This window comes from Rhinatrema bivittatum, chromosome 4, assembly GCF_901001135.1.
Source record: "Rhinatrema bivittatum chromosome 4, aRhiBiv1.1, whole genome shotgun sequence".
Classification (NCBI taxonomy): Eukaryota; Metazoa; Chordata; class Amphibia; order Gymnophiona; family Rhinatrematidae; genus Rhinatrema; species Rhinatrema bivittatum.
Genome location: NC_042618.1, coordinates 103,539,975 through 103,828,332, shown reverse-complemented (window position 1 = coordinate 103,828,332; position 288,358 = coordinate 103,539,975). Strand labels below are relative to the sequence as shown.

The window sequence follows — 288,358 nt, the reverse complement described above, 5'->3', positions numbered from 1 at the left end:
GCTATTAATTGATTTTGTTACTTAGCTTTTGCGTTCATGGTGTTAAATGGTGGCAAGCTCCTTTTAAAAGATAGTGACCATATCCTCCTTGTGAAAGGTAATGTTCAATGTTCCATTCGACTTGTACAAGTTTCAGCAACCATGCCTTCTTCAGGAATTGTCTCTCTGATTTAATTTTTCTTTCAAAGGGCTAAATGTAACAAAAAGCCGCTGCTGTTCTTCTTCAATGTTACTGCTCCTTCTTCGGTGTCCGAATGCCTCCGCTCAACACAGTGCTGATAGTTCAATACCACTAACTCTATCCTATTCGTTCTTAAATTCACCAATGGATACTATCATAGCCAATCACAGTACTTCATGTTAAGGACATCCAATCTAATTGGTCGTTCAATCCACCAGGTTTTCTGTATGTAATTTAAAGATCCAAGCTTGCTTGCGGTGGTTCAACAAGGTCCGATTCTCTGTTTTGTCTCCCAAACTCTCAATATCTGTCCATTTCAACTGATCAAATGTATGATTTTGTTCTATGCAATGGGGGACAATGGGTGCTGTTGTGACAGCGGTATTTAGTCGAGACCGCTGCCCAGTGATTCTTGCTTTTATTGTTCTACTGGTATGGCCGACGTAAACCTTTGGGCAAGGGCATTCGATAACGTAAATAACTGACTTAGTGGTACAATCTGTATCTTTATTTCTATACACCGTGTATCCCATTACTGGATGTGTCCATGTGGGTCCTTCAATCGTGTTACAACAAGCCATACATTTCCCACATTTACTGTATGTTCCCCCAGTATGTATTGGAATCTCTCTTATTTGGGCATGTACCACTTTATCCCGTATGTTCCTGCCCCTCTTCATGGTTAGTAATGGCTCATCTTCAAAAATTCCATGCAACGCTACAATGTTCCAATGCCTTTTTATAGATGCTATAATGGCTGAGGGAGAAGTGCTTTGTGGAAGTACACACACGAGTCTATCCAGTTCCTTGTTTGGTTTATACTACAAAAGGTCCTCTCGGTTGCTATTCCTGGCCCTTTTGTAGGCCCTTCTCACTACGCTCTTAGGATACCCTCTCTCGAGAAATCTTTTACTCAATAAGTCTGCCTCCTCATTGAATTCTGCAGTATAAACCAAACAAGGAACTGGATAGACTTGTGTGTGTACTTCCACAAAGCACTTCTACCTCAGCCATTATAGCATCTATAAAAAGGCATTGGCACATCGAGCTTGCCGTCATTTAACATCATGAACACAAAAGCTAAGTAACAAAATCAATTAATAGCAATTTTATATGCTATACTGACGGAGATAATATTTAGGAGGTGTATGTGCACATAATAAAGTTTTAAAAAAACATACAAAAAAAGAAAGTAAGATACACAGAGCAAATTTTATTGCCAAACTTAAAAATCTTTTTTAAAGCCTCCCAACCCAGAGAGGAGACATCCAGGAACCCTAATGGCCACCTGGAAGCTACAGCAACGGACAAGACACTTTGAGACTGTACCAGTACCACCTCTTCGTTGGACGCTTTATTTTCTCTACATTTATGAACGATAAGGAAAACACCAGAAAGGAGGGGGAGGGAGTTTTTACTTGTTTCAGGTTATAGTTGAACTTGTTTGCTATGTTCTTGGTTTATATAAAATCCTAATAAATATAATTTCAAAAAAAACAAAACTTTTTAAAAAAAGAAAATTTTGATTAATAAATGGATGTTGGGAGGTGAGTTAATGATTAAACAGATGAGGCAACACGGAGAGTGCCTAAAGATAAACATATGAAACCATCACCCTTCCTCACAACAAATTTACCAATGAGTAATGAAGTATAAAGTATGGCAATAACATTTGATTGAAAGGGTATATGTACCAGGTAGAAATTTGGGTTGATTAGAATACATTAAAACCTGGGTATTGATCTCTGGTATTGATAGCAGTCTTATCTTAGGGTAAGCAGCTCTAACACTCTTTGATCTCTGCTTCCTACAAGGGCCATAAATAATCCATGCAACTACTGGCTCTGTTCTGTTTCCTCTTGGGTCCCAGAAAAAAAAGGTGGCAGAACAGCATTCTGGTTTGTTGTGACAGAAATTAAGCTTTTGGCAATGGACATGAAAAGGGGCTGAATTAGTACAAGTTTGAAAGTTGTGAGCAGTAGTGCCATTCATCAAGACCAGGGCTGAAGCCTTGACAACTGTCAGTACTGCTTATAAATTTCAAATTTGAACTAATTCAAACTGTTTTGGGGTCTGTTCTTTGTTCTGCAGAGTTCCCCTTCTGTTCCATGCAACACAGGAGGAGAGATGTGGAGAGGGGGAGGGAAGGAAAGGGGTTAGAGAGCAGAATGCCTGTTCTCTGTGTGCACCAGACTCACCCTCTCTTCTCCTCTTCCCTGCAGGCTGCCTGGAGGGAAGGGGCTGAAAAAGAACACCCCTACTGCTCTAGCTCTTAAGCTTCAAAAGTGCCTGAACTGCATTCCTGGATGTTCTCCCACAAATTAAGCCCTGCTAACCCCAAACTGATCCCTAATCATAAACCTAACCCAAAATGTAGCCCTTATCCTACTCCTGACACTAATGGTCATCATAACCCAACCTTTAATCTAACCTTAACCTGTTTTAAAATACATAAAACCCCTTAATTCTAAGAGTAACCCTAATCTGAAATGTACCCTAAACCCAACCTTAAGTGTAACCCATCCTAATCATAAATGAAACCTTAATCTTCTCACCCTACAGCTAATCCTAACCCAAAGTGTATCCCTCTCCCCCTAACCCTAAATGTAATCTTAACCCTAGCCCTTATCCTAACTTTAACCATAACCCTAACTGTTAACCTAACCCTATTGCTAGTTGTAACCCTAACCTTAGCCCTAACCCTAAATATAACCATGACCCTATCTGTAAAGCTAAACCTAATTATAACTATAACTGCACCCTAACTGTAACGTAACCCTAATTCCTGCAATTCTGCAGCAAGGGCCAGATTTTGTGGCATTTACTGCAGCACTGCGGGGGAATCTGTTAGAGCTAGATCACATTAACAATGAAGAATTTAGATGATAAATTACTGATCGCTCTGTTTGATGGGCAGTTGGAGGGAGATGAGATTTTATCCCGTCATAAAAAAAAAAATGTAGTTTACCTTTTGCACACTGCACGTAACACCATTGCCTATTTTTGGAAGTCTAACCCTTCCATTACTCATTGGAAATCTGTAGCGGCAGTTATAGCGGTGATGGAATGACTTACATATTTGCTTTCTAATGATTTGGGAAAATGTGAAAAAAGATGGTAGTTATATTGGCAATGCAGACATTCCCATATTGCCAATTGAATGGTTTTTTTTGTTTGCTTATAGCTGTGGATGCTTAACCAATTTTGTAATTCTGTACTATTCCTGACATTATGTCTATGTCCTTACCATATTCATTGCTTCATAATGTTGAAAAGTTGTATCCACTGTTGTCTAAATAAAAAAAAAAAAGTTACAAAAAAAAAATTACTGGTCACTCATGAATGCCCACCAGTTCAAAAATAAAAAGTGATTTAATTCTGCCACGTAGGACAGAGTCCAAGCAAACAGTTTCATGGTCCCGTTGGGGTCAGATGTAACTCCTCCCTCCCACCCCCATCTTCTACAAGTTCTCTCTCTCATCTGACGAGGGACGTGTACTCAGTTCGTGACGCACATCTTCACTTTATTTTTACTTAAATGTCGTATTCTCTCACAGACCAAAGACGCTGCAAGACATAATGCCTACCTACCAGTTATTAACTCTAGCTAAGAGGGAGTGCTGGGCAAGATGAGTCTGAGCATGCAAGGCTTCCAGCTGGTCTGCTCCTTACAATCCCGAGCTAAATGGACCCCTGCGAGAGGGACAAGCCCACTCAGGTTTTTCCATCTCCGCTTTCAAAATGTTTTTGAATCTTGAGAATGCCCCCCAAATATTTTAACAGCACCTGAACAGTCAGACCCAACTGCCGTGTTCCCTCCTAATGCGAGTTGAAACCAGATGGTTCTATTAAAAATAAAAAGTAAGAGAAAAATGAGAATTCTAGCTTTATTCAATACCATGTACCTGCAAACCCTATTGTTTCTCTGAACAGAACGAGGTCTGACTTGTTAAAACAAAAAAACTAGTTTAACCTGTTTGTGCCTTGTATGAGAACAGATCACCTGGATACTGTAGTTATTGTAAACCAGCTTACAACCTCATGTCACATTGCTGTTCACATCTAGGAAAATATATATTAGCATATGAAAATTCATAAGCAGAAGACAACCACAGCTCCCAATGGGATGTAGTGAAGTAATAGAACTTTTAGCAGGGTGAGGATACAAAAATAATTCCATCTTTTCAATTTAAACAAAGCACCTTTTCTTTTATTAAAGAAGAGCTGGCAATTGTAATATAGAAAAGGAAGCCTGTTTGCTCATCCTACTCTTGATTTCTGGATTAGATGGAAAAAGGGTCACTGCTGGTAGTAGAGACTTTTTTCTTTCACTCACCATTAATATACAGTAAGGACATCCTGCCTGGAGTCAATTCTTTTGATTTTAAGCATTGGTGGGCTCTGGATATCTCCAGATTTGAAAACGTTTGGGAAGGGGAGAGTTATGGTATCTTTTGAATCACTGCAGAGGAAGTTGCTTTTGATGCTAAAGGAACATATTTCCTTATATTTGGGCGAAACACTTGATTAATCAAGTGAGGGACAAGTCTGATCTCTCAAAAGATATAACACTCATCTGAGGGACTTTGCGACAAGGCAGATAGCACTACGGGGTTAATTTCCAAAATTTGTGCTTTGTTAAAACAATGAATTGTGTGTTAAATCCAAGCATGTATTAGCCTATGCTAAGATAGAGATGGGACCTCTTACGGTCACTGAAGTCCAAATTCAGCACCATTTAGCTGGGTAAGTTTTGACTTATCTGGCTAAGTGGTGGAGGATGAATATCTGCCAGAATCAGCAGCCATCACTTAGCTAGATAGCTACTTATCTGGCTAAATAGGTAGCCTGCTAAGTGGTGGACAAGATGGGGTGGAACTGGAAGAAGTTGAGTTAACCAGATAATTATGATATTCAGAGTTAGCCAGATAATGTATCAGACTAACTCTGGTCATACCGTAGACCTGACCTAAAGTTAGCTGCACAAACTTATCTAGCTAAGTTTTAGATAGCCAGCTATCTTCAACAGCGTAGCTGCGCTGCTGAGCAGCCCAGGTAAGTTAGCCAGATAGCAGGATAAACCTAACTAGCTCAGCTGGATAGTGCCTGACTATGGACTTTTTTTTTTTATTGTGAGATGTTCATTACCAGTTGAGAATAGTTATAAAGTGCTCTTTCGCTGGTACCTCTCTTCTGAGTGTTTTCATAAAGTTTACCTGCTTATAAATGTTGGTGTGGGTGCAGGGGAATTGGCACTTTTTTATTCATATTTGATAGAAATGCCAAGAATACACAAGTACTGGGCACTGGTTTAGGGTATGATCACTGGTATATCTTTCTAGGGAGACTCTAAATTTCTCCTCTTAAGGTTTCCTATTCCGAGTGCTGTTGCTGCTAAGTAAGCTTTAATTTTGCATATTATAGCTGCACGCTGTGAATTGGGGGGTTTTTTTGGTGGAAGAGAATATCCATTATCCATACCTTTTTTATCTTTGGTGCAGCTACAAACTGAGAGGCTATACTATCTAGGAAACTTACTGCTTGTATAAATATTTCTCTACAGCGCTTTGAAAAGATCTGGAAATCCTTTGTACTACAGTCAAATGCCCGAGGTCCTTACAGTGCCAAATTTGTTGCTGACACCTGATGCTTGATATAGCTTGAATATTTTGTTTGGGTGGGCGGTGGATTATGTACAAAAAACTATTTAGTTATATTTTTATCTTGAATTGCTATTGCACCGGAATTTTCTCTTATTTCTTCCAATAAAAATTGAATTAAAAAAAAAGAAAAGAAAGGGAAGCCAGCCCTCACAGTGCCATTTGCCAAAATACCAACAAAGAGCTAGCTAAGTCCCTGAGGTCTCAATCATGAGGTCTGCTTTGAGCATATCAAAGTTAATCATTTATACTGTGGAACATAAACATGAAGTTGCAAAGTGGTGCAATAATTGGGGTAGGTTACCATGCAAAACAAATGTAGCAAGATCATTGGGACCAAGCTAATGAGACATACAAATTTGTGTGATAGTTTTAGTGTATTAACAAGCAGTATCACACTTATCCAGCAAAAAGTCTATTGCCAGAAAAGAAAAATGCAGCGATTTGAGCAAGAGAGAATATAACCAAGGAAACATCACCCACTCAAGGCAGATAAAAACCTGGCCCATCAAAGCCACTTTCAGTCAGCGTGGCTGAAAGAGGGTGGTGAGTTATTGGACTGGGGAGAAGGCAAACAAGGAGGTAGAAAAGACAGAAGAAGAGGGGTGAGGGAGAAGTGGGATATGGTAGGAAGAAAGGAAGGGAGGTCAATCATCTTGAGTCACTGGATGTGGAAAGAGCAACTCAAGCAGCAAGTGGCATAAGAACATCACTACCCAGAGCCTGCCTTTACAACCTTAATTCAGCACCGCGGTAACTGACATCAACCAGGTCCTGGAACACTACTCGCCACTTTTGGAGGAGGAGACCAGCAATAGTCTTCTGGTCTACTTGCACCACCGCCAACTACCATATTATAACATTTTCCAAGTTCCATAACCTTGTTCTATGTAATGCCTATTGGCAAAATTTATGTTTAGTTTCAATGTAAACCGATGTGATTTGTATTTCATACAGGAACACCGGTATATAAAAATCTAAAAATAAATAAATAAATAATAAACTAGTCCAGAATGCAGCAGCACAGATCATTTTGGGTGCACCGTATAGGGACATATATATATATATATACACTGTCCCTATACGGTGCACCCAAAATAGATAACCTATCCGGCTAAATTTATCTGGGATATATACTACCTCTAATTTTAATATCCCCAATTAAAGTTATGACTAACTATAGCCAGATGATTTTAAACTTAACTGAATATTTTTTTGAATGTAGCTGGTTAGATGTAAAGTTATCTGGCAATAATTAGTTTAATAACTTTAGCCTTAACTGGCTATATTCAAAATAATATAGCTGGTTAATTTAAGCTAAACATTTTGGGTGCACCGTATAGGGACAGTATAAGTATATATATATATATACTGTCCCTATACGGTGCACCCAAAATGATCTGTGCTGCTGCATTCTGGACTAGTTGGCGGTGGTGCAAGAAGACCAGAAGACTATTGCTGGTCTCCTCCTCCTCCAGAAGTGGCGAGTAGTGTTCCAGGACCTGGTCGCGGTCATTTACCGCGGTGCTGAATAAAGGTTGTAAAGGCAGGCTCTGGGTAGTGATGTCCTCCTTATGCCACTTGCTGCTTGAGTTGCTCTTTCCACATCCAGTGACTCAAGATTATTGACCTCCCTTCCTTTCTTCCTACCATATCCCACTTCTCCCTCACCCCTCTTCTTCTGTCTTTTCTACCTCCTTGTTTGCCTTCTCCCCAGTCCAATAACTCACCACCCTCTTTTAGCCACGCTGACTGAAAGTGGCTTTGATGGGCCAGGCTTTTATCTGCCTTGAGTGGGTGATGTTTCCTTGGTTATATTCTCTCTTGGTCAAATCGCCGCATTTTTCTTTTCTGGCAATAGACTTTTTAATGGATAAGTGTGATACTGCTTGTTAATACACTAAAACTATCATATATATATATATATATATATATATATATATATATACACACACACACACCCTCTTATCCTGTACAGCCTCTTTTTGGCTCTGAGGGGTATTATCTTTTCACCATTTATTTACTATTAACCCACAGCTAATGGCAAGTTTCTCTGAAAGTTATTACAGCTGCATCAGTCTCATCCACCTGTTCGGTCACTCTTGGGACCTTCACATCTACTGTGAGTGTTGAGCTGTTTTTCCATTAGTAACCAAGAACTGAGTTTATCTGATATCTGCAGCTGAGGCAGAGCTTTAACGGAGGGTCTAGGTGCTCAACTTAGACAATGAACACCAAGGCCCTGCAATTTAAATTTTTTTTTTTTTAACTGTTTAGCTTAAATTAACCAGCTATATTATTTTGAATAAAGCCAGTTAAGGCTAAAGTTATCAAACTAATTATTGCCAGATAACTTTACATCTAACCAGCTACATTCAAAAAAATATTCAGTTAAGTTTAAAATCATCTGGCTATAGTTAGTCATAACTTTAATTGGGGATATTCAAATTAGAGGTACTGTATATCCCAGATAAATTTAGCCGGATTTTCTGGGTTTTTGAACATTGATCTCATTATGTTTTCCCTACTTCAAATACAGTACTTGAATGCATGTCATATTGCCTTAGTTATACAAATTTGCTGTATTTTGTTCATTTTACATTTACAGGTCAATATGCAAAGGGTGTTCAGTGCTATTTGGCAGCATAAGCGAAACTTGAACGGTTAAGTGTTGGGTTGTTGAATATGCGCCCGAGTTCAAACAGTGCCATGTAGCTACAGAAGTTACTTATTCGGCTAAGTTTTAAGCTGCACAGGCTGCAAGCGGGTAGTGGGTGGAGCGACTTAGCTGCAAATGTGGCTAGGTAGCAACATAAGAACATAAGAAATTGCCATGCTGGGTCAGACCAAGGGTCCATCAAGCCCAGCATCCTGTTTCCAGATGCCAAACCAGGCCACAAGAACCTGGCAATTACCCAAACACTAATAAGATCCCATGCTATTGATGCAATTAATAGCAGTGGCTATTCCCTAAGTAGACTTGATTAATAGCTGTTAATGGACCTCTCCTCCAAGAACTTATCCAAACCTTTTTTGAACCCAGCTACACTAACTGCACCAACCACATCCTCTGGCAACAAATTCCAGAGCTTTATTGTGTGTTGAGTGAAAAAGAATTTTCTCAGATTAGTCTTAAATGTGTTACTTGCTAACTTCATGGGATGCCCCCCTAGTCCTTCTATTATTCAAAAGAGTAAATAACTGATTCACATTAACCCATTCTAGACCTCTCATGATTTTAAACACCTCTATCATATCCCCCCTCAGCCGTCTCTTCTCCAAGCTGAACAGCCCTAACCTCTTCAGCCTTTCCTCATAGGGGAGCTGTTCCATCCCCTTTATCATTTTGGTTGCCCTTCGCTGTACCTTCTCCATCACAACTATATATTTTTTTTTTTTTAGATGCGGCGACCAAAATTGTACACAGTATTCAAGGTGCGGTCTCACTATGGAGTGATATAGAGACAATATGACATTTTCCGTTTTATTAACCATTCCCTTACTAATAAATCCTAACATTGTTTGCTTTTTTGACTGCTGCAGCACACTGAACCGACAATTTTAAAGTATTATCCAATATGATGCCTAGATCTTTTTCCTAGGGGTGTAGCTCCTAATATGGAACCTAACATCGTGTAACTACAGCAAGGGTTATTTTTCCCTATATGCAACACCTTGCACTTGTCCACATTAAGTTTCATCTACCATTTGGATGCCCAATCTTCCAGTCTTGCAAGGTCCTCCTGTAATGTATCACAATCCACTTGTGATTTAAGTACTCTGAATAATTTTGTATCATCCGCAAACTTGATAACCTCACTAGTCGTATTCCTTTCCAGATCATTTATATATATATATATTGAAAAGCACTGGTCAAATTACAGCTCCCTGAGGTATTCCACTGTTTACCCTTTTCCACTGAGAAATTGACCATTTAATCCTACTGTCTGGTTCCTGTCTTTTAACCAGTTTGTAATCCATGAAAGGACATCGCCTCCTATCCCATGACTTTTTAGTTTTCTTAGAAGCCTCTCATGAGGGACATTTGGTCTTAGGCTCCTAAGTTGACTGGCTAAGTTAGACCTGCTATAGAGCAAGTCTACCTGACTCAGATATAACTTATGTGGCTAACTGTGAATATATACCCTTTCAGTGACAGTCGTGCTGCTGAATATACTGGGCCGGATTTTAAAAAAAGGTTACATGCATAAATCCAGAGGATTTACGCGTGTAACTGGTCTTACACGCGCCGGGCCTATTTTCAAAATGCCCAGCGACACGAGTAAGTCCCAGAGTTTTACTAAAGGGGCAGGGCAGTGGCGGGACCAGAGGCCTCCAATAGAGTGGCCATTTGCCGCTGTGTTGGTGGATTGTGTGCCGGCAGGTGCAAAAGGTAAGACAAAGGTCAAGGGGGGGATAAGGTTAGGGGAAGGGGTGGAAAGGTCAGGCTAGGGAGAACGGGGGAAGGTAGCGCGGCTCGGCGCACAATTGTGCCCCTGCTTGCACGCACAGACCAGATTTTATAACATACACGTGTCTGCGCGCGCACATGTACACCCACGCGTCCCTTTTAAAATCTACCCCACTGTATAACTTGGCCGGATGAGTTATATCCAGCCACATTACTTCAAGCACCAGTTTTGAATATTGGCCTCTTAAAATTTAAAGATAAAATTAATTTCAAGAGATCTTGCCATTTAAAGGAGTTGAGGCCAGTGATTATTCCTATAAGAGGAGTTCATTGGATCCAGGTCTTTTGCTGCCCTGAGAAGGAAATGAGAACCCAAGAAATGCTAAAAAACTAACAAAACAAGACTTCTGATGCAGTAAGCGAATGCTATGATAATGCATCAAGAATAAAAACAAAAATAAAGAAAATCCTTGCACTAACTTCAAGATGTGCATAGCATGCATGAAAATATGATTTGTGCACAAATGGTGTGTGTGCGCACATAAAAACAGAGTACAGAATCCCCTGGCAATACGAACTCCATTATGAACTCTCCTAAATTAAACACTAGCCCTGGGGTCTGCAATTTTTCTAAATAAGAACCAAGAACTGTTTCATGGGCTGCTTTTTTTTTTGTCCAAAATATTTTAAGAGCCACAACCCTGTGGTAAATTGGGACACTCGTGTAAATTGCACATTCGCAGCCATTTGAGATTTTTTACAGTAGGGCATAAGTGTAAATGCCAAAGTTATATATTGTAACGTTTTGTTTCCCCAAACCTCTCCTCAGGGGCTTTTCAGGAAATCAAAACAGAAAATGCATAAGTTTGCATGCTCTGCCTTCACTGTATTGCAGTTATGCCACATGCATATTTATTATAGGTGTCTTGAAAATGCTATTGGATAGGGATCCCCAAGAACAGATGTAATGCATACGTTTGCCTAGAAAGACCTGTAATCCTTTGATTTAGACCAGAAGAAAGGAAGTCTCAGTCAGTAAGCTAGGCCCAAGAGCACATTCAAGATTCCACAGTAATAACAGAAGTAAAGCAAGCCACTATTTCAATAAAGTTGGGGAAGAGGTTTCCACATTTTTTATAAGAACACAAAACACCGATTTTTTTATTTTATTAAACTTGTGTTTACAGATCATTAGAAACAAAGGCTAAAAATATTTACACAGACAAACCTACTAAAGAGGGATGACATGGGCATTCTGGAAATCTCCTTTTATTAATAAAAAGCTTTACAGAGACTGGAATCCTTTTTTGACATTTCCTTCTGGAAGCTGTTAATTGCCATCCAGCAGCTGATGTTTCCAGGCCCAGCCCTGTACTTCCCCACCTACCCAGGCATGCACACGCTTGCATAGCCTCCGTTACAGAAGAAAGGATCCCCTGAAACCCTCACAGCTGTGCACGCTCTTAATCCCACTCCCTCGCACAACAGTAGAAAGCTGCTCTCAGCGCACGGCTGGCCCCAAAGCATAGTGCCCACTTCTCTATGGGAAAAAAAAAAAGATATTTCCTCCAGTGAACACCTTATGCCTGCACACATGCACTGAGGCACAATGTCTAATTAGGGTATACGCCGTCACAGACCGCATGCACTACAGTTTGTACTTGATAAAAACTATTACAAGAACTTACCAGTCCATTCCTGCACCCTCTTTCTAAACTTAAGAATGAGATAAGCCTAGAGTGTCAGTCTCAGCACTAGTTTGATGGTATATGGCTTCCACCCTGTTTAGAGACTCACTGGTGCATACCTGACATTAAAAAGGATATCTATATTGAGAGTCTAAAAAAAACTACTTTCACCACTCACCACTGAGGCAGAGGCTATAGGTAGGCAGGCAGGCAAGAAGGTGTATGGTGATGTACATCCCCAGGGGCTTTCAGAGCTAAGTCAATGATTCGTAGGTATTTTGCCAGTAACCTCTTGCACGCGATAAGGACCTTATTGCGGCAGTAGCATTCAAATTATGTGGAGGGGAGTCGTCAGGGAGGGGATTAGGGAAATAGGCTGGCAGCAGTAGCACGGGAAATAGCACCACCTTTTACGGTGGCGCAATGCCCGTGATAGTGTGCAGCACGACCACACCGCGGCAGGCGAAACCGCACCACCGTGGTGCGCCCGACCGCCCCCTTAATCCTGGCCTTAATTTGATGCAATTTTAGGGGCGGAAAACACCGGCGACATCAGCAAAACAAAAAAGCAAAACACTGGGAGATTCAGAGAATACATTAGGTGGTGATGTAGTGCGTCAGTATACAACTTAGTCAAGGAGACAGAACAGTTTACATTTATACCCATTCTAAAAGAAAGTTACAAAATCACTAAATTAATTTATGAACAGAACACAACAAACCTATCACCACATGCTATACAGCTGAGCCAACATTGTACACACCTACGCCAATATTCCTGGCATTAACCAGAGGACTCTGACAGTTACTGGGATGAAACCACACAGAAAACCCAGGGGATGGCAGGGATGCTGCCACCACCGAAAAAGCAGCTCAGGCTGGTTTACATCTTAAGAATTTTTGTGAATCGTTTCAGTAGATTTAAAAGTTACTTAACAAGTATTTCCTTTAATATCATGTAAAACCAAAAATTGTGTGTTTGCTTCAAGTCGCATTTGCTCACTACACTACTTTTAAGTTAGTTACTTAAGACATTTACTAAAATTCTGTCAAAAAAGAGTGGTTTTTTAAAAGGCTGCCACCACTCGCTTCCCGATACCAAAGGATGGGAAGCAAAAAAGGTAGAAGATCTTAACTGAACTCATCTTAGGAACACCCTGGAGTTTCTAGACCGGAAAAGGGAATGGGGGGGATGCTAAACAGCAGGGACACCGCTAGTCTTTTCTTGCCGAGGAACCAGAACTCAGATTTAAAGTAAAATAATCATCATTCTAGTAAGAGATTTCTTCCTTTCTGGATTACAATAAAAACAAAATGTTTAATTCAGTTGAAGTCAGTCACTGGATCCTTTAAGGATATGGGCTGATGAGTGTCCCATTTGGGAAAAGTCCACAAACAAACAAATGCCAACTCCATGAGCCATATATAGAACTTTTGATATCAAAGATAACATCCTATCCTACTGAGGGCAGGGTGGGAATATCAATGAAGCACAAGCATTCGTTTCAAACATAAGAGGGAAGAACAGCCTCTTGGTAGATCTTCAGGCTTCCGGCAAATTCCTCCTCTGTTTCATATGGGGAGCTGGGGGCTCTTGCTCACTTAGGTTTGCTCAGATGGGGGTTGGTGGATATGAAGAATCTTCTGTGTGTCAGACAGGCTTGGTGGTTCTGTTGTACACCAGATGCTCTGTGTCCTCCGTGGTGGATATGGTGGAGCCGTTAGCAGTAGGCTGGTTTCTCCTACTGTTTTTCTTTCTTTTCTTCAGAAAACAGTAACCAAGGACTGCCAGGACCACAAGGATGCAGATGCCAAGCAGTACAGCGACAGCAACTTCAACCGAGCCTATAAAAGTACAAAAAGTTAAGAGGGCACACGGTATAGCATGTTACACCTATTCCTCTCTCCCCCTTATTGTTCCAAAAGCTAGGCAAGGGCAGGAAGAAGCTTTACATACAGAGAAAATGATGAAGTAGAATCTAAGGAGTACATTTTCAAAGGAGTTGTGTGTGTAAAAATAGCATATACTGTACACGCATAAGTAGCATGCACTTGTGTATATGTTATTTTATAAATGTTGAGAGTTTGAATGTATTTTCCATTTCGTGCACATATTTTACCAGTGGGGGGGGGGGGGGGGTTAGGTGGGCATTCAGTAAGCCACTGAGAATTTTAGATAGACTGTCTATAAATTTTGTAATTAAATAAATATGCGCATACTATACTTTTGTAAGATATATATGCATATCTTTATCTAGCTAGATATCTATCTAAAAAAGGCTTGCGTCAGTGTCAGTTGGCCACACTGTTGTGCTGTGGCCACCAGGTGTTAGCTGAACAGTAGAAGGTGCTCTTTGCAAAGGCAATGTGCTCTGTTTCAAAAACCTTGTCACAGACACGGAGACAGGCACACTGGCAGAGGCGCACACACACAGGCACCCCACACACAGACTGTTATTGACAAGACAACCCAAGCAATGCTGGGTACTGTTCACTAATATGCTCTGTCTGCAAAGCCCAACTCTCACGCTCCCACACAGAAACATGCAGGAAGAGGAACACACACAAGCAGAAGGCTCTCCCCACTCACACAGGCACAAGCCCCCTATACCCACAAAACAGGCCCACACAGGCTATTATAAACCCCACTACCCAAGTAACACTGAACCCTTTTTACTATTACATTACTGAACTTGAATGCACACTTTTACACCTACTAATTAACTTGCAGATGTCAAAATCAGACTTGTCTGCATTTTTTGGGTGAGAGGCCTAGGTGAACTGGTGGTTCAGAATGAGGTGGTCGAGGGTCTAGGTGAACCAGAGACAGACTGGGATGAACTGGCAGCGTCTTGACGAACCAGTAATTTCCAAGCACTGTGCTAGTGTTTTCAAAATGTTATACATGCATACTTTATAAAATATGTCTCCATATATAAATCAGGGGCATTATGGGTGCATTATATATTTTTTTTTACACGTACATTTATAAAATAGGTATAGTATGAGCAAACTAGAGAGACTGCCAGGGTCTACTCATTGCTGCTAATGAATTAAAACAGAACACACTATCCTCAATTATTCCAAAAAGTAGCCTGGTCTGAGAGCAGCACCGAAGAATCATCCTAAAGGCACTGTCCCTCCAGCCCACAGGCCAGCGAGGATTACCGACAATCACAAACGCATGTTGTCCGGCATATAAGGGAAATGTACATTAAACAAAATAAGAGGACAGATCATATAAAAAGCCTTCTTTACCAGAACCTCCTTCCGAGAACTTCTGGTTTCTCTCGCCATTTCGACCAAACATGTCCCGATCTTTATGAAGGGAAAAAAAGCAAAGCCATGGACTTAAACAGGATGGTAAGACTGCAGTACAGAAATCCCAGCCACATTCACTGTTCACAAACACCAGGTGGCCTTTACTCTTGACATTTGCAGTTTTGAAAATCACAAAAAGGTACCATCGAGGAGTGATACAGATCATGCATGCTCCTACTTTGCACGTGTGGCCTCCAAACCTCACATGTAACATGTGCAGAGAATTCTTCATTTGAACTAATAAAAAGGTATCATAAATTCGTAAATAATCAGGGTCCAATCAAAGCTCTTCTTTTACAGGCAGATACTTTTATTAAGAGACCAATGATTGAAATTATGGAGCATATTTCTTATTCAGGAAAGACAGGCTATAATGTCACAGAATTAGGCTACCATCCACACCTATGAATTAACTCTGCACTTAAGGTTTGGGACCTTTACAGACAGACTGCACAAATAGGAGGTCTCCCAAATTCTGTTAATCAAACAGAATATGCTTTTTTTTTTTTTTTGAAATCTGTAACAAGCCATAAATTCTGGAGAAACGTATTCTAGTGACGAGCCGCAGTAATGCCGAAATTCGACCCATCGCTTACCCGAGAATCCTTCACACACGGTCATGCACTCCTCCTTGGTTATGAACTTGTTCTCATTGCCAGGGCAGCCCCCATAAGTAAAACTGAAGCAGTCTTGATGGAATGGGTCATAGTACCAGCGGGGGAAGCTGGCACGGCAAGGTCCAGTATCTGGATACTCCCCACACCGAACTGCCAAGAAAGAAGAAATAAAGATCACAGCTCCAGCCAGACATGTCTGTGTGCCTCAGCAATGCCTACCCTCGTGCTCTCTTTCAGCTCAAGCGCACCGCATGGAATATCCACTGTTCAAGTAAGGGATGAGCGAGCGGCGGAAGTCAATAAAAAGCAGTGCCGCAGCTTGGTGATAAAGCTCGATGTCGTGGTGAATGAGATTGTAGCTCAGACCGTCTGCAAGATGCAAGTCCGCTGGGGGGAACTTGTTTACTGGCTTTCTACGGCATTGATTCTAGGCTAGTATAGTGGGCCTGGTTTCAGAGGTGGCCTTTCATTCACTACATTTAAGGACTAAAAGTACGGTAATCTTATGTGGCTACGAGGAATAAAGATCAGTGTAAGAGGGGAAGACTGTATCCTTGTGGTAACTGGGAACGGCCAAAACAGAGACTAGCGGTTTCCACACAAAAACCTCATTTACAGTAACAGAAGAGTACAATACAAAGGCTGCTTACCTTTGCAGACCTTAGCTTATTCAAAATACCTCACTGTACTTCAGCTTCCTGCCTTCTCTCTGGGGATCCCACCACCACCCCTTCTGGGGCCCTGACTCCTTATACTGTAGTGAGGGGAGACTCAAGAGTAATCTAAGGAAATATTTCTTTACAGAGACCGGTGGTGGATGCATGGTGAAGACCAGGACAGAATCTGAATTCAAGAAAGCATGGGAAAAAAACCACAGGAGACCAGAGGTAGGAATTGTAGGGATGCTTTCTGCCATAATGTTTCTATACAAGTTTGCTTTGAAAATGCTTGTGAAAGTGGCCTGATATGCAAACAGATAACACGCACAAGTTAAACCCTCCAAAGAGCTGCAACTCTATGCGAGTTAAATGCATGTGCTCGCCTTTTTATTTTAAATAAACGTATGCGCATAAATTCCAACTATTCCCCTCCCCTGGAACACCCCTGCAGTTCATATAGGAGTATGCGTGTGTAATTTGGCTATGAGCGTACTTCTACGCACTCTGGAGCCCCGACTATTTTTCTATCTGTCCTTTGCATGCAGAAAATATGGGTTTCTGTGCGTAAATAGCTTTAAAAATTCAGCCCTTAAATCTTATACTGGATGCCTCTTATTCCTGGCAGCCCTCACTCCAGTCCTCTCTGCCAGATTTGCCGTCACTTTGAAAAAATGGATCTGGCCTTTATCGGAAAAAGCTTATCTATAGGATTTGTTTTATGGACATGCTCAGGAAAAAGAGTTCCTACTGCCCGGCTGTCAGACATCTCTTGTTCACATTTACATGTTCTTAAATGACCCAAGTCATTTGTGAAGAGGAAACCCAAAGAAAGCCATACAGGTGTAGCAGGTGATCAGGAAAAGTTAGGGGCCTACCAGTGAAATAATTTCCAAAAGGTTCTATATATTTTTTTTTTTAATGTAAAAACAAAACCTCCACAAATTGTACTTGATCAATCTTTGTGTGTCATGCAATATGGAAAAAAGAAATACTGGTGTCCAATTATAAGAATCAGGAAACATCAGTTTCTGATCAAAAAAGCAAGGAGCCAATGTCTTTCATGATCAACAGTTAGAGAGGTGCCAGATTTGTATTTGTGGCACGCAGGTTTGAATATAATGAAGATAACAGAGAGCTTGGCTAGTTTATGATGGCACTGGGCTACTGTGCGACCTAAGGATTAAGAAGGTCTGGATCCTTGTTTCTGTACATGGTAAGCTGAAAGTCAGAAATCTGCACCCCAGCTGGTTCTAAAAAACCCCCGACAAGTGACCTGCCAGAAGGCTGGGAAGATTTGGGGGCCAAGTTTCAAAATTTCCCATACTGGGGCAAAAGTCCATGTGTACTTTTTTTTTTTTTTTTTTTTTAGGTGATCTTGGCACCAATTTTCAAAGAGAAAATGCCTGTGGACTTCTATGTTGAAACAGGTTGTGAATACAAAAGCACGTGTGCTCACTTGCACGCTTTTCTTCTCTCCCACTCTAAAACATGCCCCCAGGAACACCTCCTCTCTTCCACAAGGCATGGACTTTTGGATGTGCTGATGGTGGGCAATTTTTGGACAGCCAATTTCCACAGGTACAGTTGCGTGCCAAAAGTTTAAATCTCATCTTAAAGATACCTGAGGCACGCATTCCCTAATTTCTAAGATCTTTTACCCTCTGTATGGGAAAAACCTTGGGGGGGGGGGGGGAAGTTGGGGGCCATCTTGAGTGGCAGCCCTGAGACCCACTCAACCTTCCCTCTTTGCTTTTTTTTTTGGTTGGCTTGTGTTTTAAATGTGAGGCGGGAGCCTCGGGACCCGTTTTAGAGTCCTGGGCTTCCTGCCTCACATTTAGCGCTTTTTCAAGGTGGTGTTATTTTATCGGCTGACCACCTTCTCAGTCAGCTGCAATAAAATATTTGCATAGCATTACCTATGCATGACCTTCTTTGCATGCATTTGCATTATTCATGCATGTGATTTGCATGCAAAGGTCATTGTAATAGGGGAGAGAACCTGGGCAGGGAGATGCAAAAAAATAGTACGATAAAACACGTGCTAGAGCACTACTGGGGCGTGATACATCTCCCAGTAACTTTGTACCTGAGGCAACGGAGGATAAAGTGATTTGCCCAAGGTCACAAGCAGAAGCAAAAGGATTTGAACTCTGGTTTCCCTGGTTTGTAGCCCTCTGCTCTAACCACTAGGCTACTCCTCCACTCCTGGAAAAAAAAGACTGGGTGAACAGTGGAGATTTTGGCAAACATGATTTCAATTACACCTGCATGTTTTAAAATATACAGAGACTTTTGCGCCTAAACAAGGTTTTACATGAGCAAGTCACAATTTTATTCGCATGTAAAAATTTATGCACCTGTGTTTTTAAAATAGGTAGGAAACATACGCACTTTCAAAGCATTGCAGGTATTCATGCATTTCTATACAAACATTTTGTGATCTGCACGTACCTCATACATGCAGGTTATAGAATACTGTCAGATCTCCCCATGGCCATACACATGCATATTTATTTTATCTATCAAGTTTATAGCCTGGTGATCCACAGTTCTCAGCGGATTACAGAGTTATTGGCACAGGTTTCCCCCCCCCCCCCCCCACAAACACACACAATACAAAAACATTCTACAAATAAGAACAAAATAGTAGAACAATCCAAATCATATAAACAGTCAATTGTAGCTGTCATCACCAGATTATATTTTGCAAGCAGAGCATATGGGGCTGTGTGGAGTTGTTTGAAAATTATCTTCCAAGTTGGTACCTGGAGCAAAGGAGGGCAAAGTAACTTGCCCATGGTCAGAAGGGATAAGTGACATTTGAATCTTGGCTTCTCTGGTTCTCAGCCCATTGCTCTAACTAGGCTACTCCCATACTGGACTGAAAAACAATTCACATTTTTACTTGGGCATCTGCATTTATGGTTTTTTGTCCAGTAGAAAAATACTAATATATTTTAAAAATATGCATTTTTTTTAAACTGTCTGTTCACTGAAGGTACCATATTCAAGTATATTTACTAGAATGCCAAGCTGCAACTGGCCAGACATGGGAACAAGTTCTAGCAGGATTACCAAGTTTCAGGATAAAGTCACGTTGGCTGATTTTAACACGTAAAGATCATTTTATGCTCAAGCTCCAAAGGACTATGAAAGACAAGGGGAAGGGCCAGGGAAGAACACCTTGCTTTGAAAATTGACATTTTATTACGTTATTTGGGGTTTGTATGTTTTTCTGGAATGTTTCTTGTTGGAGAGGTTGCAGTGATCATAGGAGAAGGTACAGAGAAGGGTGACCAAAATGATAAGGGGAATGGAACAGCTCCCCTATGAGGAAAGGCTAAAGAGGTTAGGACTTTTCAGCTTGGAGAAGAGACGGCTGAGGGGGGATATGATAGAGGTGTGTAAAATCATGAGAGGTCTAGAACGGGTAGATGTGAATCGGTTATTTACTCTTTCAGATAATAGAAAGACTAGGGGGCACTCCATGAAGTTAGCATGTGGCACATTTAAAACTAATCGGAGAAAGTTCTTTTTCACTCAACGCATAATTAAACTCTGGAATTTGTTGCCAGAGGATGTGGTTCGTGCAGTTAGTATAGCTGTGTTTAGAAAAGGATTGGATAAGTTCTTGGAGGAGAAGTCCATTACCTGCTATTAAGTTGACTTCCAGAATAGCCACTGCCATTAGCAATGGTAACATGGAATAGACTTAGTTTTTGGGTACTTGCCAGGTTCTTATGGCCTGGATTGGCCACTGTTGGAAACAGGATGCTGGGCTTGATGGACCCTTGGTCTGACCCCATATGGCATGTTATCATCTGTTGTAGGCATTTTTAGTTTTTGTAATAAAATGTTATCATATTTTATAATAAAATATAAAACTAAAAATATATGTGCTTCTGTTGTACCATGCTTTGAACTGATTATTACCTGGAATAAGAGTCAATTTTTCCTAAATAAATCACATCTGCTCTACTTTTGTACTATAGTTACAAAAATGATACTGCACTAGTCATCCCAATAAAAAATAGCCCAATAAAAAGAAAATGATAATTCTGTTATTACCACCTCTCTCAGCTTTTTCAAAATCCAAAATTACCCTGTGTGAGAAAAAAAATATGAGAGACTGAAATGATCCTGTGTGAGAAAAGAAATTTAGGAGCTATTCTTTACCTTATGGGAAGATCTTCCATTGTATTATTCTCTTTAACCTGGCCTGAACCCACTCCCCACCAATGTTTGTGCAGGTGGGTGACTTCACCTCTTTGCTAACAGAAATGGAGGGGAACTGAACACCTCAGCAATGCTCTAAATCGGCAAGTGTCACGCACAGCAGCAAATACCTTCCCTTGCATGTAGAGCCTTGTGTGTGTAGCAGCTCCACAGTGCGCCAGAGGCACTTGACAGGAGACTTGAACCTGAGATTCCAGGCATCTCAGTACACAGAACTATATCCACATCACTGGGCAAGCTGAACGGTTATTTTAAATAGCTTATATAGAAACATAGAAATGATGGCAGAAAAAAACCAAACGGCCCATCCAGTCTGCCCAGCAAGCTCCCACACTTATCTGTTTCATCACCAGCCACCAAGTTCAGGGCCCTTGTTGGTATCTGTTTAATTCGAATTTCCTGCTGCCCCCTGCCATTGATGCAGAGAGTAATGTTGGAGTTGCATCAAAGGTGAATCATAAGGCTTAAGGGTAGTAACCGCCACATGAGGCAAGTTACCCCGATGCTTGTTTACCCAGACTGCACAGATCCATGCCTTGTTGGATGTTGTCTGAATGTAAATCCTCTTTTCCACATTTCCCCCTGTCATTGAAGCAGAGAGCAACACTGTATATGCATTCAAAGTGAAGTATCAGGCTTATGACCTTACCTTTGTCCTTCGGAGCATCTATTCTATTTAGTCTGTCAAATTCGTTATTGTCTGGAAAAGAACAATTGGAAGACAGTAGCTCAGTGAAGGTCCCACCACCTGATTTCCCAGCTAGTACCAGAAGAACCCTGCTAAAGGTCAGCATGCATCCAAAAGATGCTACTGTTGTGAAGGTCGTACTGCTGACCTTCACAACAGCTAACATGGACTAGCTAAATTAAACCAGTGACTACATAGAATAAAAAGGGAAAGGAAAAACATTAAGCTCAAATGTGTGTTTGTTTATAGAGCAGACAAGGTAGTCCTCCTAATAAAAGTACTGGGGTATCCACTGCTGTGTCACCAACACCTCTTTCTTCAGTGCCCACTGCTTCTTGCATATACCCATTCTGGGTACTGGCCATGCTCAACTTTGCTTAATTTCTGAGTTCTTCCTTTGGACTTCTAGCTGAAAATCAGAACCAGCCTCTACTGGAGCAAAATAGTGCTAGAAGCCTTCATTTGCAACTCTTGAGGGGTTTTCATCATTTTACTCTTTTTGCTCTCCTGTCTAGCCCAGCCACTGTGCTGCAGTGACAGTCCTTGGCCAGAAGCCACACTGATCAACAGGTGTTGCCAATATGTGACAGCTGTGAGTGCTGCCTCTGTAGCCTCCCAGGCTCAAGAAGCAGAAGCCGGGCTGATGTGTGCCTGAGCTTGAGACCAATATGGAGACGGCAACTGACCCAGAATCCTCTGCTATCTTAGCCTTTCTGGCTATGTGAACTTTAAATGCCCTTCTGAGCCTGACCTGGAGGAATTCCAAGGACACCTGGACAGCAATTGAAGCTGGCAACAATTTATGATGCCTAATTATAGGGTCACAAGAGCAGAAGGCAACAATCAGAACCTCAGGTTAGAATGTCATTACAGGGGCATCTGTAAACACAGCCTAAAATATGAAGATTGCCCTGAATAGCAAGATTTTAACAGAACAAAGGATTATCTAAAGTGTGATGGTAAATGTGCCCCCACTTGGAGAACTGGTCAGGGTAATTTATCATGCTGTTGACATGACAACCTATGTAAATGATACTCCAGGTGATCATGCAACTTAAGAATTTCTGACCTAGTACTGTATTGTATTTTACCTATAAAAGAAGGATCAGTCCATGTATACAAATGAGATGCTGGTTGGTCAGTTTGTCAGAGAAATGGCATCCAGCATCTCCCAAGAATACTTATATTGCTCAATAAAAAAATTATACTTTCTACAAAATCTTGTACCCATGGAGAAGAGCCATAAACGTGTTTGGTGCATAACAGGGCCTGGAAACTGGACCCACAATTCATGCATGGTAGCATGCAGCACTACATCAGAGCCATTGGGCTGGGCTCTAGCTACTGAGATTTCGCAAAGCCAGAACCAGAGGCGGTCAGGCTGCACAGTAATGCTTCTCTGTCCTATAACAAACCCTGGGCTGCATTTGTAAGTACAAAGTAATAACAAATATCTAAACTACTTGCATTTATCACAGGAAGATTCGTCCGAGTGATCTGTACAGTCTGGCGTTGCATCACATTCTAGAGTGCCATCAATGCAGCAGCCGTCAGTGCACTGGAACTGATTGGGCAGGCAGTGTCCATCACAGACTATTTTAGAAAAAAGGATTACATATTATACAAAAATGTACAAGACAGCGTCAAACCCCAAATGGACAGTGCTAAGAGAGGAAGGGATACATTCACTCCTGAACCCTGTAATTAGTTTAATTGAAAGAAACAGTTAAATTCACTCTTAATCCAACTACCTACACTTGGGTTTGTGGTGATCTAGAGAAGGAAAAGACAACCCATACCTCCCTACCCTACAGACATTCAGCTGTTTAATGTTCCAAGGTAAAATACTTTCTTTTCCTGACCCTAATAAGGTAATCTGAACAAATATAAAATCATTGCCTTCAATTACAATCTCAACTTGTTTTAATATCCAGCAATACCATTATATCCTAGGATAGTGAGGGCCAACTGGTGGCACACTAGTTGCAGCATTCCAGTCTTTCATGCAACCTGGCCTCATCAGAAAATGACAGACATGTCTGAGTTATCAGATATCCCCAGGGCCAGCATAACCAACTGTGCAAGCCGTGCACTTGCACAGGGCAGCGATCTAGAGGGCACAGTCAAATGGGGGCTGTAGGTCAGCCATTGACCCTGCCCAGAAAAAGGTGAGCTCACAAGCTGTGAGGTCACCCAGTGGACCTTAAAGAGGAGGCCACTAGCCACAAAGACAATGAGGCCATGGGCCACCCGACAGACCCCAACCCACCAGATGGCTGAGATAAAGAAGAGGACATGGAGAAGACAATGCTGTTGGGTCTCACGGTAATAAGAGGATAAGGCCATGGGTTGCATGGCAGATCCTAACTCCCATGGGGCTGCTGACCATCCACAATTAAAGAAAAGCTGGAGGGGTCAGCCAGGGAGAGTGTGTGTGTGTGTGTGTGTGTGTGTGTGTGTGTGTGTGTGTGTGTGTGTGTGATCAGGTGCATGCGAACATATATACATGGGTGAGAATGTGTGTGTGACAGCATGTGTGAACATGAGGGAGCACACGTGTGTGTGGGTGAGCATTGTGTGCACAAGCGAGGAAGCACAGGAATGTGTATGTATGAAAGCATGTATGTGAATGAGGGAGCGTGTGAGAGAGCACGGGAGAGTTCTGTGTCTGCATGAGATCATGTATAAGTGTGAGGGAATGTGTGTATGAGCATGTATGTGTGCACACGCACCCCACTCCCATTAATCGACAGCAATCTCAAGGTGATGAAATCAAAGAGTTCCCAGGTATAAAGCACATGAATTTTTGGATCCTCTTAAGTTTTTGGGGTTTTGTTTGATGTGTCTGCTGTTTTGAAATATGGTTTTTAGTGTTTGAGAAATTTTTTAAAAAATTGGATATGAGTTTTTAATTATTGGATCATCTATTCATCAGCTGTTTTTCAAATATTCTTAGTATATTTTTGCTTTTATAATTATTTATTTTATTTCTTGATTTTATTGTTTGACGTTTGAGGAATGGTGATGATTCTGTTTTTCCATTGTTGCTCTGCATAGAGTCTAGCTTGTTGTGGTTTCTAGTTCAATTTTTGCCTGTATGTGTCTATTTATACTTTATAGTTGCTCTATTCTGCATTCGACGAGGATCTGGTTTGTGTTCTGCATGGGTGGCTGAAGTGAGATATTCTACTAATAGGAGGTGTACTGGTGTTTTAGGGTCTGGTATAATATTTCCAGTGTTGCCTTTTCGTAGGTGGGGGTTAATACTGCTTGAGTTCTAGCAGCTGATGCTGTTTTGATATGGGAGGTTTATTATATTGTAATAATAATTCAGTTTACTTATGGATTTCAGAGGGTCACGTGCACATCAACACGCATTATATTAGGTCTAATACCATATGGGTTCCAAGTGTCACTTTTGAAGAGATTTCTCGTTGGCACCACAGCAATGCATAAAAATCACTGTACTTTTCTTGCTCTTTTTCATGTAAAATCTATTATAAATACATAATTCTTAACTGTGCGTGTGGAGAGGGCCGGGTTGGGGGTATGTGTGTGGGCGCAAGGCTATAAGGTTTGTCTAGGGCACAAGCCAGGGGTTCTGGGGGAGGTGGTGAACAGCCGGAGGGTGGGGGGTGTCAGTTTTTAAAAGTTTAAATTGTTGGATGGAGTTGGGGGTTTTTTTTGGGTGGGCCCAAAAGAGACTGAATTGGGGGGGGGGGGGGGGGAGTTGGAGGATGTCTCAGGGAAGCCTCCAGTCCAAAGAGATCTGTGGCCTCTGTTGCCTACAAAGTGGGGCAAGAGATCCTACTCTCCTCCACCTCTGCATTACATCTGTGCTTGCTCTGATGGGAGGAAAGAAAAGCAAAGATAGAGGCAGGAGGCTAGGGTCAGGTCACAGTACAGGGGCTAACTCAGCCTCCTCTGTAAGCTTCCTGTTTAGAGCAGATGTGCATGCAAGGGAGGAGAGGGTAGTAGTGCACAGTTACTGAGCTGCCAGTCTACTGCTTCTTTTGCTAGTGCAGAGGGCACGAGTGGGGAGGTAAAAAAAAAAATAGAAGAGAGAAGAAAGGGTAATGAATCTGAAGAGAATCCAGAGTGAAAAGGGATAAAGAAAAGGAGATAGTGAACAAGGGGAGGCTGGACAATCCTTTCAGCCTCCACTCTTCTCCTGTGATGCCCTTTCAAACCTGATCACCCATCAACCCCCTGTGGACAGCAGTACTTTATGTTGGGTCTGCCTCCTCTGCCAGTCGGCGTCTACCTGAGTGAGAGGTTTGGATGGAAGGTGCTGGTAGGCCCTTCGAGACCACAGGACAAACCTCCAGTGCAGCAGGCCAACAAAATGAGGAAGCTACGCCATCCTCCTGTCAGAATGAGGAAGCAAGGCCCTCCCCACGACATTGAACCTAAGCTGAAGGCCAGAGAGAGGAGTAGCTAAAATGGAGAGGGAGAGGGAGAACAAAAAAGAAAAAAGGGGAGCAAGACTAGCACAAACCCTTCACAAAATAGTTTGATTTTTTTTGTGCCAAGGAAAAGTACATTTTCCCTGGCTTAGCTTCTAAACATTGAATGGCAACTAGATTTTCAAAATATTTTTCCACCCCGGCCTAAAAGGTTCAGAGTCTTCCACAGTACAAGTGACGGCTCCACTCTGTTATACCAGCCTGTTGTGTATTTGTTGGCAGAGACCAACATATTGCTCTCTCTCCTAAACCTGTTCTATACTACTTGAGAAAAAATGATAGATAAAATCAGAGTAAATCATGCAATTAGAGATAACACACAGAGGCAAGAAATACAGGCAATTTATCAAATACCTAGGAGCGTACCTGGCAACTTCTGAGATCTGGGGGTGGGGGTTAGGCAGGCTGTACAGACTCTTCCTCTACCCTCCTCCAACTACTTTCTTCTTAATTTATGACCTCTATCAGACAATAAATAGTTTCTAACCTTTTCTGTCTCTGTCTTTTTTCTCACATTCTATCCTTCTCTCTATAGGAAAATTAGTTTCTTACCTGATAATTTTCGTTCCTGTAGTACAAAGGATCAGTCCAGACTGCTAGGTTATGCCTCCCCTCCAGCAGATGAGTCAGAGAAAAGCTGAAAAGCACCCCCTAGATATACCGGTGTGCCACCTGCGATCCCTCAGTATATGCGATATCAAAGCAGAAGGAACTAAATAATCACTTCTGCCGACAACCCCCTTTCTTTTTTTTTTTTTGAAACCACTACTGACCAGATCAAGTAGTAACATCTCTGAAAGACAGAAAATAACCCTGTCATCCTATATAGTAAACTAGAAACCAAATCAAAACAACTTACCGTTTAAACTGCCGTAACGCTTGTAAGTATAACCTGTAAAAGGTAGACCACTGCCATAGAGCGAACCGACCTGGAAGAAAACACGAGCGGACTCTCATAAAAATGACTTGGGCGGGCGTCTGGACTGATCCTTGGTACTACAGGAATGAAAATTATCAGGTAAGAAACTAATTTTCCTTTCCCTGTACGTACCAGGATCAGTCCAGACTGCTGGGATGTACCCGAGCCGCCTTAGATGGGGGTGGGACCCCAAGAGTCCTGCTCGAATTACGCTGCTCCCAAAGGACTCAGACGACGGACCATGAACATCCAAGCGATAATATCTTGCAAAAGTATGCAAGGATTTCCAAGTGGCCGCTCTGCAAATCTCCTGGCAAGAAAAACTGGCTTTCAGCCCACGAAGTCGCCTGAGAACGTAGAGAGTGAGCCTTCAGCCCATCCGGAACAGCCTTACCGCAACCAATGTATGTGGATGCGATTGCGGACTTCAATCACAGAGAGATAGTTGTCTTTGATGCCTGAAGGCCCTTTTTGGGGCCATTCCACAACACAAACAGGTGATCCGATCTCCGAAACTCATTAGTCACTTCCAAATACCTCAGGAGCACACGACGGACATCCAAACGCCTCAAGTCCCGACCTTGAGAAGACTGGAGCTCCTCCTCCGAAAAAGAAGGCAATTCCACCATTTGATTAACATGAAAGGCTGAAACCACCTTTGGCAAGAAGGAAGGAACTGTGCGTAAGGAGACTCCCGACTCAGAAATACACAAGAATGGTTCCCTGCATGAAAGAGCCTGCAGCTCCGAAACACGACGTGCTGACGCAATGGCCACTAAGAATACCGTCTTGAGAGTTAAATCCTTCAACGAGGCCCTCTTAATAGGCTCAAAAGGGGCCGCGCCTAGACCACGGAGCACCAAATTCAAGTTCCAAGAAGGACAGGGAACTCACAGGAGGACGCAAGTTCTTAACTCCACGCAAAAAACGAGCAACATCCGGGTAACACGCAAGAGAAACTGTCAACCTTACCTCTCAAGCACCCCAGAGCCGCTACCTGAACTCTAAGCGAACTGTAGGCCAAACCCTTCTTCAAACCATCCTGCAAAAACGTAAGGATATGCCCCACAGAAGACCGTCGTGGCGAAATCTTTAAGTCACCACACCCGGAGTCAAAGACCTTCCATACTCTAGCATAAGTAAGCGTAGTTGAAGATCTGCGCGCCTGAAGGAGAGTGGAAATGACCGCTTCTGGGTAACCTTTCTTCCTCAACTGCCTCCGCTCATAAGCCAAGCCGCCAGATCGAAAAATACTGGACCCTGTCGAAGGAGATTCGGAAGATGACCTAGGCACAATGGTCCGTCCACCGCCAGATTGACAAGATCCACGAACCACGGACGCCTCGGCCACTCCGGAGCCACGAGAATCACGAGTCCCCGATGGGATTCTATGCGCCTCAACACCTTTCCCACTAGGGACCAGAGAGGAAACACGTAGAGGAGGATGTGAGGAGGCCACGGAAGCACAAGCACATCCACTCCTTCAGATCCGTGCTCCCGCCTCCGGCTGAAGAAACGCGCCGCCTTTGCCTTTAGTCGAGTCACCATCAAGTCCAAGTGCGGAACCCCCCCCAACGCTGGGTTATGAGATACATCGCCTCGGCCGACAGCTCCCACTCTCCTGGGTCTAGGCGTTGCCGACTGAGATGATCCGCCTGAATGTTGTCCACGCCTGCAATATGGATGGCCGCTATTCGGGACAAAATGACGTTCTGCCCAGGCTATCAACAACGACGCCTCAGCCGCCACCGGACAACTTCTTGTGCCTCCTTGTCGATTTATATATGCCACCGTGGTCGTGTTGTCAGAGAGAACTCACACCGCTCGACCGCGTAACATCAGGAGGAGGGGACGCAAAGCCAGATGTACCGCTCTGGTCTCCAGACGATTGATGGACCAAGTGGCCTGGTGAGGAGACCATGTCCCCTGCACCGCTCGGGACTAACAAACCGCCCCCCAGCCGGACAGACTGGCATCCGTCGTCACTACTATCCAAGACGGAGGTTCTAAGTCCACCCCCTGCAGGAGATGATCTGGAGTTAACCACCAAGTGAGGCTGGAACGGGCCGGCTCCAGCAATGGTAACACCAGGTCGTAAGTCTCGGACCTGGGATCCCAACGAGAAAGAAGCACTCTTTGTAAAGGCCGCATATGCGCAAAAGCCCATGGCACCATCTCCAGAGTAGACACCATATGCCCAATGACCTGTAAATAATCCCAGGCCGTAGGTAACGGGAGATCCATCAGGTTCTGCACCTGTGCCATGAGATTGACCATGCGTTGATGTGGCAGGAACACCTTGCCCACCGCCGTATCGAACCGGGCACCCAAGAACTCCAACTGTTGGGTCGGTTCTAGCCGGCTCTTCGTGAAGTTGACTACCCAACCTAATGACTGAAGTTGTTGCACAACTAACCGAACCGCCCGCTTGCACGATGCCTCCGACTTTGCCCGGATGAGCCAATAGTCGAGATAGGGATGGACCAGTATTCCTTGATGGCGTAGGAAAGCTGCGACGACCACGAGAACCTTGGTGAACACCCTTGGAGCCGTCGCCAACCCGAACGGAAGGGCACAAAACTGGAAATGGTTCCCCAACACCATGAACCTCCGGTATCTCTGATGACCCTCTCGGATTCCAATGTGAAGATACGCCTCTGTCAGATCCAAAGAAGCCAAAAATTCTCCCTTGTGGACGGCTGCAATAACAGACCGTAGCGTCTCCATGCGAAAACGGGGAATGCGTAAAGCCTTGTTTACCCGCTTTAAATCCAAGATTGGCCTGAACGCGCCTTCCTTCTTTGGAACCACGAAATATATGGAATATCGGTCAGTCCTGTGCTCGGCCGGAGGGACCGGCAATACCACCCCCAGTGTCCGCAATCGGTCCAAGGTTTGGGCGATAACCCGTTGCTTCTCCGGAGGACCGCATGGCGATGTCATAAAAAGATCCCGGAGGGGGACGAGCAAAATCCAACTCGTAACCGTGACGAACCATGTCGAGGACCCATTGATCCGAAGTTATCTTGACCCATTCCTCCCAATACCGGGCCAACTGCCCCCCCAATGAGCAGGAAGGAGGAATGGGCCTGCGCACCTTCATTGAGCAGCAGTCTTATTGGGGGCAAAACCTTGCGAGGATCCCAAATGCTGAGGCAGTCTGCCCCGAAAGGAAGGAGTCCAAGACTGGGACCTTGCCACTTGCTGTTTTTGGGGAAAGGGAACCATCCCTCCCCATACGGAACCGGCGCTGACCCCGAAAACGAGCTCTGGAATTCCCGAAGGATCGAGACTGACGGGGCTTATCCTCAGGCAACTTATAAACTTTGTCTCCCAGATCCTTGATGACCTGATCCAGCTCGTCTCCAAACAACTTACCCCTGAAGGAAAAAGAACCTAACCGTGCCTTAGAGGAAGCATCTGCCGACCAGCGACGGAGCCAAAGCAGCCGTCTGGCGGAAACTGCAGAAGACATAATGCAAGCCGAGGTCCGCAGCAAATCATATAAAGCATCCGCTGTATAGGCGACCACAGCATCCACGCAGTTGGCCTGTTCCGCTTCGCCCAGTGGAAGCTCCTGTGCTGTAAGCAGTTGCTGGACCCAACGAAGATTGGCCCTCTGCAAGAGACTGCTACAAGCTGCCGCCCGGACCCCTAATGCCTCAACCTCAAAGATGCCCTTCAATAAGACCTCCAACTTCCGGTCTTGGCGATCCTTCAACGCTATCCCCCCCTGACGGAGATGGTCGTATGCTTAACCACGGCCGTGACTGCTGAATCCACAGAGGGGTTCTTGAGAAGTTCCAAGGACTCAGCAGGCAGGGGGATACAACTTGTCCATAGCCCTGCTAACCCGCAAGGAGGCTTCTGGAAGCTCCCATTCCTTAGACACAATCTGGAACACCTTGGGATGGAAGGGAAAAGTTTGTGGAGGGGCCCGCGGGCCCGCCATAGCTACATCCCCCGTGGAAGTGTCAGCTTCCTGGTGCGGAGCCGTGATTTCCAACTCCTTCAAGACATGAAGGATTAAAAAGCTTAGCTCGTCCTTACCAAACAATCGGAGCACCTGGGGGTCATCATCTTCCACATATCCCTGACCGTCCGCAACATCCACTCCGGGCGCACCCGGAGAGCCCGGAGCGAGATCCGGCACCTCCGGACTTCCGGCACCCCCCTGCGGGCGAGGGCAACGAGTCCCAGCTTTCCCCAGATCCAAAGCTGCCTTGGGGATCTTTGGTGGAGAGGGACCTTCCGCCTCCCAACCTGCTTCTGCCTCAAAAAAAGCTTTGTGCATTAGCAGCATAAACTTCGAGGAAAAAGGAACCAACCTTTTCAACTTGTCCCCCGCGGGCCGGGAGGGAGGGGGGGGGCCGATGAGCCTCCGAATCGGGCGTGCTCTGCGGACTCAAGTCAGGCAGTGAAGGAGGAGGGGAGTCTTCCTCCTCAGACGCAGTTTCCTCTGCCTGCCGCTTGTCCAAGATGGCCGCCATCTCCCTCTGAATGGGAGGCGGGGCCAAAGACCGGGAGACCGGCACTCTCCTTTGCCGCGCCGAAGAGGGGAGAGAAGACCCGCTGCGGGTAGCGCTCAGTCCCCGAGAGGGTCCCTCGCCCCCGGGAAGACATCGGAGCAGAGACCCTCTCGAGAGAGTCGCGCCTCCGCCACCCCCACAGGCCGTGCAGGCTGAAGATCGCGGCATGAAGAGGCCATCTGATGCAGCAAGAAGAAAAGCACACCAAAAATGAGCAAGTAAGTGCCCTCAAAGCAATTACGCGCCGGGTGAACCAGCCACCCCCTCCGGAGTCCGCAGTAGCAAGCACAGCAGGCCGGGGCTGCAATACGAAGCTCACTGCCTGTCCCCAACAGGGCTTAAGTGGCTCTTTTTTTTTTTTTTTTCCCCAAAGAGAAAATCCAAGCCCCCTTCAGAGAAATAAACTCTGGAATAGTACCACTGGGTGGGTGGGGGGGAGAGGGGGACCGGCCCACCTGTAAGCTCTCCCCCTGCCTACTGGGACACACTAGCTCCGGGAAAGTCTGAGGGCAGTGCCCTCTATGCCTGCCAGAAAAACTTGCCTCCACGCTGTGCTGAGAACACCAAAGAATAAACTAAACCTACATTTTTTTTTGGTTTTTTACATGAAAAACCCCAAATAAGGAAGAAACTAGTTGATCTAGTCAGTGAAACATTAAATAGAAGAAAAACCTGAAGATTCCCAGAAGAAAATCCTAACAAGAACAGGACCGCAGGTTATGCCTCTCAATCTGCTGGAGTCAGAGAAAATACTGAGGGATGGCAGGTGGAACCCCGGGTTATATGGGAGGTGCTTTTCAGCTTTTCTCCGACTCCATCTGCTGGAGGGGAGGCATAACCCAGCAGTCTGGACTGATCCTGGTACGTACAGGGAATCCTTGGTTTTCTGTCTTTGATATCCTCCTTCATTTATCTTTTCTGTTTCAGTTCTCTCTTTTAGCAGCAGCAGCAAATACTTTCTCTTCCTTTTTCTCTCCCCTTTTGCTTTTTTTCCTATTCATCCTACCTGCTCTGCTTTCACCCGTCTTCTTCCTATTTCTCCTGCACTCCCCTCCTCCATTCCTCATCCTCTTCCTTCTGTATTATCACCCTGGATTTCTTCCCCTACTGCAGGGTCCTCTTTCTCCATCTCTGGCCATCCTTGGTCCTTCTCTCCATCCTCCCCCATCCCCTTGCTTTCATCTTCCTCTAATTCAGCCCTCTCTCCTCCTATCACCTTCTCCCTCCCCTCTCTATCCCAACTCTTGGTCTCTCCTTTCTCTTCCACCCACACTCTTGCTCTTTCCTCTCTCCCACCCACCACACATACACTTATTCTGTCTCTTCCTTCCCTCAACTTGATTGCTTCTTTGGCTGTTTCTTCACTCCTGTCATGTTTTTGTCCCTCCTTTTGTTTGCCCCTCTTTTCCCATCCTTCCTCCCCCCAGCCGTTCTCAAGTTCTCTCTGCCCCCCCCCCCCCCCCCAACACACACAGTTTTTCTCCTCTCTCCTCCCTTCTTGGATCTCTCATTCTATCACACTACATCTACAGTTTCTCTTGCTCTCCATCTATTTACTCTGATCCTGCATGACTAGCACTGCTTCCCTACCTCTCACTGCTGATTGGTTCATTGGGATAGCTAGAACCAATCAGCAGTCAGAGGCAGAGAATTGGCAGCGAGCTTCCTCCTGCCTCAGACTCCATCCTAGTGCCCGCAAATTACTTAGCGCAGACTATGGAAAGAGGCTGCAGCTAATTAGAGGTAGCCATTTCTGGGACCCTGGAGATCCTGGGTGCTCTGCTGGAGACCTAGAGGAAGGTCTACAAACTCCAAGACTCAGAGTCAAATCCAGCGAGTTCCCAGGTATGACTGAGTATATGGGAATGTTATAAGAACTCACCTGGACTCACTCGCCTGCTGGATGGTTCTGAAGGGCCTGACAAAGAGAGATAGAGGAAAGGAAGATATTTACTGTAAGCATTACATAATGAATAAATCTATTCTGCAATGCCAAGCATTGCCATCCACCTCATCACTTGCTTCCTTCTACATTTTCTGAAGGTTTCAGGACTGCCTCGGAAAATCTTGTACTCTATGGAATATGGGACAGTGTTAGAGCAGCTCACTCAGGAAGCAAACCTAGAATTAACAGAATAATAAACTGGAACAATCCCTGCTGTGTAGCCTGCTCCCCACCTTATATCATCTTGGGACTAGTTAGGCCTCAGATATAAAATAAAAATTTCTTCCTACAATGACACAAAAAAAAAAAAGGATCTAGAATTGCAAGGCAACTTAAAAGTATATTTTATGAGCAATATTCCAGATCCAACAGAAGTAGTATTGATTGTTTTTCGTGACCTCCAATTACTTAACTGCATTTTCTAAAACCAACTATTCCATTTCCAATCAAAAAACACACAAGATCCAAACACCAGTTCAATGTCGGCCCTTCTAACCATTGCAGGTCTCCAATTAGCCTGCACTGTAGGAAGGTGAGCTGGCCCTTGGTCAAGCCTCAGTTGGTGGGGGCTGTGGATTGGGAGCAGGGGCCTAAGGGGTGCCCGCTTTGCTCCTGCTCTGGTCTTTTCAAGGTACTCCCAAGGGCCTGGAAGTCCTGTTGGAGACTTTTCTTTACATGAACCTCCACTAATGGCACTGCTAATCCCTGCCTCTGATGTCATGTATTATGGACGATGTATAAATTAATTACATAAGCATGCTTTTTCATAAAAATGCAATAAAAATTCAAATTTGAACATAATCAGCCTCTTCTCTCCTCTTTAGCCAACTATGAAGCTGGGTCAGAAATAAACCAATCCACAACTGTACCGGTTCCTTCCACTGCCTCAACCAACTCTTTGTAGAAGTTATTGTGAGCACATGACTCCATAAATATCATACTCTGGATCTGTGAATGGGAGCTGGTAGATGCATAGGACTAGTCTAGTGGTTAGAGCACTGGGCTACGAACCAGGAAACCCAGGGGTGAAATCCTGCAGTTGCTCCCTGTGACCTTGGGCGGTACCCTCTGTTGCCTTGGGTACAAAAACTAAGCCCTCTGGGGATAGGGAAATACCTACAGTACCTGAATGTAATCCACTTTTAAGTACCAAAAAGTGGAATATAAATAAAACAAATAAATGGGGAAAACATGGCAAATGAAACAGAGCCCAGGCCAGTCCTCGAGTGCCACAGACAGGCCAGGTTTTCAGGGTGTGCACAATGAATATGCATGAGAGAGATTTGCATGCACTGCCTCCATTATATGCAAATCTATTTCCTGCATATTCATTGTGGATATCCTGGCCTGTCTGTGGCACTCGAGGACTGGAGTTTGCCATCACTGGCCTAGGCAAATCAAAACAGCACAAAATAAGGTCTCTGCACACTGAAGCTAAACTTACAATCTTCAGCATGGATGTCAATACATGTGAAACTCAGACAGCGCATTTTAAATTGGAAAATGATCTGAAGCATAAACACAATTACTTTTGGTGGATACTGGTGCAAACTGGATTGTATGGGGAAACTAGCATTGGTATTTGCTAGATACAGGGGTAGATATTCAGTTCCACTGATTGGGGGGGGGGGGGGATTTTTTTGTAATAGTTTCCATTTCTAGCTTTGTAGTGGGTTACTATTTTACTTTGGTTTGGAAAGAGACTGAATAAGGTTTTCTTGGCTCCTACATTGAAAGCTGAATGCTTTTGCTTCAAAATATGTAAATACTTTCCATGCTACATCTGAGTACTGTGACATATATATATATATATATAAAAATTAAAAAAAAAAAAAAAGACTGGTGTGATCTGTCCTATGTGATACTCAGAAGAGTCTCCAAAATAAGAGGCTAAAAATTGAGGCCTACAGACCAACAGGGTGAGAAGTGGAGGCACAGAGGGGCTGTCTCACCTGGGATATTTTCGCAGGCAAGCTTACACTCATCCTCTCTCAAGTAATTGTTCTTGTTTGGCTTACAACCCCCAAAGGTAAATTCTTCACATTTCTGAGTGCTTGAATTGTAGTGCCAGCGTGGGAAGGACCCTCGACATGAACCCACCTTAGCAGGCACAAGGCAATGCTCTGAAATGAGAGAGAGAGAGAGAGAAGGAAAAAAAATAAATAGTCAGCATTAGACACCTTCAGCCCACAGAACGTTCCAGGAAACAAGATTGCTGGTGCTCCATCAAGAGACCTAATTCAGTAGAAGGCCACACAGTGATATTTAATGGTACTCAGTTGTGACTGTCTGCACTCATGTTATCTCTCAGAGACAAAAGGACGAGCAATACTGGTTAAAAAGTCAATTACTCTCCTCCATCATTCAGAGAGGGAGTTCCAAGACCATCCTGGGTGGAAGGAGCCAGGAAAGGTTTGGTAAATTCTAACTGGGGTGGGGATGAGAAGGCACTGCACTGAAGAGGAGAGAGCCGTCACCCTCACTTTATTCCTGCCCTCTCTTTTACAGGGACATATGACAATGAAGTCGTAACAAGAAAGAGCACATGGCCAGAATTTTGTTCATTAAGGCAAGAGATCACAAAATGGAAGTGAAATGATCCCTTTGCCTCCACTATGAACCTCCTTTGGTGGATGGCAGCAATAGAGGAGGTCCGGTACTCTTGGTGGCCTCAAGCATGTACACTGTCTTTAGAAGTACAAGTGTAACTGAGTCTCCACAATAAAAACCCACATTCCTCCACACTTGCAGTGCCTAGGGACTCAGGATTCAATGTTTAGCTCACAGTTAACAGAGTCATATGATGTTGGTTCCAGCCGTCTCGTGGAGGTGGCTAAAAGAAAGGAGGGACACTAGAAGATGTAGAGCCATTACTCTCATCTCCATTCTCTCCCCATGAAGCAAAAAAAAAAACAAAACACCTCATTTGGGCCTTTAGTAGCCAACAGCACGAACGTTCTCTGCATAGCTGCCTCTAGATTTTCTAGAGCACCGTATGCTACTAACCCGCAGTCTGCTCAGCAGAGAGGACTGTGATGGTGACCTTGGTGGAGCTCTGCTGCTCAGCAGTGTCTGTGACAGTGAGCTGGAAGATGTACTGCCCTTCATGTAGGTTTGACACTTCGAGCTGGTCAGACTCCAACATCTGTACCAAAAAAAAAAAAAAAGAAAGAGGCAAGGGGATTATATGCTATGTTCAACGCAGTTCATTGTAAAGCCTATACACTTTCATGTCCCTTGTAAACTGATGTGATGTTCCGAACGAATGTCGGTCTAGAAAATCTTTAAATAAAATAAACAAATGAGGTGTGAGCAACAAGCAGTGCCTGAAAGGATGTACACATACATGCAATAATTTGTGGTTCTGCAATTTACACTTCATTGCAGTTTTATTTATAAAATATTTATGAATCACCCTCCAGATTATATTTAATCACCCAAAGCAAAAACTAACAAAATACAATAAAAGCACCCACTAAAAACCTACATGCTGCAGTTTCAGAGTCACCAACTACTAAGGGTAACATAACTAGAAGTTGCACCCATCCATCCAAGACACCAATGACCCTAATCTTCTAGTATCAGCAGCCATGTTTTCAATTTTTTTTTTATTTAGACAGATCACTGTTCTCTTGTAATTCTGCTGGTAAGTCATTCTATAACTGTAGAATCCTAGATTGTAGAAACATGTATTTTCAGCTAGCATGTTTAAAAGCTCAAGGTGATAGTTGGACCAAACAATGGGCATTAGATCTTAAATTCCATTGTGAATGCTGCCAACTCAGACATGTTCTAAGTTGTGCTGGTCCTATCCTCTCAAAATTAAAAAAAAAACCAAAAAAAAACCAAACAAACAGTAGTAAACACAAATTTATCTCTTAGTTTTATTGGCAGCCAATGCAATTTCAACAGTGGATCTGCCAAATTACATCAGATTTTCCCCCAACACTAACCTGGCTGCTGTATTCTGCATCATTTGTAATTTCCTCACCAATCTACCTGGCAACCTCAAATATAGTACACTGCAGTGATCTACTTGAAATAGCACCAATATATAGACCACCTCTTTTAACGCATGAAACTCCAAAAATGGAGAAATTACTTACCTGATAATTTCGTTTTCCTTAGTGTAGACAGATGACTCAGGACCAGTGGGTATTGTGCTCTTATGCTAGCAGATGGGAGACAGAGTCAGATTTCAAAGCGGACGTCACCCAGATATACCCCTGCAGTGACCTCAGCTCTTCAGTATTCTCTTCGAAAAGCCATTGTGGATATATCTTTGCTTAAATAACTTGATTAAAACTGATTAAACTTGATTGAACTGATTCAACTGGTTTCAGAAACTGGTTGAGTGCACTGGCTGTCTCCAATTAATGCAGACACTGGACAAAAAGCAGGTGTTTTGAACTAGGGGTAGGCAACGGCTTACCTGTATTTGCTTAATCTCGAGTTTCGCTTTCCAAGGTCCTCCTCTGGGGCATCCGAGGGCAGGATGCTGAGTCCATCTGTCTACACTAAGGAAACCGAAATTATCAGGTAAGAAATTTCTCCATTTCCAGTGTGTAGCCAGATGGACTCAGACCAGTGGGATGTACAAAAGCTACTCCTGGACTGGGCGGGAGGCTGCCCGTGGCCCACTTAGTACTGCCCTTGCGAAGGCTGCGTCTTCTCTGGCTTGGCTTGAACATCCAGGCGGTAGAACCTGGAGAAAGTGTGTAGGGAGGACCACGTCGCCACCCAACAGATCTCAATGGGTGACAGCAGCTTTGTTTCTGCCCAAGATACTGCTTGGGCCCTAGTAGAATGAGGCTTAACCTGCAGGGGTAAGGGCTTTCCTGCCTCTATGAAGGCTGCCTTTATTACTTCCTTGATCCAGCGAGCTATGGTCGCCCACGAGGCCGCTTCTCCTTGATTCTTCCCGCTGTGGAGAACGAACGAATGAGCGATCCGTTTTGTGCACCGGTTCTGATCTTTCCAGGTATCGCACCAGGAGTCTGCCGATATTTAGATGGCGAAGAAGGCGTGAGGCTTCAGAGTCCTTATGTTCATCCGGAGATGGCTTGGTTCAATTGAAACTCAGAAACCACTTTTGGTAGGAAGGAGGGGATAGTGCACAGCTGTATTGTTCCAGGAGTGAACCTAAGGAATGGTTCCCGGAATGATAGTGCCTGTAGTTCGGAGATGCGACGAGCTGAATATATTGCCACCAGGAATACCGTCTTCAATGTTAAGAGGTGTAGTGACAGACTGTGCATTGGTCTGAAGGAAGCCCCCACCAGGAAGTCTAATACCAGATTGAGGTTCCATAGGGGCACCGACCACTTTAGGGGTGGCCAGAGTTGCTTAATCCCTTTTAGGAAACGGGCCAAGTCCGGATGAGCTGATAGATTCATTCTGTTCACTTCGGCTCTGAAGTAGGAGAGGGCTGCTACTTGGACCTTGAGGGAGTTGAGTGACAACCCCTCCTTCATACCGTCCTGTAGAAACTCCAGAATCATGGGGATCTTGGCTGTCTGTGGGAATATCCCGCAGTCCTCGCATCAGGCTTCGAATATTCTCCAGATCCGTTTGTATGCCAAAGATGTTGAGAACTTGCGTGCATGGAGCAGGGTGTCAATCACGGCCTTCAAGTAACTGCGCTTCTTCAGGCGAGTCCTCTCAAGGGCCAGACCGTAAGAAAGAATAGAGATGAATCTTCATGAAGAATTGGGCCCTGCTGGAGAAGGTCGTGTGGAGGTAGACACAGAGGGCTCCCCGCCAGGAGTCTTTGCATGTCTGTGTACCATGGGTGTCTTGGCCAATCCGGGGCCACTAATAGAAGTACTCCCCTGTGGTGTTCTATCTTGCCCAGTAGTGGGCCATTGGGGGGGGGGGGGGGTACAGTAAGTCTTCCTCTGGCCAGGTCTGGATGAGAACGTCGATCCCTTGGGAGTGTGACTTTCGTCTGCGGCTGAAGAACCTGGGGACTTGGGCACAGAGAGGTGACCAGTAGGTCCATGGCTGGGAGGCCCCAGCGATTTGCTATCAGTTGGAAGGCTGTGGTCAACATCGTCCATTCCCTCTCTGCTGAGGTGATCTGCTGAGATGTCTTTTCCTGCGATGTGGAAAGCAGAGATCCCTTGTAGATTTACCTCCGCCCATGCCATGAGAGGGTCTATCTCCAGAGACACCTGCTGGCTCCTGGTTCCTCCCTGGTGGTTGATGCAAGCAACAGTTGTAGCATTGTCAGACATTACTCGAACCGCTTTGCCTCAGTCTGTGGCTGAATTGCAGGTATGCTAGTCTGACTGCTCGAGCTTCCAGGCGGTTTATATTCCATCCCGCCTCTTCCTTGCTCCATTGTCCTGAGCCATCAGTTCCTGACAGTGGGCTCCCCACCCTTGTAGGCTCACATCCGTGGTGAGCACGATCCATTTCGGTGGGGATAGGCTTACTCCTCTGCTTAGGTGGTCTTCCTGTAGCCACCACTGAAGCTGAGAACATACCTCTGCTGGTAGTTGGAGGCGAATTGAGTAGTCCTGGGACAGTGGGTTCCAACATGACAGTAGGGAGCACTGGAGTGGTCGCATGTGAGCCCTTGCCCACGGAACAACCTCCAGGGTTGATGCCATGAGCCCAAGGACTTGAAGATAGATGACCAATGCACGCCCCCAGGTATGGAACTATCGTTGTAATTGTTCCATCAGCTTCCTTCTCCTTGAGGGAGGGTGGGAAGACTGTTCTGCTTGGTGTCGAAACAGGCCCCTAGGTACTCCAGGGACTGAGAGGGCTGCAGACTGCTCTTGACCAGACTGCTCTTGGTTTGTGTTCACGACCCAACCAAGTTCCTGCAGTAGGTTCTTGACTCTGCTGGTCACCTGCCGGCTCTCTTCTGAAGACTTTGCCCTTATCAGCCAGTCATGTAAGTAAGGGTGTACCAAGATCCCTTCCTTCCTTAGTGTTGCCGCCACGACCACCATAATTTTAGAGAATGTTCTGGGGGCGGTTGCTAGGCCGAAGGGTAGCATTCGGAATTGGTAATGGTGTCCTAGTACCGCAAAGCGTAGAAAACACTAGTGATCTTGATGGACTGGGATGTGAAGGTAGGCTTCGGAGAGGTCCAGGGAGGTTAGGAACTCTCCCGGTTGTATTGCCATTATTATGGAGCGGAGAGTATCCATGCGGAAGTGTAGTACCCGCAGATGACTGTTTATGTTCTTGAGGTCCAAGATGGGTCGGAATGATTTTTCTTTCTTGGGAATGATAAAATAGATGGAACACCACCCTGTATTTTTCTGGGGCTTAGGTACCAGAGTTATAGCCTTCAGACTGAGTAGTCTTGCCAGAGTGGATTCCACTGCCAGTCTCTTCGTGTGGGAGTGGCAGGGTGATATCATACATTTGTCCAGAGGGATGCTGCGAAACTCCAGAGAGTAACCCTCTTGAATGATGTTTAGTACCCATTTGTCAGACATGATTTCGACCCATTGTTGGTAGAAGAGGGAAAGCCGACCCCCTATTTCCTCTTCCTATGGATGGGTTGGCCCATTCTCATTGGGAAGCATGGTTCGAGCTTGCCCCCGGGCCTGTTCCTCCGAAAGGGCTGGGACCTTATGGAGGGGTGAGGTATATGGAACGATGAGTTCCTGTAGGGTCGAAGATGGTGGAAGTCTCTGCCCCTAGTTCTTGTGGGAGAGGGGCATTGGGATCTTTTACCCCTGTCTTCAGGTAGCCAAGGCACCTGGGATTTGCCCCACTTGCTGGCTAACTTCTCTAATTTGCTTCCAAATAGGAGAGATCCCTTAAAAGGCATTCTTGTGAGATTTGCCTTAGAAGTTGCGTCTGCCGACCAGTTCCGCAACCATAACTGCCATCTGGCCGCCACTACCGAGGCTACTCCTCTGGCTGAAGTATGCACCAGGTCTGAGCTTGCGTCCGTCAGGAAGGCTGCTGCAAGTTAGATAGTTTCACCGGCATACATTCTGGAATTATCTGCCTCTCTCGATAGGAGCAAGCAGGAACGTGCCACCAGCGCACAGTAGGAAGCTATCTGCAGTGTCATAGCTGTTGCGTCAAATGCTTGCTTAAGGATGGATTCTAATCATCTATCCTAAGTATCCTTCAATGCCGCCCCTCCCTCCATGGGAATGGTTGCTCGCTTCGAGATGGCACAGACCATGGCATCCACTTTCAGGAAATGCAGGTGTTCCTTGGTCGCTGGTTCCAGAGGGTACAAGGCTTCCAAGGCCCGGCCTCCTTTAAAGCTTGCCTCAGGGGCATCCCACTCTAGGTCAATCAGTTTCTGGATGGCTTCCATCATTGGGAAATAGCATGAGGCCTTACGAAGGGACACCAAGATGGGGTTCTTCTTTGGTTCCGCCATAGGGTCCGTGCCTGGGATCCCCAGAGTCTGTGAAACAAGGGCCAGTAATTCATCCCTGTAGAAGAAGCAAAGCATTGTTCTGTGTGGTTCCAGGCCTGGAGGATTTCCCCTTCCTCCAATGAGACACCATCATCGTCTGAGGTGTCCCCTTGTCAGTAAAATTCTTGGTGAGGCGAGGCATGTCCCGTGGCACCCGAGCAGGGCCAGGAGGATCAGGTGCTCCTGACTGGGGTTGTACCTGGGTCGCAGGCAGCTGGGGCTGATTGCATCTGAATGAAGGCTTGCAGTCCCTTGAAAAATCCTAACCAGGAGAAGGCCCCTGGGTCCATGCTAGCCCGAGGGGGGAGTCTGAGCAGGAGCCCCTGAAATGCCCTCTTGTGGAGATGCCATTTTGGAGTTACATAGGTCCGGGGTACTATCGTATGAGGTGGTTCCGGACCCATCCTCAGACTGTGAGGGACCAGGCTTTGGTACCCCTTGGGCTTCTTCACAATGATAGCACAGACAGGACTTTAGTTCAGGCTGCGCGGCTCTGATGTGGCAGGCTGTGCAAAGAGAATGCCTTCTGCACTTCTTGGATGCCAGTGCCATTGCCTCTGTATATAGACGCACAGATAATGCGTTTCAATATGTACGCAATTATGTGCGTGAGCACTGTGTGCGCGTCTATATTGTAGGTACCCAAGTTGGGTGCATCGGTAGTCTGGCACCGACACCCCCCCGCGCGTAAGATGGTGCCCTCTAGGTTTCCATGTATCTGGACCCCTGCACCGGATTGGGGCCTAGCCCAACCAAGGCTGCTCAACCCAATCGGTGCTCCCTTTTTTACCTCGCCAGAAGAAAACTGGAATCTATACCGCAATCTGAGCCCCAGAGACCTTAATGTTTTCTGCTTACCTGGTCTCGGCGCTTACCGATCGCGTGCCGGGACAGTCTCCAGCTGCAGCGGGAGAGGGCTTTACCTTCACCGCCGCACTCTGTTGTGCACCCGCTGCCTTTCAGCCACTCTGGGGCCTAAGTCCACGCCGGGAACCGGCTACCGGACTAAGGCACACCTCTGAGGGATATCGAAAATCACCTCAGGAATTCTCAACTGGGGGAGGGACCCTTAGGTATCACCGCAGGAGAGCAGGGCTCAAATTTTCTTTAAGGCAAAAAATGTTTCTTCTTTCCTGTAATTCTTAACATCGTTCTAGTGTGTGGGATGGTGTCCGCATCTGCTAGGAGACGGAGAGATACTGAAGAACTGAGGTCACTGCACGGGTATATCTAGGGTGACGTCAGTTTTGAAATCCGATTCAGTCTCCCATCTGCTAGCAGAAGAGCATATAACCCACTGGTCCTGGGTCCATCTGGCTACACGCTAGGAAATGGCTTAAACGGCTTTAACCATTAAGGTTCTAGCAGGCACACCAAGGAACCTGACTAACTTGTTCCTCCATACTCAACTCCCGAAGATTTCACCTCATCAACTGCCATCACAGAAAACCCTTCTACTCTCAAAATAGTTATAAGTAAGGAAGGCAGTAGAAAGATACGTCTTTTTAGTATTAAATACTAAACCACTGACTTAACCAATCCCACTCCGCACACATACACTTAACTGTCTCATAACATCTTGCTAATTATGTCCAAAAAGGTGCCACCGGCTGAAGTCATCCACATATATTAAAGACCTCCCTGGGTATTTTATTTAAAATTATTTATATCCCACACCCTCCAGATTGTGTTTGTGGCTTTGTAACCCACCCTGAACAATCATAAAAATTGTAAAAAAAAAAATAATAATAATGGACATAGACTGTAGAAGAAAGAACATCTAGTAAATTGAGTAGCCAACCGGAGATTACTGGACAGAGTATATTTTTAGTACAGAGAGGAACCAAGGAGTTTTGACATTATTTAATAAAGGTGTGGATAGTGACAGCAAGTTTATAATGTATCCTTAGTGGATGGGAAGCCAATGGAAAGATAACAAAATCGATGTGATGTGTTCTCATCTTTATGCCTGTTAGGAGACATGCAGCAGCATTTTGAATGATCTGTGGTGATTTTAGAACACATGCAGGAATACCAATGTAAAGGGTGCTGTAATAGTCCATGCCAGAGAAAAATCAGTGACTGAAACACTATGCAAAAAAGTCTTCAGAGTTAAGAAAAGAACAAAAAGATGACGTAGCATGCAGTTTCATGAAAGAAAGAGTTTTACAACTGCTTTGGGGTGCAGTCTCAGAGAGAGTTGCACCAAGAATGACACCTAGATTCCATACCTGTCTGAGATTTTGATATTAACAACACCATCAGAAAAGAAGTGTGAAGGGATGCTATTAATCTGATGATGTGAAAGTATTAAGATTTCTGTTTTGTCCACAATAAGGAACAATCTGTTACGTCTTAGCCAGTCACAGAGGGCGGACATAGTGATGCAAACTGAGTGGAGAATTCCCATGTTGATTTGAGCGTGAAAACAAAAATTGTACATTATTCACATAAAGCTTATAATATACCTCCAGATTAGATAAACGGCAAAGAGGAGTAAGGTAAATGTTGAACAATGCAAAAGAGAGGGCTGAGCCTTGAGGAACTCCCGGTCACAACAAGAAACCATGCAGATGCTTCTTTATTTACACACACCTCTTGGGTGTGCTGAGAAAGGTAGGACCTGAACCAAGCCATAACAGATCCAGCTATTCCAATCTGCTCAATAAGATACATAAAGATAAGACTTGCCATACTGAGTCAGACCAAGGGTCCATCAAGCCCAGCATCCTGTTTCCAACAGTGGCCAATCCAGGCCATAAGAACCTGGCAAGTACCCAAACATTAAACAGATCTCAAGTTACTATTGCTTATTAATAAAAAGTAGTTTATGGATTTTTTTCCTCTAGGAACTTATCCAAACCTTTTTTAAAATCCAGTTACACTAACAGCCATAACCGCATCCTCTAGCACTGAATTTCAGAGCTTAACTATGCACTGAGTAAAAAAAGAAGTTATCAATTTGTTTTAAATGAGCTACTTGCTAACTTCAGGAAGTTCTCCCTAGTCCTATTATCAGCCACACGTTTTATGCGCTATTACCCCTTAATTTATAAGGGGTAACAATAGCACATCGAAAACGTGCAGCCAAACGCGGGCTAACAGTTACTGTATCAGCCCGAATGTAACAAAAGTGGCATGTTCCACTAAACTGAAGACACTAGATTGGTTATGTTAAATCCTCTCAAGTAGTTTCCCCCAACACCCAAACTAGGTAATACTTGCTCCAGCACGGTGGTCTCTGTACTACAGTTCCTTCGAAATCCTATGTGAGCTACATCAAATGTTTCAGTTTCTTCTAAACAAAAAATCGGCAATCTGAGCTGTAGCTATTTTTTTTTTTCCCAAAACTTTAGCTACAAAAAGGAAGGTTTGATACTGGCCTATAAAACTGGCACAATCCCTGGGATCCATCTTACCATGTTTCGAAACTGGAGTTATGACAGCTTTTTTCAAATATGGAGGACAAGGATCAAGAGGGAAGTAAAATATGGAGGACAAGGATCAAGAGGGAAGTAAAATGTCTTCATAAGTTTCAAAACTTATTCACCCTATCAAAATTAACCATGATTAAGCAGCAGAGCTCAGGTACCATAAAATGCTAAATATGTAGAATCACCAGACTGGGGAGTTCCACAGTCAGAAGTGAATCATTTCGGCTGGGAGAGGAGCTTTTTGAACACCAGTAGTACCAGAAAGGAGTACAACTTTGACTGGTTTAATGTGGATCTGTGGAAGTAAAGCCTTTGCAAAATTCAAATTTGATTGCCATCGTTAGATGACATCTGCTCAGTTTAATGATAATCCTCCCCCCCCCCCCCCGCCCCACAAGTTACTATATGTTTTGATTCATGAGCCGATGCCATTAAGTGATGTTATCTTGCCTGAAAACCCCACCCCCAAGGTCTTGCCTTCCACCACAGCTACTTTCACTAAAGTGTCTGTCTTTTTTTTTTTTTTTTTTTTTTTTTTTTTTTTTTAATGACCCTGCAATTTCCGCCTGTTCCTTTGGGCTTCCAGTACTGGGATCCTGGCACCGTGAGCCTTCTTTCACAATTTCTCAGGGATTTTTTTCCCCTCTCAAATTATGTTTAGTCCAGTCGTTGAGGTGATGGTCCTGTGCTGGGAGGCATGCAATCATGGGCCCCGAATCCGGCCACTAGGTGTCACTCTTAGGCAAAGATCATGACTTCCGAGAAGTGGAAGACCCAATGCCGGGATTGAATTGGAGACTTACTACCTGAGCCATCGAACTGGCCCCAAAGTGCCACCTGAACATGCTAAATATTACATGGAGCTCATTAACACCAGGATGCCACCACACAGCCCAAAGAACACAGGGCAAAAGGTAATTTAAGGGGACCTGCAGAACGCCCATCACTACTGAGAGACTGCAGACAGCTGCAAAATGTTTAAAAGAAGGGCAAAGCAGAGCTGGAGAGGTAGTACAAGTGCCCTAGGGCAGGAAGAGGGCAGAGTAGAGCCACAGTTGAGAAAACAAAGCAGGTGAGGACTGTGTTATAACGACACAACAAATGACTCGGCATATTCAAAATGGCAGGACAGTTTTGAGAAAAAGAAAAAAAAAAACCGCTAGAAAAAAAAATTAGAGAAAAAGACTTCAAAATGGAAGCAGTACCCAAGTGTGTAATTTATGTAAAGACTTAATGCACTAAGCATAACACAGATTCTAGTCAGTGCAAGGAATTAGGTTTTATATACAAATACAGCAAGGCCTCAGAGAAACTGTACAGTGAAACAAGAGGGAATAAAACAAGTGACAGAAAGAAGTGGCACTGGAGCATCCTCCTGGGGAAGGTGGCAGGGAGGATCGTCTCTGTGCCAATGGAACACGAATTCCTTTCAGTGGCATGTTCCAGTCACCTCCACCGCAGTTTTTATTTTGGAATGGCTTGGGTGATTGGAGCATGCTCACACTTTGGTGAGCGTGTGGACTAGACCCGACAGGGTCTAGTCTACACGCTCGCCAAAGTGTCAAAATGCTTGCTTCCATTTGATCATGAAGCTAACCCTCTTATTTATGTACTTTGCATTAGCTCCTTTAGCTGAGCACTCCTAATAAGGCCCAAAGAAGAATTAATAACTCATCCAGAATGGAGCTTCTAGTTATCTATACTATGTGAGAGTGCTTTGACTGTATCTGGATATGTAGCAGACATGAAGAAACTGATTGGAGTAATTGCAAACAGAGATTAAGTACAATTGCATGAAATTTGGGGTAAAACATCCAGGAAGATTAATTATGAATAAGGTCAATCCACTCACTCTTGCTCACTATGGACTTTATTAATGCAGTGGTCCATTATGAAAAATTAAGTTTTGGATCTTTATCAGATTGCATAGTTAGGAGCACTTAGTGGAGGGCAATCAGTCCAGCATATCCTAGACACAGATATATATTTGTAGCAAGTAGAAGAACTCGCATGGCTGTGGGGGATCAAGACCTGCTGAAAAGAGGGCAGTCACTGTCACCCGCATGCTGCAGCAGTGAAACACGAAGCAGCACCTTCCTCTCCCCCCAGTAAAGTCCATGGGAGAGCGGATGAATGCCCGCTCTCCTTGCACGGGATTCAGAACGCAAATTACGCCCGGCGGTAAAAACAGCTAAAAGGAGGTGGCGGCTGTCAGCGGGTTTGACAGCCGACGCTCAATTTTGCCAGCGTCTGTTCTCGAGCCCGCTGACAGCCATGGGTTTGGAAACAGGACGTCGGCAAAATTGAGCATCTGGTTTTCGACCCGCGAGACACCTTCAATTTTTATTTTTTTTTTTTAATATACTTTTGGTAACTTTCAGGACCTCCGACTTAATATCGCCATGATATTAAGTCGGAGGGTGCACAGAAAAGCAGTTTTTACTGCTTTTCTGTGTACTTTCCCGGTGCCTGAAGAAATTAGCGCCTACCTTTGGGCAGGCGTTAATTTCTGAAAGTAAAATGTGTGGATTGGCTGCACATTTTGTTTTCTGAATCTCACGGGAATACCTAATAGGGCCATCAACATGCATTTGCATGTTGCAGGCGCTATTAGGTTCGGGGGGGTTGGACGCGCATTTTTGGCCCCTTACTGAACAAGGGGTAACGCTAGCGAGTCGAAAACCCCTGGTTTCTCTCAATCCAGTGGCCATGTAAAAGTTCTGGGGCATTTCCGCCACCACAGCTGCAGTGTGGAGCGCTGGCACTCTGCTTCCAGTAGCTTTACACATATTTGAGGTGTCTCTGGAAACAGTAAACCACACAGAGTCATTGTAAAATGGTTTAAGGGGGGAAAAAAAAAAAAGGGTCACATGATAAAAAAAATTAAATTAAAATCCCCCCCCCCAAAAGGAATCATTTTTAAATCAAAACAGGGTTCGTATTTGGGCTGGTCATGTATACATTTGGAACCCTGCACATTGGAGTAATTTCTTTCACCAGGTTTTGCTGAGTACTTTCACGTGGAGACCTCGTCTAACACCTAGACTAAATCTCAAAGGTGAGCTCTCCTACTAGATTATGACAGGAAAGAAAAATAATTTTTGTACTGGCCACACGTCAGCCAGCCTTGGCTTCAGCACTAGAGCTAATGATGGTGGGAGCGATAGTGCAGATCCTTCAGATGAGGATGACACCTCTGATGCAGTTATAGGCCACAGTGACTCTTCATGGACCCACTGTAGCAGTTGACAGATCACACATTTTAATGAAGAAAAAAAAAAAAAAAGTGTTACATGGATCCCTGATGATGAAAAGGAGACCATATACTGCTATTTTTATGCCATGAACTCTACAATTAAAAAAAAAATTATTGATTCACAAGAGCATGCCAAAAACTGGAAGAAGGAGAAAAATATGCAAAGAAAGCTGCTAAAAATCAAATGACCCCAATTAAAGATCTTCAACAAGAAAGATTAAAGAAAAAGCATGTTTAAGTGAACCTTTTAGAGCTGATATAGAAAGAGGATCTTGGAAGATATGTGCTAGAGGATGTGTGCCAGAGCAGCCAAGGAGCACCAGAAGAGGAGTCAGGCAACCAGAGCAATTGGAGGTAATGGTACAGCACACGAGGACAGAAGCAGCGCAAGTGTCTGATTCACTAACAGGCCGATGCAATATAAAGCGCGGAAAGCGAGCGCTGAAAAGTCAGCCCCCACTTTCCTAACGCACGCATGGTGCCCGCAAGGGGGGCGCCATGCAATACTCAAATTAGAGGGTCGCGCCAACAAGGAAGTGCTAGGGTTGCTTGCGCGACCTTAGCGCCTCCTTGCTAACGCAACCCGCCGCGGCTGCCGGTTATGAAGACAGACGCCAGTAAAATCGGCCTTGGTTTTCATAACCTGCCTGTCTGCCAGTAATGAAAACAGATGCCAAGTTTACCGGCGGTCTGCTGAGATTTTTTTTTTTTTCACTTTAAAAAAAAAAAAAAAAAAATACAGAAAAGCAGTTTTTTCTGCTTTTCTGTACTACTTTTCAATGCGCTCAGCTATTAAAGCCTGCTCCAGGCAGGTGTTAATATCGGAGCGATACATGTGCGCCTGAGATGCACATTTATCTTTTTGCATTTGGCGTGAATGAGTAATAGCCTCATATACATGCAATTGCATGTGATGAGCGTTACTTATTCACTCCGCGTCAGATGCGCGTTAAACAGGCGCTAAGCCCCCTAATGCATTAGGGGGTGAATTAGCGCCTATTTAACCCGCGTCCATCTGAGCGCTGTATTGCATCGGCCCCTAAGGCTTTTCACCCATTCTGTGTTTATGGGAAAATACCTTGATGAATCCCAAGATAGACCAAGAAGCACAGTGAGGAAATAGCGGAGTTAGTGATTGAGCTCACGGCCTCTGTGGAAATGGATATTCATGCTGGGGTCTAGGAGAGGGAATTACCACCTAAGATAAGTAATTTTTTTTTACTTTGGGCATCAGAGTTAATATATACAAGGCCATAGCCTGCATCTATTGGTATCACAGAAATAAAAATGTGATGCAATATTGTGCAGCGAAAGTCCCTGGTGAGAGAGTTCTACCACCAACAAGGGCACAAGATCAGAACAAAGAGGAGACTAACGCCTCCTCTGAAAAGATGTATAAAAGGAAAAAAAACTAAATCACTGCGTGCAGAAGTGTCACTGCTAAATGAGTACTTCGAAAAGAATGAGAAACGTTCAACGCTTCAAGTTGAAACATGCTGCACTAAGAGAAGACCTTACATTTATAAACTCCAACAACAAGTTAAACACATCAGCAGAAGCACAGATATGAAGAAAACTGAAATGAGAGGCACAGGAATAAGAACAAACGTTTAGACAGAACACAGAGAAATTCTACCAGGAACTGGGAAAGAACATTAATACAGCTAAACCAATGAGTTCTGGAGAAATTCATGCGACGATGATCTTATAGGAGTGTAACAGGGAGGCAGAATGGCTGGCTAGCATGCAGGAGAATATGGAAAAGGCAAACATTAAAACTATGGAGTGGCCTGAAGTAACAATAAAAGAGCCAGAAACCAGGTTAAAAAGAGCCCCGACCCTGTATCCAGGGTTCAAATATCTATCATCCCTCTAGCAACACCTGGCAACCCACAAAAATCAATTGCTCAGACAGCCAGAACAGATAGTACAATGGCCAACAGAAGGAAGAACACTTCCCCTCCCAAAAATTACTAATCAATAATGCGTCTACCTACAATCTACAAGCTGCTCACTGTAATAGATGCAGACAGAATACACAATCACGTAGATGTTAACCACAAAACAGAAGGGCAACAAAGAGAAGCAGATGGAACCAAGGACCAGTTGATGCTGAATAAAGCCGTCATGGCCAGCAGTACGAAAGGCTGAAAACCTAAGACTAGTTTAGATTGACAGTATCCTACACTCTTGGATAATACATTTCTTGAAATGTATAAACCCTGGATTGCTCAAGTTTACAACAAAAAAAAAAAAAAAAAAAGTTGGCAGACTATACCATCTAGTTTTCAAGAGGTGGACAATGTGTCATTCCTAACATCAAGACCCAGCGAGGAATCTCTCAGAGAAATGCCTTGTCACCACTCCTGCTTGGTCTGGGAGTACTCAATAGATTCAGTACAACTCCTTGGGTTATGGATTTAGCATTAATTCTAGGACACTAATGATCCACAGATAACATCATGCTGACTATTTGTAGATGATTTGAAGTTTTACAGCTTCTGTCATCATCATTTAGTGGAACAACTCCAAGTAGTGTCATCTGAAAATCCAGTCATCAGGGTGCCATTTGGCCTGGCCAAATGTGTGACTATAATCTTCCTTAATTTTCTTTTAAGACCAAAAAGATCTGACTGAAGCAGCTTAAAAGAATCCGAACAGGAAGGTGTTTATAATATCTAGCAGCAGAAGGTGGTGCAACAATCCAGCAGAGATTACTGAGCATTAAAGATGATAGATATTAATTTCTTATAGTAAATATGATAATATTCTCCCCCAGTTATGTTGTATGTATTACAATAAATAATACTTTGTTTTAGGTATGTAAAAAAATTGCTTTATACTGTGATACATATTTGTAAGTGGTTTCATGATGTAATCATTGAAAAAAAAAGAATTAAAAAAAAAATGATGATCAGCAAACATAACTCTTCAGCAATACAATATAGTTTAGGTTACAAACTTTATATTCCATCTGTCATTCCTTGATGTCTCTTCCATTGCAATAGCTAGAAATAATTTAAATCAGATTATTTTGATTGGTGCAGTAACAGCTGTATTACACACATCCCCTACAAGCAAAAAATCCTGGGTGTTTTGGAGAAGTACTCTTCTTTCCACCAGTCACAAATTATGTAAAAAGGTCCTCTACTATGTTAAAGAGGGAGCCTTCAGGAGTCCTCCAGCAAAGAATAGATTTAGCCAACAGAAAAGCTTTCATTAATCATTTCTATTAATATTGCCAGGAAGAATGAGAACATCTCATCAAGAAGAATCATTTCTGCTGAAACAAGCTCTTGTTACTCCAGAATCTATTAACATCGCACAACCAGAAGGCATAACCTAAAGTGCCAATTTCTTGGTTACATTTAATGTATGTATCAGACTGCATCATTTTTGGCAAAAGTAGTTTTTGTGAAATTTCACATCAGGAACGTATGTTGAGTTTCTCCCAACGATACGTTACCTGCGATTGCACTGATTTTCTTAAAGCACGCTGCAAACTGCTCTACACTCAACTGTATTTCCAAACCGTTTCCATTTCTGTAAAAAAAAAAAAAAAAAAGTGTTGTAATCCTACTCCACCTCAGACTGTTGCAGCAACAGAATGAAGTCATGTGCCTTTCTGGATTTTCTAAAGTTGGATACCTCCCTATTGTCTGTATTCAAACCTCTACATGTCTAAGGGATGAATATGATATCTGAGCTGGAGGCATCCATAAAAATCTCTGACCTATGCCTAAGCTGCATGATCTCCTGAAAATGTTTAAACAATTGCCCATCTCTACCTATTACATGAGAAATTAGTTCCACTCCTTTAGCTCCCCAAGTCTCAAAACTTTTATATTGATTTTCCAGGGGGAAAAAAAATAAAGTCATGAGCACCTTTAACTGGAAAGTAAAATGATATTTTATAATTGAGCTTCAACTGTAAACAGAACCTCTCCATTTTCCTTATCAGACTTAATATATGCTCCTTTAGATTAAAAGAGAACATGAAGAAATGTATCTCAAGTTCAAAAGGGCATGCCAACGATGCCTGCATCACCAGCAGTGCAGAACAGGTACTCAACCAAGCGCTTACATGGCGCACTCTGGCCACTAAGCAATATAATTTCAAATCTGGCAAGCCTGACCCACTGTACTTCCATGGCCGCATTAACCTAGTCAGGGCTCTATACGGCTTTCCGCTCTCTCCGGAGAGACCTCCCTCAGTACATTCCCAATTTTATCAAAATCTAAATTCAAATACACTTGGTAGCAGCAAACTGAAAATACAGATCCATTTAGAAGTATCATACGAAAGAGATACACTAACAAAGAAATAAGGCAAATCCACAGTTATGCAGAAATGCTTTCATTGCTGCCAACAGTATTTAGAAATGTCTTATATAATTTGGTAAGGTCTCGTATGAGTCTTATTCCCAAGTACTTCCAGGATTCATCAGCCCGTTTTAAAAAGAAACTCACTGTCCCACATATTCTTAACTGCAGCACTCACGTGGCAAAGCCTCCAATTTATCTAAATTTTTACCTTTAATGCTGATAGCTAGGGGGGTGAATAGATAGCCCAACACTATAATAATTTCAGCCTTCCAGGGACCTGCTGTGGTTGATTTGCCCTGGGCCCCACACCCTCCTAAGGTCCACCCTGCTGCTAGCATCCCATAATGGTCAATATCTTGTAAGGCCTTATCCGATGATACCCTTGGATTTGAAACCTGAAGTAGTATAATCTGCAAAGGCTGTGATCTTAAACTGTATATTCCCCCATTGGTTTACTTTTAATTTCATTATTCTCCTTAATCTTTTTAAGCAAGGGATCTAGTGACAGGTGGAATAGTAGAGGAGAGAGGGGGCATGCCTGGCAGGACCCCGACTCAATTATTGACTAAGATTGATGCACCTGGATTGTAATACAGAGTCTGCACTACTTCCTAAAACTATCCTAAAATACTTTAAGGTCTAAAGGCAGGGCTTCCCAAACCTGTCCTGGGGACCCCACAGCCAGTCGGGTTTTCAGGATATCCACAACGACTATGCATGAGATCAGTTTGCATATACTGCATCCCCATGGTATGCAAATGTATCTCATGCATATTCATGGTGGATATCCTGAAAACCCAACTGGCTGTGGGGTTCCCAGGACAGGTATGGGAAGCCCTGGTCTAAAGGCTTCAAATATAAAGATCCAATCTACTCTATCAAAAGCCTTTTTGGCATTGAAATTTACCAAAAAGTGAATCAATTTTGCACCAGGTTTCTCTGCATATAATACGCACTAGGTTGCATTTGTCGAGGCCAGGGGTGGCCATCACTGTGCATTCACATGCCAGGAGACAGACTTGTGCATGTGACATCCAGCAACCTTGGGCTGGTAGGATGAGGCTGGACGTCAAAGCAGGAAGCAACCTGGGCTGCACAGCACTTCAGCTAGCACAGTCACTGTTGCAGAGCTAGGAGGAGGAGGGGGAAAAAAAAAAAAAAAAGAGAGAACAGTGACGGGGAAGGGAAGGGTGTTGGATGTGAGGCTGAGAAGACAGTGTCCTGACCACCAGTGAGAAAAAAAAAATCCTCCATTGAATTTAACAAGTGCCAGCTAGATCTTAAATATTCAGTTACACGTTTTCAATGAAATATTTCCAGTCAGCTTTAAGAGACATCCTTAAGGTCACGCACAATGCTGTACTGAGGCTTTCCCCGGAGGAGCAATAGCCCTAGTTCTGTCAAAATGCTGCCCTACCCCCTTAAGATGAAGTCTTTAATATTAATAAAAGTGGATTAACAGGTTCATAATCCAGTTTCTTCTGTACTTCTAGGAATAGAAAAAACAACTTTGCTGCTTTCCCCTCCCCCGTGATAAGCGTTCTTAAATGTAAACATGGATTACGCAGTCGGAGAACGGTGGTGATGGGAAGTGCCCTCCGCCCTGCTCCCCGGGCACCAAGAGCAGCACACGAGTTACATACAGCCTTCCGACCACTTACGTTTGTCACCACAGATGGGTCACCACTGATCAGCTCCCAATCGTACTTCTCAATCCCTTTATCGTCCCAGCTTTCAATGCCGCTCAGAGTCACAACCTTCTGGGGCTGCACCTTCACATCCAAGCCAGCTCTGGCTATAGGGGGTCGGTCGCCTGGGGGGGGGGGGGGGGGGGGGGGGGAAACAAGGCACATGAAAGGGTTAAGTCATTGGAGCACAACGGCATTTAGCATGAATGTCCAAGAAAGAGAGATACCAGGAGAGGAGCACAGAAGGTGGAAATGCAGCACTTTTCTCCATTTCAAAACATTTCTTCCTTTATTGCCAACTGGAGTGAAACTACTGGAGCAGAAGCAGCAGAGATGCAGCGCTGGCTGGTCGGTGAGAAACAGTCTAGCATCCTCTTGCTACTGGAAGCCCAATATATGCAGATTTATCCCTTGCTTACGTGGGTGTCCTGAAAAGGCTGCATAATCACCACAATAGGTTTGGGAAACTATGTACTAGAGATTTTGTTTCCTAAGATCCCTTTGGATTTTTTTTGCATTGCATGTGTGTAACGTTTTGATGCCTTTTTTTGTGCAGTCTGTCTAGATTGGAGAGAGTTAATCAGAAGATCCGAAAGCTAAAAAATGGTCACAGCGGTACCAAGGATTCAGTGCACAGGAGAGTAAAACCAAACCCACCTATTACATTCAGAGTATTTCACCTGGTACAGACTACCAGCAGAGGTAGGAGGAGGCGGAACACATAGGAACGATACACAAAAGGGATCTCTGTGCTGGAAGGAGGGAGAAGACCCCAGATCGTGGAAGACCCATGACAGCACAGCAAGCAGGCAAACCTGGACAGACTGGGTGGAGCAAGCCATCCTTTTCTGTCAATATTTTCTTTGCTTTCTAATCTAATACTCATCACATTTCTGTTGATGCAGACAGGCTCCACCCTCTCACATGGTTTTGCTTACAGGAGAATTTCAGTCTCAGCAGCTTGAAAAAGGTGCCTGAACTGCTCAGAGGACAACAATCCTCTCTCTCTCTGTAGTTCTAAAACTCATCTGGGTGCACAGCCCAAAAACTAGCTCCCCTGCCAGATCTCTTCTAGCACCGCCAACTGTAACCAGAGGGTTTTTTTTGGCATATGCCAAGTCTCAGATCACATAATTTAATAAAGTAATTTTCTCCTTATGAGGACAGAGAGCACAGTATTTTAGTGCTCTGTCTGCAGGGTAAGATGCTAAGATCATTCCAGCCAAACACATTAGGATCCCAATTTTATCATGGTGCATAACTATTCATGAAAAAAAATTGTACAAACTTCACAGCATCTGAGAGATAGATGCAAGGCAAAATTATTGGTTGTCGTTACAGATTAGAGCCAGGGAAGTGGCTGGGGGTGGCGGAAGCAGCAGAGTGAGCTGGAGCAGATCAGGACTGGGAAAGCGTTTTCATATACAGGTAAGCCAGAAAAAGTAAAACAAAAGAAAAACATTGTTTGAAAAGCACCTTTTTGACAAGAGTGCTAGAAGAGAAATGTGATAAAATCTGGACCCGGCACACATTATACATATAAAGCATTTAAACACCTCAATACATGGAACTCATGAGTAAGAAAATATCTTCAAGTAACCCCTTAGGTGGTCTGAGTACCCTAACAGATAGGAAGAGGGGCTATTGACTTTCAGGCCGATTGGGCGACTAATAGCCTCATCGACATGCATTTGCATGTGATGAGCACTATTGACTTTCAGGCCGATTGGCTGCTTGTTTCTGAAACGCATCTATTACCCCTTATACTGTAAGGGGTAACAGCACATCGAAAACGTGTGGCCAACCCCCCCCCAAAAAAAACTAATAGTGCTTATCACATGCAAATGCATGTTGATGAGGCTATTAGTCGCCCTGGATACTGAAAGTAAAATGTGCGGCCAAGATACTGCTTTTCTGTACACTCTCCGCCTTAATATCCTAGCAATATTAAGTCTGAGGAACCAAAAAATTAAAAATAAAAAATAAAAAAAATCAGCCTGCCAGTCAGCAGGTTAGGAAAAATGTGACGCTCAATTTTACCGGCTTTCATTTTCCTAACCCGTGGATGTCAGCGCGTTCGGAAACAGACACCGGTAAAACTGAGCACTGGTTGTCGGGACCCGCTGACAGCCACCTCTTTGCTAATAAGGAGGCCCTAGGGACGCGCTATTGTCCCTATTGCCTCCTTATTAGCGCGACCCCTTAGAGGTGGCTGGGCGTGCGTCGGGAGAGCAGGCACACAGCACGGAGCGCCCGCTCTCCCACGATTCTTACCATATCGGCCTGTTTGTTTCTAGTTAATCTCTACAGAGAGAGTTTCTCTAGAACAGGGTCCCAGTGATTAATCTGCCTGCTGCAAGAGGACTGCTCCTTCTCTCACTTAAAGTAAACTAGAAATATGCAGAAAGAAGACAGCACGGCTGCCTGAATAACCCAAAACGTAGCATAACCAGAACGTGTTAGATCTTGAGAGGGTGGCATTATCAGACCACTCCTCCCCCCTCCCCACAGGTTAGCAACCCGTCCCATTTAGCCTTCTGTGCTCGATATTGTGGCTTCCCCTTGCAACCTTGCCAGATCTTCCAAATTACTGGAGGTGGTCTGCAGATTTGGTTGGAGATAGCAAAAATGCTGCCAGCATCCTCGCCTCAGGCGGCTTTAGTACATAAACTGGCTGCTTTTGGGCCAGCCCACAACATATACAATATAGCAAGCTTTCCCCCTCCAGTGCTGCAGACTGGCCCAAACTTAAGAAAGGTCAGTAGCAAACACACAATTTGAAACAAACTGAAGAATTAAGAAATAACAGGCCAACCCTGCATCAGTGGTTCTCTCAAACCTGGGTAGAAGCACAGTATGTTTGGTTTGATGCAACTCCTTGCACTACAAATTTTAAAAATGCCAAATATTTTACCCACTTTTGGGGTAAGAGGCTAAAAAACTATTACAGAGCAGAAAAAAAAGGGAATGGAAATGAGCTAAAATGATTGAGAAACACTGCCTGAGGTGGTTCAATCAAGAGGAGCTTTAAAATACCAAAAAGGGGAAAAGGAAAGCAGAAGCCTTTACAGAAAGCCTGTAATAAAGCATTCAAAGCAATAATTAGTTACGTAAATGAAAGACTGAAGAAATCACCACTAAAGATGTTATCCGGGAGTGGGACACAGTCAGCCTAGCTGCAGAGGCCGACCCCAGCCATGAAGCCATGGGGGGTGCCTAAGAAAAGTTATTACACCCATGCACAAAAAAGGCGGGTGTGCTAGGGAGGTGGCCAGTTGAGACAAAGTTACACAATAGGTTTCAATTCTTCATATAAAAAAGAGAGACAAAGTCCTCACAAGTCAGACAAACCTCTCCGGCTGGTGCACAGCACGTAGCAGTGAATCTAATCCCATCTCCGAGCAAAGAAAGGCACTGTCACTAAGGGAGAGGCCGAAAGGCCACAAATTACCAAGGAGAGGGCTGAAAAGACGGAGTCACAAACAAGGGTGGGGTCAGGAAGTTTCACTTTTCTCTGCAGCAATGACTTACCAGCTTTACCCCACACACTATTCAGAACATGCAAAAGCCTTTTTTTCTGCCTTCATTGCTAGTTTGCTGTGTAGTTAGACAGATAAGCTAAACTTTTCAGCTTCAGCTCTGCAGATTGACCCGCTTCGCTTCCAAACATTACAGAGCAATTGAACAAACTTAGAAATTACTGTAGGATGAAATGGAATTAATAACTACTTTAGTTGAACACAAGGTAAATAGGCAAAGGATTTTTTGTTTTTTTTAATAAAAGGAGTCTTGGAGACAACAGTGAGACCGTGTTATGAGCTTAGCTTAGAGCCTTTGCCAAAAAACGGAGGTTTTTCTGATAGAGAAAAACTTCCTTGAGGGTGCCCTGGGATCTCTTAAGAATGAAAAGCTGGGAAAAGGAATACAGTCCAAGGGGCCAATGCAACATCGTGCACACAAGAACGTGCGTCCAGACTGGGAGCCCGTGCATCTACCTCTCCTGGGCGCCCGATGCAATCAAACGAGCTGCCTTGCTAAAAAGAACATGCTAGGAATAAATTGTGCATCCCTAGCGGTCCTTGGCATCGGGCGCCCGGGAGCCGTGGCTGTACGCGGGTTACGAAAATGGACGGTCGATACGAGCGTCTGCTTTATCCCACGGCCATTAGTTTACCAGCACAATATACACGGCCTGGAGCTTGTACATTGTGTGCCCAGAAATTCTCTCTCTCCCCCCCATCAGGCCTTTTTATTGTATCATGATGCTGCCCTTCTGTGGTTCCTCCTACTTAAGTATCACAATGATGTTAAGTAGGAGGAATCACACAAAAAGCAGTAATTTTTATTTTAGTTGAGCCTGGTCAGGTGGCAAGACTTTACGCCAGCTCCGGGTCAGGCTAAGAAGTGCGCGTTGGGCGCACAGCAATTTTTTGCATCAGGGAGGGTAATAGCTAATAGTCTCATCTACATGGCATTTACACGTAATGAGCGCCATCAGCCATGTCTTTCTTTGGACGCGCTGATCCCTTTTATTGCACTGGGGGTTAGTCTACCACATCCAAAATGCGTGTCCAGCCGCTCGTTAACCTATGCACTAGGCTGAGCAACCTTTATATTGCGTCAGCCCCAAAGTCAGGAAATGGAAAGCAGATGATATCCACTCAGAAAGTGTCAGATTGATCCACTAGGTCAGGGATGGCGAACTCCAGTCCTCGAGGGCCGCAACCAGGCCAGGTTTTTAGGATATCCACAATGAGCACGCATGAGAAAGATCTGCATCCAATGGAGGTAGTGCATGCAGATCTCTCTCATGCATATTCATTGTGGATATCCTGAAAACCTGGCCCGTTTGCGGCCCTCAAGGACTGGAGTTTGCATCCCTGCACTAGGTCATGAGAGCTGGATTGTGGGTAAAGGTTACATGCCCTTCCAGGGTAAATGAGTTAAATCAATGCAACTACAAGACACAGGATGACAGTACAAAAAAAAAAAAAAAATGAGGAGGTCCAACATGCAGCCGCACTATTGAATATAGCTGACTATCAAAGTTAGCCTTCTAACTTTAGGACAGCTGTTTAGCTCAAACATACTTAGTCAGTTAAGTTACCAGGCTAACTTAGCCATCGAACGTAACTTCTTCCTGAAACTCCCTCGGAATGCCTTAAAGTTATTTAAGTGCCCAAATATTCATTTAGCCTGATAACCTCTGAGTTACCCATCTAAACGCTTCTGAATATGGACCTCTTATTATACAACAAACCACTCCCTGTCTGGTATCATTAGCTACCATAATTCTTTAACTTTATATGAAACTCAAAAGCACATCAGTAACAGGGTTGCCAACTTTTTTGAAAGACAAAAATCTGCCTAATCTGTCCAGTCTTCCCCTCTCTACAACCAGTAACTGACCTCTTCAACATATGACCCATGTTCCCCACAGCCCCTCCAAATACAGGTAGTGTAACAGTGCGACAAGGAGATAGCCAGAGGGCTGCAGGGATAGATAGGGAGAGGCATAACCAGCAGAAAAGAAGGAAGTGATCATGCCACTGTACAGGCCATTGATGAGACCTCTCCTAGAATACTGTATCCAAATAATGTGAGAATGGGATCTGCAGCAGAGACACGTGACAGAATTACCAACTCTTGAGGTAAAAAAAAAAAAAAAAAGCCAAAACCATGTATATTCTCTCTCAACCCTGCTGTCCAATCTATAACTTAATTCACAAACTTTATATAAAATTGGTCCATTTCTGTTATTTAAAGAATCCCTTAAAGGCCAATCACATCCTGAATGCTTTCTCTCTTTCACATGCAAAGACACACTCCACCCTGATGCCACTCTCTCTCATACTCACCCCCCCCCCCCCCCCCCCCCCGCAATTCCCTCTTGCACACACAGTCTCTCTCTCTCACACACACACACACACACACACACACACTATGCCCTTCAATACCCTCTATCATTCCCCAACTCCATGTAATGGTATGCTGCATAGTTCAACATGTCAGTCATGCCCTGAGCTGCAAAGGGTGATACAGCCTGAATCACTGCTGGTACACTGCTTCCTCCTGTCACCCCAGACCAGAGAGAGTAGGTATCGACTGGGGAGAATGATCCAAGGTCTTCAGCCCTAGTGGGTCACAGGTGACTGCACTCTTCAGCTCCCTCCTCCATCCTCTCATACACATCCCCCAAACCCCTTACATACGGATTCCCATAAATGCAGCACTTCCCCAATACAGCATATGCACACTGCAGAGTATGCGTGCACAGAAGTACCATTCACAGCCCTCCTCCCTCTTTCAGGGTTTCCAACCAAACAGGCTGAGCCAGTTCTGTCTTTGCTACATTGACGTCATGAATTTGTAGCTCTGAATTATCTAAGATAAGTCAATGGGACAGTCAAAACTAGAACTTCATTCACGCAAAGGAGAAAAACAATTTTATTTAAAATATTTCTAATCCACCTACCCAACCAACAGGATCACTAAGCAGTGTGCAATAAAAACCCAAATCAAATGCAAACATATATAAAGCGGTTAAATGAGCTATTAGGGCCTAATCAATGATCCCAGTATGTGTTTTGTATTTGGCCTGTAGGTACATTTTTAAGAACTGTGAGATCACTGGGTAGTTTGCAGCAGGGAAACCGGCCAGAAGCAAGCCAGAACTCAGTGTAAGGTTTGGGCAATGCTTGGCAGACCCTCCAACTGTCCATAGTTAACCCTGAGTGGGTGACAGCAGTAGGACCAAGGCATTACTGTCCGACGCTGTTATTTTTTTAAGTGCCAGGACCTGGGTGAGAACTGAGCAATGCTCCTGCCCTTTTGTCACCAGGATCCAGGAAGAGAGTAAATGGGGGCCGGAATGGCAGCTCCCTGGCACATTTTAGTGGGTGGAGGGGGGCCCGGACCCCAGCTCAGAGTTTTGAAAAATGCCATAAATACAAAAACCCATAAATTCTGTTATTTTTATAGGAGGTTATTTTCATTTCGTTCCATATAGACCAAACGAAAATGACCTCAATTTGTTGCATTTTTGGCATTCGTTAGAAACAAATGTATATCCCTAACAAGCAGTGTGGTAGATTACATTTGCCAAATTTAAAGATTGTACTCCTCTTTGTGTGTTTTCTTTAGTATTTTAACTGCTTCCCCCTCCCCTGCATACTGGGCAGCAGGGAAGTTCCGTTCTAGACAGTTTTCTGGTCTGCCAGCCTCCCTTTAAAAAAAAAAAAAAAAAGAGACAGACCAGCCAGATACCAGCTGGTTGATGACCCTAGTCAGTAACATACAATGGCCCATAGCGTTCATATATGTTCAGACATGAGAAGCACTGTTTCAGTGCTAGGCCTACTGAAACTTTTCACTGTGCCTTGTTGTGCTATTTTGATCTTGCTCTCATGGACTTTTCTGTAGCTACTGGGAAAGGGATCTACAAGCAGGCCCCATTGGCCATTCGTTCTGTTGAGCTTGTCTGAGTAGAACAAAACCACTTTCCCCAGAAGTCAGGTCTGCTAGCCTTCCATCTGTGGAAACTCTGTAGGGTTGCAAGATACTCATGTCTCCAGCAGATCCAGAAGATGTTAATGAGGCTCTGGACCAGTCTTCCTCTGCTGCATGCATAAAACTTTAGTGCCACAATCCTTAAGTGGCACCATATTCACACCAGTCTTTACGGCGAGAAGTACAGCTGACATCAGAATGACGGAAGACTCAGGATCAGTAAGGTCTTGCATTGATAGTAGAAACCTCGATCGGAAGAGTGATTTGTACCTTGTGGGAAAATTCAGTGGGTCCAGTTACCGAGAGCATAGAATCTGATGCATTATCAGGTGTCCAATGAAAAGAGAAGAGAATGCAATGTGAAAGAGATGCCACTGCCTGTCTGAACAATGTCCACCTCCAAAACAAAACGACATGGTCCTACTGTGCTCAACTCTAGTGCTTCAGTTTCCAGAAGTCTCTCTGAATAACATGCTCCTTACTAGACACAAAAATCCATCCACAAAGTAAGCAGCCTTGCCATCAGCATCATACCTGGGGCAAACTAGGGTCCATACTGTTCTGAAAGTATCCCTGAGAACTGAACACTAAAGTTAAACATAAATCTGATTTAACCTGGTTTCTGTGGATCATAAACACTAAAAGTGGGGTAGTACCAGCATTCTTAACCTTCTCTCAGAGGCGGAGCAGGCTCCACGTGACAACTGTTGAATAGGTCCTTCATAAAAAGTCATAGATTGATGCTTTGTCTCTGGCTCTCTCTTCAGGCTTCTATTTAGTGAGGCAAGCTGTAAGAGGTCCTGCTTTTTGTTAGGGAGTCAGAGTATGGATGTGCAAAATGGGCGAGAAGCCACCAAGATTTCTTACTCATCTTCGAAGAATCTTTTGCTCATTATTTTCAACACTCATAAGGCCATAAGAATGGCCAAGCTGGGTCAGAACAATGATACATGTAGCCCAGCATCCTGTCTCAAACCGTGTCACCAGATGAAAACCAGAGTTTATGTAACTACTCCCTATGAATATATAAAAGCATGAAGCTACTTGGCCTCCACCCAACTTTTAATATCCGTTTATCTCCTTTTCTTCCCTTGAGGGAGTAGATTTATCATCCTCCGTAGTCTGAAATGCTACACTCAAGACACTTTTTCCAGTTTTGATAAACTGGCATCCACATGAGACTGAGAATCACAACCTGATCACTCCCTGGAGTTAAGTTTCTAATAGAAAAGTGGTTAGGACACAGCTCAAAGAAGGATGCACATTCATACACTAGCACACTAGTAACACAGGTGTAGTCTGGTTTACACATTTTATCAGTGCAGACATCACCTATCCAAGTTCAAGGTAACTGGGCAAAGGAGGGGTGTTGTGTGGACCATTTCACAGCTGATGAATCATATATAGCCTCAGCCTGTCTGCCAAGCAGAAGCAGAGTAGAATTTGAGCAACTTGTTCCAGGGCTGGGGGAGCTATAGACTTCAGAAGGGGATGATACTATGTCTCTTATGTAGGAATTTCATTCCTATTGTTTGATATCTAGTTACATTCTATGAGTGGTAAAAGGTGATCTCATGCTGACATCACATACCTGTTCGCTTTTCTTCCTGCACATCTCATAGGGATTGCAGGGTCAAAATATGTTCAGTTCATTCATCTGTTTCATAGATTAACAGTCATTTGTTGAAAATGAAAAAAAAAAAAGTGTGTTTCTTTGTAATATTTAGGGTAATGTCCCATTGACTTCGCTGAAGAGAAAAAAAACCAAAAAACAGGCTGGGGCTCAGGCCAGAGACCGGACCTGGATCTAAGCATGATGTTGGGGTTCATCACAGAGGCCAAGACTAGGCATGGATCCTGAGGCCCAGTCCAAGGTCAGATCCCACTTCCAAGACCCGGGTCCTGGAACCAGGCCAGGTCTAGTCATGTAGGCCTAGGGCCAGGATCCAGCCCAAGTCTAGGCTGATCCCATCGCCAAAGGCCTAGAACCAGGCCTTCCTTGGTCTTCTGTTAATGAAAAATGACACTGTCTGGTAGAAGGATGCACCTCAGTGATGGTACTTGGGTGCCTTCCTCAGTGAAAGGACCCAGGCCAGTTTGAGCCCAGGCAATGGGATTCGGCATCAGACCAGGCCCCAGTATTGGATCTAGGATGGGCCCGAGGCCAGGTACCGTTACCAAACCTAGGCCCAGGCCTTGCTGCCAAGCCCAAGGCCAGGTACCACTGCCAAGGCCCAGGCCTGGGCCCAGCTAAGGCTGGGTCCTTTCAACAGAGTTTGGGCCTAGGCCCAGCCAGGATGCCCAGGACTTTCCATGGTCTTCTTTCTTCTTCTGTGGACAAAAAGTGACACTGTCTGGTGGAAGAATGATGCTCAGTGATATCACTGGGGTGCTTTCCTTCTGACCAGATAGCACCATATTGGTGTACGGCCATACATTTCAACTGGGGGGGAGGGGGGTGCATCATATCTACTGATCAAGATAGCCAATCAGTGTGACAAAGTAGTTCATAAAGCAAATAGCATATTCATTTATTTGGGAGCGTAACAAGAAGTATGACTAAAAGAAAGAGAAAGATAATATTACTTCCCTCTCTATAGGTCTCTAGCGAGACCTCACCTTGAGTGCTATGTTCAGGACTGGCTCTAGCCTAACTGGCACCCTGTGCAAAAAACGAAATTGGTGACCCTTTTTCCCCTTGGCTACAGCTCTGGCACAGTACTCCCTCCTTCAGTAGGGGATCTGGTACAGTAAGTCCCCTCCCCACCTTCTTCCCAGCACCAGCATCTCCTCTGCCTGACCTCTCCTCCCTTTTTCTATCCAGCATCCTCCTTTTCTTCCCTTCCTTCCTTTACATACCACCCCAGACAGAAGCCTCCTTCCTACTGCACAGCATTCTTGACTCTTCTGCTTGCAGACATCATATAGAAGAGTGCAGGAGAGAGGGGGGCAACCTGTGTGGCCACATGGGGAAGAGTGTGCCGTGTGGCCACACGGGTTGCATACCCCAAAATTCATCCTCTATTGTGTTCAGTTCTAGAGATCATATCTTTAAAAAGGACATTGACAAGGCAGAGCCAATTCATAGATTCTGTGCTTGGTTTACCAGGGGCTGCACCGAGTGGGTCATTGTTCCGCAGCCTCTGAAGATGACCCTTTTTTTTGCCAAGGCAGGCTTACATAAAGTCACCTAACTTGAGACAATCTGAATACCATATTTTCAAGGATGGAACAAATATTCAGAATACTTAATGCTCCAAGCAGTAAGTGGTTGTCTCATATCTAAAATGCACCTGTACACTTCAGTTTTACAGCATAAGGCCCCCATATCTTTCCATGCAGGGCCAGATGCAAGATGACTGTGCTCATAGGCAGAGGACTTAAGATAAGGGGTTCCATCCTTCCTCTCCCCTTGGAAAGCAGCAGGGTGAATTCTAGTTTTTGGACACCTTCAGAATTTGGCATGTGACTATGTTGCCTATGCCTAAAAACCCAGCCCTGTGTAAAAAAAAAAAAAAAAAAAAAAATTATAAAAATAAAAATCCCACTGGTGAGGTGGAGGAGGAAGGAGCTGAGTTTCCATACTTACTTGCGTAGCCGAGACCGGGGGCAGTGAAGATAGCCTGTCCTGACGGAATCGCAGGAACTTCCGGGGTTGGACGTCATCAGGGAGGAGTCGGACGGAAGATCTACAAAAGCAGACTCCCCTTGCGGCACGCCACCCAAGCTGCGCGCTGCTTAGCCCGGAAATTCTGAACTGCGAAGAATAGCTAGATCTCCTCCACCCGTAGTAAGTATAATTTAAGTTTAAAATTTCTTTGTAATTGCTTTATGGTATCTCCCCTCAGCCTCCCAGCAAGAATCAGATTTGTTTTTCAAATTTTGGAGGTTGGACACTTTCAAATTTTTCTTTGGTTAAACTCTGTTGGTAGGAACTGTGCCACATACCAAACTGAAGGGGAAGCTGAGAGAGGTAATTGCTACATCCTCTCCAGTGAACCCTTCCCAGTCAAAAATTGAAAGTTTTTTCAACATGAATCCCAGTAATGCTCCCGTTGTTGGAGGCGCTGTGATACCACCTCTGGCCCAGTAGTGGGTATCACCAGACTCAGTCACCTCATTGAGTCCGGGAGCGCTGAATACCCCCTCTCCTCCCTATGGAGATGGGTTATTCCCATCTAGAGTAGGTGAATTTAACCTTGAAACATCTGGGGAAAAAGGTCTCACCAGGAGAATCTGGAATAAGACCGTAAACAAGGAGAGGGAGTAGTCTCAAACACTCGTGAAGATCTGATTAGTGTCGGGGCCCCAGTTTTAGCTGCCATTACACCTAATAGGATTGAAAAGCCAGCGGTAATAACGCTTGATAATGTTTGGACAGCGATAATGACTTTAGAAAAATCTATATCTACCTTGACAAATGTAGTAACAGAAGTGAATAATAGAATGTTGAAAATGGAACAGATTGAAATACAAAAGGTACAGATGAAAGAATTAGATCAGAAGGTAGAGCAAATGGGGAAAATACAAGGTGGATTAATACAAGGAGAATTAGTGCAACAGAGAAAGATGGAAAGAGTTGAAAATGAGTTGAGATACCTGAATTTGAGGGTGATTAATTTCCCTTTAATCAGATGTATCTCGACCCAAGAACAATTCAAACAATACATGAACAAAGTGCTGAAGATACCAGCAGAATCTACCCCACCACTGGCAAAAATATATTTCCTTAATGAGAGAAAATTAAAAGAAAAAGAGGAAGAACAACAGGAACCTCTTAATGTAACTGAGTTGCTTGAACTATCTGGTGAAGAAACAGTTGAAAGAAGAGGAACAGTTCTGGTTAAGTTTATTTTTCCTTCTGACAGAGATATGGTATTGAAATTGTATTTGAGAAACCGGACTGTTAAGTATTATGACCAACAAATTTGGATCTTCCCCGACGTTACTAAAGTAACTCAAAATAGAAGGAAAGAATTTTTAGCCTTGAAACATCTGGTAGATCAAGTAGGAGCTCAAATGACCATCCGCTAACTGAGTAAATGTATGTTAAAGCTGAACAATACAAATTATATTTACTATGAACCTACAGACTTGAAAAAGTTTTTGGAGGCAAAAAAATCTGATTGGGGACATGGCAGCTGAATAAGGGAATAAGGGTATTCGCATAATGAAAAACTGGGTAAAAAGTACTCCTTTATATGTCAATAATTAAGTTTCCTTGTATAGGCTCAATTTAGAACTCTGATTCTTATTATTTCTTTGAAAAAGGATATCTGAAAGTGGGAAATATATAGTTTAAATATAATTTGTTTCATAGTTAAATGAAATAATAGTTTCCCTAATTTTTCTACTATTAATCTTGTTGATGTAAGTAATCTTGTAAACCAGATATCCATATGGTCTTATGACAGATGTATTGTCATGAATTTGTAAAAGTTAATAACAATGAAGAGCCAACAGTGACTCTCTGGCCTTGGGTGGAATAATCCTCAGTTTTACTAGACCTTGGAAGGAATGCTGGGATCTGTAGATGTAAGATTTCATAAAAATTAAACAAAAGTCTCTATGAACACAAAATGATGAGCAACACCAAGACTAGAAAACCAAAATCAAATCTTGCTCAGACACCATTATGTCAATATAGTCCATCCAGTGTGATATAAGAAACCCAACTAGCTCCCAAGTTTAGCTGCTCACTGGCAGGCTAACAACCTTAAACCTTTTCTGTGCACAAACAATGGACATAAGCTTTTGTAATGTAGGGGAATGACACTTTTGAAAGGCAAACTACACCATAAAAGAGTGAAAAAAAAATTGTCTCAAATGACAAGTCGCTAAAAGGAAAAACATACAAATCCAGTTGTAGTTGGAACATAATGATATCCTTAGAAAATAGTGAAAGGTGTCAGCAAGCCAAACAGTGACGAGAGGTCACCCGGAACTCTATCATTCACCTGAAATGGAGATATATCTTTTAAAAATTGTTAACTTGCAAGTAAAAAATAAATCCTAACACCAGCCATTTTACGATGATCATTCTATTTTAGTGAACACTGTGGACAGGTAGGTATAGGAGGAGAGATAATACAGTGGATGTGGTCATTTCTGAGTGACAGAAAGTCGGCTGTGATGGTGCGAGATAAGCTATCAGGAACCTTTGAAATACAATGTGGAGTCCCGCAAGGCTCGCCTTTGTCTCCATTACTTTTTAATGTGGTTGTGAGACTAATTCGATCCTTAGGTTTCAAAGGGGTTTTTTGTATGTGGACAATGTTCAATTGATTCATAACCTTTTCCCATTGGGCCAAACTTGAGTAAGGTGAATGAGGGTTTATAGAAAATTTCAGACTGGCTGACCTTAAACCAGTTGCTTTTAAATACAGCAAAACCAAATATGTTGCTAGTTAGAGCAACCGTGGATCCTGAGGTCCCGATTAAGGGTGGACTCAGATGAGGTGGGGTTAGTGGGAAAAGTGAGGAATTTGGGAGTAACTGTTGATACAGATTTCACTCTGGACCTCCATGTTTCAGGAATTTTACAAAGAGCGTTTTTTAAATTAAGGAAGTTACAACCTTTGTCTGAACTACTGAATCGAGGGGGTTTTCGTAAATATTACTGGCTTACTATAATGCCATTCTGGTGAGATTACTGGGAAGATCAATTTGTTGGTTACAGATTGTACAGAATATGGCAGCGAGATTGATTTTGGGCTGCTCAAGGAGAGCACAGGGCCTTTGTTGTGTCAGTAACATGGGCTCCTAGTGAGAGCACGGATAAAGTTTAATGTCATGGCTTTGGTCTTTAAGGCCTTGAAAGGAATGGGTGCCAGGTATTATCACAGTTGTTGCAGAGATATATGCCAGCAAGGGAACTCCGATCAGGTAATGAGAACCTGTTACAGGTGCCTTCACAGAGGGAAGTGAGCAAGAGGAAAAACCATAATACAATGTTTACAGTGATAGGTTCGGCTAGAAGATAACTATTTGTTGTTTAGGAAGAAAGGTGAAGACCTGGCTGTTTAAGCAATATGGAGGTGGTGGGCACTGAGAAAAAAAAAAAAGAGCTAGAGATTAGCAGAAGGTAGTTCTATAAACTAGAAAGGTAAGGGATGGATTCCCAGTATTATTAATGAGGGTAAGGTAATTTGGTTTTAATTGAGGGGGTGGGTTGTTTTAATGGTTTTATGTATTATACAAAATACTTGTACATGTTATTATATTACCTTCTATATAGTTAATTGGTTTCCCCTGTTCTGTTGTAAACCGGTACGATAAGACCGCGTCTTGAGTATCGGTATAGTAAAAGAATTTAAATAAAATAAATATATTCTAACCTGCCTTGATCTGCTTGTAAAGTTTACTATGAGTGGTATATAAATAAATGAATAAATTTCTCCAGGCAACTCCTTAAGAGTTAGAGGTCTAAATACTGCCATTTCAGATCCAAGCAAAAAATAAGAAGAGTGAGATTCATTCATAATTCAACCGTATTAAAAACATTTTGATCCAAAGTGGAGAGTGTATATGAAAGATGTATAAATGGACAGTAGCCAGGGTTGAAGCCTTGATGACTAACACTAAACCTTATATTTCATACTTGACCAATTCAAACTCCTTTTTGTAAATGTAACAGTGAAAGAGGTGATTTCTGCAAAGTAAGACTGAGGCTTATTTGATATCTTTCTTGCTTTTTCAACCAAAATATGAGAAATGAATTTGTTTCCTGTGCTTTAATGTGGCAACTTTTTTTGAGCACTAAATTTACTAGGAAAGCTGTAGTTTAAAATTAAGCTGTACCTCAAAAGAAAAAGCTTTAAAATGCTTCTCTCTCCAAACACAAGCCTTGCTACTTACTCAGCAACCTGGTGGTGCATAACATGGGGTTCAATAAGATTCAATTACCTGCTAACTGGCTTTCCTTGAGTCCTGACAGACTGGTAACCTGTGGGATTCTCCCTCCCACCAGCAGATGGGAGCAGAGTGCAAAAGCTTCCTCTCTGATGTCACTATCATAAAGGCTGGCCCAGCAGAGGGGGAAGTCAGTAGTCTTTTGCAAAAGCATAGCTTGTTGCTGTTTCGCTTATATTATATATATATATATATATATATATATATATATATATATATATATATATATATATATATATATATATAAACATATATATATAGAAACATCTATATATATATATATAGAAACATCAGTTTGTTACCCAGCCTACTCCTCCCAAGTAGGCATTTTCCCTGGTATTATAGGATGCTGGTTCCCTAATTTCTGGAGTAAGAAATCCAGGACACATCACAAAATGAAAGAAAATGGTAAGCGGAGACCAGCCTGCCTACGCATACAGCTGTCCTCCCTTGTTCATTATGTTTTAACTTTCTTACCAAACTCTGTTCCTTTAGTCACATGCTTGTTTATTTTTTTTTTCTCTTACAGGCGGGATCTAGACTGGTCTGTCAGGACTCTAGGGAAGCCAATTAGCAGGTAAGACCTAACTGAACCTTCCTCTTCATCCTGCCAGACCAGTAACCTGTGGGATGTATATAAAGCTGTACTTGCCCTGGGAGGGATCCCTAGTGCTGCTTCCAAAACCCCAATAACCAAAACTCATCTCCTCCCTTGAGGTGTAATCTTTAATGCTTTGTAAAAGTGTGGACAGATGGCCACGTGGCTGCTTTGCAAATGTTCCTAGGCGGAACTGCTCTGTATTCTGCCCAAGTCGCTGCTTGTGTACATGGAATGCGCCATTAGCCCTTCCAGCACCGATTTGTTCTTCATTACATAGACTAAGGAGAGAATAGCAACAGCCTATCTTGTAATTGAGGCTTTGGACGCTGCCTGCCCTTTTGTGGGTCCTGTGAACAAGATAAATAGTCTGTGACTTCCTAAAGTGATTGGTCACTTCCAGGTACTTTAAGAAGCACCTGTGAACATCTAGGACCCTCAAATCTCCCTACACATTCCACCTTCCTAAATCCAGGAAAAGAGATGGGCTGACTGACATGAAATTCTGATACCACCTTAAGTAGAAAGGTGGGTACTGGTCCGATTGTCACTTTTTCCTTTGATAATTATGGATCCCTGCAGGACAGCACTTGCAACTCCAAAATCCTTCTGGCTGAACACAGGGCCACTAGCATCACCATCTTTAGTGTTACATCTTTCAAGGGCTCAAAAGGCGCTCTAACTAGCGTCTTCAGTACCAAGTTCAGGTCCCATGGCGGTACTACGACCTTCCGAGGAGGTCTCACCTGCTTTGCTCCCCTGAGAAAGCTTACCACATCTGCGTTAGCAACAGCGACATTCCTCTGCATGGCCCTCTAAAAACACACAAATCATTGCCACTTGCACTCTCGACGTGTTAACCATAGCCCTTTGTCTAGCACTTCCTATAGAAACTGCAGGATTGAAGCAATCCCTGCCTTCATTGGGCCAACCCTCTATTTTTATACCAGGCTTCAAAAACTGTCCAAAAGCGACTATATGTGTAGGAGGTGGTATGGTCACGATTACTTGAGTACCCTCTTCTGTTAAACCTTCTCCTTTCAATAGCCAGGCCGTTAGAGAATTTTTCTGAATTTGCCATTACTACTGGCCAGGGGCGGATTGTGGGAAAGTAGTGGCCCAGGGGATTTTTCTCCATACTGGCCCATGGGTACCCAATTACACATACAATATAATTTACATATATATTCACCAGTGGTGGATTGCAGGAAGATATAGGCCTGGGGGGATTTTTTCAAAACCAGCCTGTGGGTAACTGATGCACTCATGTACTTTCCCTGCAGCACATGTGTCAACAGGTCCCAAAAGCACGCCACGTTAATTCTGGAACCCGATGGAATTGAACTAAAATATCTCCAAAATAAAACATCTTGTGAGGTAAAAATATTACTTACAACATGTAAGTTATACTTGTATGGAGTGCTGGAAAACCCTACAAAAAAAGTAAGAGATCCTTGGAATTGGTATTAGGTCTATTGTAATGTGTGGATATGGGCTTTGCCCTCAGAAAGCCACAAGTAAACTGGATTACAATTTCAATATAATAAATCTTCATATCAAAACTGCAATAACTGCCAGCACTCAAACACTAACAACCCTACTTATGAAAAGGCAACACTGATCATTATACCTGACCCTAAAAAGCCAATACACCCACTATTAGGAAAACAGAAAAAGCCACGCTGCTACAGATCCCTACACAGAACTCCCACACTAGCAGAATAGGTCAACTCAGTCACAGATGCAAAATACAAACAGACCCTCACAAAAATGCAGAATAAAGTAATCTTAAATTATTATTACAAACATTCAGACAAAAACTGAACTGTTAACCGCAAAAGGCCAGACTATTATGCAGTGCAACAAATGGAAAAACAGAAATATTACAATACTTGAAAAACATCAAAATCAGTAAATTTAAAGGATCAAAAACCATACTAATAAAAAGAATATTTCAAAACAGCTGACAAATAGAACATCTAATAATTGAAAACCCTTAAGTTTTCCAGACCAATAAAATATTTCAAACACTATGCAATACTTAAAACTTAAAAAGGATTTTAAAAAATCCCTGGTTGTTCATACCTGGAATCTTTTGATTTCCAGATGCCCTGAGATTGTTGTGGATTAGCAGGGGAGAGGTGAGGGGTTGTTCCTCCCAATCTCTCTCAGACAAACACACATGCTCAATCATAGAACATGCTCTCACACACAGCAACACGTGCACATATAATCTCAGATACACACACACACACTTGCTGTCTCAGACATACAGTCACACACACATTCATATGCTCACACACACACACTCACAGACAGATATAATTGCGATGGAGAAGGTACAGAGAAGGGCTACCAAAATGATAAGGGGAATGGAACAGCTCCCCTATGAGGAAAGACTAAAGAGGACAGGACTTTTCAGCTTGGAGAAGAGACGGCCGAGGGGGAATATGATAGAGGTGTTTAAAAATCATGAGAGGTCTAGAACGGGTAGATGTGAATTGGTTATTTACTCTTTCGGATACTAGAAGGACTAGGGGGCACTCCATGAAGTGAGCATGTAGCACATTTAAAACTAATCAGAGAAAGTTCTTTTTTACTCAATGCACAATTAAACTCTGGAATTTGTTGCCAGAGGATGTGGTTAGTGCAGTTAGTGTAGTGGGTTTAAAAAAGGTTTGGATAAGTTCTTGGAGGAGAAGTCCATTACCTGCTATTGAGTTGACTTAGAAGATAGCCATTGCTATTACTAGCAATGGTTACATGGAATAGACTTAGTTTTTGGGTACTTGCCAGGTTCTTATAGTCTGGATTGGCCACTGTTGGAAACAGGATGCTGGGCTTGATGGACCCTTGGTCTGACCCAGTATGGCATGTTCTTATGTTCTTTCACCCACACATGCCCTCACAGAGACATACATACACACATATGCCCTCATTTACTTCCTCCCCCTCCCCAGCAAAAGTACAGCAGCAGCCTCCTCTTTCAGAACCCATAGCAGAGGACCTCTTCATTTTTCTTGAAGCCATGGGGGCTGATGCTGCTCTGTTTTCTGCGGGGGGGGGGGGGGGGGGGGGAGAGAGATATTGCTGTTTATTTTCCTCTGGCCCTTGATGCCTCTTCCTGCGACAGCCTGGGGAATGCACTTGCGTGGAGGTGGAGGCTGAGGCGGGAGAGCTGTTACTGCTGCTTCTTTATCGCCATGCGAACTTGGAGCCAATGCTGCCTCTTCCTGCAATGGCCGGTGCTTTTCTTTTTCACGCTTGGCCTCTTCTTCTTCCCGCCCACGCGGACCCACCACTTCCTCTTCCGGGCCGTGCGATCAGGAAGAAGGAGTCGTACGATCGCCGCCCCCAGACTGCTGGCGCACCGGCCCTGCATGCAGATCTCTCTTCAGGCCGCGGCAGAATGGGCTTTGCCGCGGCTCACAGGTCTTCGTCAGGCACAGCAGAACGAGCTGTGACGCAGCCCACAAGCCTCACTTCAAGCACGGCTTCATCTGCTGTGCCGCGACTTTGTAGATATATTTTCGGGCCGCAGCAGCCCTTCTTATTTTCTTTGGTGGGAATCCTTGTTTTAAAAAAACAAACAAAAAAAAAAAAACCACATGATGGGAGTGACCAGCCCACCGGGGTGGGGGATACCCGAACCCCCAACAGGCCAATCCGCCCCTGCTTGAGCAGTGCTGTTATCCCTTTGAATGAGATCAGCTTTGCCTTCTTCAATCTTATCAGATCTGCATACAAGGGTAGTCTTGGCCAGTCTGGGGCTATCAGGACCACCCAGTCTGGATATTGAGAAATCTTCCCGACTACCTTGCCTATCATTGGCCGGGGGGGGGGGGGGGGGGGGGGGGGGGGGGGGATGTATAACATCTGATTTGCCAGCCAGGGTTGGGACAATGCATCCATGCCCCTGCATCCCTGTTCTTTCCTTCAGCTGAAGAACCGAATGGCCTTAGTATTCTTTTTTCTCATTAAATCCCGGGTCTAGCTTCGATCGACTGAGAAAATCAGTCTGCAATTGTCCACTGCTGCTCTGTGCACTGCAGAGAGATCCAAGAAATGCCTCTCTGCTGTCTCCACGATGAGGCGTGCCTCTCTCACTAGGGCTTCACTCTTTATGCCCGCCCTGCCTGTTCATAGACCACTGCTGTGGCATTGTCCGAGCAACCCTGAACCACTTTTATTCCTTAACTGGGATTGAAAATAGCTTATGGTCAACCTGATTGCTCTTAACTCTTACACGTTTGTGGAACTTACAACCGTTTGGTGTGGCCAGGACCCCTGAGCGGTTTGGCCCCCCCGAGTGTGTGCTCCCCACCCCTGACAATTCGCATCTGTGGTTATTGCTGTCCACTGAGGGGCTCCTCTGGAAAGGTTGATAGAGTCCAGCCACCACCACAAACTCTGCCTGCTTCGGTACGACAGTGGCAGACTTGTCGTACTGCTGACTTTGTGGCGACTAGTTGTACAATAGGTGCACCTGAAGAGGGTGCATGTGTGCTCTCGCCCCTGGCACTACCCCTGATTACCGCTACCATGAAGTCCAGGACCTGTAGATATCTCCACACATATGGGGGTGGGGCTTGTGACAGGGCCTGCACCTTTCCTATCCTTCTGTCTGTTAAGATGCATCTGCCAGCAAGTTAGGGAGAGTGTAATACAGTGCGCTCAGCCGAGTGCACTGGTTAACCCCTGGTTGGACACACATTTTGGACATTCATCCACAATCCCTTATGCTGTAAGGGGATTAGCCCGTCCAAAACAAGCATCCAACCCCCCAGAAATCTAATAGTGCTCAGACATAAATTCATGTTGATGAGGCTATTAATTATTCTCCCCGATGCAAAAAAAATTTTTTTTTTTTTAAAGTGCACCCGATGCACACATTCTTACTCTTCAAAATTAACGCCTGCCCCGGAGTAGGCAATTTTTGAGCAGCCCAAAAAGTACAAAAAAAAAAAAAGAATAGCAGAAAAAAAAAAAAGCTTTTGTACTTCCTCAGACTTAGTATCGTGGCAATATTACATCGGAGCAACAAAAAGGAGATTTAAAAAAAAAAAAAGAAGTGTGCCAGCAGTCTGGTTAGGAAAAGGAACACTCAATTAACGAGCGTCCATTTTCCTGACCTGTGGCTCTGTTCATGATAGGAAAACTGAGCATCCGTTTTCCTAACCCGCTGACCGCTACCTCTCCTGGGCACCACTGCCAAGAAGGCACATGGGGTGTACAATTTCCTCTAGCGCCTCCTTTTTTACCACGGCAGCCAATTTAAATATTAAATCGGGCACCCCAGAAAGGCTGATCGGCACACGTTAGGAGAGCGGGTACTCCATTACGAGCGCCCATACTGTATTGGACTGTTGGTGTTGAAAAGTACCCCTTAGTACTCTAGCGTCTGAGACGGCTGAAACTGGCTCTCTGCCTTGTTCATCATCCAGCCTAATTTCTCCCTGTCGGCCTTCCTGCAGGGAGTCTGCTCTTATTAGCCAGTCGACCAGGTAAGGGTGCACTTTGACCCTTTCCTTCCTTAAGAAGATCGCCACTACTACCATCCCCTTTGTAAAGGTTCCTGGTGTCGTGGACAGTCCAAAGGGGAGTGCCCTGAACGGATAATGCTGACCGGCTATCTCCAAGCGACACTGGATCTCTCTCCTGATGGGAATGTGAAAATATGCTGACAGATCCAAGGCTGCCAGGAATTCCCCTGTCCTCACGGCCGCCAGTGATTCCATGTGGAAATGGGGGAACTACCAGGGCCCCCGTTTACTCACTTTAGGTCCAGCAGTGGCCAAAAGCTTCATTTATTTCCTAGTACCAAAGAAGGAAGGGAGTATACCCCCCATGCCATCCTGACCGGGCGGTACCAGGATAATGGCTTGCAGCTGAACTAACGTAACATCTGTATGACCGCATCTCCCCTGCGTGCCTTGTATGAGGAGGAAACAAAAGTCTAAGAATCTTAATTCTGGGTGATATCCTTTGCTTATTATGTCCAGGACCCACTGGTCCTTCAATATTTTGGCCCACTCCTATAAAAGATCCATAAAATGCCCCCTACCTGGGGAATCATGGAGCGGGCCCACTCCCTGTCATTAGGCAGTTGTGGCTAAGGGGGGCTCAGGTGTTCCCTTCCTTTGGAAATCTTCTATTCCCCCAAAAGGGCTGAGATCTGCCTGGGATCCTGACTGGGTGAGAGATCTGGCCTCTATTGCCCCTCTGTCTGTACTCCCTGGGCCATGGTCTCCAGTTGCCTCCCCTCACGAAGCCTCTGGGCTTTTCTTCCGGTAACCTTTGGGGCCTCGATCCTCCCCGGTCTTTGACTATCTTCTCTAGGTCTTCTCCAAACAGAAGCCTCCCCTTAAAGGGTAGCTTTCCTAATTTGGTCTTGGACACTGAATCTGCCACCCAATTCTTCAGCCATAAAAGCCCACTAGCCACAACCTCTGTTGCTGCTAACTTCGCTGAAACTATTAGGTTTATTTAAGATGCCAATAACTGTATATTTTTTGCAACAACCACCCTCATACGGGAGCACAATCTTAACGCTTACAACGTATGTATTCCTTTCATTCACTTTAAATATATACGAGATTTATAACCCATTACAAAGTGAATAGCTCACCATATATATTATATAATCATCGGGTTTGTTGTGATGGCTTATTATTCAAAAACAAAATGTAAACCTTAATGGAGGCTCCATTTTTCGAAACATGCCAAAACGCTAAGAGGAGTTCTATCCGCAGAGCAAAAATTTAACTTGAAGCCCGAGCCCCTGATGAGTTCTTAAAACGAACACACACTGTGTCGGGCGCTGTGGAGAAAGCAGTTTAAAGGTTGAAACTGTGGTACAGATTTGGGCGTTTTGGGAAGGGCACATATGATGTTGAATCGCATAGCAACTTCTAAGTGTTTTTTCGCTTTTCTTTATTTGTGGAAACACTTTTCAGTGAACAAATTGTGTGTAAATAAAAAAAAGAAAAAAGGAAAAAACCGTTAAGGTTTACAGTCGTTTTTGAATAAGCCATCGCAACAAACCCGATGATTATATAATATATATGGTGAGCTAGTCACTTTGTAATGGGTTATAAATCCCATATATATTTAAAGTGAATGAAAGGAATACATACGTTGTAAGCGTTAAGATTGTGCTCCCGTATGAGGGTGGTTGTTGCAAAAAATATACGGTTATTGGCATCTTAAATAAACGTGGTTCATTATAAATACGTTTGTTACACTATTACCATAGTTTACATCCAGTTGCTAAGTCTTCAGAAACTCTATTAACGTCATACAAGGTATCTGCTACAAAGGCTGCCGCCAATTCTACTGGGGCTGGCCCTGCCCTATCCTCTAAAGCAGCGATTCTCAACTAATGTGTCGCCAAGCACCGGCTGGTGTGTCGCGTGCTCCCGGTCTCTCTCGCTGCTCTTCCTTCCCTGCTGCCGTTGCTGCCGGGTTATCAGCACGTTCAAGCCCAGTGGGAACGGCAGCGGTGGTAGAAGCAGCAGCTGTGGCACCCGTGGCTGGCCTATTCTTCTTCCCGCGCCCCCCCCCCCCCCCCCCGTGACAGGAAGTGATATGCAGTGCGCGGGAAGGAGAAAGACCATGCTGCATGATAAAGTAGCAGCGGCTGCTGCAGCATCGGCCCCCAAACAATTAAAGCAGCCGGTAATCGGGAAAGGAGACAGCAGCATGAGCCTCCCGCGGCCGATGGGATTCTACTTTCTTGGCCTGCGGGGGCTGGAGGAGGAGGCTGCTGCAGCTACCATTTCAGGGGGGGGGGGAGGAGGAAGTGAATGAGAGAAAGAGAGAGAAGCAGCCAGCCAGCTTGTGTGTGAGAGAATGTATTTGATTGAGAGCATGTGTGTGATTGAGAGAAACTAGTCAGAGAGCTGATGTGTGTGTATATGTGAGACACACACATCAGCTCTCTGACTGATGTGTATGTGAGAGTGTGAGACAGTCAGGGATGTGACTGATGTGTGTGTGAGAGAAAAAGCATGGAAGTGAGAAATCTGGGTATGTGAGAAAGCATGGGAGTAAGAAGCCTGGTGTTGTGGGGGTGTGGGTAAAAAAGCATGGGAGTGAGAAGCCTGATTATGTGAGAGAGAGCATGGGAGTGGGAAGCCTGTGTGTGAGTGCAGGCATAAGAGAAAGACTGGTTGGTAAGGTGACTGTGTGTGTGAATGTGAGAGAAAGAATGTGATTCAGGGAATGAGAAGCCTGTGCAGTGGAGAGCGAGCATGGAAATGACAGAGAGACTGGTGTGTGTGTGTGTAACAGAGAGAAAGTGATTATGGGAATGAGAAGCCTGTGCATGTGAAGAGAGTGAGCATGGGAGTGAGACACAGCATGGGAGTGAGAAGCCTGTATATCTGAAAGAACACAGGAGTGGGAAGCCTGTGTGTGTATGGCATGAGAGAAACTGTTCAGGAAGGTGACTGGTGTGTGTGTGTCAAAGACTGTTTGGGAGATGATTGGTGTGTGAGACAGAAACTGGTCATGGGGGCATGACTGGTATAGTGTGTGTGTGTGTGTGTGTGTGTGTGTGAGAGAGACATGGGCATTAAGGAAGAGGACCATGAGTATAGAGCTTAGCCTCTACTGCTGCTTCTGCTGTGTGCTATGGCCTGCATGGAAGAGGAGTAGGAGAGCTGCTGGAGGGGGTAAGTAAAGGTGGCTTTTTAAGTTTATTTTTCTTGATTGACTGCCATTTTAATTATTTAATATTATGTGATGTGTCTGCTTTTTTTGAAATATTTTATTGGTGTTTGGAGAATTTTTAATAGTTTTTATTTGTTGGATGTTATTCTGTTCATAGCTGTTTTGAAACATTTATTCTGCTTTTTAGTATAGTTTTACAATTATTTCTGTGTGGGGATCTATAGCTGCTTGCTAGTTCTGTTTTCCTAATAAGAGGTGTATTGGTTTTTAGGGCCTGATTTAATATTTGTAGTGTTGCCTTTTCATAGATAGGGTTGCTCCTGTTTGAGTGTATTCCATAATACAGGTGTAACTGTGAGCGGATTAGTTTATGTGCATTACTACAGATCCTGGGAGTATGTTAGGTCGGTTCTGTGTCTGTTACCGAGATGAGATATTTTACTAGCATGTAAATGTTTTATCAGTCTTATTTGTTGTGTTTTCTCAAGAGGACATGCATTGGTGGTAAACTGCTGTCGTTTCATAAGTAGGGCTATTGAGCCTGGAAGTAGGAGTTTGAGTTGCTGTTACTGCGATGACACCAAAACATCTTTTTTGTAGGGTGAGTTGTATGGGGAATGTCATAATTTTGCTTTACATCCATTATTGTGGGTCAGGGGGGTTCCCGTGGATGCAAACTGTACTTTTACATCTAGCCCCGTGACGATCATGGGTCAGTGTGTCACGGATGTGAGAACCATCTGTCAGATGTGTCCCGACAGAAAAAAGGTTGAGAACCACTGCTCTAAAGGTCCTGCATCTTCAGGACCCTGGATCTCTTGTTGAGATCAGATCAGAAGGACCCTGGGATGAAAGCTCAAAACCTCTCTTTAGTAACGTCTCCATGTTCCTGTCCTGAAGGTCTTTCCAGGCCGCCCTACTTTCTACTGGTATGGTAGTTTTCTTTGCTATTGCCGAGACTGCCGCAGCTACTCTAGGCAGATCTAGGAGCGTATCCTTATCCTGCTGTTCTATTAGATACAGCCTCTGCATCTAGCCTCCAGGATCTCCCACTTCACTGACAGCATATCCTGGATTGCTGAATGGATGGAAAAGGCTTTGCAAGGTTTCCTAATCCCTGTCCGAATGGGATTTCCCTTCATTCTAGCTTTGGGCATTTCCTCTTTCAGACGTAGGACTTGCAAGACTTTTGTGATTAGGGCTCCCAGCTCATCTGCCCTAAAGAAACACACCACTGAGTCCCTAGCCTCTGGTTCTTCCTCACCTGGGGAAGAGCCCCCCCCCCCCCACTCCTCCTCAAAACCTCCTAGGTTTCCACCTCAGGACTCTAGGCTTCCCCTCTGAAGAAGGAGCCTTATTCTGCTTACCTGTCATCTGGAGATAGGCTTGGTGCATAGCCAAGATGAACTCCAAGGAAAACTCATACTCTTCCTCCCCCCGAGGACTCTAGTCACTGGCGCTTCTTGGCTGGGGCAACCCTACCCTCCAAAGCTGCAGAGTAATGCCTTGACCGCCCTGAAACTTGTATCAGAGGCAGACAAAAGGATGCACTCCCTGGCGTGCAGTTCAAGTGGCCCAGCCCCAACCATTCCTCCATCACAACTGCGGCAGAGAAAGAGCCAGCGATGCTAGGGACCCACACCTGGTGCACTTCCTCCCCTTGTCCATACCTGGTGCAGGCAGCAATGGTTTGGACCAGGCTGCTTCTCCACCCCTTTTTTTTTTTTTTTTTTTTTTTTTAACTCAGGAACTTTACTCGGGAAGCCAGGAGACCAAAATAACTCATTGCCCAGGGGAGGGAAGATCTGACCTACAGAGGCTGCAGTCCCACGGGGTTCTCACCCTGGCCCGCTACTAGGGAAAGTGACCTTAGGGAAGGTCTTCTTACACTGCTGGACCAGCGACATCTGTGCTCCGTCCCATCTGCTAGAGGCAGAGACTACAGATTTCTCCTTTGCTGGGCCAGCCTTTATGGTAGTAACAGAGGAGAACGTTTCGCACTCTGCCCCCATCTGCTGGTGGGAGGGAGAATCCCACAGGACAAAGAGGAAGAAGGGCCCACTAGTTGCTGTTTCAGCAACAGCATAAGGCAGTCAGGGGAAATGATAGTGGAGACTGCTCAACCAGGTTATTAAAGAACACTTATGATAAGAGGAGAATACATTCTCTGCAAGACTGCCAATAGGGGTGCCAAACTGTGTTGCTGGTTTTTAGTGATGTGAATGGTTGCCTGCTAGGAACTGAACTCATGTTACATAGGCTATCAAATGGCAAGGACTACTGTTAAATACTGATGGCTTAGAAGAATGGCACAGGTCTACAGAGCCTATCCACTAAGCCAGTCACTCCCCCACTGATGTACCTATTTAATACAAAATAAGCCATCACGGCCACAGATCAAAACTTCAAAGGGCATTAGTAATGGTGCAAATCATTCCTTACACTTTTTCAGTGACTATTAACCACCCATGTTTACTGATCAATAAGTTTGCCGGATACACCCAACTAATATTCAGTTGACAGTAAGCTCAAGAAGACAACATCAAATCCATAGGAGCTTGATTGCTTGCTATGAAGTTTGCGGCTCACTGGCACTTCAGGGAAGCCATTTTATTTTATTTATTTAAGGCTTTTCTTTACAGACATTCGTCAGGGTCATCATGCTGGTTTACATCGAACAAGGGGGAACATGGAGAAATCAGTTACAAAAAACAGGGAGAAGCAAACTGGTAGATGCGAATGTGAAATGCATAATAGAAAGAAGTAAAAGCATTAGAAATTTATCAAACTAACATAGTGACATTAAACGGAAGAGTGTAACAGAACTATATACAGGTCATAACATCAATGTCTTAAGCAGTGCACTGCAGAGGCATGTAACATGGTAATGCAGGTATCAATATATATGGAGAAAAGCTAATTGAGATAAGGGGGAGGTGGGGGAAGTAAGGAGGTTAGTTAAATGCCTGTTCACTCCTTCTCTAGAGTCTGTACAGTTTAAACCAGTGTGCTCAGAGGAAGACAGGAGACCAGCATCATATGTTTGATATACATTGGCTTGGAAGGAACAGATAGAAGGAAATAAGTACAGTGCAACACATTCCAATCTGTAACCTCATTAAAAGGCAATAATGATATTTCAGTATCTGTCCCTTTTCCCCTACAAAATAATGAACATGCTACTACTGAAGATAAAGATGCAAATACCCATCTACTGGCTGGGGAATGAACGCATACAAGGGGCAAGCCAGATAAATACCTGAAGATTTAAATAATTAATTTTGAAAATTAAGTCTAAGCCAAATCAGCTATCAGTTCATCTGCTCTGACAACAGCAACTTATGGAGATTTCTGGTAGAGCAGCGTTTTGGGTTTTTTAAAATCTGTTTGTGGTGCCTTTGATCCTCATTAGATTTCTTTACCTTCACTTCCAGCTATCTAACTTGGGTTACAGACAATTATTTGCTAGGAGGTGATTCCTTAATGCCAATGGCTTTTGATTAAAGGGGAATTCTAGTTCTCCAAATTCAAAGCAAACCATTGTCCAGGCAAGTAAAAGAGCCTGGTCTGACTGAACAATAAAATGTCAGACCCTAGCAGGCTCTGAGCATACTTACTTTGAAGAGGTGTTTCATGTAACGTCTAGTTCAATGTTCCTCAACATCATCTTGGAGCCCAGTGGTCCCCAAACTTTAAGGGAAGAGCCAAATCACTAAGAGGGTCAGGAATGGGAAAGTCACCAAGTTTGCTCGAGTTGGGAGGGAGGGGTATGTCTTGCCCTCTAGATTTGAAATGCTGGGAGAGGAAGGGGCGGAGTGCCAGTAATATTTCTAAAATTTCTCAAAAGTTGGCAGTCCTGCCACATCCTGGAAACTCTGCTCCCTTCCTTCCCCTTGCCTTGCAGCTGTCCCGAGTTGGGCAAGGGTAGGTGTATGTGTGTGTGTGTGATTTTAATAGGTGCCAGAGCATTGCCGACACCAAAGCCATCCAGACCTGAGACAATTTCCTCTTCGTTCGGCTGCATGACCACACTAAGAACGTCACCTACAATTAATATGGAGTCTGAGTGGGAGCACTCACTCACAGACCCATCGGTGACCCTGCCCCCCTGTGGCAGCACAGGCTGTTACCAGGGAAACCCCTGCAAGGATCTGAGTGTTCACAGGCCTGTGCTGAGTGTAGGTGAATTTCTTGATGCTACTGTGTGGCCAGATAAGAGAGGAAATTATCATAGGCCCAGAAATGAGGGAGGGGCACAGGAAGCCAAAGAGTGAGAGGAAGATATAGGCATGGGCCCTGCACCCTCCTGTGACTTGGGGATGGGGGAGGGGAAGTGAGAGAAAGGTCCCCTGTTAATGATTTCCAGGGGAAGGGGGATTCCCCCATTGCTATTGGTGCTAAAATTTTAAATCCAGCCCTTCCTTCCCCTCCCTTCCTTATTCACTGGTCACCCTCGCTTACCTAGCAGATCCCCCCCCCAGCTCCTCTGATGCTGGCAAGGCCTGCCCCCCCAGCAGCGGCAGTCCTCTCCCATGGATTCAGCTGGAATAGGCTTGGCATCTTTGCCAGTGATAATCTTTTCCTGTGGGTACAATCCGGTCTTCTCCCGCTGATAGGTCTGGCCTCCCCACCAGCAGCTGACGTCACTGATGAGTCTAGCCATGACTTCCCTTGCCGACAGGGCCTAGGTAACTCTGCAACCCTTTCTGCTGCCACTTGCTTAAAATAAAAAAAAATTCTTCTGCAGGCCAGATCCAGCCATACAAAGGAAAAACATGACAGGCTGCCATAAGGAGCTTGATAGGCCAGGTCAGGCTTTAATGAGAGAGTTGCATGCAATGAAGACAGTCAGGGCCGGTGTATCTCAATAGGTAAACCAGGCAGTTGCCTAGGGCATCAGCCATTAGGGGGCGACAAAAGGCAGACATATAGGGCCATGGGTGGATCCTATCCTGCTCGCAGCCGAGAAATGCAGGCACTTGGTGGGCTGCGAGTGGCACCTGTGTGTGTGTGTGTGTGTGTGTGTGCGCACGAGTAAGAGGAATTGTGTGTACAAGAGAGCAATGGTGTTAGTGAGAGAGAGAGCGCCTGTGTAAAGGTGCATGTGTGAATGAGACAAGGAACTTAAGTGTGCTTAAGAGGGGGCCCTGTGAATGAATGAGGTCAGGGCTAAGCGCAAGGCAGAAGGTTCGCCTAGCACGCCCAACACCCTTGCACCAGCCCTGAAAGTAGTACATATAAATCTCTTATGTATATTCATTGTGGATATCCTGAAAAAGGATGACTGGCTATGGGATACTCCAGGACCATCTTGAGAAACATTGATCTAACTTCATGCTGCAGAGCAAACAAAATTGTCATAACACCCCCCACTTTTCACCATGGGTTAGAACGTGCGGACATCATTGATCTGCTGCAGCATAAAAACTGGTCCACTAATGAAAGGTGATTTCTCTTTGCAAGAATTCTAGATTTAAGGCAAGATTCACTAAGCCATGATCCCCATAAACCAGGCATGGCCAACTCCAGTCCTTCATGGGACAGGTCCTCTGTCACAAGAGTTTGAGAAATTTGAAGATGGCTCCCTCCCTGGTCTCTGCAGCTGTGCTTGATGAGCTTCCCAGCTGCTCTTGCCCTTCCTGAGCAGGTGAGCTGGCAGCTCCTGTGGGTCCTGTTCTGCCTCCTGGTTGCATACCAGGCATAGGGAGCCTGCTACATGTTGCACCCTCTGATGCCACAGACTGCTCACCTATGGCCTCTCATCATGTCTTTAAAAAAAGGGACAGGTGTTGGGAAGAAAACCAGATTCCTTAGAAGTCCTCTGTACCCTGGAACTGCTTTTTTCCTTTTTATTCGAGAAGGCCCCACTGCAGTGAAAGTCTAGCTTTGCTGCCAATGTGCACCATAGAAGGCCCAGGTCTTCCCGTGGTCTATAGATTGAGGCTGTGGCCTGGTCTGGCTTAGCTTCACCCGCAGCAATTCCCTGATACTTTTCCCCTCTCCTGCGGGGCCTCAGTGGGTCAAACAAAAAGTAAAGTAGTCACCCCTGCAAGGGTCTTGCCGAATCGACAGCCCAACTCCCCACGCCCCAGGGTTTGTGATTTGTTTCAGTTGACCTTTTCTCTCTCTGTTTTGTTTTTTTAAACAAAAAAACTTTATAGCAGCCTATGCCAAAAACAGAGGGAAGAGATTAATAGAGAGAGGCAGAAGAGAACACAATTCGGGGGGGGGGGGGGAATGAGGGAGGAGCAGCCCACAGACCTACCATTCCCAGGGTCCCAAATTATCTATGGTAGAGAAGAGGAAACCTCCCGGCCAGGGTGCTTGCCAGACCTCTAAGGGAACTGGTTGGGACCTGGGGTTGCTCAATTGGATGCCTTTTTTTTTTTGTTTACTCAGGAGCAGACTTCCACCAGGGTATACAGCCGGTAACCCAGAAGTCAAGGGGCTCAACTAGGCCAAGAATGAACCATAACTCTAGGAATTAAGCCTCTTTATTAATCCTGACTGCTGGACTGCACCAGGACCATACTTCCCTTGTGGGTCCAGGATGGAGTCATGGGAGGTGTGCCCTCTGAATCTGTCTGTGAGGGAGGAGACATCCCATGTGTATCAACTGGTCTAGCAGGAAGATAAGACATGGAATCTACTCTGAAGGGAAAAGGGTGATCAGTGGAGTTTAAGGATCGGTTCTGGGACTAGTTCTGTTCAATATCTTTGAGTTTGTCTTTTTATGGATAACACCAAGATCTGCAACAGAATGGACGACACATATGAAGGAGCAAAGAAAAAGAGAAGCAATCTAAGAAAGCTCAAGGAGTGTTTGAAGATTTGGCAGCTGGGATTCAGTGCCATGATGTGCATGCATTTGGGGGTACAACAATCTAAAAGGAGTTGTACGTGATGGGGGCTGGAAAAAAAAAAGATTATGTACGCCGACAGTGAGAGAGGCCTTGGCGTGGTACTGTCTGATGATCTGAAGGTAGCGAAGGCCAGAGGAATGCTAGACTGCATAGAAAGGGGTATAAGCAGCAGGAAAAAAAGAGGACATAATGCCCTTGTACAGGTTTTTAGTAAGGCCTCACCTTGAGTTCTATGTTCAGTTCTGGACACCATATATCAAAAAGGATAAGGACAGGATGGAAGTGGCCCAGAGAAAGGAGACCAAAATGATGTGAACTCTGCATCAAAAGATTTATAAGGGGAGACTAGAGAAGAGAGAGGGGGGATATATGATACAGACTTTCAAATATTTGAAAGGAATTAATGATGCACAAAAAAAAAAAAAAAAAAACACACACTTTTCTGATGGAAAGAAAGTTGTAAAACTATGGGGTCATGATATGCAACTCCAAGGAAGAAGACTGAGGCACAACATCAGAACATATTTCTTCAGGGAAAGAGTGATAGATGCACAAAATGCCTTCCTGGAAGAGGCAGTGAAGACAAGAATGGTAATGGAATTTTAAAGAGCATGGGTCAAACACAGAGGATGGATATGGGGTAACCTCTGTTACATCTAAAGTTAACTTTTCTGCATGGGAGTCCCTGCTTGGAGTGGCAACCGCTACCCTAAGCAACTTGCTTGGCAGACTGTATAGACCATTTTGATCTTTATCTGCTGTCATTAACTATATTAGGAACCACAAACAGGTCTAGTTTTCAGGATATCCACAATGAATATGTACAAAATAGGTTTTTATACAATGGAGGCAGTACATGCCAATGTATTGCATGGATCTTATGAAAACCAAACCTATTCAGGTCTCCTGAGGACCTGAGCTGTTCACCCCTTCCACAGACAGAAAAGAAAAAAAAGAGTCTTAGGAGTCAGGCAGCATCTTCTCTAGAGACATAACATGGGGAAAATCTTTTTTAGTGCATTGGCTCCTTAGATTCCAGCCAAACGATTCCAACTTACTGGACAATAAGCTGGTCTGAATTTTTAATCAAGGGAATTGCTCCTTAAATAACCAACTATGAGCACAGGAAAGCAAGCAAGCTCATTATGGTACTTACCGTCGGTAGGCTCCCTTTCTGCCACATAGGTATCGTAAACTTCCTGCTTGACATAATTTAGAAAACCATCCTTCCTGGCAAACTTACAAACAAAGGATTGTTCATAGAGGCAATTCATGAGAAAGCACGTTTTGATAAGATCTTCCCCCTCCGTGGCCTGCTCTGCGAGAGCCAAGTTACAGGTCGGGGTCTTGCAGCAAGCCCTGACACAGTCCTTGCCCCTGTGCACCGGTGACGAGCCCAGAAAGGTGGCTCCGCTCTTGACAGAATCGTCCAGGTCCAGGATGAAGTTTGGCATCCCTTTGGTGAAACTGTTCAGGCAGGCTTCCCCGAAAGATTCCTCGTGCCCCCGGACGGGCAGGCTCGGGCAGAAAGCAGCCAACACCAAGAGGGCCACCCCCACGCCAGCCATCGGGCCTTCCTGTTTGCCAGATGCCCTTGGGCCAAAACAAGCACGATCGGGGGAGAGAGGGGGGGCGGGGGGTTACACCCAGACCCCTGCGAGCCACTCGAGTCAACCAATAGAATAAACTTCCTCTTCACCTCCAAAAAAAATACACGTTTTTCCACTTTTCTGACAGTTTCTTCTGGTGGATTAAGCCGAATGCGTTGGTTCCTTCTTGTGGTTTTCTTCTGATCTTCAGAAAAAAAAAAAAAAGAAACCGTACTTATTGCTTTTCTCACCTGAAAAGAATGGAGCCAGTCCGTTCGTATTGCACTGCGATTTTGTGTTTGCTTTTGATCCAATTTAGCAGGGGAATGAAGAGCCTTGGCGTGATCCCCTGGGTCTGGAGGCTGCTTCTCGCCTTTCCCACCTTCTCCAAACTAATAAAGCCGGCCCCAGCTCTCCGCCTCCCCGGGAGAAACAGAACCCCGAGTCCGCTCCACGCTTTTTTTTTTTTTTTCCCCCACCACCACCTCCTTTCCCTTCTGCGTTTTGTCGCGGAGTTTCAAGTGAAACCTTGCAGGGTGTCACTCCTTAACCCCTTCCCCGCTGCGAAGGTGTCGCCTTTACCTGCAAACAGGAAGTGAAACCCAACGCCTTTTGCTAACGAGAATCCAATCACTCCCACCTGCCTGAGTAAGAGGAGGAGGAGGCGGGGAGAGAGGCCGAGGAATCCTGCTAGGCAGGGGGGGGGGGGAGGCACCCGGGGGCAGAAAGCGGCAGTGACAGAGAGAGCAGAGCAGAGCAAGCCGCTCGCTCACCCTCCCTCCCACCCACCGCCGCCTCTGCCATGGCGACGCCAAGGAGGCCGTCCATGCTCTCGGAGGAGCCAGCAGCCGGATAAATATCTGCAGATCTGCTGAGGTCTCCCGGGGAGCAGAGATGGAAGCAGGATCGGGAGAGAGCGCACAGACTTCCAGGCGTAAAGGATTCCGCCTGCAAGCATCGGTGACACTTATGGACCATTTTTCCCTCCCCCCATCAGAACAATCTTCGGTACCGTAAAAGTGACGAAAGAGCTATCAAAGCGAGCTGAACACTTTTCGGATCTTATTTAATAATGACTCCCCCCCCCCCCCCCCCCATATTCACATCTTCCCTCCACACCACAATTGTAAAGTAATCTATGATTCAGTTTTATGTTCAGGCAACCTCATCTTTTGATCTGACCTGCTAATTTTGTTTTGGCCCGATAAAGGGAACGTTTTCTCTCCAGCTAGTCAAGAAATAAATTGTTAGTCGAATCAAAAAGTATCACCTTGCATTTTGTTTACTGACCTTTATTACAAATGAGAAAAAAGCATTTTTTAAATCAGGTGTTGAAGCGATTGTAAGTACCACCTTTACATATTTTGTGACTTAAGAGAACTCCATTTACACAGTTGATTTTTAGCATAATTTATTAAAACAAAAAACCACACACACACTTATGTTTTCAATCTGCCGGCTATGATATGTGAGGTCATAGGCCTGGGACTAGGGTACCAGGGGCACATGCTGCAGACAACATAGACCATATAGTCTTTTTCTGCTGCCATGTTTGTAGCTAGTCTGCTGGTCCACTCCAGCTGTTCAGTTCTACAATCTCTATCACTCCCCTGGAGATCCCTATGTTTGTCCCATGCTTTCTTGAATTCAGATACATCTCTATCACCTACATCCTTAGACTGTTCCTTAGCGTCTACCATCTTTTCCATAAAGAAAAATTCCATTAGATTACTTCAGAGTCTATCCTCTTTCACCTTCATCCCATGATCCCTCATTCTACAGCCTCCTTTCTGTTGAAAGAAGCCAGCCTCCTCTGTACTAATATCTTGGAGGTATTTAAATGTCTCCATCGTATCTCCTCTATCTTGCCTTTCCTCTAGGGCAGGGATGGCAAACTCCAGTCCTCAAGTGCCACAAACAAGCCAGGTTTTCAGGATACCTACAATGAATATGCATGAGAAAGATTTGCATGCACTGCCTCCATTTGTATGCAGATCTATCTCATGCATATTCATTGTGGAGATCCTGAAAACCTGGCCTGTCTGTGGCGCTTGAGGACTGGAGTTTGCCATCCCTGCTCTAGGGCATACGTGTTTAGATATTTATAACAAAACAGTTTACCATTTTAATAGCCACCTTCTGGACTGACTCCATCTGATTTATATCCTTTTGAAGGTATGGTGTCTAAAATTGTACACAGCATTCCAAATGAGGTTGCACTAGGGACTTATACATGGGCAATATCGCCATTTTTCTGCTGACCATTCCTCTCCCTATACATCCAAGCACCTTTCTGACTTTTGCTATTGCCTTAGTCACCTGTTTGTTCATCTTGAGATCATTAGATCCCACTCGTTTCATGCTTAGAAAAATTTCAACCTCTATACTCTACCTGCTCTCTTGGGTTTTGCAGTCCCAATGTATGACTGCATTTTTTTAGCATTAAATCTTAGCTGCCAGGCTCTGGCCCATTCTTCAGCATTCACTAGATCTCTCCACATGTTTACCATACCTTCTTAGATGCCTACCCTGTTACGTGTCCTTGCAATATGTAAATATTTGTACTTGTTGAGTGTTATCAATTAAAAAAAAAAAACCAGATATAGTTTTGAGTCCTCTGACCGCCAAGGCTTGATATACAGGGTGCTTATCCCCGGTGGAAAACAAAGATGGCTCTATAAGAGATAAGGAAACAGAGATTGAAGGAGAAAGACTCAGCAGTCCTTGCAGGGATCTCCAGGTATCCCTCATAGATTGCACTAATATAGACAATTTGAGACCATCTGAAAGAAACTCTCCTCACCACATGTAGCACAAATTTGATGTTGAAAGGGAGGGCCATTTGCTGATCAAAATTTAAGTCAGTATAATTGCATGTGTTCAAGAGCCAATCACCTAGTGGTCTAGGCAAGCATACTAAATTATAGAACTTAAAATTGGGAAAATGTTAATCACCTTCTTCTTCAGGTATCATTACATTTTTTAAAGAAAGCTGAGCCTTCTTTCTTCCCATAAGAAAATTGTATAACTTATGCAGATGCCTAATGTCTTTTTGGTGCAAAATTACTGGGATCATTTATTTATTTATTTAAATGCTTTTAAAATATACCGACATTCATAGGACATATCATGCCGGTTCACAATCAACATTGTAAAGGAGGAAGAGGAAATTACAAATAACAGGGAGGGGGGAGGTGGAGCAGTGAAGGAAAAAGGAGAGGATGGGGGTCAGGTGACAGTAAGCGCAGAAGTTGCGGGAAGGAGAAAGGTAGTGAAGTGCTAGGGGAGAGAGAAATTGATAGGAACTGTGTTAAAAAAAAAACTGAGAATAAAAAATTAACAAATTTACATCTGCAGGACATATAGTAATTTAGGAACTAATAACATTTTCACCAATGTAATTCTGCCCCATAGAGACACTGAGAAAGACTCCCAGCTTTCTAGCTTATTATGAAAGATTGTAGTTATAGGGCAAATATTATTAGCATATCAGAATTTCTGGTCTCTTATGAACATGCAGTCCCAGATAGTTGAGGGTATCGCCAGCCGATTGCAAAGGAAAATCCATCCAGTATTGATACAGATTATTTAAGATATCCACTAGTGCTTCTGATTTTTCAAGGTTTAATTTAAAAACAAGAAAAAATACAATAAGTTGTAAATATATCTGACGCTATAGGGAGGGACATTCGTACATTAAAAAGTAACAATATGTCATCTCCAAATAGAGTTTTTAAGGTTCTTTGCCCCACTTCCATACCAGTGACACTTCTAGTCTTCTTAATTTTATGGATCAACAGTTCTAAAATCCAAATAAATAGCAGAGGCCATAGGGGGCTCCCTTGTCTAGTTCCCCATGACAAAGTGAAAGGATTTGATAGGCACCCAACCTATTAGCATAAATCTGGGCAATGTGATGGCACAGAGGATACTTATATAGTCATAGATTTTTCCATAAAACCAATATTTCAAGAGCGTACATTTCACAAATGATCAAGAGACCCTATCAAATGCCTTTTCAATGTGCAACCCAACCAATAAGTGTTCTGCGATTTTATCAAGGTGGCATCGTTCCAATGCCATCCGCAGCTTACATACATCAATACTAGAGCGCATCTCATGGGCAAAGCCTGCATGATCTGGTAGAATTAACTTGGGCAATGCATATCTTAATCTATTCGCACGCATTTTCACATACATTTTTATGTAAACCATCGTGCCTGTAGGGTGCAGACAGCTGTTGTGGCTGATGTTGATGTTAAAGGATGTTGTCATGTGACCAGGGCAGCAAGCTTTCAGGTGGATCTCACAGGGGGGTAGTTCAGTGCCCTCCTCCCTTCTAGGACTCCCAAAGGGATAAAGGTCCACAACCCACCCAACAAAGTTTCTCAGGGTTAAGAGGGGAGGCAAGGATAAAACTAAGGAATGAGTTTCCTTCAGGGATATTTCAGTTTAACAGTATTTATTTAAAACAAAACAGTTTTGCTAGCAAAGAATACTTTTGTTATTCAAACACAGTGTTAAGTTAATCAAAATACATAAAACTTTCTCTAGCTGTACTTGGAGGAGATAAACTACAACAGGTACGTTTTTCTGGCTGAATTCAACTGCAGCAATCTTACTTTGAAGGGGATTATTTTTATTAACTTTTTGTTCTTTTCATTTTTGAAAAAGGGATTTTTTGCATTGTTTGTTTTTGTTGTTGTTGTTTCTTAGGCATTTTTTCTACTTAGTTTTAGAAAGAAAGAGTAGAAGGAAGGAGCACCCTCCCTCCCCCCACCCCTACCTTCACTTCCAACTTTATAGATTAACCCACTAGTTTCGGGGGTGGCCATTGGTTGGCAGAGTATCACAAGAAAGTAATTTAGATAAATTTAATTACTGTGGAATCAAATTAAGTTTCAGGAGGAGATTATTTATTTATTTATTTATTTATTTATTTATTTTAAATTGTTTATAGACCGTCTTAACAATATAGATTGAACAAAACGGTTTACAATTGATAATAAAATAAAAATAAAACAGATAAATAACATGACCATAACTATAAAAATATTACATAAGTAATTAACTAACAATTAAACATTGATTAATTAGTAATGCCATAGCAGATATTTGTTATGGTTATTGGTGTTTGGGTGGATCCTTAGACACTGTGGCAGCTGACCACGCCCACGGGGGGTAGTCCTGTGAGGGACCACAATGTCAGGCTAAACTCCGGACAGACAAACACAGATTTGAATCTTTTATTAAATAGTATATGGAACCACCAGAGGTGGCAGTAGTGAGTAGTAGTTGTAGAGCCCGGCTGGGCGCGTCTCTCACAGAACACTGGAACGGTTCCTCTGTAAGCAGTGCTATAGTGGAAAGAGACTGAGAGTTATGAGCACACAATAGAATTAGCATTCAGAGTCCCAAGTAGAATAGGAGAGCTCCAAGACAGGGAGAGTAGGCCCTCGAGGAGCGAATACCTGATCCCTTAGAGCAGAGAGACTCGTTAATGTTATACTCACTAGCAGTAGCCAAGATTCCACTAGACGAGAGGTCTGGCACCAGAGCAGAGGGCAGGCCCTCGAGGAGCGAGTACCTGATTCCGGTGAAGCAGTACTGTAGAGAGAGATGTTTCTTGTACTCACAGGTGATGACGGTAGTTAGTTCTTCCAAGTAGAAGGTAGAAGTTGCAGGCAGCGACACAGGGAACATGGGCCCTCGAGGAGCGAGTACCAATTTCCTGATAGCACCTGAAAGAAGCAGAGAGGCCCCCGAGGAGCGGGTACCCCATTAGTGACCCCGAAGGGTAGTAAGAGTTCCAGTAGAGCTGGAGTGGCAGAGTAGCTTAGGAACGGAGAGCGAATCCCATCTGTAGAGTTCCGGTTGCTAACTCAACAAGCTAGCAAATGCAGTAGGCAGATATACGTCAGAACAGGGGGGTCCCTGTCCCTGAGGTTTGCGCCAACCTGGAAATAAAGATGAGGGCAGTGTGCGTGCGCGCCCTAGAGGTACCTTGACGGAGCATGGCGGGAGGCAGCACCAAAGCTGGTCCGGGGACACCGGAGAGGTCAGCAAACAGACGCCGTGGCGGCCATCAGTCCAAGGTGAGCGGGAGGAGCCGCAAGTAGAGAGAGGTAGGCGGGGCGAAGCCGTCGAAGACCGACGGACGCAACAGTATTTCAGGTAATTAATTTTCAGGATAAGAGAGAAAAATACTGGTTGGTACCAGAAAAAGGAGTGAGAGCAAGTGAATTAGCTCATTCTATGATTTCTGCAAATAGAACAAATTAAGTATATTTCTTGTGAGCTGATCGGTAGCATCATATTAGATCTTGTGGAATCACCTTGCTGGTAGCTGAAGAAAATTCATAAATACTGCTTTGGGAAATTTTAGAACTTACAAAGTTTTGGGGAGAAGTAAACTATTGGGGCATATTCTTTAGTGTGTTTGTGTGTCTGTATTAAATAGCTAATCAGAAGGCAGGTGGAACCCGGGAGTTTTGGTGTTTTGATTTCCCTCACTCCCACCCATCCCTAACTCATTCTTTGATTTATAGGTAGGAGACACTTTAAATAAATAAATAAATAAGTTGGCCATAGAGGCAAAAACCCATAATAAAAACTTAAAAAAATATATTCAAAGCATATCTTTTTCCTGGGTGGTAGCTCCTAATATGGAACTTAACATTGTGTACTTACAGCAAGGGTTATTTTTCCCTATATATATATATATATATATATTTCCCTTGACAATATCATTCATATACACAGAGCACAACGTACAACCAGAACAGCAAGTAAAGTAAATCTAGTCATACCCTCACTCCCAGTAGCCAAATTATCCACAACAAGAAACAGAGCTATATCTATTGCTGGTCCAAAATTATGGAACTCACTACCAGAACACCTGAGCTCTCAAAGCAACTTTAAATCCTTCAAAAAAGAAACATGGTTATTCATGCAAACACGCAAGGATGGCATTGGCTAACATCACTCAACAAATCTAACACATACCTTCGTTGGGTATGCAATAGCTAACATAAATCTAGTACTATGAACGTTGTAAAATAGACTTGTAATACATAAAACACATTGATCTCTACCCAGATTAGATCCCCCCCCCCCCCATGTTTATCTGATATGTGTAACAGTCTTACCTTGGATAATATGTAATGTTGATTATATATTTCAACCATAAGTAGGAGTTTTTGGTGAGTTTTTTAGTTTTCTTTTTGCCTCAGATCAGATACTATTAGATGTAATGTTTTGGTGTTCAATTGTAATAAGGAGTAATCGTGTTTTTCACTTTTTTTCTGAGTTCACATACTGTTTTATGTAGTGGTTGTTGATGATGTAAACCGGAGTGAAGGCAGCTAGCTATACCTCGGTATAAAAAAAGCTTTAAATAAATAAATAAATAAATATAGGCATCACCTTGCTTTTGTCCACATTAAATTTAATCTCCCATTTGGCCCAATCTTGCAAGGTCCTCCTGCAATTTATCACAGTCCACTTGAGATTTAACTACTCTGCATAATTTTGTGTCATCCACAAATTTGATCACCTTACTCGTCGTACCCCTTTCCAGACCATTTATAAATATATTAAAAAGACCCGGTCCAGGAACGATTACAGAAATTTATACCTTCCTCTGATGGGAAATGTTGGCAAGGTTGTGATACTGTGGGCACGTATATACATATGTGGTGGGAGGGAAACTGTATAAACACTTTATGGCATCAGGTTGAAGATATGATTACTCAAATACTCAAGGACACAATTAATTTAACGATGGACCAAGCTTTATTAAATGTAGTTGACTCCGAAGCATCGGTACAATCCCATCCATTCAACATACAATTCTGCATTGCAACACGGCTGGAAATAGCACATCAGTGGAAATCGTCCATTTGCCCAGCCCTTTCTCAGGTTACGAGGAGACTTGATCAAGTATGTACTATGAACAAACTGACAGCGGAAAAACATCAGTCCTTGTGCAAATTTCATTCAACTTGTTTCTTAGGCATATCTCTGTTGGTGACATGCGGTTCACACATATTAACGAAGACTCGGATTTGAACTAGTGCCCCCAAAGTGTATATATATGCCTTGGATCCATGATACAGCGAGATGTTTTAGGTGTAATGTGCAGGAGGGAGGGAGGGTGGGGAGGGAAGGGAAGGGAAGGAAGAATGTTAAATACCTGGGGAATAACGCATGGTGCTGTATTGTATGTAACTTTATTTTCACTGTTATTCACCAATAAAAATGTTTATGAAAAAAAAAAAGACCCAGTCCAAGTACATATCCCTGAGGCACTCCACTGTTTACCTTTTTCCACTGTGAAAGCAGACTAATTAATTCTAATCTCTATTTCCTGTCTTTTAACTAGTTTGCATTCCACAAAAGGACAACGCCTCCTGTCCCATGATTTTTGATTTTCGTATAAGACTCGTGAGAGACTTTGTCGAACACCTTCTGCAAATCCAAATATAAGAACATAAGAACATAAGAAAATGCCATACTGGGTCAGACCAAGGGTCCATCAAGCCCAGCATCCTGTTTCCAACAGTGGCCAATCCAGGCCATAAGAACCTGGCAAGTACCCAAAAACTAAGTCTATTCCATGTAACCATTGCTAATGGCAGTGGCTATTCTCTAAGGGGCGGATTTTAAAAGAAGCGCGAATAGGCCTACTTTTGTTTGCGCTCAGGCGCAAACAAAAGTACGCTGGATTTTAGTAGATACGCGCGGAGCCGCGCGTATCTACTAAAAAACCTGGATCGGCGCGCGCAAGGCTATGGATTTTGTATAGCCGGCGCGCGCCGAGCCGCGCAGCCTACCCCCGTTCCCTCCGAGGCCGCTCCGAAATCGGAGCGTCCTCGGAGGGAATCCTCTAACACCCTCCCCCTCACCTTCCCCTCCCTTCCTCTACCTAACCCACCCGCCCGGCCCTGTCTATACCCCCCCCTTACCTTTGTTGGGGGATTTACGCCTCCCAGAGGGAGGCGTAAATCCCCGCACGCCAGCGGGCCTCCTGCGCGCCGGGCCACGACCTGGGGGCGGGTACGGAGGGCGCGGCCACGCCCCCGGGCCGCCCCGGGCCGTAGCCACGCCCCCGTACCCGCCCCCAAAACGCTGCCGACACGCCCCGAAAACGCCGCGACGACCGGGACCGCCCCGACACGCCCCCCGACACGCCCCCTCCGAAAACCCCGGGACTTACGCGAGTCCCGGGGCTCTGCGCGCGCCGGTAGGCCTATGTAAAATAGGCTTACCGGCGCGCAGGGCCCTGCTCGCGTAAATCCGCCCCTAAGTGAACTTAATAGCAGGTAATGGACTTCTCCTCCAAGAACTTATCCAATCATTTTTTAAACACAGCTACACTAACTGCACTAACCACATCCTCTGGCAACAAATTCCAGAGTTTAATTGTGCGTTGAGTAAAAAAGAACTTTCTCCGATTAGTTTTAAATGTGCCCCATGCTAACTTCATGGAATGCCCCCTAGTCTTTCTACTATCTGAAAGAGTAAATAACCGATTCACATCTACCCGTTCTAGACCTCTCATGATTTTAAACACCTCTATCATATCCCCCCTCAGTCGTCTCTTCTCCAAGCTGAAAAGTCCTAACCTCTTTAGTCTTTCCTCATAGGGGAGTTGTTCCATTCCCCTTATCATTTTGGTAGCCCTTCTCTGTACCACATCTACTGGTTCACCTTTATCCACATGTTTATTCACCTCTTAAAAAACAGTGTAGGAGATTTTTTGAGGCAAGACTTCCCTTGGGTAAATCCATGCTGGCTGTGTCCCATTAAACCATGTCTATCTAAATGTTTTGTGATTTTATTTTTTGTAACAGTTTTGTAACAGTTTTATTTTTTGTAACAGTTTCCATGATTTTTCCTGGCACTGGCTCACCAGTCTCTAGTTTCCTGTATTTCCCCTGGAGCCCTTTTTAAATAGTGGGGTTACATTGGCCACCCTCCAGTCTTCAAGAACAATGGACAATTTTAATGATAGGTTACAAATTAATTGTAATAAGTCTGAAATTTCATTTTTTAGTTCTTTCAGAACCCTGGGGTGCATACCATCAGGTCCAGGTGATATAGTACTCTTCAGTTTGTCAATCTGGCCTACCTCATCTTCCAGGTTCACCATGATTTGGTTCAGTTCATCTGAATAATCACCCTTGAAAACTGTCTCTGGATTGGGTATTTCCTTAACATCCTTTTCAGTAAATACTGAAGCAAAGAATTTGTTTAGGCTTTCTGCAATGGGCTTTTCTTCCCTAAGTGCCTCTGTAACCCTCAATTATCTAACTGTTCAACCAACTCCCTCGCAGGCTTTCTGCTTTGGCTATATTTTTAAAAGTATTATGAGTTTTTGCCTCTATGTCCATTTTTTTTTTCAAATTCTCTTTTAGCCTGTCTTATCGATGTCTTACATTTAACTTGCCAATGTTTATGCTTTATCATATTTTCTTCTGATAGATCCTTCTTCCAAATTTTGAATGAAGATCTTTTGGCTAAAATAGCCTTTTTCATCTCATTTTATAAGTATGCCAGCAATCATCTGGACTGCTCTTCTAAGATGAGTTTTGTTTTTTATTACATTGTCCATGCCTGTTGCACACTCTTAAAATTTGAAGCTGCAACTTTAATTTTTTTCTAACTATTTTTCTCATTTTATCAAAGTTTCCCTTTTGAAAGTTTAGTGTTAGAGCTGTGGATTTACTTACTGTCCCCCTTCCAGTCATTAATTCAAATTTGATCATATTATGATTGCTATTGCCAAGCGGTCCCACCACTGTTACCTCTCTCACCAAATCCTGCGCTGCACTAAGAATTAGATCTAAACTTGCTCCCTCTCTCATTGGTTACTGAACCAATTGCTCCATAAAACTGTCATTTATTCCATCCAGGAACTTTCTCTCTCTAGCATGCCCTGATGTTACAATTATCCAGTCAATATTGGGGTAATTGAAATCTCCCATTATTACTGCACTACCAGTTTGGTTAGCTTCCCTAATTTCTCTTAGCATTTCACTGTCCACCTCATCATTTTGGCCAGGTGGATGGTAGTATACTCCTATTGCTATACTCTTCCCCAACACACAAGGGATTTATACCCATGAAGATTTGATTGTTCATTTAGTCTCTTTCAGGATCTTTATCCTGTTGGACTCTATGCCATCCCAGACATAAAGCGCCACCCCGTCACAAAGTTGCTCCTCTCTATCATTGCGATATAATTTGTACCCTGGTATAGCACTGTGCCATTGGTTATCCTCCTTCCGCCATTTAAGTCTATTTTATCATTCACTGCTATACACTCTAACTCTCCCATCTTATTTCTTAGACTGCTAGCATTAGCATACAAAAAATTCAAAGTATGTTTTTTCTTTTTATTAACATTCTGCTTTTCAGTTGATAAGAATAAATTGGAGTCTTTTAGCTCAGGTGATTCTTATAGGCACATGAACTACTTTTCTTGTTATTGGAACCTCTCTGTTGGGATGCCCTAACTCTAATGCTTCATTAGTATCCTTCGAAGATACCTCCCTCTGAACCATGCGCTGCTGAGCGACTGTCGGCTTTCCCCTTTGATCTAGTTTGAAAGCTGCTCTATCTCCTTTTTAAAGGTTAGCGCCAGCAGCCTGGCTCCACCCTGGTTAAGGTAGAGCTCATATTTTTGGAAAAGTCTCCCCCTTCCCCAAAAGATTCCCCAGTTCCTTACAAAACTGAATCCCTCTTCCTTGCACCATCGTCTCATCCATGCTTTGAGACTCCGGAGCTCTGCCTGCCTTTGGGGACCTGTGCGTGGAACAGGGCGCATTTCAGAGAATGCTACCCTGGAGGTTCTGTCCTAGCTTGTCTTGATCAGTCCTGTCTCCGTATGGTCTTGCCATGCCCAGCCCCATCCTATTCCTGGTATTCACTCCTTGTCTTGCCAGTACCTAATCCTGTTTCTAGTTCCAGTTCCTGCCTTACCTGTGTCTCTCCCAGTTCTTGCTCAATACCTTGCCTTGTCTGTGTTTGTGTTCAATCCCAAACCCAGCTCAATGTCCTGCTCCAGTAATTGCTCCAGCTAGTTCACCCCTATTGCAGCCTGTTCGGACTCACCATGATGTACTGCCGCTGCAGCAAAGACTTACTGGCCCCCGGAACCCAAGGGCTCAACCTGTGGGGGAGGGGGCAGGCCTGCACAACATCTGGGGTGGTGTACCCAGATACCAGTAACCTTGACACCTTTGTTGTATTTTATCTGGCTCAGTTGTATTAAGATCTTCATAATATTCCTTTAAAATATTACAGATATCCAAGGCAGAATTTGCTGACCTGAATTGTCATGGTGTCATGAATAGCAGATATAAATTTAGAACCAGCTTGAATTTTAACTAAATTGTCCAGCATCTTGTTTGATTTATTCCCATATAAATAAAACTTATGTTTCAGCGAATACCATGATTGACCTGCCCGCCAGTGAATTCAATCATTGAGTGATTAATGTATTGGCACATATTTTTGCTTGAGATCCAGATTAGGTTTATCCAAGAGTTGAGGTTTACACAGCTTTAACTATGCACTCAAATCTAAAATATGTGCATCTAACATTTTCTTTTCCGCAATCATATAGCTTATGATTTTACTTCTTAATACAGTTTATGCAGCTTCCCAGTAAAGAATAGGATTGTTCTTATGGACAGCATTAATTGCTTCATATTCTGTCCAACTATCCACTAAGATTCCTGGGAAATTTTTGTCATGTGTCAGTCCAGGCAACATCCACCAAACAATTTTCCTGGGGGACATGTCTGCCTGCAACTGACAAGAAACTGGACAATGGTCAAATATCACTAAGGATGGAGCAGCTCCCCTATGGGGAAGGACTGAAGAGGTTGGACTGTTCAGCTTGGAGAGGAGATGGCTGAGAGGGGATGTTAGAGAGGTGTTTGGAATCATGGGAGGTCTGGGGTGGGTAAATGTGAATTGGTTGTTTGCTCTTTCGGATGGTGGAGGGACTGGGGGGAACTCCATGAAGTTGACGTGAGGCACATTTTAAGCTGGAGTTTGTTGCCAGGAGATGTAGTTAGTGCAGCTGGTGTAGCTGGGTTTAGAGGGGCTTTGGATAAGTTCTTGGAGGAGAAGTTCATTACCTGCTATTAATCAAGTTGACTTGGAAAATAGCCACTGCTATTACTAGCATAAGTAGCATGATATGGACTTAGTTTTTGGGTACTTGCCAGGTGCTTATAGCCTGGATTGGCCACTGTTGGAAATGGGATGCTGGACTTGATGGACCCTTGGTCTGACCCAATATGGCATATTCTTTCTCTCAGTTATACCAAATAATCTCTCAGAAATCAAGAGATACTCATTATACATTTGGGTGGCATGCGCCCTAGCCTGATAAGTATAATCCTTAACTATTGGGTTCAGAACTGTCCAAATATCTACTAAGGCCAGGCTTTTACAAAGAAAACTAATCCCTTTATGAGACTGCATATCCGTGACATGACCTCTAAGGGACCTATCCATTTCAGTTTGTGTAATGCAATTCAAATCTCTCCCCAATACTTTTGGGAAATCCCCCAAGGAAAGAATTTGTGAAATCAAAATAGTGAAGAAGCTGTGCTCATACTGATTAGGTGCATAAATAGAAGCCAAAATAATTGATCTACCAAATAGCTTTCCCAATATTATGACATATCTACCCTCTTTATCAGTAAGGTATTTTACCACCTGTCTCCTCCTCAGGTTGAGCCCTTGGGTTCTGGCAGCTGGCAGGACTGAGGTGGGTCCCTAGGTTGGTAGGGTGCGCAAGGGTCAGGACAGGCAGCAGACAGGAGGTACTGGGGACAGACCAAGGATCGGGGCAGGCGGCAAGCAAGCATAGTCAGGTCGAAAGCAATGGTTAGAACCAAATCCAAAGCAAGAGGTCAGTACCAGGATATCAGGGTGAAGAATGGGCGAGGACAGTCAAGGAGACACTGGACGACTTGGGCTGGGCAAAGCAAGGCTGGACAAGACCGGCTGGGCAAAGCAAGGCTAGATGAGACAGACTTTGCAAAGCAAGGCTGGAACACATAAATGCAGGAACACCACACACTGGACTAGGCTGGAGACCCGTTGCTGAGGTGAGGTTAAGGTGCGCATCTGGGGCTTATGTACCCAGCTGCGTGATGTCATCCAAGCGTGCCAGCAGACTGGATTCCCAATGTGGGCTTTTAAGGGGTGGCACGCCATGCGTGCCTAGGGAAGGCCATGTGGGAAGAGCGGCATGGCGTTGTCCCAGCAGTGTCCCTGCATGACTTCATGATGAAAGTTATGCCAACACCCTTCAAAGGGAAGGCATTCAGAATAAGAGGTTCACATTCATGCCGCTCTATGAATATTGTGTATATGATCCAATTCAACAAATATGAAGAAGGATGCTCCATTGGTAAAACAAGTAAAAAATTAAGGACAATAATCATTAAAAATTACTGGGAAAAGCAAAATGACAACTCAGTAGGTAAACACTTCTCCAAAGGAAGATTATTCCCTTAACAATCTCACAATCAGTATACACAAGAAAGAAAAACATTTGACATTAGGATGATCAAACACTTTAAACAAAGGACTCAAAAAGAACATTGCAAAAAACAGACAGACCCTCAAATATAGGATAAATGATCACAGAATAGAAATAGGAAGATGTAGACAAAAACTAAAGAAGGGCAACCAAAGAAGCCAGACTCTGCATGCAATGCAACACTGGAGAAACAGAAAAAGAAATACATTTCTTCCTGTGCTGTCAAAATACAAGAGATCAGAGATGCACATTTCCAAAAGCGTCTCCGAGACAGCATGGGCGTCCCTGTCCACCATGCTTCTTCCTGAGGCCTCCTAGGGCACGCGCGCACGCTGCCTACGCTTTTGAATATGTCATGGTGGGAACCTCGGGGGCGGCCCCACCGCATGACGTCAGTACCTCCGGTTATTTAAACCTCAGCTCCACTCCAATACCAGTTAGCAAGGACTTCAGTTTTGCTATTCTGACCACTTCTAAGCTGCTCGCTTGGATTCCTCACTACCCTCCGGGGTATCTCTCTCCTACGGAAGCTCTGGGTACCCGCTCCTCGGGGGCCTCTCGCTTCTACCTGCCCTTCGGGATTCAACTGCCTAACCTTAAGGACACCCGCTCCTCGGGGGTCCTGTCTGCTCTCTTTCAGGAACCCTCGGCGCTCCTAGGTATTTGCTCCTCAAGGGCCTATTCAGCTCAGGGTATCCTGCACCTCGGACCATGGGTCCTTCTCTTCATTCAACTACCAAAGGACGTTTATCAGCACTGCCACTTTGTGAGTATCACTAGGCTCCAGCTCTTCCCATTCCACCCTTCAGGTTCACGGCCTATCCCGTGCTGCGAAACACTACCGGACCTTGGCTACATCTGGGTGAGACTATCTACTACAGAGACTGTCTGAGCTTACTGTAATATCACGGTACTACAGTACTGTCCGTTCCTGGGCAAGATTCAACAGCAGTATAATAAAGCCTTCTTTCCTCAGTGTCTGCTTACTGGAGTCTAGCCTATCATTGTAGTTCCCCACGGGGCCCCTCCCCGTGGGAGGAGTCATGGCCACTTCGACCAAGAGTCCACAAATATGCCACAAACACAGCACTGGCCAATTCTTTAAATAATTTTATTTATATTCCGCTTTTCAGGCACTTCAAAGTCGATTACATTCAGGTACTGGAAATATTTCCCTGTTCCCACTGGGCTCACAATCAGGCGATTGGACACGCATTTTCGACGTGCTAGCTTTACCCCTTATTCAGTAAGGGGTCGAAAACGTGCGTCCAACCTCCCCGAACCTAATAGCGCCCGCAACATGCAAATGCATATTGATGGCCCTATTAGGTATTCCTGCGCGATTCAGAAAGGAAAATGTGCAGCCACATTTTACTTTCAGAAATTACCACCTACCCAAAGGTCGGCGCTAATTTCTCCGGGCACCGGGAAAGTGCACTGAAAAGCAGTAAAAACTGCTTTTCTGTGCACCCTCTGACTTAATATCATGGCGTTATTAAGTCGGAGGTCCCGAAAGTTACAAAAAGTAAAAAAAAAAAAAAAAATGTGAAGTCGGCCCACGGCTCGAAAACCGGACGCTCAATTTTGCCGGCGTCTGGTTTCCGATCCCTTGGCTGTCAGCGGGTTTGAGAACCAACGCCGGCAAAATTGAGCGTCGGCTGTCAAACCCGCTGACAGCCGCCGCTCCTGTCCAAAAAGAGGCGCTAGGGACGCGCTAGTCTCCCTAGCGCCTCATTTTACCTCTTTTTACCGCCGGCCCTCCCGCGGACTTTACTGTATCGGCCCGAATCTAAGGGTTTCATTTACTAAGCTTTTTTTTTTACCACAGACACAGAGGGGCTGATGAAATAAGACGCGCGTTGAAAACAGGCCCTCATATTGAGCGCCTGTTTTCCTCAAGCGCACGCAGCTACATCCCCTGGGCGCCCGATGCAGTATTTGAATGAGGGGCTGTGTAAAAAAAGGACACACTAGGGGAGAATTGTGTGTCCCTAGCACTCAAATGCATTGGGCACGCACAATTGCAACGAGCGTTTAATACGAGCGTCTGTTTTTATCCCACTTCTTCTGGCCAGCCTTTTGCTGAGGTTGCCATCAGCTAGGCATTTGTTTGGGCACGTGTTTTGTACGCAGTAATCTGGTCTGACACGTACATCCAGAGCGCGTGCCCAACTGCGTGTAAATCTGGGCGCACTTTATTGGTTTGGCCCCAGAATGGAAGAGAAGCCTTTAGTAAATCAGGCACTAAGTTTGTACCTGAGACAACGGGGGAGGAAAGGACTTGCCCAAGGTCACAACAAGGAGCAAAAGTGGAATTTTGAACCCTGGTTTACAGCGTTGCTGGTTTAACCACTAAGCTACTCCTAATGGTCAGAGCAGGGACAATAGTGACTAGCACCAAAACGTGAGACATGTCCGTCATGTTGTGCTTTCCATAAACTGTATCTTTACTTGACTTATTACCATTCTGTAATTTGTTCTCTCTTCCTTTCCTACCCTTTTATTTAATCATTCTGTCTATTACTTTGGCGACTCTATTGGCAGGACAGTTTTACATTTTGTAGCTGAATCTAACATTGGCATTCTTGCCCATGATCAGATCTAGATCCTGTCACCTACCAAGATTACTGCCTCACCCCCGCCGCCCCTTCCCCTTTCTTGAGCTGTAATGGAATATGCAGGCAGCCTAAGACCTAGATGACGCTGTTTTATTTAATCCCAGTGCAACTGCGCTGTTTCTTCACTGACCTGGTGAAAAGAGAGCAACTCCTGAGAGCTCGTCACAGATATATATTAAGTTAGTTCAATAAAAAGGTATCACCTATACCTTGTTAGTTGACCCTTAAATTCCTTCCTCAGGTCAAAACAGAATGAGCAAAAACTGACATTTCTAGAAAATACAAGTGAATCATAAAATGCATTCCAATGATAGTGTGAAGGGGAAAAGGGAAGGGAGTGGGTTAATGTTAGAGAGATCAGATGGTGACAGGCAGTGGAAATTTATGACTCATACTGAGTTAGGAAACCCAGGCCTCTAAGTCCCTTTCTTGTCTCTTCTGAAGTATCTGATCATTTTATGACAGGACATAAACCTTTTAAATCAAGTCAAGCAATACAGCTGAACCCTACAACAGTAGCACCGGGATTTGACAAGAAGTGCTTTGTCTGACTATTGCAACACTTCTTTGGTGTCTGAGCTTACTATTCCTTTTGCCCCCACACTATACCAAAGTTGTACTGTAATGCCTCTTTGTCATATCTCAGTAACGTGCTATGCTTTCTGACGTCTTTCCCCAGAGGCTACACCCTAGGAATTTATACAAAATGCCTGTTGGAAATGAGCTATTCTTCTCTAGGTGATACAACATGGTTTCCCTGTATTATTTTAATGTTAATGCAATACATTTATCTCTTATTTAATTTACCCTGGCACCACAGCAGGCTTTGATTTGCTGGGTGTCCCCATCAGCCAACAGTCTGGATGTTAGAAGATGTGAGTTGCATCGCTATCTGTCCGTCGCTGCCTTGTTTAAGCAGCTGCTGCCATAGGCTGCACTCACCAGCAGTTGAATGGTTTACATAAAGTCTCTCAGTAAATATTTCAGACTATCTTGTTTGCAGACACTGGACTTTTTGTTTGCCAGCTACTTTGAGTTTATTCTGCCCTGTGAATCAATCCTGCATTGTGTTATTATCTCAGGCAAAATGATTAATTTGTTAGGCTTTTCTGTGAATCATTTTCCTTGGTTTTCCCATTCAGAGTAAGGCAAACTTAATGGAATAAGAAACCTCTCATAGGAATATTTTTTTGAAGTGGAGGCAGAGGGGAATTTTATTCCTCCCCCTTTGACCATGCTCCAAACAGTTTCATGTCCCCACTGGGGGTCAAGTTGCAGGACATCAGCCCCCATATTGCAGGTTCCCGGCCTAGGCTAAAAAGCCAAGAAGGGATGTCTCCTGCTCCTGGTTCAAATCTTACCTTTGATTTTTGCCAAAAAAGAGGATTTATTTGTTGCAGTTTGTTCAGGGTCCTAAGAATTTAATTTCCAGGTAGTTAAAGGGTTGGACGACTGATCATTACCGCCACAGTACTCTAAGGACCCAATTTTAAAAGTGTTGCTCGTGTAAAAAGGCCCAAATACCCACATATCAAGGCCGAGCGCAAGGTATGTGCATAATTGCGCATGCGCAAGCAACGTGACACGCATAAGAAAGGAGCATTCTGGGGTGTGGTCTGGGTATGACTATGCGTAAGCACGGAATGACGTATTTTAAAATCGACCTAAGTGCTGACGTGTGTGAACGTACGCACGCAGATTTGCTTCAGCGGGTTTACATGCATGGCCTCCACAGAGACTTTTGATTAGCTGCTTTCCATTTTCCAGGCCACATTCTCCCGCTGAGTGGAAGCAGGAACTGCCAGTGGGTGGGTGGGAGGACTCCCCGGTGTGGACTGGGACCCACGGGGGACACTGGGAAAGCCTTCCTCCTTCATCATCATGGGAATAAGGACAGTCAGGGTTACATGGGGAATGCCATCAGAGTACCAAGGATAGACTTGGGCAATCGTGTTGCTACTTCAGCCTCCTGCATTCAACTTGGTCTTAGAGGAACAAATTGCAGCAAACAAGGACCTTAAGGGCCATAGTCAGGGTTTGGAGGGGGAGTAGCAGCTACATATTGAGAGGTTGAGAAACTGGGTGCAACTTTCCTTTCAAAATGGCTCTAATCACCATATGGGTACTCATGGCTTTATGATGGAGGACAGAGAGAGAGAGAGGAGAGGAGAGGAGGACTTATCCCTCACACAGGGTCTACAGGACAAGGACTCAGTTTTTAGATCTGTCAGAGGAGGAAGTCATGCGCAGGTTCAGGGTTAATAAGGAAACCATACAGTATCTATGCCAGCAGTTAGAACCAGACCTACAATCCACCAACCAGAAGTGCCATGCCTTGCTCACACATCACAAGATCATCACTGCCATAGCCTTTTTTGCTACTGGCACCTTCCAAACTCTTCCTGGAGTCACAGCCAGCACCAGTCAGTCTACCACCTTTTTATGCATCGATCATGTCTTGGCCGCCTTGATAAGGAAAACATGCCAGTATACATCCTTCCCTCAGAGCAGACGGCAGCAAGAACAAATCATGCAGGATTTCTATCAAGTGGCACGCTTTCTCTCCATCCTGGAGGCTATCGATTGCACACACATTCCTATAAGGGCACCAGGGGGAGATGAGGCTGCCTACTACAACTGCAAGGGCTTCAACTACCTCAATATGCAGGTGCACTGTGATGCTATGGGCCCAGGGGCGGATTGGCCCACTGGGGGATCGGGCATCCCCCAGTGGGCCAATCGCTCCAGTCATGTGGTCTGCCGTGCGCGGCCGTGACAGAGCCGCGCTCAGCAGACCACGTGATGTGTCCTGGGCTGGCCTGGGCAGCGAATACCCGGGCCAGTCCGACATCGTGAATCCGCCGCTGAAAGGGCCTCATCCTGGACGTCATGCCCAAGTTCCTGGGTCTACTCACGATGCCTACATCCTCTCACAGTCAGGAATTCATGACCACTTCCAGGAAGGAAGCATTACTGGGGGCTAACTATTTACATTTTCTATTGCATTTACATTTATTGAATTTATGGAGCGCCCAACAAAAAAAGGCCTTGGCGATGAACAATAAAAACAAACATAATGATAAGAATAAATAAAATATATATTGAAAATCAATTATAATAAAATAAAAAAGTTACACAAGTAACACAAGAACAGTTATTCTAACTAGGAATGCATCTATCACTAACATCATATAACAACTAACCTCTTCTGGGTCTCCCATATTGCTAGCTAGCCTGCCTGCCTAGGAGGACAGTTCAAACCCAGCGTGATCCTCTAATGTGCAGTCCTACCTCAAAGTGTATCCTAATGTTCTCCTCTGGCTTCTCCTGTGGTTCCCCTGGCTACTACGTCCTCTGGCGTACCTGCGCCGTATGCTGCCTATGAGGACGTGTTCTCTAAACAGAAGGCTGGCCTCCTTCCTCCTCTCCGAAGATTTGACTGTCCAATTGATCTCCTCCCTGGAACCACGCCTCCTCGAGGGCGCACCTATCCTTTGTCATTACCTGAGACAAAGGCAATGTCTGAATACATTCAGAAAAATCTAGCAAAAGGATTTATTCGCCCATCTATATCACCCGCTGGGGCAGGATTCTTTTTTGTGTCCAAAAAGGATGGGTCACTTAGGCCCTGCATTGACTACCGTGGCCTAAACGCCATAACCCGCAAGGATAAATATCCCTTACCACTGATTTCAGAATTATTCGACCGTCTTCAAGGTGCCTCCATCTTCACGAAGCTGGATTTACGCAGGGCGTATAACCTGGTGAGGATTCGCCCCGATGATATTTGGAAAACTGCTTTCAACCCAGGGATGGTCACTACAAATACTTGGTAATGCCTTTCGGCCTTTGTAATGCACCCACAGTATTCCAGTGAATGATGAACGAAATCTTTAGAGATCTGTTATACACTAAAGTCGTGGCTTATCTGGACAATATCCTCGTCTTTTCCAGAGATCTCGAGACTCACCGCGCCGATGTATGAACTGTCCTCCACATCTTCGTGAAAACCATCTGTATGCAAAATTGGACAAATGCCTATTCGAAAAGTCCAGTTTGCCTTTCCTTGGTTATATAATCTCTCAACAAGGCTTCTCCATGGACCCCGCTAAATTAAAGGGAATCCGGGATTGGCTGCAGCCAGTGGGATTCAAAGCGCTCCAGCGTTTCTTGGGCTTTCTCAACTATTATCGCCACTTCATCCCACATTATTCGACACTGGCTGCTCCTCTGACAGCCTTGACCCGTAAAGGCCAAAACACACGAAACTGGCCGCCCGAGGCCATTGCCGCCTTCCATCATTTGAAAGAAGCCTTCCAAGAGGGGTCCTGTCTACATCTCCCAGATCTGACTCGTCCATTCCTAGTCAAAGTTGACGCCTCCGCCACTGGGGCTGGGGCAGTTTTAAGTCAACACACAACTTCCAGTGCTGTACTTCCTTGTTCCTTTTACTCCCATAAATTCTTGTTGGCAGAGCACAATTACAGCATCGGGAACCGCAAATTGTTCGCCATAAAGTTTATTTATTTTATTTATTTAGGTTTCTTCTATACCGGCATTCATGAGCAGATCACATCATGCCGGTTTACATCAGAACAGGGGGTGCATAGAACGATATAACTTTAACTGGTGCATAAGGGTTGCAGTTACAATGAAACAAGGTAATAGAACTGGGAGAAGGAAAAAATAGCAGTATAGGTTAACATAGGTTAATAATTATTTACAGTGCCAGGTGGCTACATTATTTTGGAGGAAATGGAGGTGGTTAAGTGTTGTCAGGGCTCTTGAAGAGTGGCGCCCATGGCTAAAGGGCGCACAACATAAATTTACGGTGTTCACTGATCATAAGAATCTGGAACATTTGAGCCAAGCACAACATCTCAATGCTTGTCAGGCCCGATGGGCTTTGTTCTTCTCTAGATTTGATTTTGAACTCCGCTACCGCCCAGCCGACAAGAACCTCCGGGCAGATGCCTTATCACGATCCTTTGAGCCTGAAGACATTCTGGAAGAACCAACCCCAATATTTAAAAAAGGCTCCAGGAGCGATCCGGGTAACTATAGACCAGTGAGCCTAACTTCAGTGCGGGAAAAATAGTGGAAACTATCCTCAAGATCAAAATTGTAGAGCATATAGAAAGACATGATTTAATGGAACACAGTGAACACGGATTTACCCAAGGGAAGTCTTGCCTAACAAATCTGCTTCATTTTTTTGAAGGGGTTAATAAACATGTGGATAAAGGTGAACCAGTAGATGTAGTGTATATGGATTTTCAGAAGGCATTTGACAAAGTCCCTCATGAGAGGCTTCTACGAAAACTAAAAAGTCATGGGATAGGAGGCGATGTCCTTTCGTGGATTACAAACTGGTTAAAAGACAGGAAACAGAGAGTAGGACTAAATGGTCAATTTTCTCAGTGGAAAAGGGTAAACAGTGGAGTGCCTCAGGGATCTGTACTTGGACCGGTGCTTTTCAATATATATATAAATGATCTGGAAAGGAATACGACGAGTGACGTTATCAAATTTGCGGATGATACAAAATTATTCAGAGTAGTTAAATCACAAGCAGACTGTGATACATTACAGGAGGACCTTGCAATACTGGAAGATTGGGCATCCAAATGGCAGATGAAATTTAATGTGGACAAGTGCAAGGTGTTGCATATAGGGAAAAATAACCCTTGCTATAGTTACACAATGTTAGATTCCATATTAGGAGCTACCACCCCAGAAAGAGATCTAGGTGTCATAGTAGATAATACATTGAAATCGTCGGCTCAGTGTGCTGCAGCAGTCAAAAAAGCAAATAGAATGTTAGGAATTATTAGGAAGGGAATGGTTAATAAAACAGAAAATGTCGTAATGCCTCTATATTGCTCCATGGTGAGACCACACCTTGAATACTGTGTACAGTTCTGGTCGCCGTATCTCAAAAAAGATATAGTTGCAATGGAGAAGGTACAGCGAAGGGCAACCAAAATGATAAAGGGGATGGAACAGCTCCCCTATGAGGAAAGGCTGAAGAGGTTAGGGCTTTTCAGCTTGGAGAAGAGATGGCTGAGGGGGGATATAATAGAGGTCTTTAAGATCATGAGAGGTCTTGAACGAGTAGATGTGACTCGGTTATTTACACTTTCGAATAATAGAAGGACTAGGGGGCATTCCATGAAGTTAGCAAGTAGCACATTTAAGACTAATCGGAGAAAATTCTTTTTCACTCAACGCACAATAAAACTCTGGAATTTGTTGCCAGAGGATGTGGTTAGTGCAGTTAGTGTAGCTGGGTTCAAAAAAGGTTTGGATAAGTTCTTGGAAGAGAAGTCCATTAACTGCTATTAATCAAGTTTACTTAGGGAATAGCCACTGCTATTAATTGCATCAGTAGCATGGGATCTTCTTGGTGTTTGGGTAATTGCCAGGTTCTTGTGGTCTGGTTTGGCCTCTGTTGGAAACAGGATGCTGGGCTTGATGGACCCTTGGTCTGACCCAGCATGGCAATTTCTTATGTTCTTATGTTCTTATAATTAACCTGGCTTGTATCTCATTGTCTGCCACTCATCCAGTTCCTGCTGGAAAAACGGTAGTGCCCCGACGGCTCTGAGAAAGAGTCCATAATGGGGGGGACTGTTACGCGTGCCACCCGCAGCAGCCCCGTGGTGTGGCCCTCTCACCTTTCCAGACGGACTCCAGCTGCTGGCTCCTCCTCGCTGGTGGCAGTGGGCTGCCAGCTGTGACCTCGGGTTCACTCCGGTACCTCCGGCTCTGCCACTCTACCCAGTATTGCTAGCCAAGATGTCCCTGTTTGTCAGGCCTCTCCGCGTGGCCCACAGAGATACACCGCCATCAACGCTGCACTCCCTTCCTAGGTGGGAACCTGGCCGCAGATCTGGATGCTGACGTCAGACCCCTCAGCATATAAAGGTTCAGGCCTCGCTCAGTAGCATTGCCTTTGCAACAAGTCTCCTCGTACTCATTGCTATTCCTGAATCGTCTCATTGTTATGTTCCTGTCTTCCTGGTTCCCAGTTCCTGTTCTCCTAGTTCCTGTTCGTCTATGTGTTGGATTGACTCTCTGTATTTGACCACCGCTATATGCCTGACTACTCTTCAGCTTCTCTCCAGCCCCGGAACTCCACTATGCCTGACTACTCTTCAGCTTCTCTCCAGCCCGGACCTCCGCTACGTCTGACTATTCTTCAGCTTCTCTCCAGCCTCGGACTTCTGCTATGCCTGACCACGCCTGCCTTCTCCGTGCCCTGACCATTGCCTTCATTGACCACACTTGCCTTCTCCATACCTCAACTACTGCCTAGATTGACTACGCCTGCTATCTCCACGCCCTGACCCTTGCTTTGCACGACTATGCTATAATCTTTCCTGTGTCTAGAGTTCTACGTTGCTTGCCACAACTTCCATTCACCACCGGCTCTGAACCTAGCCTGTCAGTGACGCCTCTCCTCTGGACATGGACTTTCAAGGCTTAGGCCTTCCTTTGCTTGGGTGCTTCCAGTTTCCCATTGTTCCTTTGGCACCTGAGCCTCTGTACCGAATCTCATCCAGGATAGAACTAAGCCATCTACAGACTGCTGTCTCTGGGCTGAACTACTACTCTGCTCTAGCTAACTTCAAGGCCCACCTAAGTCATGCCGGCCCCGGCACCCAAAGGCTCAACCCAAGGGGAACGAGGGCTGGTATAGGTGAAGCTCCAGCAGCCTCTAGCTTCAGTCCACTCCACCTGCTGTCAACCCCACCTCAGCCCAAGGGTCCACCTTCAATGCAACAGAGGGGTGAGTTTTATGGGTTCTAACTAAAAGGGAAGGGGTCTGAGTAAGGGAATGAAAGAGATGTTGAATGTGAGACCTGGAAAGGAAGGGAAGGGGGTGAGAATGGGGAGTAACTGACAGGGAAGGGAATGAGTGGGAGGGAGAGGATGAGTGTCAGAGGAAGGAAGAGAAGGGAGTGGGTGGAATGGTGGTGGTGAGTGACTGGGATGGAAGGGAGTGGAGTGGGTGAGAGGGAAACAGTGAGTGACTGAATGGGAAGGGGGTAAGAATGAGGAAACAAAAGAAGGTGAGTGGGAGTGAAGAGGTGAGTGATAGAGGGAAGGGGATTTTGTAGAAGGATAATTGACAGAGGAGAAGAAAAGGAGTGAATGGGAGTAAGAGAATGAATGAGTGAGGCAAGGGAAGAGGGTGAGTGGCTGTGAGTGTCTGAGAGGGAAGGTAAGAAGGAGAGGGGGTTGAGTGACACAGGGAGGGGGTAAGAAGAAAGGGGCAAAGGACTGAAAGGTGAGTGAGAGGGAAGGAAAGGGGGAAGGAGAAAGGAGAAAGGAGAAGAGGGGAGTGAGAAGAAAACAGGGTAGAATGAGGCATGAGTTTGTGTGTATATGAGAGATAAAGAAGGAAGTTTATGTTCCCCCCTCTCCTGCCTCCCACTTCCCTCCACTAATTCTCTACAGCTCAGGGTGACTGGAAATCAAAAGCTTGCTGTTTTAAAACAGTTAATTGAATTTTGGGAAATGTTTAAAAACAATTTATCCTTATTCTTAAGTATTAGATGTTGTATTATTCATCATCTGTTTTGAAATATTATTTTTATTAGTATGGTTTACTATTATGATTGATGATTTATATTTCTTAATTTTGTTTTATGAGTAATGGTGATGTTTGTTTTGTTTTTGCATTGTTGTACTGCATATGAGTCTGGTTTGTAGTGGTTTCCAGTTCAGTTTCTTTCTGTATCTTTCTATTTATATTTTATGGTATTTTTATTGTTATTTGGTGAGGGTTTATCTGTGTCCTGCATTTGTGACAGAGGTGAGATAATCTGCTAACCAGGAAATGCTTTGTACCTTTTCCCCTTAAAATATCTCTCTGTTGGGTTGAAGGTTTTTCTGATTTTGGTAGAGACTGTAATCCATGATTGCAGGGCTCCTTAAGAGCTAAAAATGGTGGTATTTAAGCCTTTTGGATATTGCTGGAGGTCTGATTGTCCCCCGGGCCTGCACCTTGAAGTGGCCAAAAACTTGTAATGTGACCCCAGTACAAAAAAGTTTAACCACCTCTGATTTAGAGGGTAACTCACAAGTTAGCCATGTAACTCCAAGTTATCCATTTAAATGTTTACTTTTGATTATTTGCCTCATGGAAACTATCAACACACAGGTACATACAAACCAAGCCTTTAAAAAAAAACACATTTTTTTTATTTTACATATACATTTTTTTTGTAAACTTTTCAACTATTTACGAAATCAAAAAGGGGCGGGGCAGGGAAAACCAGGGAGTAAGCAAGTAACCAAACAAAAATCCCAGGGAATTAGGGATGATGCCCATAAACTCAGATTTAGGATTCTGCTCAGGATAGGTGTTACATCCTGGCAAGAATCTGCATCACCACAGCCAGGCGCTGAAGTGCCTGACTGTGGCAGTGCACCATGCTGAGCAGAGCAGAGTCCCAAGAGCTGCTTACATCCTCCTCCACCATTAGCTACACCGTGGCCTCAAATTGACGACTAGAAAGAGGCTCTTTGCAGGGAGCAGGTGCTCCCATCAATGACATGAGTTATCTGAAACTGTTATGAATGCATTTATACTTGACCTGAAATGGATTTCAAGATGTAATGTGTAGATATTTAAATGAGAACCTCACTGCAGATTTCCCAAATCTCCCCTATTCCCTATTTTCACAAAGAAATGGGAACATTTTTCTGCTTTCTTCCTTCCTAAGATTTCCTTGATGTCAGTGCATTTAAATGGGAAAGTAAGACATCTCCCTCTGTTCCCCTCCAAATCTCCCTCTTTAAGAGCACGTTCTTTATTCATTGAGCATCTCACCCAGACATCAAAATATCTACCCAGCTGCATTACCCCAGGTGCTGGTTTCTCCCTTCACAGCCACTGACACTCCTGAGTAATCTGTCTGCTGTACGCCTTGCCTACTGCAACTGGAACTCTTTAATGATTTCACAATACTGCCAACTTGCATTCAAAACCATAAGCTCAAACTGAACCCTTCAAAATCCAAAGTGCCATAGGTGTGGAAAACCATATCTCTTTCCATTTAGTCAACTGACACCTTCCTCCTGACTGAATTAATATATTAGAATTCCAAATTGAGTGTCACTTAAAAATGGATAGTCAAATGTCAGCTGTAGTTAGGTGTACTTCATTTCAATACTGTTTCCTTAAATAGCTTTGCCCACTCCTAGACAGATGAGATCTGTTCACAGTGATTCAATCTCTTGTTCTGTCTAGTATTGATTATTATAACATGGTCTATTTAGGTTTACCTAAGGCGGCGATATATAGCCGGTAACAAATAGAAAATAATGCTGTTAGGATGATTAATTGGTGGAGGAAGAGAAAGCATGATATCCCTTTATTGACTGATCTTTATTGGCTTCTTGAGCTATATTGCATACAATTCATGGATCTCACTCTGGTTTATAGAGCTATGAATAACACAGCGCCTATTCCACTGAGGTAAAGGTACAACGAGGAAAGCATTTTCTTATGCTAGACCAAGTTTATAGAATCATCTGCCCAAGGCACTCTATGTTATAGAGAATTATTTAATCTTCAGGGAGTTTGTTAAAGCTTCATTTCTCAAAATGGCTTTTGAATAACCATCTTCACTTGTTTTATTATTAAATATGCATTTTTTTCAGTGCATTTTTTTTTATTCAATGTTTATTCATAAAATCTTCATCAAAACAACATTTTGCGTATCAATATCTCAATATACAAAGACAGTGCAGTTTTAATATTTTTAATTGTTTTGGGCTTCTGAATATTAAGCTATGGCTGTACAGATGGTATTCGCTGTAGGTCCAGTTTCATTTTTAATTTGTTCTTATATGCGAGTATGTCTTGGTATTGTGAGCATGTTAAAGCTTTGTGTACTTGCTTTGAATACATATTACTTTGTTACTATAATTTTGATTTTCTGATTTATTGTATATATATTGTAATTTTATATTTATGTATTGTTATTCTCTTTGAGCATACACTTTCTATGATGAGGCAGAAAAAAATTAACTAAGTAAAGAGATCACACTTTAAACCACTCAGCACCAGGGGCTGTGGCAATATAGTAAGATAATGCCATCCCTGAAAAGGAAGTGATGTATACTACCCAGGTGCGGCCTTATTTCACAATAGCATTGAATTCATGTGTGTCATTAAGTTATAAAAGTGTTGCTAGTTAATATATCTGTTTCATATGTAACACAAAATTCGAGGCTTCTAAACGTTCTCAATTTGATTTTGTCTCATAATGCACCACAACCTTGTAAAATCTGTGGATGCCAAGGAAGCAGCCGTGTTTTAACTTTTAGATCCTGGTGGCAAACAGCAACCAAAAGTCTTATTGAACCACCGTGTTTCTTTCAGAGCATGACCACCATGCTTCAGAAGCAGAATAGCAGAATCTCTCAGGTACTAATCGTGTTCTCAAAAAAGTGGTAGAAAGCCAAGTGGCAGTAGCAATTATAAATCTTATTTGGCAAATTTTATTATGCTTCGGAGAAATGTCTGCTTCTTTGTTACTCTTTTTTTTTCTTTAAAGCTTTCATTTCAGCTGGCTGATTTCTATTCATTTGGGGGTCAATAGGCAAAGGCATTTAAGCTGGATAACTCTCAAATTATCCAGCTAAATGCCTTCCTTTTGAATATAGGAACACTTAGCTGACTAGATTTTAGCCGGATAATGACTTATCTGGCTAAGATCTAGCTGTTCTGGGGAGGGGTGCTGTTATCTGGCTAACGTAGCCGATTTTAAACTGTATCTGGTTAAGTTAGTTGAATAACTTTAGGACTGCCTCACAGTAGACCTAATGGCATTCGGCCTCATGTAGCCGGACAACTTGAGGCTTAAACCAGCTATATTCAAACGAATATAACCAGCTAAGTGGCTTTCCTGTACAGGGGGTAGGGTGACTGTTGTAGTTGGTGGTGCTCCAGAAAGATTTGCTACTGCCAGGTGCCCTACAACAGAGTCCACCCTCCTACATTACCTTGTGACCACTACTTTCTTTGATGCAAAAAGCCTATCAATTTTATGCTCATAGCAACCTAATCCCTAGAGGGCAAATTAGCTAAATCCATTCCTCAAAATAATCGCCTGATCTACTAAACAGAAGATGCAATAAAATGTGAATGAAAAAATATTTTCTGAAGAACTTCAAAACCACTTTCTGTATGCAAATGAAATGTATAAAGAGCAAACTTCTGTTTAAAATAGAAATGAGGAAGAGAGAACCATAATGCCATAAAAGCCAGTAATGATCAGTAGCATCATTTTCACAGCAAGAATTTGTGGCACAAAAATTGGACCTTTAAAATAGAGACAGATCTTGACTGTTGCGCTGGTGCCGTGACCGGGCCTGCTCACCTCGGGCTCCCCTGCACGGGCTCCGTTCCATCCTCCCTAGCAGCAGCAGCCAGCTCTCGGCGTCCCCGGCGCCTACCCCGAACTTCTCCGTCATCGCAGGCCTCTCAGCGGAGCTCTCGCAGGGGCTCTGCGTCCTCGGCCACGCCCCTAGGCACACGCGCGGCCGGTACTCCTTCATTTAAAGGGCCCAGGGTGGGAACCTCAGGCCGGACGCCTCCTGATGACATCATGTAGTGTCCTATATAAGGCGAGGGCCTTCCCTCAGTTCCTCGCCTTGGCAAACCGGTCGTCACACTTGTGTGAAGCTAGTTGCCGTCCTGTGTTCCTGCGTTCCTTGTTCCTGTGCTTGTTCCAGTGTTCCTGCGTTCTTGTATATTCCAGTGCTCCTGCATTCCTGTGTTCCCGTGGTCCTTCCTGTGTTCCAGCGTCTGTTTCTGTTTCCTGTTCCACGTTCCGCTACCCAGGTTGTACCTTCTCGGACTGATTCACGGTACTGAGCTCGGCTTGCCTCTGACCATGTTTGCACCGCTGCCTGGAACTGACCTCTGCTTGCTACTGACCACACTCGGACTGATACCTGGAACTGACCTCTGCTTGCCACTAACCACACTAGGATTGATACCTGGAACTGACCTTTGCTTTGGCTGACCAGCCTCGGACGGATACCCTGGCTTTGACCCTTGCGCTCCATATGGACACTCTCCTTGCTTCTCCTGTGACCACCAGGCCTGCCTGTTCTGATGCTACCCGCGGCCTTCTACAAGCTAGACCACTAGGCGCTGCCTATCCTGACTGGAGGACCTTCAGTTCCTGTTCCATTCCAGTGGTCTCCGGTACTCTCTGTTCCGGTCTAGCTTATTTGTTCTCCATTGGCCGTGCACCTTTGCTCTTGGTGGGCACACCTCTCCGCTACCTCTTCGGGAGACCCTCAGAGGCTCACCTAAGCCCAGTCGGTCTGGGTATCCAAGAGCTCAACCCATGGAGCCGCCGTACTGTTATTGGCGAAGCTCCAGCTAGCCTCTGTCTCCTTGCGTGCTCTGCCTCCTGGCGGCAGGCACCCTCTGGGAACCCTCAGAGGGCCGTACCAATCCTGTGCCAGGCCAAGGGTCCACCTCCAGCGCAACATTCACCAAATATAAAATAGAAATGTGCCAAGAAAAAATGTACTGGGAACCACAAGCCTGACTGTTTTATGCAAGGCAAAAATGGAAAACAGAAACATCATCATTCCTCACAAAATGTCACGCAATATAAAACATCATTCATAATATTAAATTCATAATTATAAAAAGGGTAAGTATGTTAAAACAGCCAATGATCATCCAATAATTTAAAAAAACTTGCATAAATTTGTTCTAATATTTACCAAACACCAATAAAATATTTCAAAATATCTGATGAAGAAAATATCCAATCATTTAAAAATGTTCTAATATTTGTTGCGCTGGAGGTGGACCCTTGGCCTGGTGCAGGATTGGTACAGCCCTCCGGTCGGACCCAGAGAGCGCCTGCCACCAGGAGGTGGAGCACACGAGGAGACAGAGACTAGCTGGAGCTTCACCAATAACAGTCCGGGGTTTCCGCAGGTTTAGCCCTTGGGTACCTGGACCGCCTGGACTTAGGTGGGCCTCCGGTGGTCTCCCGGAGAGGTATCGAAGAGGTGTGCCCACCACGAGCAAGGGTGCGCGGCTGATGCAGAGTGAGTGGACTAGACCAGAACCGGAAGCTCCGGAGACCTCGGGAAGGCAACAGTTCAGAGAGGTCCTCCGGAAGAGGCAGACAGCGCCTGCAGGTCCAGCCACGTGGAAACCGCAGTTGTTATCCAAGTGCGTAGGCCTGAAGGTCACCGGGGGCTGGAAGAAAGTGTCCAAGTGAAGCACAAGGGTCAATGCCAGAATATCAGTCCAAGAGAGGTCAGCCAAAGCAGGGGTCAATACCAGAGTCAGTCCGTGCGTAGTCGTGGCAAGTGAGGGTCAGTTCCAGGCGGCAGACAGAAGAGTGGTCAGGCAGGCAGTGGTCAGTTCCAGGCAGCAGGCAGAAGAATGGTCAGGCAGGCAGAGGTCAGTTCTAGGCGGCAGGTAGAAGAATGGTCAGGCAGGCAGAGATCAGTACCAAGAAGTCAGTCCAGATAGGTACTACCTGAGAAGGACACGAAGCAGGAGACACTGGAACGGGAGACGTAGGAACAGGAGACACTTGGAACACGAAGGCAAACTCACTACACAAACTGTGTCGACCTGATTGCCAAGGCAGGGATCAGGGGTTTGAGACCTGCCTTATATGTGGAAGGCTGATGACATCATCGGGGTGCGCCTCCCGAAGGTTTCCCGCGCTGGACCCTTTAAGAATGGCAAGGTTGGCCGTGCATACGTGCTTAGGGGCGGGGCCAAGCCGGCCGAGGACGCAGAGCCCCGATGGGAGCTCCACTGTGAGGCCTGTAGCGATGGAGACGCCGAGGGAGGCCATGGTGAGCGACAGGGATGTCGGGGGTTAGCGGCAGCAGGTAAGCCTGCGCTAGTAGACGGTAATGCCAGGTGAGCAGGCCCGGTTGTGGCACCCATGCGGCCGAGATGCACAACAATATTTCCCCCCAAAAAAATATATATTTCAAAACAATAGAAACATCAAATTACACCCAACAATTAAAACTAGTAAAGATTTAAAAATCTACTGCTTTCCATACTTGGGATCTTTTGATTTCCAGTCACTCTGTGATTATCATACATTGGGGAGTTAGTTTGTGTGGTCCTATCTCCTCTCTCTCTCTCATTCACATACACACATACTAACAAATTCATTTTTTAATACACTCCCTCTCTCATATACACACCAATGCTCACACACACTCCCTCTCTCTTACACACACAGGCTCTCACTTCCTCACCCACACATTATGTGTGTGTGCAACTATCTGCCTGTGAGAGCCTGTGAGTGACACAACAGGGCCTAGAACACTAATACACCACCTACTGAGCAAACAGAACAAGCTAGACTGCTACAAATCCCTACAGAGAAACAACACGCTAGTCAAAAAACTGCACCTCTGTCACACATACACATCACAGACAGACCCTTATCTAATACAGAATAAGGGACTACAAATTAGAAACTGAAACATGGGCAAAACTGAAATGGAAAGCCAGACTCTGTGAACTTTGGAATACTGAAGAAAGGAAACACATACAATAAATATATATATATAAGAAATGCACATTCCCAAAGATGGCATATTCCAATCGCTGAGAGGCAAAATAAATTTCTTTTTACCTTTGTTATCTGATCTTATTTTTCTAATCGGTTGGTCACAGTCTCTTTTTTTACCTTGTCTGTCTATTCCTTATTCCTTTTTCAGGGCCTCTTATTTTTTCTGATTCTTCTCTCTCTTCCTGTCTTCTTTCCTGTTTTCCTTCCTCCTTCATACCCACACAGAGGCTCTCTTTTACATATGCATTCTCACACACAAGGATCCCACTCTTGCATGCTCTCTCTCACATACACACAGGCTCCTACTTCCACATATAGGCTTCCACTCTCATATGCTCTCTCTCACATGCTCTTATAAGCAGGTTTCCATTCTCACAAACACACACACAGGCTCTCGTTCTTACATGCTCTCTCAAGTGCAGGTTCCCACTCCCATACATACGTACACACACACTCTCAAATGCTCTCATGTGCAGGCTGCCACTTTCTCTCACATACACACACACACAGGCACTTACTCTCACATGCAGACTCCCATTCCCCCCTCCACCCAAGACACACACATGCTCTCATTCCCACATGCTCTCTTTTTCTCTCACATACAAACTCTCACACCCACATGCTGACTCTCTCTCACATACACACACACCTAGGCGGGCTCCCATTCACATCCCACCCCCACACAGGCTCCCATTCACATCCCACCCCCACATACACCCAGGCAGACTGCCATTCACACACATACTCAACAACCCCAGGTAGGATACCAGTCATATGCAGACACCCACCCACTCACATACATACCCAGGCAGGTTACCATTGTCACACATATACAAACACACACCCAGATGGATTAACATTCTCACACTTACGCACACAAACACATACACACACATATCCACAGGCAGGCAGGATCCCATTCACACACACACAAAGACAAAACAAATCAGGGTCCCTATTGGAAGCAGAAGGGGGATCCTGTTCTGCTGTTGCTCCTCATGTGCCTGCCCATGGTATTCAAAACTCGTGGAGCTAGCACTTCCTCTATGCTGATCACTCGATGCACGAGATCAGCATAGAGCACCTACTGGTTGCACGTAGTTTGCATTCCAAAGGGCTGGCACACTTGGAGGAGTGGGAGAACAGGCTCCTTCCTCTTCTTGGCTGCTGGTGTCCTCCTGAGCCTGCTCTTCTTCTCAGCCGCCAGCGGAACGGGGTCCACCAGTGGCCTCCCAGACTTGCTCCTCTTCTCGGCTGCTGCATCCTGGGCCTTCTTCTCTTCTCAGCCGCCGGTAGGATCAGATCCACTGGCAGCCTCCTGGACCTCTTCTTTCTTCAGCCTCCGGTGGCATGGGATCTATTGGCAGCCTCCAGCACCTGCTTCTCTTCTTAGCTGCTGGCGAGATGGGGTCTGCTGGTGGCCTCGCAGGCCTCTAACTCTTCTCTGTCAATGCTCCCCTGGATGTGCACGCTGTGGCCCTGTGACAGGGCCTCTCTTCTTAGCCACCAGGCAGTTGGTGGTGCAAGGAACACCCTGTTTTAAAGTTGGTGGTGCCATTGCACCACTGTGAACTATGGACGCTATGCCCATGCATGCACACACACACCCATCCCAGGCAGAATCCCATTCACATACACACACAAACCCATCATATGCAACCTCACATTCACTCACACACACATGCAGACCAGGCAGTCAGGGTCCATGGGTCATTCATCCTCTCCTGCTGCTGCTGCCAGTCTGTACCTTCTTCTTTGGGAAAGCAGCCGTTCTGCAGCTTTTCCTATATGCTAGCCTTGCAGTAATTCAACACTCACAGTGCTAGCACTTCCTGTATTCTCTTCTCATGCATCGTGAAATGAGAATACAGGAAATGCTAGCACCGCGAGTATTGAATTACTGCGAGGGAGCCTGCCCACTTAAGATCACTGTCCTGTTCCTGAGCACATCAGGTCCTCCTGCAGCCATTGCAGTGTTTGTTGTTTTCCTTGTCTCCTTTGCTCCCTTGTCTGCCATGCCTCATGCCCTAGTCTGTCTTGCCTCGTTCCCTTACCTGTGAATTGGTTATTTACTCTTTCGGATAATAGAAAGACTAGGGGGCACTCCATGAAGTTAGCATGTGGCACATTTAAAACTAATCAGAGAAAGTTATTTTTTACTCAACGCACAATTAAACTCTGGAATTTGTTGCCAGAGGATGTGGTTAGTGATGTTAGTATAACTGTATTTAAAAAAGGATTGGATAAGTTCTTGGAGGAGAAGTCCATTACCTGCTATTAATTAAGTTGACTTAGAAAATAGCCACTGCTATTACTAGCAACGGTAACATGGAATAGACTTAGTTTTTGGGGTACTTGCCAGGTTCTTATGGCCTGGATTGGCCACTGTTGGAAACAGGATACTGGGCTTGATGGACTCTTGGTCTGACCCAGTATGGCATGTTCTTATGTTCTTATCTTTGTCTTGCTTGTGCTTTCCTAGTCCCTGCCTAGACCTGCTCCATCCTACTGCTTCCTTCCATGTCTTTGTCATCTTGTCTTGTCCTTTCTGTTCTGGCCTGAATCCTGTTTCTGACCTATGTTACAGATACTGACTTCACTTCTGGATTGCCACCTGCCCTGACCCTAGCTTGGGCCTGTATACTCATTGCTCGCTGCCTGCCAAACCTCAGCCTGGACCCAGATACTGATTGCTCACTGCCAGCCTCGACTTTGGCCTGGACCTGGATACTGCCTGCTTGCTGCCAGCCCTGACCGCTTCCCCATCTCAATTTCTCTGACGGCTCCTTGTAGGACTTTCATCTAAGCTCTGCCAGCCCCTGGAATCCAAGGGCTCAACCTGCAGGGAATAGGGCTGTTATAGGTGAAGCTTTAGCTCCAGTCCTAGCAAGAGCAAGTCCACCACCTATCGATATGGACTTAGGAGGTTAATCTGTTAGGCTGCATCAACCATGACACAGCCCAAGGACTCGCATCCATGATAGTTCGATGAGTAGTTGCAGTAGTCCAGGTGGTAGATCATAGTGACCTGGATGACTGTTGCAAAAGCTGAGTCTTCAAGGAGAGGCCAGAGATGTCGTAGTTGATGCAGTTTGAAGAAAGCTGCTTTAATCATTGCTTGGATTTGGGCTTCTGCTGTGAGATTTGAGTCTCGTATGTAGCCTAGACTCCAAACTTGGTGGTTGAAAGAGAGACCCAGTCCACTGAACATTATCTTGTTGTCTAGGCAGGTACAGTTTCCTTTTCAATTTTGGTAGCTGAATTTCAGCTTGTTTAGTGTTAGCCAAGAAGTGATGCTAGCTAAGCATTCATTGAGGTTTTTGATTGCTTTAACTGGGCCTGGGCCAAGAGGGACAAGTTGTAAATCATCTACATATGAGAGGAAGGTGATCTGGTTGGTTCTAATGAGTTTGCTGAGGGGAACCATATAAATGTTGAAGAGGGTGGGTGAGAGGACAGATTCTTGTGGTACTCTGTATGGAAGTGGGTGGGGATGGGAATGCAGCAAGCTCAGGGACACAGTCTGGGAATAGTCTTAAAGAAAGGATTTGAACCATGTGAGTTCTGAACCTGCTAGACCTAGATCTACCCTGATGTGTGATTAGGATGTTGTGGTCTACAGTGTTGAATGCAGCAAAGAGATCCAGGAGAACCAGTATGGCGGGTTGCCCATCGTCAATATAGTCTTAGCTCACTTCTCTTATTAGAACCATCTCAGTTCAGTGGTGGGGTCTGAAACCAGATTGGTTCGAGTCCAGGGCATTTGTAGACCGGAGGAGTTTGGATAGCTGGAGGAAGACAGCCTTTTCAATGATTTGCATAGGAAAGGTAGGTTTGCGACTGTAGTTATTAAAGTCATCTGGGTTTAGGTTTGGTTTCTTTAACAATGGCCTCACTGTGACTTCTTTTAGGCTGTCGGAAAGGTGGTCCTCAGCGAAGAATGCATTTATGATAGTTACAAGGTGGTTGAGCAGACCTGACTGACTGTTTAATTATCCAGAATGGGCTGAGGTTTGTGCTATTATATAGTGTCTCTGATGTTAGAGAGGAGAGCTGAGATATCGTCTTCCAGTAGAAGATGAAAAGATGGGAAGGAGAGAGGGGTTGTAGGTTGGGGCTCAAAAGGCAGTTCGGTTTCAGTGGACAAATCCAGTTCCATTCTAATATCTGAGATTTTTTCTGGGAAGAAATTGGCCAGCTTATTGCCCTGGATTACAAAAGCTGGCATGGAAGGGGTGGGCGAGTTGGGTGTTAGGAACTTGTTGACTTTCATGAATAGTTTCTAGGCTGAATTTTTTGCTTGGTTTATAGTCTTGCTGTAATAGACTTTTTTTGCATATGTTACAGCTATGCAATATACTCTTTTGATGTTTTCTAGAGTTATCTTTGTCAGCCTGAAAATTTGATTTCCATTATCTCTACTCAAGTCTTCTCCCCATTTGTTTTAAAATCATTAGTTCTGGGGTGAATCAGGGAGTGGGTTTTGGATGCCTGATGAAGCAGGTCTTTGTTGGGGAAATTTTGTTGAAGGTTTTGCTAAAGTTCTTGTTCCAGCTTTCAACTAGGTAGTCAGATGACATGGTGGGTTGCAAGTTTGCTTTTGAAAGGGTGGTTGGGAAAGCCTCTGGAGTTAAGTGGACTGTTGGTCTGACAAAAGGGATCAGTTTCATTGATTTGTCATAGCTTGGGGTTTGTGGTTGCAGGTTGAATTTTATCATGTGATGTTGATCATTCCAAAAGAGTCATAGGTCTTTGATTTGTAGTTGTTGTAGCTGGTGTAACACAAGCACCAGATCCAGTGTGTGGCTTACATCGTGAGTCGGTACATTTACTAGTTAAGACAGGCTTAGTCTTTCAGCAGTGGTCAGGAAATTGCGGGCTGGAGCAAGACCAGGTTCATCCATGTGGATCTAAGGATTTTTTTTAGATGAGTTGGAGGAGGTCTTGGAAGGCCTCAGCCAAGCTTGATGGTGGGTGGTAGATCAGGAAGACTCCCCATATGGGATTAGTGTGTGCCTGTAGAAATAGAGATTCTGTTTCCTTGACCTCCCTGCTGGGAGTGGGAGTCATGACAAGGGATTGTTTGGTGATTACAGCAATACCACCTCCTTTTTGGATTCTACAAGCGGTTTGGTAGAAAGTGAAGCCAGGTGGGCAGGTTTGTAGGAGCTGGGGAGTGTCAGCATCCTGTGTCCATTTTTGGTTAAGCAGAGGATGTCTATAGAGTTGCCCATTTGTAAATCGAGCAGGAGACTGGAAATTCAGTAGTGTAAGTTGCATAGAAGGATTTATTTAAAATTGCTGTTTTAAATTGGTTCTGTTCTTATTTAGCTAATCGTTATCAAAAAAATAAGTATTGGTCAAAATACCTCAATTAGTTTTTGATTACCTCTGGGGTGCTTCAGGGGTCTTGTCTCTCTTCCTCCCTTTTCAATGTTTATATGCATCTCTTATGGCTCCTGTTGCAAGATTTGGGAATTGATTTTAAAATATATTCTGATGACATACAGCTTCTATTTTCATTTTCAGTGGGTGTGTCTGAGATGCTTCCTCTGGTGTGGCAGGTTTTAAATTCAGTGAGAATGGTTCTAATGGCTGTTCTAATTTCACATGCCCTTTTGGATCTATTGGTGCCTTCAATAGCCATTTATGATGCTGTTATTCCTGTCTCTAGTGAAGTCTGTATCCATGGAGTCTTTTTTGATTCCTCTTTTAAATTTGACTCACAATTGAAATTAGTGGTAAAAAGTTTTGTTTTGTTTTTAATTAAGGCAATTGAGACAGTTGAAGTACATTTTAGACCCCAGTGACTTTAGAGCAGTGGTTCAGGCTTTTGTTCTATCTAAAATTGTCTACTGTAATGCCTAATATATGGACCTTCCTAAGTGCAAGTTGTCAGCTCTTCATCTTCTATTGAATGCAGAAGCACGCTTGGTCACTGGCTGCGCTTTACATGACCATATCATTCCAGCATTGAAAACCTTGCACTGGATTACTACTGAACAAAGAATAAAATTTAAGATTGCCATTTTAGTATTCAGGGTTTTATATGAAGGCAATCTTCCTTATTTGAAAGATTCATTGGTTTGAAACTGTCTCCCCAGGGCTTTGCATTCAGACCATTTATTTTTGTTGGAGTTACCCAGATAAGAGAAAGCTCTGTCTAAAACAGACTAGCAACTGTGCATTCTGTTTTGCTGCTCCCAAAGTTCTGAACAACTTGCCTTTTGTGTTTGCGCCAGGAAGGAGATTATAAGGCATTCAGGAAGAGGGTGGTGAATGCCTGGAATGCCCTTCCAGAGGAGGTGGTGAAGACGAAAACAATCAGGGAATTCAAAGGAGCATGGGATAAACACTGTGGATACCTAAAGGCTACAGGTTGGAAATAAAGAAAAAGTACATGGGGGTAACTTGCTAGTGTGGCAATTGATACCCTTAACAATTAAGCCTCGATACTGTTAATGCAACTCCATCATTGCTCTCTGCTTCAATGGCAGTGAGAAAAGGGGAACTGAATTCAGACAGCAACCAACAAGGACTCCAACTTTTAAGGCTTGGGGAACTAACAAACATGGGGGTAAGTAGTTGATGTGGCGTTTACTACCCTTAATCGCTAAGCCTGATACTTTCTTGCATCTCCAACATTGCTCTCTGCTTTCACAGCAACAGATAAGGGAAATTGGATTTAAATTGCATCCAAGGGCCCTGACTTTTAGTCTGATAACTGATAAACATGGGGGTAAACTGCATAGTGCAGAAGAAACTGGCATAAGCTTGCTGGGCAGACTGGGTGGATCATTTGGTCCTTTTCTGCCATCATTTCTATATTTCTATGTTAACATATTTGTTTAGTGTGGCTTTTACCCTTGATATGTAACTTAGTTTAGCTGATATTGTTAGCTTTTATCACTGTGTTTGTATGTTTTTAATGTTATATGTTTTAGATGATGTCGATATTATTGTAACCCACCTAGAACAGAGTTTGGTAATTGGCAGGATATAAATCAGTGTAAATAAACAAATAATACATAAATCTGAGGCATATCTGTGTCCTTTTTTTGGCTATCTTGGGGTGAGGATAAGAAATCTGTGGTTTCTTTATTGTGTATGAGATCTGGAAGAATAGCTTGGTGAGTGTCTGCTCTAATCTGTGACTATGACTATCTGGATGTATGAAGTGATAGAGGGATGTAGTGATGGGGTTTGCATGAGGTACATCCTTGGTGTAAGTGCACCCTGTGAGAAGGTGTGGTGCGAGATAAAGTACAATGTGGGGGGAAACTCACCTTTGGGCAGCCTGAAATTCTAACCGGCACCCAGAAGGATGCGCACGAAAGAGTGGGCATAGCTTTTCAGTGTCGGACCCACTGGTAGAAGGATCCACCTTCAGCATGCTTCTTTGGGCCGGCTGGTGATGATGTCAGTTGGGGAGTGCACAGTCCACCACACATTATTTATTTATTTGTTGGATTTTATATACCGCCGTTCGGTTTGCCATCATAACGGTTACATCAGGGCCACTACTAGTCATTTCTATAGCACTACTAGATGTATATAGCACTGTACAGATACACAGAGACCATCCCTGCTTTGTGGAGTTTACAGTCTTAATGAAGACTTGCTGACAAGAGCAGGGCCAGCTTTTGGGATATGCAACCTCTGTGCCTGCATAGGGTGCCGTGCTCAAGGATGCACAGCTGCCACCTCACTCCCACACTCTTATCTTATTTTTGCAAGCCGGGGACTCAAGAACCCTGTGCTGGAGAAAGGAGGCTTCTGTCTTTGCTAAAATGAGAAAATAGTAAAAAAAAACAAAAAAACTGAAAGGTGCAGCTATAAAGGTAAAAAGTGTGCAATAGGTGTGGATAGTGTTAAAAAAAAATACCATCCTAGAAGCACAGTCCAGATGTATTCCACACATTAAGAAAGGTGGAAGGAAGGGAAAATGATTACTGGCATGGTTAAAAAGTGAGGTGAAAGAGGCTGTTTTAGCCAAAAGATCTTCATTCAAAAATTGGGAGAAGGATCCATTAGAAGAAAATAGGATAAAGCATAAGCATTGGCAAGTTAAATGTAAGACATTGATAAGACAGGCTAAGAGAAAATTTGAAAAGAAGTAGAGGCAACAACTCGCAATAAAAACTTTAAAAAATATATCTGAAGCAGAAAACCTGTGAGGAAGTCAGTTGGACCGTTAGATGATCGAGGGGTTAAAGGGGCACTTAGGAAATATAAGGCCATCGCGGAAAGATTAAACAATGTCTTTGCTTCTGTGTTTACTGAAGAGGATGTTGGGGAGATACCTGTTTCGGAGAAGGTTTTCATGGATAATGATTCAGATGAACTGAACCAAATCACGGTGAACCTGGAAAATGTGGTTGGCCTGATCGACAAACTGAACTTTTCAGCTAGTTCAGGACTGGATCGTATACACCCCAGGGGTCTGAAAGAACTAAAAAATGAAATTTCAGACTTATTTCAATTAATTTGTAACCTATCATTAAAATCATCCATTGTACCTGAAGACTGGAAGATGGACTATGTAACCCTGATATTGAAAAAGGGATCCAGGGGTGATCCAGGAAATTATAGAATGGTGAGCCTAACTTCAGTGCCGGGAATAATTGTGGAAACTGTTATAAAGAAAAAAACCATATAACATTTAGATAGACATGGTTTAATGGGACACAGCCAGCATGGATTTACCCAAGGGAAGTCTTACCTAACAAATCTCCTACATTTTTTTGAGGGTGTTAATAAACATGTGGACAAAGGTGAACCAGTAGATGTGGTGTATTTGGATTTTCAGAAGGCGTTCAACAAAGTCCCAATGAGAGGCTTCTAAGAAAACTAAAAAGTCATGGGATAGGAGGTGAGGTCATTTTGTGGATTGCAAGCTGGTTAAAAGCAGGAAACAGAGAGTAGGATTAAATGGTCTGTTTTCACAGTGGAAAAAGTAAACAGTGGAGTGCCTCAGGGATCTGAAATTGGACTGTTGCTTTTTAATATATTTATAAATGATCTTGAAAGGGGTACAACGAGTAAGGTGATCAAATTTGCAGATGTCACAAAATTATGCAGAGTAGTTAAATCTCAAGTGGATTGTGATGAATTGCAAGAGGACCTTGCGAGACTGGAAGATTGTGCTTCCAAATGGCAGATGAAATTTAACGTGGAAAAGTGCAAAGTGATGCATTAGGGAAAAATAACTCTTGCTGTAGTTACACAATGTTAGGTTCTATTTTAGGTGTTATCACCTAGGAAAGAGATCTAGGCATCAAGGTGGATAATACATTGAAATCTTCAGCTCAGTGTGCTGTGGTGATGAAAAAAGCAAACAGAATGTTAGGAATTATTAGGAAGGGAATGGCAAATAAAAAGATGGTTATCATAATGCCTCTGTATCACTCCATGGTGAAAGTGCATCTTGAATACTATGTGCAATTCTGGTCACTGCATCTTAAAAAAAATATAGTTACATTGGAGAAAGTGCACAGAAGGGTGACTAAAATGGTAAGGGACATAGAACGGCTGCCCTGTGAGGAAAAGCTAAAGAAGTTAAGGCTGTTCAGTTTGGAGAAGAGACAACTGAGGGGGGGGGATATGATAAGAGGTCTACAAAATCAAGAAAGGACTTGAACAAGTTAATGTAAATCATTTACTCTGTCAGATAATAGAAGGACTTGGAGACACTCCATGAAGTTAGACAGTAGCTCAGTTAAAACAAATCGAAGAAAATTCTTTTCACTTAGCACATAGTTAAGCTCTGGAATTCATTGCTAGAGGATGTGGTTACAGCAATTAGTGTAACTGGGTTTTAAAAAGGTTTGGTTAAGTTCCTAGAGGAAAAATCCATAAACTGCTATTATGATAATTAATAAGCAATAGTTGCTTGTGATTTAATGTTGGGTACTTGTCAGGTACTTGTGACTTGGATTGGCCACTGTTGGAAACAGGATGATGGGCTTGATGGACCCTTGGTCTGACGCAGTATGGCATGTTCTTATGCTCTTATGTCTGTTGTATAAGGTGAAGAATCAGCCTGCAGGGATGGGGAGGGCGGGAGAAAAAAGGGGGTTGCTCCTGGGCAGAAAAGGGGGCTGAGAGAAAGAGAGGAATGCTGGGTCCTGTGGACAGGAAGAACGAGGACAAGGCAGAGGGGGAGGGGGAGGGGAGAGCCACTGCCAGAGGGAGTGTTGTGCCAGAGCTGTGACTAAGGGGTGGGGGCATCAATTGCATAAGGCGCCAATTAGTTTAGAGCTGGTCCTGCATGCCAGTAACCTAATCCCAGCACTTTGCTGATCCTTTCTTCCTGTCTCTAAAAGGGACTGAGTACGGGTGCGGCTCAAGTAGTTAAAGTGCAGAGAATGCAGCCCACGGTGAGCTGATCTACAACTAAAAAGAATGGCAGACCAGCCTGAGGCTGAAAGTAAATTGACTCATAATTGTTTATTGACCTTATAATTTTCATGTTCAGCTGCTTTAAGAGTAAGCACTGCTTCAGGAAAACCTTCCAGCAGTATTAATGTTTAGATTCTAATCAGCTGCTTGGGGGAAAAAAATCTGTAATTTTTCTTTTCACATTTCATGGACAAAGTATCTGATTGATTTTTTGATTAAGTGACCACAGAATTAGATAAAGAGCATGCGCCGGATGTGGTTTACTTGGATTTCAGAAAAGCTTTTGATACTGGCCCCCATAAATAAACTACTCCTGGGGGAATTCTGTGCAGAATTTACAAAGAATTCCTCCCCTGCGCAGAATTTCAATTTTTGGCACACAATTTGAAGACAGACACAGTGGGTCACGAGCAGAGCCTATCCCGCTTGTGACAAAGATTTCACAGGCCCAACATGCTGCGAGCAGAGCCCATTGTGCTGTTTGTGAAGATGACTGAGGCCTAAGGGCCACGAGTGGAACCCATCCTGCTTGTGGCAAAGATGACTGAGGCCTGGCAGCCATGAGCGGACCCCATCCCTAAAGAGCTGCTTTTGCCAGAAGAATAGAAACAACATAGGTATGTGTGCAAAGGGGAGGTGAAGAAAGCATTTTGGGGGAGCTGGTTGAGGGGGATGATTTCAGGAAGATCTGATAGGCCCAGTGAGAGAGAGGGAGCAAGGGTCAAGGTTGTGTGTGTGTGTGAGAGAGTGTTAGAGGGAGCCTGTGAGAGAGTGTATGGGTGTGTGCCAAAGAGAGAGAGGGAGTCTGTGTGAGGGTGCATTGGTGTGTATGCATGTGGAAACATTGTAAGGATCTGTGTATACAAGTGAGAGATTGTGTGCTGGTGTATATGAGGGTGTCAGGGTGCATATTTGTTTGTGATAGAAGGAGCCTGTGTCAGGGTATGTAGGTGTATGTGCCAAGAAGGAGAGAGAGCCTGTGCATATTGTGTGCTGGTGTATATGAGGGTGTCAGGGTGCATATTTGTTTGTGATAGAAGGAGCCTGTGTCAGGGTATGTAGGTGTATGTGCCAAGAAGGAGAGAGAGCCTGTGTGCAAGGGTGTGTGTGAGAGAAATGTAGCCTGTGTGAGGGTGTGCACACGTGAAAGAGTAAGTGAGTCTGGTGGGTGTGCAAGAGAGAGGGAGCCTGTATGAAAGTGTGTGTGCAAGAGAGAAAGGGAGTGTGTGTGGATGTGTGGGCGCGAGAGAGAGGGAGTCTGTGTGAGGGTACGGGTGTGTGCAAGAGAGAGAGGCGGCCTGTGTCAGGGTATGTGTGTACGAGAGAGAGAGAGAGATCCTGTGTGGGGGGATTACATAAGAGAAGGAGGCATGGAGCCAATGTGAGGGGAGTATGAGAGAGGGGTCAAATTCAAGGAGTGGAGGGCTGGGAGGTGAAAATAGAGTGGAAGGGGAGAGATAGTGGAAAGTGGAGAAGTTGGGGCTTGACAGTGAAAGAAGTCGGGCCAGGGAGAAAGGAGAGAAACAGAAGGGACACTCTTACGATGTACTCAGGGGCGGTTCTATCATGAGGCAAAGTGAGGCAGCAGCCTCAGGTGACAGAATTTTGGAGCGGCAAAAATTGCCTCTCCAAAACACCTCTACCGCAGCCTCACTCTGCCTCCAAAGTCACATCGGAATCAGGAACGGATAAACCAAACCCCTAACTGATCCGGTCAGTGGCAACCCCCGCCGCAGCAGGAGTCACGTTTATCCCAATGTCATCTCTTGCTGCTGCAAGACCCGTGGCAGCAGGAGGTGACGTTGGGATAAGCAACTCCTCATCTCCTGCTACTGCGAGACACGGCAGAAGGAGGTGACATTGGGATAAACGGATGTGTGGGTGACTGCCTATGTGTATATGTATGCCAGTGTGTGTGTGCGTGCGGGTGGGTGGCTGCCTGCCTGGGTAGATGGGTGATTGCTTGTGTGTGTTTAAGAGGGGGTGAGCTGCCTCTGACTGTACCTAGGGAAATTCTGCTCAAAATATTTTTTTAAAACTCTGCATCTTTGAGTAATAACTTTTCTGTAATTACATTTTTAATTAATTACTTAAAGACTGTGATGTGTATTATGTTATTTTAACCAATATAAAGTATACGGAGTTTTGCAGAATTTTACATTTTTTGTGTGCAGAATTCCCCCAGGAGTAATAAACTGAGCAGCTTGGGGGTGGGTCCCATGGTGGTGGACTGGATTGTAAACAGGTTGAGTGACAGAAGGCAAAAAGAACTCACTTTGAGGCTGAAAAGGTGATTAGTGGAGTGCCTCAGGGATCAGTCATGGGGCTGGTTCTGCTCAATATTTTGCAGATGACACAAAGATGCAAAAGAGTGGATACCTCTGCGAGAAAAGATAGAAAGAGAAGTAATCTAAAAAAAACCAAAAAACATAAGAAGTGGTCAAATGCTTGCCAGTTAACATTCCGTGTGAAAAAGTGCAGAGTCATGCATTTGGGATGCAGAAATCTGGGGGAGTGGGTACACATTGGGAAGTGAACAGCTGATGTGCACCAACCAGGAAAGAGATCTTGAGCTGATAGTATCAGACGATTTCAAGGTAGCAAAACAATGTGAAACGGCAGTATCCAGAACCAGGAGGACACATAGGTGTGTACAGGGAGAAGTATAATCAGCAGAAAAAAGGAGGTGATAATGCCCCTGAATAGGGTATCTGTGAGACCTCACCTGGAATACTATGTTCAGTTCTGGAGGCCTTTCTCAAAAAGGACTGAGAGAGACCAGAGGTGGTCAGAGAAAGGCAACCCAAATGGTGTGGGGACTGCACCAAAAGCCATACGAGATAATGAAAGACCTAAATATGTGTACCTTAGAGGAGAAGAGAGATGAGGATGGGTTGTAGTAGAATGGTAGAGACATGTAAATACTTGAAAGGTATTAATGGTGCAGAAGAGGCAAATCTTTTTCAATGGAAGAGAGGTTGTAGACTAGGGGTCCTGATGCGAAACTCCGAAGGAGAAGATTCAAGAACAACATCAGGAAATATTTTTTCACAGAAAGCATGGTAGATGTCTGGAATGCTCTTCTGGAAGAGGTGGCAGAGACATAAAATGGTAGTAGAATTAAAAAATGCATGGGATAAGCATGGATGATCCATAATGGCAAGAGGATGGCAATCAAGTACAGTAGGATAAACTGCAGTGAGCGACAGTTAGAACCCAAAATAGCAGCCGTATGCTTGTAAGGGGCAGCAGTTACAACCCAAAACAATAGTGGTGCACTCATATGGGGGTAACTGCACAGAGTAACAGTTACGACTAAAAAAAACAGCAGTGGTATGACTTCATCTTGGCTCAAAGAAGGTATAGGGGAGCCCAAAAGTGGAATGACCATGCTTGGGTCAGATATGACAGAGATTCAAGAGATTGGGTGAAAGAAACAAGGGAGAGGGTTGTTGGTGTTGGGTTGCATTTGAGAATTTTAAATGCACCAAAAAAAGAATGAATATCAACTGGACAAACTGTCATTTAGCATGTACTAGTTATTTCTTACAACAGAGGTGGCCAAGTCTGGTCCTCAAGAGCTATAAATAGGTCTGGTTTTCAAGCTGTCCACCAAGAATATGCTTGAGATATATTTGCATAAAACGGAGGCAGTGCATGCAAATGTATTTCATTGTGGACATCCTGAAAAATAGACCTGTTTGTGGCTCTTAAGGACCGGAGCTGGCACTTCACTTATTAAAATGCACTTCAAGTTGCAATGCCTGGGCCCCTTTCAACTAGTTCAGCAATTGCCAAGTAATTTCAAGTTACTGATGTACAGCTGTAGGCTTCCAATTAATAACTTAAATCTGCTGAAAATCATTTAGCTAAAAGTATGGTGCTGAACAGCTAGAATCTCTTCGGGTGTTGAACAGCAGTCACAGCTGCAGTTGACCTTGGCTTCAAGCACCACAGGCCAGCTTCCTCTCTGATTGTACAATGACAGAGGAAGACAGAAGCCTAACATGACTCCAACTCTCATTGCAGACTTTAAAAACTCACTCACTTTAGACTAGGCTCACATATTGGCTAATTTTAAAATGAACGCGCACATATCTGCGTGTGAGCAGAGATACGCTGTGATTTTATATTGTGCATGCAAGTACATACATATCATTTAAAATCCCCCTGCCACGCATATTTGTGCATGTAATCTTAAGAGATGCCTTGAGTAAATGACCTGCTCGTATTTCCGCTAGGGCTTTAGCGGCTTTTACGTGCATATGCAGGTGGATTTTAAAACATGTTCGCGCGAGGGAAAAAACAGTTTTTCCCAATTAGTTCTCCAATTTGTCCAGTTGATATTGAGGTCTTCAAGACCCCTCTGGTTCTTCATCCTGTGAGCTCCCAACTTGACCCCCGAACCTTCACGCTGTGCTGAAAGACCTAAAACTCAAGATCTCTAGCCTTGCTCCTCATCAGGACCTGCAGCAAAGTTACGATGATAACACACGGACGAGCACCATGATAAGCTTTTATTTTTTAATTTGGAATTACGCACATGGGGCGGATTTTCAAAGCGTTATGCGCTTAACCCCGAAAACCCGCTTCTGCATGCGCTGAGCCTATTTTACATAGGCTCGGCGACACGCGCAAGCCCCGAGACGCGCGTATGTCCTGGGGCTCGATAAAAGGGGCGGGGTGTGGGCAGTCTGGGGCGGGGCATGGGCGGTCCGGGGCGTGGAATGGGCATGGCCAGGGGGCTCCAAAGGCCCTCTAGGCTGGGGGATCATGCGCCGGCACTTGGCCGGCGTGCACAACCTACGCCTGCCCAGAGGCAGGTGCAACTTATTTAACAAAGGTAAGGGGGGGGGTTTAGATAGGGCTGGGGGGCGGCAGAAGGAAAGTTCCCTCCAGTGGAGCGCACTGTTAACCCGCGTTTGGACACGCGTTTGACGCGCTAGCTTTACCCCTTATTAATAGCGCGTCAAAATCGTGCATCCAACCCCCCAAAACTAATAGCGCCTGCAACATGCAAATGCATGTTGATGGCCCTATTAGTTATTCCCACGCAATTCAGTAAGTAAAATGTGCAGCCAAGCCGCATATTTTGCTTTCAGAAATTAGTGCCTACCCAAAGGTAGGCGTTAATTTCTGCCGGCACCGGGAAAGTGCACAGAAAAGCAGTAAAAACTGCTTTTCTGTGCACCCTCCAACTTAATATAATTAATATAGGGGTGGATTTTAAGAGCCCTGCTCGCGTAAATCCGCCCGGATTTACGTGAGCAGGGCCCTGCGCGCCGGTGCGCCTATGTTCAATAGGCGCACCGGCGCGCGCAGAGCCCCGGGACTCGCGTAAGTCCCGGGGTTTTCCGAGGGGGGCGTGTCGGGGGCGGGGCCGAGCGGCACGCCGTTTTCAGGGCGGGACGCGGCGTTTTGGGGGCGGGGCCGGGGCGTGGTTTCGGCCCGGGGTGGTCCGGGGGCATGGCCGTGCCCTCCGGAACCGCCCCCGGGCTGCGTCTAGGTGCGCCAGCGGCCCGCTGGCGCACAGGGATTTACTTCTCCCTCTGGGAGGAGTAAATCCCCCAACAAAGGTAGGGGGGGGGGTTTAGACAGGGCCGGGGGGGTGGGTTAGGTAGAGGAAGGAGGGGAGGGCGTTAGCGAATTCCCTCCGAGGCCGCTCCGATTTCGGAGCGGCCTCGGAGGGAACGGCGGCAGGCTGCTCGGCTCGGCGCACGCCGGCTACACGGAATAGGCAGCCTTGCGCGCGCCAATCCAGGATTTTAGCGGCTACGCGCGCATCTACTAAAATCCCGCGTACTTTTGTTTGCGCCTGGAGCGCCAACAAAAGTACACTAACGCACCGTTTTTGAAAATCTACCCCATAATTAATATAATTTTATGTGCACCCTCCAACTTAATATAATTCACAATGTTCATTGTAAACCGAGGTGATGTTTGCTAACGAGCCTCCTTAAATAAATAAATAAATAAATAAATAAATAAATATAATGTAAATAGTTAATCCTAACTGCTCGGTTATCTTACTCTAATTCTTACTCTAAATTCTCTCCCCAGTTATATTAACCTTGTTGTAATGTAACTTTATGAACTCTTTGCACTTGTTTATGTTCCGTTTTTTGTTCACACCCCCTTGTTATATGTAAACCGGCATGATGTGATTTTTAATCACGAATGCCGGTATAGAAAAACTCTAAATAAATAAATAAATAAATAAATAAATAATATCATGGTGACATTAAGTCGGAGGTCCCAAAAGTTAAAAATAATCAAAAATTAAAAAAAAAATAAAATAAAATTTAAAATAGGCCCATGGCTCGTGGGTTGAAAACCGGATGCTCAATTTTGCAGGCGTCCGGTTTCCAAACCCGTGGCTGTCAGCGGGTTTGAGAACAGGCGCCGGCAAAATTGAGCATTGGCTGTCAAACTTGCTGATAGCTGCCGCTCCTGTCCAAAAAGAGGTGCTAGGGACGCGCTAGTGTCCTTAGCGCCTCTTTTTACCGCGGGCCCTAATTTGAATAATTTTTTTTTCTGAATTGCTTGCACAGGAGAGTGGCCTGTGCTGTTGTGATGGGGGTGTTTTCGTGTGCCCTAGGGCCTCGCCCGACCCCAGACAGATCCAGGACCGAACAGAGGGTTGACAGCGTGTTCCAGCATGGCTGACGGTCTTACCCTCTGCCAGACCTGCAAGCTCCCAAGGCCAACAACATGATGATGTTGGAATGTGAATGGTCCTCCAACCATTCCGAGCCCTTTTGGACCTGCCGCTTGGATCGGCAAGGAGCAGCAGGTCTGGCCTGAGGACGAGGGCAGATGGGCCTTTACATGAAGACATAATACAAAGGTCGATGCTACGGCATCGCAGACAAAGACAAGACACCAAGGCTGATGCGGACCGCATCAGAGACAAGGGCTGGAACAAGACATGACACCAAGGTAGTTGAGGACATGACACCAAGGCTGATGCGAAGACATCATGGATCAATGGTCGATGCGATGGCATCCCGGACCAGGGTCGATGCGACGCCATCAGGAACAAGACGTTGAGGCGAAGACATGACACCAAGACTGATGCAATGGCATCCAGGACGAGAAGAGGAACTTGATGAAGTCCAGACGAGTCGAGAGCTGGGAGGGTGAACATTGACACTGTCTCTCAGGGTGCCCTACTCAGCCCACCTTCACGGGCGGACCCAATGGGCTGGTCGCGGACCACCCTGTCCCACTGCGCGCCCTACACAACCCGAGGAGGCTGGTCACGGACCACGCTGAGAACGGGACGAGCGCAGGGAAGAATCCAGTCGAGGTGGGACTCTGATGACTAAGCCAGATGTCATTCGGAGCTCCACAAAGGCTGGCAGGACATGACTGCTCAGGAGCACAGGAACGAATTCCACCTGTAGGCAACTCCACGCTCGGGAAAGACGTCATCCGAGAGAGCACGGCCTGACAGGACCAGAAGGCTCAGGAGCGCTGAAGCGAACACCAAGAAGGGCAGGACACCAGGAGGCGAAACACCAGGAGACGAAACAAGAGGACACCTGGACAAGGACCTCAGGCACGAGACATGACTTGATGCGCAGGCTCGAGTTACCATACCAAAAAGATTTATTTCATCAAGTCTATTAAAAAATAAAACTGTAAAAACTATTACTCTGGGATATAAGAAAATGCTGGGCAACAGGATTATAGTATTAGCCTATGACTGAGCTGGAAGCCCACAGGAGCAGGAAGAAACTATAGGTAGACAAAAAATGGCTACACATAAAGGTGAATTTTAAAAGCCCGATGCACCAAAACCAGGAGATATGTGAACATGTTGTGCCACTGTGCGCCAAGTGGATTTTAAAAGCCGGAGTACGCGTGTGTCTCCTGCTACACGCACAAATAATATGTTTCAAAAAAAGGCGCATGGGAGTGATCTGGGAGGGGCATGGGCGTTCCTGGATTTTACCATGAAACCAGCGTGTAAATACTTATATCCTCTGCTGCGAAAATTTACTTCTGCTATGAATGGCATGTAAGTGGTAAAATAAAAAAAATCTAGGCACATCAGCGAGGCTTTAAGGGTCAGGGCTAACAGGGGAAAAGGGAGGCTATTAAACTAGGGGGTGTGGAAGTCCTAGCCCTTACCTGGCCGAACTGCAAACGAGGTGGGAAAACTGGTAATGGCGTTGGCTGGTGTATTAAAATCCCCCCCCCCCTTACGCGGTTGTAGCAGCCTTTGCGCATTTGCCCACAGGTGGTCAGCCTGTTTTATACCACGTGCATATATATACACACGTTATAAAACAGCCATGTACCTGGCTGCGAGCCAACCAACGCGCATGCTGTTTAAAAGTTACTGGCTTAATGGCTTAACTCCCTGTGAAAATGCCTGCTGACATGCTGCAACACCTGCTATGCGCCTTCTTCTCGGCCAGAGACCAAGTGGGCATGAGGAAGCTTCTTCAAAAGGGATGGAGGAGACCAAGAGCGACATCAGATTAGCAGGCATGTGCTCAGGCTCCAGTGATTTTTTTTTCTTTTTTAACTGTACTGGCCCACTTGTCAAGAACAGATCAGTGGGAAATGTATTTCTCTCCCCATCTCTTTTCAAAATGTAATTCTGCCATAGCTACTTTAGCTCTGAACAGCTGGCCAAAAGTTTCTTTCCAAAATTTTCTGCTAAAGTAGTCAGACAGTAGATGAGGGAGGGAGATGAAGGAAAAGGCACCTGGAGTGTCAGTTCTCTAGACTGAGCACTTTACTTACTATCAAGAAGCAAGAGAGGAAGCTTCATAAAATTAGAAAGCACAAATGCTGTGTTCCCATTTCATTTCAGGGCTTCACCACTGAACTGCTCAGCCGACTGAAGGGTCTTCAGAAAATCACAATCCCACAGAAGAAATGACCTATTCCTCCAGATGTAGAAACAGAACATTTCTTTGACCAGGAAAACTACTATTTCACTGGAAATATTTTCTGCAATTTACTCCAGATTTAGATGGACCAATTGCTAGATAAAACACAAGATTTCTGTGAGTTATGATGTGTGTTTGCTTCTGCCATCCTTTTTTGCCTTCCAGGGAAATTAAAAATCTAACAGGAGCTGAAGGAAAAGTAAGAACATAAAGGCTGACTGAACAGGACAATATTGTAACTAAACTATTTGCTAAATAACTGACTGTATAGTTAATTTGACTGGCCAATATACTCAGCCAATGAGCAATGAATTCTGCATGGAGCCATGGTGCACAGATGGATGCAGCCTGGTCACTGTGTGCTACTACCCCAGAAATCCTGGCCATTACAATTTGGCACTGGTTTGGGAAGTTTAGTTACCAGATGGATGACCAAGTGATGAATGAGTGATGTTTTGCAAAAGGACTAAGGGGAGGGCAGCGATGAACTTCTGTCAACACAGGAAGTGCATGCACTGGGAATTCAGTTACCATAACATGCCCTACCAAAGCAGGAGCTTCCCCTGGGAAAGCAGCTTATTACTTCAAATCAGTATCAACCATAGTTCTGCTCTGCTGATCCAGTATATTCTGCCAGTTAAAGGACACTGAAGAATCTAGGACATGAGACTCAGATCTGCTCTCAGTGCCACCTGCTCAGCTCGACAAATTAACTCCACCCTAATGTTCAGTCTACCCCACCTACAGGAAAATTGGTTCTTACCTGCTAATTTTCGTTCCTGTAATACCACAGATCAGTCCAGACAAGCGGGTTTTATTCATCCCTACCAGCAGATGGAGGTAGAGAACAAAACTTTGGGCTCTGATATTAGAGTGCCACCTGCAGTCCCTCAGTATTAATCGATACCCAAGCCAAGATAAGTAATACAAAGAGCAAACAAGGCTCCCAGCATGGATATCCCCGACCAACTAGATAACAATGCAGAAAACATTAAACCGAGAACTCAAAGCTAAAAAATAACAAATCTGCTTTGCAAATAACTACAGCAGTAGACCAAGCAGTCTTTCGACAGAGATCCTCAGGGCAGGCCTCTGGACTGATCTGTGGTATTACAGGAACAAAAATTAGAAGGTAAGAACCAATTTTCCTTTCCTGAACATACCCAGATCAGTCCAGACAAGTGGGATGTACCAAAGCCCTCTTATACTGGGCGGGAACCCGAAAGACCCACTCTAAGAACATGCTCCCCAAAAAGGGGCCGTCTCTGGGGCCTGCACATTCAAATGATAATGCTTGGTAAAAGTGTGCAATGAGGACCACACCGCAGTTCTACAGATCACCTGTGGAGACACCAGCTGACACTCAGCCCAAGACGTCGCCTAAGCTCGAGTCGAATGAGCTCTAAGCCCCACTGGAACCGCTCTTCCTTTGGATACATAAGCTGCAGAGATCGTCTCTTTCAACCAACGAGACAAAGACGCCTTAGACGCCTTTTTGCCCTTCTTTGCTCCCCTGAACAGGACGAACAAATGATCCGAATGACGGAGTTAGTGACTTTCAAGTAACGCAATACCACTTGTCTCACATCCAAAAGATGAAGCTCCTGACCCATCAAGGGATCCCTATCCCAAACTGGAAACCCGGGCAACTCCACTATTTGGTTCACATGAAAAACAGATACCACCTTAGGAAGAAATGAAGGCACCGTTCGTAAGAACACCTTATCCGACAATATCCAGAGGAACGGATCACGGCACGAAAGCGCCTGCATTCCAAAATCCTTCTAGCCGAACAGATAGCTACCAAAAAGACCGTCTTCAGAGTAAGGATCTTCAAAGATGTCTGGCTCAGAGGCTCCTTGCAAAGGGCCCGCAACGCGAGATTGAGGTTCCATTCTGGACAAATGCGATGCAGAGGTGGACAGAGATGCTTGACTCCCCATAGAAAATGCACCACATCCTGATGGGAAGCCAAGGCCTTCCCCTGTATTCTCCCTCTGAGACAGCCCAAAGCGGAAACATGGACTCGAAGGGAACTATGGGCTAATCCTTTGGATAAACCCTCCTGCAAAAAGGACAAAATATGGGACACTGAAACCTGAAGAGGATCCAATCCCTGTTGTCCACACCAGGCCTCAAACACCTTCCATACCCTGGAATAGGCTCACAAGGTAGAAGGGTGTCACACTTGTAGAAGCGAGGCAATTACAGGTTCCGAATACCCTCTCACAAGCCAGGCCACGAGACAGAAGCAATCCTCCCGATCGGCAAATATAGGACCCTGACGAAGGTGATCCGGTAGGTGGGTCAGGCGTAGCGGACCATCCACTGCCAGATGCACCAGATCCGCGAACCACGGGCGGCGAGGCCACTCTGGAGCCACCAGTATCACTGACCTCGCGTGACCCTCTACTCACCTGAGCACCTTAGCTATCAGTGGCCACGGAGGGAAGACATACAGGAGGACCCCGGTCGGCCACAGACATACCAGGGCATCGAGCCCCATTGCTCAGGACTCTCTCCGGCGAAGAACCTTTGTGTCTTGGCATTTAGACTCATTGCCATGAGATCAAACTGCGGGGTCCCCCACCGCTCACAGAGGAGCTCCTAGGCCCTCCAAGAGAGTTCCCACTCTCCCAGATCCAACTGTTGTTGGCGGAGGTAATCCGCTTGGAGATTGTCAACTCCTGCGATGTGGCGATTCCCTCGAGATGAAGCTCTGCCCACTCGAACAGCAGCTGAGCCTTTTGCGCTACCGCAGGACTCTTGGTTCCACCCTGGCGGTTGATGTAGCTACTGTGGTCGAGTTGCCGAGAAAACTCGCACATCTGATCGCGGACCAAGGGTAGAAACTGCTCTAGAGCTCTGCGTACTGCTCTCGTCTCCAGGTGATTGATGGACCACACCTGCTCCGACGCCATCCAAAGGCCCTGAGCAGACTTGCCCAGACAAACCGCTCCCCAGCCCCGAAAACTGGCATCCGTGGTGACCACCACCCAATCCGGGAGCTCGAGAGGCATTCCCTTCTCCAGATTGCTCCGCGTCATCCACCAGGCCAGACTGGACCTGGCCGGCTTCGTCAGAGACAGGGGCAGAAAATATTGTTGCGACAGAGGATTCCAACGGGACAACACTCTCTGCAACAGCCTCAAGTGGGCAAATGCCCAGGGACAGATTGGCACCTGTAGACGCAGCAGACGCACTAAGATCTAGGATTCCCCCAACTCGGGCCTGCAAGTGGGCAAGGAATGCACGGGGGGGGTTTCCGTAGGCCATCCAGAACCGGATTAACCCCTTCGGCATCTGAATCCTCCAGCATAAGCTTAATTCCCAACTCCTCTAACACCCAAGGTATAAGCAGGCGAAGCTCCTCTCTCTTGAAAAGACAGATCACCCGTGGATCTTTCGAATAATAGAAGGACTAGGGGGCATTCGAATAATAGAAGGACTAGGAGGCATTCCATGAAGTTAGCAAGTAGCACATTTAAGACTAATTGGAGAAAATTCTTTTTCACGCAACGCACAATAAAGCTCTGGAATTTGTTGCCAGAGGATGTGGTTAGTGCAGTTAGTGTAGCTGGGTTCAAAAAAGGTTTGGATAAGTTCTTGGAGGAGAAGTCCATTAACGGCTATTAATCAAGTTTATTTAGGGAATAGCCACTGCTATTAATTGCATCAGTAGCATGGGATCTTCTAGGTGTTTGGGTAATCACCAGGTTCTTGTGGCCTGGTTTGGCCTCTGTTGGAAACAGGATGCTGGGCTTGATGGACCTTTGGTCTGACCCAGCATGGCAATTTCTTATGTTCATCGCCTTCAGCCTCAGGACCGTCCGAGGTCCCCTGTTCCGTTTTAGCATCCCCTGGGTCCAGAGGGAGACCCCCCAATCGGGTCCCTCTCCTGATCGGCCTCCGAGGATACCTTAGACTCATCCAAGTCTTCTGAGTGATTCCAATTGCGCTAGCTGTCCCTCGGGAGGTAGAATTCGCGGGCCCATAGAGCCTTAAAAGGGAATTTTCCCCCGCTTTGCTGATCCCCCCCAGGCCTTCTGCGACCCTGCACTTACCTGCCTGCTTAGCCAGGAAGGCTTCATACAGCAAAAGTACAAATTCGGGTGAAACCCCCTGGGGTCCCCGAAGGACGCTTGGGGCTGCTAGGGCCAGAGACATCTGGACCTGTTTTTTTCCTTGGTCGAATCAAGGGAGAAATGAGCGGCGGGGACCCCCCAGAACCCTGGGGGGAAGCCCCCTATCTGGCTCCGCTTCTGCGGTCATGGCCATTCCCCTCCTGTGACCCAAGCGCCACCGTCACTGTCCATGGATTCCTCTGCAGCTTTGATTGCCTGTCAGAAACCCCCCCTCCAGCACACTCCGTGTAGAGGAGGAGGTCATTCAGGCGGACTGACGGGCTGCACAGGCCCTACAGGTCTCCCTGAGCTGCTTGTCCGTCATAGCAAGCACTAAAAAATAAAGGCAAAAAGAAAAAAACCTACAGGCAAATCCTATGCTTGCCGCATTCCACGCGGCCTGGATCGCGAGGGGAAGGGGCGCACCATGCGGCAGCTGTCAAACCCTGAAGAGGGCGCACTGCCCCAAGAATTTCCCGCCGGCGCGCTGAACAGGCCGCTGCGGCGACTAAAACCACGCGGCTCGATCGGGAGTGCAGCCAGCCCCCACCGGAGTGAAACTGTCCCGACCGGGACCACTCTCCTCCTAATAATCCCCCGATCCGCCCACTTACTGCCCGGTCTGCACCCGATGATCCCACTGAGGTGTCTGCCTGCTAGGCCGCTCAGACTGCTCACTCGCATCTGCTGTTGCAAAAGCAGACAGCTGCTGGTGACTTTTTTTTTTTTTTTTCAACAAAAACTTTAAACTTAAAGGCCCAGATACACAGGAAAGCACAAAACAAAAGTAAGGGTACTTCCCTGCTCCTGGGCCAGGGGAGGGGCTTCGGGCCTACCGAGGGAACCAGACCACTGGCTTTCAGTGGTCCCGGAGTTGCGGGCTGAAGCTGGCCAGGGGCATCCAATCCTCTGTTCACCCAGCTCAACCCGAGGGACGACCCTTCTGCAGGAGCCTGTCACCTCGGGGAGCAATTTTCTTTAATATATCCAGTCAGTCAGGACTGCAGGGTTAGCACCTCTACCATCTGCTGGAGGTAGAGAAATACTGAGGGACTGCACGTGGCACTCTCTTATATCAGAGCCCAAAGTTTTGTTCTCTACCTCCATCTGCTGGTAGGGATGAATAAAACCCGCTTGTCTTGACTGATCTGGGTATGTTCAGGAATGCCTTGTTAAAAGAAAACAAACAATGTGATGTTATTAACAGAGCAAGAGAAAAACCTGTGCTGGGAAAAGTGAAGAGAAAACCACTTTTTGAATAATGTATGTTTTTAGTATTTCTATTCTGATCTGCCACAGATGTTGAGTAGAGGGAGAATGGAGACTATCTGGCTAGACATTCAAAAAGAGCTGCTGAGCGATAAAGATAATCAGTTAACTTTGTCCAGATATCCAGCTGCAGCTAACTGGCTAATATCTGGTTAAATTAATTGTACACAATTTGCAAGGTTAGATTTAAGGTTGCCATTTGTGTGGCCACCCTTAGGCAGCAAATTTACAGGGTCGTTCTTTATTTCGCAATGTGCCGGTATCGCGTGCGGAGCTATCTCCCGGTAGCGCTACGGGCGATAATGTTTTTCACATTATTGCCGTCAGCACTGCGAGAAATAACATCATCTTTTCCCGTGGTGCCATGGGGCGATAGTGTGCGGCATTGGCCACACCGTGGCAGGCAAAACTGCCCCGCCACGATGCGGCCGGCTGCCCACTATTGTGGCCCCGCCCCCTTTCTTTTTATGCCTCAACTTTCTCCTATAAATATAGCAAGATGATGAATCTAGGCGCTATTTAGTACTGAATATTGCCCTACTTCTAAAACCATGCACTGACCTGGCCTCTTTTTTTTTTGGTTTGGCTAAATCTGGGCAAACGGAGATTTCATGTGGACAGATTTCAGCCAGACTGGGGGAGGAAACAATTTTTAAGTTGTTAAATTTTGGGATTTAAAAGTTATTTTCAACTGCAAAACTCCTTTGTGTATCTATCTGTGTATCGTTCCAAAATTTCCACCCTAACTGGAGAGCCAGTGATGAAAGAGTCCTTACAACAATAAAACTCACTGCTCAAAAATGACCTGCATGTGACTTCTCGGTGTGTCTCTGCTCATATCTACTCAATTAATTAGTTACAATTGTTTTGGCTGCACAAGAACAGAATACAAAGCTCAGGATGTTCTTTCTGGAGCAGATATCAAACAATTAGCTGGCAAGGACAGACTCTCTCATACGCTGCCCATGGTATCGACTCCGGAAAGATCAGCCTGAGCCTCAGATGCTGTCGGTCTCACCAAATCTGGTTTCCACATCAAATATGTATGAGTCTTACATGTATGCAGTAGAGGCCAGGGACGGTTCTATAATGAGGCAGGGTGAGGCGGCCGCTTCAGGGGGCAAACTTTGCAAGCGGCAAAATCTGCCCCACCAAACTGCTCTAGTGGCTGCCTTACTCTGTCTCTTTTCTTCTCCCCTCTTCATGATTTTACTGTTTTGGGGGTTTTTTTGGCCTTTTGCCGCTGCTCCTCCCCCACCAGGCCAGTTACCCTGAAAAAAAAAAAAGCAAAGGGGGCTGAGGACAGAGAATAAAAGCGACCGGGAGCTGAGCCATAGCTAGCCTATGGCCAATAGAGCCTCAGCCATAGGCGCTAATGCTCATGTGCCACCAGCCCACCACATGAATGACAAGTCCATCGTGGGGCTGGCAGTGCATGAGAAGTGCATGCTTCCCCTTTCTCACCCTGACCCTGGCAGCTGGCGCCTCTTCCACCCTGTGACTAAAATCTCAGCCCCACTATTTGAACTGCAGGGCTTTCTGCAAAAGGAAAATTGGTTCTTACCTGCTAATTTTCGTTCTTGTAGTACCACAGATCAGTCCAGGCTCCTGGGTTTTGCCTCCCTTCCAGCAGATGGAAACAGAGAAAGTTTTGCTGACACTGTCACTTAACCTGGTGTGCCACCTGCAGTCCCCTTAGTATTGACCTGTACCCCAAGCTAAGATGGAAAAGTATCCCAACATAACTTTTCAACATCTCCCGCCAAAGGAGCAGTAGGAAATAGAAACACTTAATATGAATGATCCTTACAACCATCACCTGAGCCAGAAGAACCCAATTGAAACTCCTTCAGCTTATATACAAAAAAATAAATAAATCGTGGACTCTCCAAAACTGAGTGGGACTCTGGAGAGATCTGTGGTACTACAGGAACAAAAATTAGCAGGTAAGAACCAATTTTCCTTTCTCTGTACATAACCAGATCAGTCCAGACTCCTGGGATGGACCAAAGCTTCCCTAAACCATGAGGGACTGCGAGAGTCTCGCTTGAAATACGCTTTCATCAAAGCTCCTAGACTCTGGCACCTGGGCATTTAGACAATTAGTATTAATGAGCAGATTATGCTTTTTCACGTCCTTAAGTGATGTTTGATGTTTATTAAGTTAAGGATTGTGATTTACCCTTCTTGTTGTTACTGACCTGGGCATCCAGACAATAATGTCTGGAGAAAGTGTGCAATGATTTCCAAGTAGCTGCACTACAAATCTCTTGCAGCGACACTAACAGACATTCAGCCCAGGATGTCACTTGCAACCGAGTTGAGTGAGCTCCCTTGCAAATATACGCCGAAGCTATGGCCTCCGAGAACCACCACACTATGGTTGCTTTAGAGGCCTTATGTACCTTCTTCGCACCACTCGAGAGAATGAAAAGATGGTTGGATACTCTAAAGCCATAAGTAACCTCCAAATACTGCAACAGCACCCGCTTCACATCCAGACACCTCAACTCCTTATCCAAAGAAAACCTCCTATCCAGATCCGTAAAGGCTGCTAACTCCACAGACTGATTCAAGTGGAAGGACGACAACACATTTGGAAGGAAAGAAGGCACCATACACTGAGACAGCCAAGTCCGAAAAGGGTCTCTATGAGAGGGCTTGTAGCTCCAAAATTCTTCTGGTTGAACAAATTGCGTTTTTTGTTTGTATTAACAACCTTCTTTTCAGTTGATATGGATAATTTGGAATTCTTAAGCTCAGGTGATTCGTTACTTATAGACACATGGGCTACTTTTGAACTCTCCTGTTTCATTAGTATCCTTCAAGGATACATTTCTCCGAACCATGCACTGCTGAGTGACTGTCGGCTTTCCCCCTTGTTCTAGTTTAAAAGCTGCTCCATCTCCTTTTTGAAAGTTAGTGCCAGCAGCCTGGTTCCATTCTGGTTAAGGTGGAGTCCATCCTTTCGGAAAAGTCTCCCCCTTCCCCAAAAGGTTCCCCAGTTCCTTACAAAACTGAATCCCTCTTCCTTGCACCATCGTCTCATCCACGCATTGAGACTCCGGAGCTCTGCCTGCCTCTGGGGACCTGCATGGAACAGGGAGCATTTCAGAGAATGCTACCCTGGAGGTTCTGGATTTAAGCTTTCTACCTAAGAGCCTAAATTTGGCTTCCAGAACCTCCCTCCCACATTTTCCTATGTTGTTGGTGCCCACATGGAAAAGAACTTAAGATCAAAAGGAGATCAAGACCAAATTAACTGCCCACACAAAGGTAGAAAATATAACATTTTATTTTCAGTTTAACAAGAGAGGAATGTGTCAAGTTCTGGGAATGCGCATTTCTTACATCTTTATATGTTGCATTTCTGTTTCTCTTTCTCCCATGTTGCACTGTGGTTTCTATTTTGGTTTTTGTGTGCATGTTTCTGAATCTAATTTGTGGACCTTATTTTGTATTAGGTAAGGGTCTGGCTGCTGCAACAAGCCCAGTAGAATGGAGAGCTGAGAAATAACGGCGGAGATGAGAGGGGAGCCTGCCGGCACTGGCACGGACCCCTGAGCCTCTGCCCGAGGTTTAGAGGGGGGATGGGAAGCCCCTCTCCTGATGGATGAAGGATGGTGGCGGGGCAATCGCGGTATTCATTAATGCCTCGGACGACCCACGTAAACAAGCTAGAAGCAAAGTGGCTTGGTATGCAACATTGCTGCCGCGTGAAATAAGGTTTTAGAGTTTTGGGAAGGGGTATTAGTGTGTGTGAAAAAGGGAGAGGGGGGAGGGGGGCACCATCTCATCCCTGGCCTCAGGCAGCAGATTGCCTTGAGCCACCCCTGATAGAGGCTGTGCATTCAAAGAGTTCTCACACACATTCATTGTGGAAATCTGAAAACCAGACTGCTACGTGACACTTGAGGACCAGATTTGGGGTCCCCTGAGTAAGTGTCATACCAGAACTCTCAATATACTTATTTTGTACTTAGTTATTTGATTTATATTTCACCTTTCAGGTACTTCAAAGCAGATTGTATTTCCCTATCCCCAGATGGCTTACAGTTTATGGGGATAATTTTCAAAAGGATTTACACACGCAAAAGTAGCATATATCATGGCAATTTTCAAAAGCCCACTTATGAGTTTAAAGTGCATTCACATGCATAAAACCCAGTTTTAAGCATGTAAAACCTTTTGCAACTTATCCCCTAAATGGAAGACGAAGTGCCTTGCTCAAGGTCACAAGCAGGAATAGTGGGATTGAACTCTGATTTCTCTGGTTCAGAAGCCATTGCTCTAACCAGTAAGCTACTCTTCCACTGCCAAGACGGGGTCCTCTCTTATAGCTTAAAGTGAAGAGGAAGTTGTTATGTTCTGCATTCATGGGTAGCGGGGTCCTCACTGTTGTGTCTGGAATGTACAAGTCAAAACAGCTTTTCAAGTTTCCTGGGCCATATTATACCTCTTCAGAAACGGAAGGGCTCCATAGTACAAACCCTATGTCCCTGTCTGAAAAAATATGTTGCAATGCAGTCTGAGAGAAGAGGAAGGGTTGCAGATGAAGCACAGAACAGCACTTCATGCTTCTATTATTGTGCAGTACAGGAGAAAAAAAAAAGCCATGTAGAAAAAAAACTTGTGAGCAGGGCTGACTCAGGGGGAGGGGTTTCAGGAAGTGCAGCATAAATTAACCTGTGTGGGGGCCTCCCTCCAATCCTCTCCTCCTGTGGTGATCCTTTTCCCCTCCCTCCCGTAGGAGGAGAGAGCCACGCTTCTTACCTGCATCTGCTGCCTCTGCCGGTTTCAGCCTGAACAAGCAGAGCCAGTGTGAGACTACATGACCCAAGAAGGTTCAAACGTCGGACTGAAGCCAGGAGAGGAGGAGGAAGGCACAGAGAAGAGGTGCTGCTCTCTTACTGGTGAGAGGAAAGGGATGAGGAAAGGAGCATGAAACGCAGAACAATCACCGGGATTCCTCCCTGCATACATTGCCCCCCTTCGCAACACGGACAGCTTTGATTATGACAGCCGTTCATTCTATGCCTCTGCTATTAATTTTCCTTTCAATGCCTGCTTTTTATGCTGAGGTGTGCCAGTTTTCTTACACTTTTTGTGCACAGAACTGGGGAAAGGGGATGTTTTGCAGCCTAATCAAGCCAGAGGCAGAATACAGGAGCCACTGACTCAGCATGGTATCACTCTTCAGCTGTATGTGGTGGAAGAGGCAGGAATTACACAGACAGTCTGGCTGTAAAAATAGTCACAGGGCACAGACTGATGATAAAACACCCCTTGTTCTCTTTCTACTTTGCAATATTTCAAATCGGGACACACAACCCACTGTCTGGACTGATCCGGGTATGTACAGGGAATATGATAAAACACCCTGTGCTCTCTCTGTACTTTGCAATATTTCAAAACCAAACATTGCAAGCAGGAATATTTACTTTGTATCAATTAGTTTTGCTGTTATTTTTAATACCTTTTAGTTGCACCTCTGACACAAGTCACAAATTACCTCACTCACAGTAGTTGATTGGTCTATACCATGTATGATGTTATTGTGTGAATCTGTTTGTGTGGGTGATGCAAGTTCTGATTTTCTTCCAAATGTTGTTTCTCTCTTTATTTATGTGATTTAGATTCAAGTTTTAACAGCTCTAATTTTTATGGGAATGCACCATTAACACTAGTGAAGCATTCTTCTGAAAACCAGCCCATAAAAGATGCATTTTTTTTTTTAAAGGTTGACAAGCCAGAGCTGGAGGAGACAGCAATTTCAGGTATAAGAATGACCAGGAAAGCTGACTTCACTCTACTGTATACCCATCCACAGAAGAAAGTCTCAAAGCAGGTCTGAGCACTGTTGGAACACCCGAGATTATATAAGAGAGGACTATCTTTTGCAGTAGCACTTAGGTCTAATCAGATGCAACACTACAAACTCCAGTTAGAATGGAGACTCTTGTATGCTAACAGCAAATGATAAGAGTGGAGAAGGAGAACAGGGTACTGAATGGTGACAAACCATATAGCAATGGTATAGCGCTAAGGGTTCTAGGATCCTTGTGAAGGTGATCGAATCAACCAGTCATTGAAGATATTTTTCAAGCATTTCCAACTTTTTATTCAAAGCTTGCCAATTTCAAGAAGAATATAGAGAAGTTTCACTTGGACCTGAAAGCTACTAAATAGTAAATACAAGAAGTTCCTCAGTAAATTATTCCAAGGGGTTTCTCTACCATTGGATGTCCACCATTCGTCCACCATGAGAACGTGTTACTTTCACCTCTTCCTCCTTTGCCAGTCCTTTGACTTCTGTTGTCCCCCCTCCCCCCTTTTTTATAGACCAAGCACAAGAGACCAGACAACAACAGTCGCCTACCTCACATCATGGCTTCTGAGACCGGCCACACAGCAAAGTACCCCCCCACCACCACCGCATGCAACAAGTGACACAGTCCAAACAACATGTCACGTCAAACCCATGGCAATACACCAGACTCTGCTCTGTGACGTTCCTGTGTTCAGTTTGTCATCCAGAGCACTCTCACCCTTGGACACTCAGGTACTTCAAAGGGGCCTTTCATTTGTCCTGACTTAGCAGATACAATCCCTTTTCAGTTCGGGTTCAGTTACAGAAATATTTTCCGGCTGTACGATTTTTCTACACCCAACTCTCAAGTGCTGACGCCCTGATTATTCGTAGAAAATCATGGTGGGCACCCCCCCTGACCTGCTCCTTAAAACCTTTGAACATCTTGTACTGCATCACCTCACTTCTATTGATTCTGACACATTTTCTCCTTTCCAGATTATGTCTCGCACCAAGCACTTGGCCACCAAGAGCTTGGCTTCTGACTCCTCCATTGTTATTAAGCCAACTGACAAAGGGGGAGGAGTGGTAGTATTAGATCGGACAAACTACATTCAGGAGATAGAATGTCAATTATCCATCATTTCTATACACCTCTTCCCTCAGACCCCACTGAAGCATTGTCGATTCAGATTTCTCAACTTGTTGACGCTGCTTGTCCGAAGATTATCTTATTTCACATGAAGCTGACTTTCTGGTTGAAAAACACCCCATTATTCCTGTTTTTTTATGTTCTTCCAAAAATTCACAAGTCCCTCATTAATCCACCTGGACGTTCCATCGTCTCCAAGATCAGTTCCCTTCTTGAGCCGCTTTCTATATTTGTTGACAGGTTTTTGCAACCTTTTATTCCCTTGATTCCTTCCTTCATTCGGGACTCGAGCCATCTCATTAATCTGTTGAAACAGCTTACTCTGTCTGATTCGCCTTGTTTCCTACCCACTCTAGATATTGAATCTCTCTATTCTAACATTCCCCAGCTTGAGGCACCACCCTGGAGCAGCGATACCTGTCAGATACCCACTGACTTCCTGGTTTCTCTCACTAGTATTGCTTTGAGAAACAAGTTCTTTACCTTCCAATGTACCTTTTACCAACAAATTAAAGGGATGGCCATGGGTGCCACAATGGCCCCAGATATCGCATGCTTATATATGGGCAATTTTGAAAAACTTTTCATTTACACAGCCTATTTTTCCAGGTTTATTGCCACATGGTTACGGTACATTGAAGATGTTTTTGTGGTATGGCCAGGCACCAATGTACAGTTCTATATGTTTCTTGGTTTTTTTAAATTCTTGCGACCCCAACCTGCAGTTCCAGACTCAATTACATCCTTCAACCATTTTGTTTTTGGATATCTGCATCATACTGCATCTTTTTGTTTTTTCCACATCCTTATGCCATAAACCCACTGACTGCAACACTCTCCTTCATTTCACTAGTCATCACCTTAAATTGCTACATGAGAATATACTGGTTGGCCAATTTTTCCACCTCTTCCTGAGAAGACTTTTTGACCCAGGCATGGACCATGCTAACACGTTTTCAATCTCGCAATTATTTGTACAAACTTTTGAAATGTGCTATGAAACGCGCATATTAAACAATCGTGAGCTCCTTTTATTGCCACAGAATCGGCCTTCATCTTCTGAACTCACTTGCATGTTGCCGTTTTCTTCTAGAATTGGCCGAGTCTGTTAAGTGATAAGGCAGTTCTGGCACATGCTTTTACCACATTCAATTTTCCAGGATCTCCCCCGGTTTACGTTCACCCATGGTCGAAATCTTAGGGATATGTTAGTGTCTTCTGAGCTACATCCCACACAGAGGGACACCCCTGCAGCTTTCAGCCATGCCCCTTGTGGTTCATGTGCTGCCTGCCCTATTCTGAACAGCTTTGCAGGTTTTCTAACCCCAGGACCGGCCAATTCTTTCCGTTGCATCATGTCTCCACATGCAGCACTGCCAGTATGATATACGTTGCCTCATGTCCCTGCACTTTGTTATACATGAGCAAAATCATCCTGCTCTAAAAACCTGAATTTCAAAACATGAGTTGTATACGCAATTTGGTCCTGCACTGGCGTGATTTTCACCATCAGTTAAAAGACCTTCGGTTTTTTGCGGTCGAGGTTCCTACCCTGCAGTCTCGCAGGGGTAATTTCAGTGATGGTGGATCTTCACTTTGAACACAGTCCATCCTGCTGGACTGAACCATGACATTCAATGGTCAGCCTTTTTCTAAGCCCCTGTATTTTTCTTCTCATTTTCACTGGTCTCTGTCCTTGTATCCCCTTCCTTCCCCCTCCAATTCCTTCTTCCCTCTCCCCCTCCCTTCTTCCCTATCCCCATCCTTCCCTTCCATCCTCTTCCTCCCCACCCCTCCCTTCTCACTAATAATTTTATCTTTTAATTGCCATTTGGTTTAAATTTTGTACTCTTCTCTCCTTTCATTTTATCTATTTATTTTCTGGGCCCAGTCTCTCCTTGAAGTTCTAGTTCCTGGTTTGGTTTGCGCAGTTTCAGGGTCAGCCCTGCTTCCTCTTCAGTTTTATTTAGACACAGCCTTACTGCCATGGACATCCCTTAAGAACATGTCTTAGATCTGCTGTGATGGTGGGTCCCTTCTCCTCCTTTTCTTTGGATCACTAATGGCTCCTTGTTGTGTGTTTTTTACCTTGCGTTTTACCTGTCTTATGCTCGCAGTTATGTATCACCTGTTTTTTGTTTGGTCTTTTGCAGGCAACCCGTGGATATAAATCTTTTGACTCTGCGGTTCTCTCCTTGCCTGTCTGGGCACCCGCCATTACCAACCAATTCTATAGTCTCAATACTCTTTATCAGATAGCAGAATGTTGCTTAACTAAACCCAGCCAGACTACTTAACCATCATTCCTTGTCTGTATGTCCTGTGTTTGCCCTTGCTTTGATTTTCCTCACTGCGTTCAGTTTCACAATGCTTCTTTGCTGTTTTCTTTTAGAGACACCACCACAAGGTCCATGCTCTGAATCCCTAGACACGTGGTATGTAATGTTTGTTATATACCCTGTTTCCAGTCCTTTCTGCTTCTTTTGATTTTTTTTCTTTATTGTTTATTCATCCTCTCTCGTTTCCCTTGAATAGTGTATGGATCAGACTTCCTTGAAGATTGCTGGGACGCTGTACAACCAGGCAGTTTTGCCACCCTAACCGGTTGCATGTTTCGTTAACTTTTTCTTGCTTAATTTGCCTTTTCAGTTCTCATGTTGCTCCTGTTCTCTTCTACTTCTTTTTCTCTCCCCTTTCCCCGCCCCCCTTTTCTTTTGTCTTGTTGCTTGTTTGTTTTTTCATTTTGTGTTTGCAATATTCTTGGTTTACAGCTTTATTTCTGTTTTCTAATGTTAACTGCTTTCCAGGCTTCTGTTGAGTTTTTTCAGTTGTGTGTCTTATTATTTTCTCTGTATATACAGTTTATTATGTTGCTGAGAAATTATATATGTTTTTATTATCTTAGAAATGTTATCATCTTATATATTTTTATTTTATATTATCACATATTTGTTTATATATATATATTTTTCTTTAGGCAGCAAGCCCTGTCACTTGGTGTTTTGTTCTGTTTTGGTTGCTTTGTTATGGATCCTTGTTAACGTCCTCCTTTATTTACTTTATTTTTATTTGTTGACAGTTGAATTCTTGGGCTTCTGTCCCTACTGACGCAGCCCATGTGGCAAAACACGGTCCATGTCCACGGGGACCGAAACTTTCCAGTACACTTTGAATAAAAGTTGGAAATGCTTGAAAAATCTCTTCAATGACTGGTTGATTCAATCACCTTCACAAGGATCCTAGAACCCTTAGCTCTATACCATTACTGTACGACTCGTGTGTGCTTACACCTCATCTTTCCCAAAGGTAGATATGGGACCTCCAAAGAATTGATCGATCTAATTCCTGGTACTTGTACACAAAGCAGAGCTAAGAAGGATGTTATTTTAAGAGGACACCCTATCAACCAGTTTCAGTAAATGTTTATTATAAAATAAACATTTACTGAAATAAACACCCATGTTTATTTTGTCTTATTAGATAAACTATATCTACTGCCCAGCTCCCACCAAGTTAAAAGCATTCCTTGCATAAATTGCTTATTCTTTTGGACATGTAAATAAAACAAAAAGCTATTTTTTAATATGGCTTCTAAAAGGCTTAGGCCCCTGTATCATCCAGGGAGTCCGGCTGCCATTGATTAAGCTTCAGTTGTTTGTATATTAGGATGTGTTTTCTGAAGAGCTTAAACTGTGACAGACAAATCCCAAAATCTTTTAGAGATTTACTTGTGCCTTCTTTCTTAGAACACTGCTTCCAAAATCAGTTCAACTCTTTACAAAACAGTTGTGCTCTAATTAAATAGCAAGTAAAAGAATGTGAAGAAAGAAAAAAAATGTACAAAGGAGGATCCCTGTGAGTTTAAGGCCTCATCTTCAGAGCTTGGAGTAATCTGTTTCTCAGCCTTCTCAGTTTTTCCCCGAGTTGATACCTCCTGATATCTTACATTTTTGCATTGCTTTGTATGACTTTTTGCTTGTTGTTTCTTATCTCACTTGCGCTTGCGAGGAGGACAATAGCTAGATGTTCGATGTTCCTTCCGCTCAAACTCATCGTGGCCTTCTCTACAAGAAGCAGAGACAGAAACTATGCTTAGGATGAAGAGGCCAATTTACTAAGCCATGAGAAGACGACAAGGCCCGTAAACACATGATATGGGCAATGCTTGTGTGACCATTGCCAACATTGCCGAAAAGATCTGGCACAACCTGAGTGAGTCGTTGCCCCTTTAAAGATTGTGGTCCTGGCTGCAATTGTGCATTGCCATGGCCACAGCATGGTTTTTCCAGCTGTGGCAATGTTTCCAGTACAAAGGCAGGAACTAACTTGCATTAAAATACAGCTTAGTAAATAGCCCCATAAGAAAGGTAATAAGCAGTGTAGCAATTTATTCTGATGGGAGAAAAATTCTTGAGAATCTCAATTCAAGTTAGAAGGTACAGTATAAACTCACTAACATCATTCGGGTTATCAGAATGGCAAATGCTTTTCTCTTTTATACAATTTCATTTTCTTCTTTTACTATTTCCCCCTTATCATTTTTCTCCCTTCTAATCTGAGTGGTTTGGGGCCTTGCCAGGACAGGATGAATTCTGTCTCTGCTGGGAAACACTAAAGCTAACAGCACTCACTTTCAAGAGCATTTTGCCAAATACTCACTCGAGATTAAAATTGTGCAGTTGTGCTGATGTATATAGTCAATTACAATCTTAACTAATAAACATATTACATTATAAAAATCTTTTTCTAGCAGTCACTGAAAACATGAACCTTTCTAGCCTGCAAGCCCTGCATTTTGCCAATCTAAATAAATCTACTGTAGGCAATAAAGTGTTACTCCCTCCTGTTATCTGTGATCTACTCTGAGCTGACTGCCATATTTAAGGATGGAAAGGAATTGTTCTCATTGCTGCAGAACTGGTTAGAGATACACTGTGTTTTTTCACCTTAATCTGGACTGCCCTGTACAAAAACCTGTAGGCTGGACTCAGACTTCTGGCTGTTTTTCAACCTAACCAACTATGTAACCATGTGTTTGCCATGTTCCCTAAAGCCCTCTCTTATCCAGCAGTTTTTTTTTTGGTTCTCTGCTTAGGAGCTCAGAGACAGGATGAGCTCTTTTCTTGACTCAGCATCTCTGCCCATGTCTTCATGTTACCATCGTTACCTAAAGCATCGCTGGCAGTACAGGTCATCATCACAATCATAGCAGCGAAGAGTGGCATCTTCGTTACAGATACAGCACCATGGTAACTCCTCTTCATCACTGCCCTGTTCTTTAATAACCTGGGCTGGCCTCCTTGTGACAACCTCTGGCAGTGGAGCTGGAACCTGCTGGATGAGAAGATGATAAACTTTCAGACTAGAATAATTAATCAGAATTAATTCTTAATCAGAATTAAGCTGAACTTCTAATTGTTTGACATCTGTTTTTAGTTCCCTCATCAAAGAAAGGTAAAAATGTGCTAGTTATCCCAAAGGAATTGTTTATAGGTCAGACATATATCATCCGTAGCTCAAATTACATAAAGAGCTAGAATGAGAAAAGTGGTGTCCCAGGTGGTTGCAAGAGACAGAAGTGATTGGCACTACCAATTACCTTTGCTGCCTTTCTGGATCTGTTTGGTTCTGAGGGTACTGCTGAGCTGGTCTCCTCCAGCGGGATATTTAAAACACTTATTTCATCCAGAGCCGCTTCTTCAGAGAGCTGGTCATACAAACAATTTTGTTAATCCAATTTTATTTATCAGTCTGATTTCCTAGAAATATATTTTTAGGTTAAAAAATTTAAAATGGTATGAAAAGCCACCATCTGTTTGGTTTTTTTTTAAACAGAATATTACATGCACAGCCCTTAGATGTGTGTGTGTGTGGGGGGGGGGGTCACTGTGCAGGGTTATATTAGGCTTGAACAGGCATGGCCTGGCGGGAACCAGGACTCAAATTCTGCTTCTTGTAATCTTGGGCAAGTCACTTTATCTCTAGTTGTCACAGAAATCCTTTTAGATTATAAACTCTCTGGGGGCAAGACTTAATGTGCCTGAATACTTATCATTGTACAGCACTATGTATGTCCAGGAGGAGCAGTACAAAAATGCTAGGTATTCTTATCATTACTGCTTTTTTTAATGTAAGGAACTTCTATTTAGTGCCTCAGCTGGAATCTCTTCTCCTGCTTTCATTGTCCTTTGGGTGCAGCAAGCTGAGAAAATGGAGAGAAGGAGCTGGGCCCACCCTGCTGTGTTTAGGGCCCAAAGAGTTACAGCCAAGTCTCTGTATCGCTTTGCTTACATTACAGCTGCTGCGCCACCACTATAAACATGCCAGCTGTCCCCATCATCACCACCACCCCCGACTAGATCCTCCTAACCAAAAACTATTTCACTCTCCAAGGTCATCAGCTGCACAATACAATGTCCGTGTTAATGAGGTAGGTAAGGAAGTGATTTTAACTAGTCAACTAAGCAGACTCAAGTTGGAGGTGACAGAGTAGCTACAAATTGTTATCTGTGGGTTTAATTTTGTACATCAGGGCCTTCATCACTAGGGACGCTTTACTAAGTGCCAGCCATAAGTGTGAAAGGTCAGTCCCCTGCTAATAAAGGTAACAAAGGAAATCAAACAGGTCTCCTTACACTAAACACCACTGACCTGTTTCAGGACTCTCTGAATGGCTTCTTCTTCCATTTCCTCATCGCTGTCGGGCAGGTTATAGTCCTTTAGAGTTACTACAAAAAAAAAAAACACCATAGACTGAAGTGCTGGTAGTGAACAGAGAAGGGGGGAGGGGGTTACTATAATTTTATTTCCCAACTACATCTATTCCCTTCTAACAGGCTAGTGATATCTGGCCACTATTCGCGCAATTTTGAAAATTATTTGGAAAAACCTGATAAAAAAAATATTCTCCATCTCCAGTCCTGCCCCCAAGGATTAGTCACCCATCTAGATTTATTGCATTTAAGTCTTTATAAAATCTTGAATTCCACTACTCCCGTGATTACTGTCCAAAACAGATTCCAATAAAACATACATTAAAAAAAAAAAAATGACAAAGTTAAAAATTACGCAGATGCCCTCACCCATTACCAAATAGATATGAGATTTTTATTCCCTTCTAAAGCCTCTATCCTGCATACATTTATTTAACGCTAACAACATGTGTATCTCTTATTCTTGTTTACGGCAGAAATTTTTTTTTCTTTTTCTTTCCTTCCCATGGGAAATCTTGTAAGGTGGCCCATGCTACTCTTTCCTTTTACTCTATCCTATTCCATTGGTATGGATTCAGAAAAAAAAGTCTCATGAAAAATTTCAGTAAAAAAGTCCCATTCCGAAGCAGTTTCTTACTGCTTTCAAACAAAACACTAGCACAATCGCACCAGCATCTATGCAAGCATTGGTCTGATAGAACCAACTAAAGGAAAGTGGTGGTCACTAGGCACATCTGAAAGACATTCTGGATAAGAGGGGTAAGGGCATAAAGAGGGTGGTGCTTTACTTTTCACTTGCTCTAACCAAGATGAAAATGCATTTGAATTACACATCTAGGACTATAAGGTGACATCTACTGTTTTATGAACATTGCAGGAAATGCCGAGCTTCCTGCAGCAGAATATTTCACCTTAACACCGATTCTAGTGCCTCAGCAAAATTAGGCTGACCAGAGTTCTCATCTTCCAGCTCAGAGGGATACCACACCTGTAACTATGCCCATATTGTAAGGCTGACCTTAAGAGGGTGTGGAGCCCTGGAACACAAATTATAGTGCCAGGGATGGGAAGACCACAGTGGTATAGGACCCCATCCCCTGCCATAGGACAGCCCTGCTTCTATGACAAGTTTGTTCAGGATTCAGAAGATGAGGTTCTGCTAAGTCCTACTACTACTACAGTGCTATTCACTTTACGCAGTCCCTGCCCAGTAGATGTCTTAATAACTTCTAGCATTTCCAGGTGTGGCACTTTCTGTCCATGCTTGCAGGTAATAATGTTTATCCCTGATGGCCTGGCTGCTAACTTCCAAGACCCCACTAGAGGCTGCCTTGCCTTTGCACCTGTAAAAGTCATAAAAAGTGTTCATTGTGTGTTGCATGTTACACTTCATACGTGTCCAGTACAGTTTTCCTTGACCAGAGGAAGTAGTGAAGGATGGAGATAGAACTGCTGCAGGTGCAACATCCCAGAGAGGTTAGTGCAGTTAGTATAGCTGTGTTTAAAAAAGGATTGGATAAGTTCTTGGAGGAGAAGTCCATTACCTGCTATTAATTAAGCTGACTTAGAAAATAGCCACTGCTATTACTGTCAACGGTAACATGGAATAGACTTAGTTTTTGGGTAATTGCCAGGTTCTTATGGCCTAGATTGGCTGCTGTTGGAAACAGGATGCTGGCCTTGATGGACCCTTGGTCTGACCCAGTATGGCATGTTCTTATAGGGTATTTCCCTGTGTGGCCGAACTACAGCAGGAAGCCAAGAGTTCTCCTAGGAGGAAGGGATCTGGCACCACCAGTGGTCCAACCCCAGGACAAAAGAACTGAGACAGGCAAGGGTCCTAAATCCCATGCTCTTCCACCTCAGCCCCATCAGGGCCTAGCAACCTCCTGGGAGAATCCTCCAATCCCAAAATTCTTTTTTTTTTTTTTTTTTTTTTAATTAGATTCCAGGATTTGCACCTTTACCATTTGCTGGAGGCAGAGAAATACTGAGGGACTGCAGTTGACAAACCAGATTATATGGTAGTGTCAGTAAAACATTTTCTGCCTCTATCTGCTGGAAGGGAGGCAAAACCCAGGAGTCTGGACTGATCAGAATTTGAACAGGAATAACCATTTTGAGTAGAATATATCTCCCATCAGCATCTTTACTTCAAATTTGAAAATCAGCATATACATTTTTAGAAAACAGTATTTCTACACCCCTGTATTTATGTTTTAGAAAAATGAGATACTAAAAAGATATTCAGAAAGCCTTTGTTAAACAGTCTTTCATCTTTCTTCGCAGATGTGTTTCCTGTATAAACTCCGATCTTTGAGCTTCTTTAAACAGCATGCTTTTTTTTGTTTGGCAAATTTAAGCCTTTACCATTTAAAGAAACAAGCTTTAGAGACATCATGATATCAAGAATTAAGAACCCTTATCCCAAAGGTATCTAGGACAGATATAAACAAGTGTCTAAAAGAGGCATAGTAAAATAACAGACCACAGAAAGGACAGCTGTTTCTTCATACCATGATGTTCAATCCCATCTGCCATTCTTAGAAATTTATTTTTTTTTGTATAAACAAACACTTATTCCCCCCTTTTAGACCAATCACCTCCTACCAACATATCAAGGCAGAACCATAACAGGTTCCAAGTAAGAGAGGATGATGAAATCACCTTTCCTTCCCTGGCATTCCAGTTTCCATTAGTAATCCAAACTATATAGAAATAATAAACATCTTATATACCATATAATTAATTGAGAAAATGGCAAAATACATCTTTTGAGAACATATTTTCCAAATGGCAAGTCAGAGTGATGCCAATATGAATTCATCAACTTAACATATTACCAGCCATTATCTATATTACCGGTACTTAGATGGAAGAAAAACAGCATGGCTTGATAGTAAGTACTGAAAGAATCTTAACCCTAAAGTAAATCTACATTCACCCTCAAGTCTCAAATTTTGGATGAGTTTGAGCCTTCCGAGTGTCTCCAAAGTCTCTTACACCCATTAGTAGCCCTTTGCCATCTCGTATATTCCTTAGGAAGGACGTCAGACGCAATAATTGATGCTGTGGTTATCTGAATAGTAATCCCTGCAGCTTGTAAAATGGGTACTGCAACAGATACCATCTTGACTTTTGAGGTGACACCACTAATGGTGAAAGCAAGTCCAAAAGGAAAGAGCCAGTGGTATCAAATATTTTCTTTCCTAAGAATAGTAGAGATTTCTTGAAGGCCTTTCCTTTTAGGTATGATTTGAGGGGATAAACCATTATATATGGCAATTTTATGGCCCCTCCAAGTCACTTGCCCTTCCTTCCTAGCAGCATGTATCACCTTTTCTTTCACTGGAAGCTTTGAAAGCAGGCAGTTATATCTCTTGGTAGGTTTCCATTCTGGGTCCTAGGGCCCTATGTGCTCTTTTGACTCCCACTTTATGATCCATCTTCATATCAGCCTCAGGAAGGAGCAGGGTCCTGATTATTTGTGCATTACTGTTACTGCATCTGCAAACTCTTCAGATTCAGGCAGACCTCTGATTTGCAGGTTGCATCTCCTTGATCTATTTTCTAAATCCTCCAATTTTTCCAAGGAGGCTGCCTGTGAGGTTTCTAATTCAGCAATCTTTCACTGCAACTTAGAGATATGCACCCCCTTATCATCAACATGGTTCTCAAGTTTGTCCACCCACTGACCAAATTCATTATCACGACGCAACTCCGTCGGTTTTAACCATAGCTATGTGTAATTTAATTCTCTGAACCAGATAGCAAAATCATTCTGGGAAAGGCCATCTGATTTTGTCTGCTCAGGGACAGCTTGTGTCATATCTCACGATTCCTCAGGCACTGCTGAACCATCAGCGTCGGCCATTTTGTTTATCTCATCTGTCAGGATACTGTAGACTTCATATGAAAATTGGCACAAATTTACTGACTTTTTTTCCTGAAGAACATAAATATTGACGCCCACAATTTCTTGCCAACAGAATTGCAGCAAAAGCTACTTTGGATAATCGCTGAAACCTTAAGATTAAGCAGGATGCTGGCGACAGCTGCCTCTTCATGCTCCCATCAGGGCCAGTGAGGTCACTTCCTCTATCAGACAGATATAACCTTTGAAACCATTCACTGTAGTTGATTTCCTCCTCTGTCCAGACATGGTGGAAGAGAAGGCCACACTTCCGTAGACTGTTTTTTATGGCAACACTGAAAAGAACTGTTGTTGAGGCTGCAGAGGTAGTGAGCCAACTTAATACAAATAAAATGAAAAAAAAAACCCAGAATCAAATTAAAAAGGTTTTAAGAGTTCTTACAGAAAAAAAATGTAGGAGAGACAGAGTTCATATCTGTGCTGTGCTTGGACAAAAAATGATTGAGGAGACTCCTGAGGCAATACCCATGTGGGGGGGAACTCCCAAAAAAGCTCAGTAGAGCTCAAAACTCTACAGCTGGGAGAGAAGAGTCCATTCGAATGACGTCCCCCACATGTAATGGCTAATTCAGCCTGCTTATCGATAGAAAACTGACTTAGTTGTATACACCAAGAAAGCGACGATCCTAATACCAGATCAAAGAGAAAGAATGGATTTTGAACACTAGTGTATTCACAAAAAAGATCCATGGGACAATGAACCTCACCAATCTACCATCATGTCAATATTTTAGCCCTAATTTTATTCAGGAAAAAGTAAACTTTTTTTTGGGGGGGGGGGGGGGGGGGGGGGCTGTATCTAAATCAAATTTTGTAAAACAAAAATATTTACATTTCTCTTAGAATTTATTTAAAAAATACATTTTCTAGGAAATGTACACAAAAAAAACAAACAAAAAACGAACGGAAAGCGGGCCTACTGAAGTGCATGTACACAGCTCACACTGTTCAGAACTAGACTGAGACAAGAATACTGCTCTCATGAAGGACCCCAGCCAGGTGGGTTTACTTTAAAGCATCGCTCTCTGTACTCACTTTTATCAGGGTCTTTGCCTTGGAGCACTGCCAGTCTCTTAGCCACCTCTAGGATCTTCTCCTGCCTGGTGTTCTCCTCCCTCAGTTCGCTGGCAGCCTCTGCCAGCAGTCTGTTCTTCTCCTCCTCTAGTTGTTTGGGGTCCAGGGCAGCAGTGCTGCTCTTCCATTCATTTCTCTCACTGCCCCGATTGAGATCATTCAAGCTGAATGTACTGACATCTAGAAACAAGTGGGAAGGAGTCAATGTAAGCATTCTTAAACCATATCTAGTATTTCATGCACTGGAGCTTGTAGAATTATGAAACTCCTGACCTCAGTTATGCTGCAGTAGAGAGCATAGGTCCTTACTGTGACCTTTGGATTTGAAGATGTGAATGCCTTTCCTGCATCCACTTACCCTCAAGAAATCAAAGACAACCTTGTGTACAGTGAAAGGACAGATATGGTTCTAGGCAACAGCAAAGCACTCAACACCTGTACTTCATGAAAGCACATGCTTTGAAATCATTACAATATAAAGTGAGTCCAGTCATTTGGGAAAAAGAATCCAATGATCTCACATATCCTGAAGTCTTATCAACATGGCATTTGCTGCTGGTAACCAGAATTTATCCTATGTTTTTTTGAATTTCATTACTGATTTTGCCTTCATAACCTCCGCTAGGAGGTTGTTCCATTTGTTCATTTATTCCATGAGGAAATCCTTACTTTTATTATTTCTACCCTCTTTCTGCCTCATAACGTGACCTCTTCCTTTCAAATGAAACATTTTTGCTTCTTCTGCATTATCTGTCACTTTGAGGTATTTGAATGATTTTATCATTTCCCGCCCGTATATATATATATGGGACTCAAGCAAGGACAAAACTGTTGCAGGCACACATGCCAGACCCAGTCAACAGAAAATCAGAATATTGTGAAGAAGTATTAGGTGCATAATGACAGCAACCTTCAGACTGGGCTCCTGGGTTGTAATTTTCGTCAATGGAAACTTCCTCTGACAGCTGAGTCAACAGATCATCAACTCTCTGGGCCTGTGGTCTGTTGTCGGGAGGCTGGTGCACCTAGTGACAGAAAGGCAGAAAAGAATGCAATGGGAAAAAGAAGGAACAATGGGAAGTGTCAGAGCAGGGAAAGGACTTATTGTGTTTACTGAAGTTAAGTGAACACAAGCAGAAATCAGAGTTAAAGAGCTAAGATAGGCTGTCCAAGGAGAAACAAAGATTCACCAGTAACTTCTGACAGTAAAGTAGCACCTGCTTGTTCCAACAGATTCTTTCTAATATGCTACACACTAAGGATTATCTGGAGAACCACATAGCAACTTCGCTGGTGAGGAAGATGCGCTCAAGATGTGTACTGAGGGGAGGGGGAAGGCTCTAACTTTCAAACTCTGTTGCAGTAATTTCCATTTTGTTTCTGAAAATCTATATTTCTCCTAGTCTTAGCTTTTTGAGAAATACATGTTCTGTGTTCTATTACACTTCTACTCTGCCCTATCAGTCCTGAAGGACTGTCCAAAGTGGCTTACAACAAATTAAAAGGTCTAGATTCAGACTTGCTTGATATTAAAACCCCTCCGCCACTCACAGGCCAGCAGTAGCCAAACTCCTCTACCCCAAAAAAAAAAAAAAAGTCAGGACCAGAGAAACCTGTTCTCTTTTCCCTACTCACCAAAGTGGGGCACCACCTCCCCAAAGTCCCATCATCCCTGCAGGAAGAGAAGCACTTGCCTCCTCTGTGGGTATCCGCCAGTCCCCTAGCTTCCCTGCGCCACTAACGATGTATTTATTTATTTGGATTTATTACCCGCTTTATTTGACTACGCGATTCATCAGTGTTAGGAGGGGTATCAGATACTCCCCTCTCATCCTCCTCCCTCCCGCCAGATTCACAATCACGTACGGCGGGGGCACCCACTCCATCCACCCAAAGTGAAAGACATTGGCAAAACCGCTCCCCTCCCGATTCTCCTTCCCCCACCCCCAGGTACCACCTAACAGGAGGAAAGTTTAGTTGGGAGAACAGAAGCTTTGCCCTCCCTGCTAAGCATCCCGCATTGTTCTGACAGCAGCACTTTTAGATTTTGCCATCAGCAGTGCTGTCGTAGCAGTGCTAGACATTGGGCGGACTCGGGCTTACAGTCCTTCCAGCATCTAGTGCTGCTCTGACAATGCTGGTAGTGTACATTAAAAACACTGCATTCACAGCAGCATGGGACTCTTAGCCAGAAGAATGAAGCGTGTATCTTCCTGGTTAAGTTTTCGCTCCTCTTCAGATAGGGCTTCTGGGGTGTAGGAAAAGGGAGACTGGAAGAGGGAGGTTGTGGGCAGTTGGGTGGAGGGCGTTACCACCACGCGTGACTGTGGATTCTGGTGGGAGGAAGCGGCTGGTCTCTCCCACTCCCAACAAGGATGGATACTTGTGTGTGTGTGTGTAGGGAGGGGGGTGGGAGGGGGGTGGGAGCAGCTCCCCCTGGCATAAGACTTTTACTTTGCAGACAGAAGGTGAGAGCTTCTCTTCCTCCTGTGGGGATAATGGAAGACGAAGGATTTGGAGGGAGCCAAGGAGTGCCAACCCATCTTTGTAACCACAAGGAAGGGAAGAAATTTGCCGTACTGCAGACTCACATGAACGGTTTGTATGTGGGTGAATAAGGTGGTTGCATACCGATGACATCAAAGTTAGCAATTTGTAATGTTGCTGCAACACCACACGCTTGGAACGAACATCCAATCTCAGTGAGAGTGGAGTTGAACTATCTGAAGTTCTGGAAGCTGGTTAAGGCCCATTTGTTTCCTAGTGAGGGCTAAGGTGAGGTTTGATAGTATGAGTGGACTGGGCTCCCTGGGTAGTCTGGAGGGAGGGGGGTATTAAAAACCACTTGGGTGTAAGATCTTGAAAATTATTACGATTTGGGTGCTGTATTTCTGGATAATTAAGATCAAAGGGGAAGCAGTGGCGGTGCCCAAATTAAAACCAGATGCTTGTCTGCCTAAGTCCAAACTTAAAATCAAAAAGCGAATTGTGTACTGCGATAACACTTATAGTGGATAATGTACGAGAACAGTGAAACAAATAGCATAAACAAAGTGAATATAACTTAACATACAACAATTTAATTAGAGATACTTTTAATTGAGAATAGTTTTCACAAATCTAATTAAAATGTACAAAAAAGTCACCTAAATTGATATAAGTTCAGTAAGGGGACTGAACTTACTAACACATTATCCACTATAAGTGTTATCGCAACACACAATTTGCTTTTTGATTTTCCCACTGGTGTGATTTCGGCGCATTGGCCCACCGTATCTTTTGTGGTGTAAGTCCAAACTTAGCCAGACAAATTCTTTTGAATATGACTTCTAAAAGTACAATCCATAAACTTATTGCTTCCCTCACTGGGAAACAGAAGTTACTTCATGTAACAAGAAGGCAGCATCATTACAAATATCTTTTCCTAGGTGATCTGGAACAAGATAGGAAAAAGATCTCACCGCTGTGGGTGTCTTGGAAGGAGGAGTCCTTCCTTGTAATACTGCTAATCTGTCTTCCATCTCCTGAGTAGACGGCACAGGTTTCATAGGGTCACTCTTCAGTGCTGCCAGCCTGGACTCCATCTCTGCCAAAGATGGCACGGACTCTAAAGTGCAGCCCAAGCCAGTTAGATTTGTAGCAAGATTTTCTTATCCAAGATAAAAAAAATGTAATCATGTTATTAAGATCACAAGAAATGCCATACTGGCTCGGCGCAACTGAGTGGCAAGCCTAGCATCCCGTCTCCAACGGTGGCCAGTCTGAGTCACTTGGAGGAAGTACTCAATGGATCCTCATCTGTTTGATGATTTTTTTTTTTTTTAATTTTCATTCTGAACAAACATCTAGCATAAATCCCACTGATGCAGGAAAGGAATGCAGTTTATCATCCTGTAATCCACCATTTCTATTTTCATCTAGTATGTGACAATGAGGCCCTTATAGACATAGCATAGCCAAAGTTTCTCTACCGCCCGTAAATGTACAAACTTTGTTGAACCAGATTCCTGCAGTACTCACTGTGTTGGGTGTCCCGTTTGAGCCTGTCCAGTCTCTCCGCAATAACTCTGTCTTCCTTAGACAGATTCTCATACCTTGGGCCTGATGCTTCTGCAGTTCTGAGTGAACCCTGCTGTGAACCTCCCAACTGGTTCTGCTTTTCCTCAAAGGCTGCTACACGCCTTCAATAACAGACAGAAGAGTGGGAATATTGAATGTAAAAATCCAAGGGCATCACTTAACTTCCTTTCTAACATATTTTACCCTGGCTTGGAAGGGAAAATACAGGGAACAATGTAGGACTTATGTTTCACTCCTGCACCAGGATTCTGCTGGGACTGATGTAGATATGGGAATTGATGAAAAGGTGGCATGACCCATTAAAATCTTTTTTTTTTTTTGGCTTGGTGGTTCCTCCTTTCTCTTCCAGCTCAATCAGAACCAGTGATGTGCTTCTGTCACCATGAGACTTCATTCACAACTACCCAGGAGTTTTCCTTTATTTTAACAGACTCGTTCTCCTGCTGTTCTTAGTCTCGTCACTGCAGCTACAGTCCTAAGGATGGGAGGTGCGCTCGAGCTCCCTCCAGAACACTTAATGATGACTAAGACTTCTCCACTGGGAAGGATGTGAGCACTACCTCCGCAGTATCCCTAGCCAACTTGGGGTGCAGAAGACCCGACTAGTGGACCTTCCACATGCCTAGCACTTCCATCCAGCCACTGGGCCAGCCCAATTATGATTTTTTAAACATTTGAGGCACAAGTTAAGTTTTGGGCAAAGTTGGATAAAATGTCTTCCTCGGTTTACGCAGTTCTGTAACTGTATTGTCCAAAGATTTAATTTTATGTAATGAAAGAAGAGAAAAAAAAATCCACTAGGAAAAAATTCATGTAAGCAAAGTTCTGCAGTAAGCACAGTTGAACTTCTGCTTGAAAGTCCTGAGCTTAAGAATCAGGAAAAAACTACAAAGCACTTTGCATGCAAGTTATTTTTTTTAAAAAAATGTTTCTGTGAAATTATTTCTCTTCCAGGAGTTACAGGAAATTCAATCTCTAGGCAAAAGATGCACAATTTCAAAACTGTGCAGACTTTCCAGCTTTTTCCACATTTGTTTTTTCACCAGAAACCTAAATCTGGTCTGTAAAAGGTATTAGCTGAATCCCTGAGCAAGAGAGCAGCTCAGCTTTAGATATGAAAGTTAAACAAGATTAAGGTGCAAACACAACTGCTTGAAACTTAGCTGGCATCTCACTGCCTGACTGGCACACTTGGGGCAAAGGTTGCATAGTTTAGCTCTGAAACCTCATTGTTATTCTCTATAAAGGAGGTGGAACAGAGCAGAGTCAGCAGGGCTGCATTGTTAGCGCTCCATGGAATTCCTTGCAGGAAACTGAATCTTTAATCATTAACATTTTTTTTTTTACTTAATACTACAGATACTAACATGGACACAATTAAAATATGTCCAGCTGTCTTGAAATAACTACTAAACTACCGTGAACATGTCCCAGGATAACAGTTCAAATGGAAGTGCTATAAATACATACAAAACGAAAGCGATTAGTAGCAGATGAGCTGAGCAAAATGCTGTGCACTGGAAGGCATAGAAGCACCAAAGTGTTGGGAAATCATTCGTGCTGTGCCTTCTCAGAACTCACTTTTTATAGTTCTCTGGCGGGGACCACTTTGCCAGGTTGTTCTTCTGAGATACCCCACTGCAACAAGAAAGAGCAGCAAAACAAAAATAAATAATAATAATAAAATGTGTGACTTTTCATCTCTGTCTTTCCAGAACACCTAAATTATATTAATGTAAGAATTTTCACATGCTGAATTTCTTTATATTTGCTAGAGAAAAATGGGAGTTATTTAATTTGGTTCAGAGAGCAATTTTAATCTTATAAATTTTTTTTTAACATCACAATGTTCTTCACAGAAAGAGGCAACAGACATGTCAAAAACAGACCATGAAAGAAAAACAGAGCTCCAATCACTATTTTTCTATGAAAGAGGGTGGTGTTAAATGTATTGCTTGTTAATCAGAAGTATGTTTTTCAGCTCAGCTGTCAAATGAACACATATTGAGCCATTTTACTAAATTACTTAACAGCATTAGTCAAAACTCCAATGATATAGCAAACCAGGTAACAAAACATTAGATTTCCTTATATTTCTTTATTAAATATGACATCCCACCTAACAATCCATTCGTAGGGAGTATACAAATAAAAAGAGTCATAAAACCCAACAGCCCAGTCATCATATTATCTGAAATAAGTTTACTTCTGGTTGTCAAAATATAGCAGTATAAAAATAAATTTGATATGCCCATAATTTATTTTATATTTACACTAAATTATATCCTGCCAATTACCAGATTTTGTTCTAAGTGGGTTACAATGAAACATCAACATCATCCAAAACTAGAAAAATAAAACATACAAACACAGTAATAAAAACTAACAATATCAACTAAAACAGGTCATAGATCAAAAGTAAAAGCCTCCCTAAAAAGATTTGTTTTAACAGCTTCCTGAATGCTTTATAATCTCCTTCCCGATGCAAAGACAAGGGCAAATTCCAAACATGTGGAGCAGCAAAACAGAATGCACGGTTACTGGCCTCTTTTAGTTGGAACTTTCTCTTATCAGGGACCTTCAGCAAAAATAAATGCTCAGAGCACAAAGCCCTGGGGGGCAGAATAACCACCCAAAAAATATTTTGAATAAGGAGGATTGCCTTCATATAAAACCCCAAATACTAAAATGACAATCTTAAATTGTATTCTTTGTTCGATAGGAAGCCAGTGCAAGGTTTACATACTGGCATAATATGATCGCATAAAGCGCAGTCAGTGACCAAGCGTGTTGCTGTATTCAAAACATGGAAATGATGGCAGAAAAAGACCAATAGTCCATCCAGTCTGCCCAGCAAGCTTTCCATGGTAGTATCTGCTGCGCATGGAAGGTTACCCTCATTTATCAATCAGTGCTGTTTGATGTCCTTTGCTTATGGACTTGGCCGTAGAAGCAGTCCTGTGTTTTTTCCTTAATGTCTATGCATCAGAACCCCAGACTGTAAAAAAAGTCATGGCTCATGTTGGTTGTCTCTGAATCCAAATTCCTCTTCTTTCCTCCCCCTCCTTTGAAGCAGAGAGCAATGTTGCAGTTGCATCAAAAGAAGTTGTAAGGCTAACAACTTGCACTTGGGAAGGCCTTGGGAAAGCCCCCACATATAGGTGTTACAGTAATCAATGATGGATAAACAAAGGCCTGACTCACCACTCTAAAACAATTACGATCTAAGTGTACTTCATGCATCTCAACTGCCTTAGTTTAAAAAAAAAAAAAAACAAAACCTTATCACCACTAATTTCAGTTGTGAATCAAGTTTAAAAGAAGAATAAAATACTAACACTTCTGAAATTCAAAACTACTAACCTATAAAAACTAAACAGTATCTAATGAAAGGAGAAATTACTATTTACCTGATAATTTCCTTTTCTTTAACGAAGACAGGTTAATCCACACCAGTGGGTTATGCACCTCTACCAGCAGATGGAGACAGAGAAAAGCTGTTGTCATGGTGTATATATACCTCTGCACTGACATCAGCCTGCCAGTATTCTCTGCAAAAGCCAACTGTGGACAACTAAATAATACATGAACAAAACTATTAACAGACAACCATTCAAGCACTCAGTTAACAGAAAAAAACACTGAACTCAGACAAGGAGTGTAATATCACTAATCTAGGATCTGACACTTACCAGTACTCTGCGGAAACACAGCCACACAGAAGGACAATAGCACCACCATCTGGCAGCCAAGGAAGGTGGATTAACCTGCCTTCATTAAAGAAAAGGAAATTATCAGGTAAGTAGTAATTTCTCTTTTCTTAGCATTCAGACAGGTTCATCCACACCAGTGGAATATAGCCAAGCTACTCATGAACAGAGAGGGAGGCTGCCCTTGGTCCGATCAACACTGCGTGTGCGAAGGCTGCGTCCTCCCGGTCTTGCACATTCAGGCGGTAATGCCTGGAAAAGGTATGTAAGCAAACCTCGAAAGGAGACAACAATCTAATCTCCACCCATGACACTGCCTGAGCCCTTGTGAAATAAGCCCTAAACTGATTAAGGCAACGGCTGCTCAGCAACCACATACACGGCCGTGATAACCTCCTTAATCCAGAGGGCTATCATAGCCCGCAACGCCAGCTCACCCTATTTACTCCCACCATGGAGTATAAACAGTCAGTCCATCTTCCTAGAGGTTTAGAAAACTCCAAATACCTCATGATACACCGCTTGACATCCAAGGTCTGTAACAGGCGATATTCAGCCACATCTCTCTCCCTATCCAGTGTCGGCAGGGACATTTGATCGATTCAAGTGTAAATCCGAGACCTCCTACAGCAAACAGGACAGAACAGTTTGCAGCTATACCGCCCCCAGACTCACTTGCAGAAACGGTTCCCAGCAAGACAAGACCTGCAGTTTGGAAACTCTATGCACTGAACAAATTTACACCAGAAACACTGTCTTCAAAGAAAGTAACCTCAAGAAGAGATTACACAGTGGTTGAAAAGTGGAACCCACCAGAACCAGATTTAAAACTTCACAAGAGCACCGGCAACTGCAAGGGAGGACGAAGATACTTCACTCCTTTTAAAAACTGGGCCACATCCAGATGGGCCGACAAGGATTCACCATTCACCTGACCTCAGAAACAGGCAAGAGCCACCACCTGTACTTTCAAGGAATTACGGGCTAAACCTTTAATCAACCCATCCTGCAAAAAATCCAAAATGAGAGGGATCTCAACTGAATGAGAATGAACCCCTCGTTCCTCACACCAAGACTCAAACACTCACCAAACCTGAACATAGGCTAAGGAAGTGGAGAACTTTCACGTTCGAAGCAAGGGGGAAAATCACCACAGCAGAGTATCCACGTTTCAGCAACCAAGCCCTCTCAAGAGCCATACTGTAAGACAAAATCTAATCAGATCTTTGTGAAGAATAGGCCCCTGCTGCAGCAGATCCCTATGGACCGGTAATCGGAGAGGAGAGTCCACCAGATGCCTCCGCAGATCTGTATATAATGGCCTCCTGGGTCAATTTAGCGCCACCAGAAGCACATCCCCATGTATCTCTCGATCCTCTGAATTAGTCTGCCCATCATGGTCCACAGATCCATAGAAGCTGTCTTCCAGCCACTCCTGCATGAGGGCATTGATGCCCAAAGACTTCAGATCTTTCCTGAGAGTGAAGCAGCGAGGAACCTTCGCATTCTTAAACCCTTACTGAAAAAACCTAACCTTCCGACGTCGGACCCTGCTAATTTCCGTCCAATTGCAAACCTACCCTTGATCTCCAGAGTCATGGAAAGAATTGTAAACAAACAACTGTCTGAGTACCTAGAGGAGAACAACATTCTCTCCCCCTTCCAGTTCGGATTCAGAAAATCCCAAAATACTGCAGCCCTATTAACCTCTCTATCGGACACCATTCTTCTCAATCTGGAAGGTAAACAACCCTACCTTCTCGCACTCCTCGACTTATCAGCCGCCTTCGATACAGTTAATCATTCCATCCTATTGGAGCGCTTATCAGATATCGGCATCAAAGATCAGGCACTCAGTTGGCTCAAATCATTCTTGGAGAATAGATTCTACAAGGTTAGGATCAACAACAAGGAATCACACCCAATCAAATCGACCATGGGTGTCCCGCAAGGATCATCCCTCTTCCCCCACACTCTTTAACATTTATCTACTGCCACTCTGCCAATTACTTTCTAACCTCAAATTAATATATTACATTTTCGCCGACAATGTTCAGATTCTTTTACCTATCACTGATTCCCTTCAAAAAACCTGGGCACACTGGAACAGCTGTCTACAATCCATCAATAGTCTGCTCACCAGCCTCAACCTCATCCTAAATCCCAACAAGACCGAGATCCTCATCATTTCGCCAGACGAAAACCACGCTCTCCTAAACTCCCAAAGCGCCTCCCAATTCGCTAAATCCTTTATCAACCATTCCCCATCCGTCAGAAACTTAGGGGTCCGGATCGACAACCATTTCAACTTAAAGTCATTCGTCCTCAACACAACTAAAGAATGTTTCTTTAAACTTCAAGTTCTCAAAAATCTGAAGCCGCTTCTGCATTTTAGAGACTTCTGCTTAGTTGTTCAGTCAATCATCCTCACAAAGTTAGACTACTGCAACTCTCTCCTGCTAGGTCTCCCAGCGATAACTATCAAACCACTTCAGATGGTCCAGAACGCTGCGGCAAGGATACTTACAAACTCAAACAAGAGAGCCCATATCACGCCCATCCTTCATTTCCTTCACTGGCTTCCCATAAAATCTAGGATCACCTTCAAAGCCTTAATGATGATCCATAAGGACATTCATGGCATCGCCCATCTCAAACTAAGCTCTCAACTCCGTCCTCACACATCCAACAGACCAATCAGAAACGCTTACAAAGGATCATTATAGGCCCCGCCAGTCAAATCCTCTCTAAGAAAACGTTCAATTTCGACAGCAGGGCCCACCCTATGGAACTCTCTGCCTCTGGAGCTCCGTCAAGAACCGTGCCACCAAACATTCAAAAAACTCTTAAAAACATGGCTTTTCAGACAAGCCTTCCCGGATCCCCTAGACCACTCTGACACCGGTTAAAGGACTTAACAGGTCACCACTGAGAGCCAAGATCCTTCTCCTTCTCCCTTTCTTAGCCCAATCCTCTTCTTTCGACCTCCCAACAACACCTTCCTATTCTCACCCCCTCTCCTCCCTACCTCCCTTGGATCATGTGAATGTTTATTATTTTGCGTCAAGTTTCAAAGTGCCATTACTCTTTAGGACCCCCTTATGCTATATTAGCATTGTACATATGTTTGCATATTTATATTTATATTCTTTCAGACACTAAGGTTCATGTTATGCCTTAGCAGCGATTGTTCGGTTGTATTATATTATATGTTATTAGACGCTTTGTTTTATGTTTTTCAATGTAACGCCTATGCTGCGATTGTTCTGTTGTATTGTAAACCGACATGAGTTTTTAATCAGTGGTTATTAGTATTGGGAAGAGGAGGAGCTGCAAAAATAATAAGAGGGCTGAAATTCTCTGCCTAGAAGAAAAATTAGCTGGAGAGGAGGTGATGTCATCGGGGCTGATGGAAGTCTAAATCTGAGCTCCTCTTTGTTAATTGGATAAACAAATTATATGACCCCCCAAGCCTGCCTTACAATTAATGGGGGTTATTCTGACTCTTTCATGGTTCAACGAGGAACAAGACAAGGGTGTCCTATATCCTCCCTTCTCTTTGCTATATTTCTGGAACCTCTTGCCATTCGAATCAGGAACAATCCCCATATAAGGGGGACTTTTCTACGAAGCTCTTTGCAGATGACATTCTGTTTTCTGTGTCTGAAACCAGCTACATCCCTTCCAGAGATCATAGCAGAGATTTCAAAATTTAGCTCTGTCTCGGGATTTAAAATCAACTGGGACAAGTCTGAAATCCTAAATGTTTCAATCCCAACTCTACAAATTAAAGCTCTCCAAACGGCATTCCCATTTAAATGGGCCTCATAAAAAATAAAATATTTGAGAATCTACCTTGGACCTATACAGAACCTATTCCAATTGAACTACTCACCTCTTTTAGCAAAAATCTACAAAGAGATGGAAGAGTGGGACAGGTACCACATTTCGTGGATGAGAAGAATAGCGGCGGTAAAGATGAACATCATTTATCTATTTCAAACTCTTCCCATAGCAGTCTCCTCTATGTTATTGAATTATTGGCAATGACGGTTGCTAAGATTTATCTGGAGAGGTAAGATACCTAGAGCTTCTAAGAAAGTCCTATACTTATCGAAATTACAGGAAGGACTAGGTGTTCCTAGCTTACACTGGGATCACGCAGCTGCCCATTTAAGAGCAATTATAGAACGGCATAAAGTACCCATTACTAAACCCTGGATAAAACTAGAACAAGCTTTGATTAAAAATATACCTCTCCAAGCACTTATATGGCAACCAAAAAAACCTGGCATAAAATACAAATGATTCCCGTTACACTAGAGGCCTCTTTGCGGCTCTGGGATCAATGGCGAGTAAAATTAACGGGAGACAGAGTTGACTATAACAGCACATTTCTTTTTCATAATTCACTGTTCTCTTCAGGGTTACCGCCTCGAGCTTTTCACGCGTGGAAAACCAGGGGCATAGTAAAGATGGAACACGTTTAGGGTCCTAATGGAGTGCTAGGTTTCCCCACAATATGTTTGAGATACAACCTACCTAATAAAGAAATCTACTCATACCTCCAGATCAAGCACTTTCTATCTGCTCCCTGTGTAACTGGTAACTTAATAAAAGGGGGCTCCTTTTTTGAAGGTTTATGTAGAGGGGCGAACAAAATTACAAGAGTAATATCCAAATTATACTCGTTTATTAATTCAGATCTTCAGGAAAAAACCACATTATATACGGGCTTGGGAAAAGGATTTGGCCAGAGAATTAGAGCATGACGGGTGGAAGGGGTTCTACCAAGATGTGGGGAGGGGTCTGATAGCCTCATCCCTTATCGAAAATTGCTATAAGATGTTTTTCCTGAAGTCTCTGACAAATGTTGGAAAGGTTGCAAGGAATTAGGCACCTATTTGCATCTCAGGTGGGAGTGTCCATCTGTTCAAGCCTTCTGGCAGAAGATTTTTAAATGGATCTCGGCGATTTGTCACATGAAACCGATCTTTTCACCAGGCCACGTTCTGCTAAATTTTGCTTGAGAGATAGAAGACATTTATAAAAAGAAATTAGTGAAGTATATATTTATAGCTGCTCGATGTGAACTTGCAAAATACTGGAGGAAACCTTGTACCCCCTTCACTATAGGAGGTGCAAAGAAAGGTCTCTACTATTTACCGGTTAGGAAAAATAACAGCATTTAAAAATAAGAATATGGAGACCTTTTTGAAAATATGGGCACCATATGAGGTTAGGGCAGTGATGGCCAACCTTTTGAGCTCAGTGTGTCAAAATTCATAAAAAAAACCAAGCACAACTCGGGTGGTGTGTCACTTCTAGAAAAATCCATAATTGTGTGATATTTATAGCTCTAATTAATAACAAGTTATAATTTTAATATATGTACTGTATTTATTAATAAAGCAAAAAACAAATAATTCTTTACCTTACCTGATTAGTGACTTTTTTGTTGCTGAATTTCATTGGCTAAATCTTCAATTAAAACTAAGGATTTTAAAAAGACCCTGCTGTCCCCTTCTGTGGGAGCTCTTGATTTCCAGTCACCCTGATATTGTCGAGGATTAGGTTATCCCCTCTCTCTCACATATACTCACATGTCCATTCTCTCTCACACATACACTGTCACATACATACACATTCATGCTCATATCCACCATAACCTCTCGCTCTCACTGATACTGACACACTCTCAGGCTCTAAGACACTCTCTCCCCCTCCAGACACAAACTCTTACTCCCTTGGATTTTCTCATACACATTCATGTTCTCACACTCACTGGCTCCCTCACATACACACAAACACACACACCCAGGCAAGCTCCCAGTCATTCTCACACACACACACTGACCCCCAGGCAGGCACCCATGCATTCACACACATACACCCCCAGGCAGAGTCCCATTCATACACATGCACACACTAAAGGCAGACCCCCCTCTCTTTTGCCAGCAACCTCAGAACCTCTCTCATTCCTCTGCTGCCACTGTCACTACTGCCACATGGCTATTGGGGAGGTGCCGATTGCTGCTACTGACACTGAAGCCCATTCTGCTGCCTCCTCTGTGCAGGCTCCATGGGCTTCCACTTTCTCCATGTTGATCTCGTACACTGTGAGATCCGCATAGAGAAAGTACTATTCTTGCACATTCCCAAAGATTACATGTGCCAATCACTAAAAAGTAAATTTTTTTTTTTACCTTTGCTGTCTGATCTTAGTTTTTTAATTGGTTGGTCACAGGCTTTTTTTTCCCACCTTCCCTTTCTTATTTTTTTTGCCAATTCCTTTTATATTGTCTTTTTTTCTGTTTCTTTTCTCTCCATCTTCTTCCCTCAAACACAGAGTCAGGTTCTCATTCTCACATGCATTTCTCTCTCTCACACACACAGGCTCTCACTGTCACATGATCTCTCTCATACAATCATTCATACACACAGTCTCTGTCTTACTCTCACACACACAGGCTCTCAACTCATCTCACACACACACACACACACACACACATTCTACAGACCCTCAGCCTCTCACCTCTGTGCCTCCTCTTCGCGGGTCACCGCAGGATGGGCTCTGCAGCGGCCCTGATCTTCTCAGGCTGTGGCGGCCCTGCTACTAGGCCTCTTCCTCTTCTAGGGCCGCTACGACTTGGGATTCGCGGTGGCCCGTAAGCACTGCTCCTCTTCTGCACATGCTGATGCTCCTCCTCCTTCCTGCCCACGCGGCTCCGGCAAAGTTTACTTCCGGGGCTGCACAGGCAGGAAGGAGGAGGAGCATCAGCGCGTTTAAACGCGATCTTTTTCTTCGGGCCGTGGTGACGTAAACCTCACCACGGCCCTGCCCATCTGCCTGTTGCTGCGCCGCATGAGCCTCCCTGCGCCCGGGGGCATACTAAAAAACTAATTTTAAAGGGTCGGGCTGTGTTTTTGGGTTATCGGCTCGGCACAGCCAATAAAAAAAATAATAATTTCCCGATAGTCCACGAAACGCTGTGCGTGTCAGCAAAAACGTCTCGGCATGTCACCTCTGACACGCGTGTCGTAGGTTAGCCATCACTGGGTTAGGGCAAATTCTGTTTGATTTTGTTTGACAACTAGATCTCACTATCTATGTTCTGGACTGCTTATGACAAGATATATGTCTCTTTGTTCTTTGCTTTATTTCCGTTTTTTTGAAAGACCAGCCAAAAGGAGCTACATAAGACTGCTTGCTTTATTTTACCGGTACTACACAAATAACGATTAATTTCACTAGGATGGGTAGGGGGAGGTGGGAGAGAATGGGAAGATAAAAAAATCGAAGTAAAATGTATTAGGAGTTTTCTATGAATACGGTTTAGCCCGTTTATTACGATCTTCTTAAACTTTGTTGCAAATACTTTACCAAGAGGATAATGACCAAAGTTATATAATTTGTACAGCAACGTATGCTTGGATAAACATATATTTTACTGCCTTCTAATAAACAAAATGGAAAAAAAAGAAGAAAAATTAGCTCTTACAACTAGAGACAAGAGCTTTAAAAAAAATAGATAAATAAATCGGTAAATACTTTTGGCATATTATCCTTTTAAAAAAAAAAAAAAAAATCTAGGGAGTTACTGCACATGCTCGGGAGTAATATCATTCATTCAACATGGCTGCCTCCGCACGATCCAGCTGACTGAGCATACCTGGGTAATGTCATGACCTGTGACATCAACCAAATTGGCTGCCATGGTCTGTAACATCTCAGATAAAACGCCTTTTGTTTTGGTTTTACTGTGCATGCACAGCCTAATGTCATTTCCTGGCCCCAATATAACTTCACTGGCATCTATTCCTGTTGTTGTTCCCCAATACAACAGTTGCCATCTTCACAGAATGTCAGTTCCTGTCCCAAGTCACCCATTGCCATCATAAAAACATATCCAGTTCCAGTCTATGTCATCAACAAGGGACAGAAAGGAGTACACGCCAATGTGACATTATAAAAAAGGGACATAAAGGAGCATTTTGGGCAGGGGTATAACAATCTGTTTTATATTTATATATAAGGGATGGGACTAATATGCAGCTTCACATGGACGTGAATGCTGATTGACGAGGAGGGTCAGTTGGCATGGTTTAACCCTGACAATCACCTGTCAAAACAAGTTTAATAAGAAATGTGCTCTGTAACTACTCATATTTTTCTGCATATAAAATACCGACCACAGATCCTGGCACCAGAAGTCTTGTTTGTGCTTGTAGACTACATTTACATGAGATTTCCATGCAAGGGTGCTAATCAGTGCATTCAGTTCTATGCACACATTTTTTGTGTGCAAAACTCCTTGCTATATTGGGAGTTTAGTTTGCACACAAAAATGTGCACTTTGTTGATCACACCTTATTACATCAGGCCCTGTATTTTTAAACTTACATTTAGGCCATGATACCTAGCAGAGAAGTTGATTGCATACAGGCACGAATGGAGTTTGTGATCTTTGCAGAAGGGCCTTTTATGCATTTCCTCCCATAAGAAGCCTTGGTTACAAACTACAAGGTGCAGAGTATTCTCAGTGGTTACACCATCATTATGGAACAGCCTACCTGTTGACATTAGACAGCAGAAGGATTACTTACATTATCGTAAGAAGTCAAATCTTGGCTAATTTAACAAGCATTTGCTAAGAAAGAGCAGTAAGTTATAAGTTCTCTCTTCATTGGTATTTTAGGAGCAACAAAAGGCTGAGAAGTTCAGTTCCAATCTATAGAAATGTTTATTTATTTATTTGATTTTATATTCCACCTTTCAGACACTTGAAAGCGGATTAAATTCAGGTACTGTTGTTTCTGATGTTAATAGGTTTTTTATGGAAAGCCTTGGATGTGCTATCAGATTTTGATACCATAGCAAATATATTTAAGGATGTTACCTCTAGACTTTTGATGCAATATTAATACTGCTGCTGGCTAAGAGTCAGGAAGGGGGTAAATATGGGTATGTTTTTAAGAGGAAGGGCATTGTAAGAACTGAGTTTTAAATATTTAGGTAAGATGTCTTGTAAAGATACAGTGGCTATAGAAATTCTACACCCCCTTCCTTGCCTTATAGCTTGAAAGTAAAATACATTAAAATTGTGTTTGTTCCATATATTCCACAACTGCTAAGTGAAAAACATATGCCAGATTCCTTAGAAAATGAAATAGAAATAAAAATAAAAATATAGAATAGTTTGATTGGACAAGCGTCTACCACCCTTGTACGTCTGTAACAATCTTAAATACTTATACCTCTGATGTGACCAATCACTTTCAAAACCACACACCAAATGAATTGGCCCCATCTGTGTTAAACTGTTTTCATTCACATGATGAGAGGATCAATTCAGCAATTCCTGTTGGTTCTATCTGCTAAATAGTGCATTTCAAAGCAAAGACCCAACCATGAGCACCGAGGAGCTATCAAAAGAAGTCGTAGGCAATGCTGTAGAAAGGCATATCTGGGATCAGTAAAAAAGAATTTCAAAATTTTTGACTACTCTTGGAACAAGGTCAAGACCATTATTAAAAAATGGAAGGTGTATGGTACCACCATGACGCTGCTTGGATTAGTTTGTGCCGCCACACTGAATGACCAGGCAAGGAAAACTGATCAGGGAGGCAATCAAGGGGCCCAGTGACAACTTTGAAAAAGCTACAGGAGAACAATATTCCAAACACTCCACAAATATGGCACAAAGGAAGCCATTATTCAAGACCGCCCACATTGAATCCTGTTTGAAAGAAGGAAAGGATCATCAGGGAATACTGTAGCCATGCAACAAAACATTTTATGGCCTGATAAAACTAAAATAGAACTTTTTGGCATGAATGCAAAGTGTTACATTTGCTGCAAACCCAACAAAGCACATCACCCAGAGAACACCATCTCAAGTGTGAAGCATGGTGGTAACAATCATTTTATGGGGTGTTTTTCTCATCAGTAGGGATTGGGGATTTGTCAGGATAGAAGAGACAATGATTGGACAAAACTATAAAAAAAAAGTCCTGAGGAAAACTTGCTGCTCTCTGCAAGAAAGCTACAACTGGGATGGACAATCACCTTTCAGCATAACCTGAAGCACTCATACAAAGCTACACTGGCATGGTTAAACTAAAAGTTAATGTCCTGGAATGAGCCAATCAGAACCTTGACATCAATCCGATCGAAAATCTGTAGCATGATTTGAAGACTGCTGTCCGGTGTTCCCCAAGGAACCTGACAGAACTTGAACAGTTTTGTAAAGAAGAATGGTCTAATATTGACAAATCTAGGTGTACAAAGATGATGGAGACTTATCCCCATAGATTCACAGCTGTAACTGCTGCAAAAGGTGCTCCCACTAAGTACTGAGATAGGGAGGTGGAGACTTACTCTCAATTATTGGATTTCAGTTTTGGTTTTTTTTGGATACTTATAATGCTTTGTCCCCCCCCCCAAAAAAAAAAAATTGGCCCTAAAAGATGTGGAGTATGGTATGTTCAGTAGAAAAAAAATCTTCATTTAAATACATGCAAGTCTGATGTACTGACACAACAAAATGGGAACAGAAGTTCAAGGGAGTATAGACTTTTGATAGCCACTCTATGTTATATCACAATTGATTAAATTGTATGGGCTTAATGTATGTTAGGGGATATATTTTTGGAAATCACTATGAGCTTATTGGAGATGGATTAATAAATGCAATTCAATGTAAATTGTATGTGTGTACTCAAAACCAACCACTAATTTCCCAGTTATCAAATCAATATATTGACGCTTACAAATTGTGAATTGTGGAAAAAACGCTGAGAAATGCCATGCCGTTGTTATAAAGGAGCCCTTGACAAAGGACATTCACAGGGTCCGAAACACAGTACTGTGTCGGGCAGAGAGACCGCAATTGGCTAACAGCATTATAAACTTGGGCATGGAAACTATGGGCCTGATTTTTAAAAGCATTTACTTGAGTAAAACTGGGCTTTATTCGAGTAAATGCACTTTACTCACGTAAGTGGGTTTTTGAAAATTGCTACAATATATGCCATTGAATTGTCCATAGGATTTACTCACATAAATGCACTTTACGTGAGTAAATAGTGTTTGAAAATTGCTACAATAGTAGTTACATTTATGCGCATAACTCCTTTTGAAAATTACCCCCTATAAGTTGCTGACAGCTTCATGTGAAATAATACATGGACAATATTTCAGATAAGTCAACATTTAATTATGAATTACAATGAAAAAGAAAGTCAATGATTATTTTAATTTCATGGATGAAGTATTCACGGAGCACACTAAAAAATATTTTAAAAACTTTTGTTCATAATCTTGGACTGACCGATGATTAAATGTAAGGCAGAGTGAGAAAAAAGCTGTATAGCATTACACAATGATGCCTATTATGATGGTCAATTTGTAAGCGTCAATATATTGATTTGATAACTGGGAAATTAGTGGTTGGTTTTGAGTATTCAGTTGACTCACAATTTCCATAAGAATTGTCGTGCTGTGCTTTTTTGAGTTGTTAATTGTATGTGTGTAACATTCTATTGTGAGGAACTTAGACATGTAAGTTCCTGAAGAGTTGAAAAATTACAGATGGACACATCAGGCATTCCTACATTACTTCACTGAAAAGAATGCCTAAAACTGCTCTTACATACCTTTTGTTGATAAAAAGAAATACCAACAGCTAAGCAAGCAAATAATTCCAGTATGATAAACATAAGATTGTATCTCAGCACCATTAGTACTTTAATGATCATAGGGAAGAATAAGGAAAACTTCAGAAACAAAACTGTACCTCCAGCATGCAACACAAACAGGACCTTTTTATTTTTTTCACCCTGATATCATCCAGAGGTGTTCAAACTGGTCCTCTGATCCCCTCCCCCTCTCCAGCTAGTCAGGTTTTCAGGATATACCTAATGAATATGCATGATAAATATTTGCAAATATAGGAAGTAGTGCATGCAAATAAATTTCAAGCTTATTGTTGATAGGCATGTGTCAGAACATAAGCATGTTAAAGATTCTGTGATTTGTTTACTATTTTATTATTTTACTATTGATTTGGTTTTGATTATGCCTCAGAGCGAAATCAGGTCAGTACCTTGTATTTTATACAAGGATCCAATTATAGCCTGTTACAGAAACAGTTTAGAGTTATATTGCTTTCATGAAATTAGAATATAAAAAATGTTTTTCATGCCTGATGCATTTTTTTCATGTGATGTTCTCTGTCACTATGGCATTATTTTGGTACTTATTCAGGTGGCAAAATGAAGGTCTCACAAGTGATTTGTCAAAAGGATCACCAATTCCTTCCTTCCCCACCCACCCTGTTCTACCTCTCACAATGAACTTCTTTGGCTCTCTCCACTACCATGTCACACTGTTTGATCTACTTGAGGTCACTGGATAAGTTCACCCCAGATTCCTATCTTGCTTGGAGGTCATCAGTATTTCACCTTCATTATGCAGTGCTTCTCTGGGTTTCTTTACTGCAAATAGACAGCTCTGCACTGTTTTGCATGAGATATTTATGCATTAATCATGCCTTACTAGATGCCTATTTTTTTTTTTTTTACAGTACCCGTAAGGTATCAACTATTGAAACATTCGTGTACAGTGAATAGAAGCTTAAGAGTCTCTAGATCACTCTGTTTTTGTTACGCACCCCACCCGCAGTCGTCCCGCGCTCGGGACCGCTCACCTTCGGGGTCACACAGCGGTGATGACTAATACTAGATATTTGGCATCATTTTGTCAAATTTGTAATGAACTGGATGCAGCAGTGTAAATGGAATAACTTAATTTTTAAAGTCTTTATCATTCTTATAGCCTGTCATGTAAATCTTCAGAGTATTGTCTTGTGAGATTTTTGGATGCCTAATAATTTGGGAAATTCCAATCAGTGCTGTTTTGATAATAAAAATGTTTTATTTGCTTTCATATAGAAGGAAATAAAAGCTGAGTTGCTCCAGGATCCTTCAGACACTAGGTTTTGCACCTCCGCCATCTGCTGGAGACAGAAAAATACTGGAAGACACTAGGTGGCACCTCAGGGTATAGGACAGAGTCCGCAAAGTCTTTTTCTGTCTCCATCTGCTGGAGGGGAGGCAAAGCCCAGCTGTCCTGGACTGATCCGGGTATGTACAGGGAACCATCATTTAAGAGCTTTTTTTCTTTTTTTTGAAGAACCAATTCATAATGAGAAGCTTGATCTTATCCCTTATATTCTTTTTTCTATGACTTTTTCAATATCTCTTATTACTCTTATTGCAAATCATAAAATGAGCCATTAAATAGATGCCATCAACAGTTTGTTTTTACGACCTGCTTATTTACATAAAATAGTCCCATGCTCTGGCTCGTGAATCTGTGATCAGAGGTGCTCAAAGCGGTCCTTGGAACCCCCCCGCCCCCCCAGACAATCAGGTTTCAAGATCTCTCAAATGAATATGCTAATAGTTTTTGCTGGCCAAAAAGTTCTAAAGCAAGGAATCATGCTATTGGTGTGGAGGGGGTTAGACTCAGAGGGTAACATATGGAAGCATTTCTTTACAGAAAAAGTGATTGATGAATGGAGCTCCAGTATTGGAATTCAAAAAGGTATGGGACAAGTATAGAGGATACTCTGCAGTGGGAAACTTAAGGTAAAGCCAGAGGTCAAATTGGGTCTTTGGTATTGCAGTAAATAGGGGAAACAGATCGATAGAATGAGTCCAGCATTTACACCTATTTCTCTGTTCTATATATTGTTTTGAGAAATGACACTGATTTGATACATGCAAAGAACATGTTTTACCTGGTTATTTCTCCATGGCACTGCCTGCACACCTTTTGTTTAGTGTTCCCATAGCGAGGAACAATGGCAGTGAAAGTCAGACATCCAGAACAAAAAGATCGCCCACAGTTCTTGCACCCAAGCTGAAAAACAGAAAAGAGAAAGTCACAGAATCAGCCATGGTAATCAAGCTGAATTAGCATGGAGAAAGTGAAAATTCCTTTCTTCTATAGTGGTTCCATAGTCACTATTATTATGCAAATTGTTCATAGATTCTTCTATTAAAACTACTCTGTCATATCCATCTAGAGATCTGCCACGCCACTTTCAAAAAGAAACTTAAAACCTGGCTCTTTAAACAAGCCTTTACAGGACCATAAGCACTTTTTTCCCCTACAACCAGCAAGAGTTCCTCATCATATCATTCTCCAGGATCTACTTGACTCTTTATCCATTCTCTTGCTGCAGGTCTCACGTGACATCTACTGTTTTGCTTTTATGTTTTTGTTTTTATTTATACTGCTCTATGAGATTTGTTAGCCAATTTGTTTACATTACAATGTTTATTCTGATCTAGTTTACCCTTTTCCAAGTTCCACATCCTTGTTCTATGTAATGCCTATTGGCAAATATTTATGTTCAGTTTCAATGTAAACCGATGTGATTTGTATTTCATACAGGAACACCGGTATATAAAATCTAAAAATAAATAAATAAAATAAATATTAAAAAAAAAGAGTTTGCAGTTGAAAAAAGGGCAAAATCATTAAGATTCTGCAGATGATACAAAATTATTCAAAGTTGTTAAAACACCAGCAAATTATAAGGAACTGTAGAAGGACTTTGATCAGGACTCAAAAAAGATATAGTTGCGATGGAGAAGGTACAGAGAAGGGCAACCAAAATGATAAAGGGGATGGAACAGCTCCCCTATGAGGAAAGGCTGAAGAGGTTAGGGCTGTTCAGCTTGGAGAAGAGACGGCTGAGAGGGGGGTGGGTATGATAGAGGTCTTTAAGATCATGAGAGGTCTTGAACGAGTAGATGCGAGTTGGTTATTTACACTTTCGAATAATAGAAGGACTAGGGAGCATTCCATGAAGTTAGCAAGTAGCACATTTAAGACTAATCGGATAAAATTCTTTTTCACTCAATGCACAATAAAGCTCTGGAATTTGTTGCCAGAGGATCTGGTTAGTATAGTTAGTGTAGCTGGGTTCAAAAAAGGTTTGGATAAGTTCTTGGAGGAGAAGTCCATTAATGGCTATTAATCAAATTTACTTAGGGAATAGCCACTGCTATTAATTGCATCAGTGGCATGGGATCTTCTTAGTGTTTGGGTAATTGCCAGGTTATTGTGGCCTGGTTTGACCTCTGTTGGAAACAGGATGCTGGGCTTGATGGACCCTTGGTCTGACCCAGCATGCCAATTCTTACGTTCTTATGAGAGACTGGGGGCCTGGCATTTAAATGCAGATGAAATATAACGGGGACAAGTGCAAAGTGATGTACAAAGGGGAAAAAATCCTAACTATAGGTACACACAGTGTCACTGACCAGGAAAGACTCTTAAGAGTCATTGTGGACAATTCAATGAAGTCCTCAGCTTAGTTTGCTGTGGCAATCAAGAGTAAATAGAATGTTAGGAATAATTCAGAAAGGAATGGAAAATAACACAGAATATCACAATATTTCCACACTTACTGAACCACGGTGCTATCGCACCTCGAGAATTGTGTGCAGTTCTGATCACCCCATCTCTCCATCCCCATCTGGAAGACTCACTCCTTCTTTGTATGGCATTGTGTGGCATTTGTGTGTCAGGAACTATATTCTGCCAGAATCCTAGCTTGCACTGATATAAAGTTCTGCTGTTAAATCTTCAGCAGAGACTTACCTCTTTCTTAAAGACAGTAAACTTAGATGCACATCCATAGCACCTCCCGTTCATGGTGCTGGAAAGGCAATTTCAACCAGGCTTTCCTGGGTGAGCCGCTGCTCAGCGTCAAACCCTACGATTACTTTCCCACTCCAAGTCTAACTGCAAATCAATACAAAACAAAACAATGCCAGTCTTTTATAGGAGACGGCAATTCGCAGATTTTCTACACTCCCAGTCCCCCGCCACCAGGGTCTCCCTCTTTCCCCCTCTCTAACTTGCGGCGGTCTTTCTTATGCTGTTCCCAGCCAGAAAACACTGCCTCCCTTCCCTTCGCCCAACTCCTACCCTTCGCCCCGCGCAGCCGGATGACGCCGAGGCCAACCTCTTCTTCCCCTTCAGTCCGCGCAGCTCGATGAGATCATCAGCAGACTACTTCGCGCCTCCTCCTTCCCGAACGGCGCGAGCTGCTGATACTAGCTTTCGTATCTGGTGCTCGCGCTGGCACTCACCACGAAGGAGACACACATGGATGTTGAACAATCCGCAAGCTGCCGACCCCTGGCTTAGTTGACGTGCAGGTGTTCGACGAACTACGTTTCCCAGCAGTCAGTGTGCTAAGGGCCCGCAGGATGTGAAGCCGCAGAAAAGGCGGAAGAGAAAGACTTTGGGGACTGTTTTGGTGTGAGAAAGCTGTGGAAAAAAACAAGTGATCGGGGAGAAATATTTTTCTTGGATAAAAAGAAGAGAGGTGATGGCAGCCACCAAGGAGATATTGCAGCTGGATCTGTACTCCCTGCTGGGGATCGGGGAGCAGGCCGCAGAGAAAGAGGTGAGTGTGGGAGATGTGGTTTCCATGGGGATGCGAAGGGTTTAGATAATAGTAGCTTGGGCAGACCCAGGTCATTTGGGAAACGCAGTAAATTAATGAGCTTATAGGTAGGTGACGTCTCCTTTTGCCACTGGGAAGCTTACTGTGGCCATTCATCGTTTCACAATATTTTTTTCTGGGCCTGGAGTTTACTGGCTTTAGCAAAATGTGCACCCGATGGAGCTCCTGCCCTGTCAGTATCTGCACGAGAGAAAGCTTCAGTGTATGACTTTATTCCAGCTGTGCAGTGTGGGGAGCATGTGTTTAAAAAGACTGTCTGTGGAAGCAAATGGAAAAGTCAGAGGCCTATTGGGAGCTAGTGTATAATATAACTATAACTAACAACACTTTATTATTATTTACAAACATTTGATATTCTGCCCTTTTCCAAGAGTAGCCTCAAGGTAAATTACAATCAAAGTAGAATTAAACTTACAGGTACAGATTAACAATGACAATAGTTGCAGTGTCATTTGCAATCATAATTGAATCAAAAGGCCAGTCAAAGTACATTACAAGTTTCTTATATATTTTTTAATGAGCAGCCTAGGGGAAGGCCTAGTTGAACAATTATGCCTTAGCTTTTTCCCAGAAAGCGAGGTGGTTCTGCTTGAGAGGGAGGAGTAGTGATATCTTGTTCTAGATTTTAGATGCATAATAGCTGAAAGCATGAAGTCTTGTGCAGTCAGGTTGGTGGAAGCCAGAGCAGGAGAGAGGAGAGACAATTTCAGAGGATCAGAGTTCGCTAGTAGAGGTGTAAGAGGGCCTGTTTATTCACACATTTAAAGACGAAGCAAAGGGTTTTGAATGTTAGCCTGCTTTCAACCAGGAGCCGATACAACTGGTGTAAGATGGGACTTATGTAGCTTTGGCTTCTACCAAAATACTGCCTGTAGTATTTTGCAAGAGTTGGAGGCATTTCAGACTGTATTGAGAGATGCCACTGAATAAAGAGTTGCAATAGTTGATTCTGGTGGTGATTATGCAGAGATAACGATAAAATGTGTTTAAGTAGTTGCAAGGTTGACAGATCTGGTGTAGATACATAAAGGAGATTTTTACAACCTTTGAGATATATTTACCAGACAATAGAATTCCATATTTCCTCTTCTTCCTGCCAGACCAGTAATCAGTGGGATTCTCCCTCCCACCAGCAGATGGGAACAGAGTGCAAAAGCTTCCTCTCTGACATCACTACCATAAAGGCTGGCCCAGCAGAGGGAAAGTCAGTAGTCTCTGCCTCCAGCAGATGGGATGGAGCACAGCAGTGTAAGAAAGGCCCTAGGGCGACAGCCTTCCCTAAGGCACTTTCCCTAGGAGCCTGGGCTGGGGTGGGGATCCCACGGGATGACAGCCTCCGTAAGTCTGATCTTCCCTCCCCAGGGCAATCAGTTGTTTTGATCTCCAGGTTTCCCAACAAAATTGCCTGAGTAAAAAAAAAAAAAGTGGAGAAGCAGCTTGCCCCTAGCCATTGTTGCCTGCCCAGTTATGGACAAGGGGAGGAATTGCACTAGGTGCAGAGCCCAGCAGGTTCCTAGCATTGCTGGCTCTTTCTGCTGCAAATGTGATGGCAAAAAGCAGGCCACAGTGAAGGAAAGGGGCAGGGCTGGGCCGCTTGAACTGCACGTGCCGGGGAGTGCATCCTTTTCTCCACCTCTGTGGGTTCTGGCTTGGTCTATCAGGACTCAAGGATAGAATATTCGCAGGTAAGAACCTAATTGTACCTTCCTCTTTGTCTTGCCAGACCACTCCAGACAAGTAGGATGTACCTATCCTGGGCGAGAGACACCTAGAGCTACCTCCAGGACTCCCATGACAAATTTTGTCTCCTTTTCTCTTAGAGATTCAGACTATAATGCTTTGTGAATATGTGCACTAAGGCCCAGATGGCTGCTTTATAGATGTCAGTCAGTGCTACTGACCTATATTCTGCCCAGGTTGCTGCCTGTGCTCTTGAAGAGAGTGTTCTCTTAGTCCCTCTGAAACTGGTCTACCCTTGAACAATGGCTATCGCTATTGCCTCCTTAATCCATCTTGCAATGGACACTTTGGAAACTGCTTCTCCTTTTCACTTTTCTGTGAATAATAAAAATAGTCTCTTTGCCTTTTGAAACGTATTTGTAACTTTCAAGTATCTTAGGAATACTCTTCAAACATCCAGGAACTGTAGTTCCTTCCTCTCCTCTACATATCCCATCTTCCTAAACCCTGACAAAAAGATTATTTGATAGAGATGAAATTCTGACACTACTTTTGGTAAGAATAATGGAAAAGGTCTGACAGTTACCTTCTCCTTTGAAAAGGACAAGTATGGGTCCCTGCATAACAGAGCATGTAACTCCAAAACATTTGCTGAGCAGATTGCTACCAACAGGATTGTCTTTAATGTCAAATCCTTTACTGAAGTTTTCCTGAAGAGTTCACACCACTCTTGTTAAGAGTCCTTAGGACCAGGTTCAGGTCCCATGGTAGGACTAGCAGTTGGAAGACATAGGTTCTTTGTCCCTCTCAAGAAGTGGACTACAACTGGATGTGCTGCTATGAATGAACCAAACACTTGTCCCCTGTACCCTCAATGAGTTTACCCCTTGGCCCTTATCCAGCCTTCCTGCAGAAATTGAAGAAATGTGGCTGTCTCTGCTTTCCGTTGTAACACTTTCGCCTGTTGGCACCAATCTCAAAGATTCTCCAAATTCTGATGTATGTCAATGAGGTAGACCTTTTCCTTCCACCGAGTAGGGTTGTGATTACTTGGAGTGAATATCCCCACCTCCTGAGTTTTTTCCTTTCAATAGCGAGGTCATAAGAGAGAACCATAAGAACAAAAGAAATTGCCATGCTAAACCAAGGGACCATCAAGCCCAGCATCCTGTTTCCAACAGAGGCCAAACCAGGCCACAAGAACCTGGCAATTACCCAAACACTAAGAAGATCCCATGCTACTGATTCAATTAATAGCAGTGGCTATTCCCTAAGTAAACTTGATTAATAGCCGTTAATGGGCTTCTCCTCCAAGAACTTATCCAAACCTTTTTTGAACCCAGCTACACTAACTGCACTAACCACATCCTCTGGCAACAAATTCCAGAGCTTTATTGTGCATTGCGTGAAAAAGAATTTTCTCAGATTAGTCTTAAATGTGCTACTTGCTAACTTCATGGAATGTCTCCTAGTCCTTCTATTATTCAAAAGTGTAAATAACCAAGTCACATCTACTCGTTCAAGACCTCTCATGATCTTAAAGACCTCTATCATATCCCCCCTCAGCCGTCTCGTCTCCAAGCTGAACAGCCCTAACCTCTTCAGCCTTTCCTCATAGGGGAGCTGTTCCATCCCCTTTATCATTTTGGTTGCCCTTCTCTGTACCTTCTCCATCGCAACTATATCTTTTTTGAGATGCGGCGACCAGAATTGTACACAGTATTCAAGGTGCGGTCTCACCATGGAGCGACATAGAGGCATTATGACATTTTTCCGTTTTATTAACCATTACCTTCCTAATAATTCCTAACATGCTGTTTGCTTTTTTGACTGCTGCAGCACACTGAGCCAACAATTTTAAAGTATTATCCACTATGATGCCTAGATCTTTTTCCTGGTGGTAGCTCCTAATATGGAACCTAACATCATGTAGCTACAGCAAGGGTTATTTTTCCCTATATGCAACACCTTGCACTTGTCCACATTAAATTTCATCTGCCATTTGGATGCCCAATCTTCCAGTCTTCAAGGTCCTCCTGTAATGTATCACAGTCTGCTTGTGATTTAACTACTCTAAATAATTTTGTATCATCCGCAAATTTGATAACCTCACTCGTTGTATTCCTTTCCAAATCAGTTATATATATATATATATATATATATATATATATATATATATATATATATATATATATTGAAAAGCACCGGTCCAAGTACAGATCCCTGAGGCACTCCACTGTTTACCCTTTTTTCCACTGAGAAAATTGACCATTTGATCCTACTCTCTGTTTCCTGTCTTTTAACCAGTTTGTAATCCACAAAAGGACATCGCCTCCTATCCCATGACTTTTTAGTTTTCATAGAAGCCTCTCATGAGGGACTTTGTCATACGCCTTCTGAAAATCCAAATACATTACATCTACCGGTTTACCTATATCCATATGTTTATTAACCCCTTCAAAAAAATGAAGCAAATTGTTAGGCAAGACTTCCCTTGGGTAAATCCATGTTGACTGTGTTCCATTAAACCATGTCTTTCTATATGCTCTACGATTTTGATCTTGAGAATAGTTTCCACTATTTTTCCCGGCACTGAAGTCAAGCTCACTGGTCTATAGTTACCCGGATCGCCCTTGGAGCCTTTTTTTTAAATATTGGGGTTACATTGGCCAGTCTTCAGGTACAATGGATGATTTTAATGTTAGGTTACAAATTTTAACTAATAGATCAGAAATTTCATTTTTTTAGTTCCTTCAGTACCCTAGGATGCATACCATCTGGTCTAGGTGATTTGCTACTCTTTAGTTTGTCAATCTGGCCTACTACATCTTCCAGGTTCACAGATATGGGCCGATACAGTAAAAATGCGGGAGCGCGGGCGAACGCCTGCTCTCCTGTGTGCGCGATTCAGTATTTTAATTTATTAAAATTAGGCCCGGCTGTAAAAAGAGGCGCTTTGGACACTAGCGCGTCCCTAGCGCCTTTTTTCGGACAGGAGCGGCGGTTGTCAGCGGGTTTGACAGCCGACGCTCAATTTTGCTGGCGTCAGTTCTCGAGCCTGCTGACAGCCACGGGTTCAAAAACCGGACGCTGGCAAAATTGAGCGTCCGGTTTTCAAGCCGCGGGCCTATTTCAAAAAATTTTTTTTTTTTTTTTTTTTTTTACTTTTTTAAACTTTCGGGACCTCCGACTTAATATCGCTATGATATTAAGTCGGAGGGTGCACAGAAAAGCAGTTTTTACTGCTTTTCTGTGCACTTTCCCGGTGCCCGGAGAAATTAGTGCCTGCCTTTTGTGTAGGCGCTAATTTCTTAAAGTAAAATGTGCGGCTTAGCTGCACATTTTACTTACTGAATCGCGCGGGAATACCTAATAGGGCCATCAACATGCATTTGCATGTTGCGGGCGCTATTAGGTTCGGGGGGGGGGTTAGACGCTCATTCCAATAACCCCGGCCTGTTAGGAGTGATACTACAAGCTTACAATCTTAAATGAACACTAGGAGCTCAAAATAAAGGATTATTGACTATTCCCACATTCTCTGTCCAAGACATTACGTATTTTATCAAATAGAAAGATCTAACCTAAAAACATCAGAAGACATTGAGCCAAAAAGACAAGAAGGATAAAAGATAATAATAGAAACATGAAGAATAAATCAAATGAGAGAATGTAAGATTCTAAAAACAACCCACAGAATAATATGCAAAAACTACCACTTCATTTTAATTTTCTGTACTCTTTTCTTTATGTAACCAATAATTGTTTGTCTGTTAAGCTATAATTATGAATGTCAATTTGTAAACGGTTGTAATCTATACATGGAATGATGGTATATAAAATGTCTAAATAAATATCTCTTGACCATATTAATTATAAGTTGATGAGGATTAAACAAACTTATTATGAACATGGCAACAAGGCCTTTAAATTGTTGGCAATCAAATTAAGGGAGCAAATGGCAAGATCTCAAGTCCGGGGAATAAAAACTAAAGAAGGGATTTTAGAACATGATCCATATCGAATAATTAAGAGATTCCAAGAATATTATAGAGACTTATACCACAATGAAAAGAATATATTAGATGAAGATATATCATCTTCTTTAGCAGAAGTAGATTCACCTAGCACTACTGCAGACCATCGAGAAATGTTGAATAGAGACATATTAGAAGGGGAAATTTAGCTTAGCTATGAAGAATTTAAAAATAGATAAATCACCTGATTCTGATGGCTATACTGCTTGTTTCTATAAGAAATTTGCTAGCTATCTAATAGCACGTCTTTGCAAGCTGTTCAATAGTTTGTTGGAGGATGGAGCACTTCCTCATTCAATAAAGCTGTTAACATGGTTATCCTTAAACCAGGTACAGAGATCATACTAATTGCAGTTTATATTGCCCTATTTCGCTATTGAATATAGATGTAAAGATATTAGTGAAAATCATGCTGCAATTAATTCATGAAGACTAATCAGATTTTATTATGGGGAATACCACTGCAGACAACATTAGACCAGTCCTTAACCTTATATCGGCTTCCAGGGAGCTTGATTATAAGGCCTTGCTTCTCACTATACATGCTGAGAAAGGCGTTTGATAGATTCAATTGGCAATTTATGCATCAGGTTTTGCAAAATTTTAATTCTGTAAGTGGATACATAAACTTTATGAGGATCCACAAGTGTGTATGAAGGTGAATGGTGGGACATGAGATCAACTTTCATTACATCGGAGAACGCAACAACTTTGTCCGCTCTCATCACTTCTATTTGTGCTTGTTATGGAGCCCATGGCAGAAACTATAAGAACCAATGGGAACATTAGAGGGTTGGCAACTGGGTGTTCTGATCACAAAGTTTTGCTTTTTGCGGATGATGTTATGTTTACCTTAACTCACTCTTTAACATCCTTACCAGTTTTGGTGGAGGAACATACTCGATATGAGCTTGTGTTGGGATTTAAGGTAAAAATGGCAAAGTCCAAAATTCTTAATATATCAATGCTACAAGATTTAGAACAAAAGCTACATATCTGCTTTCCATTCCCTTGGGTGAAGGAGTGTGTTAAATATTTAGGTGTGAAAATAAGCAAAGACTATCATCAATTGGCACAATTGAACTTTGCCCAGTTGATTGGAGTTATCCAATCAGATCTTCACAAATGGAATAACCTTAATCCCTCATGGCTAGGTAGGAGAGCTGTTTTAAAAATGAACGTCTTATCTAGGTTAAGTTACCTGTTTCAGGTCCTACTGGTGGTCTTACCCAAAAGGGACCATCAGAAAATCCAGAAAAACTTTATGGAATTTATATGGCAGTGGAAGGCCTTGTATAACTAAGAAAGTGTTAGATTTGCCTAAGGGTTGGGGAAGAGGTGTTCCAAATGTTGAACGTTGTTAAAAAGCTGCACAAATCTGGTCAACCCTAGGGTGGTACAAGTTAGGAAGAAACAATGGGTAGCTATTGAAGAGCACTTTACTGGAGGTATACCGATTTATGTGTGCACTTAGTTGAATAAGTGGCGGATGCAGAGTATTAGGAATCCTTTTACCTGTTTGGAATTTGATTAGGGAGAGGTTGACCTTGTGGGGCAAATATTCACCATTAACATCTATTGGTTATAATGAGGAATTGCCAGTTGGTTTAGAGGGCTCCTGGTTTCAATCTTGGGAACACAAAAGTCTTAAATGTTTAGGCCAAAGCTCAGTCCGCTGGGTTGGACTAGATTTGAAGATTTGTGGCCTAACTATGACCTGGAAGAAAAGGACCACTTTGCATATTTACAGTTGTGTTCTTATATGCAGTGGTATGTGGCTAAAACTGCTTTGGGGAAACCATGTTCTATATATGAAAAGTATTGCATAAAAGGTCAGCCTATGAAATTATTTATTACCAATGTACATAAGGTGTTATGTGGCTGTCCAAGTGGTTTCCTTAAGCATGAACAAGACTGGGTTGCAGACCTAGGATGTACACTAGATGAAGATGACTGGGGAAGTATTCGATGGTGGGTGCCTAAATCCTCTATTGCTGTCTCTTTGGTAGAAAATTCATATAAAATATATTTCCGATGGTACTGTATCCCAGTTAGATTGAAAACTATTTCCAAATTCGTCTGATTTGTGTTAGAGAGAATGTGGGGAACGAGGGACCATGTGGCATATATGACGGGCCAGTCCCCGAATTACAACTTATTGGGATATGATACAACCTTTGATTAAGGAAATAACACAATTTTAATGTGGAGAAGGACCCGCTGGTTTTTCTTCTATCAGCTTCTGTTGAAGGAATGCCAAAACTGACTGACCGTCTGACTCAGATTTTGCTGGCAGCACAATGCAAGCTTGCTGCTCATTGGGAATGTAGGGATCCACCTAACAGGATGGAGGTTTATAAAAGACTGTTGCATATATACCAGATGGAGAAGCTTATGGCGATTCATCATAATACTATGATCAGATTTGAAAAGACTTGGTCGACCTTCAATACGTGGAATAAGAATGCTAGCTCTTTGTTCCTGGGAAAGTGATAGATATGGGGATGGGGAAGGAGGGGGATTTATTGTGTAATTCAATGGTTTTGTGTAAATGTTTGGTTTTGTTATTTTATTTGACAAACACAAAGAAAACTTTCAATAAAAATTGAGTTGAGAAAAAAAGAAGGTAAGAGGAGCCAAGTGCGAATAGCAATAGTAGAGCCTGGGCATACCTGGTAAGAATCGTAACCGAGGGAAGGAAGAGCAGAGGCACTTTCATCCCAGGAGGAACTACAGGGGTTGATCTTGTTTGTTTGAATGTGGGGAAAAAAAGGAAGGGTGTATATATAAGGAAATAATAAAAGAAGGTGCAAGCATTAAAGAAAAGAGAGTGCATGCTTATCAGGGGAGAAATACAGCTTGGGGAAGAAAGTATTATCAACCTCTGCCCTATCTTATTAAATCATTTGTTTATTTTTTGTTGGACTTATGGAAAAAAAGGGAGAATAATAGAAAGATAATTAAACCAGAAGAACCAGCTCAGGCAAGAGACTACCAACTCCTTTCCTGTGATACCAGCCTATACAGGTAGGGTTGTCAGAGAAAGACTCTTGCACTCTGTTTCCTTCTGGTAGGGAAAACAAATTCCACTTGTCTGGATTGCTCTGTCCAGACTCAATTAAATAAAATTAACAGGTAAGAACCTAATTGTGCCTTAAGTCTTTTTGGTTTGTTTTAAAGTAATTGATGATCTTAATTTCAAATGTTTTTTTATTTGTTTGTGTACTCCTGAAATTTCCTTTAAGTATCCTGATCATTGGCAACCACTTAGCCTGAAACAATTAATAAGTAAGATTCAACCAGAAATCCAAATAGAAGAAAATGGCACAAAACTCTGCAAGACACCATGATACCAGCTCGCTGGAGCCTGCCGCTACCCAATAGGAAGGACGTTCAGCACAAAGACTTTATATTCAAGCTCTTTGATTGTAGTATGTATGATTTCAATGCAAAAAAATGCAAATAGGGATACTATATCAACGAAACAAGCCAAAAATTCAGGATAAAAATCAACCTTCACACATCTGAAATATCACATTACAAAGAAGAACAGTTTGATACTTCAGCAGGTGAACACAGGGAGGGAGCATGAGACTGTTTTTATGGACAACAGGAACATAACTGGGTCTTGAAACTATTCACAAATGGGTTTCCTATGGTGGGACCCATTGCTACTCTAATTACAAATTCTGATTTGATTATAAGCCGATCAAATGTAATCCTTCTTGAGATCAACTGTGGAAAAAGGCGGACTATCAAATGTCCATAAATATATAAATAACATTTCTCAACTTTAAGGACCTCATAATTGAGGTACTTAGAGTACCCTCCCCAGGTAACCAGACAGTAGAGAGAGCTATAGTGAGAATGAAGTGTGCATATGCGGGTCCTATGCAACAGATTTATGTCCTATTGAAACTGTCCTCTATCCACAGTGATCCCAGTTGGAGTCTCTACCTTTCCTCCTAATAGAAAGCTTAAAATGAACTATAAAATGGATTTATTCACCAAAAGTTCCAAGGGCCTTCTTCAAATCTAAAGTATTGTCCTTAATCTTTAAATAATATGGGCTCCCCAGTATCTTTCAGACCAGTTGATCCCCCTGCTTGCCATCCTAGAGCATTTTGTTCTTCACAAGAAGCATTATTGATGATGACTCCTTTAAGGAATATTAAATATTCAGAAAGCAATCTTTTATACCACTTCGTTATTTTGGAACTCAGTTCCTAAGGGGCTGAGGGTTCTGAAAGATTTTTGTCCTTTTAGAAAGCTTATTAAAATTTAGTTATTTAGTTTTGTCTTCTAAATTGTTTATACGTAGGAATCTGGCATTTAGGGTTGTTGTTTTTTGGTTTGTTTTTTTAATGTATGAGTCTTATATAATTGTGAGAGAGAGAAAATATTTATGGCTGAGGTGTTATTTGTACCTGTATGTGGCTTGAGAGCTTTTATTGTCACTTGTAATTTTATTTTGTATTTTATTTTCAAAATGTGTATTGTTTTGTGATATGTTCTCCAGCCTGGGGTCGTTGGAGAGGAGCAGAATATACATATGAGTAAATAAATAAAAAAGGACCTTTTTTCATTCTGTGCCTATGGAAAAAATATGTATGGAGTATGATCTTAAATAGACTAGTTGAACAAGTTTGAGGTTTTATGCTAGAGAATTATTTATTTATTTGATTTATATACCACTTATCACAAATCTAAACGGTTTACATTTTCTCATATACACAGTTTCCTTGAACAGCAATCACAATCAGTACATACAGTAAAAACATTAAGATTACAATGTAAAATTTAGTCATCTTCATACTATAAATTAAAAAACAAATCAATATTAATTCCCAAATATTGGTACAAAATCTACTCTTCTTCATCTCATTTAAAAGCCTTTCATATTCCATATTGCCTACTTATCTCTGAATCCACCAAATAGATTACTATTCTTTAAATGTCTCTTTGAAGAGAAAGGTCTTTAAAGCCTTCTTAAATGCTCTATAATCTCCCATTAGACGAAGCTCATCTGGCACAGAATTCCAAACTAGTGAGCCTGCCACTGAAATAGCCCTATCATATACCTCACCTAAATGAATTTGTTTATTTTATTTATTTATTTTTATTTATTTAGATTTATATTCCACTTTTTTGCATTTTTTTTTCAGCGCTTCAAAGCGGATTACATTTAGTAGTCCTTTATTCATCAAACACAGCTCTCTTTGAGGTGTATACAAATTAATTCTTATCCCCAGCCAGACATTCTGCAGATTATAAACAATTTTGTGGATTATTGTTAAGTCATTTTACTGTAGTCTAAATTCTATTGGTAAGCAATGAAGGTTGAAAAGATCTGGCGTGATATTCTCATATCTTCTTACTCTAGATAATACTCTTGCAGCAGAGTTCTGGAGATGTGTGCTAGTAAATAAATAAAAATTGATTTGGGACTTTATTTAAAGTTGTTGTTATGCAGGTCTTTCCTGTGTATTCCAAAGTCAATATCGGTGCAAGAGGTAGGGTTAGGAAACTTGTATTTCAGGAACTGTCCTACCTGCCTCTCAGTCTTCTACTGTGAATATTGAACCATACTTCCTTGCTCATGTTCCATAAAGATTGAAACCGTGCCTAATACACTAGTTTTTAAAACAATCAGATTTTTAAAATTAAAGGATTAAGATATGTTTTGTATTAATAGCTGCTGCTTATTTATTCCATTAAAATGAGCAAATAGGGCTGGTAGTATGCTCACATTCTGTTTTTAATTAATCTATGGTTGCAACAGCAGTGGTGGGAAGCATATGTTAACCGAAAACCACAATCCTTCGAAAGTTTATGTATAAAGTGAAAGGGCTCTCATGCAGAGTAAAAGCACCGTCACAGATGAACTCATGCTTATGGCATTAATCAAACTTCACATTTAGAATACTTTTTAAAAATACTGTATATTTTGTATGTATAAATATTCAGTGCATAACCAAGGCTCTTTGTTTTACAGATTTGATTTTATTTTTCCTGGTAATTTATTAGTGTTTATTATAACAGCAACAAAAATGGGAGCACATCTATGCAAAAAAAACCCCAACTCATTATTTTTTTCTGGGAAAATATTGGGGTTTATTTTGGTAGACAGAAGTATGAAGCACCACTCGTTTTAAAATAAAAATGAAGGGCCCTATAACACCACCGAAACAAACCCCAACATGGCTATGTTTTGATGAAAATCGCCTATCTCAAGGTGCTTCTGTAAATCTTAGTCCATAAGGTGTCACCAACCTCTGTGCCATTTTTACTTATCTTAAGAGGATTTAAGATTATTAATTCAGCACTTAAAAGTAGCTTTTTAATTCAGAATGTCCCCCAGTGCTTGAAAAGCATTTAAAAAAGCGTTAAGAAGATAGTGGCCTAGCTATACCACATGTAATAAGTATATCAACTTGCCCATTAGACCGAGCACTGAGAACATAAGCGATATCAATTAGATCAGATAGATCCCCCTTCAAATTTAGTAACAAGAGGATTTGCAGTAATCCAATTCTTCAGAATAAGAAGAGGTTGTGATGTCTCCGGTTCAACTACACTCTATCACCTCTTCCATATCCTCCCAATCTGGGAAGAGAATCCACTCAGAGTTTCTCTTCCTGCACACATTAGAGGGATCAGTCTTCCCTCCTGCAAAAACCTTCAAAAAAGAGATCCAAGTCCTCAATTATGGAACCACTTTTATCGAAGCATCATAGAACACCAGATTCCTCTATTCTGTTAATGGCTGTGACCTCTCCTAGGAAACGCAATAGAAAATCCTAGTGTCTGCGAATTCTGTCTTGTGATATGAACATAATTCCATGAAAGGAAGAACGTCCTGCAGCCCAGGGCACAATAGCCTTGCAGGCAATGGACCAGATTACCTCCATATTAAAAACATTCTTCACTGCTCCAGATACTAAGAATCACTCTAGAACACATCGGCCTGTGAGCCCTTCAAAAGAAGTCCTCCCCACTTAGAGAGTATCCTCCGTCTCCAAACAAGGAGGAGGGTAGTCTGCCAGATCTGGACACACAGCCTATTCCACAGTTCTCACCAGAGCCGGATGAGCAGCCACAGGAGTCGCCACTAACTTCGCCTAGTAGTTAGTTACACGGAGATTACATTGGATCCATCAGAGGAACCTCCGGCGCATTCTTCTCCACCTGAGGATTTGACTTACTCAAAATTTGTGGGAAAGTGAATATGGTGCTGAAGGTTGAAAGACACAAGATTCTGGATCCCAGATCTGAAGTGCTTGATATCCTGAAGATTTTGAATGTGCTGGCGGAACCAACAGCCTTCCCATCGCATTCAGTGCTAGACACCATGATGGATAAGACATGGGAGTCCCCCTTTTCAGGATTGCCACTCTTCTGTAAGTTTGATCTAAAGTTCCAGATAAGAAAATCTTCTCACTATGGGGTAGTACAACTCCTGCATGCCTTAGTGGTGGAGTCGGTGATTTAAAAAAATCAAAGAAATCAAGGCATCGCTCTAACCCGCCCCTGGACAAGACAACAAAATCCTCGATGAATTTGGCTGCAAGGTTTTTCAGAGTTCCAAGCTCAACTCGAGAATACAGCAACACCAGTTTTATATAACTCAATACCTCTACGAATGCATTCAGAACCTAAAACTGTTCATGAGATTTGATTATGAGTGAGCAGATAATACCTCAGCCTGTGGCCAGCTTGGAAGAGGGACTAAGGCACCTGCTTTTGACCATCTATGAAGCCTTTGATACCTAGGCACGTATTTCGTAGCGTTCATTGCTGCTCGTAGGATGGCCTGTCTGTGGTCCAGTGCTATTAGGGAAGATAACCGCAAAAAGCTAGCAGACTTGCCTTGCAAGTATGACAATCTCTTCGGCGACAAATTGAGGGAGAATGTATTATCACTTAGCTCACCTGGGAAACAACGGAGTACTACCAAAAAATATTACCCACAGTATGGGAAGCCCTTCTACCCAAGGCCTCACGGGCTATATCAACCCTATAGGGCTAGGTCATCCCACCTAGTAATCTCTACAGAGAAATCAATGGTGGCAGAAGCAGCAGCAGATACAGCCCCCAAAGCGACAACTTTTTTGAGCTTGGTCCAGATACAGCTACTGTCATGTAGTAGGCAGAATGACGTACTTTCGCCAATTCTAGTCAGCCATTATTTGAGACCGGTGGGTTCTGAGTATAATATTTCAGGGATTCTAGCTAGATTTCAAGAGACTCCCATCAAAGCCACATCTGGTAGCACCAACATGAGATCCTTCACAGATTCCTTTGTTACAGCAGGAAGCACAATCTTTATTTCAACAGTGAGCGATTTGCACACTGCCGCAGTCCCAGCTTAACAGGGGCTACTACTCCCAATACTTAGTCATCCTGAAAAAGAATGGGGGTTTTCGAACAATCTTGGACCTTCATTCTCTCAACAAATTCCTCAGCAAGAACAAGTTCAAGATGATCTCTCTAAAGTCAATTCTGCCATTCATTCAGCCCAACAATTGAATATGTTCCCTGGACTGGAAGGATGCTTATACTAACTAACATCCCAAGCCACAGGTCTTGTTGGTGCTACCTGTGCTTCCAAGTAGACTCTCGTCATTACCAGTACAAGGTTCTCCCATTTGATCTCTCATCTGCCCTGAGAGTTTTCACAAAATACCCTGTGGTAGCTGTGCTAACTTACAGAAAAAGGGGATACAAATGTTCACATATCTGGATGACTTGGCTCATTGTCTCCCCAAATTCGGAGGATCTTCAAGAGCACCTAGCTGATACAGTTCGATGCCTCTAGAACCTAGGGTTTCTCATAAATTATGAAAAGCCAACCTCATTCCAACTCAAATTCTTCAATTTATTAGAGCAAGGATCCATACACCCCTTTGCAAAGCATTCCTGCCTGATGACAGAGTTCAGGTGCTGTACGCTCTTTGCCTCCAATTTCAGCAACAAACACATGCGACAGTACGCAGAGTCCTCGTTCTCCTAGGTCACATGATAGTGGCAATATTTGTAGTCCCTCACACCCGAGTATACGTGTGGTGCTTACAATGGGAGCTAAAGGCCCAATGGGCACAATAGACAGTTCATATTGAAGAGAGTGAAAATAAGAGCCTCCATGGAAAAGGCATATCTTGGTGGCGGACACCATCAATCTTGACAGAAGGAACGTCCTTTTGGATTTCACCACACCAGTTAGTACTCACAACGGATGCATTAACGCGAGGGTGGAGAGCCCATTTGCTTCAGTTCAAAACACAGGGCTTGTGGTCTTCAAAGGAAAGCAGTTTCCAGATCAACCTTTTGGAGTTGAGAGTGATAATGAATGCAATCCATGCATTTGCACCAAAACTTCAAGAAACATGTAATGATAGATACGGATAATCAAGTAGCCATGTTTTACATAAACAAGAAAGGAGGGTCCAATTCCAAGACCCTTTTCAAGGAAGCAGTGCAGACTTTAGAATGGGCAGAGACACATCCATTACCCTACAGGTGACTTACCTGCCAGGGGTGGCAAAAACAGAAGCTGACAGACTAAGCAGGATGTTTCATTCTTACGAATGGTCACTCAACTAGGCAGTAGCAGGTGATCTCTTCAGTTGCTGGGGACTCTTGTGGATAGACCTGTTTGCTCCATTCATCTCAGTTGTTGGAGGGAATCCCAGGATGTGTTCTGATTCCCTGGTCAAGCAGCCTGTCTATGCATATCCACCAATACCTCTAATAGCTTGAACCATCCACACGTGCATCTAAGATGGAGCGAAAATGGTTCTTATTGTGCTGGTGTGACCAAGAACACCCTGGTATGCCTATCTAGTACAACTTTCCATTCATCCTCCAATAACCCTGGGAGACAGTGCAAAACTACTAACTAAGAAAGGGGGAATGTTACTTTATCCTGTACATTCCTCCCTCCAGCTAACAGCATAGAGATTAAACGGAGGGTACTAGAGCATTTCAGACTGCCAGCGTACATTCAGGATATAATTGTGTCAGCTAGGAAGCCTTCAACCATGAGAAATTATGCCTTCAAATAGCAAAAATATTCCAAATGGTGTCGCACCAATAACACTGACCCGTTCACTTGCATTCCTGAATATTTTTTAGAACACCTTCATACTCTCTCGGAGTCTGGTTTAGTAACATCATCCATATGGTGCATTTAAGCGCAATAGCGGCTTATGTGATAAAAGATGGGCCTTCCATTTCTACACATCCTCTAATATCTTGTTTTATGAAGGGCCTTTTCTGTTTTCGCCCGCCAATCCAAAAACCTCCAGTTCCATGGGACATAAATGTTATCTTAGAAAGACTTATGTTTCTGCCATTTGAGACTTTAGAATCAGCATCTTTAAAGCACTTAACTTGGAAAGTAATTTTTTGTGATCGCAATAACTTCAGCAAGACAAGTGAGCGAGCTTCAAGCACTAGGTATACTATTCCCCATACTTGCAATTCCACCATGACAAGGTCTTACTCCGGACCCATCCATCTTTTTTACCGAAAGTGGTCTCTGCTTTGCACCTGAATCAAACCATCTCTTTGTCCACGTTTTTCCCAAAACCACACAGTGATGACAGAGAGAAGGCATTAAACATGTTAGACTACAAGTGAGCTTTAGCCTATTACAAGAGAGAGACTCAGTCCATCAGACTGACATCCCAATTATTTGTCTCTCTTAATCCAAATGCCCCAGATACAGCAGTGGCAAAGAGAACCCTATCAAATTGGATAACGCAGTTTATTCAGTTCTGCTATGCTGCACATTCTAGTCAACTGAAGGGGTCCATTAGATTTCATCAAGTGAGAGCAACTGCGGCATCCATAGTGCATCTTTACAACATTCCAATTCAAGACATTCGTAAAGCAGCTAAATGGTCATTGATTCATATGTTCACATCCCACTATTGTCTCGATTTGCAATAAGTTTTAGACAGCTCAGTCAGATCAGCAGTCTTGAACCATGTAACTAGGACTTGAGGGCTGTCCACAAGGACAACGGGTTGCAAAAAAGAAAGTTTTTCACACTATCACAGAGCAACCCTGAGCTTGGGACTCCTAGAATGCATAGCTAATGCAGACTGCTTATCAGAAAAAAGAAAGCTTGTTTACCGTAAACGGTGTTTTCTGTAGATAGCAGGATGATTTAGCCATGTGACCCAGCCCTCCTCCCGGGACAGCCTTCTATGTTACTGCAGCAGCAAGGCTTTATTATCAGCTGAGAAGACCTGTAGGGAATGCGCAAGAAGAAGCGCACAGGAGCATACAGCAAATTTCTGCAAGCTTGGAGAGTTAACTCCGCCCGCATGAAGCTGAATGATGTCACCCCGAAAGTCTGGCTACATCATCCTGCTAACTACGTAAAACCCAATTTACTGTAAGCAAACTTGCTTTTATTACTGAATATCACTGCTATATTACACTTCCAAAGGAATGTTATCCTTCTGTTTTACCATGCTTGACTGTGTCTCTTCGTCTGCTTTGCTTACACATGGAGAAAGAGAGGGAATTTAGCAGTTTTGCATTGGTGTTTTTCTCATTGATAATATTTAGATATTTTCCTTACTATAACTGTAGCAAATTTGCATTGGAAGATTGGAATAATCTCTCCCCACCTCCACTAGTCTTTGTGTTTAGGTGGAGTGGTTAAACAGTGCTTGTGGGGTGTTGTGTTCCGTAGATGGCGCTGTGGCACTGCTGTATTTTCTTGGCTTTCTGTTTGAGAGCAGGCAAGAATGTATTGAACATGAGTCTGATTCATAGGTGCACAACGTTTATGCTCCTAACTCATATTTTGTGCTCCTTTTCTGCATAATGTGTACAAAGCATGACTATGCGCCTAAAATACATTGTGTGCATTAACAATGATTAATGTGCACAAATCATGGCTGGTGTGCATAAATTATAGTTTAAAAGCATTATTTATTTATGTGCTGTCAATTTTTGCACACATTTTTAGGTTTGCTTGCTTTTTTTTTTTTTTTTAACTTCCGATGAATTTACATACTGCTGACTACATTTTTTTAGTGAGTACATTAAGAAAATGCACTAAATTATAGTGCACATTTTTTTTACTCCGATCTTATTGTATCGGGGCCCACTGTGTGGTCACAGTGACTTTTTTTTTTTTTTTTTTTTAGTTTATACTTTGTTTATAAAAGGATTCAAAGTATCACATCTGTGAAGCTTTATCTTAGATGCAAATGGAAAAAAAATTTACTCTGAAAATCACCTGTGTGAAGAGTTTTTAAGAAACCTTGTGAAAGTGGAGAAGAACAAATAAAAGGAAGCTTGGCTTAGTGTGCCCAAACCATGGTTAAACTACATTGTATAAACAAAGGACTAGCGCAATGAGATATCTGGATAGAAAAGTAATTGGTTACATTTACATTACCTTGAAAAGGAAGCAATTACAACTTAGTTATCATCACTTTATAAAGATGTACCTGTGTGCTAGAAGTGTGCCAAATGTTCTCTCTTATAATACATTTAGGTCTTGATTTACCATGCTATGCTCTATCTGAGGGAAACCATTTTATAAATCTGTGCAGTCTTTTTTTTTCCCTGATTTTGCCCATTCTACACAAGAAAGACGAAAATAATGTCTTGCTCTTAGATCTCTGGCTATTTCTTTAGGATGTTCTTTTGTTCTTATTTACCCATGTAAATGTGTTATTAGATATCGCAATGATTGTTTTGTGTTCTTTCTACCTGAGAAACTTAAATCCTTCATCAATTCCATCTCCCTCTTTAGGGAATAATCAGGTCTAGAATTTGATCCATTTCAAATTTATCTCTGCTGGATTCATATTAAACTAGTTTCTTCATTTCTATTTTTCCTTGTTTCTCCTATTTTTCTCTCCCCTCTTTTATTTCTTTAGTTGATGACTGGTTTACAATAATTATTTCATGTATATATGTTTTCTTTTTCAAGTATTTATTTCCTTTGTGGATTGTATGTCCTTTCATCTTTTACTGTAAGAATGGTGTACTTCTTATATTTTTTAAATTAATAAATATAAAGAAAAACAAAAAATGTGAGTACTAGTTATTTTGAAGAAAACATTCAGAATAACAGTCTTATCTCAATATTTTTACAGAAAGAAAGCACAGTAAATATATTCAGTATGGCAATTCCTGTTCAAATATGTCAAAGCCATGATAAAATCAATGACCCTTATTGATGAAAAAGCTAGTGATGACTCAAGGTAGGAGAGAACAATATTACAGTATTTTTATGGGAAAAAATAACATATCCCACTGTAAAACATTAAGAATGCGCCTCCGTAGGATATGGTTTTAATAGTCAACAGAAGAGCTGGTCTCACAAGGAAACATTTGTTTTATGTTACAGATTAAGAAGGCATACAGACAAAAGGCACTGACCTGTCATCCAGACAAAAACCCGGATAACCCTAAAGCAGGTGAGGACCCCACAGTAGTATGGAGACTAACATAATTGGGTGTATGGACATGGGAGTACTTGCATATATAACTTTTGACTGCCTGCTGCATAAGTGACATGTACGGTTGTATGGCCTTTTATGTAACAATATAACTGTATGAGAGAAAAACAGTAATAATGCGAGATGTGAGAAGTGTTACCCATGAGAAATTGTGCTGAGACAATCTCCCAGAGCCTGCACCTCAGAGCCATAGTAATGGCATTGGCACTAGCACTGAACATGTTGGACATTGTCACAGTAGCTGGTCTGATTGCCGCAGGACAGGCAGTTATTTTTACTTAATGTTTACATAAGCTCTAAAAAGATTTTTTGGAAACAATATTTTTCAGTAAAAATGTAGTTCTGACATACCCAACCCATGTATATAGTGCAGTAGTAAGTGTCCTAATTAAATGTTCACACAAAATCACAAAGAGGCCAATGTACTAATCCGTGGATGATTCTGAAGGAATGGCGTGATACAGTGAGATGTTTTTCTTGTGGTGCAAATGTATATTTGCCTAAGAAGCAAATGGCTCCCCTTGTGCCTGACTTGTGAATAAATTAGCAAAAAATTGCTTTTTTTTTTTAAACAAATTTAACTATGCATCCCTCAAGTGTAGCTAAATTGCCCATTTGTGCGAGCTTCCATGCAAAATGTAACTTGCACTGATTGCTAATGAGCTATATGCATGATTTCTCAGCTCATAGAAATGCAAAGGCAGAAAAAGACAATACTGCCTATCTAGTATACCCATCCACACCAACTGCTTAGCTCTACAATCCCTACCACTCCTGAAGAGATCGCCTAGGCTATCCTATGCTTTCTTAAATTTATATATTAGCTTTTCTCCTCCACCTCCACAGGGAGGCTTTTCCATTTATCCACCACCCTCTCTGTAAAGAAATATTTCCTTAGATGTAGTTATCTGATTTATATTCCGCCTTTCAGATACTTCAAAGCGGATTATATTCAGGTACTGTAGGTATTACTTCTTAGTCTGCCCCCTTTTCATCCTCATCTTATGACCCCTCATTCCAGAGCATCTTTTCCAGTGAAACACGTTTGCCTCCTGTGCTTTGATACTTTAGAGGTATTGTCTCCCCTGTCCCGCTTTTCTGCTAGGGTGTACAGGTTTAAAACTTTGTACTTATATGCTTTATAACAAAGACCATTGACCATTTTAGTAGCCACCCTCTGGACCAACTCAATCCAGTTTATAATCTTTTTGAAGGTGTGCTCTCCAGGATTGTACACAGTATTCCAAATGAGGGCTCATTAGGGACTTTTACAGAGGCAATAGCGCCTCCTTTTTCTGCTGGTCATGTCTTTCCCTATATGACTTTTGCCATTGCCTTATCCACTTGTTTGGTCACCTCATCAGATACAATCTGGCCCAGATCCCTCTCTTGTTTCATGCTTAGAAGAATTGCTCATTAGTGATTTTGCTTAAGTTTTGCAAACAGGTTCACAAGCAAAAACCTGGCAATTGCAAAAATAACAAATAGTGCTTGTTAAAATTTTCATATGTGATTATGCATACCATTTGGTGCTTTTTGCACGCGCTGTTACATTTGCAAACCTATTTTCAGTTTAGGAGATCAGTCCCAAAGTAGAATTAGTGGTAATATTTTATATAGTTTGGGTGTACCTACCAACTGCAGGTAATGGGCTCCAATGAAAAGTAATTCTGTTTTTATGTAGAGATGTGAAATTTTAATATTAGAGAATTTGTTGATTTGTAAAGGTTGATATTCAAAGGCTTTTGTCCTGCCAGCTAACTTTTGGAGTTGGCTGAGCAAAAACCAAGATTTGACTATTTCCCTCTGCTGAGCAGATAAATTTTGTGCAAACAAATTGTGTATACAAAATTGATCTGGATAAAAAGAGGTGATCTGGGGGTGGGGCTAAACTTTAGTCGGTATGTGTACATATTGAGAGCTATCCAGTTGCATGCATAAGTCTGGTTGTAAAATATCTGGCCTAAAGTTATTCAAGTAAATTTATGTGCAGAACTTTATATTCAGTGGCTTTCTTATCTGGCTAAGTCCTGTTGAATATCTGGATAAAGTTTCATGTATAACTTTACCTGCTTGCTGGCTGAATGAGTATCGACCTTTTGTTTCCTTATCCTGCTACCCCAGTCAAGTTCAGAGTAGTGGGTTATCTCTACCTACCAGCAGATGGAAATAGAGGACACACACTTTTTATTTATTTGATTTATATTCCGCTTTTACGGGCTCTTCAAAGCAGGATTACATTCAGGTACTGAAGGTATTTCTCCTGTGGCACTGCTTGGCATATGCAGTGCTGTACAGAGATACATGGGATACGGCCCTTGCTCAGCAAAGTTTGCTTTCAGATCAGGAAAAATGGACAGAAGAGTTTCCTCTGCCCCTTCTGTTTACAAAGTATCTCTTTACTGCTCCTAAAATTAATTATGTTAGGGGAAGTTGGTATCTTCCATTATTTTGACATAAGAATATTGGCTGTTGCCGGTGGAGCACCAGCCTATATAACAATTGATAATGCCACTGAAAAAGGGTGGGTCCTCTGTCTCCATCTTCTATAAAGTGTAGATAACCCACTAGTCTGGACTGGACTTGTGTAGCAGGACTCAAGGAAAGGAAATTAACAGCTAAGACTAAATTTCACCATAATCAAGACAGAAATACAATGGAAGCTAATTTTTCTGTTACAGAATTTAATTTCTGCTGACTATATGGCTTTTGATAACTGAAATTTGTGCGTTTCTGTTTCATGGCTGCTTTATCAATCATTCATAAGTAAATGATTTTATAAGATTTGAAAATATTCAAAAAGTCATGTCATTGAGAAAAGGTTTGAAGTGTTAATGGGTGTTAAGCAGAATGTTTAATTTAGCAAAAGTATTTTATGTTTAATTACTGAATAAACCCTTTATGTGCTGAAAATCATGAGAATCTATCTCTGTCTCTCTAATATATCTACACTTTAAGCTCCATGAAAGCAAACACTCTCCAACTTCTCTTGTATTCCTTTCCTCCCACATGGACTGTGGGCTGCACAAGACTGGGAGCTCCTGTATTTATTTCAGTTGCAGGACTTATTATGAATTCATCATATTCTGTTTAACTTGTACTATGCTGCACATACTACCAATGCATTACACAAATAATACTAATAATACTACTTTATGGAGAATACAGTCAAGGTGTAAGCGGATGATGCAGTGTATCCAAACAGCTGCAAGTAAATCAGAAATTCAAGGAAGGTTATTGTATGTTTGGTTTATTCTCAAGAATATAAACTTTATGAAATAAATAGCTGTTTTAAAATAAAGACAAAATGTGTGTTTATACTAGGTATATCATGTGTGTGCCATGGGATTGGAGGAGGGGACTGTAAAGAGACACAGGGCTTTATCCAAAAATTACTTTTTACTGTGTTGTCCACATGGAAAATATCCTTCTTGAATAAGACCCTTGGAGTAATGTTGTGGTACATAGGATATATGACAGCTAACATTGGAAGGACGGGGGCCTGAATTTGGCAACTGATGGCCTGGTTCCTTTTTATACAGCCAGTGAGTCTGTGACAGGTCAGGAATTGACATCTCTTATGGAAAGCTGATTGGGGAAATTCAGAAATCATATGTTTTAGCTGATGATAAAATATGGGTTTTTCTTCCACATTGGAGATCCAAAAAATACCAGTCTGGGTAGTGGTTTAGTTGAGACTTCAGTTTGCAAAGGTAAGTGGAAATTAAATTTCCATATATGACTTAAGGTCCATCACAACATGTGCATGTGCAATATGTATTTTATGCAATAGAGTAAATTAATCCACTTTATGCATCTGCCAATACTATGGTTTTTAATAATATAAACTCTATTGGGTTTTTCAAATCCAGAATTGTAGTACTATAATTTCTAGCGGGGCTGAATTAGTCATGACATGTGGGTGAAGTCATCTGATGACACCAAACAAACCCTTCTCTTTTAGGTCATAGAGCTTTTGCTACTGAGAATGTGTGGAAGTTTCCATGTGGCATTGTCTCATGAGTCCTTCAGTCTTTTTTTCATCCGAGCATCAGCATGGACATGTACCCCGTCTCTCCAGTTTTCTTTAATATTTATTGGTATCTTCAGTTTTATAACTTTTTTCGATTACTACATTGTCTTGCACTTTTCAGTGCTCTTAAAAGAAATAAATAAGATGTCCGGCATGAAGAAGCCCACCATCAGTGGCTTCAAAGATTGTGTATGTGGTAGGAAAATGTCCATTGCTGATAGACATGACATTTGTTACTGGTGCCTAGGACCGAACCATGACCAGTTGAACTGCTATCACTATGGTTGGATGTTCCTGCTCACAGACATCCAGATCCTGGAAGATGAAGGAACTGCTTAAGTCTCTGACGAACAACCGTTCCTCCTCCTGGAGCACAGCCTCTTCAAGCTACACGGGGGCCAAGTTGAGCTGGAGCTCCTTGAGCAAGCCTCCTCCTTTGTTGGAGCAGGCCTGGGCCTCCTCCACCTTGTTGGGCTCAGATAAGCAGAAAAGGCGCCATTCTCAGGTGCTAGTAAGCCTGGCATGTGCATCATGGAGCTCATGGCCTAGTAAAAAGAAGCATCACTCTTTGGAGCCGGTGGTGCAACCAGTGCTGAAGAAGCATGGAGACTTGACACTGACGATGCAGTCAATGCATATAGCCCTGATGTCATTGACACACCACTCATTGATGCATTGAGCACTTGTGTTGACACATTGCACTTGATGCATCTAGCACTGTCATTGATTATGATCCCCTCTTCAACACCTTGATACTCTGAGCAAGGATCTGCACCATTGATGCACAGGGCCTCTGTGTTACAGATATAACTTTTCATTAAATTGCCAGTTCCTTCCATGCACTTGGGGAGAATGGCAAATGAAGAGGGAGATAGACTTATCACCATCTTTTTCATGGGTAATTTCTCTGAGGCTATTGGACTAAGGCCTGCGACTGGACACATCAGATCCCATCTGCTCTGTGGTGCCCATTATTTCTAACCAGATCTTGGGTCAAATTTTACAAAGTCCAGAAGATGTACCAGAAGATTCCATCTTAGTCTCTGAAGAGGATGTTCCACTCTCAGTGCCCAGCCAAGGGCACAGGTACCCTTGGTCCAAGTGGCAGAGTTGGTGAAGATTTAGTTTACCCCCTGGTGGCTAAAGACAAAGAGGGCATGCTCCAAACTCTCTCCTTTCCAAGGAGGAGTCCCTTTTACCTTGACCATATGATGCCCTCGCTCATGAAATTACACTGGTTACACTTTACCTGGAGAATACAGTATAAAGTGTTGAACCTCATCTTACAACCTGTTGAATAATGACTCATCCATATGACTTGCCTCAACTCTTTGCCTATATAAACCAACCAAACAACTGCACTCGGCCAATAAACGTTTATTGGAAGTTCCAGCATGAAATTTACCAGACTTGATATCACCAGAAATAGAGCTTTATTGGTTGCTGGCCCATGCCTTTGGAGCTCACTGCCAGAGTTCTTTGGACTGCCTTGACATTAAAGTCTTTTAAAAAAGCATTAAAAACCATTTCTTCACTATAGCATACCAAAACTAATCAGCCTGCATTGTTGCTTTTGCTATACCTGTATATTATTGTTTTATCCTGTTTATCTTGTACACACTAAGGTTATGTATATAAATGTGTGTGGGATAGAAATTTAAATAAATAGATCAGGGAAAAAAACCCTCCACATCCAGTTGAAGGATGTTCACCAGGAGTACTCCCCTCCAAGGAGAACAAGATTCCCTCGTTTTGTCATCTAATTCATTATTGTGTTCCTGGATTAGTTCCTCCTCTTCCCCTTAGATCAGAGGAGGGATCATCAGGAATGCCCTCCAACCCCTATCTAAACCTCCAGAACATTCATCTCTACTGGAGGACCTCTACTATTCTAGGTTCCCAGATAAGTTGGGTAGAATGCTAGGAGCTAATGTCCATAAGGACAAAGACTCCTATACAGAAGTCTTTGACTTTCTCCTGATTAGATACCCTGGTAGAGCTGGCAGCCATTCGAACCTGCAAGAATTACAAAGAAAATTTGGGAGAACCTGATTTCCTGTGCTCCAGTAGCCTGGAAGTTAGACCTAATGTATAATGTCCAGAAAACTCTGTGATTTGGAGTAGTACAACTGTCTCACCAATCAGTTGTGGTGGACTTAGCATTAAAACAAAGACAACAAGAATATTCTCAAATACTCTATCAGGGAAAGATACCAGGCTGCTGGACATTTTGCTTAATGCTCACATTTCCACTCACTAGTTTTGCATGCTGCAATACTTGCATGTTTGCGTTCAAAAACCAAAACTGCTCCTTGCTCCAATTGATGGCTACTGTGCATGCCTGCAACTGCTCCTAAAAGCGAAATAATATATATGCCATCTTATTCGTTCAGTTTACAAAGTGTTTGACACAATGGCCTGCTCCTCAACAGCTTCTATAGGAGCATGTCAAATGGCCTGGTTGAGGGCGAGAAGCTTACACGATGATATTCATGACATCGTTCTTTGCTTGGGAGATCACCTCTTTGGAGACAAATTCAGAGAAACAGTTGCTCAGATCAAGGAGTAACATGTAGCAGTTCATTCGCTCTCAACCAACTGTGAACAACAGTCAACTTGAAGGCAACCCTACTACGCTTTTAAGTGATTGTACTTTCAGAGATGCCCCTACTGGCAATTTTGGCAGTATCATGCTCTTCCTCTGCTGCCACAACAACAGCAACTTCCAACTCCAGGGCGCCAGTGCAAAAGACGGCAACAAAAAGCAACACAGCAGGGCCATCCAAAACCTGGACAAAGTTTTGGACCAGTCTCCAAATCCAGCACTCATCCTCTCTGATAAGGGTGAGAATCCTTCTCTCCTGGAGGAATGGCACAAGATCGCCGGGTGCTCAAGATTATGGAATCTGGTTACTACTTGCGTTTCTCCCAATTTTCAACACTTCCTCATTGCTCAGTCTTCAATATGGATCTGTCTCACTCTGCTCAGCTCTGCTTGGAAGTGGAGTCACTCCTCTAACAGGCCAGGAGTTCTATTCCTACTATTTTTGTATCCCCAAGAAAACCAGGGGATTGAGACCTATCCTGGATTTAAGAAGTCTTAACAAGACTCTACTATGATAAAAATTCAAGATGAACTCCCTCCATACGATTGTGCCTTTCATCCAAGCGGGGGAATGGACGGTGTCCTGGATCTGAAAGATGCCTATGCCCAAATACCCATCCATTTCTCCTATTGGCACTATCTATGCTTTGTGATGGAATCCTTCCACTACCAGTACAAAGTACTCCCCTTTGGTCTTTCAGTGGCACCCAGTGTCTTTTTATCAAATGCCTGGCTGTAGTAGCAATGAAACTCTGTGTTTTCCCTTTCTTGGATGACTTGCTGAAAATTGCGACTTCCTGCAAAGGAGTGTTGACTTCCCTACAGAAGACAATTCAACAACTACAATTTCTAGGATTCCTAGTGAATTTGTAAAAAAAATGTTAGCCCCGATCCTGTCTCAGAAAATCAAATTATTCAGGAAATGAATAGACTCACTGCAGGAGAAAGCCTTCTGATAGATCAAGCCAACATCCTCAAATCCATAGCATATCATTTTCTGACAAAAGACAACAGCCAGGGAAGTACTGGTTGTTCTTGGCCACATGGCAGTCACGGTTCATGTAGTATCACTAATGCATCTCCACATGCAAGTCCTGCAGTGGGGCCTCTGCCTCCATTTGGATCAGTTAACCCAGCCCCTGACATCTTTAGTCAGCCTGTCAAGAGATGAAATAAGACCTCTACTTGTGGCTAGACCCCCCTCCACCTTACAGGAGTGGTACCACTCTGTCTACTACCTCATTAGGTGACATTAGCAACAGACACTTCCTTCAAAGGATGGGGAGTGCACACAGGTGTCTTATGAACCCAAGGGACTTGGTCATTAGTGGAAAGCCAATTTCAAATCAATTTGCTGGAACTGCGAGCAATCAGACATTCCTTAAGTGCTTTCTCCTGTCTCCTGAAGGGGAAGAGAGTTCTCATTCAAACCGACAATCAAATAGCTTGTTTTATGTCAACGAGCAGAGAGACACAGGGTCATTTTCTGCCAGCAGGCCATAAAGGTATGGGAATGGTTATGCAACCATTAAAAAAAAGTCTTCAAGCGATCTGCCTTGTACAGGGTATACATATTTTAGAAGAATCTAAATATGTACACCCTGGAGAAAAGGAGGAGCAGAGGTGATATGATACAGACTTTCAGATACTTGAAGGGTTTTAATGATTTAAAGACAACAACAAACCTTTTCCGTTGGAAAAAAATTAGCAGAACCAGGGGTCACGATTTGAAGCTCCAGGGAGGAAGACTCAGAACCAATGTCAGGAAGTATTTCTTCACGGAGAGGGTGGTGGATGCCTGGAACTCCCTTCCGGAGGAAGTGGTGAAGACCAAAACTGTGAAGGACCTCAAAGGGGCGAGGAATAAACACTGTGGATCCATAAAGTCTAGAGGATGTGAATGAAGAGAGGGTGGCTTGCGGGAATGACGGCTACTACCTGGAGATAATACCCTTATTCAATAAACATACACACGGTTAATGCGACTCCAACATTGCTCTATGCTTCAACGGCAAAAGGAAATATGGGGAAAAAAGGATTTGCATTCACAAAAAAGCGGGGAGTAGCTTGCTTGTTATGGCGGTTACTACCCTGAATCAATTAAGCCTGATACTTCACTTTCAGTGCATATCCAGCATAGCTCTCTGCTTCAACGGCAGTGAGGGAATGAAGAACAGTGGATTTATATTCAGACAACAACCAACAAGGACTGAATTGCACTGGCTGGGTAAACAAGCATGGGAGTAGCTTGCTTATTGTGGCGGTTACTACCCCTAACCAATTTAAACTAGATACTTCACTTAGATGCAGTTCTACATTAATGGCAGGGGTGGAAGGGAATTAGAACCAAAAGTTTACTAAGGGCCAAGAGTAACAGATAATTATGATGAAAAAAAAAAGAAGTGTGAAAGCTTGTGGGCAGACTGGATGGGCCGTTTGGTCTTCTTCTGCCGTCATTTCTATGTTTCTATGTTACCTTCTGGGAATCACCAACACATTAGCATAGCAGGGTATTTTGCCCTCATGAATGGTCTCTTCAGTCAACAACAATGGACTGTTTGACCTTTTGGGGACATCCTTCAATTGACCTCTTTCTGTTGGAGGAAAACGGAAACATGGAAAAATGTTGTTCTGTGCTTCATAGAAATCTCAGATCCACTCAGGATACTCTTCGCTTACCTGGAATGCAGATCTCATTTACCCTTTCTCACCGATTCTGCTGGTACAGAAATCGCTCAAAAACCAGGCCCACCTGATACTTAGTGCACCAGCATAGCCCAGACATGTGTGATTTGCATATCTAGTACAAATGTGCCTCATCCCCCCCCCCCACACACACACACACATACATACTTATTGAGTCAAGGATGAATCATCCCCCAGAGAGATCGATGGGGATGATGTAAGCATCACAACATCCTTGTTGTGGTGCTTATAGTCCCCATTACAGACATGGCTTGTAAAGGAAAGTGGTGAAGAGGCAGTGAAACGCTTTTTGACATGTCAGACATGAAGTCATTATTCTTGTTCTCCTAAGTATTTTTTATTACAGGCAGTTTTATAATTACTAGCAACATTATAAGCATGACATTTGTGCTTCAGCCTCGGACTTCTTTTCTTAGACACACAGACGCTGCAAGTTAAAGATGCAGAGTTACAAGATTATAGAACAGATATAAGGTCAGTTAACATGCCATCTAAGATTATAGAACTTTTCTTGAACAGATACAAGGCTAGTTGACATTCCAACTAATTGCAAGCCATCATTTACATATGAGGAAAAGATAATTAGTGTGGAGGTCGAGAACAAATTACCATTTGACCATTTGGCTTTCCATTATAAACAAATAACCTAATCACAGAAATTTTGATAATTATGTAGCCTAGTTTGGGGATGAAAATGTACAAGTAAAAATTCTATATAAAGGTATGTAATCAGTACAATTATTTGAGAGGGCGTTTATGCTGATGCCTTGCATGGCACTTTGCCTCTCCATAAGGTACATTTATTATTTAATATTTATATTTTATAGCATTTAAATAACCTTTTCTCTACCACTGTTGGCTCTAAGCACCTATCTTCAGAGAACCACAGCAGGGTCAACTATATCATTTTTACCTTCCCTCTCAACTTGACAGCCTGAATGTTGAGCACTCGCTGATCACGTCATTCTCCTTATCCAAGGAAGTTGAGGATATAATAATATCCACCAGAAAACCTTTGACTAGAAGAGCTTATGGCTTAAAATGGAAATTATCATATTGGTGTCAACAAAGCACTTTGAACCTGTTTGCAAGCGAACCGTGAGAGCTGCTTTGGTACTTGTTTTTTCTTTCCTCCTCAATTCTCAGTGCTTTGTCAGTGAGAGTGCTTCTTGGTGCCATAGTGGCCTATCATGTGCAGATAGAAAGTAAACCAATCTCCACTCATCCTTTTAGTGTCAAAATTTAGGAAAGGCCTGTGGCATACTAAACCTCCTGTGACCAAGCCAACTGTTCCATAGTACCTTAATGTGGTTCTAGCTCAGTGTATGAAGTCATCTTTTGAACCATTAGAGTCAGTTTCTCTAAAGTCTCACATGGAAAGTATTACTCCTTGTTGTAGTCAATTCAACCAGATGTCAGTGAGCTTCAGGCATTGCTTCATTACTCTCCTTGTATGCAGTTCTTCCACAATAAAGTAGTGCTCCACACCCACCCAAAGTTTTTACCAAAAATAGTATCATCTTTTTATGTAAATCAAGCCATCATGTTACCTACATTCTTTCCAAGGCCAAATGCTGATGAAGATGAACTGTACAAGAGCTTTGGTTTACTACTGGAAGAGAACTCTACCACCACTATTCATCTCTTACAATCCTAACCAACTGGGTATAGCAGTTGCCAAACATACTTTGTCCAATTTGCTAGCAGACTATATTGCAGATTATTAGCACTAGCAGGCTTTCAGATTACAGACTCAGTTAAGACTCATCAAATGAGAGCTATGACTGCATCAGTGGCATTTTCAAAGCTGCAACTTGGTTGTCAGTGCATATCTTTGCGTACCATTACTGTCTGGACAATCTATGGACAATTTATCAAAGTGCAACAGTAAATTTGCACAAGCAGTTTTGTGTAGCCTGTTCACCCAGTAGTCTATTCACCATGGTGGAATCTGGTTTGCTTATTCAGTAAATGCTCCACTGCAGCCCTCAGCTTGGGACTTCCCATGTGACATGGCTAATTCACCCCTGCTTGTCGACTGAGAAAGCAAATTTACTTATCATAAACAGTGTTCTCCATAGACAGCAGGATGAATTAACCATGTTAAATACTCTCTCGCTTCTCTGAAGCATCGAGTACCTAGCTAGACTTAGCTCTAAAATTACCTGAGGGGCTCACAAGGTAACATCCAAGCAAGAACGCCTACACATGCTTAGAGCAAAAAGTCTATGAGCTAATAGAGAGAGAGACCATTCAGCGCTATCGGATAATGTCACCTACGTGTCATAGCTAATTCATCCTGTTGTCTTAGCCTGTTATGTGTTTCTACAACAGTGTATTCACTTCCAGTCCTCGATGACTGCAAATGGGTATTGTTTTCAAGATATCCTTGATGGATTTGCTTGCACACTGCCTCAGCTGCATGCAGATCTATCTCACTAAGGATATCCTGAAAATCTGACCTGTTTGTGGTCTTCAGTTACTAGAAGTGACTACCACTGTTCTACAATATCATGGTTGGTTGAATGCATGAGGTGGCACACATGGAGAAAATTCAGTACAAACACTTGTACACCTTTATTCTCCAGTCAGTCAGCTAACTCAATTTTTCAAGTCTAAAAATAATGATTGGGGTTGATTTAGTCTGACCTGGAGATATTTTTTGATCGTTACTATAGGCTTTTAAGATTGGACTCAAATTCTCATGATATTTGTGATCCAGATCTTGTTCAACTAATATATTTATTTTTTGCACTAAAACAATATCCTATACCTACTATACATACATATATACATACATACATTTCTTTTCTCATCATAGTTGACATTGTGGACTGTCTCACCCTTAAGGACCATGAACCCATGTCTAGTGTTATATTAAGATCTTTTTTTCACAATTTATAGCAAAGTTAATTAAAGATGGAAATGTTTAGCTATGCTTATAGTGGAATTTGTCTGAAGGCCGTATCTGATATAAATGTTACAATGGGCGTTCTTGCTGCTCATCCCACTATTGACTAGATTATGCTTGACGTTTGTCATCTACAATTCACACACAATTGTGGAAGGCAACCTGTTACCACTATTGTTCATTTCTGAAATGTTTTGTGACCTGAATTAGATATTTAGAATGTTATTTTAGTAAGTTTTTTTATGGTCTGTATATATATATATATATAAATTGTTTTATTGTATCTCACTGTGATGGATATTCTGATATGGCAAGCAATCAATATGATAAAATAATTAAGACTAGAGGAGGCTGTCACTGTAGCTCAGGCTGTAGTGCTGTGGCACAGGTGAGCAAGGTTTGGATCTCTAATACATTGGGGTTGGTCAAGCCTAACAATGTCATGGCAGTGGTGCTCTCAGTTTAGGGAGGGAGCAGAGCCAGTGTTAGACATGCTGGGGCCCAGGACAAAAACTAAGTAATGAGGACCTTCGTTTCATCCCCTTAGATCCTGGATTCTCTTCCCCACTCCCACACAGCATCTTCTGCCACACATGCTATCCTGGGTCTGCTCCCTTTGATTCCTTGACCTTTCCCCTTATTTCACCTCCTTAATCCCTAATCCTCTTCATCCATTCACTAATCCCGAATCTTCTTTTCCATGCCCTGCACCACTTTCTCCCCTCATTCCCACCAACTCCCTCAATCCTGGGTCCATTGTTTAACTGCCTCTTCTCCCTCTTGCTCCCTGTGATTCTCCATACTTTTTTCCTCACTTCCCCAGCCTTCTCAAGCGAACCTCTAAGTTTTCTTCCTTAGTTGCCCCATCCTGGCAATCCTCTAGTTTTTACTGTCTTTCCCCCACAATACCAATGAACCTCTGTTCCATCCCTCCCATCTTATGGCCCATCCTGTCACAGTGTGTGTGTACATGTTCAATTGGCAGCAGGCAGAAGTAGGAAGAGAGAGAAATTATTTTGGGATCCTGAATGTGTACCAGTCAATGCACCGATTAATTCTCTTTCTGCCTCTACCCACTATCTACTGAATACATGCCCCCTGGGTCATGAGCATGCCTCTTAACATAGCACTGTGAAGCCTTCAGCTCTGTTTTGTTGGCAGCAGGGTCCCTTATGAAATTGCAGCTCCAGACAGTTTCCCTGGTTGTCATCTCTTCCCCTCAACTAACACTGGCCCTGCCAGGAAGGAAGACTGCCTTTGCTACTATGACTGCCTCTGCTGGCTAACAAGGAACACTGAAGCTGTGCCTCAGTGGAGGCAGCTTTCCAGCCACTAGGTCAGTGAGAGTCCATTAAGCTGCCTGCATGCCATTTGGGAAGGGGAATACAAAAATGGCAGGATTGAAAGGGAGATATTGAAAACAATAATAATCTTTTGCTCAATCCAGATTTATGCTTGGAAGATGGATTATTCCTGCAGCCTATAGTGTATTAAACAGAATATTGTTTATTTGGACTATTGTTTTCATGAGGATAGTGTTGCATATGGATACACATGGAGACAGATCCCTGTGTATTGTGACTAATTCAGCTAATTATCATTTGTTCTGATTTTTTTTTTGTATTCAAACCTGGTTATATCCTGTCTCTTCCCTTTGTCCTCCACCTGGACCTTCTCTCCATGTGCTCCAGCGGAGCTGTTCCACCAGCTGTCTCAAGCATTAGAAGTGCTCACAGATGCAGCAGCGAAAGTAAGAACCTCCTTCACCTGGAAGCAGTAGCTGTAATTGTTGAGGAGAAAAATGTACTCCGGATGGAAAAGAGAAACTAGATACATGGGGCTGGGAAAAAAGGAAGTGTATTTAAATAAGAAAAATGTTGAAGGAAAAGTCCATAGTTATTAGGCGATTAGACTTTGGGAAAGTTTCCACTTATGTCTGGGAGTGAGCAAAAAGGAATCAGTCTCCTCTTTGGGATCTGCAGGGTACGTGCTAGAGACAAGAGACAGAATGTTTGGCTCAAAGGCCCTTTGGTCTGATCCAGCAGGGCACATCTTACATTCTTTTGTTTATACCAACCTTCACTATGTGAATGGATCAACAGCAATCTAAAACCATTAATTTTTTTATTAACACAGTTATTAAGAGCACTCATTAAATAAAGACCATCATAAAATGCAGTGTTTTCTTCATTTGTTTAATATATGATTAAGTATATTTTATTGAGTAGGGCACCCACCCCCTCCTCTGATGACCTAATTCTGCTGCCTCTCTAATTCAGAAGATTAGGATCTATAGGCTTTGACTGGCCTGCAGAAGAGAGTTGCACAGCAGTTTGGGAGGAGTTTTTTTTGTGTCCGCACTCCAGCCATCTTTCACTCAGTCAGGTTAAGTTGCCTCAAAAGAATTTTTAAAGGATTGAAAACATAAAGATGCTTATTAGATCTTGCCATAATGATTTGAATAGCCAAGACAGAAAGATATATAAATATGCAATATATTTGGAAACTTCGGGAATTCTGTGTTAGTGTGATCTAATCACTTTCTATGCTTGGTTATCTTGTAACTTTATTCCTCTAAGGTTTATTATCGGTACATGTGGCAAGATATTTGCTGCATCTTTAGCAGGCATTCCCTGTACGTACCAGGATCAGTCCAGACGGTGGGTTATGTCCCCCGTCCAGCAGATGGAGTCAGAACAGAGCTTGAGAGTGCCACCATATATACCAGTACACCCTCTGCTGGAGCCCAGTATCTTTCTGACTCCAGCAGATGAGAGTTGGGGAAACCAGTGACTTCCCCAGGGTGACAGGATCCCAATCTTCTTTCTTTCTTCTGAGCTTCTTTTCCTGTCACTTTCTTTAAGCATTTTGGATCAAGTTAAGTTTTTAAAAAAAAAAGTAAGTTCTAATTTTTGAGGAGGCGTGTCTCTGCTCTGTTCTGCCTCACTCCGCTGTTCCCTTCTTCTTTGCTGGGGTAAGTGGACACCTTTTTATTTTTCAACAGGTATTTTCCTTTTCAAGACGGTGCCCCGTGGATGCCGGTGGTGCCGGCCTCTTCACGCGACGGCTGACGGTCCTGCGGCCCGGCGACGCTTTTTCGCGGGTTCGGCTGCGCCAACAGGGGGAATCCCCCGGCGAATTGGGACCTCTTCGGCGGGTTGCGAAGGCCACTCAGGCCCCCCCGCGGCACGCTTCACTCTTTCAGGCCCCCCCCCCCCCCCCCCCCCCCCGAGGCGTTTCTGAACCCGGAGTTCCCATGCCGCGGTCCTCAAGGTGCGAGACCTGCGGAGAGCCGGGGTCTCGGTTTTCGAGGGAGGGGGTTTGTCCGCGGTGCCTCCCCGAGGGGGAAGGCACCTCGCACGGTCCTGGCTCTACTTCAGTTCCGCCCTCCCCACAGCCCGGGAAGCGCGGGCCAGCCACTTTGCCGCCATTGGCGGGAACGGCGGCCATTTTTGATTCGGATCGCGATGCGGCAAGGTCTCCAGAAGGGGAAGGGGTCTATCGAGAGTTCTCTCTCCCGAATCGGGCTTCTGAGGGGGGTTTGCCCGACCGGGGGCCTCAGGAGGGCCCCTCCTCGGGGATGTCATCCAGCTTGCCGTTCTTTTCTCCTGACTTTATTTTAAAGATGCACAGTGCTTATTTGCAGGGACTGGTAGGCCAGGGGGGTCCCTCCATGGGACCTCCTCCTCCCAAGACCCCTAAGATTTCGCTTGCCCCTCCCGGTTCTCAGAACCCGGTTGGCCCTGTCCCAGGGACCACTGGTTTGCCATCCCGGCCTCGTGCCGCGGGGGTGGCTTCACCAACAGGTTTTGACCTCTCGGATCCGCCGGACACAGCGCATACTGACGGGCAGGCGGATGGAGACGATCCACGCGCACTACGGATTTTTCAGAAGGAAGAGCTAGATGAGCTCATTCACCAGATTATACAGGAGCTAGACCTTGATCCTCCACCGGATCCTCCAGCGCCAGTGGCCCCTGCTGTCGCTACGTCTTCAAGGAAAGGGGACCCAGTTCTTGCCGCCCTCCGGCCTAGGGCGCGGGCCTTTCCCATTCATGAGTCCTTTCTACAGCTTCTCACCAGGGAATGGGACACTCCTGAGGCGTCATTGAAGGTCACCCGTGCCATGGAAAAATTGTATCCCCTGCTGGAGGATTTTTTGGATCTCATTAGGGTTCCCAAGGTGGACTCAGCAGTTTCGGCGGTGACGAAGAGGACGACAATCCCGGTCACAGGCGGGACGGCCCTACGGGACACGCAGGACCGCAAGCTGGAGACTTTCCTTAAACGGGTTTTTGAAGTCTCCGCTCTAGGGATGCGTGCCGTCATGTGCAGCTCACTTGCACAGCGGGCCAGTCTACTCTGGGTTCAACAACTTCTCACGTCTCAGGAGTTACCTCCCGAAGAGGCCGCCCAGGCGGACAGCCTGGAATCTGCCATAGCTTACGGGGCGGACGCTCTGTATGACCTCTTTCGAGTGCTGGCGAGGTCCATGGTGTCGGTGGTAGCGGCCCGTCTGCTTCTGTGGCTCCGTAACTGGTCGGCGGATGCCTCCTCCAAGTCGAGTCTTGGCTCCCTTCCGTTCCGGGAGAAGTTTCTCTTTGGGGAGGATCTGGACCAAATCATCAAGTTTCTGGGGGAAAACTCGGTGCATCGGCTACCCGAAGATAGACAGCGCCCTTTCCGGTCCTTTGCCTCAGCCAGAACCAGGGCTAGGGCACAGTGGCGATACAGGTCGTACTGGCAGCCTGGCCCTCGGTCAACCCCCAGCAGGCCCCAGGCCTGGTTGCGTTCCTTTCGTGGGCGGAGGTCCGTGCAAGACGGTCCAGGGCAGGGGAACCCCCCCGCAAAGTCCGCCCAATGATGCCAGAGTAGCCCACTCCTCCAATTTCACCATCGGGGGCCGTCTCACAGAATTCTACGAGGAGTGGGTAAATATTTCCACAGACCAGTGGGTCCTGGACACTATAAGGCACGGCTAAGCTTTGGAGTTTGTCCGTCCGCCAAGGGACAGGTTTCTCTTTTCCCCCTGCGGTTCGGATCTCAAGAGGATGGTGGTTCAACAAACACTAGACCGGCTACAGAGCATAGAGGCCATTGTTCCCGTGCCCTTCGCCGAGGTGGGCTTGGGACATTATTCCATCTACTTCGTCGTACCCAAGAAGGACGGTTCCTTTCGGCCCATCCTGGACTTGAAGGAGGTAAACCGATCCCTGCGAGTCAGCAGGTTCCGCATGGAAACCCTACGGTCGGTGATTGCCGCAGTGCACAAGGGGGAGTTCCTTGCCTCCCTGGATCTGACGGAAGCGTACCTGCACATTCCCATCCTTCCGGCTCATCGGCGTTATCTCCGCTTCAAGATCCTCGGACAGCATTTTCAATTCCGGGCTCTACCCTTCGGCTTGGCGACCGCTCCTCGGACTTTCACCAAGATCATGGTTGTGGCGGCGGCGGCTCGAAAGGAGGGTATCCTAGTGCACCCTTATCTGGACGACTGGCTGATTCGCGCGAAGTCCTTCACTCACGGGCAGGCTTCAATGGCCAGGGTTCTACAAGTACTCCGCTCCCTGGGCTGGGTGGTGAATCTCTCCAAGAGTTCCCTCATGCCCTCCCAACGCTTGGACTTCTTGGGAGCGAGCTCCGATACTCAGCAAGGCATGGTGTTTTTGCGCCCGGACAAGGCCCACTCCTTGAGGGAACACGTACGTCAGTTCTCTGCCTTGTCGGAACCCACCGCCTGGAATTATCTGCAGCTCCTGGGAGTGATGGCCTCCACCATCGACATGGTACCCTGGGCATTTGCGCACCTGCGACCCCTGCAGGCGTCTCTTCTTTCCCGTTGGAAACCGGTATCACAGGAGTATCAGGTGCTCCTACCACTTCCACCGACTGCCAGGGAAAGTCTAGCTTGGTGGCTGGTCCCGTCTCACTTGGCTCGCGGCGTCTCGCTCGAAGTTCCCAATTGGGTGGTGGTGACCACCGATGCCAGTCTCGTGGGATGGGGCGCCATCTGCGAACGAAGCGCCACGCAGGGGACGTGGTCACCAGAGGAGGCGAGGTGGCCGATTAATCGCCTGGAGACCAGGGCAGTGCGCCTGGCGCTTCAGCATTTCCTTCCCCTGACTCGGAACAGAGAGGTACTGATCCTCTCAGACAACGCAACCACCGTGGCCTACATCAATCGACAAGGGGGTCGAGGAGCAAGCATGTCTCATTCGAAACCACGCTCCTGATGGCATGGGCGGAAATTCATCTCGTCCGAATCGCGGCCTCTCACATCACCGGGGTGGACAACATTCAGGCAGATTACCTGAGTCGTCAGCAGCTGGACCCCGGTGAATGGTCTCTCTCCGACGAGGCGATGCAACTACTGGTTCGCCGTTGGGGAACACCGCGACTGGATTTGATGGCGACCGCCCTCAACGCCAAGGCCCTGCGCTTTTCAGTCGCAGGAGAGAACGCGGCGCGGAGGGGGTAGATGCTCTAGTTCTTCCGTGGCCGTCAGATCAGTTGCTCTATGCCTTCCCCCCCCTGGCCCCTAGTGGGCAAGATCCTGCGCCGAATAGAAAACCACCGCGGGTCCGTGATCCTCGTTGCCCTGGAGTGGCCACGTCGTCCCTGGTTCGCAGATCTTCTTCAAATGGCGGTGGACGGTCCGATACGACTGAGTCATCTTCCTCGTCTACTGCACCAGGGGCCGGTATTTTTCGAGCAGGCAGAACTCTTCTGTCTTGCGGCATGGCTTTTGAATGGCGCCGTCTCCGCCGCAGAGGCTATCCGGAGGCGGTGATCTCGACTATGCTACGGGCCCGTAAACCTTCTACTTCCGTTGCCTACGTTCAAGTCTGGAAGGTCTTCGAGGCCTGGTGTTCCGATCATGGGGCCCGGCCCACGGAGGCGACGGTACCACTGATTCTTCAGTTTTTGCAGGATGGCCTGGACAAGGGACTCGCATATAATTCTCTCTGTGTTCAAGTGGCAGCCCTGAACGCGCTAGTACAGAAGGAGATCTCTCTTCCTCTTCAGCCGGACATCGCACATTTTCTTAAGGGTGTTAAGCACCTATGACCGCCGGTCAGGGATCCCTGTCCGTCTTGGAGCCTCAACCTGGTTCTCCAGGCCCTGTCGGGCGCACCTTTTGAACCACTCCGCGGGTCTACTCTTAAGGATCTGACTATCAAGACGGTATTCCTCGTAGCCATCTGCTCCGCTCGCCGCATCTCGGAGCTGCAAGCATTATCCTGCAGGGAACCTTACCTTCGATTCTCGGAAGCGGGTGTCTCCCTTCGAACAGTGCCATCCTTCCTCCCGAAGGTGGTTTCTTCCTTCCACTTGAATCAGACGGTGGAACACCCGGCGTTCGCTCCAGAGGAATCGAGGTCTCTTCGTCATTTAGACGTCAAGCGCGCGCTTCTCCACTACCTGGAGGCTACAAATGACTTCCGGGTATCCGATCATTTGTTTGTGCTCTGGTCGGGCCCGAAGAAAGGTTCATCGGCATCGAAGTCGACCATTGCGCGCTGGATAAAGGACGTCATCTCTGCTGCTTATATCGGTACGGGTCGGGACCCGCCTCGGGGCGTCATAGCTCAATCTACGCGCTCTCAGGCGGCGTCCTGGGCGGAATCTCGTTCCGTCTCCCCACAGGAAATCTGTCGGGCGGCGACATGGAAATCGCTTCACACGTTCTCCAGGCATTATCGACTACACCTGGCGCCTTCGGCCCCTGGGCACTTTGGCGATCAGGTACTCCGAGCAGGTCTCTCAGGGCCCCACCCGAATTAGGGAAGCTTGGGTACATCCCACCGTCTGGACTGATCCTGGTACGTACAGGGAAAAGAAAATTATTCCTTACCTGCTAATTTTCGTTCCTGTAGTACCATGGATCAGTCCAGACGCCCACCACTCTGGTATTTTGGGCTCCTGCTCGGGCTATTACGTGTGGCTGTCTTCTGTCTTCTCAATTCTCCTATTGATGTTCACAGCTCCTCACAAGTTGGCTGTTTGTGGCCTTTTTGTTGGCCGTTTCTTGTTATATTTAGTGTTCTTTCATAATTAGGAGTTCTTGATCCAAATTGTTTTGCTCTTTTGGGCTTTGCTATTCGTTATACTGAGCTCCAGCAGAGGGTGTACTGGTATATATGGTGGCACTCTCAAGCTCTGTTCTGACTCCATCTGCTGGACGGGGGACATAACCCACCGTCTGGACTGATCCAGGAACGAAAATTAGCAGGTAAGGAATAATTTTCTTTTTTATTGTCCTAGTGTGGACTATGCATACATCTGTCACTGAAGGATGGTGTTGTTCAGCAGGAAGATGATTATTATACCTGTTGCTTTACCAAGCAAGGACATTAAAGATGTGCACTGAATTTTTTGTATGTGCCATGTGTGATTCTTCAGATTTTAAATAATGTGCTAGAACTTACCAAGGAGGCATAGCATCACATTCAGTCTGGAGTGCAGATTCCAGAGGGAATTGTCTTTCATTATTTTCGCTCTCTCCTAAATGAATGTGTTGCCTATAGACAGCTCTGACTTACCTGATAGTGTTTGTGGTTTTGATGCTTTTTCCATAGGCTGCATATGATAAGGTGAGAAAAGCCAAGAAGGCTGCAGCAAAGAGGACTCAAAAACTTGATGACAGGAGGAAGAAAGTTAAATTAGGTAAGGAAAAATTCTCTAATGTAATCCAGATCTAAAGGTTTTCTGCCATTTTGTATCTATGGGAAAATAAGTGGGCCTGTGGCCCCATACCTGGAGCCCACCTGTAACTGCGTGTCACGGGTGGTGGCCCAGTTACAGCCAGCTGGTGGGACTCTGTGGCTGCATCGGGGCAATGGAAGCCACAACACAGCTCTCCCTCCCCTCTCCTTCCTTGAAGTACTGATGACGCGGCTGGGCAAGTGGGAGGGGTAAGAGCAGTTGTACGCTGATGACAAACAGGCTGCGACCAAGGCATTTCTGGCCTCTTTGCTCCTGGCCAGCTTTCGATCATGCACATATTCAATAGGGCACCAGCAGACAAAATTGCCACGTGGTGCCTCAGATCGCTGCTTTACCAGTGCAGTAGGAAGGAGCCAGCAGCAGGCTGCTCAATTGGTCGGGCTTTCTGGGGGGAGGGGGGTTGCAGAGGTTTAGCAACGTAACAGCGGACAGCAATTGCAGGGCAATATGTGGTCCAGTCGCATCCACTTGGAGGGGAGGGTGCCCCATATGGCTAGGAACAGCCTCTAGCCTGACAGAGCACACAGCTTTTGCGGTATCGCTGCCTGTGGGTTTGAATCCCCACTAGGCAATTAAAAAAAATAAATAAAAAGCAGAAGAAAGGTGGAGGAATAGGATGGGACTGAGGCGAAGAATTTGCCACTTGATCAAAGCAATTCCTAAGATTTTAGGGAGCGTTGGGTTGTTTCCACCACCCCCTTACCAGAGCGGACATGGCAGAGCCAGTGCAGGAGCAGTCTGCGTTCAGGGGCCACCTACGAAATGGCCCTGATTCTGACCCCCGCACCGAAATCCCAGGCGAAATCATGGCATGGAAAAAGGGGAGACAGTCGACCAACTGTGGCAGTGTGGAGCACGTCGACCAGAGATGAGGGAGAGATATAGTGGCGAGACAGGAGGGTCGCAACATAACTGACCAGAGAGGACATCCTGATGGGACCTCACCTAACGTGACCCAGCAGGAGTGGAAGAGCTCGCCAACCTGAGATGCGGCAAGGGAGACCACAATTACAAAAGTGAATGCAGAGGATGACCAGCAGCAGGCATCCTCATTGGGGCACCAGTTTCTTCCATCATACACCAGAGCCCCTATGGAACAAAGCCACAAAGCGGGTGGAATGCAAATCAACAGAGTCCTCTCACAGCTAGGTGTACAGAAACGGCGCAAATACAGATGGCACATTGTCGGCTCTCAGGGGCCCACACTTGCAATCTGGATATGAAGGGTAGGGTCATGCCATTGGCCATCCAGGATACATGAACTATGATAATGCAATATGGCAGCAGAGAGGGGCTTGGGTTCTCAGTGCACCCAGTGCAGTCCCTGGATGGGGCCCTGCCATTCGTCCCCACAGTGGAGAAACACACTGGGATTTCCCATCATACAAGAGTTTTAATGGTCCATATCCATTCCACCCATCATGGGGGCATTGGTCAGCTCCCATCCCTGGAAACAGCATCCTACATAGCCAAGGGCACAAGAAGTTCTACATGTCAGTTTGAGCAGCACTGGAGCGGTAGACGTTGGCACCACGCTGGGTGTGCAGGAGGTCCTTGGGAACCCACTGATTATGGACGTATCGCAAGTCTGACTGGCCGCCAAAAAGGACCCAGGAACACAGCTTAATCCACAGATTCCACTGTAGTCGCAGCACCCGGTAGCATGGGACCAGTAGCCCAGAACAGTGAAGTTGTTGAGGGTGAGACAAGAGGGGAGGCCGGGTGAGGGGGGGTAGTGTACATGCTGAGGGTAGTGCACACGCTGATGGAGGAAGACGGCATGCGACAAAAAACATAAGGCCAAGCACAAGCATAGGGCCAGCTCTAGTTCAAGTGGTAGCTCCTCTGAGATACTCAATGGACGATAATAGCCCTCATCCCCCAGCAGCAGGAGGCGGTGAAGCATCCAGAGTTCCTCCAGCGCTCACCACTCTATCTGAATTGTGGGAGAGCATTTGCAAATCCCTTTGCAGGAAAATTCAAAAGCAATCTTACATCGACATATTTCATATCATGGAGGGAAGGTGTTGGAGGGCCATAAGGAGGAAGAGAAAGGATGAGGGTGCGGCACACGGTGCTGAGAGAAGAGTCCCTAGGAAAATTATCAATTGGACCTGCACCTTCCTGCATATTATATGCGTTATAGGGCATGATGACCCTTCCCAATATGGCCCCATGCTAAGCTATGCAGACAACATCCTCGAAGATTACAAGGTACATGAAGGCTGGGCATGGCTGAATTATGATGAGAAATTCCAGGACAAGATGGAAGAAAATAATTTCATGTTCTGGGGAACACAGGATGTCAGCTTGTGGGTAAAGCAGATGACACGCAAGGCAAGTGATGCAGGAGCCCACATGCAGGTGCCGAGGAAGTCATTATCGACCACGCAGGACACAGGGGCAACACAGGTACAAGATAACTTATTCTGGCGTTACAACAGATCGACATGCACTTTCCAGGACTACAAGTTCAAGCAAGTTTGTTCATCCTGTACTATTCCTCACCTGGTAACGAAATGCTCGAAGAAGCCAATGAGAGAGAGTAATGTAAAAGGGAGATAGTTACTTGGCAAAGTACAGTCACCCATTGACCTGTTGGCTATGATCCCTTGGCTCGACTGGTACCCCAAGCACAGAGAGGTACAACGGATTGTCCAAGGTTTCTGTAATGGATTCCCCATTCCATTCCAGGGGCACCTGGATGGGACAAGTACCTCCAATTCTACATCCGTGATACAACACGCTGCCAATGTACAAGCAAAATTGGACATGGAGTTAGCACTGGGAAATATGGCAGGTCCATTTTCACATCAGCCTTTTCAAAAAAAATGTACCTATCACCTTTGGCAGTAATCCCTAAGAAAGAGACTGGAGAGTTCCATCTTATCCAGAACTTCTCCTACCCTCCAGGCTCGTCTGTGAATGAACAGCTTCCCCCCCCCCCCCCCCCCCCCCCCCCCCCCCCCCCCCAAAGATTGCTCAGTGCAATACTTTTCATTTGACCTGGCTATCACATTTCTCAGGAAGTGTGGTGTGGGCACCTTTAATGGCCAAGTCCAATAGAGTCAACGTTCAAGTTGCTGCCTGTTCATCCGAACAGCTTCCTGTTGGTGGGCTTTCGGTTCAGCCAATACTACTTTGATAAATGCATGCCAATGGGATGTTTAGTTTCTTGTTCCTACTTCGAGCTTTTCAGTTCTTTCCTTCATTAAGTGACATCACAGCTGGCAGGATCAAGCAACATCATACATTACATTTTTTATTCTTCAGGCTGAAGGAATTAGATGCATGTACACGCCTATTACAGGAATTCCAATCTGTCACCGACTTTGGTGTTCCCCTGGCTCACAAGAAAACCGAAGGTCCTCCTACAGTTATTTTGTTTTCTTGGCTTAGGGTTGGATTTGATCAGCATGGTTTCTAGGCTTCCAAACAACAAAGTGGTGAGACTGCTGTCAATGCCTGTCACAACAGTTCACGCAAAGAGACTCACTGTGGATCCAAGCATTCTTGGGGACATTGAACTTCACCTGTCGAGGGTCACAAACTTTTTCCATGAAAGAATTCTCTTAACAACCAGGGATGCTTTACAATATCTTTTCTTGGACTAATACAAGAAGAAACCGAAAAGTTTATCATAAATGAGCTTTCGTGTGCTCTCATTTGAAGAAGAGAGGTATGTGGTTTTGAAAGCTCACTTGAATCCAAAGCCTGCAAATTATCTGTGGCATGAATATGCAGGCATTGGAAATAAAGATCCACAAGATGTAAAAGATATTTACTTTTACTTTGTGCTTGTGGTGGGGACAAGTGAGAGGGAGACAATGTAGTTGTTAAAATGCATTGATCCTATTTCTTGACTTTCCATCACTCAGATGAATGAGTACACTGCCTCTTTTTGTGCTTTTCATAGACCTTGAGGCTCGGGAACGAGAAGCCCAAGCTCAAGTGACTGAAGAGGAAGAAATACGAATCACCAGAACTTTAGAACAAGAGGTGATAATTTATTCTCTAGATCATGCTAGTATTTTTCAAAATCCAGATGGGAAAACATGCATGAGTTTGGGAACGTCAGAGCCTGATAAATGGTAAATGAATGTGGGTTTTCCATGAGTATTGTTTATTACAGACAAATTACTCAAATCTGTTACATAGCTGCAAAATGAACTGTATTTTCAGTTTCATCTGATTCTGCTATTCCTGATTTCAGATTATACGCTTGAGAGAGGAGGGATCTCGCCAGCTGGAGGAGCAGCAGAAGATGATTCAGGAACAGCTCCGACTGGAAAGAGAAGAAAGAGTTCACGGTAAGGATGGGGCATATGACACTGGGTACAAACATGCTGAAGAGTACTGTTTCCAAATTCAGATAAACCAAAATTTGTATCGGAACTACTCAACCATAGCTGAGGGAGCAAGGACTGAGGCTTGAAGTAGTAGAATTAATTAACTCACTTTTTATGTAATTTGTTTATGTAGGGGTATCCTTAAATACTTGTCTGAGTGCCTGCACAGTTCTACCCCTGCCAGGTCCCTTACTTCTTCTCTACAAGGTCTCTTAAGTGTTCTATCACTTGTGGAGATTCGAAGGCTTTCACTTACTTTGTTCCACTTATCTGGAATTTAGCCCCCCAGGAGCCCTCAGGCTAACTTACATTATCCCTCAGACCTGGCTTTTTGACCAAGCTTTGGTGAAGAAGTCTGATTTTCTGAAGGATGTTCTTCCAGGATAAGATGAGACTAATATGTGGCTCAACTTGGTTTATTTTAAAAAAAAAATTCTATTTTTTTCAATTTTACTTGAGCGAATTTTAATTTATTTTTTTTTTTTATGATTGTGGGATTTTCATTTATATTTCTTGTATTATGTGTTCTTTTATTATAATCCACCTTGATGCTATTAGTGAATAGCAGGGAATCCAATAAATGTAAATGAACCAAAGAAGATTAGAATAATGGGGAATAGTGGTCATTGTACCCAGAGAATAATTGCCAATCACAAGAAGTCACTGGTTTCCTTTCTTGTTCTGAAAATTATTGCTGCCTTCCTACAAATTCTTACCTTACTTGGAGAAAAATGAAGAATGAGGCATTGTTACAGAAACTCTGTCAGAAGGACTATAGCAGTGTTCCCTTTATTTTCTTAGCATTCAGAATGATTTTGTATGTGTGCACATTCTTGTGTGAGGCCCAGTTAGCAGCTCATTCAAAGATGGTTTTCAAGGGTGATGATTCGGATGGGCTGAACCAAATCACGGTGAACCTGGAAGATGTAGTAGGCCAGATTGACAAACTAAAGAGTAGCAAATCACCTGGACCAGATGGTATACATCCCAGGGTTCTGAAAGAACTCAAAAATGAAATTTCAGATCTATTAGTAAAAATTTGTAACCTATCATTAAAATCATCCATTGTACTTGAAGACTGGAGAGTGGCCAATGTAACCCCAGTATTTAAAAAGGGTTCCAGGTGCGATCCAGGAAACTATAGAACAGTGAGCCTGACATCAGTGCCAGGAAAATTAGTTGAAACTATTACACAGAATAAAATCCCAGAACATATAGATATAGTTTAATGGGACTCAGCTAGCATGGATTTACCCAAGGGAAGTCTTGCCTCACAAATCTCCTATATTCTTTTGAAGGGGTGACTAAACATGTGGATAAAGGTGACCCAGTAGATGTGATGTATTTGGATTTTCAGAAAGCATTTGACAAAGTCCCTTATGAGAGGCTTCTAAGAAAACTTAAAAAGTCATGGGATAGGAGGTGATGTCCTTTCGTGGATTGCAAACTGGTTAAAAGACAGGAAACAGAGTAGCATTAAATGGTCAATTTTCTCAGTGGAAAAAGGTTAACGGTACGGTGCTTCAGGGTTCTGTACTTGGACCAGGCTTTTGAATATATTTATAAATGATCTGGAAATGGATACAACAAGTGAGGTGATAAAATTTGCAGATGACAAAAAATTATTCAGAGCAGTTAAATCATAAGCAGGTTGTGATAAATTGCAGCATGACCTTGCAAGACTGGAAGATTGGGCATCCAAATGGCAGATGAAATTTAATGTGGACAAGCGCAAGGTGATGCATATAGGGAAAAATAACCCATGCTGATGATACATGATGTTAGGTTCTATGTTAGGAGCGACCACCAAGAAAAAAGATCTAGGTGTCATAGTGGATAATACATTGAAATTGTTAGTTCAGTGTGCTGCAGCAGTCAAAAAAGCAAACACAGTGGTAGGAATTATTAGGAAGGAAATGGTGAATAAAACAGAAAATGTCATAATACCTCTGTGTTGCTCCATGGTGAGATCGCACCTTGAGTATTGTGTGCAATTCTAGTTGCCGCAAAGATATAGTTGCACCCGAGAAGTTACAGAGTAGGACAACCAAAATGATAAAGGGGATGGAACAGCTCCCCTATGAGGAAAGGCTAAAGAGGTTAGGGCTGTTCAACTTGGAAAAGAGACAGCTAAGGGGGGATATGATAGAGATCTATAAAATCATGAGAGGTTTAGAATGGCTAAATATGAATTAGTTATTAACACTTTCGGATAATAGAAGGACTAAGGAGCAGTCCATGAAGTTAGCAAGTAGCACATTGAAAACAAATTGGAGAAAATTATTTTTCAATCAGCACACAATTAAGCTTTGGAATTTGTTGCCAGGGGATGTGGTTAGTGCAGTTAGTGTAGCTGGGTTTAAAAAGGTTTGGATAAGATCCTGGAGGAGAAGTCCATTAATTGCTATTAATCAAGTTGACTTAAGGAATAGCCACTATTATTGGCATTAGTTGCATGGGATCTACTTAATGTTTGGGTACTTGCCAGGTACTTGTAACCTAGATCGGCAACTATTGGAAACAGGATGCTGGGCTTGATGGACCCTCAGCCTGACCCAGCTTGGCAATTTCTTGTGTTCTTAAGTAGCAACATAAGCATAGTATTATTGCCACTATATTTAATTTATTTTCCTTTCAAGATTTACTAGTTTGCATCTTGCTAATTTAATCTTCTGTTGTGTATTCTTCATTATTTCCTTGTTCCATTTTGGTAGTTTTTCCTAGGACAAGCAGGATGGTAGTCCTCACGCATGGGTGACATCATTGGATGGAGCCCGGCATGGAAAACCTATGCCAAAGTTTCTGTAACTTTTGACTGGGCACACTGAGCATGCCCAGCATGCCCTATATATCACGTGTCCACGCAGGGTCCCTCTTCAGTCTCTTTTATGTTGGAAGCTTTCACCTTGGAAAACTTGTCCACCGATAATTTTTGGTTTTTCGCATGTTTTCTTTGACGTGGGTCCCTCTTCGGTTCCCCTTATCCTCTCAGTCAGGTTTTTCAGCAGTTCGGTAAGCCCACATGAGGTATGTATCCTGTGTCTGAGGGCATTACATGATGTCTGGGATTGCTGCTTGTGTGAACAAATGAACCCAAATGAACCCGGTGTCACGCTCGACTCGACAAGATGGAAAAGCTCTTTGTGTCTAGAGAGTCAGAGCCATTAACATCGGCATTGGCAGCATCGGCACAAAGTTCCTTGGAGCCGCACCAATAGACACTGAGCCATTGATACCAGTGGGGCCATTGGTCCTGTCAATGCCGCTGATGGATGGGGGCGCCGGGGACTGGCACCTGTCGATTTTCTTCCAGGTCAAGGATGTCTGGTTCATCGACTTCGACACCGGGAAATGACCGGGCCGAGCACAAGGGAAGCCGAGGAAGCATTGGCACCGATCACCTTCAATGCACAGTGCCGGGCTCTGGACAGCACCGGCGCATGCCATGATGCCCCTGACATGACCCCTCGGTGAGGAGTGCCCATCCTCCATCGATACTGGGGGTCCACGACGGTCTCCACCAGTCCTGGTGTCAGTTGTCTGGCCACCCCTCCTGCCTCCCAGTTGATTCTGGCATCGGCAACTTTCAAGGAGGTGTTAGAGTGCAGAATCCAGTTGGCAGTCAAGTTGGCCTTGCAGGACATCAAGCCAGTAGCACTGATGGTGCCAATGCCAGCACTCTCTCTGCTGGAATCGCTGATGGAATGGCTCAATGTGCTTATCAGTGAGTTACCAACTCAGTTGGTCTATTCCCAGGAAGCCATCGAAGCCCGGCGAGGCAGTGATGCTTCCCCCAACCGATTTGGTGCTCAATGCCAGTTCATCTGAGGAGGAAGTTGTATCGAGGCCAGCAGGGGCACCGAGGCCTGAAGCCCCCCGTCCAGCTTTGCCGGGGCTGGTGTCTGTGCCACCAGTGCTCATGCCACTGGACGAAGGCTGAGCACCTAGGGCTCTATCCATTACCTGCTATTAATCACGTTGACTTAGAAAATAGCCACTGCTATTACTAGCATCAGTAGTGTGGGATATACTTTAGTTTTTGGATTCTTGCCAGGTACTTGTAGCCTGGATTGGCCACTGTTGGAAACAGGATGCTGGAATTGATGGACCCTTGGTCTGACCCAGTATGGCAATTTCTTATGTTCTTACAGTGAGGATGAGGCCCCATATGACCCCTGGGAGGATGACTCTGCGGAATTCTCCTCTGAGGACTCAGAGGGTCTCCCCTCAGAGCCATCTCCTCCAGAGCAACAAAGGAGGTTTCCACCAGAGAACCTGAACTTCACAAGTTTTGTGAGGGTGATGGCTGAGGCCATCCCGTTTCAGTTGATGACAGAGGAGGATGCCAGGCACAAGATGCTGGAAATCTTCCAGTTCATGGAGGCTCCTAAAGAGATCGTGGCGGTCCTGGTGCACGAGATCTTTAAGGAGTTGCTACTGAGGATTTGGGAGCACCCCCTCACAGTACCTCCGGTATACAGGAAGGTAGATGGGGTTTACCTCGTCCAGCAAGCTTCTGGATTCGAAAAGCATCGGTAGTGGTCGAATCCACTCTCAAGAGGGCAAAGGCTGTCGGACCCATGCCTCGGCGCCCCCGGGGATAGATCACAGAGCAATGGACGCTCTAGGGGGCCGCCATGCTCATTTCTCACATCACCTCCTATCTGGTCTATATGAGCCAATTTCTCATGCAACCTCTGGAAGCAGGTGCAGGAGATGGCCGAGTGGCTGCCTCAACAGCAGCAAGAGACCTTCTTATTGCTGGTGCGATAGGGCCTGGAGTGTGGAAAACTCGAGATTTGGTCAACCTACGATGCCTCTGCAGCGGGAATCGGCGCCCATAGAATGGCATGCCTGTGGGCTTCAGATCTCCAACTAGTATAACCTTGAGCCAGTGGGTTCTGTCCGTCGTCCATCAAAGGTACCAATTGAATCTATTGGGTGTCCTGCCAAAAACTCCTCCTTGCCCATTTTGGGGGCCAGTAGTGCATCAGGAAGTACTGTTAAGGGAGCTCTCTGCCCTCTTAATGGCCAGAGCAGTTGAACCTGTCCCACCAAAGCAAAGAGGGCAGAGATTCTACTCCCGGTACTTGCTGATTTCAAAGAGAACAGGGGGACTCCGTCCCATCCTAGGCCTGAGGGCCTCGAACAAATTTCTAAAAAAGAAAAGTTCAAGATGGTTTCCCTGGGCACCCTGATTCCCCCTCCTGCAAAAAGGAGTCTGGCTATGCTCCCTCAATTTAAAGGACGCGTACACGCGCATCAAGATCTTCCCAAGTCACAGGAAGTATATCTGATTTGTGGTGGGAAAACAGTGTGTTCCCATTCGGGCTAATGTCTGCCCCGTGAGTCCTTACAAAATGCCTGGCCATGGTGGGCTGCACCTCCGCAGGCTGGGAGTGCATGTTTTCCCTTACTTCAATGACTGGTTGGTCAGAAGTGCCTCTCAGGCAGGGGCGGATCAGTCCATGCGTTTACCATCCACGTGTTGGAGTCACTAGGGTTCGTCATCAACTACCCAAAATCCCATCTCAGCCCATCACCTTGATTTGCATTTTATAGGAGCCCTGCTAGACATGGCTCAGGCAAAAGCCTTCCTGCCACAATCCAGGGCAGTCACCTCGGTGTCCATAGCGGCAGTAAATCAACAGAGCTAGCAAATGTCAGCTCGGCACATATTGAGGCTGTTGGGCCACATGGCCACAACCGTCCATGTTACTCCCTTGGTATGCTTACACATGCGTAGAGCCCAATGACCCTGAGGTCGCAGTGGCGCCAGTCCACCCAGAATCTCTAGGCCCACATCTGAATCACTCAGTCTGACCGGGATTCTTTGTCCTGGTGGTGAATTCTCTCGAATTTGCAACAAGAAATATCTTTCCAAACTCCCCCTACCCAAATTGTTCTTACTACGGATGCGTCCATCCTGGGGTGGGGAGCTCATGCAGAGGGGTTTCCGCACCCAGGACCTATAGGCCTCCCAGGAAGCATGGTGTCAAATCAACTTCCTGGAGCTTCAGGCAATCAGGTACACTCTGTGGGCTTTCAGAGATCAGCTGTCCAACAAAATTGTCTTGATCCTAACTGGCAACCAAGTAGCGATGTGGTATGTCAACCAGCATAGAGGTACAGGATCGTACCTCTCTTGTCGGGAAGCAATTAAGATCTGGTCCTGGGCCCTGTCCCACGGGATGGTACTCGGAGCCATGTATCTGGCCGGAATGGAGAACATCATAGTGGACAGACTGAGTCGAGCCTTCAGACCCCACAAGTGGTCACTGGACCAGGGGGTGGTGAATTGAATCTTCTGCCTTTGGGGAAATCCAGACGTGGACTTGTTCACATCCCCCTGCATCAGAAAGGTGACTCAGTTCTGCTCCCTGTACAGCTCAGACGGCAAGCCAGCCTTGGTCGCCTTTGCTTACCATTGGGGCAAGGTTCTTCTGTATGCGTATCCTCTGATTCCTCTGGTGATGAAGGCTTTCCTTTCCTGAAGCTTCGAGAGGACCAAGGGACTATGATCCTTATAGCCCCTAATTGGCCAAGACAGACCTGATTTCTACTCCTTCGGAAGTTATCCTTCTGGAGACCGATCAGTCTGGGGACTTCCCCAGATCTCATCATGCAAGATCAGGGCAGGCTATGGCATCTCAATCTCCAGGCCCTGTCACTCAAAGCCTAGATGTTGAGAGGCTGATCCTGCAGCCACTTAATCTTTCAGATGTCATCTCTCAGGTCCTATTGTCTTCTAGAAAGCCTTCCACTAGAAAGTCCTACAGACTTGAAGTGGAGGAGGTTTTCCGTGTGGTGTGAGCAGAAAGCCCTAGATCTGTTCTCCTGCCTCACACAAAAACTGTTTGATTACCTTCTACACCTTTCAGAGGCTAGCTTGAAAACCAACTCCATTAGAGTTCATCTAAGTGCAATTGGTGTGTACCATCATGGTATAGATGGCACACCCTTCTCTGTACAGCCTAGAGTTGTACCCTTTATGTGGGGCCTGCTTCAGTTGAAGCCTCCGCTAAGGTCTCTTGCTGAGTCTTGGGACCTCAATGTGGTGCTAGCTCAGCTGATGAAAGTTCCCGTTAAGCTACTATGCTCCTGTGACCTGAAGTACCTGACCTAGAAGGTCATATTTTTGCTGGTGATCATTTCTGTGCGCAGGGTCAGCAAGCTCCAAGTCTTAGTGACTTATCCACCTTATACCAAGTTTTATCATGGCAGGGTGGTCTTGCTTATGCACCCTATGTTCCTGCCTAAGGTGGTGAAAGATTTCCATCTTAACCAGTCAATCATCCTGTCAACATTCTTTCACAGGCTCCATTCTCACCAAAGCGAACGAGCACTGCACAGTTTGGATTGCAAGAGAGCCAAAGCCTTCTATCTGGAGCGGACAGAAGCCCATAGACAGTCCACCCAACTTTTTATATCTTTTGATAGGAATAGGTTGAGTGTTGCTGTTGCCAAACAGACCCTATCTAGTTGGCTAGCAGATTGCATCTCCTTCTGTTATGTCCAGCTGGGACTGCATCTTAGGGGGTCATGTCGAGGCTTATTCTGTCAGAGCCATGGCAACATTGGTGGCACACTTGCAAGTTCCCGTGGAGGAGATCTGCAAGGCTACGTCATGGAGTTTTCTCCACACATTCGCATCTTGCTACTGTCTGGATAGGGATTGCCAACGTGATAATAGGTTCAGCCAGTCTATTCTTCAGAATCTCTTTGAGGTGTAGAACCCAACTCTCCCTGCCTAGGGCCCATTGTTTGGGTTCAGGCTGTCTCCCCCTCTGTTACCAAGAGCACTGAAGTTGTTATGCCCATTGGCACCTGATTGGTGCTTGTTGGTCCCCTTTTTGTGTTGGGGAGCAGTCTGAACTAGAGATTCACCATCCTGCTTGTCCTAGGAGAAAGTAGAGTTGCTTACCTTTAATAGGTGTTCTCCTAGGACAGCAGGATGTTAGTCCTCACGAAACCCACCCGCCACCCTGCGGAGTTGGGTTTCTCATATTTTTTTATTTTTTATCATAATTCTAGGTTACGAGACTGAAGAGGGACCCTGCGTGGAGGCATGGTATTGGGCATGCTGGGCATGCTCAGTATGCCTAGTCAAAGATCCAGAAACTTTGACATAAGTTTATCATGCCGGGCTCCATCCGATGATGTCATCCATGTGTGAGGACTAACATCCTGCTGTCCTAGGAGAACATCTATTATAGGTAAGCAACTCTGCTTTCTATCTCTTCTCTATCTGCCTTTCAGCCTTTTCCCTTTCTCTCTCCTCCCTCTCGAGGCTGGCTTTCCTTTCTTATCTCATTTTGACTATTTCTTGGTATGGTATATCTACAATTCCAGTCTAACCTGTCTTTTTCCCACCCTCCCTAAACTCTCTCTTGCCCTAGCATCCTCAGCATCCAGCTGTTTCTTTCACCTTAAAGATTCCTTTTTTCTTTTTGCTTCCCAGCCCAGTGGCCTCTCATGCCTCACTGTCTTCCTATCTCTGCTTTGTAGCCTGTCTTTCTACTCAGTGACTTCCACCTGCAGCTTATCTTTCCTCTCATTCTGCCACCCAGAGCTTGTCTTTTCTAGCCCCTCTTTTTTGCAATTTCTTTCCTCCCCTCTTGGCCACTTTAATAGGATACAAGGACACCCTCAAGAATCTCTTTCCTCTTCCCTGTGAAGGAGGTTCTGTTTAAAGCTTCTGTATTCCCATCAAGATCAACTTGTGTAAGGAAAGAATAAACAGGATGTATTTCTTAGTTACCTACATATAAAAGGGAAGTGAATGTAATGCTACTGACCATTTTTAGACCCCGCCCTCTGGACCAATTCCATCCTGTTTATATCCTTTTGAAGGTGCGCTGTCCAGAACTGAACACAGTATTCTAAATGAGATGTCACCAGGGATTTACTTATACAGGGGCAATATTACCTCCCTTTTTCTACTGAGTATTCCTCTCCCTGTGCACCTAAGCATCTTTTTGGCTTTTGCTATCACCTTTTCCATCTGTTTGGCCACCTTAAGATCATTAGATATGACCACCCCCAGTTTAAAAATCATCCCTTTGTCATAAGGCTGCAGTGGTAAGAGAACACAGCTGGGCCACCACAGCCTCATGACATTGGACAAGTCTTAAACTGTCCACATTGGGATAAAGTCTGAGGATGCTTTTTACTCGCAGACTTTGCACAAAGTTTTAGAGTGAAAGTACATTTGTACTTTCGCTTTGAAACTTGCAGTGGGTACAAAGTCCCATAGACATTTGCCCTTATTTTCATGGAAAATAACGCGCATAGACAGGAAAATGCAGTCTCTGCAAGTTTTCCTCCCTTGACCTAACCCATCCCTGGGAACGCCTCCTCTCAATGCGGCTACGTCTGTGCATCGAGAGGCAGCACATGGGCTTTCAGCCGCACTGAAGAAGGACAATTTTCAAATTTGCCTCTTGCAGCGGGAAAAGTTGGCTTCAAGCAGTGTAATTTTCTCCCCCCACCTACAGTCTGACAGATATCATAACAAACTTCCTTCCTTCCCCGTGCAGCACCTGTTCATTATACCAAACAATCATGGGGCAAGCCCCAGGAAAATAAAGGAGATACTGGAACATGCTCAGCATGCTTCTGAGAAGCATGCTGAGCATGTTTTCTGTGCCTTTTTTATAGCCACATGTAAAATTGTATGGTAAACCTTCATGGAATTTGTGTGCATATTTTATTGAATTAAAAAAATAAATGAACATCCTTAGAGAGTAAGGCATGCTAGGAGCCACACTTGAAATATAAAGGGTCAGGACATGGGCTTCTGAGCAGTACACACTTTGAGAGAAGCCCCAAAGCTGGGAGGAGACATGGAAGAAGTCACCTGAGCCTACATAACAGCTAATTCTGACTGTTGCAAATAGCTTTATCTGCAAGAGCAGGGGTAGGGAACTCCAGTCCTGGATACCACAAATAGGTCTGATTTTCAGGATATCCACAATGAATACGTTGCGTCCGTCGGACTCAGACGGCTTTGTCCCACATGCCTCACCTCAGTATTCGCTTTCTCCACCAGCTTGGAGATGTAGGGGATTCATCAACCAGGTTTATTACCTTGCTTCAAATGAACCAATGTAGATCCTGTTGTAGTGTACCGGGCAGGGTCATCAAATACAGATTTCAGCAGTTCCAAAAACCCGGTAAGATCCTTCAAGTGGGATCATCGCGCTCCCACAGCGGAGAAGCCCAAGCCAGTGCTCTTCCATCCAGATAAGACAGGATGGAAGAGCATACGCTGTAGGAAAATGGTCTTGGCATACGCTGTAGGAAAATGGTTAGATTGTAGGGCAAAATGCATGCAGCAAAAGAACTGTTACAGTATATAATATAAATACATAGATAAACCTGTGTGGATCTTTTACAGCAAATGTTCCCACATTATTTAAAACATCTCTTTTGATTCAGCACAGTATTCACATTTATCACATTTTAAGACTTGGGATACACTTGGATGTACTTTATATTTTAAAACAAGAGCTATAAACCTATCAACATTTATAATGTATTTTCATATGGCTTACAGAGAAACCAAAAGCAAATGTTTATACCAGATAAATTAAAAAAAATATGAAAAACTCTCCCTACTCGCCTCACATGACACCATAGTACTTGCAGAAAAGCCATTCAAATACAAACTTTTCCAAATCCAAAGGGTTGATATCCATACTCGGTACAGTTGGCTTTTACATTGTTTTCCATTAATAGGTGTGCTTTCAATAAAGGGTTTGCAGTACGTTAAAGAATTTGCCTCATTGCTTATGTCAGCAGCAGTTTTGCCTAAAGACATTTATTCCACTTATGGAAGGCTGGAGCTTCTTTCTCATTCCATATAGCCAGTATATGCTACTTGGCTAATGATAATGCTATTGATAACTGGTTCTGCTTAGTTTTAATTTAAACACAGATGTTCCGGAATTATACCCAGCAATACCACTTAGGATACTAAAGGTATCTGGATAGTTGATTCATCAGGAGAGGATCTGATTTGTTTTCCCCAAAGTTTCTGAATATATGTACGTTTCCAAAAGCAATGTATAAAAGCTTCTACTTCAGGCTGAAACAATTGACAAAAATGTGTTTAAAAAAAAAAACCCTTTGAAACCTCTGAAGGGTGAATCACTTGTGAATCATTTTAAATTGATCCTTTTCCTCTGCACTCAGGCAGGCCATACCACAGCAGTGGATTATCACATCTGTCAGCAGATGGAGACAGAGTAAAACTGACTTGCTGTCATATAGCCCTGCCCCGACATCAGCCTGCCAGTATTCTCCATCCCCAGCAGATGGTGGACATGCATCTCCCTGTGGAGACTGCTCATGTTAAATTAAAAAAAAAAAAAAAGATAGAAGAAGAGATGCAGAGTTCGAGTTCTGAGATGACACCTGACTGGTCTCTTCCTCAGATGAGCAGTTTAGACTTAAAAAGGACAAGGGAGAGCTCAGCAGTGAAGATTTGTGCCCTCTCCCCCACAGCTGGTGACCCAATTGTGCTGTCAGCCAGAGAAGGGCTGAGCTCAGGTAAAAAAGATAAGAGGGAAGTGTTACGCCCCCTCCTTTTCTTTGCCAGGTCGCTCTCTCCCTCTGCATTCCCTACCTTTCTCCTCTCACGTCTTTGGGGAGTTAGTGGAGAGTGCAGGCAGCATGGGTCGGCAGATTGAGCAGTTTTTGCTAGGCCCCACATTGCAGTTTCGTTCAGTCAAGCTGCATGGTAGGCCAGGAAGGCATTTCTTCCCCGTGCACTCAGGCGCCTGCATGCATACTCGCGGTGCGGCGCTGTCTTAATGTAGGCATACGCATGCGCGTGTAAAGCTGCAGACTAGATTTGAGCAGTGCATGCTGGAGGCTGTATGGTAAGAAGATTAATGGCACCGGGAATAAAGAGGTCTAAGCGCCTTGCTATTTGTAGGGCTTGCTATATAACGGCAATCCAACCGAATCTCTCTCTTTCCCCCAAGTATGTGCTAACTTTTCTGCAGATTTTCTGTTCTGTGTTCCAGCATACGTTTGGCTTACAATGAGGTTCATGCCTCTCAAGGCGTGAACCTCATTGTAAGCACAAAACAAATCCATTTGGAGACAGTGCGCCAAGAAAATATTTACTGATAATTTTAATAAATTGGTCTGTCAGTACCTTTTATTTCTAAAGAGACATTTGATATAAAATTCTAATCAAAATGTTTTTCCTGGAAATGTGGGAAGAAGTCTCTATTAGAGATACTGTATTTGACTTTTAGCTTGTGAAACGGCAATATTGTTGGATCAGGTGACACTACCATAAGATCACTCACCTTTCTAATTCCTAATCAAGACTATCTTGCAAATGTGTAATTGATTCTATCCGGCTCAAATTTTGGGTTTCCTTTTAGATCTTATGTTTTAGCTCCCTCCTTCCATGCCTTAATAACCGTTGACAGCAACATATGATTTATATCCAGACCAAGGGGACCGATGAAATAAGGTGCCCTCTGCAGAGTGCATAGTGTTTTGCACACTTCTTGTGCACAAACTTTCCTGCAGATATAGCAAGGAGTTTTGTGCGTAACAAAAATGTGCGCACAGGTTAGCACGCTTTAATGCAAATCTTGTGCTAATGAAGGCATTAGCTATTACCCTTCTCCCCCCAATGCAGAGAGGTGTGCTGGCATACCTTGTGTTTTCTTAGCTCTTGAAACTTAACTCCTCGTCAGAGGTGGAATAAAGTTTTCAGGGCTAATGTGAGTCTGTGCCGAAACTTCTGAGACTTATAGTTGGGATTTTATGCACAGAAAACATGATTTCTCTGCTGAAAGCACATTTTGTGTGCATAAATATTTTCTATGCAGAAATTATGATTTAGATGTAGAAATCATTTTCTGTGCAAAAAATACAATTTGGAGATAGTTTTAAAATACTTTACATGTGTAAATGTAACATGCTATCATAGCAATTTTAAAAAGTCATTTACTTGAGTAAAGTGCACTTACACGTGAATATCCTATGGACAATTCAATAGCGCATATTGTAGCAATTTTCAAAAGCCAACTCGTATGGGTAAAGTGCATTTACATGTGTAAAACCCAATTTTAAGCGTGTAAGTGGTTTTTAAAAGCAGGCCCTGTATGTGCACAAAAACTGCTTTCTGTGCAGAGGTAGTAACTGTTGGTATCTAATAGTCTCGGTAAAACCATCATTTATTCTACCCAAAAATGAGGAGTAAAATAAATCCATGTTGTCAAACATTTTGGAAAGAATTCTCAGATTATCTGTGTAGAGACCAGGGCTACAATAGTAGCAGCTTCAGAGGAGTGGCTCCCTTAACCTTTGGACCACTCTCCTCAGTTGTAGAGTAAAATATAATTGGATGATCGAGGGCAGAAGTTTACAAACTGTCCAGGCGTTGGCTATCATTTTTCTGGCCCACCATTCTTTTCCTTCCTGTAGGGGGATCTGGCCCGCCGAGGAATTTGTTTTCATGTGTGGTGGTAGTAGAAAGGCTGGTGGAACTGAACTAGAAGCCATGCATGGCAGTGGGGGGTTCCCAGGCTCTGCAGGTAGAAGTCAGCCAACCTGCATCACTGAAGATAGCCACTAGGGGGAGGCCAGGCCCTGCCAAAAGAAGATCAAGAAGACAAGAGAGGGAGGTAGATGGGAGAGAAGTGGGTGAGTGGGCGCAGAGGGAAAGGGTATGAGAGTGATAGGAAAGAAAGGGAGTGGAAGGAGAGGGGAAGGTAGGGAGGGGGTGAGAGGTAAGATGGAGTGTGCCAAGCACACTTGCCTACATTTCAGGGCACAGTTAAAGTGAGAAGACAGGGTGCAAGGTTCCCGGAGATGTGGCAATTTCTGAGAAATCTAGAAATATTGCACTGCCAGACTTCCTGGAAATCTGCCCTCCCCCCCCCCCCCCCCCCCCCCCGCCTTCCCCCTTTCTCATCATCAAAAGAGCGAGACATAACCCCCCCCCACACACACACACACATCTCTTTCCCTCCCACCACTCAGCAAACTCTGAGGTGGATCCTACCCACCCCTTTCCATACTCAGTGACTTGAAATGTCCTATGAGGTCCTTCCCCTGAAATGTTTAGGAACTTCTGGCTTGGGGTTAGTGGTGACAGCACACTTCTAGGCTGGATAGCTGCTGGTGCATCTGTTACCATGCATTTCCGTTTTTTATTGTGATGTACTCTATGGTTTTATATGTTATATTCTGTAATTTTATATTGTATGATAAAGTTGTTGTACATCGCCCATTGTACTTGATGGGTGATTCATTAAATCTAAATAAATACACAAAATAAGTCTTCATGCATTTTCTAATGGTCTCGTGTTGTGAACTTTTCTCAGGCCAATCTCATTAGCTATTACCAATTTAGGTCTCTTAGAACTTGACTGCACATCACGTAACTTTCATCAGGTTTCAGAATGCATACTTGTTCTGGATACGAGATTCTACTTTCAGTGCATCTCCTCTTGTGCTTTCTCTCCCCAAACGCACATCCCTCCATCAGCTCAAACATTTGGGAACTTTGTCATGCGAACATGGTGTTTGTTTTATTTTTTCAATGAAACATATTGTCCTAATAATATGTGCATAATATTTATGTAGAGAACCAGTGCCAGCCCAGTACAAAGTTCTAGCCACCCACCCACCCGTATGACAACTCTGAAGTTGTTTAGAAAAAGCTGTGGTTCTTGCATTACAGACATTGCCCTGAGTAGTCAGCCAAGGCACTTCAAACATGACATGGCTTCAGAATTAATCAGAGAGAAGTTCTAGTTTGGATGCAAGGTGGTTTTGCTTTCGGGGGGGGGGGGGTAGACATTCCCCTTACTTCCTATTGCCAGCCCTGTGCTTTTCTCTGCTAAATGTGGTTTGGAGCCTGGCACCCTAAGAGGATCAGGATGTGTGGAGGCTGCTGTCTTTGCACGCTATGAGATCCCTTGGGGCTTCATTCTTGGAATTCTGTCTTGCAGTTTCAGTCTCTTGTGTTCTCTCCCTCACACATACATACATGCTGCATTCCAGATGTGTGCAGAAGCCCGTATCGTATCCAACAGGAAACCAGCAGTATCCTCACTACAAGACTGTCAGCACTTAATATGCAGCTGTAAACGACTGCCTATGTAAAGAAATACTACATACTGAAGGCCATTTCAGCTCTTTGTCCTTAAAGTACCTTAATAACCACAGTTAACGCCACCATGTACAGACCCATGCAGAGCAGGCTGCTTTCATATATTCTACTCTCACGGAACCATGAAACCTGCCATTATATAGGCAAACTCAGCATGTCAAATACCAGACTAAGGGTCAAATTAAAGCAATGGGTAGATGTCTTCTAGATCTATTAGTGCATTTTTTTGTAACATATTTTGCTTAGCACCAAAGTATGCCTTGGGGTGGTAGTAGCAGAAGTTTTGCATGGCTTCTTTGCACTTCCAGTTCAATCGGGCTGGGTTCCAGTGCCACGAGTCTTCATTCCCAACTACCTGGGAAATGTTTTGCCTATATTATATCCCCTTCCAACTCACGTTAGCTCAGTCATTGCAGCGATTGGTACTGGCCAATGCACCAGTGCTGCTTTTGAAACCTTATAGTCATCTACCTGAAATCTGGCTTTTGCACAATAAATGGGTCTCCATCTCCCCAGGAACTGTGAGTGCTACTTGTGCAGCATCCAGAGCCTGGCCAAGCCAAGGAGCAAAAGACCTAACCAATGAATTGAACACAAGTCCTCCATATGGTAGTATGCAGCACATCCACTGAGCCGGCCCAGTTTGCAGCATTTTTAATAATTTTTATGCGGTGTTTTTATTGAATATTGATGGAAACTGATTTTTTTTTTTTAATGATCTGTAAATTTGATGCAAATATATCATCGCATACCCCAAATACTTGAAGTTCTGCAGTAGTTTTTTTTAATTTATTTTTTTCTGGATCCTTAAATTTGACCCTAAATCTAAATGCTATTTAGAGTGACTGAGCACTTGACATATTCCTAACTCATGCACTATCCCCAAGTAAGTTAACAGTTGGTTCCTCCAATATATCAGAACCTTCCTAGAGCAGCATGGTCCTTCAGATTTTGCACAAACTTCCACTGAGTCCTGACACCATCCAGAGTGACACTATAACTTTTTTATTTTACCACGTAGAGCTCAGCTGAAGCCCATTTCTTAAAAAACATAGCTCAGTAGTAGTAGTTACCTTCAGTCTTTGGAACTCACTTCAGTCACTTCAGTCTTTGGAACTTCACTTCAGTCTTTGGAACTCACTTCAGTCTTTGGAACTCACCAACCGGTCTGGATTTGGACTAACCCTGAAAAAACTTAAACCCTGAAAACCCTGAAAACCCTGAAAAAACTTAAACCCCTCCTCTACTTCTCTGATTTCCGCACAGTACTTCAATCTATAATTTTCTCAAAGATTGATTACTGTAACGGACTCCTACTTGGTCTCCCTGCTTCCCACATCAAACCTCTCCAACTCCTCCAAAATGCCACTGCACGCATCCTCACTAATGCCAAAAAGAAAGACCACATTACTCCCACCCTCATTAATCTCCACTGGCTACCCATTCATTCACGCATTACCTACAAGACCCTTACCCTCATCCACAAAAGTATTACTAATGAACATTACAACTGGCTAAACCCCCCCTTCCTCCCACGTACCTCTACCAGACCCACCCGATCTTCGCTCCGTGGAACCCTTATTCACCCCTCTATAAAATCCACAAGACTTATATCCACCACCAAACGGGCCCTCTCCCTAGCAGGCCCTTCCCTCTGGAACTCCATGCCCCTTGACCTTCGTACCGAAACCTCCACACCCACCTTCAAAAAGAAACTCAAAACCTGGCTCTTCCTCCAAGCATACCCCCAGTCACAATCTTCATCATCCCTTACAAACATCCTCACCCAACCGCCTACCCCCACCAACACCCCCTCTTCAGGACATACTCCCTGCACCCACCCCCCCCAATGAACTTCAAACCTAAAATTTCAGTTAGTACCCGCCCCTCCCCCCCAATCATTGTTCCTCTGCGCTTATACTAGCCTGTAAATAATCTATGTGTTTATCACATTTTCCTCAAACCCCTGTACATACCTTTCCTCATGTATCCTTTTCCCCCTCCCCCCTCCCTCTCTCTTTGTCTTGTCTACCTATATACCTCTCCTCCCCACCTATTTATCTTGTTTATTGCTATGTTACTGAGTTTATTGTTACAAACTGTTCTTTGTAAAGGCTTTGCCTATATATCCTTGTTTGTAAGTTATCTGTAAACCGGCACGATGTGCAAACGGTTGCCGGTATATAAAATAAAATAAAAATAAAATAACCCAAATATGCAACTTAACCTTACTCTTAGATCCATTTTAGGCAAATATCTTATGGCTATTCATTAGGGACATCCTGAAAGCCAGATGTGTTTAGGAGATTCTGGACTACAATTGAGAACTATGGTGTTTTTCATACAGATGTCTAAACTATTACCCTGTTTGGATACCTTCAATCCTTTGGTAGCCGTCTGAACCTTAATTCATTATACTAGCCAGAGCAGCCTATTACCCCACTGAGCCTTAAACTATGATGCTATCAAGAGTAAATTATTACTTCTAATACTAGACTGGGAGTCAAAAACTCAAACAATATTCAGTGCAAATTAACATCCAGGGTACAAATTGGAATGGCATTGAAGCCCAAACATACAATGTGACATCCCCATTTTGCTCCTCCCCCCGCAACACACACATAACAATCACTATTCTTTTCAATAGCACTGAAATTTGTATCTTTTATCCCTCTCCCTAAAGATTCCTTCCCTGGACAGACTGATGTTTACATTTTAATGTAATACAACTGGACAGACTACTGTGTATAATACTGCTGATCAGATGGATTTATGAGCTTTCCCCTAACTTCTTGACATATTCCTGTAGGGGATCTTACAATGTTCAGTTCCTTAAAAATAGTTAAAAGTGCATTACCTGTCATAATTTATTTTTATAAAGCTAATCTTTGTACAGATTTACAAATAAAGTACTCCACAGCTAAAGTTATGTTCATGATGCTACTGGGAAGATTTCAATTTTCTGTGTCTGATTTCTTCATGTTCTACTTTCTTCTCTCCCAGGTAAATCTGGAGGGAACAAAGCTGACAGCATAGTGACTGCCAAACTCAAAGTAAGGAGACCCTTTGGGAAACCTAAGGGTGTTTCTAAATTAAGATTCCAAAGGCAGTCCTGTGGTGTGCTTCCTGGGAGGAGAGTTAGAGATTAAAGTGGGGCAGAGGAACAAAAAAAGAAGGCAATCACAAATGAAAAGGCCATGAAACAACTGTGGATTTCCTCAGTAGGTATGTGCTGACCTGATAATCCATGGTGAAAGAGGGAGAAAATTGTTTAACACTTTTCAGAAAAATTCTAACCTACTTTCCATAGGGATAGAAGGCTTATGAGAGTGCTATGTCCGAGTGTGTGTGTGTGTCCCTAAAAGCTTTAGTGTTTGGTGTTTGATCCATGCCAAATTTGTAGGATATGTCAGGAGAGACATGAGGACTCTGACAGGATGGTTCTTTTTTAAGATCCATGTGTATCTGTGGATCTTGTTAAATTAAATAGCCTAATTCAAGATGTACATTAGACTTCTCCTCTACACTATTGATGTGTGGGATAGTAGACCTGATATTATATTGACCTAGCTCACCTGTTACACATCATTATGTGAATATAGCATTGTTTTCATACCATGGAAAGTATCCTACATCTTCTCTACAAAGGTGCATATTAAAACAACTGTCCTACTATACTAATGGAAAATGTTCATATAAATGATTAAATAATAGGTTTCCTGCCTTAGTTTTCATATACTCTAAGCAATGACACTGTTAGTTTCTTTTTAAGCATTGAGGGGTCGATGGTGTAATTATGCTGTTTCTCGATATTAAAATAGGAGTGTAGAACCATACAAGGGGGGGTAATAGCTGGAACTATATTTTGAGAAGATAATATGAATGTTCTCCTTTGAAGCTGCTGCTGTGGTGAAGACAATGGGTGTGTCCAAAATTTAGGGTTTGGTTTGTTCTGTACACTGGCTACCTGCAGCTCAGAGAGACTGTGCAGCATTGATAATTCTAATCTGGGGCTTTATTTTCCTCTAGCTGAAATGGAAGTGCAAGAAGCACGATGAGACAAAAGGTGGCTACTCAAAGGACGTCCTCCTGAGACTCCTGCAGAAGGTTCTGTTGTGAGAAGCTTATTCTTTCCATTTTCCCAACAAAGATACCGTAAGGAAAGGAGCAGGCTTGGGCCGGAGTTAGAAATAAAGGCCTTTTTTTTTTTTTTTTTTTTTTAGTCTTTGTTGTGTAATGTGCACGGTCATCGTCAAGGCTGTAACAGAAACCATAACTGCCTAAAATGCAGCATATTGGGATCTCAGTCTAACAGTACTTCTCGGTTGTGAGTTCCAGTAAAGCATATACTTCTACGCTATTCTGTATTGTGACTGCTAGGAGATACTACAACTGGAAGGGCCCTCATGGGTTTCTAAAAAGCCAGCTATTCTATATTCGTCTGTACAGGAATGAGTGAAGTGTTATAAAGGATGATCTTCCACCGGCATCCAGGCACTTCTGCATCATTCTCTTCTGTTTTGGAAGGCTTGGGACTGTGGTAACTGTGAGCTTCAGCAGGAGTACTGCTCTACCACCTACAGTAAAAAGTGCTTCTTGATGGTGAATTTTTCTTTGCGATTTCCCTGAGCCAGCTGACTGGTTTCATTCTACATAGTAAATCCTGCCAGGATTGAGCTTTCTTTTATCACCAGACTAAAAATGTTACTTATTATAAAGCTGTATTAGACAGATTCGTCATCTTGCTGTATTTGTCTTTCTTTCAGTATGGAGAAGTGCTAAATTTATTAATATCCAGTAAGAAGAAAGGGAGTGCGGTTGTGGAATTTGCAACAGTCAAGGCAGCTGTAAGTTTAGCAACAGGACTAGAACCTGTATTTCCTCTTGGAGCTATGGGTGGAGGGAAAGTTGGCAGTGGAATAAGTAAATGACAATGCTGTAATGGTGTTAAGCACCGAGGAATGTGAAATGCATTGGTAAGAACACATATATAGATACTGTTGTCCTTCTGATGAACTGGTCATAGGGAAGTGTAAATACTTGAAGGTAGGTTGTGCTCAGTCTCCTGTCTTGACTGACAACAAAGGGTTAAAGTTCTTCTATTTCCATGAATTATGATCCTATATTCATTTTTTTTGTTGGTATCAAGAATATAGTGTATTATCAATTTTTTTCTGGCAGTAATTTTGAGAGGAGAAAAAAAAATCAGGAAATTGGGACTTCAAGTTCGTTGCCTTAAATCTAAAACAGATAACCAATGGTAGTGAAAATGCATTTTCTCTTTGGCAGGAGTTGGCAATAAAGAATGAAACTGGTTTAGTAAATAATCCTTTAAAGATTTCCTGGTTGGACGGCCCACCATCGTCAGTATTGCAAGGCAATCCCAGTATGCCAATTTCCAACTACACCAGCCACTCCACGACATTGCAGGTAAGGCAGACATGGCCAGACAAATGCTACAAGTAGGATCTGTCGTTTCCTATGATTTTGTAGTCACTGCAATTGCCATAGAATCATAGTAACTGACCCCCTACTACTCTCCCCTTCCTTCTCCATCTCCCTATTCTCCCAATCACACATTGTTTGTAGCCACTACTTTATCTTCGCCATTCCAGATAGCAGCTGGTCTCTTTTTCCTCATTTTAGTACCTGCTACTATAATCTATGCCCCTCTCTAGATTTTTTGTCTAGCCATTGCACTTTCTTTCCTCCCCTGCCGCTGCTGCCACCACCACTCTCACATGTTCCTTCTCTAGTTACCCTGCTTCCCCCTCAGTTCTGCCTACTGCTGGATCCTTCCTTTGCTGCAGCTGTCCTCATTGCTCCCCAGCTACTGCTATTATATGACTCGTGTTTACTAATTGAGAACCAAGTGGTATAGACGTATCTCCTTGTCACTGGAAATATTCCCTGTGCCTCATGGCTCTGAGGTAGTTAGCAGCAGTAGGCTCAGATGGCTGGTGGAAGGGAGAGGATAAGAGCAGAAATACATATTGGCTGAGAGCAAGGAGAAGAGGGCACGCTTGGAGGGAGGAAGAGAAGAAACTTCTTTCATTGTCTTGTGTCATTGTCACAAACTAACAGGCCAATACAGTACATTTGGACACGCTAGCTTTACCCCTTATTCAGTAAGGGGTAATAGCGCGTCAAGAACGCGCGTCCAACCCCCCATGCATGTTGATGGCCCTATTAGTTATTCCCTCGCGATTCAGAAAGCAAAATGTGCAGCCAAGCCGCACATTTTGCTTTCAGAAATTAGCGCCTACCCAAAGGTAGGCGCTAATTTCTCCGGGCACCGGGAAAGTGCACAGAAAAGCAGTAAAAACTGCTTTTCTGTGCACCCTCCGACTTAATATCATGGCGATATAAAGTTGGAGGTCCCGAAAGTTTAAAAAAGTAAAAAGATTTTAAAAAACATTTAAAATGGGCCCGTGGCTGGCGGGTCGAAAACCGGACGCTCAATTTTGCCGGCGTCCGGTTTCTGAACCCGTGGCTGTCAGCGGGCTTAAGAACCGACGCCGGCAAAATTGAGCGTCAGCTGTCAAACCCGCTGACAGCCGCCGCTTCCGTCAAAAAAGAGGCGCTAGGGACACGGTAGTGTCCCTAGCGCCTCTTTTTACTGCCAGGCCTAATTTTAATAAATTAAAATACTGAATCGCGCGCACAGGAGAGTGGCCTGTGCGCGCGCCGGGAGAGTGGGCGCTCGCCCACTCTCCCGCGCTTTTACTGTATTGGTCCGTAAATGTTTTGTCAGAACCGCATATAAGCGATTAGTTCTTTCATTTGCTGTAACAAGATTCTCCTTTGTATAGGTTTCCTGAAGGAATTGGCGAGTGAGCAGGGCCTCCATGGCCTGTTCTTCGTTGCATTCGCATATGTTCTTATCATTAGAGTAGATCCATTTGATCTTATTAGTCTCTGATCTTCCAGTTTGTGTGTGTAGATGGTTTAGGCATAGCCATGTTGACCTGTTGGTATCAGCACTTCTGGGAAAGTCTTCCTGAGGTTCCAGGTGTATTTCAATGTGTCCAACTGTGTATAAGCTTTCATTCTGTAACACTCTGGCCCTCACTTCTACTCACCCTGGTAGAGACAAAATTGCATATGGTGGAAAGGAGGGAAGAGGAGGCACTTGGATGGAGAGAGGGGAAGGGAAAACGACTCATGGGCTGGAGGGAGAAGAGGACATGGGAAGGACAAAAAAAAAGAACCTGTGAGGGAGAAGAGGTGGGAAACAGGTTGTGCAAGTGGAGAGAAGAAAGGAATAAAAATTAAAGGAAAATAGAAAACAGGAAATAAAAAAAAGCTATTGGGAAAAAACAGATGAAAATTGTTGTATTTTTTTTAATTAATCTGTTTAAAAATTGAAAGATTTTCTATGGAGCGAGCCATTTTTGTGTGTATTAACCGATAATCGATGGCAATTATGCACCTGGGTAAAATGCCCCGACTGAAAATTGCTGCCCTCAGATGTGGCTAAAACTGGCTGGGTTCCATGGCAAGTGCATTTTTAGCTGAAGGAAAGAGAGGCGTTTCTGTGAGCACATATAGGTTGGCGAAGGAAAACAGTGTGGGTAACCTTTTGATTTCCAAAGGGACGTCTACTGTTTTGCACATAGAAGGTGCAAAGGGCACGAATGCTTTCAACGAGTGTACTTTGCACTTGCTCATTTTCAAAGAGAGAGAACAAGGGTAGTTTCTCGTTATACATTTATGTAAATGCACATATTAAAACTGTCTGTGCTATTTAAAGTGCCTCCCTGAAACTTATGTTATGAAACCTCTGCAGAATTTTGTAACCTGTTCTGCAGAATCTATCCCTGAGCTGTTGTAGAAAAGCAAGGGCCTTGGCTGTAGGCTTTCAGTGGGTAATAGTGGCAGATGGGCTGCTTCATGCTCAGCACTGACAAACGAGCCTTGTCAGAAGTACGTGCATGGATATAGAGACCATAGATATTTTCTTATAATATGCTAGCAGAGCTCATGCAGTCATATCTTGGCGCTTGCTCTGTGTAGTGTAGCCATGCTGTAGTATATCATTCGGTTCCCAGATCTTGTGCTGTAAGTATGCAGTTGTGCCTCTGTGGGTATATCATACAGATAATATAGTCACAGTGTCTCACTCACAGCTTCCATGACCCTTTCGTAGAGTGCAGTGCTTGTCAGTGCTGAAGATTCCTGAACACTGAGCTGTATTATAGTGGAGAAAATGCAGTTATTGCCTCTGTTCATTCCAAAGATATCCTCAACTTTCAGCACTTTTACCCCCTGCTCATCACCATTTCACATATTCCTGTATGAAGGAGCCGTTCCCTGCTAACACAATGCAGTGTGCACTTTCAGAAACAATTGTCAGGTCAGTCTTATGGTGATCTGTAAGCATGTTTCCATTGGCAAGTGGGAGTGTTAACAACTATAGTGCTATTACACTGTACCATTTGTACCTATCACTTGCCACCTATGATGATCTCACAGCTTTGCATGTTTGTGTGCTGAAGGGGAAAGAATGAAGAAAAAAGTCATTCTATGGATCTATTCTATAGCAGCCTTTGAGTTGTTAGGCATTCATGGATTTGGGATATTCTGGACCTGGATGTCCTTTGTGACAACATAGTATGGCTGTCATGCTATAGGTTCAAATATGGGAACTAGTGAACTGACCACTGTATTTAGGGTAGCACAATTCTCATACAGCTGTTGGACGGATAGGCCATGCAGTCTTTTTCTGCCATCATGTTTCTATGGGAAGACAATTTCAAAAGGATCTAGCAACTAACTATAGAGTTAATTACCGTATTTTCTGGTGTATGTCATGGTTTTTTTCAGAGATTTCAGTGACTGCAACTTATACACCGGTGCAACTTATATACTGTCACGATATCTCTCTCTCAGCCTGTGCTGTTAATCTTGCTGTACAAACAGGTGCGTCTTACCAAAAGGTGCGTCTTACCAAAAGGTGCGTCTTACCAAAAGGTGCGTCTTATTCAAAGGTGTGACTTATCTACCAACATTTAATGGCAATTTATTAGGGGGGGTGCAACTTATACACCAGAAAATATGGTATCTAAATCCCTGGGTTAGAAACGTGTCCCAGGCATAGTGACTAAACATTGCTGCATTGTGAAAGTAGGTGTTCATGGTATGTTTAGGTAAAGGGAGAAATGTACATGCACAGAATCTGAATTATTAATTTTATATGTTTCTTTTCTCCCTTGCAATTCCAGCTGTACAAATAATAGGGGCAAAGTATGCAGGTAATTTTGTATCTGCCTACATCTAGCGGCTTATTGAAATGTACCCGCATAGTGAACTGGCTACTTGAGTGGTACTCCTGTACGATGGCTTTTTTGACCCAGCAGTTTCCTCCTGCTCTTAAGGGCTTCCAGCTTATTTGGAATCCGGGCTGGGATCTGGTATCACGAGCCTTCATTCATAGCCTGTCCCAACTTACTTGAGTAATCATCTCTGCAGCACTGCCACTGAGCCACCAGGCTGGCCTCCCACAATGTCTTATCCTTAACAACTTCAGCTGTCTGAGCAGGACCAGCTGCATGAGTTTTATTTTGGCACTGTAGTGTAAATGTCCACTTCAGCGCAGTCAGTCTCCTGTAAAGGTTCAGCTTTAGCAGTGTCAGCTTCCTGTTTGCCATGCCACAGTGGTCTCTTACAGACCTTTGTACTTGGTTTTCCTTGGATTAGTTCTGTCATGTACATTTGCTTAGCTCCTCTGAGACAAACATAAGCTGGAATGCTCAGAAGTCTGGGGCTAATTCTGGCAAGTTAATGGTCTCTTATCGTGAGAGGAGATGGGAAAAAGGCCAGCTACCAGTTTCCAAACGAAAATCTTGACTCGCTTCAACTTTAAATCCTTCAACAGCCAATAGTGGCTATATCTAGAAAAAGAACCATCAACACTTAATCCAGCACACTAGGAACTGGTAAAATAACAGCCACAATAGCAGGGTTCTGTCATAACTCATTACATAACCAGTTTCTTGCCAGAAAGGAATTTTTATTACATTCAATACTGCTGATGACAGCAATGCAGATCCAGCATTTTTTAAGGACTAAGTAGTGGCAGTTCTACATGCTGCAGGAATCTGAGACCCTCCACTGGAACTGTTGCTTGGGGAATTGCATGTAATGCCTCCGTTCTCTGATATTGTAGGGAAGAATGGGTTAGGGGGGTGCAGGCTGTGTTGAAAGTCTTTTTCAATCTTAGTCACTCCCATCAGGAAGTACTGTAGGAGTACTGGTGGTGGGAGCAACTCCACTTTGCCATAATTCGGCCCACATTGTCCCAACAAATTAACATCAGTCACTTGACATGCTCCAATTGTAGTTATTAGGAGCAGCTAGAAAATGCAATCATAAGGCACTGCAGGAATGGAACAATTAGCAGCACGTGCATCTCATTTAGTAGATACCTGTAAGCTATCTAATAGAAAGTTGTTTGTTATGTGAGTTAGACTTTGAGTGGACACTATCCTAGTCCAGGAGAACTTGTATTGATAATGTTCTATGGAAGAGAGAAATGGTAATGACTGAAACAACACAACAGTTTATCCTGGTCAATGAATTCTTCTGAAATATCTTGGTCATGCTATCCAGCTGCTAATCTCAGAATGGAGTTTTCAGCAGGCACAAGCATACTTTATGGAAAGTGGGTAGATATATGTCAGCTGGGGATAATTGGTGTGGTTCTGAGACTCTCACCAGAAGGGGAATTGGATTCAGATCACAGCCAACTCTAGGCCACAACTTTTGTAGTCCAGGGTACTAATATGCAGATATTAAGGAAAAAGCACAGGACAGCTTCTGGTTACCAGCAACCCTCCTGTTCTTTGTTAGAAAAATTACCCAACTGTCTAAAGAAACATAAATCTCCTTTATTTATAGATTACTCAGGGCTAAGCTTAATACTTCAGCAGGCAATACACCCACAGGCAATTAGAGACATAGACTATAAGAAAGACAGTAGTTATAAAAGCATATTTAACATCCAGTACTTATCAAATTACCATTCATTTCTGCTAGTCTCACCTCTCTTTAGCCAATACTTACTTTTGAATACTAATAAGCTTTACCTTACTAACCCTGGGGTAGGAAATGGAGAGAGAAGGAAAGGGAATGCAGGCAGTCGTATAAGGGAATTGTGGCTGGAAGAAAAAGAGGAGGGAGTGGAGTAGACACACATTTTATAAATAATAAAATAAAGCTGTGAGGATGATTAGGGCTAGGAGAGTACCAGAGACTGTTGACAGAGGGGATATGGGCTGTGAGAAGGGAAACGGGGGTTTAAGATGGGATAGAGGACATGGGCTGAAATAAGAAGAGGAGATGGATGAGGCGTTAGGTGAAAGGAACTTAAGAGGAAGAAAGAGCTGAAGAGGACTAGGAAAGGACAGAGGTGGGGGGGGACGTTGCTGATTGGGGAGGTAAACCAAGAGGAAGGGCTGTGAAAAGAGAGGAGATCATGGTGAAGGGAAGAAGCAGAAGATGAGGAGAAAGATGGAAGTAACAGGAAAGGGGTGAGATTAGGAGGAGATGAAAGAAGATATGATCTGTGGAGAAACAGCCATGGATAGAAAGAGATATGCACAGGAGGAAAAATAATAAAGGACAGAGACATGAGGAAGACCAAAAAAATAAGCTTTAAAAGAAAAAAGAATGAGGCAGAGAGGAAAAAGAAAAACCCAAGAACCAGAAGAGATTGAGGATACATTCAAACCACAAACACAAAGGTTGGAAAATTGTTTATTCAATGTTTGAATATTTCTGTGCTTGCAGGGCAGGGGCAGAGGGTATCTTCCATTTACTTCCAGCCCTGCACTCAGCAGGGTAAGTGAGGTATTTTACTGGAAGGATGGGGAAGGAGGAGGAGGTTGTGGTGGCATGTGCATATCGTAGGCTCAAAAAATCTTAAAACTTGACAGCTCCATTATTGAGAGGGGCTGTTGTCAGGGTTTGAATTGTGGGCGAATTGAAGTTGATTAGTTAGTAATTTCATTTGATAAAACCGCCTTTCTTCCTATCAAGAGCCAAGGTGATGTACAATATAAGGTTAGGTAAGAAACAATCGCATTCATATAATTTAAAACAAGACTAAAATAAAATTTTAACTACACCAAATACAATCTATATATAGATACAATTAAAAAAAAAAGTGAAATGTAACCTTGTTCCCCTTGTCCACAAAAATAAATAAAACATTCTCCCGTTATATTCCACAGGAAGCAATAATTATTGTTAAGAACTGGAAGCACCACATGCTGCTGTGGCCCTGGAGCTGGCAGGATACTGACTGCTGAGCTGCTAGGGCTCAGAACATGCAGATGGCGGGGTGTCTTATTTGGACTCTACAGGCTGGGGTCTGGTTTTGGCCTGGAATCTGAGAGTGCTGGGAGAAATTCTGCAGGAGGTGGGGGAGGCAGGAGCAGTTCCAGAACAAAAAAAGTCCCTGGGTTCAGGAAGGTGCAGAGCAGGAAAATAATCCAGTCCTATAGAGGATGGGGAATCACAAATTGAAAGGCGAGCTGAGCCTGCCAATGAAGGGAAGCCTAACTGCTGATTAAGAGTGAGAGTCAGTGAAGGGATGGGTGAACCAGACCTGCAGGAGGATGGCAGCTGGATAAGGAAGGGTGAGGAAGAACCTGCTGGGGAGTGAAGGGATGGGAAAAGAGACACGGGGAGGGGGGGGACAGGTCAGTGGGAAATGGGAAGCAGAACAGCCTAAGAGGATGTAGGCAATGGAGCAGGAGGGGGAGAGTATTGAGTGCAGAGGGAGTAAGAAGGAGAAGGGGATGGGGATGGGTAGAAGAGATTAGGAGAATGAGAGAAAGGAGGTATTTGAGGGAGAGTGGTTGTGACAGGTTGTAGAAGACATGGATGGACTGTTGGGAGAGGGGTTGGAGCAGGAGGGAAGTAGAGAAGAATGACTGGTGGGACTTTGAGTCTTTCCTAGCTCGTGTTTTGGCCACATAAAGCTTCCTTGTGTCCATATTACCTGCTCCTCTGGACATTTAAATACAGGCTGGTCAGTCACACTCATGACCTACTGTGTCTTGTTCATATTTTTGCTGGGGATGCTGTAATTTTTGTTGACTTCAGCACCCGCAATCATTTTCAAAAGTTGGCTCCTGTGATACTATGGGGGTATTGATGTTCATTAATGTTCTGAAATTTGTCATGAATTGTTCCTTTATTTTAAGCTTGAGTTATTGTACCCATTTGACATATCCTTACTGTACAACTTGTGAACCTGAGTTTATAGACTTAGGGCCTCATTTACTAAGGCTTTTCTTTCATTCTGTGTCTATGGGAAAAATGCTTAGTAAATCAGGCCCTTAGACTCTTATATAACCTGTGCATCTGTTTTCTTACTTAAACATGACTGTAGACACTTTTCACCATTGATACCGTGATTTCAAATGAAACTTTATTAATAATCAGATACACAAAAAATGTCTGACATACACTTGTATTTCCCAGAAAATTCATTGCCAAAGAACATTTACAATTATGTAACAGATCATCTTTCTGCTAATGTGAGGCATTTTTTGAGGATAACATTTCTTTTTACTTTAAAAAAAAAAAAAAATCAATATATTTGTTCCAGCTTACACACAACATCTTTAGTTTATATCCCACAAAAATAAATTTTATGACTTATAATTGTTTTTCAAGAATTAAACATTTATCCCAGAATGGTTAAAGCTGCTGAAAACATAGGGGTAGCATAACTACCATATTACTTGTAATACCATCTTATCTGTCATATGGTAGTTATGCCACGTCCATACATTTTTATTTCAGTATCAGGTAGAGAGTGCCCAGGATAACAGATGTCATCCTGGAGAACACAGCATGCTGGAGTTGGGGTACACTGACACCACAATAAAAAAAAAAAAAAAAAATTCCTGCAATGTGGAAAACAAACATCTCCTATGTAACAGTAAGAGGTTCTCTCTGCAGTTTGCAGTTATACCTTGACAGCATATTGTGAAAGGAATCTCCAGCACTTGAACTCAGCAGACGTTTTGGGAATGAGGCAGATATAACTGAGATTTATAATTCTTCAATATAGTTCCCGTTCCCATCAGGACCAGATAAACCTAGCAATGATAAACAGTTTGAAGCAGCATTGTCTCCACGACTCCGTTTGCTCAGCATCTGAAGAATACCGTCTAGAAGTGACGGTCCCAGGTCCAGGTTAAATGACAGAAGAGAATCTGACTGATCAAGAAAACCATTGGAGATTTGGAATTGTGGGGCTGTAGTTATTTTATGGATAGTTTGTATGCTTGGATAGACTGCATCTGCAGACATGCCCCCCTGGTACTGATGGCAAGTGCTAGCAGAGCTGACACTAGGTAGTGCACAGAGAGATGTGGAGTATTCTTGTACATTTGCATGCTCAGAACTGTTCAGATGTAGACGTGGAGGTTTTTGAGGTGCCTGACTGGTGTCAAGATTGTGTTTATTCAGAGATTGCAGCCTTAGGTCTCCCAGGCCATGCACCATTTTATGTTTAGTCCCCATCGGCTTCTGTTGTTCATTGTCTTGCAGTGGATGTTTGACTTCATACAGTGCTCCTCTTTCTGGTTCTAGTATCTTGTGCTTGCTGGTTGACAAACTAATGAGGAGTTTTGAAGACTTAAAGGAGCCTTTTCGCCAGATGTCCATTGTGGATCAGATGCAGGAAGATCATGGGGTTACTGGAAGTTCTTTGCTTTGCAGATTACTCCTCAGAATGATTTCCTTCCAATTGACTCCTACATTGGGAAGGAAGAGACAGGAAAGATACTGTCAGCTCAGTCTCACCAGCTGCCCTGAAAATGTATGCTTGGAGCTGAGTTGTACAGTGTAGCTCACAGAATAGGTAGTAGAAAGCATGGATGCTCCTTACTACCCAACTTGAACCTTTGAGCTGTCTTTTTATTTATCCTTTTAATTGTTTTCTAACAGTATCATTTACGTGGGCCTCTTTCTGTTTGTAGGGGACCCTGCACTTTGTATCCAGCCTACCTTCCTTAAATTAGTTGCATTTTGTGTAGGTTTTTAATTCTGCTAAATGTTTTTGATGGTGAGTCTCTCATGATTTAGTTCCTCAAAGTATAATTTATCTTTCTTTTGCTCACAGTTATCACTTAATGATTTCTGTATGAATATATTTGGATTTTTTTCTTTTTTCAGTAATGCAGAATCGCTCTTAAGCAATTTCCTTGCTTTAGACATTTTCTATGGACTAATTTTGATCTTCTTTAACAAACGTCTATTCCTAACCCTGCATATTCTAACTCCTATCTCTTCTCTGTCCTTCCTTTTTATTATTATTATTGTGCCAGGGTTTTTCTTTCTCTAGCCCTCCATTTTCTCTCTGCCCTGTCTTGTTGGCTAATCAGAGTTGGCAACTGTTCCTGTACTCTCTGCCTGGAAGGACTTCCAAGTGCTCCTTTGCCTTATTCTTTTCTTTTTCAAATGCTGTCTTAGATTTGCAGCCAGCCCTTAACTCAGAGGAAGGAAGACTTCAACTGTCAAAAGTGCAGGTTAAGCCTGTTCTTAAACTCCAGCTTACGATTTTTGCCTGTTTCAGTCTTCCTAATTAGTCTACTAAATCCCAGCAAAACAACTCATAGGATGCAGCTCCATCACTGCTCTCTACATTAAAACTGGGGGTGGAAGGGAAATAGAACCAAGAGCTAAGAGAAACAGATAAGTATATGAGAAAAAATGTGTGAAGCTTGCTGGGCAGACTGGATGGGCCATTTGGTCTTCTTCTGCCGTCATTTCTATGTTTCTATGTTTTTTAATTAACATTATTTCTGTGGTGCTACTTCTTTATTTCCTTTTTTTGACATTTAACTATTTTCTGTATTCATTGGGTTCCCGGTTGTGTTGGTGCACAGAAAATAGTACACACAAACAGTATCTTCACTATATCTCTAAGCTGTGATTGAGAAGTACTGACAGCATAGTGAGCGAGACCTCAAAGGCAAAGGAGCGTTTAAAAACAAAGATGATTCATCTTTAACTCAGAGATGCTACATAACCTCCAAAAGCCAGTGTTGAGATCTAGCATCCGCTTGAAATCATGTAGCAGAAGACGGCTCTGGGTGATCACTTCATTATAAAGACTAACTGGTACTAGCGGTAAAACCTTAGCTAAAACAGTTCAGCAGCAGCAGTACACAAGCACACCAACTCAGTCTGAGCATTACATCAATGCGGGCAGAGTACTTACATGACAACAGCAGGAGCAGAGTCTATTAGCACAGAACATGTAATGATGTGAAGAGAACAGAAGCAGCAGACCTGCAGTTTTAGACACAGGTGCTTTGAGAGGAGAAAGTCCCTAAATTTACTTCTTTTGGTTCTCTCTTGATGCTTTTTGAGTTCTGAATCTTCTCTTGCTTATGTCTCAAGCAGTCTGTCTTGTGATTCCCATTCTTATTTCTTCTTGTGCTGCTGCTTTTACCTCTGCCTTGGCAGTTTTATTTCCTGGTGTTTTTGTAAGGGTGCAGCCCTCCTCAGGCAAGTCAAGTGATTTGCTGGCTTTCAATCAGAAGGTGTGTTTGACATTTATTATAAGAGCTGGATGTGATACAAGTTAATCCAGCTGCTCCCACAGGTTGATATAGGGAGCATTCAGGAGACTTACTGAACCGGTTTTAGATTAGATGACTCAAACAGTACGTTTTGTGCCCACAGAGTCATTAACATAACTTGGTGTACATTTTAATCATTATTCGATCTGTGAATGTGCAAACCATTTTATTCGTCTATAGTTCAGATGGTGTTTCACTGCTGAAAAAGATTTTCATAGTGCACCACAGACCTATAATAAATTAACACAAGTTACTTGGGAGCTTACTAGCTAAGTGTAAAACATCTCAGCTTTTCTAGGATGTATGCATGCAGTGCTTGCTATCCCAGCTGTAGTGAATATATTGATGTGCTCAGGCCCATCACTAAATAAACTGTAATATAGTATATGATGGCAGATAAAGACCAATTAGCCCATCCAGTCTATACAGCCCTTCCAGTGTACATTGCTAAGAATATATCCCAGCTGCCAGGCTAGAAGCTTAAAAATTGGATTTTAGATTGTTACTTGCCTTTCTAAACCTGTGCTAAGATGAGTTACAGTTGAGGATACAATAGGTATGTCCCTGCACCAGGGCTTGCAATCTGTTCGTACCTGAAGTAATGGAAAGTTAAGTGCTTTGCCTAAGGTCACAAGGAGTGTCATTGAGAGAAGCAGGATCTGAATCCTGGCTTCCTTGGTTCTCAGCCTGCTGCTCTAACCACTAAGCCACCACTCCACTTTAAAAGGTTGAATGGTTGTAGGATATTGCATCAGTTTTTGCCTTCCTTAAGGGTACTCTGTTGTTCTGGGAAGATAAGCATTCAAGTTCTCATAGATAATTTAACATGCAGCCCCACCCTTGGGCTTAAAACCTTGTAATAATCTAAATAGCTACCAAAACTAGCAAAGCTGTTAACCAAAAACTAGTTAGGTTGTTCCCCCAGACATGCAGATGCCTGGATCCCTGTAGCCTGGCTGGATAATACCTGGACACCATCAACATACTGGCATCAATCCAGTAGTTTCTGGGGAACTGTAACCTGCTAGTTCCATTTTAGCTACCCTGCGATTTGCAGTGTCAGTGGGATGTACTTTATATGCCCCTTGCTTCTTTATCACCTTTCTCTTTGCCTCTGTTTAAAAGAAAGGAAGGGTGTGTTTGCAGTACTGAAATGTCCCAGCTCTGCTCTTACCATTGCCCACCATATCTGACCCAAACATTCTTGAATTCTGTTGCAGTGCCAGTTTCCACCACCTCTGCTGGTAGCATATTCCAGGCATCTACCACCCTCTCTGTAAAATAGTATTTCCTAGCATGTAGACAGATGGACTCAGATTTATGCTCCTCTGCCAGCCGACTGAGTCAGAGCAAGCTGACGTCACACTGTATATAGTCCTGCAATGACCCCAGCCTGCCAGTATTCTCCATCTCCAGCAGATAGTGGACGTACATCTCCCTAGTGGCATTGCTTCGAGTTTTTTGGAAGGAGAAATTTGAAATCCAAATTAAGGAAAAGAAAGCCCCGCTATCCTGTGGTGATATCTAAAGGTCCCTCCCCCAGTTGAGAATTCCTGAGTGATTTCAGTGGCCCCTCAGAAGTGTGCCTTGGTCCGATAGCTGGTTTTTGCCAGTGTGGACTTAGCTGCTTGAGCAGCTGAAAGGCAGCAGGTGCAGGAAGCCGAGCGTGGTGGTGACAGCAATTGCCCTCTCCCCTCGCAGCTGGCGACTGTCTCTGAGCTCAGTCAGGTAAGGCTGAGCTCCGGTAAGTTTAAAAAAAAAAAGGAAGAAGATAGATACAGAGACTGTACAGGGCTTCCTTCTCCCACCGGGTCTCAGAGCTTGGTATGCCATTCTGACGTTCATCCTGCTCTGTGAAAGGTCTAGGGACGTGGACAGCCTAGCGGGTTGAGCAGCCTCTGTAGGCTAAGCCCCGCTCCGAGGCCTTTCGCGCACTTTCGGAGGCTGCCCTCTACTGGCTTGTCGGTCCGGTGTATGTGTCTCGCTGTGCATCCAGTTGTGCGCCCAGTTTTTGGATGCACAGTAAAGCCTTGAATTTTGAGCACCCACTTTAAGCACCATGTAGTTGCCGCGTGCTTCCGACAGCGTTTAAGTGGCAACGTGCGCTTGAGTTTTTTTGTACGCTCTCATTTTGGGCGCCTAGGTGTGCACGCATAAGTCTTGGATGCATAATTTTTGGGCACCTAGTTGAGCGCATATATCAAAAAAAAAAAAAGGGGCAAAAAGCAGCTAGACACACACCGCTAGCCGTCGCTCAGTGCATTGTTAGCCATGACAATGCCTGTGCCTCAGAAGCTTAAGCGCCTTATCTTTGCAGTGCTTGTTCTTTTCAGGCATCTCCTCCTGGAGTGCCTGCTGCTTGGAGGCTCAGAGTGCTTTGTCTTCCTCTGTTTTTGGCTTAGCCTGGTTCTTCCCTGGCGGTTGTCGTCTGGTTGAAGACATCTCAGGTGGGGCGCCTGACCTTGGCCCTTCCCTAACTGTTCCTCAGCAGGGGAAGGTAGCTCAGTACGTAGTTCTCAGATGCCTCTTGGTCCTGATGCTTCTGCCTTTTTTCAGTGCCGCAGTGCCCCTTGAGCAGCAGTGGGTCCTCTGGATGGAGCTCAGGCTGGCTTGGCGGATGGTGCCGGTCCTGCCTGTCGAGGATGGGGACACCCCCCCCCCCCCCTTGGATTGGAGCTGTATAGAACTATGTGATGGTTCTTTCATAGAGATGAACTGTCAACTCTGTTTTTCCCAGACTTTGACAATGCTTGGCGTTCCTGGGGCAGATTCCATTTCTGAGCCAAGGAGAAATCCTGGTTTGGTTTCCTTGCATAAAGCCTCTTGATTTTTCGCCATGATAGAAGCCATTATGGAACTGATTGAGCTTGAGTGTGGTGCCCCAGAGGCTATTTCCAAAGGGGTCAGATTTTGGAAGGCCTGTACCCTCTGGATTCAGTGGTGAGAGAGCACTTCTGTTTTCCAATGGTAGATGCACTTGTGTGTGCAGTCTCCAAGCGGACCACTATTCCCATGGAAAGGGAAAAGGCCTTGAAGGATGCTCATGTTAGCAAGATTGAGGCTATCCTTGAGCAGGTGTTTGAAGCTGTGGCAGTGACCTTGCATCGCTTCATGTTGTTCCTTAGTGGCTCGCTCTTGTTTGCTTCTCTCCCAGGAAGTTGCTGACTTTGGCGTAAATCCATGCACTGTTATGGTACCAGCTGCTGCCTGTTTGGCTGATGCAGGCTGTGCCTTGGTCCGCACCTTCCTCGTCGTTCAGTTAAGATCCCACTCATTCTGGACTTTTTGCAGGATGGGTTGAATAAAGGATTGCCTCTTAATTCCTTGAAAGGTGCAGGTTGCGGCTCTTACCTGTTTTAGGGGCCAGGGGAGTGGTGGTTCATTGTTGTCTCACCCTGATGTGATTCATTTTTTGAAGGAAGTGAAGCATCTTAGGCCTCTCTTGAGGTTACCAGTTCCTTTGTGGAGTCTTAACTTGGTGCTGAATTTTTTGGCGGGCCCTCTGTTTCGACTGCTGCGTAGCCTTTCCTTGCTGCTGTTGTCCTTGAAGACTGTGCTCCTGGAGACTATATGTTCAGCATGTTGAATTTTTGAGCTGCAGGCCTTGTTTTGCTGGGAGCAGTTCCTTCAGGTGACTCCGGGGGCGTTACAGCTGTGTACTTTTCCATCCTTCTTGCCCAAGGTAGTCTCGGACTTTCATTTGAATCAGTCCATCTCCTTGCCGACCCTGGATAAGGTCAGAGATGTGGAGGAGTTTTGCTTCTTGCACTCCTTGGATGGCAAGAGACTAGTCATGCAGTATCTGGAAGTTTCTGAACCTTTTCAAAAGACGGCTCGCCTGTTTGTTCTCCATGGTGGGTGTAAGCAGGGCGATCTGGCTTTGCGGGCTGCCATAGCTCGCTGGATTAAGGAGCTAGTCACAGCCCCGTATGTGGATCCTGAAAAGGTGTTGCCTACTCAGGTTACAGCTCATTCCACTAGGGCTCAGGCAGTGTCATGGGCGGAGGTTAGTTTGTTGTCTCCCATTGATATCTGCCAAGCTGCAACATGGTCCTCCTCTCACACTTTTTCCAGGTTTTATTGTCTGGATGTGCAGGGCCAGGAGGATGCAGCCTTTGCACGGGCAGTGTTGACTGGACTGCCTGCAGCCTCCACCCTGTTCAAGAGTAGCTTTGGTACATCCCACTGGTCCTGAGTCCATCTGTCTACACGCTAGGAAATGGAGAAATTACTTGCCTGATAATTTAGTTTTCCTTAGTGTAGACAGATGGACTCAGCTTTCTGCCTGTGGCTGCCGCATAAGTGTGTCGATAGTCCTCTTGTGGGGATACAGATCCCAAGGGCTTATGGTAAGTGTTCATCCAGTCCCTAGCTTGGGGTACGTAGAATCTTATGTGAGTTTAGTGTTTCTTGTTGGTTGAGTACAGTTATGATTGCCTATTTTTAATCATGTTTTAATCAAGTTTTTTGTTGGTCTGTCCACATTTGCTTTTGAAGAGAATATTGGCAAGACTGGGGTCACTGCAGGGTTACATATACTGTGACATCAGCTTGCTCCGTCTCCATCTGCTGGCAGGGGAGCATAAACTCAATGGTCCTGAGTCCATCTGTCTACACTAAGGAAAATGAAATTATCAGGTAAGTAATTTCTCAATTTTGGGTAAACTCTCCTTCCACCATCATAGTCCACCCCTTGTCCTTGAAAACGTGTGCAATCCTTATGTGAATGGATCACTTGTACTCCAGCAGTTTAGAATCATTGGCCTTTAAAACGTATTAAAAATGTAATTATTTAAAAAAAAAACCTTCAAAGTGATGGTATAGATAAAGGAAGGGGATCAGCTCCGCCTCTCTGGAGGGGACGTGTCAAAGGGAAGATCTCCTGAGTCACATCATCCCCCCCATGGGTCATACGGGGTGTCCTCCACACTGCGATCACCTGGGGACACCAATGGGGGGCCCCTGCCCAGGCCCTCTGCTTTGGCACCGAGGACACTGTGGGTACCGAGGGCATCGAAGCCCCTGCATCGAACCAGCTATTGCCTGTAGCGGCACCAGATGCCTTGATGGCGGTGCGGGCTGCGACGGGCCTTTTTCCTCGGAGGAACCCCCAATGGGAATCGCATCTGATGGAGGAGGTAACAATAGCTGCCGGGACATCGATGGACCACCGGGCACAAGAAGCGGCTGTGTAACATAGTAATGACGGCAGGAAAAGACCAAAATAGTCCATCTAGTCTGCCCAGCAAGCTTCCCAAGATAGTAACTGCATAGAGAGAATGCCAAGAAGAACATTGAGTCACTCCCAGCAGTGGTGCCAACATCAAGGGTGCAAGCTTCGGCACAGATGGAGCCGGCGACTCAATGCCCTGCAGGGCTCAAACAACTGCCAGTTGCACCTTGCATCCCAGCTGCTCCTGAAAATCTGTCAAAGACAGGATGGATGAAGAAGGGGGAGGGTCACCAGATCTCCCTTGGAGCCCCAAGAAGAATCAGTGTGCGGAACCAGCATCAGTGGGGAATGCCTGGGACTCCTGGGTTCGATGGAAGACTATGCCTCCTCTCTGTGGGGTCGCTTCAGAGGCATCATAGCAGATGCCTTTGCTGACCCAAGCCTGGTACTGTGTGTGGAAGGAGACAGGTGATGATGCTTCCTGGAATTCCCACGCTGCTCGGCCCTGTCTTTCCCCTGCACCTAGGAGGAAGGAGACTATCTCGGCATCCTAGAACAGGAAGACACCAACGCCGGCTGATCTCCTGCTCATCTCTCAATCGAGAGCCCCATTGGAGGGGTGGACAGCAAAAGCTCGATGTCCATCAGCGCTCCCCCCCCCCCCCCCCCCAGCCTCTAGGCATGAATACCTATGACACCGGACTTGAGGGTTCCAACTTCTTTGATCCGAAGGGTTTCTCCATCTTGTCCAGGTGGGCACGCCGGCCCTTGGGGGTCAGTTGGTCACAAAACTTACACCCCCGAACGTCGTACGATGCCCCCAGGCAGAGGATAATGCACGTCGTGGGGATCCATGAGGGATATAATCTGAAGGCACTGGGGGCACCGACGAAACCCCCGACGAAGCCATAACAACAAGCAGTCAATGATCAGCAGGGACCGAGGGAGCACTGTTGGGAATCGACCACACAGAAGGGGAAAAACTTACTGCACCACCCAGCTAGCTAAGCCGGGGAAATGGAGAGGGATCTTGCGCAGGATAGTCGACGAATCAACTGAGAGAGCTTTCCAAAAACCACAAAAAAAGCACGAGCTCTGCAACTGCGAGATGATAGCTCCGCAGTAAAGAAGAAACTGGAGAGGGGCCCTGCGTGGATAGTGGCATGTGCTGTTATGGTTTTGAGGTGTTGGAGTGGATTCTTGGTTAGTGTGGTGATGGCCACTCCCACGGGGAGGAGCCCTGTGAGGAACCGCAATACTAGGCTAGACTCGAGACACGCAAACCCAGAGATTTGTCTTTTATTATACAGCTGGATGATACCACCAGAGGTGGCAGTAGTGAAGTGATCCAGTAGTAGCAGTCCAGGGACCCTCGGCAGATACAGTGGTAGATGTTAGCAGCACACGGTAGTATAGGGAGTTCCGGTTGCAGGTTTCCCAGTGCTGAGCTGTAGATGAGACAGACTGATAAAGGTTAGATTACTCACTAAGGTGGTAGCTGTATAAATGTAGCTCCCAGCAGGCAGTAGTATTTTTATTTATTTATTTATTTTTAGATTTTTATATACCGGTGTTCCTATATGAAATAAAGATCACATCGGTTTACAATGAAACAGAACATGAAAATTGCCAAAAGGCATTACATAGAACAAGGTTATGAAACTTGGAACAGTGTACATAAGTTCAAAATTTAATGATAACGTTGTAACATTGATGACCAAAAGATAAAGGAGAAAAAAAAAAAAAAAAAAAAGACTTAAACAATTAAGTTGACAGGTCTTATTGAGCATAAAAATTATAACGTATAAGTGAGAACGTCTCAAGTGTCCTGCAGCAAGAGATTAGATACCGAAGTAGGTAGTGGTATGGAAAATGGGGGTTTGTGAAGAAGATATGTTCTTGCTGGTTGGAGGGGAAAAAATGATGATCATGGTCCTGGAAAAGCTTGGCTAAAGAGCCAGGTTTTAAGTTTTTTTTTGAATGAAGAGTGGCAGAACTCAAGCCGAATGTCTGGTGGGAGCGCATTCCATTGAATGGGGCCTGCTGTAGATATGGCACGTTTATGATGCGAGGATTTTGTTGAAGGTACATAGAGTGTGCCTTTATATGCTCCTCTGATGGGTCTAGAGGAGGAGTGAGGGCGTAGTTGGTTACATAATTGAAGAGGAGAGATATTGTGAATGGATTTATGAATTACGGTGAGTACTTTATATAGGATCCTTTGCTTTATAGGCAGCCAGTGGAGGAGCTTGAGAATGGGGGTGATGTGATCTCTTTTATTCGTATTGGTAAGGATTCTGGCTGCAGAGTTCTGTAGCATTTGGAGGGGTTTGATGGATGAATATGGAAGGCCAAAGAGAAGCGAATTGCAATAGTCGACTTTTGATAGAATAATGGCTTGTAGGACCATCCGAAAATCATTGAAATAAAGAAGAGGCTTCAATTTTTTTAAGACTTGTAACTTATAAAAACAGTCTTTGGTGGTTGTGCTTATGAATTTTTTAAAATTGAGCTGATTGTCTAGCATGATACCTAGATCTCGAACATGTGGTGAGTGATTTAATATGGGAGTGGATGAGTTGAGTAGGTCAGCTGGGTTTAGAAGTTTGATGTTGATGTCTTGATTGATGATTAGGATCTCAGTTTTGTTGTTGTTAAGAATGAGGCAAAGGCTGGAGAGAAGATGATTGATCTGTTGCAAACAATTGTTCCAGTGAGCCAAGGTTTTTTGTAAGGATTCTGAGATTGGGATGAGTATCTGGATGTCATCCGCGTAGAGATAGTGAGTTAGGTTTAGTTTAGTAAGTAGATGACATAGAGGTAAGAGGTAAATGTTGAAGAGGGTAGGGGAAAGGGAGGAACCCTGAGGGACCCCCCGGTTGGAAGGGATCGGTTGTGATTCTTTGTTGTTAATCTTTACTTTGAATTGTCTATTTGCTAGGAAGGATTTGAACCAGCTGAAGACTGTTCCTTTAATGCCTATATCTGCCAGACATTTTAATAGAGATGAATGGTTGACAGTGTCAAAGGCTGCAGAGAGATCTAGTAGTATCAAAAGATGTGGTTGTTTTTTGTCCATATTAGATAGAATAGAATCGGTAAGAGAGATAAGGAGAGATTCAGTGCTTAACTATTTCCGAAAGCCATACTGGGAAGATACAAGAATGTTGTTTTCTTCCAAATATTCAGATAGTTGTTTATTGACTATCTTTTCCATAATTTTGGCGATCAATGGCAGATTAGCTATTGGGCGGAAGTTAGCTGGATCTGTGGTTGGAAGGTTAGGTTTTTTAAGTAGAGGTTTGAGAATGGCTAATTTAAGTTGGTCAGGAACTAGACCCTGGGAGAGAGAGCAGTTAATGATGTCTGCAATTGGTTTTGATATGGAGTTTCTTATTGCGATGAGAAGGTTAGTAGGAATTGTGTCTAAGGGATGAGATGACGGTTTCATTTTTTTAAGTATGTTTTCTATCTCAAGTGCTGAAGTGGTCTCGAAAGTTTCCAGCGTTGTATTTAGTTGAGGTGAGGTAATGTGAGGGAAAGGGGGATATGAAAAAGATGATGAGAAAGAGATAGTCAGTTTGTCAATTTTATCCTTAAAGTATTCTGCTAGTTCTGATGCTTTGTTGAGTGCTTGATCATCAGGAATGGTAGGAGGTGATGGTTTAGTGAGAGCTGAAACGTAGTAGAAAAGTGCTTTTGAATCAAATATGAAATGATGTTTTTTTTTTGAGAAAAAATCTCTCTTTGTTCTCAGTATGGTGATCCTATAAGCATTGAGGGAGGTTTTATAAATAGCTAATGTTGTGGGGGATGGGTTTCTCCTCCAAGTGTGTTCTTTATTTCTTAGCTCTTGTTTAAGCAGCTTCAGTTCTGGGGTGAACCAGGGTTTCCTGTTGTCTGGCGAAGGTTGTACTACTTTTGTGATGGAAGGGCAGGTAATGTCTGCGATCTTTTTGGTGATGTTGCACCATGAGGTGGTGGCTGTAGATGCGTTGGAGAGATCGAGATGTAATAATTCATTAGTGAACTGATTGATGAGAAGGTCTGTAGAACAAGGTTTCCTGAATTGAATAGTGTTTTTTGGGAACGAAAGTGGAGGATGTTGTGAAAGCTTGAAGGTCGTGTTGATGATTTGATGGTCCGACCAAGGGACAGGTGAACATGTGATTGTATTTGTGTTTGAGATGCATTGATTAATGAAAATAAGGTCTAAAGTGTGACCTGCTTTGTGGGTAGGGGCTTTTATAATTTGTGTGAAGCCCATGTAGTTGAGAGCCGAGAGTAGGGTAACACAATTTGGGGATTGTGGTGAAGCATCGACATGTAAGTTGAAATCACCCAGTAAGATGGCAGGTTTGTCTGGGTTGAAGTATTTGGCAGAGAGTTCAATGACTGGTGAAGGGTCAGAATCTAAAGATCCTGGTGGAGCGTAGATTAGGCCAATTTGTAAATGATCAGATTTAAAGAAAGAGAGCTCTAATTTTGATGTGGTATATGAATGTTGTAAAGATATTCTTAGACCTTTCTTGGCTGCGAGAAGCAGACCTCCTCCCTTTCTTTTGGTTCTAGGTATGGAGAAAAAATCATAAAGCTGAGTAGTTGGATTACAGGCACCAAGGCAGGGAGAGTAGGCCCTCGAGGGGCGAGTACCTGGTATCCCAGTTAGGCACCTGAAAGAAAGCAAAGGGCCCCCGAGGAGCGGGTACCGAGGTTAGAGGAAATACCCCGAAGGGCAGAGAGAGCTTCCAGCGGCAACACGGAGCAGCAGAGTAGCTCAAACCGGCGATTCCAATCCTTGCTAACTCGAATTGTTAGCAAATGAAGGGCAGGCTAAATACCCGGATGGCGTGACGTCACTCGAGGGGGACACCCCCGAGGTTCCCGCCATGACGTGGATAAAGATGAGGGTGGCGTGCGCGCACCCTAGGAGGCCCTCAGGAGAAACATGGCGGATAGCCTTGCCATTGCCGTTCCGGGGACGCAGGAAAGAGCGGCATACAGACGCGGCGGTAGCCATCTTCCCAAGGCTAGCGGGGAGAGCAGAAAGAAAGGTGAGGCACAGAGGTCAAAGCCATCTGAGGCCGACGGACGCAACATGTGCCAGTCAAAATTTCTAGAAAATTTGATATAAGTTTTCGTGCCGGGCTCCATCTGATGATGTCACCCATGTGTGAGGACTACCATCCTGCTTGTCCTAGGAAAATGACAATTACAGGTAAGTTCATTTCATGTTGTGTAGGAGATTCATGGCAGATCAGCCCAATTCAAATATTTTATCCTAATCTACATCGTGTTCCAGGGGAGGATGGCAGGTTCTGGTTCATAAATCATACCTACTTTACTAAGGGCCGCAGTAAGTTGTAAATCTATGTAACATACTTATGCCTTTTTTTTGTACTTTCATGCTCTTGGCTCAAATGATCCCCATTGTTTGGTGAAGCAAGTATGCCACCACGGTAATATAAAAAGAAGATAGCACTACAGAACCATTACTACAAATAATTTTTATTTTTTTCTATTATATAATATCGTTAGAATGTTAAAATTAAAGATAAATGAATCAATATGTCTTTATTTTCAGATGTAATACGAAGACCGTTTGAACATCGATTTTCTTGGCCATTATTACAATCTGATGTAGATATTAGTTTTCAATGTTAGGATATGTTAATGAGTGGGTTCCCCTGAAGAAGACGACCATCGGTCGTCGAAACTAGGTTTCTAGTAGGGACAGGGTTTTTTGTGAATAATCAGGAGGGTTTGATTTTAATGTGATATGATGTGTAATTCGTGTATATATATAAAGAGAGGTTTTGATGGTTATAGTCAATAAATATCCAAATTTGACACCATTTTTGTTTTTTTGGAAGCAAATATGCCTCCATCGTCTGCTGCTGTATTTTTTTTTTTTTTGGACCAGTTGTTTCCTCCTACTCCATTTGGGCTTCCGGTTTAGTATCATGAGCCTTCATTTGTAACTTCTCATGGGATTTTTTCCCCTGTTTTGTATCCCCCTCCCAGTTCAGCAATAGTTTTTGGCCAGGGCCCAGAAACTGCAGTTCCCTTTGGAACTCAGCTACCATGGGCCTTAGGTTTGGCCATTAGAGGTCAATGTGAACAATGACGTTGGTTCCCTCCTCCCTGCGGTTGTGAATGGTGCCTTTGCAGCACCCCCAGCCCTAGCTGGCTCAGGAAGCAGAGACCTAGCTTGGGAATGAAACTCAGATTTTTTTTATATAGTGCACAGCACTCTGAGCCACCTGGCTGGCTTGCTCCTGTTAAATATTTAAGTGTAGTTCCTACCAAAATACTTTAGAGAGTTGGCAGTGCTATAGTACCTAATTTAAACAATTGCATATTCCTAGCCTTTCTCCATATTTAAGAAGAATCTTCCTTATTCCCCCTAGGGTTCTGTGCGCTCAGAGCGTGACTATGAAAGTCTGGTTATGATGCGGATGCGGCAAGCAGCAGAGAGGCAGCAGCTGATTGAGCAACTGCAACGGGAAGATGAAGAGGAGTCCAATACATAGCATGGGCACAAAAGGAGTGGCGTTCTCCTCTCTGTTCAACTTTCTAACTTCTTAAGTTAACCCAACATCGGTTTATTAAATTGTTATATGTTTTTTGTTTGTTTGTTTTTTTTTGCTGTTTTTTTGGGGGTTTTTTTTTTTAAGAAGTTCCAGGAACATTTTTTCTTTCTTCATGGTGCTGCTTTGTGAAAAAGCCAGCACAGAAATTACAGAAGGAGAAGACTTGGGTGAAGCCAGCATTCTACAGTACTATCACTTGCTCACAAAAAGGAGAGACTTTTAAATAACTCATATTTTACTAATTTTAAGAAAATGCAGCATTCACATTACAAATATGTTACCTGGTACCAAACTTATACATAGAATTATCCAGTGTAATGTGTACCAATAAGCTGAATATATCACCAAAAATATACGTATTAGTATTATGGTGAAAAAAAGAAAAACAATTAGCAAGCGAAGTTCCAAGAATACACAAAAAGGAGGGAGGAAGTGAAAAATGTACTTCTGTATGCATTTTTTAGTGCTTTTCAACTTGTACTGAAAATGACTTCTTTATCGGATTCAGATCATTTTTAATAGAATAAGTTCAGGGCCCATGATCCACCTTCCTCCCTCACCCATGTTTGGACCCAGTCAGTAAATTTTCATAGATGTGACTGTGCCTCCGAAGGGCCAAACTGAACCAGTTCCTAAGTGCTTTAGTACAGGTGTTGAAAAGCACTAAAGAAAATAAGAAATAAATAATTCCTAAGTTCACATTTGCCAGCTTATTTTAAGTTCACAGTCTTTTGGAGCAATAGTCAAATAATTCACAATCAGTCTGAACTGTCAGTTTCAACTTGATTACTGTGATGAATAAAGATATCTACCTACCTTTCTCAATTTTACCAGGAATATTTGCTTTTGGTTTTCTGTACGGTAAGCAATGCATTTTGAAACCATTCATAAAAGAAAAGAAAGTCTTCATCTTAAATGAATAATTTATTTTCTGCTTTTTCGAGCAATTGCTGGTACAAGGCAGGTTACAACTCTATTATATAACTCAGTTATACAACATCTGGCCAGTGCTGGGTACTACTACTTTATCCTGTCAAAAATATTCCAAAAGTTTAGGATTACATTTTCAAAGACATATGTGCCTTTTATGCATATACAAACATTAACCCACCTAAATCAATACTATGTGCTTACATTGATTTTTTAGTTGCCTGAAAGTAAGGGCATATTTTGAGAACGTGTATATACATTTAGCCATATAGAAAAGAAGCATTCTGGATTAAAAGGCACATCTGTAGAGGTATGTATGCACATACTGTACTTTTAGCTGCAAAACAAACAGATATTCACAGACACTGGATGGTGGGTACCTTGTATTAGAAAAGCAGATGGATAGGTGTAGGCTAAAAAGTAGGTATGTAGTGTGCCATTGAGGCACTCTATTGAAAATTTACCCCATAATATCCTTGTTTGAGCTATATCTTCCATATTCCTCCGTAACTTAAAAAGTGATGGGCTGGGAGGTGATATCCTAGTGTGGTAACTGGTTAAAAGATAGGAAATAGAGTAGGCCTACATAATCAGTTTTCCCAACAAACAGGCCCATTCAATAAAGTCCACGGGAGAGCCGGCATTCCGAGGCGAGCGCCTGCTCTCCCGACACGCGGCCAGGCACCTCTCCTGGGCCCACAATTCTTTATTTAAATTCGGGCCCACGCTAATGAGATGCTAGGGACACTAGCTCGTCCCTAGTACCTCCTTTTTGGCGGAAGTGGCAGCTGTCAGCGGGTCTGACAGCCAACGCTTAATTTTACCGGCGTCGGTTGTTGAATCCGCTGACAACCACGGGTTCGGAAAACGGACACTGGCAAAGTTGAGTGTCTGTTTTCCAACCCACGGGCCGATTTTTTTTTTTTTTTTTTATACTACTATTTTTTTTGGGGGGGGGGGGGGGGGGCGGCCTCCAACTTAATATCGCTATGATATTAAGTCAGGCTCATCAACATGCATTTGCATGTGATGAGTGCTATTAGTTTCGGGGGTAATAATAGCGCATCAAAAATGCACCGCCAAACGGGGGCTAAACGGTGCGCTCGGCTGAGTGCACTGTTCTGTATCGGCCTGAAAGAAAGGTACGATTATGATCCATTTAGAATGGAAGCCCAGAAATAGGCAGAATAAAAACTTAAATAAATAAAAAATGGTTTGCCCCAGAGATCTGTAGTGGGCCCTGTACTGTTTAATATTCATAAATGATGTGGAGAAGGGAGCAACGGGTGAGGTGATCAGATTTGGAGCTGACCTAAAATTATGTGAATCTGTTAAACCAGGAGCGGATTGTGAGGAATTGTAGAAGGACCTTGCAAGAGTGGGGGACTGCACATGAGAATTGCAGATGAAATTTAATGTGAAAACGTGCAAAGTGATGCACACAGGGAAAGATGAAGCTAACTATGGTTATTTATCTTTTCAAATCTTACTAAAACATGGGGACTCACCCTGCAACTAGCAACCAGCAGATTTGAAACAAATTGTAGAAAGTAATTTTTCATTCTGTACACAATCGAACTGTGGAATCTATTGCCAGAGAATGAAAATGTAAATATATTTAATATACAATTTTTTTGTATAATCAAAATGGTGTACAAAAAAAATCATAAAATTCTTACAAAACATCCTAAAAACAATTAAAACCTCCTACACTGACTAAATGAATTACTGGGGGGAAAAAAGCAAGCCTTGAACCAATATACAGCATCAATAAAAATTTAACAAAAGTCATTAAAAACCTGAAGTAAACAGGCTTTAGTCAATTTCCTAAAGCGGAGGTACTTCTTTTCCGATCTTCACCCCAAACGACCTCCTGCACCCTTGTGAGAGACCTCGGCGTAATTCTAGACAACAGTCTGAACCTAAAAAAATTTAACACCACAAAAGAATGTTTTTACAAACTGCAAATCTTAAAAAAGCTGAAACCCCTCCTACACTTCCAAGACTTTCGCACGGTACTCCAAGCCATCATATTCTCAAAAACAGACTATTGCAATTCCCTTCTACTCGGCCTTCCCGCTAACACTACCAGACCTCTACAGATGCTACAGAACACCGCCGCAAGGATCCTGACCAATACCAGCAGAGGTATTGGTATTTAATGGCACCCCATTAAATTCAGAATCCTGCACAAAGCCCTGACTATGATACACAAGACCGTTCACTCTCAGACCACCCTTGAGCTAAATATCCCACTCCAGCATCACACGTCCTCCAGACCAATCAGAACAGCGTACAAAGGTACCCTATATGCACCCCCCGCCAAGTCCTCATTTAGAAAACGCGCATTCTCCACTGCTGGTCCCGCACAATGGAACGCTCTTCCCCCGGACCTTCGTCAAGAACCCTGCCAGCGGACGTTTAAGAAAAAGCTCAAGACGTGGCTTTTCAAAATAGCTTTTCCTTAAAGAACTGATGCTACGCACGGACACGACACGCTGCAAGACTTTTTACCGTCTACAGTTATGAATGTTTTTCCCCCTCAATTAGCCAATTGTTTGCTGATTGCATGCTGGTTTTACCTCTCCCACCTCTTTCATCTCTATTCCATTGTTTCTGATATAATCCCGTTCTAAGGTTCTACCCCATTGTTTTGATATAACCCCATTCAATTGTTCGACGTAATTCTAACCATGGTTCATTGTAAACCGATGCGATATGTCTTTTTTCATGAACATAGGTATAGAAAAATGTTTAAATAAATAAATAAATCCAAAGAAAGAGAAAGTGGAGCCAAATAATGAAAATTAGTGAGTCTAGTATTTTCCAATCTAATTTCAAGCAATGAAGCTAATTTAAAAAATGTTTGCAAACCTCCACATGCTTCTCTCTCATTTTTCCCTGTCAGGTATGTGCCATATATAGAAAAGTTAATTATTTCTTTATTACATTATATGCACACCAGACTCATTCTTAATATATAAAACTTATTAAATAATGCTTATTGATATAAATGGAATACATATAATTGAAAAGCACAGCAGAAAATGTGGAAGAATGTACTCATATTCAGTAATTTATGTAGTGACTACAGGTACCCACAGAGCTGGAGGATAGAGAATGTGGCTGGCAGGGTGGGAGAGAGAGAGAGACAGACTGGCAGAGATGGACTAATGGGGAGAGAGAGAGAGACTGGTGGGGGACACATCGAGGGAGAGAGACAGACAGACTGGTGAGGTTAGACTGGTGGAGAGAGCGAGCAATTGGTGGGAATGGACTGATGGAAAGAGAGACAGAGCAACTGGCGGGGCTGGGCTGGACTGGTGGAGGGTTAGAGAGAGTGACTGGCAGGGATGCACTTGTGGAGGGAGAGAGGGGGACTGGTTGGGATGGACTGTGGATCAAAGACAGAGAATGAGAGGCTGATTGGGAAGGGTGAAGGAGTGATGTTTATCAGAGGCCCACATCACTAAAAGGGAAATGTGGAGAGAGATTTGGTGCACAAATTTCCCTCCCAGCCTCCACCCCCAACATGGTATTTTTTGAAAATTATTACTATTTTTAAAGAAAATCACCTGTGACAAGGAAACCACCCAATTAGTTTGATCTTGGCAGGGTCCAATGACTCTCTACATCTGTCTTTACCAAATTCCATATGTGCAGAGACAGGGCCTCCCACTCATAAAGCAAAAGGTATTGCTACAAACATTTTACACCATTATTGCAATGTGCTGAACATGCATTTCGGTGGCATCTCTAGACAAAAGAACCTTCTAAGTAATTAAAAAAAAAAAAATCCCTGGCCAGTTTCAACCAGTAAGTAAAACTTCTACTAAAATTATTCAAGAGCATTAATCAAAACTTCTACATAGGAGTGGGACAAATCCCAATATAAAACCTGCATCTCATGTTCTACAATACCCTGCATTCACAGAAATTCCCCCAACAAAGGGTGCAGAGCAGAACAAGGTCATTTCCCCTTACCACTCACTACAAAAAAATATTCACATTCTGTTGTCACCTCTAACAGCCACACAGCAACTCCCTCCCTACTAGTAATTTGTCGGGAAGTGCTTCAGTGATTTAGAAAAAATTTACTGTTTTAGATGCACTGCTGTGGGTCCTGTGCATGACTTTTTTTTGCATATATATATAATTAAAAAAATAAAAAAGGCATAAAATGGAACAATATAAGTTCATAGAAATAAAGGAAGGTCAGAGGTTTTTCAGACCGATGATTGGAATAGAGCGAGTCCTTTAAATGGATTGTACTTGCTGGTATTCTGAGGTCCTTTCCTCCATTAGCTCATATTAGAGCTGTATTCTGGTGGTTGACATTTAGTTGTGGATTTAAAAAAATGTTTTAGAGAGAACACCTTGGTGTTTTTGTCTGTACTGTTTAGATTAAGGTTGCCAAAGGAGCCAGAAACCAATGTGGTGAAGGCAACTAGCATAGTGGAGTTTAAAAGAGGTTTGGATACATTCCTGAAGACAAAGTTCGTAAACAGTTATTAGCCAGGTAGACATCTCTTAATCCTGAGAGTGAGCAACAAGAAATAGATCAACTTTTTTTTTTTTTTTTAATTTATAATTTTACATTTTACATTGTTAGAATCCTTCCATATAAGATTGCATTACATAGTATCACTTATTAATTACTCATACAATCTTAAACACTAAGGGGCGGATTTTCAGAGCCCTGCTCGCGTAAATCCGCCCAAAACCGGGCGGATTTACGCGAGCAGGGCCCTGCGCGCCGGGAAGCCTATTTTACATAGGCCTCCCGGCGCGCGCAGAGCCCCGGGACTCGCGTACGTCCCGGGGTTCTCGGAGGGGGGCGTGTCGGGGGGCGGGGCCGGAGCGCGCGGCGTTGCGGGGGCGTGTCGACAGCGTTTTGGGGGCGGGTACGGGGCGTGGCTACGGCCCGGGGGCGTGGCCGCGCCCTCCGTACCCGCCCCCAGGTCGCGGCCCGGCGCGCAGCAGGCCCGCTGGCGCGCGGGGATTTACGTCTCCCTCCGGGAGGCGTAAATCCCCCGACAAAGGTAAGGGGGGGGTGTAGACAGGGCCGGGGGGGGGGGGGTTAGGTAGGGGAAGGGAGGGTAAGGTGAGGGGAGGGCAAAGGAAAGTTCCCTCCGAGGCCGCTCCGATTTCGGAGCGGCCTTGGAGGGAACGGGGGGAGGCAGCGCGGCTCGGCGCGCGCAGGCTATACAAAATCGATAGCCTTGCGCGCGCCGATCCAGGATTTTAGTGGATACGCGCGGCTGCGCGCGTATCTACTAAAATCCAGCGTACTTTTGCTTGAGTCTGATGCGCAAGCAAAAGTAGGCTGATCGCGCTTCTTTTAAAATCTACCCCTAAAGAAATATTTATCTTTTTTATAAAATCTCTATTAGAATAGTCCCCAATAGCAAAACTTATAGGGGCGGATTTTCAGAGCCCTGCTCGCGTAAATCCGCCCAAAACCGGGCGGATTTACGCGAGCAGGGCCCTGCGCGCCGGGAAGCCTATTTTACATAGGCCTCCCGGCGCGCGCAGAACCCCGGGACTCGCGTAAGTCCCGGGGTTTTCGGAGTGGGCGTGTCGGGAGGCGTGTCGGGGGGCGGGGCCGGAGCGTGCGGCGTTGCGGGGGCGTGTCGGCAGCGTTTTGGGGGCGTTGCGGGGGCGTTTGGGGGCGTTGGGGGCGTTGGGGGCGTTTGGGGGCGTTGCGGGGGGCGTGTGGGCAGCGTTTGGGGGGCGGGTAGGGGGGCGTGGCTACGGCCCGGGGGCGTGGCCGCGCCCTCCGTACCCGCCCCCAGGTCGCGGCCCGGCGCGCAGGAGGCCCGCTGGCGCGCGGGGATTTACGCCTCCCTCCGGGAGGCGTAAATCCCCCGACAAAGGTAGGATGGGGGTTTAGACAGGGCCGGGCGGGTGGGTTAGGTAGGGGAAGGGAGGGGAAGGTGAGGGGAGGGCAAAGGAAAGTTCCCTTCTAGGCCGCTCCGATTTCGGAGCGGCCTAGGAGGGAACGGGGGTAGGCTGCGCGGCTCGGCGCGCGCAGGCTATACGAAATCGATAGCCTTGCGCGCGCCGATCCAGGATTTTAGTAGATACGCGCGACTACGCGCGTATCTACTAAAATCCAGCGTACTTTTGTTTGCGCCTGGAGCGCAAACAAAAGTAGGCTGTTCGCGCTCGTCTGAAAATCTACCCCATAATGAGGATATACAAATTACCATTAAAGATATCACCCTAGAGTGGCAAACAATATATATTTAACAGGAGCCCTGACAAAAAGAAAATTTATAAGGAATAGGCTTAACATAATACAAGCAGTGATAAATTCAAATTTGACCTTCTACCTCTAGACATTGGGAGAGGAGGTTACTGGCCTACGGGCTTCAATAAACTGCTTTAACTGTTCAACTTGGAAGAACACAAAAGTTTCGTCACCTTTCTTTAGTAAGCATTTACAGGGATACCGCAATGAAAACACAAAACCTAATGAAATAACATCTTGTCTAAGTGAAAGGAACTCTTTCCTGCGATATTGAGTAATCGGGGCCATATCTGGATATAGCCTAATTTCCTGATCACAAAAATTCACAGGAAATTTCCTGAAATAGTTTCGCATTACATTCATAACATCTTGTGTTGTAATAAATGAGACTAAAAGGACTTTCCTCTCAATTATTTCCACATTAGATGATTCTAAAAACCCAGTCAAATTTGATGGTAGTTCAACATTATTCTCATTTCTAGCAGTTGCCCTGTTTGTTATAAATCTACAAAAATTAATAGAGGGAATATTTTGTTCAGAAAACCCCAGGCAAACTGTTAAAAAATTTTTTAAGGTAGTATATGGCATTTCCTCCATAATATGGGGGAAGTTTAGAATTCTCACATTTAACTTTCTCAGTCCATTTTCTAGTGATTCTAGACGTCTCGAAGATGTTAACTGTTCCTTTATGATAGCAGAATTAACTTTAGTGTTAGTTTGAACCTTGTTCTCAATCTCAGTTATTTTGTTTGTCAAAGTGGTTCCCTGTTCTTGAATCCCCAATATCTTCTGTTGTATATTGTAATTGAGGGAGTCTACTTTCCTCTCCAATCTGGTTAGCGAGAGTCCCTGGCCTGCAACCAGATCCCATATGGCTTCGAGTGTCACAGCCCTGGGCCTCAGTGACCCCAACGCTGACTCACCAGCAGAGTCCGGGAGAATGATGTTCTCTCCAGCTTCTAGAGCCTCCCCCTCTTCCACCGGGGGCTCTCCCGATGCACCAGACCCCACTCCAACTACCTCAGGGTCCGCCTGCACCCGGCCTGGTCTTTCTCCCTCCACTGCTTCAGGGTTCTCTTCCTCCAGCTCTGGCGCTCTGGGCGCGTCATCCGATTGCGACTGAGCAGGAGCCCTGACGGGGTCGCGTTGCGCCGGAGGTGCGCAAAGGTCAGGACTGAGGGACGTCTCTGCCAGCGACGCACTCCGCTCTCCTGCTGCAGGGCTCGCAATGGCTTCCTCGGCTCCCTCCAAACTCACTGTCTGGGTCAAGAAACGCACGATGTCAAGCTGACTGGGTCCAGGTAAGGGCTCTGGAGGGAAAACCCTCACTTTTCCCTTTCTCTTAGAAGGCATTATCGGGCAAAAGAAAACTTGCAAGAGAGATTCAAAGACAGCTGGCGTTCCACTGATCCGTTATGCCGCCATCTTAGTCTGAAAATAGATCTACTTTTTAAGATCTATCAAGTACTTGTGATCCAAACTGGCCACTGTCAGCGTCAGGATCCTGGGCTCAATGGACTTTGACCCAGCATGGCTCTCATGTTCTTATGCTGGGTTCCATATTAGAAGTTACCATGCAGAAAAGGGATCTTAAGTCACTGTGGACAGTACGTTGAAATCCTTACCTCAGTGTGCAGTGGCAGTCAAAAAGGCAAATGTTAGGAAAAAGTTGGAAAGGAATGGAAAATAATCTGGAGATTTATTATTATGCTTTTCTATTGATCCTTAGTGTGACCCCCACCTCGAGTATGGTGAACAGTTCTGGTCACCCCCATCTCAAAAAAAAAAAAAGATAAAACAGAATTAGAAAAGGGCAACAGAAGTGATAAAAGGGTACAGAATATCTTTTTTTATGAAAAAAGTTTAAACAGATTAGATCTATTCAGCATAGAGAGGAGGGGACTGAGAGGGGATAGTATAGAGGTTTAGTCGGGTGGAGCAGGTAACTAAGGATCAGTTATTAACTCTTTCAAACAGTACTAAGACCAGGGGGCCACTCAATGAAACTAACAGATTTTAAAAAATCAGAGAGTGTTTTTTCACTTGGTGCACAATCAAGCTATGGAATGTGTTGCTAGAGGTTGAGATCAAGGCATATAGCATAGATGAGTTTAAAAGTGGTTTGAACAAGTTTCTGGAGGAAAAGTCCATAAACCATTGCTAGCCAGATAGATTTGGGAAAGCCACTGCTCATCCCCAGAAGTGAGCAACAAGGAATGGATCTACTCTTTGGAGGCAGCCAGGTACTTATGACCTGGATTGGCCACTCAGAAACAGGATGCTGGCCTCTATGAACCTTTGTTCTAATAGCATGGCAAGACTTAAATTCTTAACAAAATTAGAAGGTCATCATCTGTGACACAGAAACCAAATATGGAATTGTGGATCATATTTTAAAAATATGTATTTTTAGACTAGCAGAATGCACAGTGTAGAAATGCCCTTAACCCCACACATTCTCCAGCTTGTTTTCCTACTAAGATAGCTTCCCACATTGAAAAACACAATGTAATCTAACAACCTAATCAGTATTTTTACCTGTATCTCAAAAAGGGTTGTAGAAACATAAAATTTATAATTTTGAACAGCGAAATAATAAGCTTTGGCATTCATTGCCAGAGGATGTGGTTAAGGCATTAGCTTATCGGGTTTAAAAAAAGGTTTAGATAAGTTCCTGGAGGAGAAGTCCATAAACTGCTACGGTATTAGTCAAGTTAACTTAGGAAATAGCCATTACTTATTACCGGTATTAGTAGCATGGTATCTAATGTTTGGGTACTTGCAGGGCCAATGCAAGGGTATTAGGCGTTCTAGGCAAACCTTCTGCCTTGTGCCCCTCGGCCCCAACTCCTACCTCATTCGCAGAGATGCTTCTCGTGGCCCACCAAGTGTGTTCTTCTCTGGGCTGTGAACAGAATGGGCAGTGCTTGCAGCCTGACTAGAATCTATTCTCAGCCTTGAGTGGGATAGGCTGTGCTTGCAGCCCCACATGGCTAATCTTCAGCACCCCCTAATGGTTGGCGCCCTAGGTGAGTGCCTAGTTTGCCTAATGGGCTGCACCGGCCCTGGGTACTTGTGGCCTGGTTTGGCCACTGTTGGAAAAGGATGTTGGACATGATGGAGCCTCGGTCTGACCCAGTATGTCAACTTCTTATGTTCTTATGCTAGACTATCAATCTTGTGATAAATGAATCCTTAGCTCTTTAAGTCAGCTTTTCTAGTGAATATATAGTTTTATATAGCATGCTAATATGTTTCTTAAGATTGCAAGTTTGTAACAAACAATACCTCCATCTTGAAGGGCATCCTACACATATCTACATGCTTTAAATGTAAGGCAAAGTGTCTAAACTGCAAATAGGCAATGAATTTGAGTTGAATTAAAGCTTAAACCTTATTTAGTTGAAAGAAAGCAGAACTGGAGAAATGTGCAGCCCATTTCGTTCTAAAACATATTTTCCTCCAAAGTTATACAAGAATTAAGTCAAAGAGGATGTAATATTCTAGAGCAGGGCTTCCTGAACTGTCAGGGTCAGGACCCCAGCTGGGCTCACAAAACTTTCAGGTAGGTTACAAATGACTCAAATTGCAGAGCTCTCCAGGTGCAAAACACAGTAGCATTAGTAGAGGAAGGCTGAGTCAGGCCTATGAGCCAGCATGCACTCACATGAATTTCTGGGGTAACAGGAAGCCATGCATGAGAAGGAATCAGGGCTGCGGCAGGGCCTGCTACCATGCACTGGCTCACAGGCTCTATGCTGAGCTTTATTATTAATGCTGCTGCCACTTGCAGATCAAATTTGGGTTTAGGACCTGCTATGATGGGAGGGATGGGCTGGTTGAAATTGTCATTGTTTCTCTCATCTCAACCACCACTGAACCTACCCAGGAGAAAAATATTGCCCCTGCTTCAATCTTACCTCTGTTCTCACCGGTTGTCATTCACCTTTGGCCTGAGGTCAAGAAGTAAATATTGTCACTGACCCCATTCAGGGGGATATTTGTAGAGGGACTGTTTGAAGGGGGGGGGTCCATTGTAGAAGGGAGTTTGAGGTTTGGATCAGCTGGAAAGGGACTGGCTTGTGGAGGATGAGTGAGGGAATGAAAGCTCAACTAGGGGGATGTAAGAGAGGAGCTGGAGGATGTGAGAAGGTTTGGAGGGAAGAGGATGGGTGAGAGGGAAGGAAAGATAGATCAGTTGGAGGTTATAAGAAAGGCTTGGGGTTGAGAGATCAGCTGGGAGGATGTGAACAGGGCTGAAAGGGGTGAGAGAGAAGGGCTGGCTGGAGAAGTGAAAGGATCTGGGAGATCAAATGAAGGGGTGGAACTTGAGTGGGGTCCACGGGAGGGGAGATTAAGAACAGATTTTGAGGTAGTGGATGGAAGTTGAGGGTGAGGCTTGAGAGAGCGGGATTAGCTGGAGTGTGGGCAGGGTGACAGTTGGAGGGGGGGGGGACTATGCCCCTGGTAATTTGCTTTGGTTGTCCTCTTGGGGGGGGGGGGGGGTCACATGAATTTTCAAGTGGTAAAATGGAGTAACATGGGCTAAACGTTTGGGAAGCCCTGTTCTTTAGCCAGTTTTCCAGGATCCCACATAAAATTGTCAGATGAAGTATGCACCTCTGTTTCATTCAATATGAGACACAGATTTCTGAGCTGGGCAGCTAAATAATAATTATAAGGATTAAGAAAAGATAATCCCTCTTTACACAACTGTAAAACTTTTAAGGCGTATTCTAGATCTCTTCCCATGCCAAAAGGGAGTGATTTAAATGTAAAAATCCATTAAGAAGATTAAAGAAAATAGCAGAGAAAAAATGAGCCATCTGCTTTATATAACCAAGTAGTAATTCACTAAACGGGATCAATTCACCCTAGCCATTGGATAGTCACGATTTGCCAAATATCAATATCACACAAGGATTTATTCAGGGGATATTTTGGGCAGGTAACATTATTCAGCATCATTTAGAAAAAGAAATTTGGGTTATGCAATAAATTCCCTCCACTCCCCAACCCAGCCAATC

The 288,358-nt window shown here is 43.7% G+C and overlaps 4 protein-coding genes and 1 long non-coding RNA gene across 11 annotated transcripts; 2 read left to right on the top strand and 3 right to left on the bottom strand.

The window, feature by feature from the left end:
• Positions 1 to 11,404: 11,404 nt before the first annotated feature.
• On the bottom strand, positions 11,405 to 88,257 carry SPINT1 (serine peptidase inhibitor, Kunitz type 1). 2 transcript variants are annotated; one of them, XM_029598587.1, is made up of 10 exons: positions 87,139 to 88,254; positions 54,402 to 54,553; positions 36,327 to 36,465; positions 35,273 to 35,443; positions 33,258 to 33,293; positions 22,929 to 23,054; positions 21,423 to 21,473; positions 15,858 to 16,028; positions 15,199 to 15,258; positions 11,405 to 13,785 (listed from the first exon to the last, which is right to left on the bottom strand). In XM_029598587.1, the coding sequence occupies exons 1-10, from the start codon at positions 87,548 to 87,550 to the stop codon at positions 13,592 to 13,594; spliced, it is 1,512 nt and encodes a 503-aa protein (XP_029454447.1). In that variant the 5' UTR covers positions 87,551 to 88,254; the 3' UTR covers positions 11,405 to 13,591. The 2 variants fall into 2 exon arrangements, with proteins under 2 accessions (XP_029454447.1, XP_029454448.1); XM_029598588.1 differs by lacking the exon at positions 15,199 to 15,258 and having other exon boundaries at positions 87,139 to 88,257.
• Positions 88,258 to 149,819: 61,562 nt separating this feature from the next.
• Positions 149,820 to 153,084, top strand: LOC115090023. Its single transcript, XR_003856289.1, has 3 exons — positions 149,820 to 149,973; positions 150,801 to 150,908; positions 151,403 to 153,084. It is a non-coding gene; the product is annotated as an uncharacterized LOC115090023 (long non-coding RNA).
• A 2,642-nt stretch (positions 153,085 to 155,726) lies between these two features.
• ZFYVE19 (zinc finger FYVE-type containing 19) lies at positions 155,727 to 187,825 on the bottom strand. 6 transcript variants are annotated; one of them, XM_029598580.1, is made up of 12 exons: positions 187,707 to 187,825; positions 187,213 to 187,356; positions 185,339 to 185,460; positions 169,405 to 169,461; positions 167,764 to 167,924; positions 167,205 to 167,392; positions 164,654 to 164,768; positions 163,705 to 163,923; positions 158,674 to 158,750; positions 157,622 to 157,729; positions 157,190 to 157,356; positions 155,727 to 156,086 (listed from the first exon to the last, which is right to left on the bottom strand). In XM_029598580.1, the coding sequence occupies exons 2-12, from the start codon at positions 187,264 to 187,266 to the stop codon at positions 156,014 to 156,016; spliced, it is 1,341 nt and encodes a 446-aa protein (XP_029454440.1). In that variant the 5' UTR covers positions 187,267 to 187,356; positions 187,707 to 187,825; the 3' UTR covers positions 155,727 to 156,013. The 6 variants fall into 6 exon arrangements, with proteins under 6 accessions (XP_029454440.1, XP_029454439.1, XP_029454442.1 ...); XM_029598579.1 differs by lacking the exon at positions 187,707 to 187,825 and adding an exon at positions 187,543 to 187,561; XM_029598582.1 differs by lacking the exon at positions 187,213 to 187,356 and having other exon boundaries at positions 187,707 to 187,815.
• A 70-nt stretch (positions 187,826 to 187,895) lies between these two features.
• On the top strand, positions 187,896 to 276,978 carry DNAJC17 (DnaJ heat shock protein family (Hsp40) member C17). The gene is made up of 11 exons (XM_029598584.1): positions 187,896 to 188,026; positions 207,185 to 207,254; positions 221,243 to 221,301; positions 228,131 to 228,218; positions 232,195 to 232,277; positions 232,492 to 232,588; positions 250,779 to 250,828; positions 251,805 to 251,882; positions 252,542 to 252,622; positions 253,065 to 253,205; positions 275,966 to 276,978. The coding sequence occupies exons 1-11, from the start codon at positions 187,949 to 187,951 to the stop codon at positions 276,086 to 276,088; spliced, it is 948 nt and encodes a 315-aa protein (XP_029454444.1). The 5' UTR covers positions 187,896 to 187,948; the 3' UTR covers positions 276,089 to 276,978.
• Positions 261,192 to 264,288, bottom strand: C4H15orf62 (chromosome 4 C15orf62 homolog). The gene is made up of 2 exons (XM_029598586.1): positions 264,019 to 264,288; positions 261,192 to 262,549 (listed from the first exon to the last, which is right to left on the bottom strand). Exon 2 carries the CDS (start codon positions 262,458 to 262,460, stop codon positions 261,843 to 261,845), a length of 618 nt encoding a protein of 205 aa, XP_029454446.1. The 5' UTR covers positions 262,461 to 262,549; positions 264,019 to 264,288; the 3' UTR covers positions 261,192 to 261,842.
• Positions 276,979 to 288,358: the final 11,380 nt, after the last annotated feature.

Coding starts and splice junctions, on each gene's coding strand:
- SPINT1 (XM_029598587.1), bottom strand. CDS start 87,550: ATGGCTGGCGTGGGGGTGGCCCTCTTGGTGTTGGCTGCTTTCTGCCCG. Junction 21,474..22,928: donor CGAATCTTCCTGTGATAAAT/GCAAGTAGTTTA, acceptor GTTCTTTTCCAG/ACAATAACGAATTTGACAGA. Junction 13,786..15,198: donor GTTCTCGGAAGGAGGTTCTG/GTAAAGAAGGCT, acceptor GTACTTTTATAG/GCTCGGTTGAAGTTGCTGTC.
- ZFYVE19 (XM_029598580.1), bottom strand. CDS start 187,266: ATGAACGGGAGGTGCTATGGATGTGCATCTAAGTTTACTGTCTTTAAG. Junction 169,462..185,338: donor TGCCATGGAGAAATAACCAG/GTAAAACATGTT, acceptor TTCTTGTTGCAG/TGGGGTATCTCAGAAGAACA. Junction 164,769..167,204: donor CTTCCAAGACACCCACAGCG/GTGAGATCTTTT, acceptor TTCTGTCACTAG/GTGCACCAGCCTCCCGACAA.
- DNAJC17 (XM_029598584.1), top strand. CDS start 187,949: ATGGCAGCCACCAAGGAGATATTGCAGCTGGATCTGTACTCCCTGCTG. Junction 228,219..232,194: donor GAGGAAGAAAGTTAAATTAG/GTAAGGAAAAAT, acceptor TGCTTTTCATAG/ACCTTGAGGCTCGGGAACGA. Junction 250,829..251,804: donor TAGTGACTGCCAAACTCAAA/GTAAGGAGACCC, acceptor ATTTTCCTCTAG/CTGAAATGGAAGTGCAAGAA.
- C4H15orf62 (XM_029598586.1), bottom strand. CDS start 262,460: ATGGACATCTGGCGAAAAGGCTCCTTTAAGTCTTCAAAACTCCTCATT.